This window comes from Schistocerca serialis, chromosome 10 (genome assembly GCF_023864345.2).
Source record: "Schistocerca serialis cubense isolate TAMUIC-IGC-003099 chromosome 10, iqSchSeri2.2, whole genome shotgun sequence".
In the NCBI taxonomy this organism is placed as follows: Eukaryota; Metazoa; Arthropoda; class Insecta; order Orthoptera; family Acrididae; genus Schistocerca; species Schistocerca serialis.
In genome coordinates, this window is record NC_064647.1 from 60,420,833 (window position 1) to 60,643,006 (window position 222,174).

The 222,174-nt window shown below is 43.7% G+C and overlaps 2 protein-coding genes across 2 annotated transcripts; both read left to right on the forward strand.

Annotated features, from left to right (window-relative positions):
* Positions 1 to 64,516: 64,516 nt before the first annotated feature.
* On the forward strand, positions 64,517 to 212,600 carry LOC126424927 (juvenile hormone esterase-like). The gene is made up of 10 exons (XM_050087771.1): positions 64,517 to 64,706; positions 91,974 to 92,111; positions 94,860 to 95,016; positions 131,784 to 131,969; positions 147,720 to 147,919; positions 161,921 to 162,092; positions 174,948 to 175,120; positions 187,726 to 187,891; positions 190,097 to 190,229; positions 208,850 to 212,600. Exons 1-10 carry the CDS (start codon positions 64,566 to 64,568, stop codon positions 209,007 to 209,009), a joined length of 1,626 nt encoding a protein of 541 aa, XP_049943728.1. The 5' UTR covers positions 64,517 to 64,565; the 3' UTR covers positions 209,010 to 212,600.
* LOC126425250 (uncharacterized) lies at positions 210,569 to 211,081 on the forward strand. The gene has a single exon (XM_050088221.1). It carries the CDS (start codon positions 210,569 to 210,571, stop codon positions 211,079 to 211,081), a length of 513 nt encoding a protein of 170 aa, XP_049944178.1.
* Positions 212,601 to 222,174: the final 9,574 nt, after the last annotated feature.

Genomic DNA, 222,174 nt, shown 5'->3' on the forward strand with positions numbered 1-222,174 from the left:
GGACTTTAAACACTAATAATACTTCTACACTACTACATAAAGAGAAGTCGTTGTTCAGCGTTGTAACCAAAAATCTCGGAAAGTTCTTGGCCACTTTACTTTAGATTTTTACACGATACTCTAATAAACGCTCGGACTGACGTGAGGTACACATTTTTGCTATAAATCGGCCCTTTTCTAGAGTAATATATGTATATTAAAAATGCATGTAGCTTGTCCGTCCGAATGTTTATTAACGTGTAAAAATTTGAAATGAATCAGTCAAGCACTTTTCGATATTTACCGGGACATCAAAAAGACAGTATAAATTTGAAAACTGAATAAATCACGGAATAATGTAAACAGAGATATACAAACTGACACACATGCTTGGAATGACATTGGGTTTTATTAGAACTAAAAAATACAAAAGTTCAAAAAATGTCCGACATATGGTGCTTCATGTGATCAAAATAGCAATAATTAGCATAACAAAGCAAGACAAAGCAAAGATGATGTTCTTCATCTACATCTACATCTACAGCTACATCCATACTCCGCAAGCCACCTGACGGTGTTTGGCGGAGGGTACCTTGAGTACCTCTATCGGTTCTCCCTTCTATTCCAGTCTCGTATTGTTCGTGGAAAGAAGGATTGTCGGTATGCCTCTGTGTGGGCTCTTCTCTCTCTGATTTTATTTACTATTAGTCACTCTAGTAGTGATTCTCCAACAGAAAGAGGTTCCTACTCAATGGTCTGAAGATGACCACAGTAGTGGTCGAAACCGGTCACCTTGATAAATAAATCGTGATCAAGACTGTTTTTAATAGTAAATATTTATAAGACATTGTTCACTGCTGTTCCCGTAATGCATTCAAAAGTAATTCTCTGATTTTATCCTCATGGTCTCTTCGCGAGTTGTACGTAAGAGGAGCAATATGCTGCTTGACTCCTCGGTGAAGGTATGTTCTCGAAACTTCAACAAAAGCCCGTACCGAGCTACCGAGCGTCTCTACATCTACTTTACAGGAAATGCTCAATATGTCCACCATCATTCCTCAACAACAGGTGTTGTCGAGGAATAATGTTGTGAACAGCACTGTAAAGCATGTCCGCAGTTATGGAGAGGCATTGGCGTCGGATGCTGTCTTTCAGCATCCCTAGAGATGTCGGTCAGTCACGATACACTTGCGACTTCAGGTAACCTCAAAGCCCGTAATCGCACGGACTGAGGTCTGGGGACCTGGGAGGCCAAACATGACGAAAGTGGCGGCTGAGCACATGGTCATCACCAAACGGCGCGCGCAAGAGATGGTTCAAATGGTTCAAATGGCTCTGAGCACTATGCGACTTCACTTCTGAGGTCATCAGTCGCCTAGAACTTAGAACTAATTAAACCTAACTAACCTAAGGACATCACATACATCCATGGCCGAGGCAGGATTCGAACCTGCGCAAGAGATCTTTCACGCGTCTAGCAATATGGGGTGGAGTGCCATCCTGCATAAACATCGTACGTTCCAGCAGGTGTTTATCAGCCAGGCAGGGGATGATGCGATTCTGTAACATATCGGCGTACCTCTCAGCCGTCACGGTAGCAGTTACGAAACCAGAATCACGCACTTCCTTGAAGAAAAAAGGCCCGATAACGATAGATGTGGTAAATCCAACCCATACCGTGACTTTCTCGTCGTGCAATGGAGTATCCACGACAGTTCTAGGATTTTCGGTAGCCCAAATTCTGCAATTGTGGGCGCTGACAGACCCTCGGAGCGTGAAATGAGCTTCGTCGGTACACAACACGTTACTCAACCAATCGTCATCTTCCGCCATCTTTTGAAACGCCCACACCCCAAATGCCCTCCGCTTTGCTAAATCGCCAGGTAACAGTTTATGATGCCGATGGATTTTGTGCGGATAGCATCGGAGGGTACGCCTAAGTGCCAACCAAACAGCAGTGTATGGAATGCCGGTGCGACGTGCGACTGCACGAGCGCTGACTTCTCCCTGCATAGACGAACCCGCTACAGCCTCCATTTCTTCTTGAACTGTCTCTGCAGCATTACGCCTTGTGCTCGGTCGACCACTACGGGGTATATCGTCTAAACAACCCGTGGCTTCGAACTATGAATCATTCTCGCCACAGCTGCATTTGTCAACGGAACCTTACCCGTTCGAATCCCCTTCCTATGGTGATAGGATCATAACGCTGAACTAGCACAGTCCCCATTCTGATAATACAGCTTCACTCAAAGCGCCTTTTCAGGTAACGTCAACATGCTGCGACTGCTGGCGCATCTGATTCTCTCTCTCATTACTGCTCCTTTTACACACGATTGTCATGCGCAGTCACTGACGTTTTGCTGTCCAGTGCCATCTGTCGGACATTTTGTGTGTTTTTTTTTTTTTTTTTGTTCTAATAAAACCCCATGTCATTCCAAGCATGTGTGTCAATTTTTACCTCTCTATCTACATTATTCCGTGGTTTATTAAGTTTTCAAATTTATGCTGACTTTTTGATCAGCCGGTATATATTAACCGATGCCAGTAGGAAGCAAAATTACTTGTGTAGGTCGACAACGCGCCATTTTTAAACTACGGCCGTGGAATTGCCCTGTTGCGGTTCGTCGGTTGACGGGCAGCGCTATGGTTGTCGGTTCACACACACAAACGTCCCTCACCCTTTTAACTGCCCCACCATGATACGCACACGTGTCGAATAGGTCTTGCTCCTGCAACAGGGCAATCCCGCGGCCAAGTGGAGCGTGTGGCGCCCGGTTTTCGTAGTTTAAAAATGGTGCGTTGTCGACCTACACGACATTGGTAATTTTGTTTACTACTGGTATCAGCTATCCAGTGTTAAAATTTCGTGACACAATTTTTCTCCACCCTGTATATTCGAAAAGCAGTTCACTTCAGATTAGATTTTAATGAAATTTTATAAACATTCGGATGAGCAAAGGCTACATGTATTTTTATGGCTCTGAGCACTATGGGACTTAACATCTGAGGTCATCAGTCCCCTAGAACTTAGAACTACTTGAACCTAACTAACCTAAGGACATCACACAGATCCATTCCCGAGGCAGGATTCGAACCTGCGACCGTAGCGGTCCCGCAGTTCCAAACTGAAGCGCCTAGAACCACTCGGTCATTCCGACCGGCCTACATGTATTTTTAATAATATATATACATTGCTCTGGAAAAGTTCTTGGTCGATTTACTTCAAATCTTGCCTGTTAAACATTCAGACGGATTTACGCCGTGTATATATTTTTAAATGACAATGCTCATGTTTTCCGTTAAAACAGACCACGAGAGAGAAGCTACAGCGCTGTGGAAATGTATGGTTTCCCTTTCTTCTCCTAGTCTGTTTCATCTACGATAGGAAACAATGTATATTATTAGACAAATTCTTTCTCTCGTATATATTCTTTCTCCTTGTACACGATTTTAAAGAAAAATTGTATACACTGCAATGTGCTGTTTTGTTTTCTTCCTTCTCGTCGGTTTTGCAGATTAGACGACAGTTGTAGTTATGGCTCCTCGGCTTACGATTCGAATACTGTTACAAAATCTGAATATGATCTGGTTGAAAACTGCTGCGATTTGCGTCTGCTTCAGGCAAATCCTGGCACATGCCTATGCCCTCTGCCAAATCCCTGTCGTATAACTGGTGGAGGTCCTGCAGATAGTACAGCGTTTTTTGTCATCGTGTGTCGCTATACTTATGTATTGTAGAGGGTGGAATGTCCATTTCTGTCGACAGTCGCCGCGCCTGTTTTTGGACTACGTTCAATGGGTGTTTCAATGTCGCTCAGCAGATGCTGAAGGACTGCTTTGGCCGGCCTCGTTCTTAACTGTACCAGTGTGTTTAAACTTGTTCACTGATACTGTTGAGTGGCTGTATGAGTTGGTCCAGGTTTATGGTATCGGCGATCAAATCTCGTCCCAATTTCACCATACGACAGCCACTGCGACCTCCACGTCGCAGTGCCTGTCTTCTCCGGCACAGTTAACATAATGTTCGTACGAGTACTTGACAAAACAGAGCTCATGTTTAGCGGCGCCATGAAGACAATCCATCATAATTTATGGTCGCCCCCGGTAGCTGAGCGGTCAGCGCGACAGAATGACAATCCTAAGGGCCCGGGTTAGATTTTCTCCGCTCGAGGACTGGGTGCTGTGTTGTCCTAATCATCATTTCATCCCCATCGACGCGCAAGTCGCCGAAGTGGCGTCAACTCGAAAGACTTGGACCCGGAGAACGGTCTATTCGACGGGAGACCCTAATCACACGACACTTATTTATCATAATTTTGAACAACAACTACAGCTCTTACGTTTCCATCGGAACTGTAGTGCTCTAGCATATACATCGTACCCCTACACTACCGTTCTCTACTCTTCAGTTTGACGAAGGAAAATCTAGAAACATGTGACAGAATAATTTTCATTACTAAGTCTGAAACGTCTTCATTCCAGTTGCAGAAAATATATCGACACCCCTTTTTTAGGAGTAGGGCGAAAGGACTGTTAGTATAATTAGCATATCATCCGGAACTAATAGTGTGATTCAGTCCCTCAATAAAGAAATTTTTTGACAGTTTTAAGAATTTTTCACAAAATTGTCGAACATTATAATTACCGATATCTCTTTGTCATGTCCGGTTTATCACCGTAACAGTATTGTTAAATTTCGGCCATTTGTGCGAATTCAGTTTGCATCATGATGTTTCACAAGTTTAATCAAGTATGCCTGCTACCCAGCGCAATATGTAGAACAACGTACACGACCATTTCTTACTGGCTCCCAGTTCTGCCTAAATAAAACTAGTATCGGTAATTACTGTGACTTGCCTGGATGGATAATTTTTCTGTTATCAGATGTGCCGTGTATAAGGAAAATGTTTGTTTTCGTCATCCAATAAACAGTATGTATATTTGTTACGACTATAAGGAAGCAACGAGGAACCGTTTCATTGTTAGTAAAATATGTGCATTATTTAAAAATTATCATAAGAACTGCGCTACAGGAATTTTTGTAAAATATTTTATGTCAAAAAATGAAAGTACCGATCGATGGAAATAGTCTGGATTGTAACATAATACACTGCCTTGATTTTGTTTCTTCTGTCTGTCAATTGTGTAACAATAAAATCTGCAACAGTTTAGGTATGAAAATGCTCTACAAGTTATTCAAAAACTGAGACATTTTTTGTGTGCTTTAAATGGTCAAAATTCACTTGTGTCCTCTTTGGACTTGGGCTCTACAAAACGCTACGTTCTCTTGTGACATACTTGCTTCCTCGGCAGATCGCGGGCTAGACAAGAAGGGCTGTGCAGACTGCTGTTACAAGCGGTCTATCCGTAAGACTGCCGCTATGGAGATTGTAGCGGAAGTGCGGAAATCCGCACTGCGCCCTGGAATGTGATGTGGGAGAACGGAACTAGACTGAGCGGCTAGAGAAGGCGTCTTGCAGTTGGCTCTCTGACTCAGTCTTGCATTAACACATTAAAACACAACTAGCTCTTTACCCACACGAAGAACTGAGCGCTATTGACAAGGGATTTCAAACTGATTCCGTATTTTTACATTTCCTGAAGGTTTTTGACGCCGAACCACATGAGTGGCTTGTAGTATACGTTATTTAACTGGATTCGTGTTTTCCTCTCAGAAAGGTCACAGTTCGTAGTAATTAATGGAAATTCATCGAGTAAAACAAAAATGGCATAAATGGCGTTGGACAAGGTAGTGTTATTGGCCCTCTGCTGTTCCTTATCTATACAGACGATTTAGGTGACAGTCTCAGCACCCATCTTAAGTTGTCTGCAGATGCTGCTGCCGTTTATCACCGACTAACGTCATCAGAAGATCAAAACAAATTGCAAAACGATTTAGGAAAGATGGTGAAGAAATTGACAATTGACCCTAAATAATGAAAAGTGTGAGGTTATCCACATGAGCGCTAAACTTACTGATACGATCGATAAATTAGTCAAACCTAAAGGCCGTAAATTCAACTAAATACCTAGGTATTACAATTACGAACAACTTAAACTGGAAAGAACACATGTTGTGAGGAACGCAAACCAGAGACTGCGTTTTATTGACAGAACACTTAGAAGATGTAACACTTCTACTAAAAATGCTGCCTGCACTATGCTTGTCTGTCCTCTTTTGGAGTACTACCGCGTGGTGTGGGATCCTTACCAGATAGAATTAAAGGAGTACATCGAGAAAGTTCGAACAAGTGCCGCAAGTTTTGTATTATCCCGAAATAGGAGAGAGAGTGTCACTGACATGAACAAGATTTGGGATGGACAGCATTAAAACAAAGGCAGAAGAATCTTCTCATGAAATTTCAGTCGCCAACTTTCTCCTCCGAATGCGAAAATATTTTGTTGTCGCCGACCCCCATATGGAGATCATGATAATAAAATAAGAGAAATCACAGCTCCCACTGAAAGATATAGCTGTTCATTTTTCCGCGCGCTGTTCGAGATTGCAGTAATGGAGAACTATTGTGAAGGTGGATCGATAAACCCTCTGCCACGCACTTAAGTGTCATTTTCGAGTATCCATGTAGATGCAGAAAATGCAGGCACGAAGAAGAGGCAGTTAATTACGAAATTTTATAGTTGTATTGTGAAAACATCATTAATCGTGATGAATATTAGGAAACCTTCGATACCGGTGGGCATCGATCGCTTCATTTATTTAAAATAAGACTTAATAAATCGATTTCTATGTAAACCATATGCTTTGTGAACTTCTGCTCTCATTCGATATGCCTAGAGTAATTTTGAAGTTTATTAGCAAGAAACATAACTATGTAAATTTTATAAACTCATTTGCAATGTTTTCATAAAATTTTGTTGCATTTACCGAAAAAATATGTGTGAATTAGTTTTAAATACTTTTGTTGCCAGCATTCTAAATGATTAGATTCTTTGCCTACACTGCTAATCCCTCTGATCTGTTTCACTTGGCGGGAAGAGACGATGTTAAAGACAGACTTGGCAATCACAGTGAGTAGTTGCAACTGCAACTCATTTGAGCATGTAAAAGTTATGTGAGTGTGGAAGTTGAATGTTTATTGTGAACCACTTCTTTAAGTGTCAGAACACATAAGGTAAAACGAATGAAATTTTATTTTTTAATGGCTAATGTCACCCATTGAGTTATTATGAATTTGGGTTGCAGATTATGCTATCTTCTTTTCTTTGGCGTGTTTCCTCAATATTTTTAATGTTGTCTTATTCTATGTGTAAAGAAACTATGAATTTTATTGAAAACATTACAACATTTAACTTTTACATAATAATGCGCTGCACCATAGTGCACTACCAGCGATGACTTACCACGGACTACTGCAGAAAAGCTTTGTGCTCTGTGGAAAATGAAGAACTCTTATTCATTGTAATTTTAATATTAAGAGAGAGAGACCTGTAATGAATTAGGATGACGATGGTCTGAACTTTTGTAGAGTCTGTACATCGGAAAGCCGATTGCAGTAATATACAATTGTTGGAAGCCATCTTTACAATTATGTAATTCAGAATCTTGTGTAAGGCTGTAGACGTGTTCTGAATGGTTGTTGTAGCTAAAACTGTTTTTTCAACTAATGAATTTCAGAATATACGGTATTAACTTTCAGGTCAGTGTCCAGCGTTTCAATTGCAGTTTCTAAACCCCAGTTTTCGTTTTAGGATACTGGTGCAGCCTTTTTGCAGACACACTCTTTTATTTTTAGCGTGCAACTTTTTGCATCGTCAGTGGGTTTTGTTTATTGAAAACTGTAAAAGGTGAACGTATTTTATGTTGTAACTGATCTAACAAAGTGAAGTCTAAGGAAAGTTTTTCTTCGTTCTGCTTCCTACTGTGATTTTCTATTATATGGTTTTGCAGGACCAACTGTATGGAGTCCTGCACTGATAACTTGTCATCTGCAAACCGAACGAAATAAACGTGCATCGTCGATTTAACACATTCCTTGATTTTTTAAAATCAAGCTATCTGTGCAGGACACATACAGTTCGTCTTGCAAAATCATATAATGTAGAATCACGGTAAGATATAAAACGAACAAAAACTTTCCTTAGGCCTCACTTTGCTAGATCAGTTACAACCTAAAATATGTTGACTTTTTACAGTTCTCGATAAGCGAAATCCACTGATGGTGGAACTGAGATACTGAAACATGTTTGGGTAAAAAAGAAATAGTGTGTCCGCAAGAAAACGCATCTTATATCCCATAATTTAACTGCAAACAAGGAAAAGAAGACAAGAGCTGCAGATCCATAAGATGAATACCCAATTTCTATGTTTAAAGATCTATGTGTACGCAACTGTGACGATGTGTGAAGTGTGACGTGTTAAACACAACCCGCGCCACGGTGTTTGCTTTTTGTGCTAATCATTTAATTACATAATTTCATTTACTAAGCGTAAATAATTTTCAAACCGTTCACCACCCAACGGTATAGATGCAGACTCCCGTGCTGCTTGCAATAACGGCGCCGAACTCTGAATTAAAAATGAACCTTTTTGGTAATGAATTACGATTAGCTCGTTTCAGCTCTGATACGGCACAGTTTCGCTGAACATGTGAGATCACATTCATGTACAGAAAGGTATTCAGATTGTATTTAAATTTGACAGAACGAGGTTTCGATGGTAATTAACTGAACAGAAGTGATAAACATTATTTGTTGCGCTATTCACTAACAGTTTTATTTGACACTGCATTCACAATACTTCACAAAAGATAAATACTTTTCAGATTTCGTTTTTCAATTACATACACAGTTAGATACCGTCTTCGTCGTACTATATAAAATATTATTTCACAAATGGAATAAGATCTCATTCCACAGGAAAAACTCAACACAACATTCAGTGAATAAAACAACTAAGCCACCATGCAATGAGCCAATTAGCAAATTTTTAATTTATGATATGAATACTTTTGATTTTACTAAAAATGCCGAATATCTGTAAAGGTGATGCATCTTTGGAACTAACCTCTTTTGGGACAGCATGTCACAATGTACAGGATGGTCCATTGATCGTGACTGGGCCAAATATCTCACGAAATAAGCGTCAAACGAAAATACTACAAAGAACGAAACTTGTCTAGCTTGAAGGGACAAACCAGATGGCGCTATCTTCGTTGATCCATTATGGATCGTGGGCGACGGCTGGCGTGAACTTCTTGATGCAATAATTTACCAACAGCCGTATGATTCGTAGAAGTTTATTTTATTTTATGAAGTTCTCGTGTGCTACCAGTTTCGGCATTACATTGAGGCTATCTTCAGGCCGCACTCGTCATAGTCGTAAAATCGCTATACATGGAAGGAGCCATATAACTGGATCCGCGAATCAATCGTCATGCAACAGCTCTTGGTGGCCAGGTGACACAGACTGAGGCGATGGGCAAACCGCTGCTTCTGCAGCAGGCATATAATGAATGCACCCATGTTGACTGCTGTTGATCAATGAATAACCCTAGAACGATAACTAAATCAACACCTTAAGCTGTCGAGAGGCGTTGATATACATCAGCGGGGACAGTTGAAAATGTGTGCCCCGACCGGGACTCGAATCCGATATCTCCCGCTTACATGACAGACGGTGTATCCATCCGAGCCACCGAGGGCACAGAGGATAGTGCGACTGCAGGGATTTATCCCTCCCACGCTCCCCGTGAGACCCACATTCCCAACTTAATGTCCACACACTACATTCTTTCTGCCTCTGCGCATTACACTCATTACTCGTGGCAGGCAATCTTTTCGAGTCCCGTAAGTGTTCGGGCAATGCGTGTGCATCTGCACAGAAGAAGAAGGTCAATGGCCGGTTAGCCTTAACTATATGGAGATGTCCGAAAGAACAGATACCATCTCCATATAGAATAACAGTAGAACTTGCACGCCAGTAACATACCAGGTGTACCGGTATGAAATGAGCGTTTTTTTGTGAAAATGAAACACTAATTTTGAATTGAAAAGTAAAAACATTTTATTCAAAGTGCTGACCATTGCTTTCTATACATTTTGACCATCTTTCTGGCAATTTGTGGACACCACGCCAATAGGAATGTTCGTCTTTTGAAGCAAACCCATCAGACACCGAATTTTCGACTTCTTCGTAGGAATCGAAGTGTTCCTCAGCCAGTGCGTGTCCCATTGATGAAAATAAATGGTAGTCGGAAGGGGCCAAGTCTGGTGAATACGGCGGGTGGGGTAGCAGCTCCCAGCCAAGTGTTTTGATTGTATCCTGAACCAGTTTTGCTTTGTGTGCAGGTGCATTGTCGTGTAAAAAAATTACTTTGTCATGTCTTCTGGCCCATTCTGCTCTTTTTTCGATCAATGCATAGTTCAAATTGATTATTTGTTGCCTATAGCGATTAGTATTCACAGTTTCACCGGGTTTTAGAAGCTTACGATATTCCACACCTCTCTGATCCCACCAACAAAGAGCATTGTCTTCTTGCCGCTTCGATCTGGTTTTGCAGACGATGTTGATGGTTGTCCCGGATTAACCCATGATTTTTCCGGTTTAGGATTCTTAAAATAAACCATTTTTCATCATCAGTAACAATTCGATGCAAAGTTGATTTTCTTTAATGTCTCTGAAGCAAAATTTGACAAATGGTTTTTCGGTTTTCCATCTGTCTTTCATTCAGTTCATGTGGCGCCCATTTTCCACACTTCTGGATTGCTGCCATTTGCTTCTGCATCTTCATCCAACATTGCTTGGTCTTCCACGTTCTTCGTTTCTTACATCAAAATCATTATTTCTGAACCGTTGAAACCATCCTTCGCATGTTGCTTCTGATAGAGCACGATCACCATATGCCTCAACAATCATTCGATGCGACTCTGTAGCACTTTTTTTCAAATAAAAAAAAATTAATGCTTTCCGAAAATTATGACTTTCTGGTACAAAATTCGACATTCTTAATACGATGAAAACATATAATGTTGTTTGTTCCATGACTTGAAATATACTAAATATCTTTGAGAGATGTCATATCAACCAAGCAAAAAAAAAATTAACGCTCGTTCACAACAAATGTTCCCTATCGACGCATTTGTATCTTAACGCTCATTTCATACCGGTGCACCTGGTAATTGGACATCCTCTAAGTGACGATAGGTGGCTTTTTCAGACGAATCACATTTTATGCCCCGTCGCACAGATGGCCGTTGGCGTGTATGAGATGAAACGTCTGAAACCAAACACACTGCAACAATCGTCGGAAGAACCCACGCTGAAGGAGGGAACATTATGGTTTCGTGGCATTCTGTGGATGATATCGTCATTTTAGAATGCACAATGGTTCAACAGAAGCGTGCACCTATCCTGAGGACCATTGTGTATTGTGTACTGAGTACCTAGAAACGACGGAGGGGCTTCGTCCCGCCGTAGCCCTCAGTGGTTCACAACCCCACAACAGGCCACAGCAGTCCACCCACCCCACGCTGAACTCAGGGTTATTGTTGTGCGGTTCGGGCCCCAGCGGATCCCCCCACCCCTGCCCCCCCCCCCACCCCCACCCGCCAGGGAACGTTACATACCAGTGTACCATCAAATGTTTGCATGGTAGAGTAATCATGGTAATGAGGCGGAATAAGGGGAACCTGCCTACATTCGCTGAGGCAGATGGAAGACCACCTTAAAAAGTTTCCACAGGCTGGCCCGCACACTGGGCCTCGACACTAATCCACCGGGCGGATTTGTGCCGGGGACCGGCACGCCTTCCCACTCGGGAAGCAGCGCGATAGGCGGCGCGGCTAGCCGGGCGGGCCCCGAGGACAATACTCGCCCCTATGTGCAGTTTGTTTCTCCTCGACATGCTGCCGTCTACCAGCAGGACAATGCAAACAGTCACACAGTTCACAGTGTACGTGTGTAGTTTGAAGAGCATCAGGATGAGTCTACCATACTCGTCTGGCCATCAAACTCCCTCGATTTAAACCCAATCGAGAATCTGCAGAACCACTTGGGTAAGGCTGTTCACACCAGCTGAGTAACCTAGTGCAGCTGGCTACAACACTGGATCCAGCATGGATCCACATCCCTGTCAGTACATTCCAGAAACCCATTGACTCTCTTCCTTCATGTCTCTCAGTGATCCATGCAGAAAAAGGTAGCTGTTCAGGCTTGTGACAGGTGGTCAAAACAATGTTACTGGACAGAGCCTCGTACTTATGTCCTGTGAACAGACCACGAAGGTAAAGCAGTAAATATTGCAGCTCACCAATAATCGTTTCATCTGTGTACCACTCGCAGCTGGAATGGGAAAGTGGGAGAGAGCTGGTGCTGAGAGAGGACGAGTCACTTTCTCGCTTATTATCATATTCAAGGCTACTTTAGGGCTATTACACCCTAGAAATAATTTTTGTGAGATGACACGAAGTTATCAACATGAGCTGGCATTGATGGGAGCATGTACATTGCTAATGCATGCAGGATCTTTATGGTAGCACTCCTTCAAATAGTATTTTCTGGAGTTGAGCAGGCAACTTGGTTATTTAACAGTAAATCTTGCAGTGGACGTTCGGGTCTGGGAAGCCACATGCAGCTATTAAGGAGTGGAACACCTCGAAGCACTTACTGGGGACAGAATGCCACTCCCAAGAATTTCTCGCACTGGCGTGCAGACAATGCTTTCGGCCGAAGAGGCCAAAAAAAATGGCTACCTGCTAGGTGGCTCTGGTCAGGGCAGGGACAGGGCTGCAAGAGAATTAGGCCACCCAGCCAAGCCGTAATGACAGAGTCGCAAGCGCCCATTGCGTATAGGGATGGTGGTCATAAAAATTCACGAGTTTCCATGTTCACCTTGGACTGTACGCTATCAAGGGACGTCAGATGGTGTCGTCCCTCTGGCTGCGGAGTTTGTTGGGAAGAATTTTAGAATGGAACGTACCATTTATAGTGGCTCTGAAAATGTTTGTTTAAACACAAAAGCATTGTTCTTAGTTTAGAAGAGACCTCTGGTCGGACATGCTGTAACGTTCAGCCTGTCCAGTTAATGATTTCTGTGATAAATGTGTAAGGTGGCAACGGCCTCGCACCTTACATGAGGCCATTTAACGTGACACTTCAGATTTTGTTGGAGTAATACTCTAAATTACGGTGTAGGAAATCTATGTGGAAACGCATCGGCACGCGAGAATTCCGCTATTTTGTAATTATAAGATTTTGCAAGCGAGACAGAGCTCGGCCACCTCCCCGGCTAGCCGCCGAAGGCCACAGCCTGACGGTATGAATGGTGAACTGGGGGATTCCTGTAATCCGTTTAGAGAGGCCACAGCAGCCGCCAACCTGAGAGGGACGCGCGGCTGCAGGTGTTCAAGTGTTTACCAAAACAGAGCAGTGGATAGCTGGACGGGCTTTCCTGTGCTTGCTCTCGCCTGTGTCCCACTAATTTTACGCCTTCGAGTAACTCAAGTGGGGCAGGCCACGAGTTCCGAATAACAAAACTTTCAATGCAAGAATCTGTGTTCGCTACGAATCTTGCCAGGAAAATCTCGAGTGGTTTCTTGGGAGAAAACTTCCAGTAAACGTGTTATTGCCCATAGCTATGGTTCTTCCCAGCCGGCGTGGGTGGAGTTTACTCGTGAAATTTTGTAGAAATAAAAGAATTGTGGAAAAGAGTTCTATCCCCAGGCCGTACATTGGTTGGCACTAGCAAACTGGGTATTTTGAGAGCATGTAGTGGTGTGATTCGCTCGGTAAAAGTTGAGGTGAGAAAACAAAAGGTGAAGGGCGATCTTGCTGGACTCTCGGTAGAGGTCTTTCATTCTGGGCTCTCGTACTGAGAAGACGTCAGCCAAGTCGTCTCCCCTCTCGGTCTTTCGTTCTGAGAGGACGTCAGCCGCACCAGCTCATTGCTCACGGAAACATTGTCGCAATTACAGAAGTATACGGACAGCAGTCTGCTGTTCGAGTATTGTAGGAGTGTACTTTCCGAGACGCAGCACGCCGACCGCACGGCCGCGCCGTCGCCGTCGCAGACCGCCGCTACAACAGGAATATTACGGTGAGATCGCTCCCGCTTCGGCCTGTGTTAGGAGTAGCGTTAAATAGTTGGATCACGGGCAATTGCTGTTTCCACAGAGGTTTCACGGTACTTTGGGGAGTAGTGGTTCTTCGTATATAAGTTATAAGAGATCGCGTTTTGGACCGATTTTAACACAGTTACTGCCAATGCCAGTTAGGAGGATAACTTGTAAATTGTTCATTGTGTTTTATTCAGCATTGATCTGAAGCTTATAATAAAATATTGTGATTTAGTAGAGCCTTTACTTTCAATAGTTGGTCCTGAATTCACCTTTTTTCTTTATTTTATTTTTGTGTATGTGTTTGATGTCATTGCACAACCTAAGTCTTCGTGATCGTTCATGTTTGGAAGCAAAAATAGGTGTGATTTATCGTCAACACTACCACCACACATTAATTAGGGGTGACAGAGTCACATTTAATTCTAGTGTTATCCATTTTTGCGTACAGTTCCACTCCCAGTTTCTCTGTAAGTTGTTTGTAGGGGTGAACACACGTAAAAATCGGACAAGCAACGGGTGGGGTGTTACAAATGTTTTTTTTTTCTTTATTGTCATTTTGAAACCTGTATACAGGCAGGCCTGCAGCAGCATACTACACCGCTCTTTGGCCGCAGAGAAACACAAAGATACAATGAAGAAAATTAGAGAAAAAAGAAGGTGGACATATAAACGGAGACAAACACTTTTAAAAATACAAGGTGCCGTTCACGGGCGTAGAGTCCAAGATAAAATTGTTCAGAAACTTGGATACAGACAGAAACGAAAATTGTCACACGTGAACGTAGGTGCACAAAACGAATAACACTGAACCACTTAAGCACAAAACTATGGCACACACAGAACACAAGGCGTTGATCTCCGGCGCGCGAATGTTCACTAACCGTGTACGGGTCCGGGGACCTGCCGAGAGAGGAGGAGGGGGGGTGGGAGAGGGAGAGGGGAGAGCAGATGCCACGGGCAGGGGAGACAGAGGGAAGGGAGGAAGGGGGAAGGGAAGCCCTGGTGAGGAGAGGTGGAGGGAGGGGTCGGGGGAAAAGGAAAAGGAAGGGAGGGGGGGTGCCTAAAGGAAAGGACACGGGAAGTGGTAGGGAGGATCAAAGTTGATAGGAGGGGTAGATGGAGGGGAGGAGGACATCATCAGGGAGGGGGAGCTGGCGGAAGCCACCTTGGGAGAGGGTAAGGAGGGTGGAGAGATGGAGACCGGGTGGTACGTGGGAATACAGGCGCGGCAGCGGGCGGGGGTGGGATAGGATGGGTGAGACAAGCGGATGAGGAGGATCGAGTTTGCGGGAGGTGTACAGGATCCATATCCTTTCAAGGAAAAGGAGGAGGTGGGGGAAGGGGATGAGATTGTACAGGATCCGCGTGGGGGAGGGGACTGCTGCGGGCTGCGGGTGGGGACCGCTGCTGGCTGGACTGTTGCACGCCGAGAGGCTGGCTGGCTGGCTGGCTGGCCGGCTGGCCGGCTGGCCGGCTGGCCGGCTGGCCGGCTGGCTGGTTGGAACCTGCAACACCTATCGCTTCGATTGGTACCGAAAGAGCACAATCGAAGGGTGGTATTCAACCGAATTACCGCCGGAGATCACAAATGTTGTTCACTTTGGGCCTAAATGGAGACTCGAAACACGCTTCCTATAGTGGGCACGTGATAAGCAAGTCAAGAGCACTTCTGCTTCTTCTGTTGGAATTTTTGAGTTAGGGATTGGCGGCCTCTCCAGAAAAGAAAAGAACACAGGATGAGCACAAAATCTAGCCGTGATTATAAAAGTTTATAACAGAATAACCGTTTGACATAATAAGTTACATTTGATGCCGTTACATAGGTCAGTGTTACTAGTTGCTGTGACCAATAGATGGCGCTAGTGCTCCACAACACTGACGCAGCCTGTTAGGTTACGTTAGTTGCTGGCGAAATGGCGTCGAAGCAGGAGAAAGCGCAATGTGAACTTTAGCTTCACGAAACGAAATCGCCCATCAGTGTTCAGCGTCAATTTCGGGCTTCTTATGGACGCAGCCCCCCTGACGTTAAATCAATAAAGCGATGGTACGCAAAGCTTAACGAAACAGGCAGCGTTGAAGATCGTCCTCGAAGTGGCAGGCCTCGTGTGAGTGATGCAGCTGTTGATCGTGTTCGGCAGTCGTTTCGACGGAGCCCGTCTAAATCAACTCGTCAAGCATCACGTGGACTTCAAATACTGCAAGTAAGTGTGGTGAAGAGTCTTCATGAAGGTCTTAGGTTGTACGCTTGCAAATCGTGCAAGCCTTGCACCCGAATGATTTGCTGATACGTGCTGGATTTGCAACTGAGGTTCTCAATAGGATTTATGGCGCTAACTATTACTTAAATCGCATATGCTTTACCAATGAATCCACCTTTCATGTCAGTGGAATGGTAAACAGGCATAATGTCTGCATATGGAGTTCAGAGTCTCCACATGCTGCTGTACAGTTACAGCGAGACATCGAAAAAGTGAATGTTTGGTGCAGCCTCATAAATAACAAGGTTTTAGAATCATTTTTCTTCGTGGAAAAATCCATTGCCGCTAACGTTTACTTAGACGTTTTGCAACAGTTCATTGCTCCATAGTCAGAAGAATATCAACCACTAGGCTTTGATGGTGCGTGATTTCCTGGGTGAAACATGTCCGGATCGGTGGATTGGAAGGAACAGTCCAACACCTTCACCACCGCGGCCTCCAGACATCACGCCCATTGACTTTTTTTTTTCTGGGGCTATATCGAGGACAGAGTCTTCATCACACCAGTTGCTGACGTCGACTAAGTGAAGACTGGGATACAAGCTGCTGTGGGTACTGTGACAGAACACATGTTACGAAACACCTGGCGGGAACTGGAATACCGCCTCGACATTCTCCGACCTACCAAGGAAGCACACGTTGAGGTTTACTGACATAAGTGGTCTTAAAAAAACTAGTAACAGGAACCTATGTAACGGCATCAAATGTAAATTACTATGTCAAACGGTTATTCTGCAACAAATTGTTATAATCAGGGCAAGACTTTGTGCTCACCCTGTATTATTAATTTTGATTAGGGTTGGGTGGTGGGTAGAGCAGACTAGTTAGAGGGAAGGTATGGAGCTCAGAGAGTCTTTTGATTGGCATGAGACCGACTTCAGTCTGGAGAGGAGAGCCTGGGCTTAACTCCTGTTATGAGCGGGTTGCACTTGGGACACTCGGCCTGAGCGTGGCTTCACACAGGCATTGGTCTTGACTGGGGAGGTGGTGAAGTTTTTAGCCACCTCCGACAACTCGCTACGCCGCGGACGATCTTATTCGTGTCAGGTCTGCCGCCTCAGTGTTTGATCTCCTCGTGTGTACTGCCGTTGTTAGTGAGTCACGCTCGTTCACTATATGGCCAGCAAGTGGGAGTGTCACGCAGTGGGAGCTGCCGAGACTTCAGGGCTCCATCAGAGAGAAATTGCGATCTGTCTAGCAGATTGCATATTTCGTGCCCACAATACGAATTGCAGGCGCCGCACATCGCACATGGCTACTCTGCAGACTCCTGCACCTCGAGCGCCACCTGAGACAGCACTATGCATCAAGAAAGGGGCACAGTATTGCTTCTCTAGCCTGATAGGACAAACAGAATCACAATCTCGCCGCTTGTTCTCAGCTGCACCAACGCAGTATAACTTCTGTTTACAATAAATCCGCCAATGTCTGGTCACCGTTACATAATTTCAGATAGCGTTTTTTTTTATTTTATTATTTTTTTTTAAAAGAGACAGAGTATACAGATTAAACAGATAAACAGTAGTCTTTGCCAACCAATTGGCACCCAGTGGAGTGTTAACTGTTGCGGCTGTTTGTGTTGTAATTTATTTGTCAAATATGGTTCAAATGGCTCTGAGCACTATGGGACTTAACGTCTGAGGTCATCAGTCCCCTAGAACGTAGAACTACTTAAACCTAACTAACCTAAGGACATCACACACATCCATGCCAGAGGCAGGATTCGAACCTACGACCGTAGCGATCGCTCGGTGCCATACTGAAGCGCCTAGAAGCGGTCGGCCACACCGGCCGGCTATTTATTTGTCATCTCGCTTAACTTGTGTTGATGCCTGTTTTGAGATCAACAAACTTTTGCCATTAATTTTACAAAAGATTATTCCTGTGTTGATATATTAATCTCTTTTATTCCTGTGTTGATATATTAATCTCTTTTATTCCTGTGTTGATATATTAATCTCTTATCAATAACTGACTACAATAATGACAGAGCCACCACTGCATTAAATTATTTCAGCATTCGAGTTTTATGTACAATTCTGACAGAAGTGATAACCTGCAATGCAGGCTAGTAACAATAATCACTGTCGAAGGGCAGAATCAATTTAGCGAATGTATGGCCAGGTAGACAATTGGAAGGCTTACAAGTTGAAGTGATTGCTCTCAGGGCATGAACTTATTGTCGCCTATAGCCTTCAAATCATATCTTAAGACCAGTTAAGTCTTGCAGCACCCTCTGCCACCATAAGGCGGTTAGAGTAGCGTACATGTCAGACACTGATTAACAATAGTAGTAATGGGACCGTCGACATCAAAGTCACTATCCGATTGACGGATCACCATCAACAGGCTCATATGGCCTTTCTCTATGAGTTACGGCGGAGTGGTTCAGAATTTAATCCAGGTCATTGGGCGAAAGTCTGGTGATCAGTAGAGATCAGTGACTTTACGCCACCATCCTCGGGGGGAGGGGGGGGGGAACAATGGTGCTGAGAATTTCTTCCATCACTAGGGTTCCAAATGGCTATCTCCGAAGCGAAAGCCACTACAGAGCCCTGTGTCACCAATGTTTACAGCCGAAGTGGGTGGCCCGTTTCGCTGAATAAATTTCCATTGCTACATTTAGATATTCCTCGAATATCGGAGGTTATGCCTCAAGTAGAGTAACACGCTAACTGGGACTGAGTTTGGCAAGCGTCCATCGACAGTGACAGGGCGCTGCAAGTCTACTCCTCTTCACTGGTTACCACCTCGGAGTCACATTCCATCGACAGATCAGTGATGGTGGAATGCCCTTCTCTAGGAATATCTACATCTACATCTACATGGATACCCTGCAAATCACATTTAACTGCCTGGCAGAGGGTTCATCGAACCACCTTCAAAATTCTCTATTATTCCAATCTCGTATAGTGCGTGGAAAAAATGAATACCTATATCTTTCCGTACGGCCTCCGATTTCCCTTATTTTATCGTGGTGATCGTTTCTCTCTATGTAGGTCGGTGTCAACAAAATATTTTCGCATTCGGAGTAGAAAGTTGGTGATTGGAATTTCGTGAGAAGATTCCGTCGCAACCAAAAACGCCTTTCTTTTAATGATTTCCAGCCCAAATCCTGTATCATTTCTGTGACACTCTCTCCCATAATACAAAACGTGCGGCCTTTCTTTGAACTTTTTCAGTGTATTCCGTCAGTCCAATCTGGTAAGGATCCCACACCGCGCAGCAGTAGTCCAAAATAGGACGTACAAGCGTAGTGTAGGAAGTCTCCTTAGTAGGTCTGTTACATTTTCTAAGTGTCCTGCCAATAAAACGCAGTCTTTGGTTAGCCTTCCCCACAACATTTTCTATGTGTTATTTCCAATTTATGTTGTTCGTAATTTTATTACCTAGGTATTTAGTTAAAACTACTCCTTTTATATTAGACTGATTTTTCGTGTAACCGAAGTTCAACGAGTTCCTTTTAGCACTCATGTGGATGACCTCACATTTTTCGTTATTTAGGGTCAACTGCCACTTTTCGCACCATTCAGATATTTTTTATAAATCGTTTTGCAGTTTGTTTTGATCTTCTGATGACTTTATTAGTCGATAAACGACAGCGTCATCTGCAAACATCCGAAGACGGCTGCTCAGATTGTCTCCCAAATCGTTTAAGGAACAGCAAAAGGCCTATAGCCTGAAATCACTTCTCTTTTACTCGATGACTTTCCGTCAGTTACTACGAACTGTGACTTCTCTGAAAGGAAATCGCAAATCCAGTCACATAACTGAGACGATATTCCACAAGCACGCAATTTCACTACGAGCCGCTGGTGTGGTACAGTGTCAAAAGCCTTCCGGAAATCCAGAAATACTGAATCGATATGAAATCCCTTGTCAGTAGCACTCAGCACTTCATGTGAATAAAGAGCTAGTTGTGTCTCACAGGAAGGATGTTTTCTAAACCCTTGTTGACTGTGTGTCAATATGAAAAGTTAATTGAAATTCCCCAGTTCCCAATCAGCTCTGATGTGCCTGCACTTCGAAACAGCCAGTTAAAATAGAGACAGTCACCAACTATATTGGCAGAATTGATACAACCAATGGATTTCAACAATAACAAGAAGTGGTCGGAAATGTTCTATAGCCTTACCGATGAGGAATATCAAAGATGTGGCACAAGGCCGACTGGTATGGAATTACCGCGACGTGCTTGGAAGACAACAGGATTCATACGGGCCGTAGTATCTGTGCAGAGAACATATACGGATCGGGAAAAGCTTCATCTAGTCAATGTGACTGTTGCAAAGAACATGACACCATCAAACACATTGTAACAAGTGGAGCAGACAAGCTTAGATTAGATTAGATTAGTACTTGTTCCATAGATAATGAATACGACACTTCGTAATGATGTGCGACGTGTCAGGTTAATAAAAGGTGTTTATACAACATATTATATTACACAAAATATTACATGACAATATTTTTAATTTTCTTTTTTTTTTGGATGGGGGTTGTCAAATAACCCACTTACTATATCCAAAAATTCATCTAATGAGTAGGAGGAGCTGCCATTCAGAAATTCTTTTAATTTCCTTTTAAATGCTATATGGATATCTGTCAGACTTTTGATGCGATTAGGTAAGTGACCAAAGACTTTTGTGGCAGCATAATTTACCCCCTTCCGAGCCAAAGTTAGATTTAACCTTGAGTAGTGAAGATCGTCCTTTCTCCTAGTCTTGTAGCCAAGGACACTGCTACTATTTTCGAATTCGTTCAGATTGTTAATAACAAATTACGTAAGTGAATATATATATATATATATATATATATATATATATATATATATATATATATATATATATATATATATATATATTGTGAGGCTACAGTGAAGATCCCTAGCTCTTTAAATAAGTGTATGCAGGGTGATCTTGGATGAGCTCCAGCAATTATTCTGATTACATGCATTTGTGCAATGGACACTCGTTTACTCAATGATGAGTTACCTCAGAATATGATGCCATACGAAAGCGTGGTAAGCTAATTTACTGAGATGTATATCGCCAAAATTTGCAATGACCCTAATAGCATAAGTAGCTGGACTCTTCAGTGTGTTTTTTCCAGTTCAACCACTCATCAATGTATACAACTAGAAATTTTGAAGGTTCTACCTTAGCTACCAATTTCTGATCGAAGTCTATATTTATTAATCGTGTCATTCCATTTACTGTCTGGAACTGAATATACTGTGTTTTGTCAAAGTTTAATGAGAGCCCATTTGCAGAGAACCACTTAATGATTTTCTGAAAAACATCGTTTACAATTTCATCAGTTGTCTGTTGGGTGTGATAGCTACACTTGTATCATCGGCAAAAAGTACCAGCTTTGCATCTTCGTGAATATAAAATGGCAAGTCATTAATATGTATTAACAACAGCAGAGGATCCAAGACCGAACCTTGCGGCATCCCATTCTTGATTGTTCCCCAGTTTGAGAAATCACCAGTTTCTTGCATGTTATGTGAACTGCTTATTTCAACTTTCTGCACTCTTCCAGTTAGGTATGACTTGAACCATTTGAGCACTGTCCCATTCATACCACAGTACTTGAGCTTATCTAGAAGTATTCCATAATTTACACAATCAAACGCCTTTGAGAGGTCACAAAAAATCCCAGCGGACGACTTTCGGTTACTCAGAGCATTTAATACTTCATTAGTGAAAGTATATACAGCATTTTCTGTTGAAAAACCTTTCTGGAAACCAAACTAACATTGTGTTAAAACTTTATTTGTACAAAGGTGTGAAGCTATTGTACAATACATTACTTTTTCAAGAATTTTGGATAAGGCAGTCAGAAGAGAGATTGGGCAGTAGTTGTTGACATCAGACGTATCCCCTTTTTTATGCAGTGGTTTAACAATTGCATACTTCAGTCTATCTGGAAAAATACCCTGCTTCAGAGAGCTATTACATATGTGGCTAAGAATCGCACTTATCTCTTGGGAACAAGCTTTTATTATCCTGCTGGAAATGCCATCAATTACTCCTGGAATCTATATTAGTTTTTGGCAGGGGGTTCACCTTGAGAAAAATACAATTTTATATTTTCTTCTATTTTTCACAGACATCTTTCGTTGAAGTTCCAGCACCATCAGTGGGCTTTCATTTTCTTTGTATTAAATATGAAAAATTGCTGTTTACTACTTCTATACAAACAAATTCATATTTTTAAGACACATTTACAAATTTGAAAAACACGTAAAGAGTTTGTGTATACGGATATATCTTGTTACCACGTGTTGTGGTTTTGCTGGGTTTTTATGTTTTTTTTTTTTAATGAACTTTTTTTCTTTCATATTTTGCCATCTGGAACCATACAGAACTTAATGCGGAAAATCTATCTACTTTTAAATTTTGCTACTGGGTATGTTGTGGTTAGGCCTAATGTAAACCAATCTATGTGGCAGATTGTGTGTGTGTGTGTGTGTGTGTTTGCAATATGTTTCACTTACCTTTCCTGGTTTCCCCATTTTCTTCACTGGGAAGACATACACTATGTAAGTTTGACTGTCACTGTTTACAAACAACGAGAACAAGATGGCAGACGGTTGACCAGCTGAATGTGTTGTGGACGGGAGTTTAGAATATTTGTCAGGTGTATCTCATACATATGTCTCGCGAAAATATGTTGCATATCGGTGAACGATTGTCAGCTTCACGGAGGAAATACTTTTGTATTGACTTTCATCTCCAGCCGACAGTATCATTTGCACACATCTACTATCATGTAACAGTAAGCAGCGGGGCAGCAGACTGTTCTGTGAGTGACTGAGTTGTGTGTGTGACTTTTATTCATTTACTTACTTTTTAGTATATTTAAAAGATTTCTTTGAAACATCAGAGGCAGCCTTTCAAATTTTTTTAAAATTTAGATATTAATTTGTAAATTTGGCGGTTTAGTTCTATTTATTTTGTAAAATCACGCAAGTCATGTATGTTAAATGCACTTCGGATCGAACAGCCATACGCTACATGATATGAGATTGAGTGAGAAGTCACATTGAGGCATTTAATCCACACAAGTATGGAGGCCGTAGCGAACAATGGCGCACAATCTCAACGAACTGTCAGATGATAAACAGTGTCGCAGTCAATAGGCGATAAGATCGATGCGCCCATGACTCAGAAGATAAGCCCCTTGTAAGAACTGAATAACACATCCTTGAGATAAAACTTCCACATGTTGACGGATGTAAACGAAGATGGTGATCAGTTGACGACTGTGGGAGACAATTAAACTACGTAGTTGTAGTTTGCCAGGAATCATTCTTTATGTGATCCCGGATGAGAACTGTAATTATCGGATCAAATGGATCGTTATCTCGAAATGTCAGTGATGAGACGTCTGAACCCGGATCTATAACGTATTTGTCTGGCGATGCAGATTTTTTGCGAGTGGTAAAATATTGGATTGACGCCATCAGTTCTGAAGCCACTGAAGCACGAGGAAAGTGCAGAGCGTACTCGCGGCCGCTACGCACGAGCCCACAGAGAAGCGCTTCTCTGCAGCGAACCGATCCCCCACAGGGCGCTACTGTAAAGGGAAGCGGCTGCTTGGTCGTCGCTATCATCTGCCGCTGCGGCCACTCCGCCATGTTTGGGATCCGTCATGGAGTCTGATGAGCACACTGCCTCTCTTTTACTTCTCTTACCGAATAAGAAAATAAAAGAGACAGAATTCAAAAGTAAAGCCACCATTTGTTAAAGGTTGACTAAAAAGGCAGCCTATTTACCCTGCTGCGTGACGGCTACAAATGGTAAACATATACCTGTCATCAAGGCAGCTGACTATGAGTCACTTTATAACCACAAAAAACTTCTCCATATTGTTGCTGACCTTATGTGATTCTCCCCACTCATGTTCATTGACACTGAGACAAATTATTTCCTCTTCCTACACACATCGAAAAAAGTTTTGCATCACCTCGCTTCCGAGAGGTCCGGCACCTGTGCAGAAAATTGGAACAGAGATCAACATAAACAACTATTCCGCCCTTTTCATTGCTCATGAAAACCACACATTGTATGTTGGTCCTCCATACAGGGAGACCTTCAGAGGTGGTGGTGCAGACTGCTGTACACACCGGTACCTCTAATACCCAGTAGCACGTCCTCTTGCATTGATGCATGCCTGTATTCGCCGTGACATACTATCCACAAGTTCATCAAGGCACTGTGGGTCCAGATTGTCCCACTCCTCAACGGCGATTCGGCGTAGATCCTTCAAAGTGGTTTGTCTGTCGCTTCGTCCACCATAGGCAGCCCTTTTCATTCTATCCCAAGAATGTTTGATAGGGTTCATGTCTGGAGAACATTCTGGAAACTATAAATCGAGCGATGTCGATATACTGAAGGAAGTCATTCACAAGACGTGCCCGTTGGAGGCGCGAATGCCTCTCCAATGTGCTGCACCATCGGTCGGAGGATGGCATTCATGTATCGTAGAGCCGTTACGCCGCCTTTCGTGATCACCAGCGGTGTACATCGGCCCCACGTAATGCCACCCCAAAACAGCGGGGAGCCTCCAGGCTTCTGCACTCGCTGGACAGTGTGTTTAAGACTTTCATCCTGACCGGGTTGTCTCCAAACACGTCTCCGACGATTGTCTGGTTGAAGGCATATGCGACACTCATCGCTGAAGAGAACGTGTTGCCAATACTGAGTGGTCCGTTTGGCATGCAGCCTCTTGCGCACAGTTTGAGTCGAAACACAAGACGTCCTGTAACTGCACGAAAAGCGTTATCCAACATGGTGGCGTTGCTGTCAGGGTTCCTCCGAGCCATAATCCGTAGGTAGCGGTCATCCACTGCAGTAGTAGCCCTTGGGCGGCCTGAGCGAGGCATGTCATCGACAGTTCCTGTCTCTCTGTATCTCCTCCATGTCCGAACATCGCTTTGGTTTACTCCGACACGCCTGGACAATTCCCCTATTGAGAGCCCTTCCTGGCACAAAGTGAAAATGCGGACGCGATCGAACCACGGTATTGCCCGTCTAGGCGTAGTTGAACTACAAACATAAGGAGCCGTGTACCTCCTTCCTGGTGGAATGACTGTCGGACGCACTCCATCTAATAGGCGCTTCTCAGGCATGGTTGTTTACATCTCTGGGAGGGTTTAGTGACATCTCTGAACAGTCAGAGGGACTGTGTCTGTGATACAATACCCACAGTCAACGTCTATCTTCAGCAATTCTGGGAACCGCGGTTATGCAAAACCATTTTTGATGTGTGTATTTTCCCACAAGCACATCATTAAACATTGATTCTCTTTTCCGCATTAAGTTCGTAACTTAATTTAATGCGAAAGACACGGCACTGTCTCAAATTAACAACACACGTTTAATCTCAAACTTCATGGCTAGCAGAAGCCACACCAAAGAACATAATGCGGATGGCAGAACATACGGCTGATACAGGATAGACTACTTCACAATGATGTCGTCAACGACACAAAAATAAACTTACTAAATCAAAGACAAATTTTTTGCCGAAAGAATTACTGGTGCATTTATGTACGTTTGATTACAGCGACGACTCATTTCCTTTCTCCAAAGCTCGCATTTTTTTCTTGCAGCCCAAAAAATAGGGCTTTTGTAGATTTTTTAGAAATCCGTCCAGACACATCTTCTTGCCTCGAAAAGAGGACATGTTTGCAAAAAAGAGGACGTATGGTAACCCTAGGCAAATAGATCGCTAGACTGATCCATGACGTACATAAGAAGTTACTTGACAATGAACTAAATTTCCTCAAAGAAGGCAGCTGTAAGAAGACTCTGATTACGTTGCTCTTGTAATGGTTGGTGACTAAGGTTTCTCGCATTCGGGAGGACGACGGTTCAATTCTGTCTCCGGCCATTCTGATTTAGGTTTTCCGTGGTTTCCCTAAATCGTTTCAGGCAAATGCCGGGATGGTTCCTTTGAAAGGGCACGGCCGCTTTCCTTCCCAATCCTTCCCTAACCCGAGCTTGCGCTCCGTCTCTAATGACCTCGTTGTCGACGGGACGTTAAACACTAACCACCACCACCGCCACCACTAAGGTTTCGTTAAGTCATCTTTCTCAATGCGTTAGTACGGAGGCAATTTTAATTCGAAGAGTTTTCAGATACAGTCTTTGTAAGGCTACAAGACATGTCAAATGTACACTATGTGATCAAAAGTATCCGGACACCCCGGAAAAAAGTACGTTTTTCATATTAGGTGCACTGTGCTGTCACCTACTGCCAGGTAGTCCATATCAGCGACCTCAGTAGACATCGTGAAAAAGCAGAATGGGGCCCTCCGCGTGACTCACGGACTTGGAACATGGTCAGGCGATTGGGAGTCACTTGTGTCATACGTCTGTGCGGGAGATTTCTGCACTCCTAAACATCCCTAGGTTCACTGTTTCCGATATGATAGTGAAGGGACACGTACAGCACAAAAGCGTACAGGCCGACCTCGTCTGTTGAATGACAGAGGCTGCCGACAGTTGAAGAGGGTCGTAATGTGTAGTAGACAGACATCTATCCAGACCGTCACACAGGAATTCTAAACTGCGTCAGGATCCACTGCAAGTACTATGACAGTTAGGCGGGAGGTGAGAAAATTTGGATTTCATGGTCGAGCGGCTGCTCATAAGCCGCACATCACGCCGGTAAATGCCACACGACGCCTCACTTGGTGTAAGGAGCGTAAACACTGGCCGATTGAACAGTGGGAAAACCTGGTGTGGAGTGACGAACGTCGGTACACAATGTGGCGATATGATGGCAGGGTGTGGCTATGGCGAATGCTCGGTGAACGTGTAATATTGCTACAAGAATTTGCTATGCTGAAATCGGGTGCTAATAGTAGAATAAAAGCGGGTTGAAAGCTGTGAGCTGTCTGGGGAGAAGTTAACTGTGCATTACTGCGCAACTGTTTCACCAGGTAACTAGTCTAGGTTTACCACATTACCAATCACACTAACATTGATTATAATCTTTTACAGTCATACAACAACCGGTAATATATCTATATATAAAAAGGAGAATTTAAATAAAAAGAAAGAAATCAGTTTATATTTGGAAATTTATTTTTAAGATTGGTCATTGAAATTTCGGCATATTAAATTCTACTCGTAACAAGCTGGTGCCTTATTTAGGATTGTGAAAATCTTACGGAACACATCAAATATGGAGCCAAGATTGGGAGTCTGCATACAACACTGCATTCATAAAACAACACACAAAGAACATTGAAACATATGCAACAGAAAATTAACCACTACCAACAGATTCAAATTTTCACCCAAAGAAATTACGTTCGTAGCACAATCCTGTCCGTCATGTAATTACCACACACTGGTATACTAAATTCATATTAACTCTTTGTGAAATCTTCCCGAAAAGAATAGCTGAGGGCTACTTTGATGATTACACCACATGCTTCACGTGGTCAACTTGGTTTACACAAAGCGTATAACTCCACAATAATTTTGATAATTAAAATAAATTAGATCGAAAAGCAAATTACAAAAGAAAAACCTCGAACTGGTTATTAACGTCTTACTGTTAACCTGACGGGTCAAACAGTTATATAAGCACGTGGTACTGGTCTCGCAAAGTACACCCCATGTGGGTTGAACATAAAGAAAAGTTGCTATATTGAAAATATTGTCAAGACGAGACGTTATAATCACACAAGCATTCGCATTTAAGATTGATCTTAGTTAGAGTTACTGATCAACACGTGGTTCCACTTTACTCACAAAGTAGTAACAAAGCAACAACCGGAAAATACTATGAACTTCACACGAGAATTACACTACGCTGCAATTTAAGATAACCTTAGATATTTTAGAGTTAAACCCGAAATAAAGATGATTAAGTTTTCAGTTAGGCTGAACTTCAGAAATCCATTGTCCTATGGACTTAGCAGACACGCGCTTAGCCGGAGATCTTACCACTTCAGACGCTCGCCACGGTCCCACAGCAACTGCCTACTGCCGAGCGTGCTTCCTCAGGGTGGCTCACAAAGACAAACGGAAGTGGCCAGAGGGGCAGCTTCCTATACCAACATGACAACGGACGGACAGAACCATACTAAGGATAGAAACCTCTTTGCTTTTAGGAAGCGTAGCTACCTGTTCCGACGTTGGTCCTACTGTTCTCTAGCAGACAGGCTTGTCTGCTACCCTCAAGCATGCAACTACAAATACATTTGCTCATTCATACTCTCACACAGAAGGAAGGGGGATGACAGTATCTTATCATATACAGTATATAAAAGAAAGCGGATGTAGGTTCCGTATGAGACTGTGTGACATGAATTACATATAAGCTGTGTTTTAAAGTGTAGTAGTGTGACAGATCGTTCTTGTTTATGTGTAAAAGTAACACGTTTCACTGCTCAGTCTCCTCCCAGATAGTCAGAAACGCCACAGTAAATTTAGGAGAGGAATTTAGTCCATAAATGACAACAGATTTAAGAAATTAAACATGAAAGGAATCCAACAGAGACCTTTCAAACGTCATCTGTCAGTGTATGTAGTGCCAACAGTAAAATTCGGAGGCGGTGGTGTTATGGTGTGTTCGTGTTTTTTGTGGAGGGATCTTGCACCCCTTGTTGTTTTGCGTGGCACTATCACAGCAGAGGCCAACGTTGATGTTTTACGCACCTTCTTGCTCCCCATTGTCGAAGAGCATATCGGGGATGGTGATTGCCTCTGTCAACACGATCGAGCGCCTGCTCATAATTCAAGGCCTGTGGCGGAGTGGTTACACGACAATAATACCCCTGTAATGTCTGCACAGAATCCTGACCGAATCCTATAGAACACCTTTGGAATGTTTTGGAACGCCGTCTTCGTGCCAGGCCTCACCGATCGACATCGAAACCTCTCCTCAGAGCAGCACTCCGTGAAGAATGGGCTGCCATCCCCCAAGAAACCTTCTAGCACGTATGCCTGCAAGAGTTTAAGCCGTCATCAGGGTCAAGGGTGGGCCAACACCACACTGAATTCCAACCAGCATTAGCGATGGACGGCCCAACGAACTTGTACGTCAATTTCAGCCCGGTGTCCAGATACTTTTCATCACACAGTGTACTTGTGACTTCCTTGGTAAAAAGTGCCTCTATATTTCAAGAATTTGCTGAAGATGTTATAATAACTTGCTCTGTGTTGCACAGTTTTGTTCATGATCGAGACACGTACAGATTTGAAAACACTTTGACTAGTTGTGGGTTACATGACGTGTCAACAGCCCCAACACAAGCGGGAAGAAATGTGAGTGACTCTCATAAGTCGACGTCTTCTCTGAAGAATGTTTGCCTCTAACATGCGGTGAAAACTTTAAATCTTGTGCACTTTAAATGGGTATCAACACCCCATGTTGCATATCGATGGATGCTTTTCAGCTCCACAGATGAAATTTTCTGTATTGACTTAGCCAACAGTATGGCCTACACAACCGTACTACCAAATGACAGTGGGCAGCAATCCCACTACGCCACGAGCCGACTATTAACATCAGGCGTTTCTTGCTTCTTATTGGTTCTTAAACGAAATCCATTAATTCTAAGAGCAACTCAATTTACAAAACAAACAATATCACGAGACCCCATTTTTGTCGAATATGAAGATCAATGTATAGGCTCCATCATAATAGTGACAACTGACAGCTCTATTTACGATAACGGGAGCAAAAACGTTCCAGTAAGCAGGGATCCGCACGCGGCTTGTTTGCGAGATAATTTGGTATTTTGTGGTTACGAGCAGCCGCTGACTCCGGTATGAAGTACCGCCGCCGGTAGCTGAGTGGACAGCCGGCACGGTAGCCCAGCGTGTTCGGTCAGAGGGCTGCTCACCGTCTGTAATAAAAAAAAAGAAAGAAAAACTGTGTAAAGGAATCAACGACCAACTTGAACGGATGTCTTGTGACGTTCGCCCAGACCAAAAGCAACGAACAATACCGAAAAAATGAAAAGAAAGAAAAAAAGGTGGACAGGGCGCCGGCTTGTCAAAGTCTGGGCCCGGGTTCGATTCCCCGCTTGGCTGGAGATTTTCTTCGCTCAGGGACTGAGTGTTTATATCGCCTTCATCCTCATTGTTTCATCCTCATCGATGCGCAAGTCGCCGAAGTGGAGTCAACTCAAAAGACCTGCACCAGGCTATCAGAGAGGTCCTCGGTAACGGCATTTCATTTCAACAACAAATGAATTTGAAATGCAAACTTTTTCGATGTAGTTCCCGGAAATAGTCTCAGGTTTTATCCATGGCATACCTTAGCAAGAAATAAAATACTAACACTTAACTGAGGAGGTGCCTTTTCTGTAAAGTATACTACGACGATCTGGAATGAAAATTATAGTTTAAGTTATAAAAATCAACATGGTTTCCGCAAACAGAGATCCTGCGAAACCCAGCTCGCCCTGTTCCTCCATGAGATCCTCAGTGCAGTGGACAACGGCTCTCGGGTTGATGCCGTGTTCCTTGTCTTCAGTAAGGCATTTGACACCGTCCCACATTACCGTCTAACGAAAAAAAATATATATATACAAGCTTACGGAGTACCGGAGCAGACATGCGATTGGATTCAAGACTTTCTTGCAGATAGAACTCAACACGTCGCTCTTACCAGAACAAAATCGACAGATGTAAAGGTAATATCCGGAGTACCACAGAGAAGTGTGATAGGACCGTTGCTGTTTACAGTATATATAAATGATCTAGTAGAAAGCGTCGGATGCTCTTTAAGGCTATTCGCAGATGATGCAGTTGTCTATACGAAAGTAGCAACGCCAGAAGACAGTAAGAATTTGCAGAACGACCTGCAGAGAATTGATGAATGGTGCAGGCTCTGGCAGTTGACCCTGAACGTGAATAAATATAACATATTGTGCATACACTACTTTACAGCTACACTATTGATGACAAATATCTGGGGACAGCGTCTGCGGTAAAATATCCTGGCGTAACTCTCCAGAGCGACCTTGAGTGTAATGACCACATAAAAAAAATAATGGGAAAAGTAGATACAAGACTCACATTCATCGGAAGAATCTTAAGGAAACGTAACTCATCCACGAAAGGAGTGACTTATAAGGCGCTTGTTCGCCCGATTCTTGAGTATTCTTCATCTATCTGGGATCCCTATCAGGTAGGACTGATAGAGGAGATGGAGAAGATCCAACGAAAAGCGGCGCGATTCGTCAAGGGATCGTTTAGCTGGCGAGAGAGCGTTACGGAGATGCTAAACCAGAGATTCTAAAACTTTTTTTTTCTCGTAGACCACTTTCAGTTTTGGGTAGATCCCTTGCTGCTGCATTTCTACTACATTCTCAAAACTGCTAAAAAATGTAACTGTCGAGTCCCATCTCTGAATTCGGAGTGCTACCCCTAGACCACGGGTAAGTTCTGAGGATGTACGTCTGGAGTACAGCATTGTATGGTAGTGATACATGGACTGTGGGAAAACCGGAACAGAAGAGAATCGAAGCATTTGAGATGTGGTGCTATAGATGAATGTTGAAAATTAGGTGACTGATAAGGTAAGGAATGAGGAGGTTGTACGCAGAATCGGAGAGGAAAGGAATATGTGGAAAACACTGATAAGGAGAAGGGACAGGATGATAGGACATCTGCTAAGACATGAGGGAATGACTTCCATGGTACTAGAGGGAGCTGTAGAGGGCAAAAACTGTAGAGGAAGACAGAGATTGGAATACGTCAAGCAAATTGAGGACGTAGGTTGCAAGTGCTTCTCTGAGATGAAGAGGTTAGCACAGGAAAGGAATTCGTGGCGGGCCGCATCAAACCAGTCAGTAGACCGACGACAAAAAAAAAAAAAAAAAAAAAAAAAAAAAAAAAAAAAAAAAAAAAAAAAAAAAAAAAAAAAACATATTTTCTCATGTCCTATTCATTTGATAGTCTTTTTTTTTTAATTTCACCTGCAACTCCTCATTGGTGCTAAACTTAAGTAACTCCTCTTGTAATACCACATTCACCATTTCCGTTTCGTCAAATGGATTTATGAGCCATGATAGTATTTCCACCGTCACAATATCTTAAAATCTATTTTTGAAGATATTACGCAGGGTAATTAAATGTTGAGCATATGTCAAAATTTCCTCATCAAGACATTCTGTCTGTGACAAGTTTGGAAACTGGGAGAATTCGCGCCGACTAATACTTTGCTTCATAAATTTCAATTTTCCAAGAATAGCCGAAATTACATCCCTTGTTTTTATTAAATTTAGACTGTCCCCTTGTAACTGCAAGTTAACGTCATTAAGTTTGTTGAACAAATCTGTCTAGTGCGCAATGTCTGCTTTAAATTTGATCATATTTTCTTTTAAATCTGGATCTTTAGTTTCCAGAAGTTTTATAACTGATTCGAAAAGTGAGTAACATCGTAAAAAACAGGCACCTTTCGACAACCAGCGTACTTCAGTATGTAAGAGCAATCGTTGGAAATCTTCATCATTTTCATCGCACAGTAGTGCAAATAAACGCATTTCTGCTTATTTTGTTAACTGCGTTAATCACAAATTGAAGCGATTGGTGCAATTTATCACTCAAAGTTTTCGCTAGAAGGTGTTGTCTGTGGATGAGTCAGTGAATTGCAGTTCTGGTATCATTCTTTTAAGATTGCTTATAAACCCACGATATCACCCGAACATAACAGGAGTTCCATCTGCTCCCAACGAAATAATATTTGTAAATGGAATCCATTTTTCCTTAAAAGAAATCACAAAGGACATTAAATAATGAATCGCCTTTATTGTCCGCTTTCAAAGCTTTCGCGAATAGCAGCTCTTCATGGATTTCTTCGTCCATAACAAATCGAACACATGCCAATAATAATGCTTCATCGTCAGGTAAAGTCGACTCGTCCAGTTGAATAGAAAATGAGTGGTTTGTAGATAATAACACAAGAGCTTTCAATATCACATCTCATTTCATCGATACTTTTTTGTACAGTGTTGTTACTTAAAAGAATTCTTAAGGTACGTCAAATGGAGGTTTGCGCAGAACGCTTTTTAAAACCTCTTCAGTAGCGGGTAGAATTAACTGTTCTCTGATGGTGTGCGGTTTTCCCGATTTCGCTATAAGCGATGAGATACTGCAAGATACCAGCAAGCCATCGTCGTTAGTTTGAGATGTTGAAGCGAACGTACCGTCCACGGTGGATCTCTTTTTCACATTTTTCCCTGAATGTTTGAAAGTATTTCTAATCTTTACCTATTTCATCGGGATAACACCTTCTTAGAAGATCTTCAGGCTTCTGTCGTTTCATAGAGTCATTGCTCAAAACTTCGTTGCATAAAAGACATGGGCAATCGTTTGTCTGCCTTTGATGGAAGAAAACCGAATTTCAAATAATCAACACTGTACCGTCGTAATTTCTTCTTAGATTAAGTCATTTTTCGTATCAATTGTAATCTGTAAGGAAGGAAAAAAAGAGTCTTTTGGTAATCATGAGATGATTTTAACAGGATACGTATTTTTTAACAGAATAGAAGAGAATTAATTATTACAATGAAACAACCAAAATGCCAGCGGAAAAACTGTTTTTACTTATTGAAATCAATAAACTGCTAAGACCCATTGTTTAATCGTCGAAGCTTTAGCAGCCACTAGATTAAATAGCCGGTTTTTAATTAATGATTAAAGAAAGTATATACCTAATTCACGAGACCAATGCCTCGTTTCATAAGCCTAGATTCTCTTTATTATTATTATTTAGTTGTACTGCACTCAATAAGAGCAACGTGTTATTGATTAATACTGATTGTTTTTGTACCCTTGCACTTGTGTTTAACAACCTTATACAGGTTTTCACAAAAAGGCTGAACCTGTTTTATTGTAATATAAAATACAGGGCTATTACAAATGATTGAAGCGATTTCATAAATTCACTGTAGCTCCATTCATTGACATATGGTCACGACACACTACAGATACGTAGAAAAACTCATAAAGTTTTGTTCGGCTGAAGCTGCACTTCAGGTTTCTGCCGCCAAAGCGCTCGAGAGCGCAGTGAGACAAAATGGCGACAGGAGCCGAGAAAGCGTATGTCGTGCTTGAAATGCACTCACGTTAGTCAGTCATAACAGTGCAACGACACTTCAGGACGAAGTTCAACAAAGATCCACCAACTGCTAACTCCATGCGGCGATGGTATGCGCAGTTTAAAGCTTCTGGATGCCTCTGTAAGGGGAAATCAACGGGTCGGCCTGCAGTGAGGGAAGAAACGGTTTGAACGCGTGCGGGCAAGTTTCATGCGTAGTCTGCGGAAGTCGACGAATAAAGCAAGCAGGGAGCTAAACGTACCACAGCCGACGGTTTGGAACATCTTACGGAAAAGGCTAAAGCAGAAGCATTTCTTAAACAGGAGATTGGAAAACCGATGGATCGATCGTGGTGGAGATCACGATCAGCAATTCATGTCATGGCCTCCACGCTCTCCTGACTTAACCCCATGCGATTTCTTTCTGTGGGGTTATGTGAAAAATTCAGTGTTTAAACCTCCTCTACCAAGAAACGTGCCAGAACTGCGAGCTCGCATCAACGATGCTTTCGAACTCATTGATGGGGACATGTTGCGTCGAGTGTGGGAGGAACTTGATTACCGGCTTGATGTCTGCCGAATCACTAAAGGGGCACATATCGAACATTTGTGAATGCCTAAAAAAACTTTTTGAGTTTTTGTATGTGTGTGCAAAGCATTGTGAAAATATCTCAAATAATAAAGTTATTGTAGAGCTGTGAAATCGCTTCAATCATTTGTAATAACCCTGTATTTTTGATTAACTACATTATGATGCATTTCCAAATATCTTTTGTCGTTTAGCATTAGCAGCTACGAGGACACTGAAGTATGTACAAACAAGCAGGTCAATCATACATCTCCTTTTCAATGAGTCGCCACTGTCGCGTAAATAAATATTTTTATAATAAAAAGTACTAAAAGTTCAGTCTCTCCTGACTTCTGTTCTTTTATAGAAGTATTGAGTAATCCCTCCTCTCAGTATTTAATTTTTGTTACGTAACTACTACACGCAAATATAACAAATACAAAATTACTACAAAATAAAATAAGAATATGAATAACAAATGGGCAGGTACTTACTTTTTTCGGCACTGGCAAACACTGCCATCGAATCACTCATACTTTCATTCTCAAAATTACGAAAACAAATGAGTAACGTCTTGTCCTTGGCATTCGTATTTATATTAGTGAACCTTGCAGGCACAGCGCAAGTCGTGTTTCGTCCCTTCGCACGCCTAAGCAAGCATTCTGGGCGAGAGGGCGCGCGGGCGACCCTTTGCAAGTCTCTCTACATGTGTTGTACTGAATATCGAATATGGTTGTTCTTATAAGTAGCAGTCGCTGACCTTCATAAAATACACTAGGTACTCAAAAAAATTAAGGTGGTTAAAAATTTTCGTAGACCCCCCCCCCCCCTTACAACTTGTGAAACAGCCTTTTTTTTTCCCGCAAGTCTGGTCTCCCGTTGACCTTTGGGGGTTCACCTGGACCACTTTGGGAGCCACTGTGCTAAACAAACTTCACTGGCAGACGTTACAAGAGAGGTGTTGTGCATCACGGAGAGTTTTATCAATTTACCATTGAAATTTCGGGACAGTACTTTTCAGGAGGAGTCGGACGGCATATTACATCCCCCCAAGCCGGCCGGTGTGGCCGAGCGGTTCTAGGAGCTACAGTCGGGAACCGCGCAACCGCTACGGTCGCAAGTTCGAATTCTGACTCGGGCATGGATGTGTGTGATGTCCTTAGGTTAGTTAGGTTTCAGTAGTTCTAACTTCTAGGGGACTGATGACCTCAGAAGTTAAGTCCCATAGTGCTCAGAGCAATGTGATCTTCCCCCACATACATCTCGCGTATTGACCGCGAGGAGAAAATTCGAGAAATTAGAGACAATACAGAGGCTTACCGACAATCATTCTTTCCACGCACTATTCACGGGTGGAACAGAGTTGGATGGATCAGATAGTGGTACCGAAAGTACCCACCGTCACACACCATTAGGTGTCTTGCGGAGTATGATGTAGATGTAGTTATAACATTTAATTTCACTCTTTGTTGATTTTATTGCACAAATAAAGGCTCTATCACTTTACTTTGTGTGACTCTACATGGTGTGTTGGCAGAAGAGCCAACATCGTGTTGCTAGAGGAGGCCGAAATGCACGCGTTTAAGCTCACGCAGGCTGGCGTGAGGTCTGGAACAGTTAAAGGAGTTGAGTCTAAAAAATAAAGTACGTAGTTGCTTGAATACTTAACTTTAATCCATAATTGGAGAACATCGCTCTTGTTGATACATTCATAACAATCTCAATATAAACTGGTATTGGCGCCTTGCTAGGTCGTAGCAAATGACGTAGCTGAAGGCTATGCTAACTATCGTCTCGGCAAATGAGAGCGTATTTGTCAGTGTAGCATCGTTACAAAGTCTGCTGTACAACTGGGGCGAGTGCTAGTAAGTCTCTCTAGACCTGCTGTGTGGCGACGCTCTGTCTGCAATCACTGACAGTGGCGACACCCGGGTCCGAGCAAGTGTGGTGTCTGGCGGTGACACCACATTCCTCCCCCGCAAATCGGCGAACGGTTGTGTTATAAGGCTTCCGCCCGCCGCGGGGAGGACCCCATGTTGACGTATGCGACGAGGTGGGGAGCCTAACAACAGGCGAGGCTGTGCCACCCGCACCCTGCCATTCGGCCCGAGGGGAGTTAGGAAACGCCTGAAAACCTAGTCCAGGGTGCACGCCAACATGCGCTGTATGCGCCCGTAAAGAGACAGGAGGGACCGAAGGATCAACCTCCATTGCGTCGGGGTAGCCGACGCGCGATGACGTCATGTGGTCCGGATCGGGCGGGAGTTCCATGGCGGAGGACAGCTGGTCACGGGAAGCGATCGGCGGCGCGTGACCCAGGGAGGCGTCCGGCGGCTGCATCGAAGCGTCCACTGCGGGCGTCGCCGGCGGGAGAACAGGCGGCGGTGCGTCGCCATGAGGGAAAATGGAAGGCATCGTCGGTAACACCTGGGGATGAGGCGAGCCAGTAGATGGGTCCCCAGGGCGCTGACCGGACGGCACCGTCGCTGAAAGCAGACGGGGAGCGGCAGAACCCGTGCGACGACAGAGGCGCAGCTGATTGAGATGCCGACGCACCTCACCAGAGGCCCCCAAAACCAGATACATAGCGCGTCCGAGGCAGCGAAGAATGCGCCCTGCGAGCCAACGCCGTGAACCTCGATAGTTGCGATAGTATACAACGTCGCCTGGAGCAAAAGCAGGTGGCTGCCGCTGCACAGGAACCTGATGCGGCGGATGCAGCAAAGACATCAAGGTTCGATGAGGACGACCATGGAGCAACTCAGCCGGCGAGCGACCATCTCGAGGCTGAGAGCGATACGAGGACAAAAAGAGCAACAACGCGTCCTCCCGAGAATGCGACTCTTTTAATTTCAACATCTGTGACTTGAAAGTCCGGACCAATCGTTCAGCGGCACCGTTTGACTGAGGCGAAAACGGAGCGGACGTCAGATGTTGAATACCATTGGCCTTGCAGAATGACTGAAATTCTGCGGACATGAATTGTGGGCCATTGTCGGAAACAATAGTCTGTGGAAGACCTTCTATGCAAAAGATAGCAGATAACGCTTGGATGGTGGCAGATGACGTCGTGGAAGACATCCTGACAACAAAAGGAAAATTACTGAATGAATCTACCACAACCAACCATCGAGCACTCCCGAATGGACCAGCAAAATCGATGTGTAAACGTTGCCAAGGGGAAGTGGCTTTCGGCCACGCAAAGAATTTCCGCGGCGGTGCGGATTGTTGTTCGGCACACGCCATGCAAGAAGAGCACATATTCGTAATCGCAGCATCGATTCCGAACCAAGTACAGTGCTATTGAGCAAATTGTTTCGTTATCACTATACCCCAATGTCCTTGGTGGAGAAGCTGTACGACAGAGGACTGTAACGAACGTGGGACCACGACCCTGGACTGATCATTATCAGAACGCAACAGCAAAACACCACGTCAAACAAAAAGTCTCTCCTTGTGAGCAAAAAATCGGCGAACCAACGGATCGTCGATCCGTGACTTTGACAAGGGCCATTGCGTAGCAACAAAACGCAAAACGGTAGCAAGGACAGGGTCAGCAGCTGTGGCTGTAGCTACACGACGAAAATCAATCGGAAACGATTCGACCACGTCATCGGTTTCCGCATCAATGAACATGCAAGCAAGTTCGGAAGAATCGAATGCTCTATCCTCAGCAACAGGCAAACGGGACAACGCATCAGCGTTTCCGTGCTTAGCAGTGGACCGATACAAGATACCGTAGCGGTACTGCGAGAGGAAAATAGACCAGCGAATGAATTTCTGCGCTGTACGTGGAGGTACAGGCTTGTTCCGATGAAAAAGCGACGTCAAAGGTTTGTGGTCTGTGATGATGGTAAAGTGACGACCATGCAAGAAATCATGAAACTTATTAACACCAAATACGAGAGCCAAAGCTTCTTTCTCTACCTGTGAATAATTTCTTTGCGCAGACGAGAGCAATTTGGACGCAAAGACAATAGGGCGATCATGCGATCCATCTTTGTGCGCAAGCACAGCACCGATCCCGAAATCCGATGCATCTACCATCAACAAAAGGGGTTTCTGGGGATCGAATGGCGTAAGGCAAGTATGAGAAAGCAACGCCGATTTCAACTGGCGAAAGGCGCGTTCGCATTCCGTCGTCCAGACGAACGGAACACCTTTACGGCGTAAGCGATGAAGCGGAGCTGAAATGGAAGAGGCTTGGCGCACATATATGTTATAGTAATTGATTTTTCCCAGCACACTCTGTAGCTGCTTCAAGGTCTGCGGCGAAGGCAAGTCCTATATGGCACGGAGGTGCTCTGGACTCGGATGGATGCCTTGGGCATTGAGTACATGGCCCAGGTAGGGTAAGTCCTGAGCAAAAAACACACATTTGTCCTTCCGCAAGTGAAGACCATTTTGTCGCAAGACCTGAAATAATGTTCTCAGATTGGCTAAATGTTCTGCTTCCATCTTTCCGGAGATCACAATATCGTCCAGATAGTTTGCTGCAGTAGGGACCGAGGCACAAACAGTTTGCAGATATTGCTGAAACAATGCAGGTGCAGATGCACACCCGAATGGCAGTCGTTTGAAGCGATACAAACCAAGATTTGTGTTAACCACCAAGACGCGCTGGGATTCGTCGTCCACTGGTATTTGCAAGTACGCATCTGCTAGGTCCAACTTCGAAAAATATTTACCCGGGCACAGTTTGTCAAAAAGATCTTCTGGGCGGGGTAAAGGAAAAGTTGCAATCACTAGTTGGGGATTCACTGTTGCCTTGAAGTCCACGCGAAGTCTCAATTTACCGGAAGGTTTTGGCAAAATTACTAAGGGTGATGCCCAGAGAGAAGCCTGCACACGTTCAATTACACCTTTGATTCCAAATCGTGTAATGTTCTTGCTACCTCATCACGCAATGCGTGGGGAACATTGCGTGCTCTGAAAAATTTCGGTTGCGCTTTTACTTTCAGTTCCAAATGTGCTTTATAGTTCTTAGCGCAACCAAGACCCGGCGCAAAAATGTCTGCAAACTCTTCACAAAGACGAGAAGCACTGTCTGAAGGCACAGTCTGGTTCACTGAGAGGACCTGATTTATGATAGACAAGTTAAACAACTGAAATAAATCGAAACCAAACAAGTTCACTGCAGAAGAAGAACGAAGAATGTAAAAGGACACAAGTTTTGTTTGTCCCTTGTATGTTGCAAGAAGGCTGCACACAGGGATAGCTTGTCCTGAATAACTATTTAACTTAACATTTGCGGCACGCAACGGAGGTATGTCCGGTTGTTTGTACGTGTCTTTATTGATCAATGAAACTGCAGCTCCGGTATCGAGCTGGAATGGGATCACGTTGCCATTAATGTCCAAATCTACAAAAAGTTTATTGTCCTGCTGACAACAAGAGCGACTGTCTCGTGCAATGTGAACAGACACTGGTACAGAATCACTTGCTACTTGACGGGATTTCCTGTGATGTCGATGCACTCTATTTGTGGGATGAACACAGTCACTGTTAGAGAGAGTGGCACTGGGCAGAGTGGAATTAACTACATGAATTTCCATGGGCGAAGGGTCACGAGCCTGAGTATTCTAGGTTCGATTCCGATTCCGGCGCGAAGCAAAGGGCCTGGAATGGTTGTGAGTGTCCGTTCTGAGCTTTTTCTGGCAAACACTTTGAACATGTCCTTTTTTATTACAGAAAAAGCAAATAGCTTGGCGTGACGGGCAATTCTCACGTGAATGTCTAGTAGCACACCGCGGGCATGATTTTAGCACTGCATTTGCTTGCTGGCGCGGCACACATAGTGGAGAGCTTGGCGGCAGCTGCGCGGACGGGCGCGAGGGCTGTTTACTGTTCCGAGCAGCTCGCTCGGCGAGCCGGTTAATGTGACACACGGCCGGCGAAGTTTCAAATGATTCCTGAGCAAAGTCAAGTGTGTCCTGCCGATCCAATATGTCTATCACTTGTTGAAGGGAGGGACTGACTAGTTTCAAAATCTGTTCCCTGATACGAACATCAGAAACGTTCTGTGCAATTGCATCACGCACTATAGTATCCGAATAAGGGAGTACACATTCACACGCAAAAGCACAATCCCTAGTAAGGCCTTGCAAAGTTGCAACGCACTCCCTATTAGTCTGACCGGCCGTACGTTTTGTACGAAAGAAGGTATACCTTTTTGCAACTACATTGACTGATTCTTTGAAATATGCATCTAATGCAGACAAAATTTCGTCGTAGGACAGAGTTGTTACGTGGCGTTGGGGAAACGATTTCACTATCACTCGGTACGTCTGGACGCCTACACAAGAAAGCAAAAAAGGCTGCCGCTCAATACCTTGAATTCTGTAGGCGGCGAGATGGAATCCAAATTCGCGTGACCTCTCCGCCCAGCTTTCCAGTGCCGCATGGAAAGGACGAAAAGGTGGTGCAACTGCATGTTGTGGCTGCGGGAGCGATGGAGCGGCGGCTGCTGCATCGTTTCACATCACACGTTGACCCTGGTCGAGCTGTCCAAGGGCATCCAATAAGGCCTGCGTCTGCTGATTCTGCAAGAGATAAAATTCGATCAGTACATCTGGAGATTGTGGCGAAGCCATGACACAAGTAATTTAAGCAAGTATAAAGAAGAAGACCGTTTTTACACTCATCGCCATGTGGTGTGTTGGCAGAAGAGCCAACACCGTGTTGCTAGAGGAGGCCGAAATGCACGCGTTTAAGCTCACGCAGGCTGGCGTGAGGTCTGGAACAGTTAAAGGAGTTGAGTCTAAAAAATAAAGTACGTAGTTGCTTGAATACTTAACTTTAATCCATAATTGGAGAACATCGCTCTTGTTGATACATTCATAACAATCTCAATATAAACCGGTAATGGCGCCTTGCTAGGTCGTAGCAAATGACGTAGCTGAAGGCTATGCTAACTATCGTCTCGGCAAATGAGAGCGTATTTGTCAGTATAGCATCGCTAGCAAAGTCTGCTGTACAACTGGGGCGAGTGCTAGGACGTCTCTCTAGACCTGCCGTGTGGCGGCGCTCGGTCTGCCATCACTGACAGTGGCGACACGCGGGTATACTAACGGACCGCGGCCGATTTAAGGGCTACCACCTAGCAAGTGTGGTGTCTGGCGGTGACACCACACTTCACGCTTTCCCTGCGGATATGCTGTAAATAGTCTTCAAGGGTTTGCCGCCGGATCAGGTTGTGGAAATTCCACAATATTTCCTCGGATCAAGTCTCCGACATCTTCAGGCAGTTAGACCTTGCTGGTGGCCAGTCATACCTAGACACTAGCAAGGTTGAACCACCTGAAGATGTCTGAGAGTTGTCCCTAGGAAATATTGTGGAATTTGCACAACGTGATCCGGCGGCAAACCCGAGAAGACTATTTGCATTTTACTTTGTTTCACACTTTTTTCACACTGTTTTTTTTGCGATTTTTTTGAACAGTACCCATAACCGAACTGTTTGACATCTGAAAAACTGTAATATCATTATTGGATTTTCACTGTGCCCCTGAGTGTGTGCTGATATGAAACTTCCTTGCAGACTAAACTTGTGTGCCGGCCCGAGACTCGAACTCGGGACCTTTGCCTTTCGCGGCCAAGTGCTCTACCAACTGAGCTACCCAAGCTCGACTCACGCCCCGTCCTCACAGCTTTAATTCCGCCAGTACCTCGTCTCCTACCTTCACAGAATCTCTCCTGCGTACCACTTTCCCGCGAAAGGCAAAAGTCCCGAGTTCGAGTCTCGGTCCGCCACACAGTTTTAATCTGCCAGGAAGTTTCAACTGTAATATCTGTGTAGCAATTAAATTTTCACTCAAAACTAAATTGCTAGGTCTAAAATTGGACATAAAACTTGTGTTCCATGGCTACAAAGAGAAAGTTTGCAAAAGTTACATTCAATTTTGGGATTACATTTTTCTGTTCACCATGCAGAAAACATCTGTTTCTAAATAGGAATGGCGTTTGAAAAGTCCGTGCAAAGTCCGAGAGATGGCACCACCGGCACGTATCGAGGTCATGTTTAGTTAGTAGCATCTTTGGAAAGAACACACACCAAGTTTTGGCCATATTATCTGTTTCTTTGTGTTTGGCATTCATGTGAATCAAGGAAGTCGAGTGATTGTCAGAAAATTGACAAAAAATAATTTCGTGTGGTGATTAAACATTACTTTATGAAAGGCAAAACACCTCAGGAGGCTAAAGAGAAGTTTGATAAACATTACGGTGACTATGCACCTTCGATGACAACAGTTTATAAGTGGTTTCAAAATTTTCGGTGTGGCCAAATGAGCACAACTGATGCTGAACGTTCCGGACGCCCTGTGGAGGTTACGACTCCAGAAATCATTGATGAAATCTATGATATGGTGGTGGATGACAGAAGAATTAAGGTGTGTGAGATTGCTAGTGCTGTGGGCATCTCGGCCGGTGTGGCCGAGCGGTTCTAGGCTTTCAGTCTGGAACCGCGCGACCACTACGGTCGCAGGTTCGAATCCTGCCTCGGGCATGGATGTGTGTGATGTCCTTAGGTTAGTTAGGTTTAAGTAGTTCTAAGTTCTAGGGGACTGGTGACCATAGATGTTAAGTCCCATAGTGCTCAGAGCCATTTTAAGGATGGTTTGCAGCTGTTCAGGAAGAATCCGCAGGCCTTTAAGCGTCGTTTCGTCAGTATGGATGAAACATGGAGACCAAACAACAATGTAAACAAGGGTTTACCAAGGGAGAATCTGCACCAAAAAGCCGAAGACCATTGCTTCGGGCGGAAAAGCTATGTCGACAGTCTTTTGGGATTCCTCATCGACTATCTGGAAAAGAGTAAACCTGTTACAGGTGCGTCTTATTCATCGTTATTGGACCGTTTGAAAACCGAGCTGCAAGAAAAACGCCGGCGATTGGACCGCAAAAAAGTTCTCTTCCATCACGACAATGCACCAGCATTTGTGGTCGCAGAATTAATGGAAGTAGGATTCCAACTCGTTTGACATCCCACCTATTTTCCAGACTTGGCTCCCTCGGACTACTATTAGTTCCCCAATTTGAGGGAATGGCTGGTGGGACAAAGATTTTATTCAAACAAGGAGATGATTGCAGCAACTAATAGCTATTTTGCAGACTTGGAAATTCCTTTTATTCGGAAGTGACCAACAAATTAGAACAGCGTTGGACGAAGAGTATAAATCTAAAGGAGCCTATGTCGAAAAATAAAAAAGATTTACCCCAAACTCGTAAGTAGTTTTTAATTTTGCACGGACTTTTCAAACGCCCCTCGTATTGTCGGTTGCGACATCGCCTTGTTTGTTTGATGCTGAGACGTGTTACTGACACGTGTTGGGGTCTCGCAGGGTGCGCCTGAACTACGTCTGTTTTCTTCAGTACAGAACGAAATGTGTTGGCAGGAAAGTGTCACTTTAACGATCCTAAGTTAGTTGGTGAATGGAAGAATATGTCAGCGATATGCAGTGTGTTTCCGTAAGAGCGAGCAAAAATGTAACAGGACATAGAGATTGCTTCACTGAGCAAGTTGAGGTAGGGAACCTGTTGTCGGAGAAGCCAGCTTAAGGAGATATGGAAGTAAACTTGTCTACCGCCTTGTCCATCATTACTGTTTTCCAGCTTATTTAGACAACTAACAGCCGGACAAGTTTACACGTACTGTGCTGTTTATTTACATGTATATTCCTTGTGAGACGGGTGTTACGATTAATCAAGGAAAACCTCGAGTTGGGAAAGGGGGCCAAAATTAGTTGGTTACTGTCGAGTTGCAATTTTCAATTTCTTTGTTGATTACTTCAACCATTAAAAGTCATTTCTTGACCAGGAACAGATCCAAAAGAAGCTAGCAGGCATGAGTGCCTTTTCAAAACAATTTACTGTACAGTTAACGGACAAGCCATTTTACTTAACACAGACTTTGGTAAAGCATTTAATAACAAAATTAGAACTTTCCAAATAATGGAACAATAACACCAATTTGCATACAATTTCGCTACCGAACATGTAGCGACCCACTTCTTTTCAATTTTGGCACAACAAGATATTAAATTACAAGGGCTCGCTAACAGGGAGGCAGAAATAGCCATTTCCAAAGGATTCCAAGTAGATTAAAACAATCAAAGTAAATATACAGTCATTCACCTTTTACAACAACTAACAATTTTAAAGCCACATAGTTTTAAAAAAAAACACAAATGAAAGGCAAACTTAACCTTTTTAAACAATGGCCAAAAAGAATCAGAGTAAAATACAAGTATTTAACATTTTACAATAACTAACAACTTTAATACCATGTCCTGCCACCAAAATGTCCTCGGATAGAAATAATTAACCGACCAGGTGTAAGGGCGGTCACAATTGTCTCCCGAAGGATGCTCAGGCTGGAAGCGGACTAACAGACCCACAACACTTCACATTCAGCAATCACATCGACCTCACGCGAGGCCAGGGGAGGAGGAGGAATCAAATCAGGAACCAGAATCCCTGCCCAAAAATACACTTCCTGCCAGGCAGTACTAATAAGAAGCCAAAAGATCACTGTCTATAATTACAACGGCGACAGGGACAGGAAACCCGAACGCAGGAGGCCACAAGGCAGAAAAGACGCTGTTTGCACATACCAAAATTCTTCAGTTAACAGGTAAACCTTTAACCAACTTAACTTGCAGTCTATCAGAGGAACAGCAGGTGAACTCCGATGCAAAGGTTCCTCACACCCGACCGTGTCCACGTCGCCAGCGTACCCAACTGGGCACAGTCACGCAGCCACGCACTCTGTCACCGGAGCCCTCGTCTTCTCTACACCCACGGCGGCGAAATTCCACTCCTCAGGTTAGGCGAGTTACTAGTCCACCATTCCCGCACCCAAGTGCGAGGATGACCCCTGCAACAAGTACATGTTACAGTATATTGTAACGTGTAACGTACCGAATTAGGCCTTAACTCTAGAAGTGTCATTTCTCACACAGAGCGAAAATTTTTAATGTCTGGTGGAATGCTTGTATACAATCCCTACCCTCCATAAATCGCCAATCCTACTATGTACTACGAGGGGGGTTTCAAAAGTCCACGCAAAGTTCTAGAGCTGGCACCACCGGCGCATGTCGAGGTCATGTTTAGTTAGTAGCATCTTTGGAAAGAACGCACACTACAGCCATACTGGTGTATTTCTTTGTGTTTGGCATTCGTGTGAACCAAGAAAGTCGAGTGATTGTCAAAAAATGGACGAAAAAGAATTTAGTGTGGTGATTAAACGTTACTTTATGAAAGGCAAAACACCTCGGGAGACTAAAGAGAAGCTTGATAAAGATTACGGTGACTATGCACCTTCGATGAGAACAGTTTATAAGTGGTTTCAAAATTTTCGGTGTGGCCATATGGGCACAAGTGATGCTGAACGTTCCGGACGCTCTGTGGAGGTTATGACTCCAGAAATCATTGATAAGATCCATGATACAGTGATGGATGACAGAAGAGTTAAGGTGCGTCAGATTGCTAGCGCTGTGGGCGTGCCGGCCGGTGCGGCCTGAGCGCTTCTAGGCGCTTCAGTCTGGAACAGCGCGACCGCTACGGTCGCAGGTTCGAATCCTGCCTCGGGCACGAATGTGTGTGATGTCCTTAGGTTAGTTAGGTTTAAGTAGTTCTAAGTTCTAGGGGACTGACGAACTCAGAAGTTAAGTCCCATAGTACTCAGAGCCATTTGAACCATTTTTTTTTATCATTCTGCGGAGAAAGAGAAGGAAAGCTAACATGAGGTAATATTCATTAAGTTTGTCGGTCTGTTGTTCAAATGAACATTTTTAAATAATCACTCATTTCGTTCACATGACATGGTAGTCTTACTATGGTGTGTTGTCTCCTTTGCTACGTCTTGTTGGCTCTGGTTAACCACTATTCATAAGGTTGCTAGGTAGATCACAATTAACACTACTGTGCAATAGGACATTACAAGAAGACAGCCATTTCATACGAATAAAGCGAGCGGCTATTTAAAAAGCTCTATGTAAACAGTGGACTAACAGCGCAGTGAATACCCCTCGCTTTTGATTTTCATTGTTTTTCTCAGCACGATGACCATAGCACAGATCCCGAGCGAGGTGGCGCAGTAGTTAGACACTGGACTCGCATTCGGGAGGACGACGGTTCAATCCCGCGTCCGGCCATCCTGATTTAGGTTTTCCGTGATTTCCCTAAATCGCTCCAGGCAAATGCCGGGATGGTTCCTTTCAAAGGGCACGGCCGACTTCCTTCCCCGTCCTTCCCTAATCCGATGAGACCGATGACTTCGCCGTCTGGTCTCCCTCCCCGAAACAACCAACCAACCAAGCATAGCACATACCAAGACTATAAATAACACGTTTAATACTTATGTGTGCTTCTGTTAAATGGTTTTTTATTGCCATTGTAGCCTGAAGATGTCTATACCTCAAAACATGTTTCTTCATTAAATACAATGACGGAAGAAAATATAATACCAAGGAGGAGTTGAGCGACATGAACGAAAGTTGGTAGGCGTCTTTCTACATCTGAAAGATGATCTGTACCTAGGTTTCACACCAGGCGCCGCTATGAGGATTCAAATCAGATCTACTTTAAATTCACGTTGTAACGGTCGTCAGCGTTAGTTACCTCTGAGATTGGATGAGACGATGCAATTCAAGACTGGCTTTAAGGCGACAAAGACACCATTACCCATACCTCACTGAGTTGAGATCGTGTAATAGGGCTACAAGAACCTGGATGCTCCTTCTGCGATACTGCAGAAAAATTGGCAGGAACGTAGCCACTGTACATGATTGCTGGCAGAGGTGGTCACAGGATTCCGGACGGCCATGTGGCGCAGCTGGCAGGAAAGAGCATCGTGTTCGGCGTGCGGCTCCAGCCCACCGTACTGCCTTTGCAGTAGCAACATGACCGGCAGTAGGCAGTACAGTGACATAAAGGTTACTTCGAGGACAGCTTCGAGACGGATACCCTGTAGAGGGCGTTTCACCGGCCCCAAACTGCCGCCATTTGCCAGCTCGCTAGTGTCAAGGGAGGGTGGGGATTAGTTGTGTTTTCTGGTGAAAGTTATTCCCCCTCGGTGCCAATGATGGCCGTGCGTTGGTTACGAGGAGCTGAGTAGAGTGCCTGCAAGCAAACTGCCTGCTGGACACACTGGACCTGCATCTGGAGTTGTGGTCTGGAGTTATCGTATAACAGCACAAGCACTCTCGTGGGAGTCCCAGGCATCCTGACTGCGAAGTCGTACGTCTGGTGATTCCTTCTCTAGATTGTCGCACACATGATAAAATGGTAGATATCGAAATAGACGACACAGGGTACAGAAACAAGTAAAATCGCTCAAAAGAGGAAAGGCCGCTGGACCTGATGGGATACCAGTTCGATTTTACACAGAGTACGCGAAGGAACTTGCCTCCCCCCTTCTTGCAGCGGTGTACCGTAGGTCTGTAGAAGAGAGAAGGGCACAGGTAATCCCCGTTTTCAAGAAGGGGCGTCGAACAGATGTGCAGAACTATAGACCGGTATCTCTAACGTCTATCAGTTGTAGAATTTTGGAACACGTATTATGTTCGAGTATAATGACTTTTATGGAGACTAGAAATATACTCTGTAGGAATCAGCATGGGTTTCGAAAAAGACGATCGTGTGAAACCCAGCTCACGCTATTCGTCCACGAGACTCAGAGGGCCATAGACACGGGTTCACAGGTAGATGCCGTGTTTCTTGACTTCCGCAAGGCGTTCGATACAGTTCCCCACAGTCGTTTAATGAGCAAAGTAAGAGCATATGGACTATCAGACCAATTGTGTGATTGGATTGAAGAGTTCCTGTATAACAGACTGCACCATGTCATTCTCAATGGAGACAAGTCTTCCGAAGTAAGAGTGATTTCAGGTGCGTCGCAGGGGGACTGTCGTAGGACCGTTGCTATTCACAATACATATAATTGACCTTGTGGATGGCATCGGAAGTTCACTGAGCCTTTTTGCGGATGATGCTGTGGTATATCGAGAGGTTGTAACAATGGAAAATTGTACTGAAGTGCAGGAGGATCTGCAGCGAATTGACGCATGGTGCAGGGAATGGCAATTGAATCTCAATGTAGACAAGTGTAATGTGCTGCGAATACGTAGAAAGAAAGATCCCTTATCATTTAGATACAATACAGCAGGTCAGCAACTGGAAGCAGTTAATTCCATAAATTATCTGGGAGTACGCATTAGGAATGACTTAAAATGGAATGATCATATAAAATTGATCGTGGGTAAAGCAAATGGGCAGAAATGCAATCCGAAAACAAAGGAAGTAGGTTACAGTACGCTTGTTTGCCCACTGCTTGAATATGGCTCAGCAGTGTGGGATCCGTACCAGATAGGGTTGTTAGAATAGATAGAGAAGTTCCAATGGAGAGCAGCGCGCTTCGTTACAGGATCATTTAGTACTCGCGAAAGCGTTACGGAGATGACAGATAAACTCCAGTGGAAGACTCTGCAGGAGAGACGCTCAGTAGCTCGGTACGAGCTTTTGTTGAAGTTTCGAGAACGTACCTTCACCGAAGAGTCAAGCAGTATATTGCTCCCTCCTACGTATATCTCGCGAAGAGACCATGAGGATAAAATCAGAGAGATTAGAGCCCACACAGAGGCATACCGACAATCCTTCTTTCCACGAACAATACGAGACTGGAATAGAAGGGAGAACCGATAGAGGTACTCAAGGTACCCTCCACCGCACACCGTCAGGTGGCTTGCGGAGTATGGATGTAGATGTAGCTGTAGATGTAGATGATTCGACCTGTCGTGCTGCCATTCAGACAGTATTCCAGGAAGTATCTTCCAACAGGATAACGCCTGTCAACATACCGCTGTTGCTACCAAACCTGCTACACGTCGTATCGACGACGTGTTTCCTTGGCCTACTCGATTGTTCCAATCGAACACTTATTGGACAACATCGAACCACAACCAGCAGTAACCGTCCCTATACTGACCGATCAAGCGGAACAGGCATAGAACTGCATCCAAGAGACCGACGTCCGGCACCTGTAAGACACAACACACGCACGTTTTCCTGCTTGCATTCAACAGTCGGCGATCTTGCAATGTTAATCCCTTAAATACGTTATCCAGACAAATGTATTCAAAAAAATTCATCATTCTCCACTAAGTATGTTTGGTGTTTTTTTTTTTCTGTGAGTGTAATATAAATAAGTCAACAAATTTTGTGACTGGTAATGGTCTCTGAAAATCCTTTTCACATTTTTGAAACAATCACGGTCGATTAACAGTCTGTACCAGATATGGGCAACCACTAGTCCCCCGTGAGCCTGAATGTTCAAATGGTTCAAATGGCTCTGAGCACTATGGGACTTAACTTCTGAGGTCATCAGTCCCCTAGAACTTACAACTACTTAAAACCTAACTAACCTAAGGACATCACACACATCCATGCCCGAGGCAGGATTCGAACCTGCGACCGTAGCAGTCGCGCGGTTCCGCACTGAAGCACTTAGAACCGCTTGGCCACAGAGCCCGGCCCTGGTGCAACAAATAATGCCTGAAAAAAATAACGTTTTCAAAGTACATTCATTTTATGTTCACCCCATCTTCAGATGTTTACATTACGAGTTGCAAGATTTTAAACATGGCTGAAACAGCAACTGTTGAAATTCTTCACGGTAAATGATGACAACCAAAACAGTTGTGGATAAAGATTTATTAAAATTCTTGACCAATGTTTCGGTATATATAAATATACCTTCATCAGAAGTAAAATATCTAAAATTACATCCTGCAATGGAGATAAATAAAACAATTGTGCCAAAGGCGTCGTCAGTAGTTAAGACATCAGCCGTGAGCCTGAATCACACAATTACTTAAATTCGCGGGCCACCTCGTTAAATGGCGCTCCAACCGTGAAAACATTTACGCACCGTGAACACTGTTTCTTTACTTACGACTTTTTAGAACAGCTTTCTTAAAAACATCCGATAGTATACAAACAATGTTCTCGACACGTAAATATATGTAAACTTCTGAAGATGGGCTGCCAGGGTATCTCGAAATATCATGAAAAAATAAACGCCCATACAAACAAGTAATTGAAATTACTTTATTATACGAGGGTTGGAACTTTAATAGCGGCAACTATTTATTTACAGCTCGTACAAAATAGATACGTGTTTCAGTGTTGTATTGACCTCCAAAGCAGTCACCAGCATTGTGTATAACCCGTTGCCAGCGATGTGGAAGTCGTAGGATATTTCTTAGCAGTGCCAGTTGTGTTGACAGTTGGAGCGGCGCTGTCTATTGCCCGACGAATTTGTAGCAGTTCTGAAGCGAATGCAGTAAAGTGTTTCCTTCAGTTTAGAAATCGAGTTGAACTCACGAGGGCTTAACTCAGACGAGTGCAGTAGGTGGTATAGCACTTAACAGCCCCATCAGTTATACACAATGCTGGTGACTAATTTGAAGGTCAGTAAAACTTTGAAACACGTATCTATTTTGTACGAGCTGTAAATAAATATTTCCCACTACTGAAGTTCCAACCCTCGTACATTACCTTCAGTTTCAACATTTGCAGAGTTCTAACACGTCCCCCACCGAATAGAATTATTTATCAATGTCAGTGGGAAAAAGAACAGAAAAAGAAAATATGGCAATGAGACAGACAGTCCGATTCCCCAACCAATTAGCAGTGACTTTGTGATTTTTGCCCACAGGCAGGTCATTAAACTGTTTAAAATGCACTGTGTTAATACTCATAAACACTATTACGAGGTAGTTCTTAAATATTTGTCCAAAATAGTTTTGATGACTGATCTCGTAGGAATGAGTTGTTACACTAAATAAATATAGCCTTCATTTCTTTGTTCATTTTAAGAACTTTAAAAGTCTAAATCGCTCGAGAGCCACATTTACGGGCTGAGTTATACATCCTCTTTTCGTAAGAGCGTGCAAAAATGTAATAGGATATAAGAATGCTTCAATGAACAATTTGAGGTAGGAAACCTGGGGGCGGAGAAGCCAGCTTAAGGAGATATATAAGTATATTTATCTACCGCTTTATCTAGCATTACTGTTTTCCAGCTTACTTACCACTAACATGCGTACAAGTTTAACACGTACTGTGCTCTTTATTTGCATGCACATTCTTTATTTCCTGCAAGGAAACAGGGAGGACGAACCTGATTACTAGGAAGTCATGATTGTTTACTGTACTTGTCCACGAGGTGGCTCTGTTGTATCGTACTTACATTGTCCCATGACGGGACGTGCTGTGAATCAACGACAGATCTTTTCATTAGCCAGCGCTGCTCAATCGTATTGTACTCTACGAAGCCTCCGCGACGCAGAGTACAGTACGATGAAGCAGTATTAGTACTGTCTCGCAGAACTCACTGACGTGTACCTTGTGTATGGGGACGTACGTTGCAGTGCTCTCGCTGCTGAAGGGCTGTACAGGGAACGATTTCCTAACAGGCGCCATCCGTGACGACCAGTGTTTATTTCTCCCGATCGACAAATGCCGATGACTGGTTCATTGGAAAGAAGAAACGAGGGACCTGGGAACATGAGAACCACTCGCACACCCAATTTTGAAGAGGAGGTGGTGGAACGTGTTCCAGAGGACCCCACGACAAGTACTCCTAGTACTAGGCGTGTGGCAAGTTCTCCACGAACAACAATTACACCCAAATCACCCACGAGTCAATGCAATGCTTGTGACTGACTTAGCACCAAGGGTCACATGGTGTTAGTGGTTGCTTCAACAATGGACTGATCGATTACATTTTTCCCAGATCGTGCTATTTACTGACGAGGCCTCACTTGATCGTGATGGTATTTCGAACAGCAGGAATAGCCATGCGCGGGATGAGGAAAACACTCACGTTGTAGCAGAGTCACACCGTCAAGCACGCTTCTGCTGTGAATATCTGGGCCAGAATTGTAGGCGACGGTGTCACTGGGCCATATCTTCTGCCTGGCCGCCTGAATGGCCACCTGTGCTGGAGGTTCGTGCAAAGAGTTCTACCGGAGTTGTTGGAGCACGTCCCCTTGGCTGTTCGTGAGAGGGTGTGGATACAACACGATGGTGCAACGCTTCACTTCAGTGTGGATGTCCTCAACCACCTCAATGCTGCATTTCCTGGTCATTGGATTGGAATCAGTGATCCAATTCCATGGCCTGCGAGGTCACCTGACCTGACTCACTTTCATTATTTTCTACAGAGATATCTAACATCACTTGTGTGTGAGAGCCCACTGGATGTTGTTGTTGTTGTTGTGAGCTTCGCTCCAGAGACTGGCTCGATGCAGTTCTCCGTGCTGCTCTATCCTGTGTAAGCTTATTTATCTCCCAGTACCTACTGCAATCTACATTCTTCTGAATCTGCTTAGTGTATTCATCTCTTGGTATCCCTCTACGATTTTTACCCTCCACGAGCCCTCCAATAATAAATTGGGGTGATGCCTCAGAACATGTCCTACTAACAGATCCCTTCTTCTGGTCAAACTGTGCCCCAAATTCCTCTTCTTGCCAATTCTGTTCAGTGCCTCCTCATTAGTTATGTGATCTACCCGTCTAATCTTAAGCATTCTTCTGTAGCACCACATTTCGAAGGCTTCTATTCTATTCCTGTCTATCGTCCATGTTTCACTTCCGTATATGGCTACACTCCATACAAATACTTTCAGAAATGACTTCCTGACACTTAAATCTATACTCGATGTTAACAAATTTCTCTTCTTCAAAAACGCTTTTCTTGCCACCGCCAGTCTACATCTTATATCCTCTGTACTTCGACCATCATCAGTTATTTTGCTCCCCAAATAGCAAAATTCATTTACTAGTTTAAGTGTCTCATTTCCTAATCTAATTCCCACAGCATCGCCCGATTTAATTCGACTACATTCCATCATTCTCCTTTTGCTCTTGTTGATGTTCATCTTATATCCTCCTTTCAAGAGACCGTCCATTCCATTCAACTGCTCTTCCAGAATATTAGCTGTCTCTGACAGAATGACACTGTCATCGTGAACCTCAAAGTTTTTATTTCTTCACCATGGATTTTAATTCCTACTCCAAATTTTTCTTTTGTTTCCTGTACTGCTTGCTCAGTATACAGATTGAATAACATTGGGGATAGGCTACAACCCTGTCTCACTCCCTTCCCAACCACTGCGTCCCTTTCATGCTCCTCGACTCTTATAACTGCCACCTGGTTTCTGTATAAATTGTAAATAGCCTTTCGCTCCCTGTATTTTACCCCTGCCACGTCCAGAATTTGAAAGAGAGTATTCCAGTCAACATTGTCAAAAGCTTTCTCTAAGTCTACAAATGCTAGAAACGTAGGATACGGAGACGGAATTAGCTCCCAGAATTGTAGCTGCCTGTGATGTGGTTTTAAACACACCGGGCATATTTGCCTGGGTCCGTCGGAATCTTGTTAGCTGATGTCATACTTGCATTGAGCTTGAGGCGGTCAATTTCGGTACGTTTTGTTAGATACAGTACAAATGGAACGTTCATTGTGTCAATGATGGTATCTGCAGTTAACTAATGTAAATAAAAAAGTGCTCAGTAATGTGATTGTATTCCTATTATTTCCGTAGCTGGCTCTTCCTATCCCCGGTTCCCAACCTCAAATTGTTCAGTGGAGTACCCCGTATGTCGCTTTAAGCTTTGCACGCTGTTACGCAAACATCCTGTATAGGAGCCTGACTGGAAAACTGCGAACAACGGAATGGTGCATTGTCAGATGGATAATACTCGCTCTCACATGCTCAGTTAGTATTAGCAGTACTGAAAATATTTTTGTCAGCATCAGTACTGTTCGTCAATATTTCTTTTGTCGACAATACAATACTCACTCTCAGACTGCCAATATATTGTCGTACTGACAATATTATTGAACATGGGAGGGGCCACATAGCTCGCTCATATCCAACAAATTTCTTCCGCGGGTCATACTCAAACCAATCGCCGATTGTTCACCCGCAGTCTGCACTGATAAAAAAAGAATCGTACTGCTGTGAGGAGCGGATCTGAACCACACAGATGTCCCGAGTACCTCGCACAAGGCTCGTTCACTGACCTGCGCGTACTGAAAAGTTTTTGTATCTAGCGGGGGACCCGTGCGGAACTTTAGCGCTTGTATGGTTGCAAACGGTGACACTGTTTGGAGTAAGTGTTGTCGCTGGCCTGAGACGAGTTCGGGGAACGCCGCCGCTCTGTATGAGCAAGTGCTTGAGCTGCCGGCCGAAGTGGCCGTGCGGTTAAAGGCGCTGCAGTCTAGAACCGCAAGACCGCTACGGTCGCAGGTTCGAATCCTGCCTCGGGCATGGATGTTTGTGATGTCTTTAGGTTAGTTAGGTTTAACTAGTTCTAAGTTCTAGGGGACTAATGACCTCAGCAGTTGAGTCCCATAGTGCTCAGAGCCATCTACATCTACATCTACATCTATACTCCGCGAGCCACCTTACGGTGTGTGGCGGAGGGTACTTATTGTACCACTATCTGATCCCCCCTTCCCTGTTCCATTCACGAATTGTGCGTGGAAAGAACGACTGCTTGTAAGTCTCCGTATTTGCTCTAATTTCTCGGATCTTTTCGTTGTGATCATTACGCGAGATATATGTGGGCGGTAGTAATATGTTGCCCATCTCTTCCCGGAATGTGCTCTCTCGTAATTTCGATAATAAACCTCTCCGTATTGCGTAACGCCTTTCTTGAAGTGTCCGCCACTGGAGCTTGTTCAGCATCTCCGTAACGCTCTCGCGCTGACTAAATGTCCCCATGACGAATCGCGCTGCTTTTCGCTGGATCATGTCTATCTCTTCTATTAATCCAACCTGGTAAGGGTCCCATACTGATGAGCAATACTCAAGAATCGGACGAACAAGCGTTTTGTAAGCTACTTCTTTCGTCGATGAGTCACATTTTCTTAGAATTCTTCCTATGAATCTCAACCTGGCGCCTGCTTTTCCCACTATTTGTTTTATGTGATCATTCCACTTCAGATCGCTCCGGATAGTAACTCCTAAGTATTTTACGGTCGTTACCGCTTCCAATGATTTACCACCTATGGCATAATCGTACTGGAATGGATTTCTGCCCCTATGTATGCGCATTATATTACATTTATCTACGTTTAGGGAAAGCTGCCAGCTGTCGCACCATGCATTAATCCTCTGCAGGTCCTCCTGGAGTACGTACGAGTCTTCTGATGTTGCTACTTTCTTGTAGACAACCGTGTCATCTGCAAATAGCCTCACGGAGCTACCGATGTTGTCAACTAAGTCATTTATGTATATTGTAAACAATAAAGGTCCTATCACGCTTCCCTGCGGTACTCCCGAAATTACCTCTACATCTGCAGATTTTGAACCGTTAAGAATGACATGTTGTGTTCTTTCTTCTAGGAAATCCTGAATCCAATCACAAACCTGGTCCGATATTCCGTAAGCTCGTATTTTTTTCACTAAACGTAAGTGCGGAACCGTATCAAATGCCTTCCTGAAGTCCAGGAATACGGCATCAATCTGCTCGCCAGTGTCTACGGCACTGTGAATTTCTTGGGCAAATAGGGCGAGCTGAGTTTCACATGATCTCTGTTTGCGAAATCCATGTTGGTTATGATGAAGGAGATTTGTATTATCTAAGAACGTCATAATACGAGAACACAAAACATGTTCCATTATTCTACAACAGATTGACGTAAGCGAAATAGGCCTATAATTATTCGCATCTGATTTATGACCCTTCTTGAAAATGGGAACGACCTGCGCTTTCTTCCAGTCGCTAGGTACTTTACGTTCTTCCAGCGATCTACGATAAATTGCTGATAGAAAGGGGGCAAGTTCTTTAGCATAATCACTGTAGAATCTTAAGGGTATCTCGTCTGGTCCGGATGCTTTTCCGCTACTAAGTGATAGCAGTTGTTTTTCAATTCCGATATCGTTTATTTCAATATTTTCCATTTTGGCGTCCGTGCGACGGCTGAAGTCAGGGACCGTGTTACGATTTTCCGCAGTCAAACAGTTTCGGAACACTGAATTCAGTATTTCTGCCTTTCTTCGGTCGTCCTCTGTTTCGGTTCCATCGTGGTCAACGAGTGACTGAATAGGGGATTTAGATCCGCTTACCGATTTTACATATGACCAAAACTTTTTAGGGTTCTTGTTTAGATTGTTTGCCAATGTTTTATGTTCGAATTCGTTGAATGCTTCTCTCTTTGCTCTCTTTACGCTCTTTTTCGCTTCGTTCAGCTTTTCCTTATCAGCTATGATTCGACTACTCTTAAACCTATGATGAAGCTTTCTTTGTTTCCGTAGTACCTTTCGTACATGATTGTTATACCACGGTGGATCTTTCCCCTCGCTTTGGACCTTAGTCGGTACGAACTTATCTAAGGCGTACTGGACGATGTTTCTGAATTTTTTCCATTTTTGTTCCACATCCTCTTCCTCAGAAATGAACGTTTGATGGTGGTCACTCAGATATTCTGCGATTTGTGCCCTATCACTCTTGTTAAGCAAATATATTTTCCTTCCTTTCTTGGCATTTCTTATTACACTTGTAGTCATTGATGCAACCACTGACTTATGATCACTGATACCCTCTTCTACATTCACGGAGTCGAAAAGTTCCGGTCTATTTGTTGCTATGAGGTCTAAAACGTTAGCTTCACGAGTTGGTTCTCTAACTATCTGCTCGAAGTAATTCTCGGACAAGGCAGTCAGGATAATGTCACAAGAGTCTCTGTCTTGAATTTGAACCATTTGCTTGAGCTGCGGGCACCCTTTCGGAGCGACGCTTCTAATTCATAACCTGTAATGTTCTTTTCCTTGGCTTCGTAATCTTGTCATTTATTGTTTATGGCAACAGTATTTACAACATGTTATTGTTGACAATAGTTAATAATTACTGAGAAAAAACACGCACAAAATAAAAGAAGTTAATTAGTTAGTTGCATGTTCCTTTAATCAATCGCACGGTACGGTACCCGTTATGATGTGGAACGTGTCAAGTGCACAAGAAATGCACCTATGAAACAAGATTTTTAAGAAACTTCTCGTCAACAACAGGCCGAAAGCTAGCAATTACAAGCAAATGATGAGGTGAAATATTGTCACGAGGAATCAATTACATTCCTATAAAAATGTTCGACAAATTACCAGATAAAATAAAATGTCTGACAGACAGCAGTAATAGCTTCAAAAATAAATTGAAATCATATCTCCTTGAGAACTCCTTCTATACCATAGATGTTTTCTTGAATAGGAATAAATAAATCTATAAATATTATATATGCATTTTGTACCATTTAAGGGAATGGGGTAAATAATAGAAATATCAATCTTTAACTCTGTATTGTAATATATAATATTTCTATTATTTACCCCATTCCCTTAAATGGCACAAAATACATATATTATATTTAGAGATTTATTTATTCCTATTCAAGAAATCATCTATGGTATAGAAGGAGTTCTCAAGGAGATATGATTTCAATTTATTTTTGAAGTTATTACTGCTGTCTGTCAGACATTTTATTTCATCTGGTAATTTGTGGAACATTTTTATAGCAATGTAATTGATTGCTCGTGACAATATTTCACCTCATCATTTGCTTGTAATCTCTAGCTTTCGGTGTGTTGTTGAAGAGAAGTTTAGTGAGACATACGAATATAGAAATACAAAGAAGTAAATAAATGCGAAATGTGTAGGTTAGAACGTAGTGTTCGCTTCTTACCTGTTACATCACTAAGGCAAAATAACCACTAACTGTGATTTGAGATTTTAATTGCACTTCGTACTTTAGGTAAGCACGTTAGGCCGTAGACGCAATAGGTAAATCACAATTCAAGGCGAGAATGACAAAAGTGTTTGTCTTTTCGGAAAATATTTCATTTAGAAAAGTCAGCTTCTCCGACGGGGAGAGAGATGGTTAAAATCGCTCTAAGCACTGTGGGACTTAACATCTGAGGCCATGAGTCCCCCAGACTTGGAACTACTTAAACTTAACTAACCTAAGGACATCACACACATCCATGCCTGAGGCAGGATTCGAACCTGCGACTGTTGCAGCTGCGCCGTTCCGGACTGAAGCGCCTAGAACCGCTCGGGGAGGGAAAATGGTCAGTAATTGTGACAATACTGTATACAAATAATCCAGTGAAGACTACTTTAAAACAAATGGTTCAAATGGCTCTGAGCACTATGGGACTTAACTGCTGTGGTCATCAGTCCCCTAGAACTTAGAACTACTTAAACCTAACTAACCTAAGGACATCACACACATCCATGCCCGAGGCAGGATTCGAACCTGCGACCGTAGCAGTCGCGCGGCTCCAGAGTGTAACGCCTAGAAGCGCACGGCCATTCCGGCCGGCTCTACTTTAAAACAAATCAGATGATATTTGTAATAAAATAATACGGAAAGAGAGTATCTTATTCGTTATTAATAAGCTAGCTTCGTAAAATATAGGAATGAAGCAGGGCGTTCATGACCCCCTCTTGCCTCTGATAGCTAAAAGTTTCTTTTATGTTAAAATTTTGGGCAAAAAGAACTTTTTTGCACAAAATCGGTATGCGATGTCAGAAGCCGGTTAATAAACCTTCTAACGGTACCACATTCATCGCTCTACAAATATACAATTAGAATATCTTCAGAGAAATCGATGTTGAACTGAGAAATAATGCACTGACGTGATGAAAGTCATGGTACACCCCAGAGTATCGTGACGGGCCATCATCTGCCCGGTGTAGAGCAGCAGACCGGCGTGGCGTGGACTCAACAAGTCGCTGGAAGATATAACCATGCTGCCTCTACAGCTGCCCACAGTTGCAAAAGTGTTGCCGGTGATGTCGGGCGATATGGGTGGCCAAATCATTCTCTCGAATTGTTCAGGATGTTTTTCAAATCAGTCACAAACAGTGCTTGGCCTGTGACATGGCGCATTGTTTTTCGGAACGGTGTACCGTAGGTCTCTAGAAGAGCGTAGCGTTCCAAAGGATTGGAAAAGGGCACAGGTAATCCCCGTTTTCAAGAAGGGGCGTCGAATAGATGTGCAGAACTATAGACCTGTATCTCTAACGTCGATCAGTTGTAGAATTTTGGAACACGTATTATGTTCGAGTATAATGACTTTTCTGGAGACTAGAAATCTACTCTGTAGGAATCAAAATGGGTTTCGAAACAGACGATCGTGTGAAACCCAGCTCGCGCTATTCGTCCACGAGACTCAGAGGGCCATAGACACGGGTTCACAGGTAGATGCCGTGTTTCTTGACTTCCGCAAGGCGTTCGATACAGTTCCCCACAGTCGTTTAATGAGCAAAGTAAGAGCATATGGACTATCAGACCAATTGTGTGATTGGATTGAAGAGTTCCTGTATAACAGAACGCACCATGTCATTCTCAATGGAGAGAAGTCTTCCGAAGTAAGAGTGATTTCAGGTGCGTCGCAGGGGCGTGTCGTAGGACCGTTGCTATTCACAATATATATAACTGACCTTGTGGATGACATCGGATGTTCACTGAGGCTTTTTGCAGATGATGCTGTGGTATATCGAGAGGTTGTAACAATAGAAAATTGTACTGAAGTGCAGGAGGATCTGCAGCGAATTGACGCATGGTGCAGGGAATGGCAATTGAATCTCAATGTAGACAAGTGTAATGTGTTGCGATATATAGGAAGAAAGATCTCTTATCATTTAGCTACAATATAGCAAGTCAGCAACTGCAAGCAGTTAATTCCATAAATTATCTGGGAGTACGCATTAGGAGTGATTTACAATGGAGTGATCATATTAAGTTGATCGTCGGAAAAGCAGATGCCAGACTGAGATTCATTGGAAGAATCCTAAGGAAATGCAATCCGAAAACAAAGGAAGTAGGTTACAGTACGTTTGTTCGCCCACTGCTTGAATATTGCTCAGCAGTGTGGGATCCGTACCAGATAGGATTGATAGAAGAGATAGAGAAGATCCAACGGAGATCAGCGCGCTTCGTTACGGAATCATTTAGTAATCGCGAAAGCGTTACGAAGATGATAGATAAACTCCTGTGGAAGACTCTGCAGGAGAGGCGCTCAGTAGCTCGGTACGGGCTTTTGTTGAAGTTTCGAGAACATATCTTCACCGAAGAGTCAAGCAGTATATTGCTCCCTTCTACGTATATCTCGCGAAGAGACCATGAGGATAAAATCAGAGAGATTAGAGCCCACACAGAGGCATACCGACAATCCTTCTTTCCATGAACAATACGAGACCGGAATAGAAGGGAGAACCGACAGAGGTACTCAAGGTACCCTCCACCACACACCGTCAGGTGGCTTGCGGAGTATGGATGTAGATGAAGATGTAGATGTAGAACGTGAAATCCATGAATGGCTGTAAATGTCTCCAAGTAGCTGAACGGAACCATTTACAGTCAATGATCTGCTCTGTTGGACCAGAGCACACAGCCCATTCCATGTAAAAACCATTATGGAACCACCGGCAGCCTGCGCAGTGCTTTGTTCATAACTTGAGTCCACGGCTTCGTGGAGTGTGCGCCACACTCGAACCCTACCACAGCTCTTACCAACTAAAATCGTGACTCATCTGACGAGGCCACGGTTTTCCAGTCGTCTGGGGTCCAACCGCTGTGGCCACGAGCCCAGGACACGCGCTGCAGGCGGTGTCGCGCTGCTAGCAGAGGCACTCTTTTGCGTCGCTCGTTTGCTATCACCATTAACGCCAAATTTCGCCGGACTGACCTAACGCATACGTTCGTCGTACGCCCCACGTTATTCCTGCGGCTGTTTCACGCAGTGGTACTTGTCTGTTGGCACTGACAACTTTACGCAGACGCCGCTGCTTTCGGTCGTTACGGGGTGTGACACCTGAAGTGTGGTACTCTCGGTACAGTCTTGACATTGTCGATCTCGGTATATTTAATTTCCCTAAGGATTTCCGTAATTGAATGTCCCATGCATCTAGTCCAAAGTGTGTTAATTCCCGTAGTGGGCTGATAATCGTGTGGAAAATCTTTTCACATGAGTCACTTGAGTACAAATAACAGCTGCGCCGACAACACTGCACTCTTAAGCTTGGTGTACGCGACGTTACCGCCGTCTGTACATGTGCATACCACTACCCTATGACTTCTGTCACCTGTGTGTATACAGGGTGGTCCATTGATAGTGACCGGACCAAATATCTCACGAAATAAGCATCAAACGAAAAAACTACAAAGAACAACACTTGTCTACCTTGAAGGGGGAAACCAGATGGCGCTATGGTTGGACCCCTAGATGGCGCTGCCATAGGTCAAACGGTCAAACTGAGTTTTTTTTTAAAATAGGAACTCCCATTTTTTATTACATATTCGTGTAGTACGTAAAGAAATCTGAATGTCTTAGTTGGGCCACTTTTTTCGCTTTGTGATAGATGGCGCTGTAATAGATACAAACGTATAAGTACGTGGTATCACGTAACATTAAGCCAGTTTGGACGGTATTTGCTTCGTGATACATTACCCGTGTTAAAATGGACCGTTTACCAATTGCGGGAAAAAGTCGATATCGTGTTGATGTATGGCTATTGTGAACAAAATGCCCAACGGGCGTGTGCTATGTATGCTGATCGGTATTCTGGACGACATCATGCAAGTGTCCGGACCGTTCGCCGGATAGTTACGTTATTTAAGGAAACATGAAGTGTTCAGCCACATGTGAAACGTCAACCACGACCTGCAACAAATGATGATGCCCGAGTAGATCTTTTAGCTGCTGACGCGGCTAATCCGCACATCAGTAGCAGACAAATTGCGCGAGAATCGGGAACCTAAAAAACGTCGGTGTTGAGAATGCTACATCAACATCGATTGCACCCGCAGCATATTTCTATCCACCTAGAATTGCATGGCGGCGACATTGAACGTCGTGTACAGTTCTGCCACTGGGCACAAGAGAAATTACGGGACGATGACAGATTTCTTGCACGCGTTCTATTTAGCGACGAAGCGTCATTCACCAACAGCGGTAACGTAAACCGTCATAATATGCACTGTTGGGCAACGGAAAATCGACGATGGCTGCGACAAGTTGAACATCAGCGTCCTTGGCGGGTTAATGTATGGTGCGGCATTATGGGAGCAAGGATAATTGGCCCCCATTTTATCGATGGCAATCTAAATGGTGGAAAATATGCTAATTTTCCTACGTAATGTTCTACCGATGTTACTACAAGATGTTCCACTGCATGACAGAATGGCGATGTACTTCCAGCATGATGGATGTCCGGCACATAACTCCCGTGTGGTTGAGGCGGTATTGAATAGCATATTGCCGGCCGGGGTGGCCGAGCTGTTCTAGGCGCTACAGTCTGGAACCGCGAGAGCGCTACGGTCGCAGGTTCGAATCCTGCCTCGGGCATGGATGTGTGTGATGTCCTTAGGTTAGTTAGGTTTAAGTAGTTCTAAGTTCTAGGGGACTGATGACCTCAGAAGTTAAGTCCCATAGTGCTCAGAGCCATTTGAACAATTTTTTTGAATAGCATATTTCATGACAGTTGGATTGGTCGTCGAAGCACCGCACGTTCACCGGATCTGACGTCCCCGGATTTCTTCCTGTGGGGAAAGCTGAAGGATATTTGCTATCGTGATCCACTGACAACAGCTGACAACATGCGTCAGCGCATTGTCAATGCATGTGCGAACATTACGGAAGGCGAACTACTCGCTGTTGAGAGGAATGTCGTTACACGTATTGCCAAATGCACTGAGGTTGACGGACATCATTTTGTGCATTTATAGCATTAATGTGGTATTTACAGGTAACAACTCTGTAACAGCATGCGTTCTCAGAAATGATAAGTTCACAAAGGTATACGTACCACATTGGAACAACCGATATAAAATGTTCAAACGTACCTACATTCTGTATTTTAATTTAAAAAACCTACCTGTTACCAACTGTTCATCTAAAATTGTGAGCCATATGTTTGTGACTATTACAGCGCCATCTATCATAAAGCGAAAAAAGTGGTCCAACTAAAACATTCATATTTCTTTACGTGCTACACGAATGTGTAATAAAAATGTGGGTTCCTATTTAAAAAAACGCAGTTGATATCCGTTTGATATATGGCAGCGCCATCTAGCGGGCCAACCATAGCGCCATCTGGTTTCCCCCTTCAAGCTAGACAATTTTCGTTCTTTCTAGTTATTTCGTTTGACACTTATTTCGTGAGATATTTTGCCTGGTCACGATCAATGGACCACTCTGTATATGATACGAATGTCCAACGTTTTTGCGCATATCAGCTTGAGATGTCGGTATTGATAATGATTTCTGGAGAAAGTCACTTCGAGATGGATATCGCAACAGAGTGGCTCTGGTGGGCCCGGAGCTTCCTTCTGCACGACCGTGGCTGCTGGGTGACGCAGCAGACTAACCAAGGGCAGGCTGGGGTTTATTATCTCATTCGTGGCGGCGCTGACGTCACCGGCGGGCGTGGCTCTATATATACCCGCGATGGGAGCCGCGTCCGCTGCAGAGAGATCAGTCGCAGCGACGCAGCGGTCTGTGCCGGCGAGGACTGCGTAATCCAGCATGGCGGACGAGACGGTGCTGCTGCGAGTGAGCCAGGGCGAGCTGCGCGGACGGCGCAGGCGCACCGCCTGGGGGTTCCCCTACGTCTCCTTCCAGGGAATCCCCTACGCCCAGCCACCGGTCGGGCCTCTTCGCTTCAAAGTGAGTAGCGCCAGGGCCCTTTTGGTTTACCTGAGTTTGAGTTGTACCTTCCGCATCAGTGCTAAACGCCTAAACAGATGTTTATTTTAAATGCGAACGTTGCCAGACATAGGTAGTATACAAATTTAAAAAAAAAACAAGCGTACTTCTAAATGAAGGAATATTGGGTTTAACGTCCCGTCGACATCGAGGTCATTAGAGACAGAGTTCAAGCTCGGTATGAGTCAAGGATGGGAAAGAAATCGGCCGTGCCCTTTCAGAGGAACCATACTAGCATTTGCTTGGAGCGATTTAGCGAAATCGTGGGAAGCCTAAATTTGGATGGCTGGACGTGGGTTTGAACGTCCTCCTCCTGAATGCGAGTCCAGTGTGCTAACCACACAACTGGGCCTACTTGCTCGGCAGCATACTTCTATCCCAGTGGTTACCAGCCTTTCTGACAAGGAAACATGATCAACTTGACGTCATACTTCGTTGTTGTTGTTGTGGTATTTAGTCCTGAGACTGGTTTGATGCAGCTTTCCATGCTACTCTATCCTGTACAAGCTTCTTCATCCTCAATTACGTTCTGCAGCCTGAATCCTTCTGAATCTGCGTAGTGTATTCATCTCTTGGTCTCCCTACGACTTCTACCCTCCACGGTGCCCTCCTATGCTATATTTGTGATCCCTTGATGCCTCAGAACATGTCCTACCAACCGGTCCCTTCTTCTTGTCAAGTTGTGCCACGAACTCCTCTTCTCCCCAATTCTATTCAATACCTCCTCATTAGTTACGTGATCTACCCATCTAATCTTCAGCATTCTTCTGTAGCACCACATTTCGAAAGCTTCTATTCCCTTCTTGTCCGAACTATTTATCGTCCATGTTTCACTTCCATACATAGCTACACTCTATACAAATACTCTCTGAAACGACTTCCTGACAATGAAATCTATACTCGATGCTAACAAATTTCTCTTCTTCAGAAACGCTTTCCTTGCCATTGCGGTTTCCGTTAGGGCTTTCAAACTGCACGGTTGACCGCGGGGCATGATTGGAATTATTATGCGCTGTATGGTGTGGTTTACCGACGAAACCCACTTTCATTAGGATCGGATCGTCAATAAGCAAAACTGGCGCATTTGGGGGACTGAGAATCCGTATTTCGCGATCGAGAAGTGTCTTCACACTCAACGGGTGACTGTATGGTGTGTAATGACACGGAGTAATCGGTGCGATGTTCTTTGATGGCATAGTGACTAACGAACAGTACGTGAAGGGTTTGAAAGATGACTTCACTCCTATTATCCGAGGTGACCCTGTGTGCACGCCGTAGACTGTAACTAATTTATATTTTTTTCATATAGATCAATAATTGTCACCCTGTACCAGGTGGTTATAATTAAAGAGCAACTAGCTACTCTCGAAAATCAAGTGTGGACTGTTATTATAGTATGGGAGAAAAACGTGGCAGATATACTAACTTGTTAATGTGAAAGCGATTTAAGCTGGAAAAAAATAGTTCCAGTTTTGGCCACCAGGTGCAGACACCCACTCTGTCATTCGACAAGCCATAACCCGAGCGAACAGTAAAGTAGTCGAGAAGAGAGACCGTGCACAGTCAGTCAAACTGCTTTCAGTGAATGACGGCAATTAGTGCTGCATTGAGAGAGTATCGCCTACTGAAAAGTCTCAGAAGAGACCTTTTTTCATTACATGGCTTATAGAAAATGATAATGAAATTCGAAAACGCAGGTGACGTTTGTTTTGCACCTGTCCCGGTGGATATTATTGGCGAAACTGCTGTTGCTGGCCGGCCGCTGTGGCCGAGCGGTTCTAAGCGCTTCAGTCTGGAACCGCGCGACCGTTATGGTCGCAGGTTCGAATCCAGCCTCGGGCATGGATGTGTGTGATGTCCTTAGGTTAGTTAGGTTTAAGTAGTTCTAAGTTCTAGGGGACTGATGACCTCAGATGTTAAGTCCCATAGTGCTCAGAGCCATTTGAACGATTTTTTTCCTGTTGCTGTAACTGACAGCACATGCCCTGTGTAGAGCAAGTTTTCCAATCTCTTTTATAATGGCACCCGAACTAGATCTAGACGGTGCTGCAACTGAAACCTCTTTATCCACAGTAACATTCTGAATTTGCTCTTCGGTTTCTGGCACGGATCAAAGTTGATGACGGAGCGACTGGGCAACATTCTATGACGAAGCACATTTTACTCTGCAGGGTGCAGTGAATACACAGAACTGCCGAATTCGGGCTACTAATATACTGTGTGTTGCGCATTGCACTCGCCGCCTACGGCCGTTTGCTGCTGGTTCACAAGCCTTTGTAGTTGGTCCATTCTTCTGTGAAGACAATACAGTCTTGCACCGCATGTGATTCTTGCTCTGGAAGAGCGCAACTGTGTGGAAACCACTGCTTCCGTGCAAGACGGGGCGACACCTCGTGTCAGTCGCCCAGTGAATGTTCTGCTTAATGCAACCTTCCGCGAACGTGTTATCTCCAGAGGTTTTCCAGACAAGTGGCCTGCAAGATCACCTCATCTGAATCCATATAACCTTTCGTTCTGGAGGTACCTCGTAATAGAATGCTTTCAACAGAGACATGTTTGGTTTCTACGTGAACTGAATGTCAGTGTAGTGAAACAAGTTCCTCACATTCCACCAGAACTGTTGTGAGAACTGTTGATCACGTCGTTCTACAGATGCAGCATCTCGTCCACGTCTTCGGTGCTCATACTGAACAAATTGTGTAAGTAGAGGTTAATAACGAAATCAACATTGTGCCTTTCTCACTTGTTTGACCTTTTCCCGTCCACTAATACACTCCTGGAAATTGAAATAAGAACACCGTGAATTCATTGTCCCAGGAAGGGGAAACTGTATTGACACATTCCTGTGGTCAGATACATCACATGATCACACTGACAGAACCACAGGCACATAGACACAGGCAACAGAGCATGCACAATGTCGGCACTAGTACAGTGTATATCCACCTTTCGCAGCAATGCAGGCTGCTATTCTCCCATGGAGACGATCGTAGAGATGCTGGATGTAGTCCTGTGGAATGGCTTGCCATGCCATTTCCACCTGGCGCCTCAGTTGGACCAGCGTTCGTGCTGGACGTGCAGACCGCGTGGGACGACGCTTCATCCAGTAACAAACATGCTCAATGGGGGACAGATCCGGAGATCTTGCTGGCCAGGGTAGTTGACTTACACCTTCTAGAGCACGTTGGGTGGCACGGGATACATGCGGACGTGCATTGTCCTGTTGGAACAGCAAGTTCCCTTGCCGGTCTAGGAATGGTAGAACGATGGGTTCGATGACGGTTTGGATGTACTGTGCACTATTCAGTGTCCCCTCGACGATCACCAGTGGTGTACGGCCAGTGTAGGAGATCGCTCCCCACACCATGATGCCGGGTGTTGGCCCTGTGTGCCTCGGTCTTATGCAGTCCTGATTGTGGCGCTCACCTGCACGGCGCCAAACACGCATACGACCATCATTGGCACCAAGGCAGAAGCGACTCTCATCGCTGAAGACGACACGTCTCCATTCGTCCCTCCATTCACGCCTGTCGCGACACCACTGGAGGCGGGCTGCACGATGTTGGGGCGTGAGCGGAAGACGGCCTAACGGTGTGCGGGACCGTAGCCCAGCTTCATGGAGACGGTTGCGAATGGTCCTCGCCGATACCCCAGGAGCAACAGTGTCCCTAATTTGCTGGGAAGTGGCGGTGCGGTCCCCTACGGCACTGCGTAGGATCCTACGGTCTTGGCGTGCATCCGTGCGTCGCTGCGGTCCGGTCCCAGGTCGACGGGCACATGCACCTTCCGCCGACCACTGGCGACAACATCGATGTACTGTGGAGACCTCACGCCCCACGTGTTGAGCAATTCGGCGGTACGTCCACCCGGCCTCCCGCATGCCCACTATATGCCCTCGCTCAAAGTCCGTCAACTGCACATACGGTTCACGTCCATGCTGTCGTGGCATGCTACCAGTGTTAAAGACTGCGATGGAGCTCCGTATGCCACGGCAAACTGGCTGACACTGACGGCGGCGGTGCACAAATGCTGCGTAGCTAGCGCCATTCGACGGCCAACACCGCGGTTCCTGGTGTGTCCGCTGTGCCGTGCGTGTGATCATTGCTTGTACAGCCCTCTCGCAGTGTCCGGAGCAAGTATGGTGGGTCTGACACACCGGTGTCAAGGTGTTCTTTTTTCCATTTCCAGGAGTGTATATTACATATGGAAACATTTCTATAAGTCTTCCTTGCATTCACAGCGCACCTGGTGGCTAAAACTGAAACTAGTTTTTTTCAGCGCAAATCGTTTCTGCATTAACTCATTAGGATATCCACCAAGTTTCGCTGTCATAAGATAATTACTGCTCACACGAGACCTCTGTGGGTAGCTGCTATTATAAAGTCCGGAAACACTTTCAATTATTTATTGCAAAAAAACCAAACATTGTATAGATATCATACATATGTCATTTTGAAGAGAAACCCTGAAAGTTTTTTTTTTTTCATGTATACCGCCACAGCGTAGTTTCGTAATTTGCCGATAGTCAGCGCTAGTCGCAAACATGGCGAGTTCAGGTGCGGAGTTACAGAAGGGGACAGCTGTTTGATGAAATGGCCACCCCGACCACCAGATCTCACTCCGTGTGACTTTTTTTCTGTATAGACACATTAAAGATCTGGTGTGTATACGCCTCTACAACGTGATGTAGTAGAGCTCTGGGAGAGAATACGGGAAGCAACTGCAGCAGTCGACGAAGCCATGCTGGGACAGGTATGGCAAGAATTCGATTATCGTATTCACGTCTGCCGGGTCACTCATGGTTCGTACATCGTATGTTTGTATAAAAAATTTTCAGTTTCTCTTCAAAATGCAATATGTCTGACATCTGTACAATGTTTAGTTCTTGTGCAATGAATAATTGAAAGTGTTCCTGGACTTAATGTACACCCTTATATCACACTAAAAATACCTATCCGTTCTACACAGAATGCAAAAGATATTAATACACTCCTGAAAATTGAAATAAGAACACCGTGAATTCATTGTCCCAGGAAGGGGAAACTTTATTGACACATTCCTGGGGTCAGATACATCACATGATCACACTGACAGAACCACAGGCACATAGACACAGGCAACAGAGCATGCACAATGTCGGCACTAGTACAGTGTATATCCACCTTTCGCAGCAATGCAGGCTGCTATTCTCCCATGGAGACGATCGTAGAGATGCTGGATGTAGTCCTGTGGAACGGCTTGCCATGCCATTTCCACCTGGCGTCTCAGTTGGACCAGCGTTCGTGCTGGACGTGCAGACCGCGTGAGACGACGCTTCATCCAGTCCCAAACATGCTCAATGGGGGACAGATCCGGAGATCTTGCTGACCAGGGTAGTTGACTTACACCTTCTAGAGCACGTTGGGTGGCACGGGATACATGCGGACGTGCATTGTCCTGTTGGAACAGCAAGTTCCCTTGCCGGTCTAGGAATGGTAGAACGATGGGTTCGATGACGGTTTGGATGTACTGTGCACTATTCAGTGTCCCCTCAACGATCACCAGTGGTGTACGGCCAGTGTAGGAGATCGCTCCCCACACCATGATGCCAGGTGCTGGCCCTGCGTGCCTCGGTCGTATGCAGTCCTGATTGTGGCGCTCACCTGCACGGCACCAAACACGCATACGACCATCATTGGCACCAAGGCAGAAGCGACTCTCATCGCTGAAGACGACACGTCTCCATTCGTCCCTACATTCACGCCTGTCGCGACACCACTGGAGGCGGGCTGCACGATGTTGGGGCGTGAGCGGAAGATGGCCTAACGGAGTGCGGGACCGTAGCCCAGCTTCATGGAGACCGTTGCGAATGGTCCTCGCCGATACCCCAGTAGCAACAGTGTCCCTAATTTGCTGGGAAGTGGTGGTGCGGTCCCCTACGGCACTGCGTAGGATCCTACGGTCTTGGCGTGCATCCGTGCGTCGCTGCGGTCCGGTCCCAGGTCGACGGGCACGTGCACCTTCCGCCGACCACTGGTGACAACATCGATGTACTGTGGAGACCTCACGCCCCACGTGTTGAGCAATTCGGCGGTACGTCCACCCGGCCTCCAGCATGCCCACTATACGCCCTCGCTCATAGTCCGTCAACTGCACATACGGTTCACGTCCACGCTGTCGCGGCATGCTACCAGTGTTAAAGACTGCGATGGAGCTCCGTATGCCACGGCAAACTGGCTGACACTGACGGCGGCGGTGCACAAATGCTGCGCAGCTAGCGCCATTCGACGGCCAACACCGCGGTTCCTGGTGTGTCCGCTGTGCCGTGCGTGTGATCATTGCTTGTACAGCCCTCTCGCAGTGTCCGGAGCAAGTATGGTGGGTCTGACACACCGGTGTCAATGTGTTCTTTTTTCCATTTCCAGGAGTGTAGTACGGAAGTAAGCATCTAAAGAACAAAAGTACATATTTATCATCTTAAGTGCTAGTCAGTCAGATTCAGATTGATTTTAATTATATTTCACTGAAATTTTGCCACTTTTTAATAATTCAATATCACTCTTTGCAAATTGAAAAACTTCTTTACGGGGCATGTTTTCATATCTCACAGTCACATGGAGCTCTACTTTGATTAAATCTGTTGAACATGTCTCTTGTGGCACGCCACTCATCCTTGATCAATGGAAATATTCGCTCCAGATAGGCAGGGATGCTGTACAAAATTTCTAACACTTGAGAAATATTTTGTTCACCTTGTTCCAGCACTGAAGAAAATAATTTAAATCAGTTTGCAACATTATCACCATCTTTGTTCACACTGCTGCTAAGGTTATCTCTATGGCTGCTGAACTCCTTATATAAGTCATCTACACAAATATTTTTGCTATTTTGTCTAAAACTGACATGGTGAGACCGTGGCTGTGTACAATTAATGTAGGTTAATTCTTACAAAGATGAAAACAGCAACCAGCCACTATTAATACTGCTATTTATTTAGGTAAATAGCGCCGTTACCGGTTTCGAACTGGCAAGTTCATCATCAGACGGCTGAGACGTTCTCTCTCAGAGATGTGATGTCTCTGAGAGAGAACGTCTCTGACACTGTTGTGTTTGTAAATCTGCAATCTCTGTGATAACTTCACATGTGGCAAATTCTTTTTGGTGTGTGTGTGTGTGTGTGTGTGTGTGTGTGTGTGGTGCTTTGCACAATATGGTGATATACAAGTTACGTAAGTGCTGGATATATTTAGGAATATGCGAAAAATACAATCCTGCAACTTCGCAACAAAATCGCGCGGAATTTTCGACGTAAGTACCATAACCACTTAACGTCACATATTCATTTACGCTGTATTTCATCGTTTGGAGGTTAGGTATTTTCACATAGGGCGCTTCTAACACTGTTTTTCTACCGTAGGGCAACAACACACCAAAAATACTCGGCCACAGTGGAATAATAAAAATCGAAAACGGACGATAATGTAAAGCGTATCTTGAAAATCATGTGAACAGCCGTGTGATGATGAACTTGCCAGTTCGAAACCGGTAACGGCGCTATTTACCTAAATAAGTAGCAGTATTAATAGTGGCTGGTTGCTGTTTTCTTCTTTGTAAGAATTAACCTACACAAATATTTTTCCTTGGGTAAAATTGAAATGTCGCGTGGCTAGGGCCTCCCGTCGTGTAGAGCCTTCACCTGGTGGAAGTCTTTCGAGTTGACGCCACTTCGGCGACTTGCGTGTCGATGGTGATGAAATGGTGACGATAAGGGCGACACAACGCCCAGACCTAGGGCGGAGAAAGTCTCTGACGCAGCCGGCAATCGAACCCTGGCCGTTAGGTATGACATTCCGTGGCGCTGACCACTCAACTACCGGGGGCGCACTTCACTTGGGTGAAACTGTTCTACAGCTTTTTCAAAGTCTTTGGACTCAACCCCTTGCTGTACAGAAAATTATTCATGGTATGGAAAGGGGCTGTCAAATGTCTTATCACACCTTTTTTGCAGATATTGAAGCACAGCGCTATACAGGGTGTTACGAAAAGGTACGGCCAAACATTCAGGAAACATTCCTCACACACAAAGAAAGAAAAGATGATATGTGGACATGTGTCCGGAAACACTTCATTTCCATGTTAGAGTTCATTTTAGTTTCGTCAGTATGTACTGTACTTCCTCGATTCACCGCCAGTTGGCCCAATTGAAGGAAGGTAATGTTGTCTTCGATGCTTGTGTCGACATGCGACTCATTGCTCTACAGTACTAGCATCAAGCACATCAGTACGTAGCATCAACAGGTTAGTGTTCATCACGAACGTGGTTTTGCAGTCAGTGCAATGTTTACAAATGCGGAGTCGGCAGATGCTCATGTGATGTATGGATTAGCACGGGGCAATAGCCGTGGCGCGGTACGTTTGTATCGAGACAGATTTCCAGACCGAAGGTGTCCCGACAGGAAGACGTTCGAAGCAATTGATCGGCGTCTTAGGGAGCACGGAACATTCCAGCCTATGACAAGCGACTGGGAAAGACCTAGAACGACGAAGACACCTGCAATGGACGAGGCAATTCTTCGTGCTGTTGACGATAACCCTAATGTCAGCGTCAGAGAAGTTGCTGCTGTACAAGGTAACGTTGACCGCGTCACTGTATGGAGAGTGCTACGGGAGAACCAGTTGTTTACTTACCATGTACAGCGTGTGTCTGCAAATGGTTCATCCAACAATGTGTCAATCCTCATTTCAGTGCAAATGTTCTCTTTACGGATGAGGCTTCATTCGAACGTGATCAAATTTTCACAATAAACATGTCTCAATACGTTAGGGTTTTTATTTCGCACGCAATTGTGCAATGACGTCATCAACACAGATGTTCTGTGAACGTTTGGGCAGGCATTGTTGGTGATGTCTCGATTGGGCCCCACGTTCTTCCACCTACGCTCAATAGAGCACGTTATCATGATTTCATACGGGATACTCTACCTGTGCTGCTAGAACATGTGCCTTTACAAGTACGACACAACATGTGGTTCATGCACGATGGAGCTCCTGCTCATTTCAGTCGAAGTGTTCGTACGCTTCTCAACAACGGATTCGGTGACCGATGGATTGGTGGAGGCGGACAAATTCCATGGCCTCCACGCTCTCCTGACCTCAACCCTGTTGACTTTCATTTATGGGGGCATTTGAAAGCTCTTGTCTACGCAACCCCGGTAATAAATGTAGAGACTCTTCGTGCTCGTATTGTGGACGGCTGTGATACAATACGTCATTCTCCAGGGGTGCATCAGCGCATCAGGGATTCCATGCGACGGAGGGTGGATGCATGTATCCTCGCTAACGGAGAACATTTTGAACATTTCCTGTAACAAAGTGTTTGAAGTCACTCTGGTACGTTCTGTTGCTGTGTGTTTCCATTCCATGATTAATGTGATTTGAAGAGAAGTAATAAAATGAGCTCTAACATGGAAAGTAAGCGTTTCCAGACACATGTCCACATAAAATATTTTCTTTCTTTGTGTGTGAGGAATGTTTCCTGAAAGCTTGGCCGTACCTTTTTTCACGTCCAACTCTCTCGCGGATTGTAAAATTGTTGCTCTTTGGTTTATTTATTCTCTTTGTAACAACACATTTACGAAAAGAGTTACGTGAAATACTTTTAGCAATGCTGTGCTTGGCTTTTCTTTATCATCATTACCTTTTAGCGGAATAAAATGTATATATGGAAGTCTTATTGTTCTGTATCTGGCCTACAATTTAAGGAACGATTTTTCATAACTGCAACTCATGCTAAGAATCAATATATCTTCCCTACTTCATAGTGATTAAAAGTTAAAATTACTTTGTTATGAACACTGATGTTACAGTTCGTGTGATCGTTCAAAAACACAAGTTCGCAGTGGATTTTATTTCTCGTTAAAATGCTATTTCATACCACGACTAGCCCAAGAACATGAGACTCTCATTAAAAAATACGTTGTCACTATAAAGTTTGCCAGATCAGAACGGAGCACAGCAAGATTCCTATCAGATTCTGAAGGTACATTAAATTATTTGCACTGTAAATTATATCCTATCAGCAGCCCGCGTCAATCTGCAACACATCATAAAATCTGCTGATCTTCACTGCCAGTCTGGGAGCTAAAAGAAATAATATTATTTTACTATTATTTTACCGCTTCCTTGCGGTATGCTCGACTATATTGTAAGTCGTTTAAATACGCCGCGGCAGCGGCTCTTCGTTCTCCACGCAGCTCAGCACCACAGATAATATTTATATAACTGAAAAATGTCTCAACAGGATGGGATAATATGCAAGCAAGCTTAACAATAAATAATACAAGTTTTCATTTAAACACCTCTATTAAAACCTTTAAATATCTCAGTGATTACAGACCTTTGTGAATTCACACGTAATGGCGTACATTGCTTAGTCTCGACAAAAGAATGCTACATTGGCGTTCTCTACGACAACAACAGGAGATCTTACTCGCACAACTTCCAAATTAAGACGACAAAGACATTCATATTCAACACGTATTATATACTAGTTCCTTTTTTAATCTCTGTTTAACATTTATCTTCTTTGTCGGTTTTATTACTCGCCGACGCAGACGTTTTCAGAAATAAATAATAAAAAAAATACATAATTTTATACAATGACACAATATGATACATCTAATTCTCTAATTACTACATAATATATTGTTTTTGTTTCTCTAGACGTTACAATGCCCCCTGGCAGCAATTGACTAACGTTGGAAATGTTCGGCAATATGCTGCCACTAACGTCTGTTTGGTTATTGTCTGTTACCTTGGTTGGATCATTCACTTTACACTTTTTAGTTCTTTTACACTGTAGGTTTAATTACACTTTTCATACTGTTCTTTCACTTTGCGAGGTGACCGTCAACCTAGTCCCAGGGTCATTACATTTATTTGGCTCCCCCATTCGGGCTACGTGCGATCAGAAAACCTGGGAAAACTGCGCCGGAGCCATGGTCATCTCGTCTGGTTTGTTTTAATACCCAGTTTGATCACAAAAAGTTCAGATTCTATCCAATGTTCACATATAACAAAGGCTATTTGTGAGAGCATGTTAAACCTTTAGTCTCTTTGTTACCCATATAATATTTGTGTTTTGGATTGTAATGAAAGTCACTTGTTACACATTTTTACAGTAGTATCATGAATCGTCCTTGCATTTACTCGCGACAATTGGTTTAAAATGTCCAGCATTCCTGCGAGTATACTTCATTAACATGACGAAAACATATTATATCTATATATCACTGAACCAATGAATACTTTGAGTCCGTATTGAATAACTCAAGGAAAAAAAAAAAAACAAATGTTTGTCACGTCATTTCGTGTCCACTAAACCCTATTCATGTTAGTGCATTAAACACATATTTGATAGTTCATTTGAATGACAACAATGTTGTACGGAGCTGGCGGCGCGAAGCAATTGTTGAGTAGCGTCGTCTGGAACGCCGCGTGCCGACGTCCGCTGGGTTCGACGACCTGCTCTCAGTAACAGCGACGTCGTGCTGACGTGGCGCCCAAGCAGTCGCGAACCGCGGCGAACCATTCTCCGATGTCGGTGAGTGGCAGTGGTTTACCGCGACCGGCTGGCTGGCGGCACGGCACTCGTCTCGGCTTCTCCACATGGCTCCCCGTTGTAGCGCATGAAACAAACATTCCACAACGGTGTACTGCCTTTAAGGACACAGATTACTAGCTGTGGAAGAAGATGCAACTTGTTAAAAGCGTTTATTGTTCAGTAAGCCGTCGCTTCACTGGTATGCACAGGATGGTTTGGCGTGATAACAGGTTTCTTGTGGCATTGTGACACTGGTATTCAAGGTTCGTCACACGCACATTGTACTACACATTTTCACTCACTCCACGGTTGGTACACTGCCAGAGCGTCTTTCAACACGTGAAAATGTTTCGTAACACACATACTAAATGTCCCCGTCGAGCGATGTTCGTTTAACTCGACTCCGAACGGATCAATAACTACTGTTTTTATACACTGTCTATTGTTCGTTGAGCACTGCACTAGGACAGTCTGTCACTCAACACTAGACTTATCGACGTATATATTGGTGCAGATACAACAGTCATTTTCTGTCCCTGCTACACTCAATATTCCGTCCTTTCCTCCATTGTTTATGCACACAGTTTATTTTTTAATACCTTTTAACTGTTCTTCGCATACTCACTCTCATCTACATGGCGTCTATTTGTTTTTACCTTATCACAACACACTTTTCATATTGTTACTAGGCGTACACAGCCCTTTTGTAAAAATTTTTTAATTTTCTTATCAGTGTAGCTTGCCTGGTTATCACCCATCTATCAAACAGATTTTACCATGTGCATGACAGCTTGACTTGGGCATATTGATCAATAAATTCTTCATTTAGCACTAGCATTATTTTTAATAATTTTTCCTATATGACTACAGTGTAGGTTCCACATTGGTTGACTTAATTCGCGTATCGCGTAATGAATATTCAAGGGCGTGTACCAAGTACACAGGCTTCAATTGAAGCATTGTTATATACAAAGCGGATTTTCCACGGAACGGGCTTGTTTTTAGCTTATGCTCCAGTGTCGTTCTCATATCACTACTGGCAGCAAACATCACATAATTGTTGCATATTAAAGAGTCCATGTTTGGCTAGTCAAGACTCTCTCTCTCAGGGTTCCTTATCCTAATACAATTACAACAGTTACCTTACTATATTAGATTGCATCATTAATTGCACTTACATACTACACATAGAAAATGGTTCAAGAAATTAATCCTTTGTATAATGATTCAAGAAATTAATCCTCACTTTATCAACAAGAAGATTGTTCGTTGCTTAATGAGCCTATAATTTTTAAATGGCTCTAATTGTCTGTAAACAAAATTTTTCCTGTGTAGGCTATTGCCTACTTTCTGAATCCACTTCCTCCAAGTTTCATTACACACAAATTTCTTTCTTAATACTAACATACTTATATTCTAAAACACAATTAAAATCATCTTACAACTATTACTCTTTATATGTGATATGTCACTGAATAAATAACTTCACATCTTTACGTGGATACAATCCTTTGATCTTCCCCGTATGGGGATGTGCTAACAAATAGCTACATTCGTGTGGCACGCTTATTACTTCAAAAGGCCCTGAATATAGCAATTGCCACTTACTATTCTGTTTTAAGGTGGCTGAGGATTTAGCGTGGTTACGAATAAGTACTAGATCTCCTACATTATATTTCTGTTCGTTAGTTACACCTCGGTCGTACTTCCTTTTCCTCTTTGCCGCACAGCTGGTTAGTCTGTTCCATATCTTTTTCATCTTTTCCTCCCTTGTTTCTGCCTTGACTGGTAGTCTCGGCAAAGGCGTGAGCCATTCATTCGGTGTCTCATTAAATCCCTTCAATATCTCTACCGGTGGATAGCCTGTACTTGAATGGGGTGTTAAATTGTGTATTTCTACAAATTTCGGTATTAGCCCTGGCCATTTTGTATGTTGGTTCCCTATGTAGATTCTAAGGAACTTATTCAATTCTCTGAATATTCTTTCAACTAGACTGGCTTCGGGATGGAACCGGGATACCAGAATATGCTGTATATTCTGTTCCCGTAGGTAACTTTTCCAAGTTCGACCCGTGAAATAAGAAGCATTATCAGTCGTTATGGTTTCGGGTTTTCCCACTTGAGGCAAGTATTCTTGACTGATCCGCCTGACCATGGTTTTGGCAGTAGCTGATTTTATGCAATAAATTGCCAAGTATTTGGAAAAAAATATCGTACATGAACCAGTATATATTTCATACCTCCTCTGGCCATGGGATAAGGACCGGCTACATCCACAGATACTATTTGAAGCGGCCTGAGTGGAACTATGGGATGTAGCTCAAACTTAGTGGATCTATTATAATGTTTTGCTTTTTGACATATTACGCAAGTTCTAACTGTTGCCTGAATCTGGTGTTTCATACGGGGAAAGTAGCAGTATCTCGCCAGGATCTCTGCACACTTTCCAATCCCTGCATGGCCCCATGCCAAGTGCGTGTGCCATATCATAACTTTTACCGACTGGTTAGGTATACATACTGCCCAGCAGTCTTCTTTCGTACTAAGTTTATGATACAAAATATGGTTCACTATTTTAAAACCTTGCTCATCTCTATTGTTAACACCCTCTTCAATATTATTAATGATTTTTTTCCACATCGGATCTGCCCTTTGTAATTCGCACATGTTTTTACATATATATAAAAAATCCTTCATGTAAGTATTGTCACGCACTAACAGCACTTTATACTCCGCGGATTGCTCTAACATTTCTGCTAAATCCGGTAATCCTACCGGCAGTCGCGACAGAGCATCCGCTATTACGTTATCTTGGCCTTTTATGTACATAATCTTTATCCGGTATTCTTGTAAGACAAGCATCCATCTCCTCAGTCTGGTATGGAATAGTTTGCATGACATCAAAAAACTTAACGCCTGGTGGTCACTATACACTTTAATCTCCTTCCCTTGTAAATAATAATTAAACTTTTTCACAGCCCAGACTACTGCAAGTGCTTCCAGTTCGGTTGCCGAGTAGGCTCTCTCGCAGCTAGTTAAAGTCCTACTTGCGAAGCCGATAATCTTTATTGTTGTCGGGTCGTTTCCTTCCTCCCACTGAAATAAGCACGCTCCCAGGCCATAGGAACATGAATCCGTCGCAAGACAAAAATCTTTTGACAGATCTGGGTGCTGCAAAATATTTGCATTCAGTAGGGCGGTTTTAATCGCTTCAAAAGCTTGTTGACATTTGTCAGTCCAAACCCACTGCACACTTTTTCGTAGCAGATTTAGTAGCGACGCGTCATTTAACAACTGATTGGGCACGAACCTTCTGAAAAAAGACGTGAGCCCAAGAAACGCTTTCAATTGCCTCTTAGTGCGGGGGCTTGGAAATTCTCGGATCGCCTCTAGTTTTTTGTTGTCTGGGCGTATACCAAGTGGTGTAATAAGATGGCCTAAAAATTTAATTTTATTTCGTCCAAATTTTGACTTTTCTAGGTTTGCTGTCACACCTGCTTGCTTAAATCTCTCTAGTACTCTACGCAACAATTCCATATGTTCGTCCCAAGTAGCAGTAGCGATTACCAGATCATCAACATATACAGTGATTTTTTTCTAATAAGTCTGGACCCAGTACCGTATCTAGTGCAGTAATAAACACTCCAGCACTCACATTCAATCCGAAGGGAAGTACCTTGAATTGGTAACTCCGCCCTCCGAATATGAAAGCTGTGTACTTCCTGGATTCCGGTGTAAGGGGAATTTGCCAATATGAACTTTTCAGATCGACCGAGGTCAAGTACTGTGCTCCATGAAATTGTTGTATCTGCTCATCTAAATTCTCAGGGCGAGTCCGGACAGGTATGATAATTTTGTTAATGTCCCTCGCATCTAACACTAGCCTGATTTTTCCTTTGGCTTTCGCCACTGCTACAAGAGGACTACTGTATGGAGAGAAGGAGGGCTCAATGATATCCCAATCTAACATCTTCCGAATTTCTTTAGCTACTAATTCCCTCCTCGACCAAGGGATGGAGTAAGTTGCGCGACAGTATGTTTTGTGGGGCATCACCTCTATGTGATAGTGGTACCCTTTGACTATTCCTGGTCGGTCGGTAAATACCATAGTGTATTCCGATAGCAGCTGCGTCAACTGTTGCTTTTGTTTACCGCTTAAACCTTCAGATTCCTGCACTTTGGTTTGAAATGCCTCAACATTTGTTTCAAAATTTCGATCCTCTAAATTCGGGTAATAGAGGTCTGCTGCATGTGACAAATCATCAAGGTGTAGTACCCAAGGGTTCCTACCCTTGATATTGATTCGATTACAACACGGCACAAGTACCTCCTTCGATTTCATCATAGATAACTCAATCCTCCTACCCCTATTAACTATGCTTAATTTCCCCAAGGAGAGGTCGATCAATGCGTCCCTCTCACGGAGAAAATCTACTCCCAGAATGCAGGCCACCTTCAATCCTTTAACAACGAGGAACGTGCTCACTATGGCTTCGCCCTCCTTACAAATCTCCACCTGCACCTGGTACTTAACTGATTGGCTCTGTGCACCAATGGCTCCAGACACCTTACAATTATTAACCGGGAAAGTCGGAATGCTATGTCCTTTTCCCAGTGCCTTAAATAACTCCATACTCATTACACTTACTGAGGCACCTGTGTCGATGATTATATTCACTGCAACATCATTGATTTTCGCTTCGATAATAGCTTGCACATTTTCGTTATTATCTTTCTTACATTCGTGTGGTTCGTTCAGTAGATCTTTATCCATACTGACACCATCGTTGTATCGCAGCATACGTATCCCAGGTATATTATTATCACTCGTGTTGCTCTGACTCCATCCCTCGGCCATCGATGGAGAGCATATCGAGGCCGATTCTAGTTTGTTGAATTAGTTACTTGTGAAGTACTTGGAAGGCTATTGTCCGCGACCTCCACTATATGTACACTCTGATTTGTTGGCCGCCACGGCTGCGCAATAGGCGCGTTTTGCGGCGGTGGTCTATTGTTGTCATACCGGTCATTACCCTGTCGCTCTGGGCTTCTTCGCTGATTTTGCTGCCAATTTCGATTACTATCACTATAATTGCTCTGCCACTGACCTCGCGCATTTTTCCCGCGGTTGGTCCCTGACATTCCAGATTCGTACCGGTCGTCAAATCGACGCCTTTTGTTATAGGTTGTTTGTCCATACCCGTTCTGGCCTCTACCATTAGTACCATTTTGCGAATGTTCTTGCCGCTTGTTACCACCCCCACCATTTCCATGGTTGTGGTTTTGTGCACTACTATTTCTGTCATGTTTACATCCTGACCCATTATTCCGCGAGTGATCACACGCTGATTTTGCGTCTTCCTGTATCAAGTCTATAGAATCTAGAACAGACAGGAAGTTTTCCATATCGCTTTCTGGTACGTGTATTAATTTCTCTTTGATATGAATGGGTAAATGTGATTTTAGTAGTCTTATTATGTCTCTTGGTGATATAGGCTCGTCCCAGTAGCGTGTTTTGTTTATATATTTTTCAAAATACCGTCTCAAATTCCCCAGACGAGGTGAGTACGGTTCGGGATTATATACTTCTTTTCTTAGCCGCTCTTGTATACAAGGCGACCAATATTTCGATAGAAATGCCCTTTCGAACTGTTCATATGTCATGCAGCTGTCTGCTACTTCTGTAGCCCACAACGCTGCATCACCTTGAATGTACGACATTACGTATTGAATTTTCTGTGTTTCGTTCCACACACTGGGCAAGATATTTTTAAAGCTTTTTATGAATACTACTGGGTGTACTGATTTCCGTTCAGTAGTAAACGTTTGAAATTGTCTATTTTTGATTAAACTTTCTTCCACTAATATTTTTGAACTACATGGTTTTGCTCCTTGGACATATGCTGTGTGCTCCGAACCGAAGCTACAGCTCTTCGCATTATCGACTACAGATTCCCCATTGTTGTATCGCGTATAAGTTTGTGCGTTGCCGAAACCATGGGCTGTTGGCGACAGAGGTTCCTGTTCCAAATGTTTTCTGCTTTGTGCTAAACCCTTCTCCAGGTCGGATATCCGTTTGTTCATATTCACTTGCCACTGCGGAATATCCTCACTGAGTATTTGTTTGATGGTTTGCACGTCGTTCTGTACCTGACTATTCACTGCGGTACTGAACGATTCGGATCCTCTATTTGCTATGGCTGCTTGTACTTTGAAATTAATGTTCTTGTCAATCTCACACTCCTTCACTTCTAGCCATGAGTTGAATTCTGTTTCAATTTTAATTGCTTGTTCGTTCCACTTCTGCTCTACAAGCTGCGTGGAATCTGTTTCTAGCTTTTCTACTCGATTGGCTAATACACCTATTTCGTCTACCCTGTTAGTGTTTGCTACTTGCAGGTTGTTGACCTGTTCAGTCAGCTCCTGCACGGCCTTAGGTATCGACTCATAATTCTGTTTCATATCTGCAATCTCTTTTTTCATGTTTTCTAACGATTGCGCAAGTTGCTGGTCCCGCTCAGCTTGCCGGCGATCTCGCTCAGCTTGCTGGCGGTCTCGCTCGACTTGCTGTTGCGCAAATTCTGCCAGGTAATTCAGCACGCGCTCTAATATAGCCTGAAGCGAATACCCACCAGGCAGATTACCACTCTCTGGTTCCTGCTTTTCTGGTGGTGGTACAACTTCTTTCTCTACATCCCCTTGAGGACTAATGGGCGGTGGCACCACTTCCTGTGCCCCTGCCCCCACATTCTCACATGTTATATCCTCAAAGAGAGTACTAGTACTACTTGAGGTACCCGGTTCCACATTTCCTGCACTAACTAATTGTTGTTCCTCAGTATCCATATTGCTCGGACGTTGACTACGCAACTTAACCATATTCATAAATTGCTTACTAAACCACAAAGTCTGACAGTTTTGCCCCTTGCACACCAAATACGTTAATTTATCTACACTAACTGCACACTAAAAATTCCTATCTACCATCAACTTTGTCCTGTCACAAACACTAACATCAAACTACGCACAATATGCACACCACTAGCAAAATGAGATCACTTCACTGGAGCTCGACTTCTACAAACAGGACAACTACACTGTAGTCTTACCTTTAGTTTATCTTATCTCGGGGTTCGGCTGCCCCCGGATTACGTAGTCGTTACAGCTTCTCAGTACTATCAGGATCGTCTTCTCAGACTCGTTTGCAGTAGTACGGTTTGTCATGAAAGAGTATTTACACATTCATTAAAACATAGCATTGATCATGATATACATACATACATTTATCACTAAGTACATATATATCTACACATACATAACAATCACCACTGAAAGAAAAATACATAAAATTTTATATTTGTGGCCACTGCAAATTCGAGCCCCGCGTTTTTGGGCGACAGTTTCACGTACATCTCTCTCACGGATTGTAAAATTGTTGCTCTTTGGTTTACTTATTCTCTTTGTAACAACACATTTACGAAAAGAGTTACGTGAAATACTTTTAGCAATGCTGTGCTTTGCTTTTCTTTATCATCATTACCTTTTAGCGGAATAAAATGTATATATGGAAGTCTTATTGTTCTGTATCTGGCCTACAATTTAAGGAACGATATTTCATAACTGTAACTCATGCTAAGAATCAATATATCTTCCCTACTTCATAGTGATTAAAAGTTGAAATTACTTTGTTATGAACACTGATGTTACAGTTCGTGTGATCGTTCAAAAACACAAGTTCGCAGTGGATTTTTATTTCTCGTTAAAATGCTATTTCATACCACGACTAGCCCAAGAACATGAGACTCTCATTAAAAAATACGTTGTCACTATAAAGTTTGCCAGATCAGAACGGAGCACAGCAAGATTCCTATCAGATTCTGAAGGTACATTAAATTATTTGCACTGTAAATTATATCCTATCAGCAGCCCGCGTCAATCTGCAACACATCATAAAATCTGCTGATCTTCACTGCCAGTCTGGGAGCTAAAAGAAATAATATTATTTTACTATTATTTTACCGCTTCCTTGCGGTATGCTCGACTATATTGTAAGTCGTTTAAATACGCCGCGGCAGCGGCTCTTCGTTCTCCACGCAGCTCAGCACCACAGATAATATTTATATAACTGAAAAATGTCTCAACAGGATGGGATAATATGCAAGCAAGCTTAACAATAAATAATACAAGTTTTCATTTAAACACCTCTATTAAAACCTTTAAATATCTCAGTGATTACAGACCTTTGTGAATTCACACGTAATGGCGTACATTGCTTAGTCTCGACAAAAGAATGCTACATTGGCGTTCTCTACGACAACAACAGGAGATCTTACTCGCACAACTTCCAAATTAAGACGACAAAGACATTCATATTCAACACGTATTATATACTAGTTCCTTTTTTAATCTCTGTTTAACATTTATCTTCTTTGTCGGTTTTATTACTCGCCGACGCAGACGTTTTCAGAAATAAATAATAAAAAAAATACATAATTTTATACAATGACACAATATGATACATCTAATTCTCTAATTACTACATAATATATTGCTTTTGTTTCTCTAGACGTTACACTTTTTGTAACACCCTGTAAATGTTGACTCCTGCCTAGTCGTCGAATATGGGATGTCTAGGAAACATACTATCGCGGATCGCTAGACAACATTCATACAAATCGTATTAATAAGTTTTGATACAAAAGAGAAGATAGTACAGTACTTAAATTTGTGTTAAACACATGTGTCGCAAACAAAGGGCGGCAGAAAAGAAATCTCTTCAGTACAACAGTTCCAAATACAAGTGAAGTAATGCAGTTGACTCTTCTACTCAGGTCGCTAGTCTTGAAGCTTCTGTAGAACTGAGGCGCCGCAGGCGGTCACCGTGCCGCTGTTGTCGCGTTGTCGTCCTGGAGAGCGGCCGGTCAGCGTCTGATTGGCTGACGTCTTCTCACAGCCGTCTCCGCTCTGTCGTTCCCGGCTGGTGTGCCGTCGCTTGACTTTACGCCATAACAACAAAAGCTGTTAAGATCTCCCATTACCTTTCTCTTTGACGACACAGATCCATTCACTTAGAAGTTCTTTTGCTCTGCTACCAAAAAAATTGCCTTTCTTTCTCTCCTCGATTTTACAACCGAGAAGTCGCATTCGTTTGTACGTCTCTAGTACACCTAGGACAGACCTTTGTAGTGTTTCAGCTCCCATTTCCAGCTGACTCCCAATATTACTTACCCAATTAAAGTATGTTTTAATTCTGATTCCACTGGGTGATCTTCCATGAAGTGTTAGACAGTAAATCTGGAGAGCCAGGAATACCACTGGAGTAACTTTTAATTGATTCCCACTTCTGAAGCAGTCTAGAAATTGCTGATATTAATTAAAGCCACCTGGTTAGAACATACGGCCTTGCCGCAGTGATAAAACCGGTTCCCGTCAGATCACCGAAGACAAGCGCTGTCGGGCTGGGCTATCACTTGGATGGGTGACCATCCGGTCTGCCGAGCGCTGTTGCCACGCGGGCTGCACTCAGCGCTTGTGAGGCAAGCTCAGGAGCTACTCGATTGAGAAGTAGCTGCTCCGGTCTCGTAAACTGACATACGGCCGGGAGAGCGGTGTGCTGGCCACAAGCCCCTCCATATCCGCATCCGGTGACGCCTGTGATCTGAGGATGACACGGCGGCCGGTCGGTACCGTTGGGTCTTCATGGCCTATTCGGGAGGAGTTTGGTTAAGTTTTTTAGTTGGAACATGCCTCAAAATTTCGGTCCGTTCTAAATTCAGAAATTCAAAGAATGATTTTTATCTCTTCTCTTCTTTCGGTTGAGACAGAGAAGTGATGATATATACCTTTCAGGCTACATTTTCAACATCAAAATCTAATCTGTCAATTGTAAATTTACTGTCTTATTTATGAAATGATTAAAATAATTATGTCTCAATACGTTAGGGTTTTTATTTCGCAGCAACTGATATAAGGAATGTTTGTTTCCTGAGTTCAATTTTACGTTGTCTGCGCAGTAAAAATACACAAAATTTATATCCGAATTGTGTTTTCAGTACCATATCAGTCTGCAGTACCATATCAGTGTGTAGTACCATATCAGTCTGCAGTACCATATCAGTCTGCAGTACCATATCAGTGTGCAGTACCATATCAGTCTGCAGTACCATATCAGTCTGCAGTACCATATCAGTGTGCAGTACCACATCAGTCTGCAGTGCCATATCAGTCTGCAGTACCATATCAGTCTGCAGTACCATATCAGTCTGCAGTACCATATCAGTCTGCAGTACCATATCAGTCTGCAGTACCATATCAGTCTGCAGTGCCATATCAGTCTGCAGTACCATATCAGTCTGCAGTACCATATCAGTCTGCAGTACCATATCAGTCTGCAGTACCATATCAGTCTGCAGTACCATATCAGTCTGCAGTACCATATCAGTCTGCAGTACCATATCAGTCTGCAGTACCATATCAGTCTGCAGTACCATATCAGTCTGCAGTACCATATCAGTCTGCAGTACCATATCAGTCTGCAGTACCATATCAGTCTGCAGTACCATATCAGTCTGCAGTACCATATCAGTCTGCAGTACCATATCAGTCTGCAGTACCATATCAGTCTGCAGTACCATATCAGTCTGCAGTACCACATCAGTCTGCAGTACCATATCAGTCTGCAGTACCATATCAGTCTGCAGTACCATATCAGTCTGCAGTACCATATCAGTCTGCAGTGCCATATCAGTCTGCAGTACCATATCAGTCTGCAGTACCATATCAGTCTGCAGTACCATATCAGTCTGCAGTACCATATCAGTCTGCAGTACCACATCAGTGGCTGCCGTAGGTGTCTCCTCAGCACTTGTTTCGCCTACACACTGCACGCCACTTGAAACTACCCAGATTAAAACGTGTGCCCCATACTTTGGCGTACTGTTTGTAAAACTTCTGAACTGGCAGGAACCGGAAGACTTCAGGGTCGTTTGCATCTCACCACAATATACATATGCATACAGGGTGGTCCATTGATGGTGACCGGGCCAAATATCTCACGAAATAAGCGTCAAACGCAAAAACTACAAAGAACGAAACTTGTCTAGCTTGAAGGGGGAAACCAGATGGCGCTATGGTTGACACGCTAGATGGCGCTGCCATAGGTCAAACGGATATCAACTGCGTTTTTTAAAATAAGAACCCCCCTTTTTAATTACATATTCGTGTAATACGTAAAGAAATCTGAATGTTTTAGTTGGACCACTTTTTTCGCTTTGTGATAGATGGCGCTGTAATAGTCACAAACATATGGCTCACAATTTTAGAATAACAGTTGGTAACAGGTAGGCTTTGTAATTAAAATACAGAACGTAGGTACGTTTGAACATTTTATTTCGGGTGTTCCAGTGTGACACATGTACCTTTATGAACTTGTCATTTCTGAGAACGCATGCTGTTACAGCGTGATTACCTGTAAATAACACATTAATGCAATAAATACTCAAAATTATGTCCGTCAACCTCAGTGCATTTGGCAATACTTGTAACTACATTCCTCTCAACAGCGAGTAGTTCGCCTTCCGTAATGTTCGCACATGCATTTGCAATGCGCTGACACATGCTGTCAGGCGTTGTCGGTGGATCACGATAGCAAATATCCTTCAATTTTCTCTACAGAAAGAAATCCGGGGACGTCAGATCCGGTGAACGTGCGGGCCATGGTACGGTGCTTCGACGACCAATCAACCTGTCATGAAATATGCTATTCAATACCGCTTCAACCGCTCGCGAGCTATGTGCCGGACATCCATCACATCGGAAGTAGATAGCCATTCTGTCATGTTGTGAAACATCTTGTAGTAACATCGGTAGAACATTACGTAGTAAATCAGCATACATTGCACCATTTAGATTGCCATCGATAAAACGGGGGCCAGTTATCCTTCCTCCCATAATGTCGCACCAAACATTAACCGCCAAGGTCGCTGATGTTCCACTTGTCGCAGCCATCGTGGATTTTCCGTTTCCCAATAGTGCATATTATGCTGGTTTACGTTACCGCTGTTGGTGAATGACGGTTCGTCGCAAAATACAACGCTTGCAAAAAATCTATCATTGTCCCGTAATTTCGCTTGTGCCCAGTGGCAGAACTGTACACGACGTTCAAAGTCGTCTCCATGCAATTCCTGGTGCATAGAAATATGGTACGGGTGCAATCGATATTGATGTAGCATTCTCAACACCGACGTTTTTGAGATTCACGATTCTCGCGGAATTTATCGGCTACTGATGTGCGGATTAGCCGCGACAGCAGCTAAAACACCTACTCGGGCATCATCATTGTTGCAGGTCGTGGTTGACGTTTCACATGTGGCTGAACACTTCCCGTTTCCTTAAATAACGTAACTATCCGGCGAACGGTCCGGACACTTGGATGATGTCGTCCAGGATACCGAGCAGCATACATAGCACACGCCCGTTGGGCATTTTGATCACAATAGCCATAGATCAACACGATATCGACCTTTTCCGCAATTGGTTAACGGTCCATTTTAACACGATTAATGTATCACGAAGCAAATAACGTCCGCGCTGGGGGAATATTACGTGATACCACGTACTTACACGTTTGTGACTATTAGAGGGCCATCTATCACAAAGCGAAAAAAGTGGTCCAAGTAAAACATTGATATTTCTTCCACACGAATATGTAATAAAACATGGGGTCTCCATTTAAAAAAACGCAGTTGATACCCGTTTGACTTATGGCAACGCCATCTAGCGGGTCAACGTTAGCGCCATCAGGTTTCCCCCTTCAAACCAGACAAGTTTCGTTCTTAGTAGTTTTTTCGTTTGACTCTTATTTCGTGAGATATTTGGCCCGGTCACTATCAATGGACCACCCTGTATACGTCCTCAAAGTGTTCCAGACCATATATTGACCATTTGCTGACATAAAAGGATGCAGGTGATAAGAGAGGATGCTTACGTACGTGTCACCTGTCAGAGTCGCAACTAGACGTATCAGGGATCCCATACCACCCCAACTGCACACGCGCCAAACAATTTCAGAGCCTCCGCCAGTTCACGTGTAGGATCCATGGATTCATGAGGTTGTCTCCATACCCATATCCGTCCATCCACTCGATACAATTTGAAATGAGACTCGGCTGACCAGGAAGAACATTTCCAGTCATCAACAGTCAATGCCGGTGTCGACGGGCCCAGGCGAGGCGTAAAGCTTTGTGTCGTGCAGTCATCAAGAGTCCTCGAGTGGGCCTTCGGCTCCGAAAGCCAATATCGATGATGTTTCGTTGACTTGTTCGCACGCTGACACAAGTTGATGCCGCGACTATTATACCACTGTCAAACTCACTTAAGTCTTGACAACCTGCCATTGTAGCAGCAGTAACTGATCTAAGAACTGCGCTACACACTTTTTGTGTTATACAGGCGTTGCCGACCATATTCTGGCAGTTAACATTTATTTGAATAGCATACGCTCTTCCCGCCGGAGGTTCGAGTCCTCCCTCGGGCATGGGTGTGTGTGTGTTGTTCTTAACATAAGTTAGTTGAAGTAGTGTGTAAGTCTGGGGGCCGATGGCCTCAGCAATTTAGTCCCTTAGAAATTCACACATACTTGAACATTTGAACAATACGCATACCTTTACCAGTTTCTTGGGCGCTTTAGTGTATCTTGACTAGGAACGATGGGTACATCTATGAGCTGTTAATATCGTTGCGCCTGATTATCAAGCTTTACGTGGCAAAACAGGTTCTGTATCGACAAAACAACTACTTTACTTGCTGGCAGCGGAATTCTTCTTAACATCATTTGTAGATGTACGCACCATGGGCGGGTATGTAAACGATTAGAGTTGCCATTATCTGTGATGTATGGAGATGTCACCAGAGCGCATTAGTATTGTTCGCGGTTAGAGTTGTACCAGGCTGGTGGGATTTAAACGGCGAGTAAACAGCGTCGCAAACTGAACAGTCACTGTGAAGGGCACGTAGTGCCGCGTGATCGCATGAGAAAGCATTATTAGCGTCTGACAGTTTGAAAGTGGCCTCAGCGTGGGTTTGCATATGGCCGTTTTGCCGAATCGTGCGGTATCCGTATTTTTGGGGCATTCGGATGTGACTGTGGCATGATACAGAATGAAATTTTCATTCTGCAGCGGTGTGTGCGCCGATACGAAACTTCCTGGCAGATTAAAATAATGTGTTGGAGCGAGACTCGAACGTCTGCCTTTGGCGGGCAAGTGCTCTGCGACTGAGCCACCCAAACAAGAACCCGCGACCCTCCTCACAGCTCTACTTTCGCCAGTACCTCGTCTCCATGGCTTAGCAATGTCTCCACAATATCCTCTCTTCCAGGAGTGATAGTCCCGCATGCATGTTTCGCAGGAGAGCTTCTGTGAAGTTTGGAAGATAGGAGACGAGGTACTGGCGGAAGTAAGGGGGTGAGGTCGGGTAGTGAGTTGCGCTTGGGTTGCACAGTTGGCAGAGCATTTGCCTGCGAGAATCAAATGTCCTGCGTTCGAGTGTCGGTCCGCTGCACAGTTTTAGCCTGCCAGGAAGTTTCAGTGGTATGATGGTGGAATGCATGTGAACGTGAGGGCATGCGTACTCATCGCCGAAGCTCTAGTCGACCACGTCTGACCATCACAGGCCGTACTGCGCACCGAGCATATCGTGATCTCCTTCACATCCTCGCCTGCCATCGGACAAGTAATAGACTCGCTGCAATATTTTGTGTCATCGTGGAACATTAGTCAGGCTAGGAGCAACTGGACTGGGGAATTACAGTCTCACATATAGGCTCTCGTTAAAACCACAAAACCAATGGCTGCATCTTGGGTGGTACTGTGACGAGGAAACATGGACTGTTGGTGAATGACTCGCATTGTGTTCAGCAGTCAACTGAGATTCTGAACCACCCAAGATGGTCATCGTTGCCTAGTATGGCAGTGACCTGCAGAGAGGTCCCGTTCCCCATCGTTTAAGAGAGGTACAGCAGTGTTACTTGTGGCATCACGGTGGAGGGGATTGGGTATGACTTCAGGTGATGGGTGGTATTGACTGAGGGAACTCTGAGGGCATAACAGTTAGTCGCGTCCTCAGTAGCATTGTGCCATTTTTCAACACAACAACGTTGCCCACACATGGCACGTGTCTCTACGACCGGCCTGCCTGATGTTGATGTACTACTGTGGCTAGAAAGGTCTCCATATCTGTCCCGGAAAGAAGAGGTGTGGGATCAGCCCGGGTGTCATTTCCAGCCACTGCCAGCAGGTAGGATATCAAGGACCAGTGACAACACTTGCAAGCCGACGTTGCTCAGGAGAGGATACAGCAGTTTTACGACACCCTTCCCAACAGAATAATTGCATGCATCGAGGCCAGACGACTGTGCTGCGCCAGACTGATTGAATCCATATTGCCAAGCTCTCTGCAAATTTCATGTGATACTGTAATCACTGAATTACCACTGCATACCCTCCCAAACCATGACGTTTAATTTCGTTCCCTCTCCCCTGTGCTACATTTTTCCTTTGAGTTTTCCAAGAGCCTTTGTACCATTAACTTCATAAAATATTTATTGACTGTTAATAATGCCTTAAGAATGTTTTTGACGTGTGTTGCAGCCCCCACAACCTGCTGGCGCCTGGACAGGCGTATTTGATGCCACCAAACAGGGGAACGTCGAGTCACAGCTGAACATCAGCACAGGCAAATACGAGGGGGAGGAGGACTGCCTCTTCATCAATGTCTTCACTCCCAAGGTGAGCAAACGAATCCACTGTACTCCTACGTCCTATGTTTCCTCTGTTTCTTGACCGCTAACAGACCACAGGTACAAGATCCACCCACCAAGCAGCCTACTAAAATGGTGGCGAGCAACATCGGCCCAGCTAACACAGTACAGCCACTACAGTTTCCCGAATGAAAATGGAAATGAGCATACGGCGTCAGTGGCCGGGAGGTCCAAGTCAGGATGTTCGCCCACCAAATGCAAGTCTTATTGAGTGCTATACCACATCGGGGAACTTGCGCGTCGACAATAGGGATCAAATGATGATGAGTACAGCACAACACACAGTCCCTGAGCAGAGAAAATCTCCCTCCCCACCGGGAATCGAACCCGGGCCCCTGTGTGTGGCATTCCAATGCACTGACCGTTCAGTTATTGGAGTGGACCACAGTTTTTCAGGTCTGCTGCATATTCCCCACTACTACTACAGTCTATTGTATGAAAGTTAAGATGCCAGGGAAGAACATACATGATTCATGAGGGAGCTATGAGGCCAAAAAGTGTAGAGGCAGACAGAGGTTGGTATACATCCAACAAATACCTCAGAATAAAAGTGCTGCTCTGAGATGAAAAGGTTGGCACTAGAGAGGAAGTCGAGGTTGGCAGCATCAAACGAGTCAAAAGACTGATGACGTAAAAGAAAAGTGAAATGAAGCCAGAGCCATTCTAATTGGTCTTGCTTCTGTTTCTACATAGATTTCATTCATGAACATCATCATGTAACCTCACAGGAATTAATCAGAGCCAGCAGTTAAATCATTCTCAGTAGCCTGCATTACTGCTTCGGAGACAGCTGTGTCAGTGTTGCAGTGGAAGCACGACTCTCCTTCATGAGGTCCTCTAGTATGACACCTGGAGAGGTGTGAGCTCCTGCATACTGGAGCAGCTGTCCCCAAAGAAGCAATATGGTCTACTGACAACGACATAACTATGAAAATTAGTTTAGTACATTTCACGAGTATCAGCACTGTACTGTTTATAACATCCTAGCTTCAATAGGAATTGAGATATGGACAAAAGTGTGTTCCTTTAACCCCTACCATAAAGGCTTCCCTGCACGACAGGCATGTTGCATGGGTGGGAGTAGTGTCAGGCTGCCTTATCGACCTGTTTTGCAAAGCAGCCTATATGTCAGGGACACAATACAGTTCTCCAGCCCCTGATTTGTAGGTTTCTCTGCACTGAAGGCATGTTATGTCGGAGTAATATCGATCTGCTTTATTGCCCTGCTTTCCGTGCCAGCCTGTATGTCAGTTGCAAAATATGGTTTTTAAGCCCCTAATGTCTAAGCTGCCATGTATGACAGATAAGTTGTATTAATAGTATTCGCCTGCTTTATCAACCATCAGGAGCTACATAAACTATGGGCACTGCTGGGGAATGTTGAGATGGTAGAGGAGGGGATGTACAGCGAGATGGGCACAAGAGGGGTTGGATAGAGTGACAGGGGACAGGAGGGGATGAAGGGCCAGAGAGAGGGAGGACACGATGGATACTAACAGGGTGAGCAGAAACTGGAGAGAATATGTGTGGAGGAGGAGGAGGAGGAGGAGGAGGAGGAGCAGAGAAAAGGAGAGGAGGAGATGGACAAGGAGAGAGAGGAGGAGGGAGAGATGCAAGAGGCAGGTGGAAGATGTAGTGGAATAGTGAATAGGTGACAAGGAAGAGAGAGAATGAGGAGGTTAACAGAGAGAGGGAGAGGAGGTATTGGTCCAAGACAGGAACAGAAAAATATGGTCAGAGAGAGGGGTTGGAGAAGGTGGACAAAGGGAGAGGATGGACGAGATGAAGAGAACGAGAGACTGGGGATGAGGAGGTAAGTGGATAGTAGTGGGAGGATTAGGTCGGCAGAGAGATGGAGGGAGGGCGGAGACAGAGAGGGGGAAGGAAGAGGAGGAATGTACAAAATATGTGTGACATCTGCACATGGGTGAAGCCATGGGGAAAAGGATACTATACAATGTGTGGTGTCACCGCCAGACACCACACTTGCTAGGTGGTAGCCTTTAAATCGGCCATGGTCCATTAGTATACGTCGGACCCGCGTGTCGCCACTGTCAGTGATTGCAGACCGAGCGCCGCCACACGGCAGGTCTAGAGAGACGTCCTAGCACTCGCCCCAGTTGTACAGCAGACTTTGCTAGCGATGCTACACTGACAAATACGCTCTCATTTGCCGAGACGATAGTTAGCATAGCCTTCAGCTACGTCATTTGCTACGACCTAGCAAGCCGCCATTACCAGTTATATTGAGATTGTCATTAACGTACCATCAAGAGTGATGTACACCAACTATGGATTAAAGTTAAGTATTCCAGCAGCAACGTACCTTATTGGCTATATTAATTACATTGTCCTGTTCCAGACCTCATGCCAGTTTGCATGAGATTAAACGCGTGTATTTCGGCATCCTCGCATAGTGACTTGGCTGTCTTGCCAAGTCACAACACAATGTATGTGAATATTGACTGATAACCTCTACAGACATTCTTAGGGTCCTCATTGTTGCACTCTGCCAACAACATGGCAAATTTAAACAAATTGGAACACATAACTACATTAAAATCCGCAGCCTTTCAGTGGTGTAAAATGAGCCCTCGTTTCGACAATCTGTCCTTTTGTGGTGCATCCATTCCCTTGCTGTCTGCCCAATAACATTTTGAGACTTCTGCAAGGTTCTTCCATGAAGATGATATGAGCTCTTGTTTTTCTCCACCAGCTACCTTCAGAAGGGGCCCGTGGCCTACCCGTCATGTTCTTGATACACGGAGGTGGACTGTCTGCCTTCTCGGGCAATGAAGAGTGGTTCGGGCCAGATCTGCTCATTCAGCATGGCATCGTCATGGTCACGTTCAACTACCGGCTAGGGGTGCTTGGTATGTAGAATAACAATAAAACAATAATCACCCATTCTTTCATCACATGTACCTCTAGAAGTAAGACAAATCACTGTGGAACACTTCTATATCTACATATGGTATAAATTAAAGTTCCCTTGCTCAATTTGTGCCTGTGTATTCAGGCTAATCTCAGGAACTACTGTAGGGCTTTTGATGTGGTTTTCACCAGTGTGTAGACTAATTCACGAGGGAGGTTTGGGTGTATAAGTTGTTAACTCTATGTCAGACAAGTCGTCCAACTGCAGGTACTTAGTGCTACCCATCTGAAACCAGCAGAGTGTGCCACTAGTCACTATTAAAATGCAACTGAAGTGCTTGAAAATGGGTACATAGCAGACGGGCTGAGGCAATAAGGACACTGTCTGTCATGCTTATCGACTGTTCCCTGATCATTGTGTAAGCAAAAAATGGTTCAAATGGCTCTGAGCACTGTGGGACTCAACTGCTGTGGTCATAAGTCCCCTAGAACTTAGAACTACTTAAACCTAACTAACCTAAGGACAGCACACAACACCCAGCCATCACGAGGCAGAGAAAATCCCTGACCCCGCCGGGAATCGAACCCGGGAACCCGGGCGTGGGAAGCGAGAACGCTACCGCACGACCACGAGATGCGGGCATTGTGTAAGCAAGAAACCGAAGTACACGAAGTACTGAAGAACACGAATCCAAGTAGAGGCATGATCCATTCCGCACCAGGATATGGATATCTGCATAAAATTGGCAAAAGTCAATCAGACAGATGCGATTGTGGAGCGATTAATACAGCAGATAATATCATGTTACAGGGTTCTCTGAACAGTGATATCAGGGGCAACATCGCTGTACACGAGGCACTTCAGCTTGAAATAAGCAACTCTAATTCTTTGGCAGCTATAAGAAACACCCTTAACCAAATAAATCACGGAGAACTTCTAAGGTTCAGGACACAAAGTAATATAAGCAGTGAAGCGTCAGCACACTGAAGGTTACGTAGTAAGAACACTGTTATTACCTAATACACACACTAAGGTAAAAAAAAAAACTACGCAGCACGAAGGAATTATTCAAATGGGATGGAAATTGGTAGATGTGATGTACATGTACATACAGACAAATGATTACAATTTCAGAAGAATTGGACGATTTATTGAAAGGAAGGAGGTTCGCAAATTGAGCAACTCAATAATGCTTTGGTTCGTCTGTGGCCCTTACACAAGCATTTATTCGGCTCGGTATGAATTACCAGAGTTGTTTGATGTCCTTCTGAGGGATACTGTGCCAAATTCTGTCTGTCTGGTGCAGTAGATGGCCAAAATCCCAGGGGATGTTGGAGGGTCCGGCCCCTAATGCTCCAAAAGTTCTCATTTTGGACAGCATGAAGAGAAGCAGTAGAAACTCTCAGCGAATACAGACGTGCATTATCTTCCTGAAATGTAAGCCCTGGATGGATTACTGGCCAGTATGGCTTACCATGAAAGGCAACAAAACGTGGCTTACAAAATCTTCGACGTACTGCTGTGCTGTAAGGGTGAGCAGATGATAAGCAAATGGGTCCTTCTATGAAAAGAAACAGCACTCCAGACCATCATTGTCAGGCTGGCGACAGTCAGATTGTTATCCAACCACTGTCCAGCACGTCTCCAGACAGGTCTGTAATATCACTGACGAGCGTAGAATTGTCTTTAGTGATGAATCCCACTTAGAATAGAGCCCCAACGACCAGCGAATACGTGTCTGGAGGCAACCCAGGAAATGGTGGAATGTCAACCTGTCATGTACCATACAGCCTGACAACAGGAGATATGGTCAGAGGTGCCTTTTCGTTTCATATCAGAACCCATTTGGTTGTCATCCGCGGTTTTCATACAGCTTAGTGATATGTCGACGATATTCTACGGCCCATTTTATTGCTCTTCGTGGCAAACCACACTGGGCTTACACTTCAACACGATAACGCCCACCTGTGCACAGTAAGAGTTTCTGCTGCTTACCTTCATACTTGTCAAACCCTACCTTGGCCAGTAATGTCGGCGGATCTCTTTCAAAATGAGAAGGTTTGGAGTAATATGGGCAGAGCCCTCCAATCAGCTCTGGGACCTTGACGACCTGACACGCCAGTTGGGCAAAATTTGGCACGATATCCCTTGGGAGGACATCCAACAACTGCATCAATCAATACTACGCAAATAACTGTTTGCATAAGGGCCACAGGTGAACCAATATGCTACTGAGTTCCTTAATTTGTGAAGCTCAATTTTTTAAAAATTGTAATGAGTTTTTTGCCAGTAAATGTTGAAACATCCCCTTAGAAAAATTATACATGACTGTACTTAAACTGACATACAATATTTTTAGCGCAACGCAATCTGACTTTCAAAAATCCCTACAAAAGAATGGCCCTGACTAATCACTTACCTCACAAAAATCTTGGTTACTCGAACTACTGCAATACAGCGAGCGCCACTACTGCCAGCTAAATAAAAGATTCAAACTACGGAAGGCACTAACTACTGATAGGCATAGTTAGCAAATGAAAGATTTTAATAGAGGACAAACAATGTATTTACCTTAACAGTCTTCAAAAGTCATAATATATATAGCAGTTCATGACATCCAATCTTACAAATTTCAAAACTCCGCCATTCCTCTCCCCACATCCACCACTGTTGGCGGCTCACCTCCAACTGCGCAACGCTACGCGCTGTTAACACCCAGCTGCCCAACACTACAATGGCAGACAACAATGCATACTAGCCACAGACTGCGCACAGCACAGCCAGTGATTTTCATACAGAGCGCTACGTGGCGTTACCAATAAGAAAACCTAAATAGCCTACTTACATAGCCCCCATGCTCCCCACAAAAAATTTTACAAATTGTTTTGGGCAGTGACCAATAATGATTTGTTAAAATTTTTCATAATTACAATAACAAAGATATCAAATGCACACACATATTGATACAATGTTGGTCAAAAGCTAAAATTTTCTCACAGTCCCATAAAGACAGTCCTGATCGTTCATTGCAGTAAAATAGCAGTGTTTTTCTCAAAGTCTGAGCCGTAAAAGAAAATGCACACGGAAGTAGTGGATTTCCATGCAGTCTTGAAGAAGTAGTGTTGTCCTTCCAATGGAAAGACAGTGCTGACTCTTGACATGCAGACAGGTAATAGGCCACAACAGAGCAAACCTACAGGAGAGTCAGTCGCAGTTTTGAAGAATACTAGTAGGTAGGTCATCACAGAGCAGACCCACTGTAGTCCTGGTAGAGATTGTGGTATTGGTGGGCCACCAGAGATGCAGACCCACTCCAGTCCTTGTAGAAATAATGGTATTGGTGGGCCACCAGAGATGCAGACCCACTCCAGTCCTTGTAGAAATAATGGTATTGGTGGGCCACCAGAGATGCAGACCCACTGTAGTCCTTGTAGAGACCGCCAGCAACCATCTGTTGCGACTGTGCAGGTGCACAATCACCATCGAAGAGTCTTGCAGAGAATATAGCAAGTCCATAAACCACCACTTGTGCACGCACAAAGTTTTTGGAATTGTCCTTAGAAGTCTTGCAGAAAATATAGCAAGTCCATAAACCACCACTTGTGCACTCACCAAAAAACTTTTTTTGAAATGTCCTTAGAACCAGCAATGCTGTTATCCAGTCCCTTGCTGAATTACCAAGACACGTGCAAGCACTAACAGTCCCAGCTTCTCACATACTGTGCATATATTATGACCAACAGAAACGTGTGCAGTGAAATGTAACTTACAAGTTACTTAATTTGATGAACTGGTGTCAATTACAATTTTATAACATGAGAATACAATAACAAAGGTACAAAATACATCATTAAAGAACATAACAATACAGATAACATTTGTAGTAAAACAGGCTTTACAAAAGAATAGAAATAAACATGTATATCAGTGTTACAAGAATTATGACATAAGTACATACATAAAAGATCAGAATAACTTTTGAAACATCAACTTCACACATGAGCATTAAAACAAAACAGAATAAATAATGTCTAAACATCTTTACAAAGTAAATAACACATTATTAGAAAAATTCTACAACATATCTCTTATCAGATAAACACATAAAGACAGGAAGAACATAAATACACAAGGGTACACAAACACATAGTGGGATAGCACAAGGAAAGGACAGGGTTTGTTTTACTGCAGTATTTTGCAAACAAAACTGTCTTTACTTCTTGGAGATCTCCCTTCATTCATCATTATTCCCAAAAAGTCCTATCTATACCTCCCATTGTAACATTTGGTACTGCAGTATTTTGCAAACAAAACCTTTTTTTTTTTCTTGGAGATCTCCCTTCATTCATCATTATTCCCAAAAAGTCCTATCTATACCTCCTTTCTGTATTCTGACCATATTTCTTTCAAAATAATTATTGCTCATTGTACAATACTCATTTTGGCCCAAATCTTTTTCATATAACTTCTCAGTGCATTCTTTCCCTATTCTCCATAGTTAGGTTCTTATATAGTCTACCCCCTCTTAAGCTAACTTAAATCTACTGAGCTCAGATATATATACTAAGGGACGAGGCAATGCAGCAGCACAAAACAATTAACGCAAACAGCAGTGACAAAAAAATGCAAATTGGCAAAGCTAGCAGCGGTAAATCTAAATTTGCAGAGCAAATGCAACATTATCACTAATATGAGCCAATGTGCAGCAAAAAGAAAAATAAATAAGTAGTAAAACTGGCTTCACAGAGTAATACAAAGTGAAATTTAGTAGCACTATGCCTGGCAAGCAGCAACAGCAAATGCAATAACCTATACCTAAACGTGATGAAGCTCAAGCAGAAAAAATAGTACACTAAAGACAACAATGCAGATAAGGGAAATGTCTATTCACATCTTAATATCTATGTCATTAAAGTGGTGCACCACAAGAAGTTATTCTACCAAAAAAATTACCAAGTAGTTGAAAATAAAATTATGTATGCAGTTATTGTATTAATCCCTTCTTATTGTTCTTTCCATTCCAAATGCTCCTTTTTCGAAGAGTGTGGATCATAAAATTATTATTTAATAGATCTGTTGGCAGAAAGTGTTCACTTTAGCAAATGCATTTAATTTTATTTTATAAAACCAATGTTGCAACACAGCTGGAAACCAGATATCAAATGAAATAAGCTTCTAAGTACAAAGTAAAGCATAAAAATATCATTCAATAGTCATGTGTCATTTCATAAGTTAGTAGAAATTCTCTCATTTCTCGTAGAAAGATGCTTGTCATAATCAGGTGTGCAGATGTAAGTATCTTTCCAAGTAATGAGCGTGTCGTATTTGCGATGCTTTCTAGAAAAGAATGTCAATAGCGAAGTTAATGTCCTCTCCTTTTTTTTTCTGTGCCTCTGAAAGGCACACACTAATGGCTTTTTCCCAGGCGACTGTCGCACAGCTGGGTGCTTACAGTGACCTATCTTCCTTACCGAAATATTTACGACATCGGTTTCTGCTACAGTGACAGTATGATACAAATAAAATTTCACAGGTCGAAATATTTGCGTTACAAATCTGTAGAAACAAAATCCTATAAATATAACAGTGTCCAAAAAATTTTCGCCGGCATTGTGATACATTCACGCATTTACACACATTTCATAACTCTTAAAGTACGATTCTGGTTTCCAACATCCTTTTCATAAATCAGAGTCCCTAACCACTACTCACTATTCCTTACCTTATTACACATATACATATTCGTCGACAATTCTTCAATATTTCATCATAACAAATACATAGCATAATCAAATTCCTCGTATAGCATCAGCTTATTGGTCATAAACATACCTCAACAGCATAATACACATCATCATCATAATAACAACATCATAACAGATCAATCACATCTCAGAATCGTTGCAGCTTCTTTCAATAAGCAGTTAGCAGTACCGGTATATGTTCTAAGTATGTAAGCCTGATAGTTGTTACGTAATCGTGCAACTAACAAGCAAGAATGTACAAATAACAACATTGTGTCGTCTGTTCACTATAACAATGCATTCGCAATTTCTGTTTAAATAAGTTCTCTTGGTTCTTGACTGGATATTTAACTTCAAACATTGTTGCATGTTAACAAATTCTAAGTCTGACAAAGCATACTAGTAATGTAAAGTGAAAAATTCTATAGCAAAGACTAAGTTAAAAAAACAGATTATCTCTCAATAAACGGTTTTACATGTGAAATGTGGTGCATTATTTTACTCTTCATAGTACTCAGAGTTTCAACTTGAACGCAATTATCATGTGGTATACGTCGGTAAAGAATACTGGAATTTTTCTCAAGGTTAGCGTCTATGTTATTTTTCTCTGAGCCAGCCGGCGCACGCGGCTGCCTGCAGTGCGAGTCATTGTCTGTCTCTTTGTTGGCGCGTCGCTATTAGGATTAGGAGAGCTAACTTCTACAAATTCACCTTGTCGAGAGGGCCCAACCCTGTTTGAATCTCGCCAGATGTGATGAAATTCAGGTCTGTCGTAATGATTATATCGTCTGTCGTCATGTCGGTAATTTCTGCAGTTTCTTTCTTGTCGGTCACGTGGTGGAGAATTTCTCCCTGAATCGTAACTGCGTGCTGGCCCATTTCGTGTAACTGTTGCTGTGTTTGTCTCTGGTGTTGTTCCATTGTTTCTAACGTTTGAAGATTTTTTTCCATTGTGTCTAACTTTTGAAGATTTTGTTCCATTGTGTCTAACTTTTGAAGCTTTTGTCCCATTGTTTGCAGTGGTGTCTGAAACATGTTCCTCAGTGCTATTCAGCAATGCATTTGAACCGGCAATATTCGCATTTTGAAAAGCAGAAAATGTGTCTTGACTTATTTGAGAAAACGGCGAGGACGCAAAACCTGAATCTACAGTATTTGCAAGATTGTGCCCTGTCATTTTGGATTCCTGAGGCAAGCTGTTGTCGACCGATCGATCGATAACGCTTCCCCATTCACTAATTGTTTCACTGTCTATATCATTATTTGCAGCCCACTCCATTTCCCTATGCACAATTACCAAATTACGGTGGCGCTAACACACTGCTTTCGTCTTCACTGTCATTTCTCAGTTTACTTTGGAGCCTAGTATTACGTTTTTCACACGCCATTATTGTCACAATATTTCACATGATAACACAGAAAAGCACAATTTGAAGATCAAAATAAGAAAACACATTAACATAGCATTGAAAATAATACCTCGTTAATTGCAAGCGCAGCTGCGAAATACTTGGTGCAAATGTACATGCATGCCACAACTGTTTTACTGTACAAGAATGAAAACTGCAACTACAAAGGAAATTCTCTCTACAATTACGCGCTAGCAATAAACAAAGGCTGCACTAATTGCACAAACTACAAGAAAAAATCAGAAGATTCCAGTGAGGTATCCTCGGCTAAGGGTCGACATATCAAACGTCCCCTTAGAAAAATTAATGAATTACTGTGCTGATAAACCTCTTACATTATTTTATTTTCAAACAGCTGAGCAGAACTGAACGTACTTAGACATTTTGCTCTTTACCTATTCTGATCAACACTAAACTGACACACAATATTTTTAGCGCAACGCAATCTGACTTTCAAAAATCACTACAAAAGAATGGCCCTGACTAACATTAACCTATACCTTTCAAAAATCACTTACCTCACAAAAATCTTGGTTACTCGAACTACTGCAATACAGCGAGCGCCACTACTGCCAGCTAAATGAAAGATTCAAACTACTGATAGGCATAGTTAGCAAATGAAAGATTTTAATATAGAACAAACAATGTATTTACCTTAATAGTCATCAAAAGTCATAATATATATAGCAGTTCATGACATCCAGTCTTACAAATTTCAAAACTCCGCCATCTCTCTCCTCACATCCACCACTGCTGGCGCCTCACCTCCAACTGCGCAACGCTACGCGCTGTTAACATCCAGCTGTCCAACACTACAATGGCCGACAACAATGCAAACTAGCTGCAGACTGCACACAGCACAGCCAGTGATTTTCATACAGAGCGCTACGTGGCGTTACCAATAAGAAAACCTAAATAGCCTACTTACAATGTACCGGGCGATCAAAAAGTCAGTATAAATTTGAAAACTGAATAAATCACACAATAATGCTGATAGAGAGGTACAAATTGACACACATGCTTGGAATGACATGGGGTTTTATTAGAACAAAAAAAAATACAAACGTCGAAAAAATGTCCGACAGATGACGTTTCATCTGATCAGAACAGCAATAATTAGCATAACAAAGTAAGGCAAAGCAAAGATAATGTTCTTTACAGGAAATGCTCAATATGTCCACCATGATCCCTCTACAATAGCTGTAGTCGAGGAATAATGTTGTGAAAAGCACTGTAAAGCATGTCCGGAGTTATGGTGAGGCACTGGCGTTGGATGTTGTCTTTCAGCATCCCTAGAGATGTCGGTCGATCACGATACACTTGCGACTTCAGGTGACCCCAAAGCCAATAATCGCACGGACTGAGATCTGGGGACCTGGAAGGCCAAGCAAGACAAAAGTGGCGGCTGAACACGCGATCATCACCAAACGACGTGCGCAAGAGATCTTTCACGCGTCTAGCAATATGGGGTTCTAATAAAACCCCATGTCATTCCAAGCATGTGTGTCAATTTTTACCTATCTACATTATTCCGTGGTTTATTAAGTTTTCAAATTTATACTGATTTTATGACCACCCGGTATATCTCATCTACCGATTTCCGTCCCATTCGGATAATTGCTTCATGAGGCGTCGTCTTCCTTTTTTTGTTTTTTTCCCCCTGAGAGTGTATTTAACACATATGGGGTGTTCAAAAAGTCTCTCCACAGTGCCGCATGATTGTTAGCGCGCGTGACGCATGATTGTTCGCCTGCCTGGGTTACTTCCCTTCAATTGGACTCTCCCAACATTCCACTGTTTCGTTTATCTCAGCCAGCGTCAGTAGTATCTTTGGTGTGTGTCGTTACGTGTTGACATGAAAGTTTAAGTTTAGTTTCTTTGTTCGTTTGTTTCGTTTTTGTCAGTGTTAAAATGCTAACCATTGACGAACGTGTGCTTTTAGTCGAACAAGCGCTCAAAGCTGGCGGTAAATACACAGTTTCAGTTTGTCAAACATTTAATTCAGTTTCCCTGGAGACAAAACTCCCACGTAGCGATACTGTGCGAGATTTGATCAACAAATTTCGAAGTACGGGTTCAGTGATAGATGCTCCGAGAGGTGGTCGCCCTATCGTTTTGTCCGAGGGCGAACTACTCGATATTTCCCACAAAATGTCCATGAGTCCGAACAAGTCAGTAAGAAAACTCGCCCAGGAGATCAATGTTAGTGTCGGAACGGCCCACACAGCTGTAAGGAAAAAATTAGAACTTTACCCATACAAAGTGACAATCGTGCAAGAACTGAAAAATATTGATCATGGCAAGAGACTGCATTATTGTCAATGGTTCAAAAATTTCGTTCAACAAAATGGAAGGGATATTCTTAATGAGACGTTTTTCACTCATGAGCGTGGTTTCATTTATCAGGGTGCATGAACTCGCAAAATTCTCGTATGCAGAGTACTGCAAATCCATTGTCTATTCATGAGGAACAACTTCATTCTGTGAAAATAGGAGTTTGGATTGCAATTTCTAGACGTCGGATTGTGAGTCTCATATTTTTCACCGAAACGATAAACGCCCAACGATACTGCAGTGACATTCCGTACCCATTCACAGGAGAACCTGTGTTAAGTGAAATACTGAAAGGTTATTTTCAACAAGATGGTGCAACCGCGCATACAGATAGCGTTTCAATGGCACTGCTTGCTGATGTTTTTGGTGATCGCATGATTTGACACGGACTTTCGCCTCCACGATAACCTGACCTAACACCACCTAACTTTTTCTTCTGGGGTGCAGCGAAAGCAACTGTCTATAAAAACCGTCTTAAATCCATCGATGAATTAAAAACTGCAATATCCACTTTCACTGCTTCTGTTACAAAAGAAATGTTACAAATAGTGTTTGTAAACATGATCATACAGGGTGTTTCAAAAATGACCGGTATATTTGAAACGGCAATAAAAACTAAACGAGCAGCGATAGAAATACACCGTTTGTTGCAATATGCTTGGGACAACAGTACATTTTCAGGCGGACAAACTTTCGAAATTACAGTTGATGTGTCGACAGAAGTGCCGACACAGTGTTATTTTGAGGGGGCCGATAGGCACGCTATCTAACGCAGACGGGCGTGAATTCTGGAACAGGATAACTATTGAATGGTAGCAAGAAAAGTACGTAGCTGCTTTATACTTAACTTTACACTTTGGTTTACACGTTCTTCTTGAGACATTTATACGATAACTCTCAAACTAGGTAAGGCTAATGGCGCCTTGCTAGGTCGTAGCCATGGACTTAGCAGAAGGCTATTCTAACTGTCTCTCGGCAAATGAGAGGAAGGCTTCGTCCGTATTGTCGCTAGCAGTGTCGTCCGTACAACTGGGCGAGTGCTCTATCGTATATCGAGACCTGCCTTGTGGTGGCGCTAGGTCTGCAATCACACAGCGGCGACACGCGGGTCCGACATGTACTAAATGGACCGCGGCCGATTTAAGCTACCACCTAGCAAGTGTGGTGTCTGGCGGTGACACCACATTCCTCCCCCGCAAATCGGCGAACGGTCGTGTGATAAGGCTTCCGCCCGCCGTGGGGAGGACCCCATGTTAACGTATGCGATGAGGTGGGGAGCCTAACAACAGGCGAGGCTGTGCCACCCGCACCCGGCCATTCGGTCCGAGGGGAGCTAGGAAACGCCTGAAAACCTAGTCCAGGGTGCACGTCAACATGCGGTGTTGGCGCCCGTAAAGAGACAGGAGGGGCCGAAGGGTCGACCTCCATTGCGTCGGGGTACCCGACGCGCGATGACGTCACGTGGTCCGGAGCGGGCAAGAGGTCTCTGGCGGAGGACGGCTGGTCACGGGAAGCGATCGGCGGCGCGTGACCCAGGGAGGCGCTTGGCGGCTGCAGCGAAGCGTCGAATGCGGGCGGCGCCGGCGGGAGAACAGGCGGCGGCGGCGGCGGCGGCTGCTGCGGCGGCGCGTCGCCATGGGGCAAAATGGAAGGCATCGTCGGTAACACCTGGGGATGAGGCGAGCCAGTAGATGGGTCCCCAGGGCGCTGACCGGACGGCACCGTCGCTGAAAGCAGACGGGGAGCGGCAGAACCCGTGCGACGACAGAGGCGCAGCTGATTGAGATGCCGACGCACCTCACCAGAGGCCCCCAAAACCAAATACATCGCACGGCCGAGGCAGCGAAGAATGCGCCCTGCGAGCCAACGCCGTGATCCTCGATAGTTGCGATAAAATACAACGTCGCCTGGAGCAAAAGCAGGAGTCTGCCGCTGCACAGGAACCTGATGCGGCGGATGCAGCAAATACATCAGGGATCGATGAGGACGACCGTGGAGCAACTCAGCCGGCGAGCGACCATCTCGGGGCTGAGAGCGATACGAGGACAAAAAGAGCAACAATGCGTCCTCCCGAGAATGCGACTCTTTCAATTTCAACATCTGTGACTTGAAAGTCCGGACCAATCGTTCAGCGGCACCGTTTGACTGAGGCGAAAACGGCGCGGATGTCAGATGTTGAATACCATTGGCCTGGCAGAATGACTGAAATTCTGCGGACATGAATTGTGGGCCATTGTCGGAAACAATAGTCTGCGGTAGACCTTCAATGCAAAAGATAGCAGACAACGCTTGGATGGTGGCGGAGGACGTCGTGGAAGACATCCGGACAACAAAAGGAAAATTACTGAAGGCATCGACCAGAACCAACCATCGAGCATTCCAGAATGGACCAGCAAAATCAATGTGCAAGCGTTGCCAAGGGGAAGTGGCTTTTGGCCATGCCAAGACTTTCCGCGGCGGTGCGGATTGTTGTTCGGCACACGCCATGCAAGAAGAACACATATCCGTAATCGCAGCATCGATTCCGAACCAAGTACAGTGCTGACGAGCAAGTTGTTTCGTTCGCACTATACCCCAATGTCCTTGGTAAAGAAGCCGTAAGACAGAGGACTGTAACGAACGTGGGACCACGACTCGGGACTGATCATTATCAGAACGCAACAATAAAACACCACGTCGAACAAAAAGTCTCTCCTTGTGAGCAAAGAATCGGCGAACCAACGGATCCTCGATCCGAGACTTTGACAAAGGCCATTGCGTAGCAACAAAACGCAAAACGGTAGCAAGGACCAGGTCAGCAGCTGTGGCTGTAGCTACACGACGAAAATCAATCGGAAACGATTCGACCACTTCATCGGTTTCCGAATCAATGAACATGCAAGCAAGTTCGGAAGAATCGAATGCTTTATCCTCAGCAACAGGCAATCGGGACAACGCATCGGCGTTTCCGTGCTTAGCAGTGGACCGATACAAGATATCGTAGTGGTACTGCGAGAGGAAAATAGACCAGCGAATGAATTTCTGCGCTGTACGTGGAGGTACAGGCTTGTTCGGATGAAAAAGCGATGTCAAAAGGTTTGTGGTCTGTGATGATGGTAAAGTGACGACCATACAAGAAATCATGGAACTTTGTAACACCAAATACGAGAGCCAAAGCTTCTTTCTCTATCTGTGAATAATTTCTTTGCGCAGACGAGAGCAATTTTGACGCAAAGGCAATAGGGCGATCATGCGAGCCAACTTTGTGCGCAAGCACAGCACCGATCCCGAATCCCGACGCATCAACCATCAACAAAAGGGGTTTCTGGGGATCGAATGGCGTAAGGCAAGTATTAGAAAGCAACGCCGACTTGAACTGGCGAAAAGCGCGTTCGCATTCCGTCGTCCAGAGAAACGGAACACCTGTACGGCGCAAGCGATGAAGCGGAGCTGAAATCGAAAAGGCATTGCGCACATTCACTCACACCTTTTGATGCTAAATCGTGTAATGTTCTTGCGATCTCATCACGCAATGCGTGAGGAACATTGCGCGCTCTGAAAAATTTCGGTTGCGCGTTTACTTTCAGTTCCAAATGTGCTGCATTGTTTTTAGCGCAACCCAGGCCCGGTGCAAAAATGTCTGCAAATTCTTCACAAACGCTAGAAACACTGTCTGGAGGCACAGTCTGATTCACTGATAGGACCTGATTTACTATAGACATGTTAAACAACTGAAATAAATCTAAACCAAACAAGTTCACTGCAGAAGAAGAACGAAGAACGTAAAATGACGCTAGTTTTGTATGTCCCTTATATGTTGCAAGAAGAGTGCACTGTCCTAACACAGGTATATTCTGTCCTGAATAACTTTTCAGCGTAACATTTGCGGCACGCAACGGAGGTGCGCACAGTTTGTTGTACGTGTCGTGATTGAGCAATGAAACTGCAGCTCCGGTATCGAGCTGGAACGGTATGACCTCGCCATTAAAGTCCAAATCTACAAAAAGTTTATTGTCCTGCTGACGACAAGAGCGACTGTCTCGTGCAATTTGAACAGACACTGGTACAGAATCACTTGTTAATGGACGTGATTTCCGGCGACGTCGATGCACACTTTTTGTGGGACGAACACAGCCACTGTTAGAGAAAGTGGCACTGGACGGAGTGGAAGTAACGACATGAATGTCCATGGGCGAAGGTCCACGAGCCTGAGTGTCCTTGGTTCGATTCCGGCGCGAAGCAAAGGGCTTGGAATGGTTGTGATTGTCTGAACTGAGCTTTTTCTGGGAAACACTTTGAACATGTCCTTTCCTATTGCAGAAAAAGCAAATAGGTTGGCGTGACGGGCAATGTTCACGCAAATGTCTAGTAGCACACCGCGGGCATGATTTCACTGCATTTGTGTGCTGGCGTGGCACACCTGGCTTAGAGCGCGGCGGCAGCTGCTTCGAAGTGCGCGAGGCCCGGTTACCGGGCCGCGCAGCGCGTCCAGCGGGCCGGTTAATGTTACACACTGCTGGCGAAGTTGCAAATGATTCCTGAGCACAGTCAAGTGTGTCTTGTCTATCCAATATGTCTATCACTTGTTGAAGGGAGGGATTAACTAGTTTCAAAATTTGCTCCTGTATGCGAACATCAGAAACGTTCTGTGCAATTGCATCACGCACCATTGTATCTGAATAAGAAAGGCCACAGTCACAGTCAAAGGCACAGTCCCTAGTAAGTCCTTGCAATGTTGCTACCCACTCCCTATTAGTTTGACCGGCCGTACGTTTTGTACGAAGAAACGTATACCGTTTGGCAACCACATTAACTGTTTCTTTGAAATAGGCATCTAAAGCAGACAAAATTTCATCGTAGGACAGAGTTGCTACGTCGCGTCCGGGAAACAAAAAAATGGCTCTGAGCACTATGGGACTCAACATCTTAGGTCATAAGTCCCCTAGAACTTAGAACAACTTAAACCTAACTAACCTAAGGACATCACACACACCCATGCCCGAGGCAGGATTCGAACCTGCGACCGTAGCAGTCCCGCGGTTCCAGACTGCAGCGCCAGAACCGCTAGACCACCGCGGCCGGCTCCGGGAAACAATTTCACTATCACACGGTAGGTGGACACACCGACACAAGAAAGCAAAAACGGCTGCCGCTCATTACCTTGAATTCTGTAGGCGGCTAGGTGAAAGCCGAACTGTCGGGACCATTCTGGCCACGATTCGTGCGCCGCATTAAAACTGCGAAACGGCGGTGCAACGGCATGGTGTGGCTGTGGTAGCGGTGAAGCGGTGGCTGCCGCATCGGTTTGAATGGCTCGTTGACCCTGGACGAGCTGTCCAAGGGCATCCAATAACGCCTGCGTCTGCTGATTCTGCAAGCGATAAAATTCGGACAGTACATCTGGCGAAGCCATGACACAAGTAAATGTAAGCAATCAGAAAGAACACTATCCGTTAATCCGCGTCGCCAATCTGTTGTGACATAACAAGACTGTTACGCCACACTGAAGTAGCCGAAAGAAAGGCACGCGTACACACACGCCGACTGGCGTCAATTCTGGAACAGGATAACTATTGAATGGTAGCAAGAAAAGTACGTAGCTGCTTTATACTTAACTTTATTCTTTGATGAATACAGCGTTCTTCTTGAGACATTTATATGATAACTCTCAAACTAGGTAAGGCTAATGGCGCCTTGCTAGGTCGTAGCCATGGATGTAGCAGAAGGCTATTCTAACTGTCTCTCGGCAAATGAGAGGAAGGCTTCGTCCGTATTGTCGCTAGCAGTGTCGTCCGTACAACTGGGCGAGTGCTCTATCGTATCTCGAGACCTGCCTTGTGGTGGCGCTAGGTCTGCAATCACACAGTGGCGACACGCGGGTCCGACATGTACTAAATGGACCGCGGCCGATTTAAGCTACCACCTAGCAAGTGTGGTGTCTGGCGGTGACACCACAACAGTAGTTACAATTTTCAACAACAGATGGCGCTGCAAGTGATGTGAAAGATATAGAAGACAACGCAGTCTGTGGGTGCGCCATTCTGTACGTCGTCTTTCTGCTGTAAGCGTGTGCTGTTCACAACGTGCAAGTGTGCTGTAGACAACATGGTTTATTCCTTAGAACAGAGGATTTTTCTGGTGTTGGAATTCCACCGCCTAGAACACAGTGTTGTTGCAACAAGACGAAGTTTTCAACGGAGGTTTAATGTAACCAAAGGACCGAAAAGCGATACAATAAAGGATCTGTTTGAAAAATTTCAACGGACTGGGAACGTGACGGATGAACGTGCTGGAAAGGTTGGGCGACCGCGTACGGCAACCACAGAGGGCAACACGCAGCTAGTGCAGCAGGTGATCCAACAGCGGCTTCGGGTTTCCGTTCGCCGTGTTGCAGCTGCGGTCCAAATGACGCCAACGTCCACGTATCGTCTCATGTGCCAGAGTTTACACCTCTATCCATACAAAATTCAAACGCGGCAACCCCTCAGCGCCGCTACCATTGCTGCACGAGGGACATTCGCTAACGATATAGTGCACAGGATTGATGACGGCGATATGCATGCGAGCAGCATTTGGTTTACTGACGAAGCTTATTTTTACCTGGACGGCTTCGTCAATAAACAGAACTGGCGCATATGGGGAACCAAAAAGCCCCATGTTGCAGTCCCATCGTCCCTGCATCCTCAAAAAGTACTGGTCTGGGCCGCCATTTCTTCCAAAGGAATCATTGGCCCATTTTTCAGATCCGAAACGATTACTGCATCACGCTATCTGGACATTCTTCGTGAATTTGTGGCGGTACAAACTGTCTTAGACGACACCGCGAACACCTCGTGGTTTATGCAAGATGGTGCCCGGCCACATCGCACGGCCGACGTCTTTAATTTCCTGAATGAATATTTCGATGATCGTGTCATTGCTTTGGGCTATCCGAAACATACAGGAGGCGGCGTGGATTGGTCTCCCTATTCGCCAGACATGAACCGCTGTGACTTCTTTCTGTGGGGACACTTGAAAGACCAGGTGTACCGCCAGAATCCAGAAACAATTGAACAGCTGAAGCAGTACATCTCATCTGCATGTGAAGCCATTCCGCCAGACACGTTGTCAAAGGTTTCGGGTAATTTCATTCAGAGACTACGCCATATTATTGCTACGCATGGTGGATATGTGGAAAATATCGTACTATAGAGTTTCCCAGACCGCAGCGCCATCTGTTGTTGAAAATTGTAACTACTGTAATTTCGAAAGTTTGTCTGCCTGAAAATGTACTGTTGTCCCAAGCATATTGCAACAAACGGTGTATTTCTATCGCTGCTCGTTTAGTTTTTATTGCCGTTTCAAATATGCCGGTCATTTTTGAAACACCCTGTACGAATTGAGTTGTGTATTCAACAACTATGGGGGGGGGGGGGGGGCACTTTAAACATTTAATGTGAAAATCTGTAAGTAAAAATTAATATTCAATAAATTAATAACTTATATTTTACTGAGTTTCATTTCGGTATATTCATTGCGGCATACGGCACGCGCGGCTAACAATCATACGGCACTGCGGAGAGACTTTTTGAACACCCCGGACATTGATCCTTGTCCTTTGTATCTTGGATTACAGCCTGTAGTTTAATTATGTATGTTATTTATTGTTGCTGTAGACATATTGTGATGGTATGCATCATTTCCGTGTGTTGTTCATGCAGTAGACCATATGACTAGATTTCTGGTAACCATATGAAGCGCTGCGACTCAAATTCTGCCGAGAACCGTAACAACGTAGGGATTTATTTAGAGAACAAAAATATTGTTAGCAGGTAGAACAGAGAGTTCTGTGACTGAAGTTTATCACGACCGTTGTGGAGCCAATGTCTAACACACTTGGCGTAATAGTTAGTTTTAAGTTACAAAGTGTACAACTTTGCTTCCGCCGTTTGCCGATAGGTAAGTAGCGGTCAAAAGAAACAGATCGCAGGCAGTTGGCTTGGACCTCGGTCAACATAACCTCATTCAAACACTTGTGTCTGCATCAAAAGGTTGTTCTTGAATGAAAATGTCAGTTTACGAGCCCAATTCTCGTCATTTGCGGGAGGTTTTACTGTTTTGTTACATCAATGAAGAAACCAGCTGCTGAGTCTCATCGAATGCTCTCAGGCACGTACAGTAAGGGCGCTGTCAGTGAAAGAGCGTGTCGTGAGTGGTTTCAACGCTTCGAGAAACGTGATTTTAACGTCGTAGACCAGCATAGCGGTGGAAGGGAGAATGTTTTCGAAGATGCAGAATTGGAGACATTGCTGAGTGAAGACTCTCGTCAAACTCAAGAAGAATTGGCACGATTAGCGGGAGTGACACAGCAAGCCATTTCAAAACGTCTCGAGGCTATGAGCAGAATTCAGAGAGAAGGAACTTGAGTCCAGTGTAAGCTGAAACCAAGAGACGTTGAACAGCGTTCGTGTGTTTGTGAACAGTTGCTTCAGAGGCAAAAACTGAAGGGATTTCTGCATCGCATTGTGACAGGGGACGAAAAATGGGTTCATTAGATAACCCTAAATGCAAAAAATCATGGGCATATCCTGGCCATGCTTCCACGTCGACTACCAAACCGAATATTCACGGCTCCAAGATCATGCTCTGCATTTGGTGGGACCAGCTCTGCGTCGTGTACTGTGAGGTGTTAAAACCAAGTGACACAATCACAGGTGCTCGATATCGAACGCAATTAATGCGTCTGAGCAGAGCATTGAAAGACAAACGGCCGCAATACAGCGAGAGGCACGATAGAGTTATTTCTCAGCACGACAACGCTGCACCCCACGTTGCAAAAGAGGTCAAAACGTACGTGGGAACGTTAAAGTGGGAAGCCCCGCCCCACCCGCCGTATTCTCCAGGCACTGCTCCCTCTGACTACCACCTGTCTAGATCAATGGCGCACGGCCTGGCTGACCAACACTTCCGATCTCATGAAGAAGTCACAAATTGGATCGATTCGTCGATCGCTTCAAAAGATGAACAAGTTTTTTGACGCTGGATTCGTACAAAGGCCGAAAGATCGGAGAAAGTAGTGACCAGCGATGGAAAATATTTTGAATGATACATGTCTAACCAATTTGTTTAATTAAAGCCTCAAATGTTGGTGAAAAAGCGGAGGAAGCAAAGTTGTACACCTTGCATAATTGTGGGATTCTGTGTTATCTATTTTCAGCATTATTGGTGTTATACTAAGCTCAAAATACGATAAACATGTAAATCTAATACGTTATCTACTAATACAGGGTGGCGCAGATGAGAGTAGCCCGTGTCAGTATAAAGCATATAACCTACAGTGAAATTACAGAAACGAAGAACTGAAATGAACTTACCACTTATTTAGAATAAAAAACACAGTGAAAAATACATTTATAGAAGATGTTGAGAGTGACTCCTTGTAACATCAATAGGGAGCTGTGCACATCTAATCATATTCAGATACACCCGGCGTAAAGTTCGGATATCAGTGGCAGCAATTCACGGCTGATGTTGCCTTTCAGTTAAGTATTGGGTGTGGATTTATTTCATAGATCGTGTTCTTCAAATGTCCTTGCAGCTGAAAATCACATGTTGCTACGTCCGACGAATGTGGTGGCCATAAATGTTTACTGGCATTTCGATCCTACATCTACATCTACATTTATACTCCGCAAGTCACTCAACGGTGTGTCGCGGAGGGCACTTTACGTGCCACTGTCATTACCTCCCTTTCCTTTTCCACTCGCGTATGGTTCGCGGGAAGAACGACTGTCGGAAAGCCTCCGTGCGCGCTCGAATCTCTCTAATTTTACGTCCGTGATCTCCTCGGGAACTATAAGTAGGAGGAAGCAATATATTCGATACCTCATCCAGAAACGCACCCTCGAAACCTGGACAGCAAGCTACACCGCGATGCAGAGCGCCTCTCTTGCAGAGTCTGCCACTTGAGTTTATTAAACATCTCCGTAACGCTATCACGGTTACCAAATAACCCTGTGACGAAACGCGCCGCTCTTCTTTGGATCTTCTCTATCTCCTCCGTCAGACCGATCTGGTACGGATCCCACACTGATGAGCAATACTCAAGTATAGGTCGAACGAGTGTTTTGTAAGCCACCTCCTTTGTTGATGGACTACATTTTCTAAGCACTCTCCCAATGAATCTCAACCTGGTACCCGCCTTACCAACAATCAATTTTATATGATCATTCCACTTCAAATCGTTCCGTACGCATACTCCCAGATATTTTACAGAAGTAACTGCTACCAGTGTTTGTTCCGCTATCATATAATCATACAATAAAGGATCCTTCTTTCTATGTATTCGCAATACATTACATTTGTCTATGTAAGGGTCAGTTGCCACTCCCTGCCCCAAGTGCCTATCCGCTGCAGATCTTCCTGCATTTCGGTGCAATTTTCTAATGCTGCAACTTCTCCTCAGTGAAGACATCGTCGACTCGTTCCAGGGATACGTTAGGCGTGCAGTATGTTGTCCCATCCTGTTGTAAGAAGCAGTATTCAGTGAGCTGAGCATAAAATGTATCAAAAATTTCTTTATATGCAACCGTGTCAAAAAAATATAGGTCTAATGTTGCTCGTTACAACGCACCAAACACCGATTATTTCGTCATAGACTGGTTGCTGACACACAATGCTAGGGTTCTTGGTTGCCCAGTACTTCGTGTTTTATGAATTCACATGACTAGAAAAATGAAACCATCACTCATTATGTGATGGAAATACTCAGATATGCTGGTGAGATTTTCACCAGGGTGCCTCTTCGAGTCAGTTGAGCTTACTGCGCAGAAATTTGACGAGAAGACGACCGACCTTTTCAAGCACATTCTGACCTCCACGTATTTTCTCTTTCTATGAACAAACAGAAGGAGTCGGAATGACGAGCCCACTCTACCCTGTGGTCGTGAATTTCTATATGGAGTACTTTTGGGAGGAAGCTTTGGCGTCATCCAAATGGAAACCTATTTGTTTTCTACGTTACGTGGATGACACGTTCGTGATCGAGCCCCATGGAAGGGACAAGCTCCTAGACTTCCTTAGACACCTGAACGCCATACACCCGAACATCAAAATCACTATGGAGACCGAAGCAGAAGGAAGATTACCATTCCTGAACATCATGATCGTAAGAAGAGCGGATAGCACCCAAGGCCACGGGCTATACAGGAAGAAAACGCACACCGACCTGTATTTGCAAGCAGATAGCTGCCACCACCCTGCGCAGAGAAATGCGGTGCTAAAAACACTGGCGCACAGGGCGCGCACCATCTCTGACGCAGAGAGTCTGCCCAAAGAGCTGGAACACCTAAAAACTGTATTCCGGAAAAACGGGTACTCGGAATGGCAGATGAGACGCGCTCTCCACCCCACCTCTACAGTACAGCGTGTGGAGACGGAAGAAGTCACGGAGAAAGAGATAGCCACTGCCTATACAGGGTATTACAAAAAGGTACGGCCAAACTTTCAGGACACATTCCTCACACACAAAGAAAGAAAATACACTCCTGGAAATGGAAAAAAGAACACACTGACACCGGTGTGTCAGACCCACCATACTTGCTCCGGACACTGCGAGAGGGCTGTACAAGCAATGATCACACGCACGGCACAGCGGACACACCAGGAACCGCGGTGTTGGCCGTCGAATGGCGCTAGCTGCGCAGCATTTGTGCACCGCCGCCGTCAGTGTCAGCCAGTTTGCCGTGGCATACGGAGCTCCATCGCAGTCTTTAACACTGGTAGCATGCCGCGACAGCGTGGACGTGAACCGTATGTGCAGTTGACGGACTTTGAGCGAGGGCGTATAGTGGGCATGCGGGAGGCCGGGTGGACGTACCGCCGAATTGCTCAACACGTGGGGCGTGAGGTCTCCACAGTACATCGATGTTGTCGCCAGTGGTCGGCGGAAGGTGCACGTGCCCGTCGACCTGGGACCGGACCGCAGCGACGCACGGATGCACGCCAAGACCGTAGGATCTTACGCAGTGCCGTAGGGGACCGCACCGCCACTTCCCAGCAAATTAGGGACACTGTTGCTCCTGGGGTATCGGCGAGGACCATTCGCAACCGTCTCCATGAAGCTGGGCTACGGTCCCGCACACCGTTAGGCCGTCTTCCGCTCACGACCCAACATCGTGCAGCCCGCCTCCAGTGGTGTCGCGACAGGCGTGAATGGAGGGACGAATGGAGACGTGTCGTCTTCAGCGATGAGAGTCGCTTCTGCCTTGGTGCCAATGATGGTCGTATGCGTGTTTGGCGCCGTGCAGGTGAGCGCCACAATCAGGACTGCATACGACCGAGGCACACAGGGCCAACACCCGGCATCATGGTGTGGGGAGCGATCTCCTACACTGGCCGTACACCACTGGTGATCGTCGAGGGGACACTGAATAGTGCACGGTACATCGAAACCGTCATCGAACCCATCGTTCTACCATTCCTAGACCGGCAAGGGAACTTGCTGTTCCAACAGGACAATGCACGTCCGCATGTATCCCGTGCCACCCAACGTGCTCTAGAAGGTGTAAGTCAACTACCCTGGCCAGCAAGATCTCCGGATCTGTCCCCCATTGAGCATGTTTGGGACTGGATGAAGCGTCGTCTCACGCGGTCTGCACGTCCAGCACGAACGCTGGTCCAACTGAGGCGCCAGGTGGAAATGGCATGGCAAGCCGTTCCACAGGACTACATCCAGCATCTCTACGATCGTCTCCACGGGAGAATAGCAGCCTGCATTGCTGCGAAAGGTGGATATACACTGTACTAGTGCCGACATTGTGCATGCTCTGTTGCCTGTGTCTATGTGCCTGTGGTTCTGTCAGTGTGATCATGTGATGTATCTGACCCCAGGAATGTGTCAATAAAGTTTCCCCTTCCTGGGACAATGAATTCACGGTGTTCTTATTTCAATTTCCAGGAATGTATGTGGACACGTGGCCGGAAACGCTTACTTTCCATGTTAGAGCTCATTTTATTACTTCTCTTCAAATCACATTAATCATGGAATGGAAACACACAGCAACAGAACGTACCAGCGTGACTTCAAACACTTTGTTACAGGAAATGTTCAAAATGTCCGGTTGAGGTCAGGAGAGCGTGGAGGCCACGCGTCTACAAATCCATTAGTCACCGAATCTGTTGTTGAGAAGCGTACGAACATTTCGACTGAAATGTGCAGGAGCTCCATCGTGCATGAACCACATGTTGTGTCGTACTTGTTGAGGCACATGTCCTAGCATCACAGGTAGAGTATCCCGTATGAAATCATGATAACGTGCTCCATTGAGCGTAGGTGGAAGAACATGGGGCCCAATCAAGACATCACCACAGAAAACCTGTGTTGATGACGCGATTGCACAATTGCGTGCGGATTCTCGTCCGCCCACACATGTTGATTGTGAAAATTTACAATTTGATCACGTTGGAATGAAGCCTCATCCGTAAAGAGAACATTTGCACTGAAATGAGGATTGACACATTGTTGGATGAACCATTCGCAGAAGTGTACCCGTGGAGGCCAATCAGCTGCTGATGGTGCCTGCACACGCTGTACATGGTACGGAAACAACTGGTTCCCCCGTAGCACTCTCCATACAGTGACGTGGACAACGTTACGTTGTACAGCAGCAACTTCTCTGACGCTGACATTTGGGTTATCGTCAACTGCACGAAGAATTGCCTCGTCCATTGCAGGTGTCCTCGTCGTTCTAGGTCTTCCCCAGTCGCGAGTCATAGGCTGGAATGTTCCGTGCTCCTTAAGACGCCGATCAATTGCTTCGAACGTCTTCCTGTCGGGACACCTTCGTTCTGGAAATCTGTCTCGATACGAACGTACCACGCCACGACTATTGCCCCGTGCTAATCCATACATCAAATGGGCATCTGCCAACTCCGCATTTGTAAACATTGCACTGACTGCAAAACCACGTTTGTGATGAACACTAACCTGTTGATGCTACGTACTGATGTGCTTGATGCTAGTACTGTAGAGCAATGAGTCGCATGTCAACACAAGCACCGAAGTCAACATTACCTTCCTTCAATTGGGCCAACTGGCGGTGAATCGAGGAAGTATAGTATATACTGACGAAACTAAAATGAGCTCTAACATGGAAATTAAGCGTTTCCGGACACATGTCTGTTGTGGTTGGTAGGAGAGCCAACACCGTGTTACTAGAGGAGGCCGAAAGGCACGCGTTTTAGCTCACGCAGGCTGGCGTGACGTCTGGAACAGGATGGAAATTAGAATTTAGAAAAAAGGACGTAGCTGGTGGAATACTTAACTTTAATCCGTTAATGGTGAACGTCGGTCTGACGGTACACGATTCACAAGATCAATAGTAACTGATAATGGTGCCTTGCTAGGTCGTGGCAAGTGACGTAGCTGAAGGCTATGCTAAACTATCGTCTCGGCAAATGAGAACGTAAGTAGGCAGTGAACCATCGCTAGCAAAGTCGGCTGTACAACTGGGGCGAGTGCTAGGGAGTCTCTCTAGCCTAGACCTGCCGTGTGGCGGCGCTCGGTCTGCAATCACTGATAGTGGCGACACGCGGATCCGACGTATACTACCGGACCGCGGCCGATTTAAAGGCTACCACCTAGCAAGTGTGGTGTCTGGCGGTGACACCACAATGTCCGCATAACATCTTTTCTTTATTTGTGTGTGAGGAATGTTTCCTGAAAGTTTGGCCGTACCTTTTTGTAACACCCTGTGTACCGTATACTGGCGCAGGACGAATATTGAGGAAACACCGAGTAGGAACTGTCTTTTGCCCACCAAATAAAACGCGAGAATTATTGGGAAGTGTCAAAGACGATCTCGGTTTACAGAAGGCCGGCGTATACCAGATTCCGTGTCAATGTGGGAAGACTTATTTTGGACAGACAGTACGCACCATCGAAGATCGTTGCCGAGAACATCAAAGGCACACTCGACTGAAACATCCAAATAAGTCGGCGGTAGCAGAGCACTGTTTGTCCGAATATCACGAAATGGGCTACCAATAAACCAGTGTCCTGGCACAGACATCTAAATACTGGGACAGCGTCGTTAGAGGGGCTATCAAAATTCGTACCAGGGACGAACTCATCAACCCAGATTGCGGCTACGACCTCAGCAGGGTGTGGTAACCATCTTTGAGTCTAATTACCATAAAAAGACGCTCAGCAAAGTAAACTAACGGGCGGCTAGCGCGGACGAGCCCATTACACTGTCGCCACCACAGACGCCGACGCCAGCGCGTCACCGACCACGGGCGCGGACCGCGGAGAGAACGCCTCGTGAGGGGAAGGGATTTAAATCGGCTGCCCGCCCTCAGGAGCTCAGTTCGTCAGCGCACCTGACGATGGCCACATGTCTGATCGCCGAAATATTGTGCCCGTTGGACACTATTAACCCGTGGACTGTTCGAGCAACAAATACGCCGGGAGAAACTGAAGAATCACATCGTTTATGTTATTCAAAAGCCAGCTGCAGTAATCTACACGTTTATGACTGTCATCCTTCTGTAATTGCTGCACAACCGTTATACGATATGGCTTCAAATTAAGACTTTTCAGTATTCCCTGGCAACTCGTCCAACTTTCATGCGGCTGCTGGCCAGTTTACGTGTAGACTTCTTTGGGTTCTGAATAATTCTTCAGCGAATGTCTGCATTAACTTATGGTGTGCGAACTGAAGCAAAACTGTGTTCTTTTACATTTTGCATGGATCTTTGGTGCGCCAATTTTTATGCAGACTCTTTATTGCTCTATTTGCTGGTACATCTACATCTACATTTACGTATTACTCTTCTATTCACAATTAAGTGCCTGGCAGAGGGTTCAATGAACCACCTTCAAACTGTCTCTCTACCCTTCCACTCTCGAATGGCGCGCGGGAAAAACGAGCACTTAACTTTTTCTGTGCGAGCCCTGATTTCCCTTATTTTATTGTGATGATCATTTCTCCTTATGTAGGTGGGTGCCAACAGAACGTTTTCGCAATCGGAGGAGAAACCGGGTGATTGAAATTTCGTGAGAAGATCCCGTCACAACGAAAAACGCCTTTGTTTTAATGATTACCAGTCCAATTCACGTATTATGTCTGTGGCACTATCTCCCCCATTTCGCGATAATGCAAAACGAGCCGCCCTTCTTTGAGCATTTCAATATCATCCGTCAGTCCCATTTGGTACGGATCCCACACCGCACAGCAATACTCCAGAATAGGGCGGACAAGTGTAGTGTAAGCAGTCTCTTTAGTAGATCTGTTGCAGCTTCTAAGTGTTCTGCCAGTGAATCGCAGTCTTTGGTTTGCTCTAGCCACAACATCCTCTATCCGGGTACTTGACCCCGAAAATTTCTCGAGTTTCCTCAATCGAACCTGTTTTTACATATGTTTCCATAATTTCAATTCTTTCTACTACCGAGAAAGTCATTTTGCAGACCGCAAAGAGAAACGTCTAATATTACCGATAAAGTAAACGGAAATGCCGACAGAGGAATGCTATTAATCGATTATTGCATAAAACTCCCCACTGTTGTAGCTGTTTATTTCAGAAGTCTGAATATTGCATTCGCATTCAGTGGGGAGGCAGATTACCTTTGAATGCGCCACGCGATATATTACGACTACAACATGTTTTTATACACTCCTGGAAATGGAAAAAAGAACACATTGACACCGGTGTGTCAGACCCACCATACTTGCTCCGGACACTGCGAGAGGGCTGTACAAGCAATGATCACACGCATGGCACAGCGGACACACCAGGAACCGCGGTGTTGGTCGTCGAATGGCGCTAGCTGCGCAGCATTTGTGCACCGCCGCCGTCAGTGTCAGCCAGTTTGCCGTGGCATACGGAGCTCCATCGCAGTCTTTAACACTGGTAGCATGCCGCGACAGCGTGGACGTGAACCGTATGTGCAGTTGACGGACTTTGAACGAGGGCGTATAGTGGGCATGCGGGAGGCCGGGAGGACGTACCGCCGAATTGCTCAACACGTGGGGCGTGAGGTCTCCACAGTACATCGATGTTGTCGCCAGTGGTCGGCGGAAGGTGCACGTGCCCGTCGACCTGGGACCGGACCGCAGCGACGCACGGATGCACGCCTAGACCGTAGGATCCTACGCAGTGCCGTAGGGGACCGCACTGCCACTTCCCAGCAAATTAGGGACACTGTTGCTCCTGGGGTATCGGCGAGGACCATTCGCAACCGTCTCCATGAAGCTGGGCTACGGTCCCGCACACCGTTAGGCCGTCTTCCGCTCACGCCCCAACATCGTGCAGCCCGCCTCCAGTGGTGTCGCGACAGGCGTGAATGGAGGGACGAATGGAGACGTGTCGTCTTCAGCGATGAGAGTCGCTTCTGCCTTGGTGCCAATGATGGTCGTATGCGTGTTTGGCGCCGTGCAGGTGAGCGCCACAATCAGGACTGCATACGACCGAGGCACACAGGGCCAACACCCGGCATCATGGTGTGGGGAGCGATCTCCTACACTGGCCGTACACCACTGGTGATCGTCGAGGGGCACTGAATAGTGCACGGTACATCCAAACCGTCATCGAACCTATCGTTCTACCATTCCTAGACCGGCAAGGGAACTTGCTGTTCCAACAAGACAATGCACGTCCGCATGTATCCCGTGCCACCCAACGTGCTCTAGAAGGTGTAAGTCAACTACCCTGGCCAGCAAGATCTCCGGATCTGTCCCCCATTGAGCATGTTTGGGACTGGATGAAGCGTCGTCTCACGCGGTCTGCACGTCCAGCACGAACGCTGGTCCAACTGAGGCGCCAGGTGGAAATGGCATGGCAAGCCGTTCCACAGGACTACATCCAGCATCTCTACGATCGTCTCCACGGGAGAATAGCAGCCTGCATTGCTGCGAAAGGTTGATATACACTGTACTAGTGCCGACATTGTGCATGCTCTGTTGCCTGTGTCTATGTGCCTGTGGTTCTGTCAGTGTGATCATGTGATGTATCTGACCCCAGGAATGTGTCAATAAAGTTTCCCCTTCCTGGGACAATGAATTCACGGTGTTCTTATTTCAATTTCCAGGAGTGTAAGACATGTCGCAGACAAGCAGAGAACAAGCGGTGTAAACTCAACAAATGAAAATAATGTACTTCTAAACAGGTATACGCCACACAAAAAGTAGATAATATTACACGGAATCAAGTTTTTATGTATTAATTATACAGGAAGAAACCGATGGGAACTTTATATTGTATTAGTTCCACACATATCTGCTATGCTGGCCTTTCAAACTGCGGCATGTGGCGACACGTATGGGCAGCATACAACAAATGTCAAATTGACAAGCTCCACACTATATGCTCGGATATACGAGGATGATTCAGAAAGTAACTTAATATATTTCACTTACAGGTGCAAACAAGATGTCACTTATGTAAGTCTGCAGGCTTTCGTGGCCTTTGTCACTAAAGTTAAAATCTTCTGGGTTGTTAGGCCGCGTCATATTTCCTCTAAAAATAATCGACATTTCGACCCCTCTGCTGGGACCTTCTTCAGGATCTTCCGATGTCCAGAGACTAGCGTCGCGTTCTCTTATAAAGGGGAGTTTTCCCGCGTTCGTGCTGCAGAAGTGGGAGTATTGGTTAAAATTATTGTGGCTACCGTTGGTGGGCCATCGTCATAGGCTAATATTCCTCCACTTACGCACAAGACGGGGCGTTATTCGCTAAACTCTTGTGGATACTATTGGTGGCCCATCGTCATTGGATAGAAAGGCACTATTCCACACTTCCGCTGGAGAATGGATGCTGGCTGAAGTTCCTCCTACTGCTATTGTTTGGCCGTCATCATTGGCTACATGCGAAACGGACAGAGCTGGAGAGGGGGAATGTTTACGCATAATATTTTTCTCCGCCGAGGCGACCTGCAGCGCGTTGTTTCTGTCGCTCGCACGCCGTGGCCGCGTATTTTCTTCCTTGATGGCGGGAAGCGAAGATGCTGGAACCCTATAGCCGTCCCCTCTATTCAAATTACATGCATTCTTGGAAATTTCACCCGCTTCTCGAACCTTCGCCAGCATACGTACGTCATTTAAATCGATGTCAGAGCCACAGTTCTCATGATGTTCCGCTACTGCCGATTTTACATTTTGTTTTAGTGGCGTGTGTCGTTCGTGTTCGTTAAAGCTTTCCCTAACAGTTCTTCCCGTTTCGCCTATATAGACTGTGCCGCAGCCACATGTCACTCGATAGACACCTGCAATGTGGAGACTGTCAGGTGCATCGGTTTTTCGTCAGAAAAAAATCTTTTACTTTGCTTTGACTAAAGAAAGATGTTCGCATACCGTTTTTCTCTAGAATTCTGCTTATGCAGTCAGTGAGCCCAGAGACGAAAGGTAACCTAACGGAGTGAGAAGGCGGTTCCTCGTCATTTTTATTAGCGTGGTTTATATTCCGCCTAAAAGCCCTGTCCTCTTTAAAAACTTCAACTCCGATTCCAAGTTGTCGTCATCGCTCATACGGAAGGAACGTCGCAGCTTTTGTTCCAAAAATGAACAGCATAGAGACAGAAATGATGACACTTTCTGCAGGACCTGACCATCATTTTGCAGGACAATGCTCAAGCACGTACAGTGTTAGCTGTTACTGATTTGTTTGACTGATGGAGCTGCTAAGTGCTAAACCACCTACTGCACTCCCCTGACTTAAGCCCTCGTGAGTTCAACTCGATTTCTAAACTGAAGGAAACACTTTACGGCATTCGCTTCAGAACTGCTACAAATTCGTCGGGCAACAGACCGCGTCGCTCGAACTGTCAACACAACTGGCACTGCTAAGAAATATCCTACGACTTCCACATCGCTGGCAACGGGTTGTACACAATACTGGTGACTACTTTTAAGGTCAGTACAATACTGAAACACGTATCTATTTTGTACGAGCTGTAAATAAATAGTTGCCACTATTAAAGTTCCAACCCTCGTATAATAAAGTAATTTCAATTACTTGCTTGTATGGGCGCTTATTTTTTCATGATATTTCGAGATACCCTGGCAGCCCGTCTTCAGAAGTTTACATATATTTACGTGTCGAGAACATAGTTTGTATACTATCGGATGTTTTTAAGAAAGCTGTTGTAAAAAGTCGTAAGTAAAGAAACAGTGTTCACGGTGCGTAAATGTTTTCACGGTAGGAGCGCCACTTAACGAGGTGGCCCGCGAATTTAAGTAATTGTGTGATTCAGGCTCACGGCTGATGTCTTAACTACTGACGACGCCTTTGGCACAATTGTTTTATTTATCTCCATTGCATTCTGATGAAGGTATATTTATATATACCGAAACATTGGTCAAGAATTTTAATAAATCTTTATCCACAACTGCTTTGGTTGTCATCATTTACCGTGAAGAATTTCAACAGTTGATGTTTCAGCCATGTTTAAAATCTTGAAACTCGTAATGTAAACATCTGAAGATGGGGTGAACATAAAATGAATGTACTTTGAAAACGTTATTTTTTTCAGGCATTATTTGTTGCGATAGGGCCGGGCTCTGTGGCCAAGCGGTTGTAGGTGCTTCAGTCCGGAACCGCGCGACTGCTACGGTCGCAAGTTCGAATCCTGCCTCGGGCATATATGTGTGTGATGTCCTTAGCTTAGTTAGGTTTAAGTAGTTCTAAGTTCTAGGGGACTGATGACCTCAGAAGTTAAGTCCCATAGTGCTCAGAGCCATGTGAACCATTTGAACATTCAGGCTCACGGGTGACCAGTGGTTGCCCATATCTGATACAGACAGAAACACTTGAGGGCATTCGCTTCAGAACTGTTACGAATTCGTCTGGCAATAGACCGCGCTGATTCAACTGTCAACACAACTGGCACCGCTAAGAGTATCCTACGACTTCCACATCGCTGGCAACAGCTTATACACTATGCTGGTGACTACTTTGAAACACGTATCTATTTTGTACCAGCTGTAAATAAATAGTTGCCTCCATTAAAGATCCAATCCTCGTATTACGTGTGTGTGACATCCTATGGGACTTAACTGCTAAGGTCATCAGTCCCCAAACTTACACACTACTTAACCTAAAGTATCCTAAGGACAAACACACACACCCATGCCCGAGGGAGGACCCGAACCTCCCCCGGGACCAGCCGCACAGTCCATGACTGCAGCGCCTAAGACCGCTCGGCTAATCCCGTGCGGCAATCCTCGTATTAAATATTAAATATGTGCTCTTGTAAAAATATCACGTATATTCAAGACTCAACTAAACAAACTATTAAGCTAAATAACTAATAAATGGGTGATGGTTGCTGTTCTTAATATCCTTCTCGGCTGAGCTATGAAATTACATTTACAACTGGGTTTTGGAGACCCCGGCAGGATTGTTCGTTAATTATGGAAGGGTCAGAAGAATCTTTCAATAGCGACATTCACGCCCATGTGCACTTGTCATACAGATTCAAGACAAATATAAGAGTAAAGGAAAAACCTCACCAGTATGCACATGGTCAGCAAACAGTCGATCACTTGGCTTCAGTACCCGAAACAAGTGAACAAGAATTCATTGATAAAAATGAACTGTTAATAATTGCACCGTTCACGAAATTATGAAACTAATTTGGAAGTTTTACGCCGAGAATAACTATGACATGTAACGATTGTCACAATGCGCTAACAAGTGGTCATCACAAACAAAAATTATGCCTAAATTAACCAAATTAGTCAGGATGCATTACTATGAGACACGACCTGCGAACGTAAGGTTCTCAGACACGTATTTACCACGTGCTACGATAACAAAGACATTGGAAGCTAGATTAAGAACTGAAATCAAAATTAGCGAAGTTTCGGAAATACAGTAGAAGAAGAATGGGTAACTTTGAGAGATGAAGTAGTGAAGGCAGCAGAGGATCAAGTAGGTAAGAAGACGAGGGCTAGTGGAAATCCTTGGGTAACAGAAGAAATATTGAGTGTAATTGATGAAAGGAGAAAATATAAAAATGCAGTAAATGAAGCAGGCAAAAAGGAATACAAACGTCTCAAAAATGAGATCGACAGGAAGTGCAAAATGGCTAAGCAGGGATGGCTAGAGGACAAATGTAAAAATGTAGAGGTTTATCTCACTAGGGGTAAGATAGATACTGCCTACAGGAAAATTAAAGAGACCTTTGGAGAAAAGAGAACCTCTTGTATGAATATCAAGAGCTCAGATGGAAACCCAGTTCTAAGCAAAGAAGGGGAAGCAGAAAGGTGGAAGGAGTATGTAGAGGGTCTATACAAGGGCGATGTACTTGAGGACAATATCATGGAAATAGAAGAGGATGTAGATGAAGATGAAATGGGAGATATGATACTGCGTGAAGAGTTTGACACAGCACTGAAAGAACTGAGTCGAAACAAGGCACCGGGAGTAGACAACATTCCATTAGAACTACTGACAGCTTTGGAAGAGCCAGTCCTGACAAAACTCTACCATCTGGTGAGCAAGATGTATGAGACAGGTGAAATACCCTCAGACTTCAAAAAGAATATAATAATTCCAATCCCAAAGAAAGCAGATGTTGAAAGATGTGAAAATTACCGAAAAATCAGTTTAATAAGCCACAGCTGCAAAATTCTAACGCGAATCCTTTACAGACGAATGGAAAAACCAGTAGAAGCCGACCTCGGGGAAGATCAGTTTGGATTCCGTAGAAATATTGGAAGACGTGAGGCAATACTGACCCTACGACTTATCTTAGAAGCTAGATTAAGGAAAGGCAAACCTACGTTTCTAGCGTTTGTAGACCTAGAGAAAGCTTTTGACAATGTTAACTGGAATACTCTCTTTCAAATTCTAAAGGTGGCAGGGGTAAAATACAGGGAGCGAGAAGCCTATTTACAATTTGTACAGAAACCAGATGCCAGTTACAAGAGTCGAGGGGCATGATAGGGAAGCAGTGGTTGGGAAGGGAGTGAGACAGTGTTGTAGCCTATCCCCGGTGTTATTCAATGTGTATATTGAGCAAGTAGTGAATGAAACAAAAGAAAAATTCGGAGTAGGAATTAAAATCCATGGAGAAGAAATAAGAACTTTGAGGTTCACCAATGACATTGTAATTCTGTCAGAGACAGCAAAGGACTTGGAAGAGTAGTTGAACGGAATGGATAGTGTCTTGAAAGGGGATATAAGAGGAACATCAACAAAAGCAAAACGAGGATAATGGAATGTAGTCGAATTAAGTCTGATGATGCTGAGGGAATGAGATTAGGAAATGAAACACTTAAAGTAGTAAAGGAATTTCGGTATTTGGGGAGCAAAATAACTGATTATGGTCGAAGTAGAGAGGATATAAAATGTAGGCTGGCAATGGCAAGGAAAGCGTTTCTGAAGAAGAGATATTTGTTAACATCGAGTATAGATTTAAATTCAGGAAGTCGTTTCTGAAAGTATTTGTATGGAGTGTAGCCATGTATGGAAGTGAAACGTGGACGACAAATAGTTTGGACAAGAAGAGAATAGAAGCTTTCGAAATTTGGTGCTACAGAAGAATGCTGAAGATTAGATGGGTAGATCACATAATGGCTCTGAGTACTATGGGACTTAACATCTGTGGTCATCAGTCCCCTAGAACTTAGAACTACTTAAACCTAACTAACCTAAGGAAATCACACACATCCATGCCCGAGGCAGGATTTGAACCTGTGACCGTAGCGGTCTCGCGGTTCCAGACTGTAGCACCTAGAACCGCACGGCCACATCGCTGCCCCATGAATTTTGTCACCTACATGTACATCTACATGATTACTCTGCAATTCACACTTAAGTGCCTGGCAGAAGGTTCATCGAACCATTTTCATACTACTTCTCTACCATTCCACTCTCGAATGGCGCGTGGGAAAAAGGAACACCTAAATCTTTCCGTTAGAGCTCTGATTTCTGTTATTTTATTATGATGATCATTTCTCCTTCAGTAGGTGGGTGTCAACAAAATATTTTCGCATTCAGAAGAGAAAGCTGGTGATTGAAATTTCGTAAATAGATCGCGCGGCAAAGGACACCGCGCCGGCCTGTGTGGCCGAGCGGTTCTAGGCGCTTCAGTCTGGAACCGCGTGACCGCTACGGTCGCAGGTTCGAGTCCTGCCTAGGGCATGGATGTGTGTGATGTCCTTAGGTTAGTTAGATTTAAATAGTTCTAAGTTCTAGGGGACTGATGACCTCATATTTTAAGTCCCATAGTGCTCAGAGCCATTTTTGAAAGGAGACCGCCTTTGTTTCAGTGACTGCCACCCCAACTCGCGTATCATATCAGTGACACTCTCACCCTTATTGCGCGAAAACACGAAACGAGCTGCCCTTCTTTGCACTTTTTCGATGTCCTCCGTCAATCCAACCTGGTAAGGATCCCACACCGAGCAGCAATATTCCAGCAGAGGACGGACAAGTGTAATGTAGGCTGTCTCTTTAGTGGGTTTGCCGCATCTTCTAAGTGTTCTGCCAACAAAGCGCAGTCTTTATTTCGCCTTCCCCACAGTATTATCTATGTGGTCTTTCCAACTTGAGTTGCTCATAATTGTAATTCCTAGTTATTTAGTCGAATTGACAGCCCTTAGATTTGTGCGATTTATCGTATACCCAAAATTTATCGGATTTCTTTTAGTACCCATGTGGATGACCTCGCACTTTTCTTTGTTTAGTGCCAATTGCCACTTTTCGCACCATACAGAAGTTCTCTCTAGATCATTTTGTAATTGGAATTGATCGTTTGATGATTTTACAAGACGGTAAATTACAGCGTCATCTGCAAACAATCAAAAGCGGCTGCTGAGATTATCACCTAGATCATTTATGTAAATCAGGAAAAGCAGAGGGCCTACGAAATTACCTTGCGGAACGCCAGAAATTATTTCTGTTCTACTCGATGATTTACCGTCTATTGCTACGAACTGTGACCTCTCTGAGAGGAAACCACGAATCCAGTCACATAACTGAGACGATACTCCAATATGCACGCACCTTGATTAATAGTCGCTTGTGAGGAACGGTATCAAAAGCCTTTTGGAAATCTACGAATATGGAATCGATCTGAGATCCCTTGTCGACAGCACTCATTACTTCATGGGAATAAAGAGCTAGCTGCGTTGCACAAGAACGATATTTTCTGAATCCGTGTTGGTTATGTATCAATAAGTTATTTTCTTCAAGGTGATTCATAATGTTCGAGTACAGTATATGCTCCAAAATCCTACTGCAAATTGAGGTCAGTGATATGGGTCTGTAATTCAATGGGTTACTCGTGTTTCCTTTCTTGAATATTGGTATGACCTGTGCTACTTTCCAGGCTTTAGGAACAGACCTTTCGTCGAGTGAGCGTTTGTGTATGATTGCTATTGTGTCTCCATACTCTGAAAGGAACCTGATTGGTATACCATCTGGACCAGAAGACTTACCTTTCTTAAGTGATTTGAGTTGTTTCGCAACACCTAATATATCTACTTTTATGTCACTCATACTAACAGTGTACATCAGTGTAAAACTTTTATTGTGAAGTAATTGGAAACGACAGATTCCTCACGTTGGCATGGCTGGATGCCGACTGAACGGACAAACGCTCAGACAACACCCATTGTTGCTGCAGGTGAAAACAAATCTGCTTTCTGGATACCTCTCGTAGTCGGAATAGTATTGAATGCCATATATTTATCTGTCGTACAAGAAAAATTCGAGTCGATGCTTAGATGGGATGAAGATATTATTGCTGGATGCCAGATCTGTGTACTGAATTTTCTCACCATATATATCCCAGATTAGCTGCAACTTTACATTACTGGCCATTAAAATTGCTACACCAAGAAGAAATATAGATGGTAAACGGGTATTCATTGGACCAATATATTATACTAGAACTGACATGTCATTACATTTTCACGCAATTTGGGTGCATACATTCTGAGAAATCAGTATCCAGAAAAATCACCTCTGACCGTAATAACGGCCTTGATACGCCTGGGCATTGAGTCAAACAGAGCTTGGATGGCGTGTACAGGTACAGCTGCCCATGCAGCTTCAACACTATACCACAGTTCATCAAGAGTATTGAGTGACGTATTGTGACGAGCCAGTTGCTCGGCTACCATTGACCAGACGTTTTCAATTGGTGATAGATCTGGAGAATGTGCTGGCCAGGGCAGCAGTTTAACATTTTCTGTATCCAGAAAGGTCCGTACAAGACCCTGCAACATTCTGTCGTGCATTATCCTCCTGAAATGTAAGGTTTCGCAGAGATCGAATAAAGGGTAGAGCCACGGGTCATAACACATCTGAAATGTAACGTCCACTGTTCAAAGTGCCGTCAATGCGAACAAGAGGTGACCGAGACGTGTAACCAATGGCACCCCATACCATGACGCCGGGTTATACGCCAGTACGCAGATGACGAATGCACGCTTCCAATGTGCTTTAACCGCGATGTCGCCAAACACGGATGCGACCATCATGATGTTGTAAACAGAACCTGGATTCATCCGAAAATATATGACGTTTTGCCATTCGTGCACCCAGGTTCGTCGTTGAGTACAACATCGCAGGCGCTCCAGTCTGTGGTGCAGCGTCAAGGGTAATCGCAGCCATGGTCTTCGAGCTGATAGTCCATGCTGCTGCAAACGTCATAGGACTGTTAGTGCAGATGGTTGTTGTCTTGCAAACGTCCCCATCTGTTGACTCAGGGATCGAGACATGGCTGCACGATCCGTTACAGTCATGCGGATAAGATGCCTGTCATCACGACTGCTAGTGATACGAGGCCGTTGGGATACAGCACGGCGTTCCGTATTACACTCCTGAACCCACCGATTCCATATTCTGCTAGCAGTCATTGGATCTCGACCAACGCGAGCAGCAATGTCGCGATACGTTAAACCACAATCGCGATAGGCTACAATCCGACCTTTATCAAAGTCGGAAACGTGATGGTACGCATTTCTCCTTCTTACACGAGGCATCACAACAACGTATCACCAGGGAACGCCGTTCAACTGCTGTTTGTGTATGAGCAATCGGTTGGAAACTTTCCTCATGTCAGCACGTTGTAGGTGTCGCCAACGGCGCCAACCTTGTGTGAATCCTCTGAAAAGCTAATCATTTGCATATCACAGCATCTTCTTCCTTTCGGTTAAGTTTCGCGTCTGTAGCACGTCATCTTCGTGGTGTAGCAATTTTAATGGACAGTAGTGTAATCATGCATTCTTGCTGCTACACTGGTATCGTTTGCTATCTTACACGTGTCACAACTTTAACGACCAGCATTGTATGTATTCACTTTGTTGCAGGCTTCCTGAGTACAGGGGACGACGTGGTTCCTGGTAACATGGGCTTCAAGGACCAGGTGTTGGCGCTGCACTGGGTTCGGGACAACATCTCCAGCTTCGGAGGCGACCCCGACAACGTCACCATCTTCGGGTGCAGCGCTGGCGGCTGGTCCACCCACGCCCTCGTCCTCTCTCCAATGGCAAAGGGTAAACATATGGTAGCATCAACGACCTGTCTGTTGATTGTAGCAGTCATGTACAGGCAGATGTGTAATCATTTAGGTATAATTGAATGATAGTGACAGTGGGTCACCATCAGATACTAATTTAAGTTTGGAATTAAGTAATGAATAAATGAATGAACAAAGAAATGACGGAACAAATGATTGACGGTACAAATGTGGGAATGAATCAATCTTTCCTTCCGACCATTCACAAGTCAAACTCCCACATTGGTGTAGATTACATATTCTCTCTGGCAGTCTGCCACATTTCAAAAGTAGGGCAAATCCTACACAAAGATGAATCTTTTGTAGTTTTTCTCATCTCGTAAGTACTGTTATGGAACATGTTGCTCAGTCAAATGGAATTCAAGCCAGTGTTGAGATCGAAGACGGTAGAGACTGTCTACAGCTCGACTAACATACGTGAAAGTTTAGTTTTCTTAAATTTTAAAATCAGGGTACCCACAGATTTTTAATATTGACACCATAACTGATAAGCCCATAGTGGTTTATTTCCAACATCATATCACTATTTTGAAAAAATCAAAGAAAATTCATCGTAGGTCACTATGTTTAAATTCAGTACATATTCCACAGCTGTGTTAGAAACAGAAGTTCTGCTGCCTTTCATGCGCAAGCCTTGAATCTGCTGGGAACAGTTTCAGTCAAATTTCTGAATCCCTGTGGGGGAATGGCAGTCCATTCTTTCTCAAGAGCCGAAGCCAGAGTAGACAGTGATTTAGGACGAAGGAATTCTGAGCAACGTTGACGTTCAAAGTCTTAACAAAAGTGTTCTACTGGTTTTCGGTCTGGCGTTGTGCGAACAGTAAAAAACATACAGAAATAAAATTAGGCAAAGTGCTGTTGAAGCAGAACTGTAGGAAATTAGTGAGAGTCACAATGAGGTATAACCACAAACTACGATGTTCCCATAAAATAGCATCACATGCCGTATGGCAGTGTGACAACATATACTACGAGGGTGAGTCAAATAAAAAACTTAAATTTGTAATAATAAATCACAATTTCGCGCGGTTATCCTATAAGTGAAGTGCAAAATGGTTAAGCAGGGACGGCTAGAGGACAAATGTAAGGATGTAGAGGCTTATCTCACTAGGGGTAAGATAGATACTGCCTACAGCAAAATTAAAGAGACCTTTGGAGAAAAGAGAACGACTTGCATGAATATCAAGAGCTCAGATGGAAACCCAGTTCTAAGCAAAGAAGGGAAAGCAGAAAAGTGGAAGGAGTATATAGAGGGTCTATACAAGGGCGATGTACTTGAGAACAATATTATGGAAATGGAAGAGGACGTGGATGAAGATGAAATGGGAGATACGATACTGCGTGAAGAGTTTGACAGAGCACTGAAAGACCTAAGCCAAAACAAGGCCCCGGAAGTAGACAACATCCCATTAGAACTACTGATAGCCTTTAAAGAGCCAGCCCTGACAAAACTCTACCATCTGGTGAGCAAGATGTATGAGACAGGCGAAATACCCTCAGACTTCAAGAAGAATATAATAATTCCAATCCCAAAGAAAGCAGGTGTTGACAGATGTGAAAATTACCGAACTATCAGTTTAATAAGTCACAGCTGCAAAATACTATCGCGAATTCTTTACAGACAATGGAAAAACTGTTGGAAGCCGACCTCGGGGAAAATCAGTTTGGATTCCGTAGAAATGTTGGAACACGTGAGGCAATACTGACCTTACGACTTATCTTAGAAAATAGATTAAGGAAAGGCAAAACCTACGTTTCTAGCATTTGTAGACTTAGAGAAAGCTTTTGACAATGTTGACTGCAATACTCTTTCAAATTCTAAAGATGGCAAGGGTAAAATACAGGGAGCGAAAGGCTATTTGCAATTTGTACAGAAACCAGATGGCAGTTACAAGAGTCGAGGGGCATGATAGGGAGGCAGTGGTTGGGAAGGGAGTGAGACGGTGTTGTAGCCTATTCCCGGTGTTATTCAATCTGTATGTTGAGCAAGTAGTGAATGAAACAAAAGAAAAATTCGGAGTAGGTATTAAAATCCATGGTGAAGAAATAAAAACTTTGAGGTTCGCCGATGACATTGCAATTCTGTCAGAGACAGCAAAGGACCTGGGAGAGCAGCTGAACGGAATGGATAGTGTCTTGAAAGGAGGATATAAGATGAACATCAACAAAAGCTAAACGAGGATAATGGAATGTAGTCGAATTAAGTCGGGTGATGCTGAGGGAATTAGATTAGGAAATGAAACACTTAAAGTAGTAAAGGAATTTCGGTATTTGGGGAGCAAAATAACTGATGATGGTCAAATTAGAGAGGATATAAAATGTAGACTGGCAATGGCAAGGAACGCGTTTCTGAAGAAGAGATATTTGTTAACATCGACTATAGATTTAAGTGTCAGGAAGTCGTTTCTGAAAGTATTTGTATGGAGTGTAGCCACGTATGGAAGTGAAACATTGACGATAAACGGTTTGGACAAGAAGAGAATAGAAGCTTTCGAAATGTGGTGCTACAGAAGAATGCTGAAGATTAGATGGGTAGATCACATAATGGCTCTGAGCACTATGGGACTTAACATCTGTGGTCATCAGTCCCCTAGAACTTAGAACTACTTAAACCTAACTAACCTAAGGACATCACACAAAGCCATGCCCGAGGCAGGATTCGAGCCTGCGACCGTAGTGGTAGCGCTGTTCCAGACTGTAGCGCCTAGAACCGCTCGGCCACCCTGGCCGGCCAGATCACATAACTAATGAGGAGGTACTGTATTCAAAAAAAAAAAAAATCTGTATTCAGAATTGGGGAGAAGAGGAGTTTGTGGCACTACTTGACTAGAAGAAGGGACCGGCTGGTAGGACATGTGCTGAGGCATCGAGGGATCACAAATTTAGCATTGGAGGGCAGCGTGGAGGGTAAAAATCGTAGAGGGAGACCAAGAGATGAATACACTAAGCAGATTCAGAAGCATGTAGGTTGCAGTAAGTGCTGGGAGATGAAGAAGCTTGCACTGGATAGGGTAGCATGGAGAGCTGCATCAAACCAGTCTCAGGATTGAAGACCACAACATCAACAACAATAACATAACTGCTTGACTTGATGAGCCAGGACTCGTCAGGGAATACCAACAAGTATGATACGAGGAAGAATCACAAACTTTTAATTGTAACTTCAAAAAAAAAAAAAAAAAAAAAAAGCAAGCTGTGACCGAAAAATCTGGTAGTATTCTCAGCCCTACAGATACATAGACAGTAAGACAGATCGCTGATAAAAGTGGGGTTGCGCGCCTGTGAGTTCTTTCCTCTTAGACAAATAAAAACCACACATTACGAAGGAATTATCCGAATTGGACAGAAATCGGTACATGTGATGTACATTTACAGACATACGAATCATTATAACTTCAGAAAAATTTTATGGTTGTTTCAAGAGAAAGAACTTCATAAATAAAGTCCGTGTGTTACTGTTATTCAAGTAATTATACATAATGCTTCAGACGTTCTCAATTTTGGCGAGATCCAACGACCCTGCTGGTAGGGTTTGGCAAGCACGGAGACATGCAGTAAGAATTCTCGCCTCCTGTGGATGGGCGTTACCTCGCTGGAACGAAAGCCGAGGATGGCTTCTCACAAAGAACAAAAACATGGAGCGTAGAATGCCGTCGACGTACCGCCGTTCTACGAGGGTACCGCGGCTGACAATCAAACGGGTCCTGCTAAGAAATGAAGTGCCACTCCAGACCATCACCCCTCGCTGTCGGGCTATGTGGTGGCTGAAAGACTGGCCTCACAGCACTGTCTGGGTCACTTCCAGACCGGTCTGGAATCTCATAGACTGGAGCAGAATTGTCTTCAGTGATCAGTCCCGCTTCGAAGTGATTTCCGATGGTCAGCGTATTACCAGAAGTTTTGGCCTGGGATGCCAAATCTTTTCTCAGCACGGCACGTGTCGTTGTCATCCTCAGCACCCTTACAGTACATCAGTATGTCGATGTACCGACGATATTCCACGCACCGTACTGTTATCCTTCGTGACAACCCATCCTGGGCTTACATTTTATAAATTTCATGTATTAATTTCGATTTAAATTCTTTTGTTTTATCGCGCCGTTTCTTCGTCCACATTATTGCATTCATTATATCTAATTCTCAATTTGTAATTATAAGTCCGTTTTTCATTTAAATCTTCATCTGTGTTATTTTGTTCGTAGAGCAACAAGTAGTTAGTTTATTTTTCAAATTACTATGCAAAAAATTGCACATCTGGTAACGAAAAATCCACTTTTGACACCGCTGCACAGTGAATATTAATAGATTATTGCGTCCTTTGCTTTTTAACTGATAGATCGGAATTTTCAAACAATTGAATATCATGACAGATAAGTGTAATTAAATTTTCTATTGGAAAAAGAATGATAGAAAGAAAAAATAAAATAAATGAAGAAAGTTCATACGGCGATTTAAACTACGTGACCAAAGAATAAAAATAAATAAATAATTAAAACCAAGTTATTGATAAAAAATGCTTTAAGTCATTTCGATACAGATTTAAAAATAAAATAGTTCACTGTATCTGACGAGATTCGAACTCACAACATCTTGCATGTGGAGTTATTATCGTATTTTTTTTTTTTTTCCTATCCATTACACCACTCAAGCAGACTATACAGGGTGTTACAAAAAGGTACGGCCAAACTTTCAGGAAACATTCCTCACACACAAATAAAGAAAAGATGTTATGTGGACATGTGTCCGGAAACGATTAATTTCCATGTTAGAGTTCATTTTAGTTTCGTCAGTATGTACTGTACTTCCTCGATTCAGCGCCAGTTGGTCCAATTGAAGGAAGATAATGTTGACTTCGATGCTTGTGTTGACATTGCGACTTCATGCACGATGGAGCTCCTGCACATTTCAGTCCAAGTGTTCGTACGCTTCTCAACAACAGATTCGGTGACCGATGGATTGGTAGAGACGGACCAATTCCATGGCCTCCACGCTCTCCTGACCTCAACCCTGTTGACTTTCATTTATGGGGGCATTTGAAAGCTCTCGTCTACGCAACCCCGGTACCAAATGTTGAGACTCTTCGTGCTCGTATTGTGGACGGCTGTGATACAATACGCCATTCTCCAGGGCTGCATCAGCGCATCAGGGATTCCATGCGACGGAGGGTGGATTCATGTATCCTCGCTAACGGAGGACATTTTGAACATTTCCTGTAACAAAGTGTTTGAAGTCACGCTTGTACGTTCTGTTGCTGTGTGTTTCCATTCCATGATTAATGTGTTTTGAAGAGAAGTAATAAAATGAGCTCTAACATGGAAAGTAAGCGTTTCCGGTCACATGTCCACATAACATATTTTCTTTCTTTGTGTGTGAGGAATGTTTCCTGAAAGTTTGGCCGTACCTTTTCGTAACACCCTGTATAGTTTGCCTTTTTTAACGGTATTGAGCACCATGCAAAATTCCTAAACTTTTTTCGTCAAATACTCTCAAACGAAGGCGCACCAAGATGAGTGGCTGCAGGACCTGATACCTGGGATCTTTACCTACATTACCGTATATTCGGTTTCAAGAAGTCAATTGTACCGCTGTGGATGTCTCCTCGTGAATACCTTTAGGAAGGGTTAAACGCTGTCTGTGCTGAGAAACCCTTCGTCCAACACCACTACATTCTCTGGTTGCTGCTCTTCAGGAAGAATGGCATGCCATTCCTCCGCAGACATTTAGACACCTCACTAACAGTGCCACCCCCCACCCTCCCCCAATAGAATTCATGCCTTCATACGTCCCATATTAGTATCAAATAAGATATGTCCGAATACTTTTTATCGAGAAACTAACTAAACTCCTCCCGAACAGGCCATGAAGGCCCAACGGTACCGATCGCCCGCCGTGTCGTCCTCAGTCCATAGGCGCGACTGGATGCGGATATGGAGGGGCATGTGGTCAGCACACCGCTCTCCCGGCCGTATGCCAGTTTACGAGACCGGAGCCGCTATTTCTCAATCAAGTAGCTCTTCAGTTTGCCTCACAAGGGCCGAGTGCACCCCGCTTGCCAACAGCGTTCGGCAGACCGGATGGTCACCCATCCAAGTGATAGCCCAGCCCGACAGCGCTTAACTCCGGTGATCTGTCAGGAACCGGTGTTACAACTGCGGCAGGGCGGTTGGTACTTTTTATCAGATAGAGTAAGATAATATATGTGGTGTCACCGCCAGACACCACACTTGCTAGGTGGTAGCTTAAATCGGCCGCGGTCCATTTAGTACATGTCGGACCCGCGTGTCGCCACTGTGTAATCGCAGACCTAGCGCCACCACCAAGGCAGGTCTCGTGATACGAGAGAGCACTCGCCCCAGTTGTACGAGAACCTAGCTACCGACCAGATGTACGAAGCCTTCTCTCTCATTAGCCGAGAGACAGAATAGCCATCAGCTAAGTTAATGGCTACGAACTAGCAAGGCGCCATTAGCCATACAGTGATTGTACTTAAAGTCTCCTGTGTATCGTCAAGATCGATGTACCACCATGACTGAGTAAAGTTAAGTATTAAACCTGCTCCGTACTTTTCTTCCTAACATTAATTACGTATCCTGTTCCAGTACTTCACGCCCGTCTGCGTTAGTCTAGCTTGCCTTTTCAGCCATCTCAACTTCACGGTGTCGGCCCAGCTACCGACACAACAATATATGCATGTGTAAGTGACAGATGTTGCAACTGACAATAATTACTTACTTGACACTAAGGACTCTCCGTTTAACCTGTGACTGAATGACAGTCGCTTGACCGAAACTGTCCCTAGATGAACACACGTTGAGCAGCTGCTGGTGGTTTCGAGACGCCTTTATTTCAGTGCGAGAGTGGCACAGAAACGAGCCGTGGGCTTACAATGGAATCCTTGAAGGAAAGAACTCCATCTTTTCCCGAAACGCTACTAATGAGGGAAACTCCCCATCGTATCCCACTCAGGTTTAGTGGTAAGAGAGCCCAGTGAACAGACCGTCAAAAACTGTACACATATCGAGCATGAAAAGAGGGTGAATGTGTACTGAACTGTAAAAAAGAAAGGAAAATAGAAACAGGGAACGGTCCAAGAACAAAAAGTTCAGTATGAGCAGCGGGGAGCAGAAATGGCGTAGTGGTTAAGTGGTTATGGCGTTGGACTGCTACGCGGCCGAGCTTTATTCAAATTTGTGTGTGTGTCGTGGTGTAACGTCCATTTGCAACAGCGAGGTCTACGATACGGACCTATAATGACAGTTGATTCTGCACAACTACTCTATTAGCAGCCGAAAGGAAGCGGCTTTCGAATGGGAACCACAAACGTTTGACCACAAGACGACATGTGAAACGAATCCTCCACCAGAAAACACGTCTGGTGTGTCACGCAAGGCACTACTGGCAGTACATAGGAACCTCTTACCGACGCAACTAATTTGTACGACTGGTAAGAGAGTGAGATACACCTCCTTGCCCAGTGTAGGTGTTTTTATGAATGCGAATGTGATCACTCCCAAGGAAATGATGAAAACATAATAGTTCGTCACGTAAGCCGCAGGAAATGAACGCAACAGTTTCGCAATCACACAGTTTCTCTGTGCTCTGTCAAAATATATGTCTTTAGCGTTTTTGAAGTTGCGTACCGTTTTGGAAGTCGTGACACTTGAATTCCTTTGTTGTAACATAGTTCACACCCATTTATTTGTTGTTTCCATTTCTGTGAGACGTCTATATGTTATCTCGCTGCTCTCACTATTCATCACGTTTGCTTGCGACGGAAACGTATTCTAACCACATGACTCATATTCTGTAACCAATGTATAGTATGGCAACTGCCAAGACTACAGAAAGAGAACAAACATTTCAACGACGGGACGTTCATAGCGTTGAGGAAAGCGGACATTAGCGAACAGGATTCGCATTGTATTAGTACGTTCGTGCAGAGAGTGCTACGATACCAGATTGGTGTTGTGTGTCCTTCATCATTTCTCTGTAATAAAAAAAAACTGAGTAACGGAATCAACGATTAACTTGAAAGGATGTATTGTGACATCCGCCCAGACCAAACGCAACAAACAATACCGAACAAAATGAAAAAAAATGAAAAAAAACACCATGACCACTTCCCCGTGACACCATTGCTGTGTCAGGTTGCTCTTTATCGCACTTGTTGTTCTTGGACCGCTCACTGTTTATATTTTGGTTTTCTTTTCATAGTTCAGTACACCTTCTTCCTGGCTTCATGCTTGATCTGTGCACATTTTTATGGGTTATCCGATGGGCAATCTTACCACTAAATCTGAGGGGGTTGCAATGGGGATTTTCCCTTGTGAGGAATCGGACATCTTAAAATCAGCGAAAACTGTTATAGTAAGAATTTATGTTTTTTCGACTAGTTTCGATCTTAAATCATCATCAGATCGACAAATATTACCAAGAATGTGGTAGATTGTCCGTGTCCATCAAAATAGAGGCAGAACCTGCCAGCCGTCTCAACCAAGCGCCTGGGTTTCACGATATACACTGACGAAAATGGGAAACGTTACACCATCAAGCACCAGTCCTATACTTCTCAAACATCATGAAAATGTTGAACACATAACGGGCATTCAATGCATAAACTTTCATTGCAATCGGAATTGATTTCCGCCATCAGAGTCAGTATGAGATATCACACCTACTACTACGAAAACACACTTGCATAACGCTTGTCCAGACTCTCTGCTGTGTGATATTTATATTTCTTTCGCTTTTACTACAGATCCGTTTCGATTATTGTTGCCGTTATCAACTGACCAGCTGTAAATATGAGTGACACTTTCAATGTACACTGAAGAGCTAAAGAAAGTAGTACACCTACCTAATATCGTGTAGGGCACCCGCGAGCACGCAGAAATGCCGCAACACGACGTGGCGTGGACTCGAAGTAGTGATGGAGGGAACTGACACCATGAATCCTGCAGGGTGTCGTAGAGTACGAGGGGGCAAAGATCTCTTCTGAACAGCACTTTGCAAGGCATCTCAGATTTGCTCAATAACGTTAATGTCTGCAGAGTTTGGTGGCTATCGGAAGTGTTTAAACTCAGAATAGTGTTCCTGGAGCCACTCTGTAGCAATTATGGACGTCTGGGGTGTCGCATTGCCCTGCTGGAATTGCGCAAGTCCATCGAAATGCACAATGGACACGAATGAGTGCAGGTGATCAGCCGGGATGCTTACGTACCTGTCACCTGTCAGAGTCGTATCTAAGCGAATCAAGGATCCCATATCATTCCAACTGCACACGGCCCACGCCATAACAGAGCCAGCTTGAACAGCCGCCTGCTGACATTCAGGGTCCATCGATTCATGAAGTTGTCTCCATACCCTTTCACGTCTATCTGTTCGATACAATTTGAAACGAGACTCGTCCCACGAGGGAACATGTTTCCAGTCATCAAGAGTCCAATGTCGGTATTGACAGACCCAGGCGAGGCATAAAGCTTTGTGTCGTGCAGTTATCAAGGGCACACCAGTGGTCCTTCGGTTCTGAAAGCCCATATCGATGATGTTTCGTAGAATGGTTCGCACGCCGACACGCCCAGTAGTGATATCTGCAGCAATTTGCGGAAGGGTTGCACTTCTGTCACGTTGAACGATTCTCTTCAGCCGTCATTGGTCGCGTTGTTGCAGGATCTATTTCTGGCCACAGCGAAATCGATCTGATGTTTCACCGGATTCCTGATATTCACGGGGCACTCGTGAAATGGTCGTGCGGGAAAATTCCCACTTTATCGCTACCTAGCAGATGCTGTGTCCCATCGCTCGTGCACTGACTTTAACACCAAACTAACTTTAATCGTGATAATGTGCCATTGTAGCGGCAGTAACAGATCTAACAATTACGCCAGACACTTGTTGTCTTATACAGGGTGGTCCATTCATCGTGACCGTGCCAAATATCTCACGAAATAAGCGTCAAAAGAAAAAACTACAAAGAAAGAAAGTAGTCTACCTTTAAGGGGGAAACCAGATGGCGCTATGGTTGGCCCGCTAGATGGCGTTGCCCTAAATCAAACGGATCTCAACTGCTTTTTTTTCAAATAGGAACCCCCATTTTTTATTACATATTCGCGTGGTACGTAAAGAAATATGAATGTTTAAGTTGGACCACTTTTTTCGCTTTGTGATAGATGGCGCTGTAATAGTCACAAACATATGGCTCACAATTTTAGACCAACAGTTGGTAACAGGTAGGTTTTTTAAATTAAAATACAGAACGTAGGTGCGTTTGAACATTTTTTTTCGGTTGTTCCAATGTGATACATGTACCTTTGTGAACTTATCATTTCTGAAAACGCATGCTGTTACAGCGCGAGTATCTGTAAATACCACATTAATGCAATAAATGCTCAAAATGAAGTCCGTCAACCTCAGTGCATTTGGCAATACGTCTAACGACATTCGTCTCAACAGCGAGTAGTTCGCCTTCTGTGGTGTTCTCACATGCATTGACAATGCGCTGACGTATGTTGTCAGGCGTTGTCGGTGGATCACGATAGCAAATATCATTCAACTTCCCCACAGAAAGAAATCCGGGGACGTCAGATCCGGTGAACGTGCGGGCCACGGTACGGTGCTTCGACGACCAATCCACCTGTTTTGAAATATGCTATTCAATATCGCTTCAACCGCACGCGAGCTATGTGCCGGACATCCATCACATCGGAAGTAGATAGCCATTCTGTCATGTAGTGAAACATCTTGTAGTAGCATCGATAGAACATTACGTAGTAAATCAGCATACATTGCACCATTTAGACTGCCATCGATAAAATGGGGGCCAATTATCCTTCCACCCATAATGCCGCACCATGCATTAACCCGCCAAGCTCGCTGATGTTCCACTTGTCGCAGCCATCGTGGATTTTCCGTTGCCCAATAGTGCATATCATGCCAGTTTACGTTACCGCCGTTGGTGAATGACGCTTCGGCGCTAAATAGAACGCTTGCAAAAAATCTGTCATTGTCCCGTAATTCCTCTTGTGCCCAGTGGCAGAACTGTACACGACGTTCAAAGTCGTCGCCATGCAATTCCTGGTGCATAGAAAAATGGAACGGGTGCATTCGATGTTGATGTAGCATTCTCAACACCGACGTTTTTGAGATTCCCCAATACGTCTGCTACTGATGTGCGGATTAGCCGCGACAGCAGCTAAAACACTTAGCTGGGCATCATCATTTGTTGCAGGTCGTGGCTGACGTTTCACATGTGGCTGAACACTTCCTGTTTCCTTAAATAACGTAACTATCCGGCGAACGGTCCGGACACTTGGATGATGTGGTCCAGGATACCGAGCAGCATACATAGCACACACCCGTTAGGCATTTTGATCACAATAGCCATAGATCAACACGATATCTACCTTTTCCGAAATTGGTAAACGGTCCATTTTAACGCGGGTAATGTATCACTAAGCAGATACCTTCTGCACTGGCGGAATGTTACGTGATATCACGTACTTACACGTTTGTAACTATTAGAGGGTCATCTATCACAAAGCGAAAAAAGTGGTCCAAGTAAAACATTGATATTTCTTCCACACGAATATGTAATAAAACATGGGTGTCCCCATTTAAAAAAACGCAGTTGATACCCGTTTGACCTACGGCAGCGCCATCTAGCGGGCCGACCATAGCGCCATCTGGTTTCCCCCTTCAAGCTAGACGAGTTTCGTTCTTTGTAGTTTTTTCGTTTGATGCTTATTTCGTGAGATATTTGGCCCAGTCACGATGAATGGACCACCCTGTATATGCGCTGCCGACCGCAGCGTCATATTCTGCCTGTTTACGTATCTCTGTATTTCAATACGCATGCCTATACCACTTCTTTGCGCTTGAGTGTACATATTTATGTTATGGTAGAACATTGAGCATGGATTGCTACTTACTTACATTATTGTCTCTCTGTAGTGGCATACACATTACATCGTTGCCAACTGTGTTTTGACTGTCGGTCTATATTTATTGAATTAAGTTAGTAATTAATACGTAATGACGGTAATCTGACAGTTATGGAGCTACGATGTCATACGCTTATCAAATATAAGCACTGTTATACAGATGATCTATACATTATTTGTTTGCGCGTACATCTATGGCTGCCGTATGATTGCAGTAATCTATGTTTATAGCGATAGTAGGTGCTATTAATTTATAGTGGTTTATTGAATAGGGGTTTTATTTCACGTGTGTGCTTTTGTTAACTTCTATTTTCGATAAGTTTTCAGGAATTGTTTCCTCGTACATTTTGAGTCTTCGCTCTGACATTCGTTTTCAGATTACTTCTATGAGCAACGATGTCAAGGTCCTGTTTTGATGTGCATTATCTTTAGCTATGCACTGCGCTTTGAATTTATCCGCTTTATTTTTCGAGCATTTCAATAGAAATTATTAAATATCACTCGACACGTACACGGCACAAACAGAATGAAAGCTACATTTCCTGGATTCTCCTTTTATATTGGTATTGCGACGGTGCAAAGCTGTATCTTCCATATACGACATAACGCATTTCCTTTTTTGGATATGAACTCACGAAATTCCGTATAAGACAGCAACCAGTTTCATTTTCAAAATAAATAATTCCTAAGTTCTAAATTTTGTAATTTTTCCGAAACTTGTAATCAGATTTTGAAGACTGGAACGCCACTGAATTTTTCTTTTTATAGACTACATACTAGCAGCATAAATTACCATAGTTCGATTTGAAAAAGCGAAGTTGATACCGATATTTGTGTAATTAACATAGCTATAATAGATTATACGCGATTCAGTAAGGACTCTCTCACAGATCATCTCAGTGGAAATACAATTACAGTATCACAAAACGTTCCGAAAATATCTGCAGTGAACTGCTTAGCTGAATCTGGCTTTGTACATACTTTTTGTGGCAATAAATCGTCTCCCCATTTCATGTATTTCTGCACTAATAGTGATTAAAAATAGAAACTAATCTAAAATCATAAAAATGATTAATATAACAGCTTTTGCAAGTTTAAAAATTCTTCTCTGACTTATTTGAGTGCTGTGAAGCACTGCCCGCATAAAGCTGTTCAGGAAGTTCAGAAAACCAGCACTCGTGGCAGAGCGCAAACAGATTCCATTGCCTTCTAAGTGCATCTCGCTTAAGGACAAAGTAAGGGAGATTACGCCCGCCCAGTTAGCTGAGCGGTCTAGCGCACAGCTTTCCGGCTTGGGAAGGAGCACCTGGTCCCCGGCGGACTTGCGTCGAGGTCCGGTGAGCCGGCCAGTCTGTGGATGGTTTTTAGGCGGTTTTCCATCTGCCTCAGCGAATGTGGGCTGGTTCCCCTTATTCCGCCTCAGCTACACTATGTCGGCGATTGCTGAGCAAAAAAGTTCTCCACGTGCGCGTACACCACCTTTACTCTACAACGGAAACATAGGGGTTACACTTGTCTGGTGTGAGACGTTGCTTAGGAGGGGGGGGGGGGGGGGGGTCCACCGGGGGCTAAACTTCACAATAATCCTGAAAGAGTGAGTCGTTGTGGAGCGGCGGGGGGCTGATGTGGACTGCTGTAGTCGTCGACCTACAATACAATACAAAGGAGATTAGGGTCCTAGCCATACTGGCTACAACTTGTCTCTCGCTTCCTTCGGGAGTGGAATAGGTTCAAATGGTTCAAATGGCTCTGAGCACTATGGGGCAACATCTGAGGTCATCAATCCACTAGAACTTAGAACTACTTAAACCTAACTAACCTAAGAACATCACACACATTCATGCCCAAGGCAGGATTCGAACCTGCGACCGTAGCGGTCGCGCGGTTCCAGACTGAAGCGCCTAGAACCGCTCGGCCACTCCGGCCGGCATTGGAATAGGAAACGGAATGACCAGCAGCGGTAGAAAGCATCAAACACTTTGCTGTAGACACAGCTGCAAAGGCAGATTATGTGGTGCACATGTAGATTTAGCTGTAGATGCAGATTTAAAAGTAGATGTAGATTTCCATGCAAGTGCAGGTGCAGACACAGATGCAGATGTAAATATACGTGCAGATAGTGATGCAGATGCAGATGTAGATGCAGATATTATTGTAGATACAGATGTATATGTTCTAACATTCTGCGTGGTGTCTGTTTGATCTAAGTCGTGTCTCCCTACCACTTTCGCGCAACGACGCTCTGAGCGTGTTTTTTAGGGAATTGATTAGTTTGAACCTGGGACCTGTTGCTGGTAAGGAGACGCCAGACCACACATGACATGTAGAGTTCAGTAGAGTTCAGTGAGACTAGCGATGATATAATCAAATACTTAATGATTTCAGCCTCAGCTCCACTGCACTCCCTGTAAAAGAATCTTAATACTAACTAAATTTAGTGGAAGGCGTTCAAGGCTTTTCTATTTTTAGTTAGCTGATAAAATAACGTCGAGAAAGTAGTATTTATTCTACTCACAAAACATTGTTTATAAATTGCACTATTGATAGAAGGAAATATTTTAATACAGGTTGATAAAAACCAACTGCGTTCAACAAAAATGTGAACGAATATTCCCTGAATGGGTTTCTAAGTTCTATAATGGATCGAAGGATGACCTTTGCCTTATCACATCTGTAATCTAGGTTTAAGTTAAGTTTCATAAAAGAGAAAACTATCAAAATGGTCTACAGTGACCCTCAATTATCTTTAGTTACTTATTTAACTTGTCGTAAATTACAGTGGGTGATGTGGCTTCTCAATAATTATATAACAGAAAAATCATCGCGTTTCAGATTTTAACTTCTAATAGCAAATGTGAATACCACGAAGTTTAATTGACGATCGACACTAGTATTACGTAGAAAGGGGATGTAACAGATGAGACTTCTGCAGTTCTGAGTGAAGCCTTATGACTCTAATGCGGCATCGTGTGCGTTCATTACCTTGTCGTTGGTTAGGCAGCGTCAGGGGGCGCCGGGCGGCGCAGCTCCACACACGTCGCCATCTCGGAAGAAACTCCTCTCTAACTTCTCCTTACTACAATTTACCGAAGCTCGTTTAAGAAAAGCTATCTGGCTGTGTTTTCAACTGACCAATCAGGGTCTCAATGTTAACCTTAAGCTCCGCCTACAAAAATTCTGTCTGTCCAATGAGAAACGTTATACTTTTCATAGTGGGGCAATGTTTTTAATGTTTGCTACGTAACAGAGATGCGTACAGTCTCACACTAAAACTTGCAGCTGGTGTGGTCCTTTTAGTGTTATCGTAAGATCTATACTGTTCTTCTGGAGAGCTCTATCTTTTAACATGGGCTGGAGGTGGTCTTGGCGGTCGGCTTCTGTTCTCGTTTTTCCCCTCGGAACTGCGTCTGTCTCACGGTGGGAAGGTATGACATGCATTTAGGCGTTCTTGTGTTAGTCTGTGGTATTCCATTTGCTCACTCGTTGATCGTATTACTTTGGTTAATTTAATGTCAGGATTTATTCACAGCTATGTGACATATTGCCGGATTTGCTATCATGTCAGGGTTTTCATGGTATTGGATTTGCCTGACACCTTACAATATAGATGGAGATGTAGCTGTAGATGTAGATGGTGATACAGATGTATCTATAAATCCAACTGTAGATGCAGATGTAAATGTAAATGTGGATGTAGATGGTGATGCAGATGTGTCTATAAATGCAACTGTAGATGTAGATACATAAATGTAAACGTAAGGTCACTTTAGCAGCTTTCGGTATGGCAGGTCTGTTCCGGAGAGCCATCGCCCAGAGTGGAGTGGCGACCGGAGATGGGGCGTTCACGAAAGACGTGCGTGCGAGGTCCTTCTTACTGGGAGAGCACCTCGGCCTGAAGACGCAGGACTCCAAGGAGCTGGTGGAGTTCCTCAGGAAGCAGCCTGACAGGCTACTGCAGGAGAGCGCCCTATTCGGCCGTACAGAAGAGGTACCGCGCCACATTTCAGTGTCAACAGTGTATGCACCTCTCTCTCTCTCTCTCTCTCTCTCTCTCTCTCTGTGTGTGTATGTATGTATGTTATGTGTGAGTTTCAAAAAGATATTTCATAATGTGTCACCAAACTTATTTTTTCTGAGATGAAAAGCAGTCCTATACTCGAGGTCTGAGTGTAGAGGAGAAAATACAGTAGTCCTTCGTCGTTATTGTAGGCAAGTGCCGTGTAGATGTGGTTCGCCTTTCCCTTCCTCCGATGTTTTATAGCATGTCAAGTGCGCATCGTGCCGTGTCGATGACTCTGATAATTGTTTGTACACTGCACTGTGTTTTTGTTGAGCCAGCACATAGCCTGCTGGTCTGAGACACTACCAAAGGGACCACCACGTCTAAAGGCCCCAGTCGATTAATGGATCAACAGTGCCACATCCCCTCATTTCATGAGATTCCTTGAGAGGTTTAGAATTTAATCCAGGATATCAGCGTAAACACTGGTCATCAGAAACTGTACACCATCGTATGTCCATATGGTTGCGGGGCCTCGGCTGTTCATCTTTCAGGCCTCCAAATTTCCAAACTGTTATTTTGTGGGCTATCTGTTTCGGTTATATATTACGCCATCTTATTACGTGTAGGAAGATTCCAGTCTCAGTTCTGGTCAAAATAGGGGCCAGCATTCAGAGACTGGTATCTGTAGATTTTTGATACAGCCATCACTTAAACATCATCGTCATCACCGTCATTCATTAAGGCACCATCCCTGCCTCCTATCTATATAAATACTGGCAGTGAAAAATTTCCACCACCATGATTCGAACTGGCTTACCACCGAGTCGCGTGCCACTCCGCAGATGAGCGTTAGTGACCTCGTCTATGGAGGCGGGTTTTTCTGAGAATGCTCTGATAATGTTGAAGTCATCGCTGTATCAAAAATTTACAGACACCAGTCTTTGAGTGCTGGCCCCTATTTTGACTGGGATCGATGTTGGAATCTTTCTACACGTCGGTCAGGGGGCCTGACTATGGCATGATACATCGCCGAAACTGGTAGCCCAATAAAATGTTTGCAAATTTAGACAGCTAAAAGATGTTTGATTTGACATTCTTTGAGCCACCATCTCTGCTCCCCTGGCCGTGTAAATACTGGTGGTAATAGTTTTCCATCAACAGGATTCAACTTACCACCGACACGAGTGCCAGCACGCAGGTGGGCATGAGTGACCTCGTCTACGGAGGTGGACTCTTCTGAGAAAAAGAGTAAAGAAAATTTCGCCTGCTCTGACTTCCCATCTCGATTCCTTGCACACTGGAAACACAGAAGCAAACAGTACAAAATCAGCTACTCCTAACAGACATGACGCTAATACTGTGTAGCACCCCCTCTTCCCTTGACAATGACCTCAATTCTGCGAGCAAGAAAGTTCGCAAATATTTTTCAGGTACGCCTTATCCAGCTAAACCACTCATTAAGGATCAGATCCCACAGATCTAAGAAATATTGGGCGTGTGTACATTCCTACGGACATTACAGGACGTTTCCTGTGGGATTAAGAATGAATGGTTTAGACTACCAGTCTAGGTGCATAAGGGACCCTGATTGTCCATCAAGCCACGTACTTACACTATGTGATCAAAAGAATCCGGACACTCCCAAAAACATACGTTTCTCATATTAGGTGCACTGTGCTGCCACCTACTGCCAGGTAGTCCATATCAGCGACCTCAGTAGTCAGTAGACATCGTGAGAGAGCAGAATGGGGCGGTCTGCCAATTTCACGGACTTCACGTCGTCAACTGATTGGGTGTCACTTGTGTCATACGTCTGCTCGCGAGATTTCCAACACTCCTAAACATCCCTAAGTCCGCTGTTTCCGATGTGATGGAGAAATACAAACGCGAAGGGACACGTATAGCACAAAAGCATAAAGGGAGATCTCTTCTGTTGACTGACAGAGACCGCCAGCAGTTGAAGAGAATCCTATCTATCCAGACCGCGACAAAGGAATTCCAAACTGCATCAGCATCCATTGCAAGTACTATGACAGTTAGGTAGGAAGTGAGAAAACTTTAATTTCATGGTTGAGCAGCTGCTCATAAGCCACACATCACGCCGATAAATGGCAAACGACGCCACGCTTGGTGTAATGAGTGTAAACATTGGACAACCGAACAGTGGAATAACGTTGTGTGGAGTGACAAAAAAATGGTTCAAATGGCTCTGAGCACTATGGGACTTAACTGCTGTGGTCATCAGTGCCCTAGAACTTAGAACTACTTAAACCTAACTAACCTAAGGACATCACACACATGCATGCCCAAGGCAGGATTCGAACCTGCGACCGTAGCAGTCGCGCAGTTCCAGACTGTAGCGCCTAGAACCGCTCGGTCACTCTGGCCGGCGTGGAGTGACAAATCACGGTACACAATGTGGCGATCCGATGGCAGGGTGTGGGCATGGGGAATGCCCACTGAACGTTATCTGCCAGCATTTGTAGCGCCAACAGTAAAATTCGGATGCGCTGGTGTTATGGTGTTGTCATGCTTTCATGGAGGGGGCTTGCACCCGTTGTCGTTTTGCGTGGCACTATCACAGCTCAACCCTACATTGATGTTTTAAGCACTTTCTTGCTTCCCACTGTTGAAGAGCAATTCGGGGATGGCGATTGCATCTTTCAACACGATCAACCACCTGTTCATAATGCACGGCTTGCGGCAGAGTGGTTACACGACAATAACATCCCTGTAACGGACTGGTCTGCACAGAGTCCTGACCTGAACCCTATATAACACCTTTGGGAAGTTTTGGAACCGCTTCTTCGTGCCAGGCCTGACCGACCAACATCAATAGCTCTCCTCAGTGCAGCACTCCGTGAAGAATGGGCTGCCATTCCCCAAGAAACCTTTCAGCACCTAACTGAACGTATGCCTGGGAAGTGGAAGCTGTCATCAAGGTTAGGGGAGGGCCAACACTACACTGAATTCCAGCATTACCGATGGAGGGCGTCACGAAGTTGTAAGTCATTTTCAGCAAGGTGTCCGGATACTTTTGATCCCATAGTGTATCCGGGCGTAACGTTGCGAAGTGTTATGAAATGGAACGATCATGCAAGAATTGTAGTAGATAATGCGAATGCTGGATATCGGTTGATTGGGAGAATTCTTGGAAAGTGTGTTTGATTCATAAAGGAGACAGCGGGACCAGTGCTGTAGTACCGCTAGAGTGTTTCGGGTCCACACCAGGTGGGACTGAAGGATGACAACGGAGCAATTCAGTGGTGGGCTGCCAGCTTTGTTAGTGACAGGTTTGACAAACTCGCAAGTATTACAGGGATGCTTCAGGATTTCAGGCAGGAAGCCCTGGAAGGAAGGCGACATTTTCTTCGAGGAACTCTATCGCCAAATATCAAGATGGTATCTACACAGTACAAACGTAGTGTGTGGCGATTAAGTTGGGAATGTGGGTCTCACCGGGAGCGTGCAAGGGATAAATCCCTGCAGTCGCACTATCCTCTATGACCTCGGTGGCTCAGATGGATAGATCGTCTGCCACGCAAGCAGGAGATCCCCGGCTCGAGTCCCGGTCGGGGCACACATTTTCAACTGCCCCGTTGTGTGGTGGGGTTGATCTGCTATTCTGTTATTCTGTGCAACGGATTAATGTGTGATGTACCCTTTACCCTGTGGCTCCTGCAAGATGCAATTTCCACCCCCACACTACTACAGAAGTCAGACAGACGCTCCTAACGTTCTAAAGAGAAATGCCTGAAAAACTTTCATCAATAAATATCTTCTGGAGTCGTCCACTGTAAGGAAATTACACAAAAAGATTTCTTACGTAACTAGTGGGATACTTGGGTACTGGAGTAGTGCTAGTTAGTGTAAGAAAAACATAAAACTAATGAAAATTATTATTTATTTTGCAACAACTCTGAGAAATCGGAATGGCACTTTTAGTTACGAATTGAACAAGTTATATCCTGGTTCTTTTCGGAATATCAAGTTACCTCTCAAGGATAGGATTCGCAAATGAAATTTCTATACAAAGTTTAAGATTGTTATTGACTTGGCAGAATGGCTTAGAAGCGCTGCTACTCAACTTCAATAATTATCCTTTAGAATGTTGCTAGGTACGGTCGAGGCTGTCGTGCGTGAAATGCAGTGAAGTGTACTGTTGTGGAGGAAATATGGGGCTCGCAAGAGCTGTAGCGCACAATAGCGTAAGCTGCGATGACTGCTGTCTGCGCCGCTCGCTGCTGACAAATAAGATAACTCTCGTTCTATCTGGATTGACCTCCGCCAGTAAAACTCTCCCTACGCCTTGATGAAGCCAGGGACTCCTATTCGCTGCTAGTCAAACTATTGGCGTGGTACACCGGTCAGATAACCAGTCCACTGTGATGCCACTCAAAAATTCGCTCGCAGGCGTTTAACTATAATTCGGTCTGTTCACACCGCACAATAAGTGTGTCGGCCAACACAGTGAAAACACTTAATCGCAAGGACTCAATATAGAGTCGCACTTCGATTCGCTCTCGACTGAGGTGCTCTCCCAGTGAAGTACTCAAGAGAGACTTGATCCTCGTTCCAAGAGCGACAACGGAACGGCGCCTCTCCACGCCAGACGTGAAGGGGTATGTCTTTCGGTCTCTTCCATTACTCCTTCAGCTCAAGGCGTCAGAAATATCGTCTGCCAATCAGCATTGCTCTTCCAAAACGGGAGAATGACGTTTGGTTTAATGCGACCAATCCGGAAATCTGTAGTATCGGCGTTTGGCGTTTGCTGTCTCCCTGTGAAAATCTCTGAAACTGCGTGCTATGTGTAAAGAATGAGTAGGTTGGGCGCTCCCACACAATGTAGCGGAATTTGCTTTTAAGCAGAACACAGGGCCCTTCCCCCTTTCACTCGGGCACACGCTGTCTGCTCCAAGGGCGGCCGAGGTTGACTTGTCCTCTGAAGGGACCGGCCTCCCGGTGTGTGGTCTGCCTCTCTTGAACCTAAAGCTCCTGTGACCGTCGTGTCTGGAATGTATGTGTGTACGCCAGCCTCGAGTATTTCAACCCCATGAATTCATACAACTTTGACTTTATCTTATCGAGTTCGGTTCGAATGAAGTGTCTCGATGTGCGGAATATGATTGTGAGGGCGGAATATGTAAGCAATGAAGGTCAGGAGACCACCACGTCTTGCACTGTTGACGTCGGCAGCTTAGGGTCTGGATGTAATTATCTTTCCACTATTGACAGAGGCTAGAGAACCGGAATTTGAAGCTGGCTGCAGAACGATCTTACTGCCGCCAGGGAGCATTTCGTTTAAGGACTACGAAGACAAGATAAGAGGGTCCGTACAGAGGCATATAGACAGTCGTCTTTCCCTCGCTGTCTTTGCGAGTGCAACAGGAGAGGGAATGACTAGCAGGGGCCCAGTACACAGCGTGTGCACCGTATGCTGGCTTGTGTAGCATGTAGATGTAAATGTCCACAGGCGGTCGCGTGATCGGCCCGTACCAGTTCCCACCAGTCTACATCTCCACAGTGCTAGTGGACTCTTTCAACGAGCTGTCCAGTATTTTATCAGCTGAGCTGATAATCCTTTAGAGGAAACTAGCGGCGCTCCACGTCCTTTTCTGGGCACAGTGTCGCCGTATTTTCTTGGCAACGACATGGCAAGGCCAGCTCTAAAAGGGACCTCTACATTGATGAGCCAAGTCCGCTCCCGGTAGCTCAGTTTGTCTCAGTTCGGCGCTAGCGGCCGTGCGAAGCGGCGGTCCGATACTTCCGCCTGTGCGGCGTGTGCGAGTTTTGTTAACTTGTGGACTTAGTCTGCGCGCGGGCTAGTAACAACGATCATGGCGAACAAGTACAGGAAGACTACATTACGATTCACTTTCTGCAAAGACTACGAACGACCAAAGGCTTTAGCAATGGAGCGATTCATTCGAGAGGAAGTCAAGATACCGCCAAACGATATTGTTGGAATTCACCTGTCCATCATTAGTCCCACGGTGTATATTAAGATGGTAAATGACGCGACGTGTGAGAGAATTCTACAGGCGACAAAAGCAGATCTCCGATTTTGCCACGGTGACGGGAATGTCGGCACGGTTACTGTAGGACATGCTGGTCTGGGTGTACGGACAATACGTGGGTTTTTGAGCTGCCATTTGATCTCCCGACTGACGACGTTATCGAGGCTTTTAAGCCATACGGCACGGTACATGATCACACAGCAGAACGCAGGACACAATTCACCACGTACCCCGCTCTTAACGGAGTGCGACAGATCACTATTGATCTTCAGAAGCATGTACCGTCCTATCTGACAATTGGTGGTTGTCGGGCGGTGGTGATTTACGATGGTCAACCACGTACATGTTCTGGCTGTGGCCAGGAGGGACACCTCAGGTCGAACTGTATGCAACGGCGGATTACGCAACTGCCTTCAGATGTGCGGGAGCCGTCGCCGGCGATGACAGTACTACCGATCACCTATGCCGAAGCCCTCACTGCGTCCGCTGATGACCGAAAGGACACAGCCCCGGTGGAAGATCAAGATGGCGCTCTCCGAAACCTTGTCGCAGACGTCGGGATGACAGAGGATGCTGCTCCATCGAGCATACAATCTACGGCGCCAACATCAGATGAGACCGAACTCCCACCAAGCACACCGATAGTACACGAAGCAGTTCCAGCTACTACGGATGCTGTTTCGTCTGGAACGCACTCTGTGACGACAACATCAGTTTAGACCGAACTCCCGCCGAGTACAACGATGGGACTCGAAACACTTCCAGTTCCTACGGATGCTTTTTTGTCGGGCAGACGTGCTTCCCTACAATCTGAGGACACGGAAGGAAGGACACGCAAACAACGTTCCCCGAAAAGGAGGAAACGGCGGAATCGCACGACATCTCCTAGGGATGACTCCCCTTGCCTCGACGACGATGTGCCTGTGGACCAAGACCACACAACAGCCTCTACGACACAGGACGAGGCAATGGAAACTGTTCGATCAGACCGGCAGCGGTCTGTCACATTGACGGTACCGGGACGTGGTGATGCTGAAGAGGAATCACAGCCAGTTGGCTCCCCAGACGCAGATGCTGTGGCTATGGACACGAATATATCACTGCCTGAAAAGATGTGGTATGACGATATTGAGGAGGCGCCGGACGTCATACAGAGGCAGCCGGCACTCACGAAGACGGCCTAATTATTGCTGAAGGTGAAGGGAGATGGGCGAGAGAACGTCTTATAACTCAGCCCCAGCGCCGATGCAGGGAGATGATGTTGCGGCGCCTACACAGAGTGGGATTCAACGCCATGCGAACCGTATTGCGACAATAAATATAAATGACGTGCGTTCACCGGCCAAAAGACACCTACTGAAGGAAACGATTTGGGCATCTGATGTGGATTTTGCTTGGCTGCAGGAAGTCCACATAGCTGCACTCCCATACATCGCAGGCTGCCAATCCTATTCGTCACATGGAGATCACAATGGGAGTGGGGTGGCAGTTAACGTGCGAGATGGCTTCCCAGTGGGAAACGTGTGTTATCTTCCGTCGGCCAGGGGAATGGCTTTCACGACGTTTGGGACACGCATCATCAATCTTTATGCACCATCGGGAAATAATCGGCGGCGAAAAAGAGCGCGAATTTATGCAAAAGACATTGCCTCATTATTCCATGGACGTTATGAATGTGTAATAATTGGTGGAGATTTCAACTGTGTTCTCAGCCAGAAAGACCAATGGCCGCAAGCAAACATCAGCCAGGAGTTGCAAATCGTTGTCAACGACACTGTACTTAGTGACACGTGGGAGTTACGACATGGAGCTGCACCGGGATACACCTACGTGACAAGTCATTCGGCGAGCAGATTAGATCGCATTTGTATCTCACGGGCTCATGCAAATGATGTCCAGGACGCCGAACGCTGGCCATTAGCATCACAGCGCTTACATCTGTACGGTGCTTCTTCCCCGTAGACAGGTGTGGAACAGTAAGGCCCCGTGGAAACTAAACATTCAACATCTACATGATCCTGAATGCCGTCAGCGGATCCTTGAGACATGGACGATGTGTGAGCGAAGGGTTGGAAGGTATGCGACGAAGCTTGATTGGTGGCTGACTTGTGCTAAACCGGCGCTTCGCCGTACGTTCATCTCATATACAGGGTGTTACAAAAAGGTACGGCCAAACTTTCAGGAAACATTCCTCACACACAAATAAAGAAAAGATGTTATGTGGACATGTGTCCGGAATCGCTTAATTTCCATGTTAGACCTCATTTTAGTTTCTTCCACCTACGCTGAATGGAGCACGTTATCATGATATCATACGGGATACTCTACCTGTGCTGCTAGAACATGTGCCTTTACAAGTACGACACAACATCTGGTTCGTGCACGATGGAGCTCCTGCACATTTCAGTCGAAGTGTTCGTACGCTTCTCAACAACAGATTCGGTGACCGATGGATTGGTAGAGGCGGACCAATTCCATGGCCTCCACGCTCTCCTGACCTCAACCCTCTTGACTTTCATTTATGGAGGCAATTGAAAGCTCTTGTCTACGCAACCCCGGTGCCAAATGTAGAGACTCTTCGTGCTCGTATTGTGGACGGCTGTGATACAACACGCCATTCTCCAGGGCTGCATCAGCGCATCAGGGATTCCATGCGACGGAGGGTGGACGCATGTATCCTCGCTAACGGAGGACATTTTGAACATTTCCTGTAACAACGTGTTTGAAGTCACGCTGGTACGATCTGTTGCTGTGTGTTTCCATTCCATGATTAATGTGATTTGAAGAGAAGTAATAAAATGAGCTCTAACATGGAAAGTAAGCGTTACCGGACACATGTCCACATAACATATTTTCTTTCTTTGTGTGTGAGGAATGTTTCCTGAAAGTTTGGCCGTACCTTTTTGTAACACCCTGTAGAAGGGAGATGGTAGAATGGCGCCTCCGTACGACCGACTTTTATTCTGCAGCGCTGCGTGACCTGGATGATGGTCCACCGGGACAGGTTGTCTGGATCGAACGCAAAAGGATACAAGCTAAACTAGTGGCTTTAGCTGGAAACATCTTAGGAGAACCATGGTGCGCGGCAGATGTCAAAGATACGATAAGGCACAAGATTCCTTCCATGCACCACGTCGTGAATGAACGAAAGCACCGACGACGCGTTTTGGTACGGGAATTAATTACCCGCCAAGACCGAAGAGTGACAGCATTCGTCGACCATTACCAACACATCTATCAGGAAGAAGCAGCCCCTGTCGATGACCTCGACAGTATAGCCGCGCACGTCTCCCGTACATTGACGGTGGAAGCCGCGGGAACCTTACTGGAAGCCATTAGCTGTGAGGAAGTACATGATGCGATCGCACAAGGTGCGCTGAATCGGTCCCCAGGCATTGATGGGCTTCCTGCTGAATTTTACCGAGAGTTTTGCAACGAAATGGCACCGCGATAGACGGAAATGTACAACGAGATGTTAAATTCCGATGCGCCTATTCCACCGGTTTTTATGAAAGGCCTCTTGGTGCCAGTACATAAACCGAAGCCAGGGATTACGGTCACACATTATCGCCCCATCACCCTGCTTAATGCCGACTATAAGGTCTTTGCACGGTTGCTAGCGTTCCGATGTCGTATGTTAATTCGTAGCGTTCTCTCTCTCCAGAACAGACGACACCGGGTGGATCGGTGAATGTGCAAACAGCTACTGGCGAATGCCGTGATGTGATAGCGCTGGCGGAGGAGTGCCGGCTTAAAGCGGCGATGGTGGCGGTTCATTTTGACACTGCTTTTGATAAGGTGTGTCACAACTATCTGTACGGTGTACTGGAACAAATGGGATTTCCAGACCGTTTTACTGGTCTCATTAGAAGGATTTATGGGGGCGCACAATCCTTGGTACAGGTTAATGGGCGTATATCAGGGCCCATTCAAATTCGACGATCCATTCGCCAGGGCTGCCCTCTTTCGATGCTGCTGTTCGCGATAGCGTTGGAACCATTAATTGGGAGGCTAACAAATTCTCTTTCTGGGATGGAACTGCGGGGCTACACCTTCAAATGTCGTGCCTATGTGGACGACCTCCTGCTGCTCGTTCGTTCTGAGGAAGAGGTGAAGGCGGTCCTTGAACTGTTGTTGGACCACAGTGTGACGGCGGGTAGTGCAGTGAACATCGACAAATCGGCAGCAATGCCGGTGGGAAGGGGCCTTACGCCGGAAGAAATCAGTCCGTTTCCTTATGTGCAACGATTCCGCTATCTCGGCATAGACTTTACCTCATCTGTAAAACATACTGCGGCAGTTAACTACCGACGTATTTTACAGACAAGACGTACCATGGTCCGACAACATCTCCTACGGCGCCTCGATCCTTCGCAGCGAGTCGAATATCTGAACACTTACGTGATTTCTCAAATGTTGCATATTTCGCAGATCCTGCCCCTACCACTCACGCTCGGACGTCGACTTCAATCAGCACTAGGCTATTTTGTGATGATTGGGTCGCCCCTCAAGGTGCGATACGCAACGCTCACGCTCCCTACGGACAAGGGGGGACTCGGACTTACGAATGTTCACTGCCGAGCGACGGCGCTCCTTCTAGCCACGATGTGCAAGCAATGGCGAAGCGGGGGTGATTCCCTCACATCCCGCCTACTGGATCTCCTGGTTCCAGCGTCCCTCGCACCTCCGGTGGCGGTGGACAACATTACGCCACATTTTGCGCATGTATCAACATTTATCTTTGAACTTACAAGGGAACCTCCACATCGCACCCCCCTCAGATTTAGTTATAAGTTGGCACAGTGGATAGGCCTTGAAAAACTGAATCCAGATCAATCCAGAAAACAGGAAGAAGTTGTGTGGAACTATGAAAAAATAAGCAAAATATACAAACTGAGTAGTCAATGCGCAATATAGGCAACATCAAGGACAACCTGAGCTCTAGAGCGCCGTAGTCCCGTGGTTAGCGTGAGCGGCTGCCGTACCAAAGGTCCTTGGTTCAAGTCGTCCATCGACTGAAAAGTTTAACTTTTTTATTTTCAGACAATTATTATCTGTCCGTCCGTCCGTCCGTCCGATGCGAGGTAACTGCGTCGTAGTATGGGGACGCTACACCTAAACAAACATCGAAACACATGACGTCAGTCGACCACATCGCACGGAAAAGAGAGTATTCCTGCTAACGAGGCTCCCTGGCTGGCAGTGGACTGTTCACTGCTTTGGACGAGAGTGCATTAAATACGTGAGATGTATTCCGTGGGCAATATGAATCCAGCAAATACAGCTCGCGACTTCAATAACAATGGCACGGTTTTGCGGTGCGGTCGCAAAGCACAGGCGCTAAACTTATTACAGTGAACAGAGACGTCAATGAACGAACGGACAAATCATAACTTTGCGAAAATAAAGAAAGTAAAATTTTCACTCGAGGAAAGACTTGAACCAAGGACCTCTACTTCCACAGCGGCTCACGCTAACCACGGGACCACGGTGCTCCTAAATTCGCACTGTCCTTTCTGTTGCATATCTTGCACATGGCCTAATCAGTTTGTATATTTTGCTTACTTTTTCATAGTTCCACACAACTTATTCCTGTTTTCTGGATTGATCTGGATTCAGTTTTTCAAGGCCTATCCACTGTGCCAACTTGTAACTAAATCTGAGGGAGGTGCGATGGGGAGGTTCCCTTGTTAGTTATATCATAGACGAGCTTCCGCGCACGAGACTGCCACGCGCGATGGATTTTTATGCTTGGCTGCTACGACGGATAAGTCGTAATGTCATTGAACTCAAACACCCCAAGTTGCATTGGCCGAAGATTTGGAGACATGTGCACCAAAAATTCCTTCCTACCTTCATTCGGGCACTGTGGTTCTCTGTCGCCTGTGGCAAGTTCAACACCAACCAACGGCTCCATGCAATTGGACTAGTGGACACTCCACTATGTCCGAAATGTCGCCAAGTGGATGACGACCATCACCGCTTAACTTGTAATCGCGGTGGAGGACGTCTGGCTCCTAGGAAGACAGATGGTGGCTTGCTACCTTCGTGTGATCCCCCAACATATTACATCTGCTTCCTTATTACATCCGGATAGTGACTACTTTCCGGCGACTAAATCACAGTCGATCATCTGGGTCAAAGGTTGGACGATCGCGTACCTCTATGGGGATGCTGCCAAGTCGCGACTTGACGTTTGGTATTTCTTGCAGCAAGCCCACAATGAGGTTCGTAGATGGTCACACTATCGGAAAACCTTTGCCAACTATCTTCAGGCAGTCTTCCTTGACCCCCCACGCAGTTGGGATGTGCCGTGTGCAGTCGGTATGCACGTTTGACAGCTGATAATGAACCTCACGCTTCTCTTACCACTCAATATGTAATGCACATACTACACCATCAAATGATCTACATGTTCCTTTTAACAGAGTGATCTTTATTGAAAACAAATAAATAAATAAATAAAACATCCCTGTTCCTTTAAATTTGTAATTTGTTTTACAATGATTTTTTTCTTTTTTTGCAGAGGATGCATTTCATTTAGTGTAAAAAAAAAAAGTGGTCAGTGCGAGAGAATGTAAATCCTAAGGGCCCGGGTTCGATTCCCGGCTGCGTCAGAGATTTTCTCCGCTCAGGGACTGGGTGTTGTGTTGTCCTAATCATCATCATTTCGTCCCCATCGACGAGCAAGTCGCCAAAGTGGCGTCAAATCGAAAGACTTGCACCCAGTGAACGGTCTACCCGACAGGAAACACTAGTCACACGGCATTTATTTATTGATGAGCCGAGACATTACGAACATTGCCCCACCTCCAAGTTCAATGCCCCCTCATGGTGTTGCAGGCACGAGACGCAATAAGGAAAGGATGTAAGCAGAATAGAGGCCAATGGGCCAATGGGCCACAAATGCGGAAATCCATTGATGTTAACGGTTTCGAAAAAGGGGACATTGCTGTGGTGCTATTGCTGGAAACGAGACTCTCTGAAACGGTGAAGCTGATCGCCTGTTGGCGTACTACTGTCGTGAGCAGCTGTGGAAAGTGGTTGAAGGATCGTGAAGTAATGAGTAGGCCGTATGGTACTGGACGACCATGTCTCATCACAAAACATAGAGCCTGTAGGATCCACCAGTGTGTAGTTCCAGGTAGGCAGCGATCTGCGGCAGATCTGACGACAGAGTACAGTGCTGTTGCCGACACAAGGGTTTTGGAGCACACAGTTCAAGGGTCACTGTGGAACATGTTGCTCCACATCACACGAACCCTGCGTGTTCCTATATTGGCCCAACGACATCGTCAGTTATGAGTGGAATAGGCATGGTATCCCTGAGTTTTCACCGTGGATCCACAAAAACGTGTCGCCTGTAGAATTAATCACACTCCTTTGTACACCAGGTCGACGGTTGGGTCCTCACACGCCGCCACTCGGGAGAAGGGCTGCACGAAACGCGCACAGCGCCTCAGATGCGGACCAGTGTGGGCAGAATTATGCTATGGGTTGGGCTTCCATGGGATCTGTGGCGGTAATCGATGGTATCACGACAGCGGTGAAGTATGTGAACACACTGTAGCGGACCACCTGCACTCTTTCATGGTTGAAGTCTTCTCTGATGGCGACGACATCTTCCAACAGGATAACTGTCCGTGTTTCAAGGTCAGAATCGTGCTGCAGTGGTTTGAGGGGCATTACACTGAACTCACATTGATGTCTTGGCCAGCAAATGTGCCTGATATGTATCCATTTGTACACGTGTCGGACACTGGCTGCATGCCTCTAAACTACCCTTCCATAATTTGCGGGAATTACTCGACCTGTGCGAAGACATCTGAGGCCACATACTTCTGCAATACTGTCAAGAACTTGTAGAACCCGTGCTAAGCAGAATCTGTTGTACTGTGTTTGAAAAGCGGAACAGCCCGCTATTCAGCAGGTGGTCGTAATGTTTCGGCTCATGGGTTCGTGTTCCCAGGACAAGGCCCGCAGCTGGATCTTCCCGTTCGTGGGCACCCTGGAGCCCCCAGACGCCGAGGGCGGAGCCTTCATGACGCGCCACCCCACAGACATCATGCTCAGCGGGGACTTCCAGCCAGTTCCGTTCATCGTCGGCGTCTGCGACTTCGAAGGATCGGTCACCGCCACAGGTGCGTAAACACCGAGCAGCGGCGTCTGAGAGTCAATCTCTTGCTGCACCACTGAAGAGTCAATACCGATTTGTTTTATTACGTTAATGATCCGAAGTTACGCATGATCAGACTTTCGGAAAAATATCATCCGCGTAATCCCAAAGAAAGCAAAGGCAGGAACGTGAGAGAACTATCGCACAATCAACTTAACATACACTCCTGGAAATGGAAAAAAGAACACATTGACACCGGTGTGTCAGACCCACCATACTTGCTCCGTACACTGCGAGAGGGCTGTTCAAGCAATGATCACACGCACGGCACAGCGGACACACCAGGAACCGCGGTGTTGGCCGTCGAATGGCGCTAGCTGCGCAGCATTTGTGCACCGCCGCCGTCAGTGTCAGCCAGTTTGCCGTGGCATACGGAACTCCATCGCAGTCTTTAACACTGGTAGCATGCCGCGACAGCGTGGACGTGAACCGTATGTGCAGTTGACGGACTTTGAGCGAGGGCGTATAGTGGGCATGCGGGAGGCCGGGTGGACGTACCGCCGAATTGCTCAACACGTGGGGCGTGAGGTCTCCACAGTACATCGATGTTGTCGCCAGTGGTCGGCGGAAGGTGCACGTGCCTGTCGACCTGGGACCGGACCGCAGCGACGCACGGATGCACGCCAAGACCGTAGGATCCTACGCAGTGCCGTAGGGGACCGCACCGCCACTTCCCAGCAAATTAGGGACACTGTTGCTCCTGGGGTATCGGCGAGGACCATTCGCAACCGTCTCCATGAAGCTGGGCTACGGTCCCGCACACCGTTAGGCCGTCTTCCGCTCACGCCCCAACATCGTGCAGCCCGCCTCCAGTGGTGTCGCGACAGGCGTGAATGGGGGACGAATGGAGACGTGTCGTCTTCAGCGATGAGAGTCGCTTCTGCCTTGGTGCCAATGATGGTCGTATGCGTGTTTGGCGCCGTGCAGGTGAGCGCCACAATCAGGACTGCATACGACCGAGGCACACAGGGCCAACACCCGGCATCATGGTGTGGGGAGCGATATCCTACACTGGCCGTACACCACTGGTGATCGTCGAGGGGACACTGAATAGTGCACGGTACATCCAAACCGTCATCGAACCCATCGTTCTACCATTCCTAGACCGGCAAGGGAACTTGCTGTTCCAACAGGACATTGCACGTCCGCATGTATCCCGTGCCACCCAACGTGCTCTAGGTGTAAGTCAACTACCCTGGCCAGCAAGATCTCCGGATCTGTCCCCCATTGAGCATGTTTGGGACTGGATGAAGCGTCGTCTCACGCGGTCTGCACGTCCAGCACGAACGCTGGTCCAACTAAGGCGCCAGGTGGAAATGGCATGGCAAGCCGTTCCACAGGACTACATCCAGCATCTCTACGATCGTCTCCATGGGAGAATAGCAGCCTGCATTGCTGCGAAAGGTGGATATACACTGTACTAGTGCCGACATTGTGCATGCTCTGTTGCCTGTGTCTATGTGCCTGTGGTTCTGTCAGTGTGATCATGTGATGTATCTGACCCCAGGAATGTGTCAATAAAGTTTCCCCTTTCTGGGACAATGAATTCACGGTGTTCTTATTTCAATTTCCAGGAGTGTATTTTGCATTCAGCTTCATCTGTTCGACTGTCCGCCATCTTATTTTCGTAAATTGTAAACATTGACAGTCAAAGTTGCATTATGCAACTCTTCACCGAAAAAGAGACCATCTGTGAAACAACACAAGTGCAATAAAGAAATAGGAAACCCACAGCATGTGGTAACAAGGAAAAAAAAGTCCACTGATGGTGCTGAAACTTCAACGAAACCTGTCTGGGAAACAGAAGCAAAGATAAAATTGTGTTTTGCTCAAGATGGACCCCTGCCAAAAACAATTCTGTTTGTAAGCAGACATGGACAGAAGAGCTTCAACCTCAAGATGAGCTTTCACAGTGTGGACTGCAATATACTCTTCGAAATTCGGAAGGTAACACGGGTAAAATATAGGTAGTGAAGGGTTATATGAAGCTTCAAAGGAAACTACAAGGTGGTTGCAAGAGTGACAGGACAAGAAGGGCAAGTAGTGGCTGAGAAGGGAGTGACACAGATTTGTAGCGCATCCAGATGTTGTTCAGTCTGAAAACCAAACACAAAATTGGAAAGGAGATTAAAGCTCTGTGAAAAGAAATCTTGAGTTTCGGTGAGGACATTTCAACTGTGTCACATAAGCAAAGAATTTGTAAAAGAATTTGTACGGAATGGATAGTGTCTAAAAGAAGTTATATGATCAAGATGAACAACAAGTAAAGCAAGGGTAATAGGGCTAGTCGAATTGAAGCAGGCAATGCTGAGGAAATGAGATAAGGAAATGAAGCACTAAACATAGTTGATGAGTTTTGCTGCTTGGGCATCAAAATAAATGCTGATGACATAAGCAGAGAGGATATAAAATAGAGATAGAAGATAGCAAGAAAAGCATTTCTCAAAAAGGGAACTTCGTTAACATCAAATTAAAATTTAAACGTTTTCTAAAGATATTTGTCTGGTGTGTAGCCTTAAATAGAAGTGAAACATGTGTGATAAACAACTCAGACAAGAAGACAATTGAAGATTTTGAAATGTAGTGCTCCAGAAAAATGTTGAAGAGCAGGAGGTACAACGCATATCAAAGGGGAAGATATTGAATCGTCATGGGGAAAAAAGAAATTTATAGCACAGCTTGGCTAAAAGTAGTGATCGGTTGATAGAACGCACCCTGAGGCAAATCGTAATTTGTTAATGAGGGAAGTGTGAGAGAGAGTGGGGGTAAAAATTGTAGAGGGAGAGTAATAGACGAACAGTGAAATCAGGTTCAAATGGATGTAGGTTGCAGGAGTGATGCGGAGATGAAGAGGCCTAACGTGGAGAGCTGCATCAAACCAGTATTTAGAGTGCAATGATTCTGGGACCAAACATATTGGTAATGGCTGATTAGGAAAAAGGTAGACACACAAGCAGTATTCCAAAAATTTATTTTCTTTTTTTTTAAAAAAAAAAAAACAAAAAAAATTCTGCTCGTTCCTTGGAATACAACAACACTTGAGAAATTACCATTCTTCAGGTACCCCTTTACTATCATCAGTTTACTAAAATACAGATTTGGAAGAACTAGAAACTTAGCTAAACTCTAATCCACTGCGTTAAGCAAGTCGATCTTTCCATTTTCACAAAATAAGTCAGTCAATCTCAATTGGTAGTCAGGATGCTTATATTTACTATCAAAAACAGTCTTGATCACAATTTATTTCTTACAGTGACCGGTTTTGACCACTGCTGTGGTCATCTTCAAACCTACAAGTCGGATATTTAATTTTTTTTTTTTTTTTTTTTTTTTTTTTTTTTTTTTTTTTTTTTTTTTTGTGATCAGTCTACTGACTGGTTTGATGCGGCCCGCCACGAATTCCTTTCCTGTGCTAACCTCTTCATCTCAGAGTAGCACTTGCAACCTACGTCCTCAGTTATTTGCTTGACGTATTCCAATCTCTGTCTTCCTCTACAGTTTTTGCCCTCTACAGCTCCCTCTAGTACCATGGAAGTCGTTCCCTCATGTCTTAGCAGATGTCCTATCATCCTGTCCCTTCTCCTTATCAGTGTTTTCCACATATTCCTTTCCGATTCTGCGTAGAACCTCCTCATTCCTTACCTTATCAGTCCACCTAATTTTCAACATTCGTCTATAGCACCACATCTCAAATGCTTCGATTCTCTTCTGTTCCGGTTTTCCCACAGTCCATGTTTCACTACCATACAATGCTGTACTCCAGACGTACATCCTCAGAAATTTCTTCCTCAAATTAAGGCCGGTATTTGATATAAGTAGACTTCTCTTTGCCAGAAATGCCTTTTTTGCCATAGCAAGCCTGCTTTTGATGTCCTCTTTGCTCCGTCCGTCATTGGTTATTTTACTGCCTAGGTAGCAGAATTCCTTAACTTCATTGACTTCGTGACCCTCAATCCTGACGTTAAATTTCTCGCTGTTCTCATTTATACTACTTCTCATTACCTTTGTCTTTCTCCAATTTACTCTCAAACCATACTGTGTACTCATTAGACTGTTCATTCCGTTCAGAAGATCATTTAATTCTTCTTCACTTTCACTCAGGATAACAATGTCATCAGCGAATCGTATCATTGATATCCTTTCACCTTGTATTTTAATTCCACTCCTGAACCTTTCTTTTATTTCCATCATTGCTTCCTCGATGTACAGATTGAAGAGTAGAGGCGAAAGGCTACAGCCTTGTCTTACACCCTTCTTAATACGAGCACTTCGTTCTTGATCGTCCACTCTTATTATTCCCTCTTGGTTGTTGTACATATTGTATATGACCCGTCTCTCCCTAAAGCTTACCCCTACTTTATTCAGAATCTCGAACAGCTTGCACCATTTAATATTGTCGAACGCTTTTTCCAGGTCGACAAATCCTATGAAAGTGTCTTGATTTTTCTTTAGCCTTGCTTCCATTATTAGCCGTAACGTCAGAATTGCCTCTCTCGTCCCTCTACTTTTCCTAAAGCCAAACTGATCGTCACCTAGCGCATTCTCAATTTTCTTTTCCATTCTTCTGTATATTATTCTTGTAAGCAGCTTCGATGCATGAGCTGTTAAGCTGATTGTGGGATAATTCTCGCACTTGTCAGCTCTTGCCGTCTTCGGAATTGTGTGGATGATGCTTTTCCGAAAGTCAGATGGTATGTCGCCAGACTCATATATTCTACACACCAACGTGAATAGTCGTTTTGTTGCCACTTCCCCCAATGATTTTAGAAATTCTGATGGAATGTTATCTATCCCTTCTGCCTTATTTGACCGCAAGTCCTCCAAAGCTCTTTTAAATTCCGATTCTAATACTGGATCCCCTATCTCTTCTAAATCGACTCCTGTTTCTTCTTCTATCACATCAGACAAATCTTCACCCTCATAGAGGCTTTCAATGTATTCTTTCCACCTATCTGCTCTCTCCTCTCTCCTCTGCATTTAACAGTGGAATTCCCGTTGCACTCTTAATGTTAACACCGTTGCTTTTAATGTCACCAAAGGTTGTTTTGACTTTCCTGTATGCTGAGTCTGTTCTTCCGACAATCATATCTTTTTCGATGTCTTCACATTTTTCCTGCAGCCATTTCGTCTTAGCTTCCCTGCACTTCCTATTTATTTCATTCCTCAGCGACTTGTATTTCTGTATTCCTGATTTTCCCGGAACATGTTTGTACTTCCTCCTTTCATCAATCAACTGAAGTATTTCTTCTGTTACCCATGGTTTCTTCGCAGCTACCTTCTTTGTACCTATGTTTTCCTTCCCAACTTCTGTGGTGGCCCTTTTTAGAGATGTCCATTCCTCTTCAACTGTACTGCCTACTGCGCTATTCCTTATTGCTGTATCTATAGCGTTTGAGAACTTCAAACGTATCTCGTCATTCCTTAGTATTTCCGTATCCCACTTCTTTGCTTATGTCTTGAACTTCAGCCTACTCTTCATCAGTACTATATTGTGATCTGAGTCTATATCTGCTCCTGGGTACGCCTTACAATCCAGTATCTGATTTCGGAATCTCTGTCTGACCATGATGTAATCTAATTGAAATCTTCCCGTATCTCCCGGCCTTTTCCAAGTATACCTCCTCCTCTTGTGATTCTTGAACAGGGTATTCGCTATTACTAGCTGAAACTTGTTACAGAACTCAATTAGTCTTTCTCCTCTTTCATTCCTTGTCCCAAGCCCATATTCTCCTGTAACCTTTTTTTCTACTCCTTCCCCTACAACTGCATTCCAGTCGCCCATGACTATTAGATTTTCGTCCCCCTTTACATACTGCATTACCCTTTCAATATCCTCATACACTTTCTCTATCTGTTCATCTTCAGCTTGCGACGTCGGCATGTATACCTGAACTATCGATGTCGGTGTTGGTCTGCTGTCGATTCTGATTAGAACAACCCGGTCACTGAACTGTTCACAGTAACACACCCTCTGCCCTACCTTCCTATTCATAACGAATCCTACACCTGTTATACCATTTTCTGCTGCTGTTGATATTACCCGATACTCATCTGACCAGAAATCCTTGTCTTCCTTCCACTTCACTTCACTGACCCCTACTATATCTAGATTGAGCCTTTGCATTTTCCTTTTCAGATTTTCTAGTTTCCCTACCACGTTCAAGCTTCTGACATTCCACGCCCCGACTCGTAGAACGTTATCCTTTCGTTGATTATTCAATCTTTTTCTCATGGTAACCTCCCCCTTGGCAGTCCCCTCCCGGAGATGCGAATGGGGGACTATTCCGGAATCTTTTGCCAATGGAGAGATCATCATGACACTTCTTCAATTACAGGCCACATGTCTTGTGGATACACGTTACGTGTCTTTAATGCAGTGGTTTCCATTGCCTTCTGCATCCTCATATCGTTGATCATTGCTGATTCTTCCGCCTTTAGGGGCAATTTCCCACCCCTAGGACAAGAGAGTGCCCTGAACCTCTATCCGCTCCTCCGCCCTCTTTGACAAGGCCGTTGGCAGAATGAGGCTGACTTCTTATGCCGGAAGTCTTTGGCCGCCAATGCTGATTATTTATCAAAATTTAGGCGGTGGCGGGGATCGAACCCGGGACCAAAGACGTTTTGATTATGAATCAAAGACGCTACCCCTACACCACAGGTCATATACAAAGCTTCAATTAGAGGGCTACATACATTAAAGAAAATACATAAAATTATAAAGCTATAAAACGATGAATCACCAATGGACCTCCTTCAGCTGGAGAATAGTATGACGTGCACTGATTTCTTCAGTAGTGATTCTCCGGCAGGGAGTAAGAAGGTCCTTACTCAATGGTAATTCATCTTTTATAGCTTTATAACTTTATGTATTTTCTTTAATGTACGTAGCCCTCTAATTAAAGCTTTGTATACGACTTGTAGGTCTGAAGATGAACACAGTAGTGGTCGAAACCGGCCACCATAATAAATAAATTGTGATCAAGACTGTTTTTGATAGTAAATATTTGTAACACTTTGATCACTGTTCATTCCTACGAGGTTTCAAAAGTAATTAATTTATTACCAAGTCAGGTATTTGGAGATAACAAGAAGTTTAGAGGGTTATGCACTAAAATTATGAAACTTAATGCCAAAATATCATTTAACAAACAATGCCTAATGAATCATGTGATTCCTAATAAAGTAAAACTTAGTCTTAATACCAGATCAGATATAGGAAAATCTTTACAACAGAAGAGTAGCATTCTATGGATTAGATCTGAAATTAAAGATGAATATAAAGAAAAAGATGCATTAAATCTTGAAATGTGCAATTTACATCTAAAAATTAGCAATCAATTGTCACAATTAATATTTTCAGTTACTTAACTTTACAGATGGCAAAATTAATGCAGTATGAGAAACTATTCTTAATAAGCATAATAAGAAAATTGCAGCCCTTGTTAGTCACTAAAATGTGTGCTCACAAGATGTTTCACCAAATGTACATAACTTTTATCTAAGAGTAACCAATCTAACCAAAATTACTTTTACTCCTGCTGAGACAATACTTTTAAACAAAGGCCTAAAATATAATTTAGCTCCATAATTGCGCAATGCAAATATTAAACGTGTGATTGCTAACGCAAAGATTGCTGAAAAACATTCAAAATTTAGTAGTTCCGAAAAAGGTGACATTGCGTGTAAAATTAAAAATGTCATTACTAATGAAAAAAGATAAAAATAAACATAATAATGAATGAAAATTTGTAAAACAAATGAACCAGAAGTTAATAACTAATAAAGATATTGCAATCAAGGCAGATAAAGGGAATACCCTTGTCATTGTTAGTGAAGATAATAATGTTTCTAAGACTTTACAATTTTTTAACACCAATGGAATACCTGAAGTTAATAAAGACCCAACTTCAAGATTTCAAACAAAAATTAAAGAGCTGATTGATGATAGTGACTTCTTATTTTCACCTAAAGATCAAATAACACTTAAGGTTATGAACCCCACTTCACCTAATTGAGATCACAAATCAAATTAGACAATCCAAATTTACCAATTCGTCCAATCGTTAATAATATCAGCAGTCCCTTTTCTAACCTGAACAAAAAGCTTAATCAAATCTTAAAATCCTTTTACATTTATGAAGAAAATTATAGCAGTAAGAACAGTTTTGAATTAACTAAATTAATTTATGCTGTGGATATTCCACAAAACGCAAGGTTCGCATCATTGGACATCACCAATCTTTACACAAATATACATATTCAAGATAACTTAACACATCATAAAATCATGAGCCCCAAAGAAATAGTAGTGTTCATTGAACTGTTAAGAATTACTCTAGATTTTAATTATTTTTCATTTAATAGTAAAATATATATTCAGGGAGATGGACTTGCAGTGGGGAATTCCCTGGCTAGCACTATAACAGATATCTTCATTAATTATGTTGAGATTCAATTTTTCAAAAATAATCCAGAATAACAAATAAAATTATATACTACAAAAGATATGTTGGCAACACATTGCTATTATATAATGGTTCTAAGGAAGAAATTGATGCTTTCACTAACAACTTAAATCATTTACATCCAAAGCTTGTATTTAGAGTAGAACACGAAAGTAACAATAGTATTAATTTCCTGGACCTCACAATTGCAAACAGGAATGGAAAACATAATATTTCTATTTATAGAAAAACCACACCAACCAATGTAATAATAAATGCTACATCATGCCATCCATTAAGATACAAAATGGCATTTTTTAAAACAATGATACATATGGTATTGAAATTACCTCTTCAACCTGATGCAATCCAGAAGGAAATTGATACCTTAAAAGAAATAGCAGTTGCTAACAATTACAATTCCTATCATGTTGATCTGTTATATCAAGAATTACAAGAAACAAACGATGCTGTCATAAATTCCAAGAAGAGATTTACAAAAATGACATACATGGGATCTATTTCAGATAAATGAATTATTTAAGAATACAAGCATGACAATAGCATTCAATACCAATAATCCATTAGAGATGAAACTGAAACACACAATTGGGGAATCAAATATATACCAAAAGTCAGACGTTTACAAAATACTATGTATTGATTGTGAGAAACAATATATTGGCGAAACTGGCTGTAACTTTCTAACATGTTTCAAGGAACATACTACTGGTACTGCACGTACCAAATCAATATTTGGTCAACATCTTGATGGATACAAATATTCTGAGGGTTGCATTTCTAATAATTTGATATTATTACATACTGTGCCAAAAGGATTACTGCTAAGTACTTCAGAAGAAATTGAAATCTATTCACTTCACAAAAGTAATGTGTTATCTGTTTTAAATGAACAACTTGAAATTAAAAACAAACATTTCTTTGACCTTTTCGACGATTTGCTTTGGAATGTTCACTCCTCTGTCCTTCGTTTTTCAAATTATTAAGACCTTTAGGAAATATTTTATCTTTTCTTTGCAATTTTATTTCGCCAAACATTATTTTATGAGTAACTATCTCTTTTTAGAATGTTTTCTTATATGCTTTAAGACTGCATATTGCTAATTCACATCCCTTTATTTTTGACACTATGGCTCATAGTATTATAATTTTAAATTCCTTCCATTTTCATTATTTTTATTTGTTTATAAGACTGGCATGCAACGTAAGACATAGAAATGCTTTTTAAAAATTGTCACATGATAAAAAAATGGAATCTACGTATGAACTTCATAGACAATATTTCATAATATGCACAACTACTGTGCCCTCTCGTTCTTTTTTGTTTTTGTTTTTTTTTGTTTCAATATTGATCTGTAAGAATTATTATGTAATCTGTGTAAACGGAAGTCTCTTATTACACAAGTAAATTGTATCTGTGCAGCATGTACTATACATGTCAATTAACCAATATTGCAGCCTACTCATTGATTATCGTTTCAATAAAGACATGTTGCTGCTCAATAGTACATCGTCTGACGTGACAGTCTTTGCCATTCCACTTTCGCAACAACTTCATTAGAAAGAAGCCTGCTGGTACATCTTTGCACTGGCGTTTATCATCACCATGGCAACCACTAGTTTGCATATTGACTTTACTACAACTTCAGTGGAAAGAAGCCTGCTGCCACATCTTTGGAACGGAGTCCAACTTCACCATGGCAACCAGTGGTTCCAAATGGTTCACTAACAGGCCTTGAGAGGGCAACCCATGTACTGTCAAAACGAAGTTCATTTACCCTACATGTTTAAATATTTTTAACGCTTTTTAATTGACAATAGTTGTTAAATGCGCTAAGTTTAGTGTGTGTATATTTTCCATTCTTGACAATGTTCTTTTAACTAAGAAATTTTACATAGTTATTCGACCTATAACCCATTGGTTAGTAATGACATCATTCTGTCAGAAGTGGGATGTGCACTGGTTTCTCCAGTAGTGACTCACCAGCAGAAGGAGGTTCTTATTCATGGGTCATTCATCCTTTTACAGCTTTATAACTTTATGTATTTTCTTTAATGTATCTAGTCCTCTAATTAAAGCTTTGTATATGACTTGTAGGTCTGAAGATGACCACAGTAGTGGTCGAAACTGGTCACTGTAATAAATAAATTGAGATCAAGACTGTTTTTGATAGTAAATATTTGTAACACTTTGATCACTGTTCACTCCCACATTGTATTCAAAAGTAATTAAGGACACTTATGCTGAGCAACTATCTTTAAATTGAAATTCTTAATTAATGCCACAGATAATTCAAAAAATCACAGTATTTAAAATAATACATAAAGAATTAAAACAAATCAGTGTCTGTCATAGAAGCCTGTTACTGAATATTACTCCGAACTTTGTTCTGGCAGCTGAAGGGGTCGGTATGTATTACTCTCGGTTATCCACCAACGGCCCTATCACACATCCCTGTGGTACTCAAGATATTACATCTGTCGATTTACTTCCGTTAAGAGCTTTATATACCCTCCACTGATTGTGCTGCCACCTGTCGTCTGTGAGTGGTTATTGCACGTTGATGTCCAAGTTATGTGGTGGTCACATTAAGTTGACTGGAGCATGTGAAGCCACCAATACTTAAGATACCATGGAAATACGAAGTCACCTTCAGTCCACATAAAATGTGTATCTGTCTGGAGCAAGCAACCCATCACGCAACAGTGGAACACCCTTAACATTCGACGTATGCTCCCTAGGCTCCACGTAATGGAAAACATGTTTAGCAGTCCCGCCGTTACGTATGGCTCTCATACCTCCTCCACCCGAAAAGACTTGCACTTCATACCATACAGTCACCTCTGAAACATAGGCGATCCCCGTAAACAACTGTTTGGCTGCCACAGTTGAGTAAACCCTCCATACTCGTCCAACTTCCCAGCTGTAAATCGTTATCAGCACAACGAATTGGCACTCCGTTCTCTATCCAACACTTCTGAAAGTGCACGACTCATGCACAATTTCACAGCTATCCACTAACACACAGTAGTAACTCACTCCTCTCACCTTAGCAGAGAGGAGCCTACTTCCATCCCATGATTAGGGCAGATTAATACAAGTTCCTTAGGCAATCAATACGGCACTTTATAATGATATAGAATGTGTCAGTTTAACAAAAGGTCTCTTTACAAGAACTTAATTCAAATTTTTAATAAATGTGAAATTTTTAATTTATACCGAGAAATTCATCTACTGAGTAGGAGTTGTCACTCAAATTCTTTTGATTTGTTGTAAATGCTGGTTGGCTATCTATCAGACTTTTTATTCTGTTTGGTAAGACTTCTATGGCAGCATAATTCACCCCATTCTATGCCTAGTTAGATTCAACCCAGAACAGTGAAGATAGCATTTCTCCTAATGTTGTCGCTCTGCACATTGTTATTGCTTTTGAATTGGAAAGGTGAATTAACAAAAAATTTCATATATATAAAAGCTACTGTGCATATCTCTAGTTCCTTAAATTTCTGCAAAATGATCTCGGGTGGGCTCCCGCCATTATTCTGTTTACAGGATCATATGAAATGAATACTTTTGATCTCAAAGATGAAATGAAATGACCATGTGGCACTGACGGCCGAGAGTCCCCACCTGAGGATGTTGGGCTGCTGATTTGCAAGTCTTTTCAGTTGATGCAACGTTGGGCGACTTGGTGGTGGTGAAATGATGATGAGAACAACACGACACCCAGTCTCTGAGCAGAGAAAATATCCGACCCCGCAGGAATCAAACTCGGACCCGCTGCATAGCAGTTAGACACTCTGTCTGCTCAGCTACAGAGGCGAACCCTTAATAATGAAAGCACTGAATCAAAAATAGGCATAGTAAGCTCATATATTGACGTATTTATTGCCTAAATTTGCAATAACCCTAATAGCATAAGCAGCATAACTAAAACGTTTCAGAAGGTTGTCAATCGGTTTCTTCAACTTCAAACTCTCCTCAAAGCACACACTCAAAAATTTTATTCTTTCTTAGCTACAGACATCTGTTCAAAGCATATATTTATTAATGATGTTACTCCATTTACTGTACAGAACTGTATATACTGTGTTATCAAACTTTAGTTAGAGTCCATTTACAGAGAACCTCTTAACAATTTTCTGAAAGCCATTATTTGCGATTTTTTCAGCCAATTCTTGTTTCTTGGGTGTGATGCCATACTTGTATCATCAGCAAAAAAGAACTAGCTTTGCATCTTCATGAAAACAGAGTTGCAAGTCATTGATACACACTAAGAACAATAAGGGACTCAGGATTGAACCCTGTGGGACCCCATTCTTGAAGCCTGTTGAATGTTTCGTTTCCTCGGCAGTGGCGATGCTGGAGAGGGAGATGGTGTCTAGAGTGGCGCGCTGCCCCCGCCTGCTCCTGCCTGGCGACCTGCGCTGCAGTGAAGCCGAGAAGGATACCGTGGCTGAGGAGGTCCGCCGCTTCTACTTCGGCGACCGCCAGATCGGGCCCGAGACCGAGAAACAGTTTTATGACGTGAGTCCCCACGCCGTTTCTCACTCGCTCACTTGCCTAATTGGCTTGTGCGATGCCCACATTCTGTCTCTTTGTGTATCTGCAATAAAAGCTTTATTAGAATCAATGGTTTCTTAACATACCAGGTTATTATAAATGATTGGAGCGATTTAACAGATTTTTTGCAGTTCTATTATTTGACACATTGTCACAGGGCTTTGCACACACATAACAACTGAAAAAGTTTTTTTTTGCATATTACAAGTTCTCCATATGATGCCTCCTATTAACTCTTCAGGTATCAAGTCGATAACCAGGCTGGCTGTTGTGGCCGAGCGGTTTTAGGCGCTTCAGTCTGGAACCGCGCGACCGCTACGGTCGCAGATTCGAATCGTGCATCGGGCATGGATATGTGTGATGTCCTTGGGTTAGTTAGGTTTAAGTAGTTCTAAGTTCTAGGACACTGATGACCTCAGATGTTCCCATAGTGCTCAGAGCCATTTGAACAATTTGTTAAGTCCCATAGCGCTCAGAGCCATTTGAGGGAACACGAAACTATAAGTTTTACTGTAATTGCAGACATCCAAATGCGAGAACCATAACGAACGCCTACCCTTTGCCAAATATTAGAAACCTAGAATTATTTAGGATAGTGTAAATATTTTCCAACAATGGTTTTAAGAGTGGTTGTCACCAAATTGATGTAGCAGTGCAGGATCGACACAAAACATCGTTTTCGGCACACATTGGACACTAGCATTCACAAGAATGCCATTCAGATTAAAAAATGCACCTGCAACGGTTCAGAGATTGTTGGACAAAGTACTCAGAGATTTGAAACCATGACAGTTCTGAGTGTATCTCGATGACATAATCGTCTGCGGGAGTAATATGGAACAGCATATGCAGCGAACATAATTATGTGTACATGGAAGTCTAATTTTGTGGTAGAAGAGGTCATATCGTACGTAAAGATGGGGTTAACACAGACCCAAAATTAATTATATCGGCTCGTGAAAATCCTGCACCAGAATCTCCAAATGGGGTTGCAATCGTTCTTGGGACTCGCAAACTACACTACTGGCCATTAAAATTGCAGCACCAAGAAGAAATGAAGATGATAAACAGGTATTCATTGGACAAATATATCATACTAGAACTGACCCATGATTACATTTTCACACATTTTGGGTGCATAGACCTTGAGAAATCAGTACTCAGAACAACCACCTCTGGCCGTAATAACGGCCTTGATACGCCTCGGCATTGAGTCAAACAGAGCTTGGATGGAGTGTACAGGTACAGATGCCCATGCAGCTTCAACACGATACCACAGTTCATCAATAGTAGTGACTGCCGTATTGTGACGAGCCAGTTGCTCGGCCACCATTGACCAGACGTTTTCAATTGGTGAGAGATCTGGAGAATGTGCTGGCCAGGGCAGCAGTCGAACATTTTCTGTATCCAGAAAGGCACGTACCGGACCTGCAACATGCGATCGTGCATTATCCTGCTGAAATGTAGTGTTTCACAGGGATCGTAACACATCTGAAATGTAACGTCCACTGTTCAAAGTGCCGTCAATGCGAACAAGAGGTGACCGAGATGTGTAACCAATGGCACCCCACACCATCACGCTGGGTGAACCAGTATGGCAATGACGAATACACGTTCCAATGTGCGTTCACTCCGATGTCGCCAAACACGGATACAACCATCGTGTTTCTGTAAACAGAACTTGGATTCATTCGAAAAAATGACGTTTTGCCATTCGTGCACCCAGATTCGTCGTTGAGTACACTATCGCAGGTGCTCCTGTCTGTGATGCAGCGTTAAGGGTAACCACGGCTATGGTCTCTGAACTGATAGTCCATGCTGCTGCAAACGTCGTCGAACTGTTCGTGCCAATGGTTGTTGTCTTGCAAACGTCCCCATCTGTTGACTCAGGGATCGAGACGTGGCTGCACGATCCGTTACAGCAATGCCGATAAGATGCCTGTCATCTCGACTGTTAGTGATACGAAGCCGTTGGGATCCAGCACGGCGTTCCGTATTACCCTCCTGAACCCACCGATTCCATATTCTGCTAACAATCATTTGATCAAGCTGCACAAATAACGGGTGACGAATGTAAGCAGTATATTATGTAGTCACAGTTTTCGATGCAGAATGGGTTGCTATGCAAGAACTTAGGACCTACCGCCTACCGCTGATAGTGATACCAGCGAACTTAAGTAACAGATTGCCGTCATGGAGGTTGCAGGTGTACCAACAGAAGAGTAGCGGAAAGGTATTGGAGGAGGAAAAGCTAGGCAGACATAAATCAGTATGTACGGAATTGCATGCAGTGTGCACAGAGTGCGGTATTGTGTCGAGCACGAGTGCCATTGCAGAGATTACCTGAAGCATTAGCACTATTCGAATTTCTGGGGATTGATGTTTTAGGTCCATTCAATAAAATACGTGTGGGGAATAAGTGCGAGCTCACAATCATAGATAATTTTTCATTAAATTTATAAATGATCGCCACAGCAATAGTGGCACAAGTACTTGTGAATAATTGGATATTGATGTTAGGGTGTGCCTGAAACAATCATAACAGACCAGGGAACAAACTTTATGTCAGATCTATTCAAGGGATTGTGTAAGTCATTGAATGTGAAGAAGGACGAGTCCTCACCATCCACAAACCACTGGAAGAACTGAAAAAGTGCATGGTACAATCGGGAAAGTGCTTTGATACTATGTTGACACTCGTCACACCAACTGGGATGTCTATTTGAATTACGTTGTCTCTGCCCATAACTGAGATCAGTACACAAATTCAGGATTATCGTCGTATGAAACAGTATATGGTCGTGAAATGCCATTACCGTTTCATATACTGAAATTGAAGACTGGAGAGTCTGTTAAGGGGTTTGCCAGAGTGATTTGGAAATTTTGGAAAATAGTATGAAGAGCTAATACACGAGCATTGGAGAAACGGGAAGAAACAATGGACCATACGAAAGAATTCCACAGTGTAAGGTTAGTCAGTGTGTGATGCTATCGACTTCATATACATCGAAGGGATAGACAAAGAAGATTTTTGCAAAGTGTCATGGGCCTTATCCAATGGCAGAGTTACGTCGTCATAAAAGTCGAGATTCAATCGTAGACGCGATCGATAGTTGTGCAAGTAGGGCAGTTACAACCTTTTCAAGGGAGACCGGAAGTTATTCCAGGGATAGGGGATTCAGACCAGAAATGGAGAGTGAGGAGAAAGGTATCGGGACGTAACCAAAAGGTTGTGAATGAAATGGTAATGAGGTACCCATATGGATTAAGGCCCGACATAGTCATTTAATTTTTTTAGGTTAGGTACAGATTTAATGTAATTAGTAAAGCAGCTGTGGAGCAGCAATGAATTCAAGAGGGAGGAAAGTAACAGTATTCCCGGCAGTAGGTGAGGTGCAGAGAAGGCGAGACAATGCGGTGTGTCAGAGCTGCAGAAGAGACAGTTAATCAGAATATCAAGGGACTACAAGCCGAAGTAGAAACCTTTGACACCGAAGTAACGACAAAATGGTTGCAGTGCATAGAAATGAGTGTTTGGGAAGCACAGGGGGAAAGCAACATAACTACAGGAGGATATGCAGCAGGCTGCAAGAGGTCAGCCAGGAGTAAACAAGCTGTCACCAGAGCAGTATTTAGAGGGTCTAATGAAAGTACAGAAGCAACAACGACTGAGTTGGTTTTAAAACTTGATCACAAATATTTACCCTTTTATTGCAAGGTAGCCATACTATCGGTGAGAACTGATGGAGTGAAAGTTTATATTTTTGTTTCTATACCAGTACTTGGCAAACAAGTATGTTATGAGTGCTACATAGTTCATGCGTATCTAGTCATGTGGGGGATATTGGAAAAACGGAGAGTTTGCTATTAATTGCAAAAGACAAAGGAAGACATGTAGAAATGGAGAATGCAAAGTTGCAAAAATTTCCACTGAGGAGAAATCACAGTCCGTCCAAATATGGTAAAAAGAGTGAGGCAGGATTCCTGCACATTGAATTTGCTAATGGCACATAAGGAGGTAAGAGAATGCAATAACGATGTGCTCGAGCTGCAATAGTACTTTCAGCGGGTCAAGACGCACTGGTTGTACTTTCCCTTTGACAAGAGGATAGTAGTGACTAGTTGTTTCGAGCAAAGGGATGCTTACATCAGCAAAGAGGCTAGCATTAAATGGGAGTGGTTTGTCATGAAATGGGGCGTACTTTCCGTCTGCCTGCCATAATTTCAGGGTTCACACATCTGAATATATTGCAGCCTCGTTTGTATTGGCCAGAAGAGCCCATGGAAGTGCTGCCTGCAGCAAATCGAACCAGCTTAAATGACGCTCTAAGGCCGGAATTAGTGCAGTATATAAACATGCTTTTGAACCAGCTGGAGGTACGAGTCTCCCTGGAACCATTATAGCATGTTAATTTATACCGGGAAAATCACTACTGGAAGTAGACAACATTGACTATTGTCATATCAACCACCATAGCAGTACTTGTTCTGTTAAGCGTAGTCCTTATTTTGATAGGTAAAAGAAGAAGCAAAAGAGTGAGCTCGGTACAACTGTCAATCAGATTCCAGTGAATTGGATACCCCAAGCATAAAAGGAGCAGAAGGAAGCTGAATGCACAAGGGGGTAGTACATGAGCTTGATCCTTACCGACAGTACAATACAGTATGAGATCCTCACAAAATAATAATTATACTACACTACTGGTCATTAAAATTGCTACACCAAGAAGAAATGCAGATGATAAATGGGTACTCATTGGACAAATATATTATACTAGAAATGACATGTGATTACATTTTCACGCAATTTGGGTGCATAGATCCTCAGAAATCAGTACCCAGAACAACCACCTCTGGCCTTAATAACGGCCCTGATACGCCTGGGCATTGAGTCAAACAGAGCTCGGATGGCGTGTAAAGGTGCAGCTACCCATGCAGCTTCAACACGATACCACAGTTCATCAAGAGTAGTCACTGGCGTATTGTGACGAGCCAGTTGCTCGGCCACCATTGACCAGACGTTTTTAATTGGTGAGAGATCTGGAGAAGGTGCTGGCCAGGGCAGCAGTCGAACATTTTCTGTATCCAGAAAGGCCCTTACAGGTTCTGCAACGTGCGATCGTGCATTATCCTGCTGAAATGTAGGGTTTCGCAGTGATCGAATGAAGGGTAGAGCTACGGGTCATAACACATCTGAAATGTAACGTCCACTGTTAAAAGTGCCGTCAATGCGAACAAGAGGTGACCGAGACGTATAACCAATGGCACCCCATACCATCACGCCGGGTGATACGCCAGTATGGCGATGACGAATACACGTTTCCAATGTGCGTTCAGCACGATGTCGCCAAACACGGATGCGACTATCATGATGCTATAAACAGAACCTGGATTCATCAGAAAAAATGACGTATTGCCATTCGTGCACCTAGGTTTGCCGCTGAGTACACCATCGCAGGCGCTCCTGTCTGTGATGCAGCTCGAGGGTAACCGCAGCCATGGCCTCCGAGCTGATAATCCATGCTGCTGCAAACGTCGTCGAACTGTTCGTGCAGATGGTTGTTGTCTTGCAAACGTCCCCATCTGTTGACTCAGAGATCGGGACGTGGCTGCACGATCCGTTACAGCCATGCGGATAAGATGCCTGTCATGTCGACTGCTAGTGATACGAGACTGTTGGGATCCAGCACGGCGTTCTGTATTACCCTCCTGAACCCACCGATTCCATATTCTGCTAACAGTCATTGGATTTCGACCAACGCGAGCAGCAATGTCGCTATACGATAAACCGCAATCGCGATAGGCTACAGTCCGACCTTTATCAAAATCGGAAACGTGATGGTACGCATTTCTCCTCCTTACACGAGGCACCACAACAACGTTTCACCAGGCAACGCCGGTCAACTACTGTTTGAGTATGAGAAATCGGTTGGAAACTTTTCTCATGTCAGCACGTTGTAGGTGTCGCCACTGGTGCCATCCTTGTGTGAATGCTCTGAAAAGCTAATCATTTGCATATCACAGCATCTTCTTCCTGTCGGTTAAATTTCGCGTCTGTATCTCGTCATCTTCGTGGTGTAGCAATTTTAATGGCCAGTAGTGTATATCAACAAAAGACAATTGCAGTACTCCCATGTACCGAAAACTAACAAAAAAATATCCACCAAAATATGGACAGGGGCATGAATAAATAAGTTAAAGTGAAATGCATTTTGGAGACGAACCGAGCAGGAGGTTAATGGCATCAGAAAACCCCACTTAAGAAGAGAATAGCGAACTTAAGCACAGAAAGGGATAAGGCCAGACCAATAGATTTTTTGTTGAATGTAAATACAGCCGGGACCGAGCGTAAGAGACGGCGATTGGCTGGAGCCATACTGGGCGATGCAGACGTGACACGGTGGGGAGATCCCCATTGTATAAAAGCATTTTGAGGAATAAATTTCTAGATATCTCTCTCGCCTCGCGGAGGGCCGCGCAAGAGTGTGGAAAATATCGAGGGCATGGAGAGCATTGCTTTCTGCGAAGTGTGAACGATACGCTTCACGTATCACGGCGACAGACAGCAAAAAGGTAGTTAATTATTCCTGCGGGAATTTTTGCCGGCAAAGAAACTGTGCACGTCGCTCCAACCCTTAGCGAGAGTGCAATAGCCATTATTTCGACTAGGGGAAAATTAACGTTCTCCAGAATGGAGGAAAGTCGAGACTGAATGAATTCAGCAGAGTAGGGAATCAGCGTTTCCGATCCAGCGCGGAGACAGCTGCTCGGTAGAGTACCGTCGCACATCAGGCCGCGGTAAGTGTTGAGTCGAGGTTATGCTCACTCCAACTTGAGTATGCTTTGACCACTGAATATCAAAAGCTACGATACCAACCCACCCTGTTAAGTCCCATAGTGCTCAGAGCCATTTGAACTAACCTACCCTCATATTGTATGGAGTGTAGCCATGTATGCAAGTGAAACGTGGACGATAAATAGCTTAGACAAGAAGAGAATAGAAGCTTTCGAAATGTGGTGCTACAGAAGAATGCTGAAGATTAGATGGGTAGATCACATAACTAATGGGCAGGTATTGAACAGAATTGGGGAGAAGAGGAGCTTGTGGCACAACTTGATTAGAAGAAGGGATCGGTTGGTAGGACATGTTCTGAGACATCGAGGGATCACCAATTTGGTATTGTAGGGCAGCGTGGAGGGTAGAAGTCGTAGACGGAGACCAAGAGATGAATACACTAAGCAGATTCAGAAGAATGTAGGCTGCAGTAGGTACTGGGAGATGAAGAAGCTTGCACAGGATAGAGTAGCACGGAGAGCTGCATCGAACCAGCCTCAGGACTGAAGACCACAACAACAACAACAACAACAACAACCCTCATATTGAGTACATGAGTTTTTTCATTGGTTCAAAAGGTAAATTTATTCTCCGCCAACTCAGTGCATTGACCACCTACGAAATCGTAGATGTACATGAGCTAATGAAGATTTTAATCATTCTTTCCTGTCATAAAAATTTTTTCATGTGTAGAGATAACGATTTTAATAATCGTCAATTCAACATGTGCAAGAGTTAAATGTTTTGTTAGTGTGTTGAAAGTAATTGAACATGATTACTGTGTATTGCTTTACCCCTGAAAGCACAGTTGATGAATTAAATGTAGAAAAAAAGAGAATAGCTGTTTTGTATTTCTAGAATAGATCCCAAACTTTCACTTTTATTAATTCATGCATTCTAGTTACGTAACAGCACCATTTCTAATGAATTTTGCTATGATCTGCACCTGATATTAGCTGCCATACAGGGCAATATTTATATATTAAATAACTAAAAACCCTCCTCGATTGCGAAAAAAGCACCTAGTGTTAACCTAGGTTTCGGCATAGATAACTACACTTTCTTCAGAACAACAACAAAACCCACAAGTGCCTAAGAAGACCTTTGTTAATCATTAAAAGAACACCATAGCTATACATCTATAAACGAAAAAAAAAGGAAAACACAAACAGTACATATGTACAAAGTCAAAACCACTATTTAACTTGATGGTGTACGCTCCACGTTACGTAGTGGTTTTGACTTTGTACATATGTACTGTTTGTGTTTTCCTTTTTTTTGTTTATAAATGTATAGCTATGGTATTCTTTTAATCATTGACAATGGTCTTCTTAAAAACTTGTGGGTTTCATTGTTGTTCTGAAGAAGGTGTAGTTATCTGCGCCGAAATCTAGGTTAACACTAGGTGCTTTTTTCGCAATCGAGGCGGGTTTTTAGTTTTTTAACATATTAACCAATGATTGCTGACGCGCTGCGATGTTGAAGGTTCTTCAATATTTATATATTCCGGAAAACGTTTGACTCTGTGCCCCACTGCAGACTCCTAACTAAGGTACGAGCATATGGGATTGGTTCCCAAATATGTGAGTGGCTCGAAGACTTCTTAAGTAATAGAACCCAGTACGTTGTCCTCGATGGTGAGTGTTCATCGGATGTGAGGGCATCATCTGGAGTGCCCCAGGGAAGTGTGGTAGGTCCGCTGTTGTTTTCTGTCTACATAAATGATCTTTTGGATAGGGTGGATAGCAATGTGCGACTGTTTGCTGATCATGCTGTGGTGTACGGGAAGGTGTCAAAATGGCTCTGAGGACTATGGGACTTAACATCTTAGGTCATCAGTCCCCTAGAACGTAGAACTACTTAAACCCATCTAACCTAAGGACATGACACACATCAATGCCCGAGGCTGGATTCGTACCTGCGACCGTAGTGGTCGTGCGGCTCCAGACTGAAGCGGCTAGAATCGCTCGGCCACACCGGCCGGCGGGAAGGTGTCGTCGTTGAGTGACTGTAGGAGGATATAAGATGACTTGGACAGGATTTGTGATTGGTGTAAAGAATGGCAGCTAACTCTAAATATAGATAAATGTAAATTAATGCCGGCCGAAGTGGCCACGCGGTTCTAGGCGCTGCAGTCTGGAACCGCGAGACCGCTACGGTCGCAGGTTCGAATCCTGCCTCGGGCATTGATGTGTGTGATGTCCTTAGGTTAGTTACGTTTAACTAGTTCTAAGTTCTAGGGGACTAATGACCTCAGAAGTTGAGTCCCATAGTGCTCAGAGCCATTTGAACCATTTTCTTTTGTAAATTAATGCAGACGAATAGGAAAAAGAATCCTGTAATGTTTGAATACTCCATTAGTAGTGTAGCGCTTGACACAGTCATGTCGATTAAATATTTGGGCGTAACATTGCAGAGCGATACGAAGTGGGACAATCATGTAATGGCAGTTGTGGGGAAGGCGGAAAGTCGTCTTCGGTTCATTGGTAGAACTTTGGGAAGATGTGGTGATCTGTAAAGGAGACCGGTTATAAAACACTAATACGACCTATTCTTGAGTACTGCTCTAGCGTTTGGGATCCCTAGCAGGTCGGATTGAGGGAGGACATAGAAGCAATTCAGAGGCGGGCTGCTAGATTTGTTAGTGGTAGGTTTGATCATCACGCGAGTGCTACGGAAATGCTTCAGGAATTCGGTTGGGAGTCTCTGGAGGAAAGGAGGCGTTCTTTTTTCCCTTGTTCTGTTCGCGAGTGGAACAGGGAGAGAAGATGCTAGTTGTGGTACGAGGTACCCTCCGCCATGCACCGTATGGTGGATTGCGGAGTATGTATGTAGATGAAGATGTAGATATATAATGTCTGTTTAACACCCTGGGATTGAGAAGACAGTTCAGATGATTTGTCCATTTGCACACTAAGTGGTGAGCTAAGTTTGCACACATTGTTACACTCGGTGCGCAGTGCGGACAATCTCACAAAGTGACAGGATTAAGGAAACAATTTGTAAAATAATTCTTCAGAGGCGAAACAGGGTCAGAAGGGCCAGTCGCCAGGAAGTGTAGCGCAAAGGATAATCTAGTTTGGTCGACGCAAGGAACCGTGTCTTAATAAAAAGGAGGTAAATGTAGCATATTGACTGTATTCAGTCAAAAAATACGCCAGAGCAGTAGTGAGTCGCAACAGAGCCAGTCACAGACAGTCGAGACTGTTACGCATTACGAAGCAAAACACGGCAGATCGACTGTGCCAGCTCGGTGCGGTGAGGCAACAGCCGACACTGCAGTTCGCTAGCCGAAGAAGGGGAGCCTTTTACTCACCTGCCACTACAGAAGTGTTTGTAATACGTGCCTGGAGCCCTAAACCAACATAGTCTGCAGTGTATAAGTATTCGGCCTTTTGTGTGCTAAATCACTCTCACCTCAGTATCACAGCCTACACCACAAGCCTGTGGGACCCGCAGCGACATCTCAGAATGCAGTACGGGGTCCGCTGCTCAACCGGAAGACAGAGCAGCCTGCTCCGACTCACAGGGCAGCCGCTGACTGGCTGGAGGAAGTTCACGGCCATTGTCAGCTCTCCACCGCACTGTCGTCACGGTCGCAGCCGGAGACGCCGCCGACACCAGAATTCGAGTGATGCCTCCCTCGGGCCCCTCTTTGTGTGTCAGCAATGCCGACTGTCTGTTGTTTCGCATGAGAGGCAACTGGATGCCTCCACCAAGCTGGTTCAAATGGTTCAAATGGTTCTGAGCACTATGGGAGTTAACATCTGAGGTCATCAGTCCCCTAGAACTTAGAACTAATTAAACCTAACTAACCTAAGGACAGGATTCGAACCTGCGACCGTAGCGGTCGCGCGGTTCCAGACTGAATCTCCTAGAACCGCTCGGCCACACCGGCCGGCTTCCACCAAGCTGTTCCTGATGTACTGGTCCCGGGGGCCAGAATAAAGAAATTAATTGAACAACTCGACTGTTCTCCTGAAGGCTCATTTCACTCTCCATGAGCAACAGACTAAAGGACATTCAACAACACTGGGTCCTTTGATAGCTTTCGGTTCCAATTGCATATGTTTTGTAATTTTCTTGCTTATAACCAGATGGCGCTGTATAAAAACTGTGCATAACAGGAAAAAAATTGAGGTCGTATGCAGATTTAGTGCCTCAAAAACAAGGAGATTCAATTATTACCAAGAAAATAGTACACTACTGGCCATTAAAATTGCTGCACCACGAAGATGACGTGCTACAGGCGCGAAATTTAACCGTCAGGAAGAAGATGCTGTGAAATGCAAATGTTTAGCTTTTCAGAGCATTCACACAAGGTTGGCGCCGGTGGCGACACCTACAACGTGCTGACATGAGGGAAGTTTCCAACCGGTTTCTCATACACAAACAGCAGTTGACCGGCGTTGCCTGGTGAAACGTCGTTGTGATGCCTCGTGTGAGGAGGAGAAATGCATACCATCACGTTCCGATTTTGATAAAGGTCGGAGTGTAGCCTATCGCGACTGCGGTTTGTCGTATCGCGACATTACTGCTCGTGTTGGTCGAGATCCAATGACTGTTAGCAGAATATGGAATCGGTGGGTTCAGGAGGGTAATACGGAACGCCGTGCTGGATCCCAACGGCCTCGTATCACTAGCAGTAGAGATGACAGGCATCTCATCCACATGGCTGTAACGGATCGTGCAGCCACGTCTCGATCCCTGAGTCAACAGATGGGGACGTTTGCAAGACAACAACCATCTACACTAACAGTTCGACGATGTTTGCAGCAGCTCGGAGACCATGGCTGCGGTTACCCTTGTCGCTGCATCACAGGCAGGAGCGCCTGCGATGGTTCTGTTTACAGCATCATGATGGTCGCATCCGTGTTTGGTGACATTGCGGTGGACGCACATTGGAAGCGTGCATTCGTCATCGCCATACTGGCGTATCACCTGGTGTGATGGTATGGGGTGCCATTGGTTACACGTCTCGGTCATCTCTTGTTCGCATTGACGGCACTCTGAACAGTGGACGTTACATTTCAGATGTGTTACGATCCCTGCGAAATCCTACATTTCAGCAGGATAATGCACGACCGCATGTTGCAGGTCATGTAAGGGCCTTTCTGGATACAGAAAATGTTTGACTGCTGCCCTGGCCAGCACGTTCTCCAGATCTATCACCAATTGAAAACGTCTGGTCAATGGTGGCCGAGCAACTGGCTCGTCACGATACGCCAGTCACTACTCTTGATGAACTATGGTATCGTGTAGAAGCTGCATGGGCAGCTGTACCTGTACACGCCATGCAAGCTCTGTTTGACTCAATGCCCAGGCGTACCAAGGCCGTTATTACGGCCAGAGGTGGTTGTTCTGGGTACTGATTTCTCAGGATCTATGCACCCAAATTGGGTGAAAATGTAATCATGGGTCAGTTCTAGTGTAATATATTTGTCCAATGAATACCCGTTTATCATCTGCATTTCTTATTAGTGTAGCAGTTTTAATGGCCAGCAATGTAGTTCAAAAAAATTTTGTCATTGTAAACTATTATTTTTGTCATATTCACTCTAGATCTGTGAATCGAATTGTTAGAACCTTGCTTGTAATCCACAAGCCTCATACCTAAGTGTAGTGTGACTCAGTAGCAACTGAATTGCTTCATTCAGTCACGCAGTGACAACTATGTTCCAAGTTTCTCCAGCAGAAGCGAACGCTGACATGGGGTTCTCTCTGGTTGCCGCAGCTGTATGGAGATAGGACGTTCACCTGTGCTGCAGTCAGGGCAGCCAAAGTGCACAGTGCCAAGTCTTCCCAGCCAGTCTACTTCTACAACTTCGACATCCAGCGAGAGCTTGTTCCACAAGGACCTCTTATGGCCCAGTTGGCGCAGTCCATGGATAAACTCAAAGGTACTGTATTCTGTCGCCGTGCGGGGTAGCTGCGCGGTCTTGGTTGTTTTGTCACGGTTCGCGTGGCACCCCCCCCCCCCCCCCCCCCCCCGTCGAAGGTTCGAGTCCTCCCTCGAGCGTGAGTGTATGTGTTGTCCTTAGCGTAAGATAGTTTAAGTTACATTAATTACAGTGTAAGCCTAGGGACCGATGACCTCAACAGTTTGGTCCCACAGTACTTACCACAAATTCCCAGTTTGTATTTTGTCTCATAACAAAGATTTATGAAGATAGACAAATAATAGTATGGCGAGTGGAAGATGAGAAATAAAGTTAGGCATATAGAGATATAAAGATGAGCAAATACAGGTATGGTGTTAGATACAGAGAGAGTTTTAGACGCACAGAGGTAAACACAGATGAAGATGTAGCCACCTAGAGGTTGATTTAACCACATGAAGTGTCATAGTGGTAGATTTAGTACAACAGAGGAAAGTAAAGAGCTACCGGCGTAGATATACAGATAGAGAAGCAGAGAGAAATGTGGACATACAGAAATTGAAACAAATTGAAACAGATAGACAGAAAGAAGCAATTCAAAATAGAAACATTCAGAAAGATAGAAATATAGAGAGTAAGTTAGTAAGAAGGTAGATGTACAGAGAATGATAGGTGTATTCATATATAATGACAGAGATGCAGAGGAAGAGCCACAAGAAGGTAGAATGTAGAGTACAATAAAAATGTAGAGGCAGAAGGCGATGTAGTGGCATACAAACAGATGTAGAAACGGCTACAGATAAAAAGATAGATAAACACACAGGGACTGATAGAGCAATAGGTACATATTCTATGTATAACATGCACCACGTGTTGCAATTTTGTAAAACCAGTTTGTTCTTACTGTCTTTGTTACTGAATAGTACGTAAATTAGGGCTAAATGACTAACAGCCACATTACAAGTAAAAGGTTCAATACCCTCTCGTTTCAAAGGTTTAAGATTTTTGTGTAGTGGTGCTTTCTTTTCAATATTTTCGTTTTGAACGTTTGTCTTCATGTACCAGGTCATATAAAAGTCGTATTTTCGCATTAGACAGAGTTCCAGGATTACGTATTTCACAAATTTTTAAGTAATCAGCTTTGGACTATGTTGTACCGATACTGCTAAAAGTGGTTATAATTTTAATGCCGCTTTCTCAGTTCCTCTACAGGTGTTATGTAATGTGCGTCATATGCACAATGTACACTATGTGATCAAAAGTATCCGGACACCCCCAAAAACATACGTTTTTCATATTAGGTGCAATGTCCTGCAAGCTACTTCCAGGTACTCCATATCAACGATTTCAGTAGACATCGTGAGAAAGCAGAATGGGGCGCTCCGCGGAACTCACGGACTTCGAACGAGGTCAGGTGACTGGGTGTCACTTGTGTCATACGTCTGTACGCGAGATTTCCACACTCCTAAACATGTACAGCACAAAAGCGTACAGGCCGACCTCGTCTGTTGACTGACAGAGACCGCCGACAGTTGAAGAGGGTCGTAATGTGTAATAGGCAGACATCTGTCCAGACCATCACACAGGAATTGCAATCTGCATCAGGATGCACTGCAAGTATACAACGAAGGCTTTCACGACCGGATAGTACTGTTGTTGATAATTCTTCCGGGTTATATGGCCGTGGTCCATGGAATTCTTCTGTTCCGAACGTTTCGTCCAATACTACGTTGGAGATCCTCAGAGGTATGGCTGGTCCTGCTGAGTCCTGCCGACTGACGTGTCGGGCGTCGGAGAGCGGCCTAAATACCGAGGAAAGTGGGCGTGGTCTAGCTTGCACATAGTAGCAGAGAGAAAACTAGTCAAAGATAAAATGTGACTATCGATAATAGTCCGTCATAGATAAAAATCACTTATCGATTCTGTATCGCCACTGTCCATATTTCAAGGCCTCTTCTTTTCTATTAAAATTATCTTCATGTTCATAAATTTCAATAACCTCCCTATACAGTCGTGGATAATAGTTCTGTTCGATCATCGTATAATCATACAGTAACGGAGACTCCCACCTTTGGTGAACAGTGCGTTCCATTTGCGTGTTTGAGTGTCAACTGCCAACCTCCACAACAAGCGACAGTTGGCCGTTTTACCGAGATTTATGTTTTCATTGGTCCCTTGGCTATTTATTTTTAGGGTGACCACCAAGTAGGTCTTATTTCGTTGCAGGAACCGGTCATGGAGCAGATATGGCGTTCTTGTTCCGCAACATCATGTTTGGAGAACCGCCAGAGAAGGATTCCGAGGACGGGAAAATTGCCATGAAGATGACTCGCCTGTGGACCAACTTCGCCAAGACTGGGTGAGTTTGCGGAAATGCAGTATCTACTTCTACCTCTACATCTGTATTCTGAAAACCAGGCAGCATGTTTCCAGTCATCACAGTTCAATGTCGGAGTTGACGGACCCGGGCGGGGCGTAAAGTTTTGTGTCGTGCAGTCATCTCGGGTAGACGAGTGGGCCTACGACATAGCAGATAGCACTTCCCGTTGTACTACACTACTGGCCATTAAAATTGCTACACCACGAAGATGACGAGATACAGACGCGAAATTTAAGCGACGGGAAGAAGATGCTGTGATATGCAAATGATTAGCTTTTCAGAGCATTCACACAAGGTTGGCGCCGGTGGCGACACCTACAACATGCTAACATGAGAAAAGTTTCCAACCGATTTCTCATACTCAAACAGTAGTTGACCGGCGTTGCCTGGTGAAACGTTGTTGTGGTGCCTCGTGTAAGGAGGAGAAATGCGTACAATCACGTTTCCGACTTTGATAAAGGTCGGATTGTAGCCTATCGCGATTGCGGTTTATCGTATAGCGACATTGCTGCTCGCGTTGGTCGAGATCCAATGACTGTTAGCAGAATATGGAATCGGTGTGAAACGTCCCCTTTGAACAATTATACATGACTGTGCTTAAACTGACACACAATATTCTTAGCGCAACGCAATCTGACTTTCAAAACTCCCTACAAAAGAATGGCCCTGACTAACATTAACCTATACCTTTCACAAATCACTTACCTCATAAAAATCTTCGTTACTCGAACTACTGCAATACAGCGAGCGCCACTACTGCCAGCTAAATAAAAGATTCAAACTACGGAAGGCACTAACTACTGATAGGCATAGTTAGCAAATGAAAGATTTTAATAGAGGACAAACAATGTATTTACCTTAATAGTGTTGAAAACTCATAATATACATAGCAGTTCATGACATCCAGTCTTACAAATTTCCAAACTCCGCCATCTCTCTCCCCACATCCACCACTGCTGGTGGCTTAGCTCCAACTGCGCAACGCTACGCGCTGTTAACATCCAGCTGCCCAACACAACAATGGCCGACAACAATGCAAACTAGCCACAGACTGCACACAGCCAGTGATTTTCATACAGAGCGCTACGTAGCGTTACCAATATAAAAACCTAAACAGCATACTTACATAGCCTCCATGCTCCCCACAAAAAATTTTACTAATTGTTTTGGGCAGTGGCCAATACAGATTTGAAAAAAATTTTCATAATTACAATAACAAAGAAATCAAATGCACACACTTGTTGATACAATGTTGGTCAAAAACTAAAATTTTCTCACAGTCCTTAAAGACAGTCCTGATCATTCATCACAGTAAAATTGCAGGTTTTTTTTCTCAAAGTCTGAGCAGTAAAAGAAAATGCACACGGAAATAGTGGATTTCCATGCAATCTTGAAGAAGTAGTGTTGTCCTTCCAACGGAAAGACAGTGCTGACTCTTGACATGCAGACAGGTAATGGGCCACATCAGAGCAAACCCACAGCAGAGTCAGTCGAAGTTTTGAAGAATATTGGTAGGTAGGTCATCAAAGAGCAGACCTACTGTAGTCCTGGTAGAGAGTATGCTATTGGTGAGTCATCAAAGGTGCAGACCCAGTGCAGTCCTTGTTGAAATAATGGTATTGGTGAGTCATCAAAGATGCAGACCCACTGTCCTTGTAGAGACGGCCAGCAGCCAACTGTTGTGACTGTGCAGGTGCACAATCACCATCGAAGAGTCTTGCGGAGAATATAGCAAGTCCATAAACCACCACTTGTGTACTCAAAAAGTTTTCGGAATTGTCCTTAGAACCAGCAATGCTGTTAACCAGTCCCTTGCTGACTTATCAACACACGTGGGAGCACTAACAGTCCTCTTTTTTTTTTTTTTTTACATATTGTGCATATACTATGACCAACAGAAACGTGTGCAGTGAAATGAATGCTTACAAGTTACTTAATTTGCTGAACTGGTGTCAATTACAATATTATAACATGATAATACAATAACAAAGATACAAAATATCACTAAAGAACATAACAATACAGATAACATTTGTAGTAATACAGGCTTTACAAAAGAATTGAACTAACATATACATCAGCGTTACAGGAATTATGACATAAGTAAATACATAAAAGATCAGAATAACTTTTGAAACATCAACTTTACACAGGAGCATTAAAACAAAACAGAATAAATAATGTCTAAGCATATTTACAAGGTAAATAACATATTATCAGAAAAAATCTACAACATAAATCTTATTAGCTAGACACATACAGACAGGAAAAACACAAATTCACATAGTGTAATAACATAAAAATGCAGGACAGGGTTTGTTTTCAGTGAACATTTGTTACTGCATTCCAACCCAAAACTTTATTCCATAGATCTTTCGTCTTATTTCAACATTTGTTTCCACCAAAAAAATCCTATCCAAGCATGCTTTCTGTAATTATATGTTCACATATTTCTTACCTCATTATTTATTTTCCATTATCTTACCTCATCATTTATTTCCAAGAAAATCCTACCTAAACCTGTTGTCCCTAAACCCTACATTTTTGTTCATATCCTCTTTTAAATACTTTTTTTGGCCAAACCATTTTCTTATAGCTTCTCAATGTATTTCTTTCCATTCATCACAACTCGTTCTCTTATATAGCCTACTCCATCTTCAGCTAACTTAAATCTACTGAGCTCAGATGCTAAACTAAGGGACAAGGTAATGCAGCAGCACAAAACAATTAACACAAACAGCAATGACAAAAATTCAAATTGGCAAAGCAAGCAGCATAAATTAGCAAAGCAAATGCAATATTACAACTAATATAAGGCAATGCGCAGCAAACAAGAAAAGTAAATCAGTAGTAAAATTAGCTTAATACAATGTAAAATTCAGTAGGACTATGCCTGGCAAACAGCAGCAGCAAATGCAATAACTTATACCTAAACATGACATAGCTCAAGCAGAAAAAATATTACAGTAAAAATGGCCGTTTTTAATACCTATGTCACATCTTAACTCTAGAGTGATGCATCACGAGAACTTACACTGGCAGATAAGTTACCAAATCGTAAAAAAATTATTTATGCAATTCCTGTGAAGGGAAATGTCTATTTATGTGCCCTCATTTTCTTGGAAGTAGATCATAAATTTCTTATTGACTCGATCTGTATGCATAAAATAACTATATTAGTACATCTATTAAATTTTATTTTAACCAGTGCTGCAGTGCAGCTAGAAACTAGATATTAAACAAATTGAGTAAATAAATACATAAAGCAAGCCATATGGCATTTCTCTCAACTAGCAAGACAATAGCCGTGAAATGTTTCTCATCATTTCATTAGGCATTTTAGTAAATATCATAAATTAAGAGCTCCACAGTTTAATCATATGTTTTCAAGTTTACCCTTTTTTTTCTCCACCTGTGCCTCTGAAAGGCACACACTAATGGCTTTTTTCCAAGCGACTGTCGCGCCGCTGGGTGCCCACGACGCATTACATGCAGGTGGTCACTTAACTTTCTTACCGAAATATTTACGACACCAGTTTCCACTACAGTGACAGTCTCATATGAAAATTTCACAGGTCGAAAATTTACGTTACAAATGTGTAGAAACAAAATCCTGTAATTATAACAGTGTCCAAAAAATTTTCGGCAGAATTGTGATACATTACGCATGCACACACATTTCATAATTCTTTAAAGTACGATTCTCAGCTTATTGATCATAAACGTACCTCAACAGCATAATACACATCGTCATCGCAATAATAACATCATAACAGATCAATCACATCTCAGAATTGTCACAGCTTCTTTCAATAATTTCAAAACATAAAAAAAATTCTCTGCTCATGTCAAAAGTTTCATCTACCTCAAACGTACTTTAAAAATCATGATCTCATACCAAATACATCATTCAAAGCCCTCATAGTATCACAATGGTTCTGAAAAATATGAAGGGTTCACACAGTACAGACAAAATACAATTTCATAAGTGTAAAGTTATCCACCTGTGTAATTGCGTAAACATTTGTCACTGATGTAGAAAAAAAATGTTTGTTTCTCTGTTAAATAATCAGGTAGCTGTGTATTTTGTGTTGGAGAAATATGGTACCGATGTGTAAAGTTGTATAAGCAAATACCATATTAGCTAGGGCTCCTTGTGCTTGCCACACACATGGTACACAAAGTAAACGTGTACCCCCCTGAGGATTAATGTAATTATACCCTCAGGTGTTACAGAATATTGCAATGGAATGAAATGTATCACGTAAAAACTTTGTATCATTGTACTTTAAATATCTTTAAAAATAAATGTTTTGAGTACAAAATTAATCACTCAACTACGTGTACTGTAGCGCTAAACTGTGCGTCTTATTGTAAGATAATCTCTGTGGAAGTGTTGTAGTTATCGTCCTCCGAAAGCTAAGTTCTGCAGAAGTCAATGTACTTACCTCATTATAAACGAAAGTGAAATTCTTTGCGTATAGATATCGTAGTTATTACGTACCTTACCATGATCAAGAAAGTACTATAATGTAACGTATTGTTATGCTACGGAAAAGGCTGTCTCATTGTAACTATACCACAAAAGTTACTACTAAAACATGTTTTACTTTCCAGAATAATACAGAAAAACTGTGCAGATATAAAACGGAAACACTGAAAAAGCAACATTGTAAATTGTCACTCATTAGTAGCGTCGTGATAAAATCGTGTAGCTGTCACATAAACTAACCACTGTGTCATCTGGTATCTTACAGAAAGTACTTTAAATCCAGAATGTATTTTCAAGTAAACCAAAATGTTGCATTAAAATCTCATTAGCAGTACTGGTAAACGTTCTAAGTGTGTGAGCCTTATAGTCGTTACGTAATCATGCAACTAACAAGCAAGAATGTACACACACAATAACACTGTGTCGTCTGTTCACAATAACAATGCATTCGTAATTTCTGTTTAAATAAGTTCTCTTGGTTCTTGACTGGATATTTAACTTCAAACATTTTTGCATATTAACAGATTCTAAGTCTGACAAAGCATACTAGTAATGTAAAGTGAAAAGTTATATGGCAAAGACAAAGTTAAAAAGCAGATTATCTTTCAATAAACGGTTTTACATGTGAAATGTGGTGTAAACCTTTACCCTTCCTAGTCCGCAGAGTTTCAACTTCAACGCAATTATCATGTGGTATACATCGGATTCTGTAAGGTCCATTGTAAACTAGAAAGAATTTGTGACTCAAGTGTTTCTTCTTATGTGACAATGAATGAGCTTTAATGAGAACTTTCTGACCAATATATAATTTCTTTGCATTTGCTTTACCGTGTAGTTTTCTCCTTTTGTCTGCTGCAGATTTTATATTTTTAATAGCTAAATCAATTATGTCTTTGTGTCGAAGTTTACGTGTATTCGGGAAAGGTACAAGCTCTCTGATTCTGTCGATGGTTCTTCATTCTTCAGTACAACAGTAGGTGGTAAAACAGTGGAGTCATGAGGCATTTCATTGAGCACGTTTTGAAATAAGTGTAAATATCTGTCCCAATGCTGATGCTTTCTGTGACAATAAAGTCTGCAAAGCTTATTGATTTCTTTCATAATCCGTTCGGAGGGGTTACAATGTGGTGAGTACAATGAAATAAAAACAGGTTTGATTTTATGATTCCGAAGCATGCGTGACCAAACAGCAGATCTAAATTCCGGTCCATTATCTGAAATGACTTTACTAACGTGTCCAACTTCACGTAAAAAATTTTTAACAAAGGCGTTGGATACAGACCGTCCAGTGGCTTTACGTAACTGTGTGAAAGAAACAAATTTTGAAGTAAGCTCAACAGTGACTAGAACGTACGAAAATCCATTAGATGTTCTGACAAGCGGTCCCAAGAGATCTACAGCAGCAAATTCTTTTAATTTAGAAGGAATGATAGGAAACAGCAGAGCACGAAGGGAGATAGTAGATGGTTTCTTCTTTTGACAAAGTTTACAAATAGCAAGACTCTTCGAATTCTCTTTTCCATATTGTTAAAATAACAAGTCGTTCGAAGAATATGATAACATTTTCGTTGGCCAAAATGTGCATAGCTGAAATGAAAGTACCAAATGAGCTTATTAACAAAATCGTCAGGAATGCAAAGTACTCATAGCTTGTCATCAACAGTGCAGCGTTTGAACAGTATGTTGTTTCTAACCAGATAATAATGCCGAATCTGTGTGTGTGTCTTTTCATGCCATTTGCTTTTGATGTCTTTCCAAATTGGATCTTTATCTTGTTCATGAGCAATGTCCTTTAACGATGTGGTGATGGAGTTTTCAAAGGCGACTTTCTGAATGTAAAGAATACTGAATTTTTTTTCGAGGTTGCCTTCTGTGTTACTTTTCTTAAGCCCAGCCGGTGCGCGTGACAGTGCGTCAGCAACAATGTTCTCCTTGCCGGGAATGTAGAATGTTGTGAAGTGGAATTCTTGCAGAAACAATGCCCAACGTTTTAACCTGTCATGATTTAATTTTGAAGACATAAGAAATTGTAATGCACGATGATCACTGTATACTTTTACGTGCTTACCAGAAAGAAAGAAACGGAATTTGTTAAATGCCCAAACGATAGCTAAAGCTTCTAATTCAGTAACGGAATAATTTTTTTCAGATTCTGTTAGCACTCGGCTAGCAAAAGCAATGATTTTCTGAACAGCAGTGTCATTTTCTATGGCTTCTTGAAATAAATGGGCACCAAGACCGACTTTAGAAGAATCCGTGCTAAGGCAGAAATCTTGTGACAGATCTGGATGAGCTAGTATTGGCGCGTTAAGTAGCGATTCTTTCAAAGAATTGAATTCCAACTGCGCTTGTTCGTCCCAGTTCCAAATAGTATTTTTTCCAGTGAGAGAACAAAGTTTTGGTGTAACAAGAACTTGCATATTCAGAAAACGACGGTAAAAATTTACGAGACCTAGAAAACTGCGGACTTGTTTTTTTGTGGATGGAACTGGAATGGCTCTGATTGCTTCTAACTTTTCAGGATCCGGCTGAATGCCTTCAGAAGAAATAATATGTCCCAAAAACCTCACCTTTGACCTACCGAATTCAGATTTTTCCAAGTTAACTGTAATTCCACATACTCAAAAATACGTAACAAACTGTTGAGGATGCGATTATGTTGTTCCCATGAAGCTTCTGCTATTAGAATATCGTCCACATATAAGGTGATGTGACGTTTTAAGAACTCAGGTAATATGGAATTTAGTCCGCGAATGAATGCTGCCGAAGAAATGTTCAAACCAAAAGGAAGTTTCCGAAACTGATAACAAACGCCGAAACAAAGGAAAGCTGTGTATTTTCTACATTCTGGATGAAGTTCGATCTGATAAAAGCTGGATCTGAGATCAATGGAAGTCAACACTTTTACACCATTAACATTTTGAAGAAGTTCTTCCAACGTTTGCGGCCTGTCTGTTTCAGGAATAATGATAGTATTGATTTGTCTCGAATCTAAGACAAGCCTGATCGATCCATTTTTCTTCTCAACAACATGTAATGGATTGTTGTATGGGCTTACTGCAGGCTCAATAATGCCCTCGTCAAGCATAGATTGTATTTCTGTTCTAACACGGTCCCTATAATGCGCTGGAATTACGTATGGTCTAACACAAAATTTAGTATGCTCACGAACACGAAATTGGTATTGAAATCCCTTGATTGTTCCTGTTTTGTGAGTAAAAACTGTGGAATGTGCTTGTAAAATCTCAAAAAGGTCCTGCCTATCACTGTCATTACAATTGTCAATTGTTTGAATTTTATTCTGAATTAACTCATTAGTTTCAAATATGCCGTCGATATCATCCCTGTCAGTACTTGCAGAGTGATTGTTAGTGTCTAGTCCCGTAGAAAATTCCGAACTGTTGTCTAACAGAAGGTAAAACCGATTAATTTCCTCGTCATGGTTTGAGAGCCAATCTTCAAATTTCAAAGCTATTGACTTACCTTCTTTCTCTAAACTTATTCCAGCATCGTGAAAGTTTAAGATTGCTTTGCAAAAAGTCTACTCCCAGTACAATTTCCGTCGACAATAATGGAACAATAAGAAAGTTCATAGAGAAGCTGTGGCTTTGACAAAATAATTCTAAGTTGGTTTGTTGGCGTACATCTACACTTTTTCCAAAGATTGCACCTTGTAATTTAATCTTACGTAACGGAAGTGTGGGGCAATCGTTCGATTTGTTACATTTGCTAAAGGCTGTTCCACTAATTACTGAAATGGGGCTGCCAGAGTCAAATACTGCCGTAAATTTTACGTCATTTACTGTAATGTCAATCACAGGATGTGCAATGTTGTTATGTTTTACGTCGTGTTCCTGGAGTAAGATGTCCCTAATGTCTGCCATTTTTACATAATTACTGGCTACGGCAGCTGCGTCGTCAGTTTCATACGTAGGTTTCGTGGCTGCCTGCGGTATGAGTCATTGCCTATTGTCTCTTTGTTGGCGCGCGTCGTTATTGGGATTTGGAGACCTAACTTCTACAAATCCACCTTGTCGAGACGGCCCTGCTCTGTTTGAATCCCGCCAGTTCTGATGCAATTCAGGTCTGTCGTTACGATCATATCGTCTGTCGTCATGTCGGTTGATTCCATAGTTACTTTCTTGTCGGTCATGTGGTGGAGAACTTCTCCCTGAATCGTAACTGCGCGCTGGTCTGTTGCATCTAAAGTTATTCTGTCTCCCTTGATAATATTTATTTTGGTTCCCATATTGTATGTTTCTCTGATTGTCTCTGTGATAGTCATTACCGCGGAGAGGTGATCTTTCCCTGTAGTTATTACTACTCTGCCAACGGTTGTCATACGGGTGGTGTCTGTTTTGGTCACGATTTGTGTTGTGAGAATAGCCTTGTCGTGTTCAGTTATTATTTCTTTCATCACAGAACTGCGACGGACGTGACCTGTAATTGTTGTGTTCCTGTTTTCGCGTTCCGCGATTATCAGTGTCAATTTATAATTCTTGTAAGAGTCCCTGAAAAGCTTCAATGTCGTCTTTGCAACGTCCTGCCAAAATAATATGTCGTAAATGTTCAGGTAATTTGATTAAGCAAATGTGGATGAGTTCTGAGGGGCTGTATGGGTTTGACAGGTACTGATTCTTGTGCAACATGTCTTCAAAATATTTCACAAGACTGGAGAATTCAGATTGTTCGAAATGATTCATCATTATGATGCTATGTTTTACTCGGTCTTGTGTAGCTTGAGACCAATATGCTGAGAGGAAGGCATGATAAAAATTCTCCTTCACTGTGACAATCGTGAATGACCGATCGCATTCTTACAGCTGGTTCATTCTCTAAGTAGCCACACATAAATTCTAATCTGTGTGCAATGACCAGTTGGGAGGAAAACAATGAGAGAATTGATGAAGCCATGCTCGTGGATGAATGTCGTTGCCAGATTTCTTAAATGTTTTGAATTTACGTGTAGTAATGAACAGCTTATAGTCAAAATCATCGTGTCGGCGAGTCGCACATCGCTCATTGTTACGTCGTTTCGGCGGTTCCATCTCAAAATTCAATGCGCCTTGCCAATTTCTTCATAATTTCCGAAGTGTCCTGTGTTATTATTTTGTGGTTGCTCCGTATTTCTATGTCCCTCTTCCCGTACTGGAGGGCGAGTGTCCTCTGAAATATGTAATTCTTGTATTACTTGTGCCAACTGATCTTGTACTTCCCGGATTTCTCTTTTGTACTGTGTATTGATTTCATTTTGATTTTGTTTGAATTTTCTAATTTGTTCATACTCTTCAGTGTCAGTGAAAGCTACAGGTCTTGTGTCATTCAGATCATCATCTACCTTTGTAGATAAGTTAGTGAACTGATCTGAAAGTTCGGCTACTTTATCCGATAGTGAAATTATTTTCTCTGTGCGTTTTTCTGAACCAAGTTTCAGAGTGTCCATTTGTGTTGAAATCGTATCTACTGTGTCCTTTAAGTTTTCCTGAGTTTTTGCAAGTTGCGTAACCGAATCGGTAGATGCAACTGAGTCAATTTTAGCTTGCAAGGTCTCATGATTTTCATGAACAATAATTTGCAGTTCTTTTATGGCTGCTTCGTGATTCTGAAATGCATTTTCATGCCGCGAAAAAATAGGTTGAAAATGCTCACAAATTTGTGTTTTTATGTCATTACAGGCTTTTTGACATTTCGATTCAATGTTATGTAACTCAGTAGTTAAATCTTCACGTGTTTGTTCAAGTGTGGTGTCTAAATTTTGGAGCTTTTGCTGTGTTTGTCTCTAATTTTGTTCCATTGTGTCTAACTGTTGCTGTGTTTGTCTCTGATTTTGTTCCATTTGTTGCATTAATTGCAATAATAATGTATTAGTGTCTGGAATGTGTTTTTCTAAGCTTTTTGGCAGTGCATTTTCACCGGCAACATTCGCATTTTGAAAAGCAGAAAATGTGTCTTGACTTATTTGAGAAAACGGTGAGGACCCAAAACCTGAGTCTACAGTATTTGCAATATTGTGTTCTGTCATTTCGGATTCCTGAGGCGAGCTGTTGCCGACCGATCGATCGATAATGCTTCCCTGTTCACTAATTGTTTCACTGCCTACACCATTATTTGCAGCCCGCTCCATTTCCCTATGCACAATTACCAAATTACTATTTTGAACATTAGTTAATTCATTACTCTGCGGCGCTAACACACTGCTTTCCTCCTCACTGTCATTTCTCAGTTTACTTTGAAGCCTAGTATTACGTTTCCCTCACGCCATTATTGTCACAATATTTCACACGACAACACAGAAAAGCACAATTTGAAGAGCAAAATAACAAAACACATTAACATAGCATTCAAAATAATATCTAGTTAATTGCAAGCGCAGCTGCGAAATACTTGGTGCAAATCTACATGCATGCCACAACTGTGTATGACAATGAAAAACTACAACTACAAAGGAAATTCTCTCTATAATTACGCGCTAGCAATAAACAAAAGCTACACTAATTACACAAACTACAAGAAAAAATCAGAAGATTCCAGTGACGTATCCTCGGCTAAGGGTCGATATATGAAACGTCCCCTTTGAACAATTATACATGACTGTGCTTAAACTGACACACAAAATTTTTAGCGCAACGCAATCTGACTTTCAAAACTCCCTACAAAAGAATGGCCCTGACTAACATTAACCTATACCTTTCACAAATCACTTACCTCACAAAAATCTTTGTCACTCGAACTACTGCAATACAGCAAGCGCCACTACTGCCAGCTAAATAAAAGATTCAAACTACGGAAGGCACTAACTACTGATAGGCATAGTTAGCAAATGAAAGACTTTAATAGAGAACAAACACTGTATTTACCTTAATAGTCATCAAAAGTCATAATATACATAGCAGGTCATGACATCCAGTCTCACAAATTTCAAAACTCCGCCATTTCTCTCCCCACATCCACCACTGCTGGTGGCTTAGCTCCAACTGCGCAACGCTACGCGCTGTTAACATCCAGCTGCCCAACACAACAATGGCCGACAACAATGCAAACTAGCCACAGACTGCACACAGCACAGCCAGTGATTTTCATACAGAGCGCTACGTGGCGTTACCAATATAAAAACCTAAACAGCCTACTTACAGGTGGGTTCAGGAGGGTAATACGGAACGCCGTGCTGGATCCCAACGGCCTCGTACCCCTAGCAGTCGAGATGACAGGCATCTTATCCACATGGCTGTGACGGATCGTGCAGCCACGTCTCCATCCCTGAGTCAACAGATGGCGACGTTTGCAAGACAACAACCATCCGCGCGAACAGTTCGACGACGTTTGCAGCAGCATAGACTATCAGCTCGAAGACCATGGGTGCGGTTACCCTTGACGCTGCATCACAGAAAGAAGCGCCTGCGATGGTGTACTCAACGACGAACCTGGATGCACGAATGGCAAAACTTCATTTTTTCGGATGAATCCAGGTTCTGTTTATAGCATCACGATCGTCGCATCCGTGTTTGGCGACATCGCGGTGAACGCACATTGGAAGAGTGTATTCGTCGTCACCATACTGGCGTATCACCCCTCGTGATGGTATGGGGTGCCATTGGTTACACGTGTCTTTCACCTCTTGTTCGCATTGACGGCACTTTGAACAGTGGACGTTACATTTCACATGTGTTACGGCCCGTGGCTCTACCCTTCATTCGATCCCTGTGAAACCCTACATTTCATCAGGATGATGCACGACCGCATGTTGCAGAAATTGCCACCCCAAGGACCTGTACCACCAAGACTTTATGGACTACCTAAGGTCCACAAAGAGGGGGTACCTATGCGCGCGATTGTCAGCAACATTAGGGCACCTACTTGCTGGCAAAATATCTGGCTGAATTACTTAGCCCCTCTGTAGGTAAATGCCCTCACCATATCCGTAATTCCGTGGATTTCGTGAAACGTGTCGACATCTTCAGACTGAAAGACACTGATATCCTAGTGAGCTCCGACGTGGTTTCACTATTCACCATGGTGTCTCTACGAGAGTCAGTCGAGATTATTGGGCAGAAATTTGACGAGAAGGCCACCGAACTCTTTAGGCATGTTTTGACCTCAACGTATTTTCTGTTTAATCGGGAATACTATGAGCAAACGGAAGGAGTCGCAATCGGCAGCCCACTCTCGCCGGTGGTCGCGAATTTGTACATGGAGTACTTCGAGGAGGAAGCCTGGGCGTCACCCAATTGGAAACCTACTCGTTTCTTCCGTTATGTCGATGACACGTTCGTCATCTGGCCCCATAGTAGGGACAAGCTCCTGGATTACCTTACACGCCTAAACTCCATACATCCAAACATCAAATTCACTATGGAGACCGAAGCAGAAGGAAGATTACCATTCCTGGACGTCATGGTCAAGAGAAGAGCTGATTGTACCCTTAGCCACGGTGTGTACAGGAAGAAAATGCACACTGACCTGTACCTGCATGCAGACAGCTGCCACCGCCCTTCTCAGAGGAATGGAGTACTAAAAACACTAGTACACAGGGCGCGCAACATCTCAGACGCAGAGAATCTGCCCCAGGAATGGGAACACCTCACAAACGTGTTCCGAAAAAACGGGTACTCGGAATGGCAGATTAGACGCGCTCTCCGTCCCACGACCACAGCACAAACTATGGAGACGGATGAAGTCACGGAAGAAGAGGTAGCCACTGCCTTTATTCCGTACAGTGGCGCACTATCGGGGGAAATCGGCCGTATATTAAAGAAACACCGAGTTAAAACCTTCTTTTGCCCGCCCAATAAAACACAGGCATTACTGGGAAGTGTGAAAGATGACCTCGGTTTGAGGACGGCCGGCATATACCAAATTCCTTCTGAGTGTGGGAAGACTTATATCGGACAGACAGTACGCACCATCGAAGATCGTTGCCGAGAACATCAATGGCACACTCGACTGAAATATACAAATAATTCGGCGGTAGCAGAGCACTGTTTGTCCGAGAAACACGAGATGGATTATGAGCGTACCAAGATCCTGGCTCAGACCTCTAAATATTGGGACAGCGTTATAAGGCAGGCCATCGAAATTCGCACCAGGGAAGATCTTATCAACCGAGAATGCGGCTACAATCTCAGCAGGGCTTGGGACCCGGCATTGAATGTAATTAAGTAGACTCTCAGCAAGAAGTACGAACTGGCGACCAGGGCGGACGTAGCAAGCACATCGACGCTACGACAGAATCCGACGCCCACGTCTTCGCGCGGACGGCGAAGAGAGCGGCCCGCGGGGGGAGGGGATTTAAATCGGCCGCCCGCCCTCAGGAGCTCAGCTCGTCAGCGCACCTGAGGATGGCGACATGTCTGATCGCCGAAATATTGTGCCCGTTGGACACTATGAACCTGCAGTATACCCGTGGACTGTTCGAGCGTGTAGAAACTTTTTGGAGCAAAATTCAAATTGTCAATGTTTAATTGAGATTGTTCTCGAAAGTTGTTGATTTCTTATGTGAAACAGAGGGGCATTACAGTAAAAAAAAAACAATACAGATTCGTAATATAGCTCTAGAAAACGAAGTTGCTTGAAAAAAACGTACCCTTACAGAAACACAAAACAAAAACGTTTCAAATATCACTTAAATGCTTCCGCGATGTTATATAAACCAAGTTTGTGTTATTACCAAGCAACTTTCACACGTATCAACAATAACAGGAAACTCTTGCAAGCAGTTCTTCTCCCACACATTTAATTACGTTTCTTTCCCTATCAATGTTTCCAATACTACTGGTAATCCTACCATTTATTACGTCATTTATGTACAGTACCAAAACTACCGAATTGCAGTTTCGGCAGAGCGCAACCCTATTCCTAACATTCAAATTTGGACTGAAGCGCCAAAGAAAATGTAGGTATGAGTACTCAAATGCAGAGATATGTACACAGGCAAACATGGCGATGCGGTCCGCAACGCCTATATAAGACAACAAGTGTGTGGGTCAGTTGTTAGATCGGTTACTGCTGCTACAATGGCAGGTTATCGAGATTTAAATGAATTTGAACGGGTGTTACAGTCGGTGCACGAGCGATGGGACACAGCATCTCCAAGGTACCGATACGTGGGAATTTTCCCGTACGACCATTTCACGAGTGTACCGTGAAAAACAGGTATCCGGTAAAACGTCTAATCTCCGACATCGCTGCGGCCGGAAAAAGATCCTGCAAGAACAGGACGAACGACGACTGATAAGAATCGTTCAATGTGACAGAAGTGGAATCCTTCCACAAATTGCTGCAGATTTCAGTGCTGGGCCATCAGCGTGCAAACCATTCAACGAAACATCATCGATACGGGCTTTCGGAGCCGAAGGCCCACTCGTGTACCCGAGATGACTGCTCGACACAAAACTTTACGCCTCGCCTGGGTCCGTCAACTCCGACATTGAACTGCGATGACTGGAAACATGCTGCCTGCTCGGACGAGACTCGTTTGAAATTGTATCGAACGGATGTACGTGTACGGGTACGGAGACAATCTCACGAATCCCTGTAACCTGCATGTCAAGCTGGTGGAGACTCTGTACTACTGTGGGGCGCGTGCAGTTGGAGTGATATGGGACCCCTTATAGGTCTAGACACGACTCTGACAGATGACACGTATGTAAGCATCCTACCTGATCATATGCATCCATTCATGTCTATAGTCCATTCCGACGGACTTGGACCATTCAAGCAGGACAGTGGGACACCCCAGATTTCCAGAATTGCTACAGAGTGGCTCCAGGAACATTCTTCTGAGTTTAAACACTTCCGATGGTCACCAAACTGCTGAGACATGAACATTATTGAGCATATCTGGGATGCCTTGCAACGTGCTATTCAACGTGTGCTCCCCCCCTCCCCCCTCGTAGTCTTACAGATCTATGGACAGCCTTGCAGGGTTCATGGTGTCAGTTCCCCCCAGCGCTACTTCAGATATTAGTCGAGTACATGCCACATTGTTTTGTGGCATTTCTGGGTGCTCGCGAGCATCCTACACAATATTTGGCAGGTGTACCAGTTTCTTTGGCTCTTTACACTCAAGTGTTGCTTAAATTTCTGGAATATAAAAATGTTTTTAAAAAATTAGTTTTTAATTTTTGAAAATTATGTTAACAACTATGTATTACTTCTAGGCTACAGTCTGAGAATTAACAATGTACTCCAAATTTGATCACCAGTAATAATTTTTTAATGCAGAAACTGGAAAAAATATTTTTTGAGCTGTCACATAAAAAAATCAGAGGCATTACTCTTCCGCGTGCCCTTGTAGATTACGTAAAGTTTAAATGATTGGCGGCAGTTAGAGGCAACTGTAAATATACTTGTATAAAAAGAATAGCAAATGAAATTAAGTGCATTAGAAGACGTAGTATGAGATACCTTATATACATGCTAAATTATGGCATAATCTGTGTATTTAAAAATAGGTACTTCGTAATGTACAGAGTGTCGCAGAAGGAATAACCAATACTCACGGATACGAAAAGAACGCTCATTTGAAGCACAAAGCTTCATATGTTCATCTGTTCAATTCCGAATGGTTTCCCAGATGGAAAACATATGCTGTACACTTGTTTTTGGACTAGTGGTGCTCAAATACGTATCTTACCCTAATTGCTTGAGTGGTCCTGATAGAATAAAGTAGCCACCAAAATCACCAGGTCTTACCCCATTAAATTTTTCTTTGTGGGGGTGGATGAAGTCTGAGGTGCACAAACGGAAGGTGTACAAGCGAGAAGAACTGCTTGGTCGCATGATGGTCGCTTCTGCCGTCATTAGGGAACGTGCAGAAGCTCCCAGGCAAGCAACACAATATGTTCTCCCGAGGCTGCCTAACTGCTCTGAAGCTGACGGTGGGCTATTTGAACATTTAACTTGAACTGTGCAGCAGGTGTAATGTGACGTGTACGATAATGCTTAGGAGTGAATGTGTTAAAAATACGTATTTTTCAATTAATACTTTACAAAGAATATGTTCTACTGTTCAATTAACTGTTGAGGTTGTGTAAACCTGACAGCGTATTGAATAACACAGAAAATAAATAACAATGTGTATTAAATGCATTATATCTCGGAAACCATTCAAAATAGGAAATATGTCCACATGAAGTTTTTTGCTTCAAATGATCGTTCTGTTCAACTTCCTGAATATGGACCATTCCTTCTGGGAGACCCTCTGTCTAGATCGCATTGTTTCAATTGTTTCATGTATGATAAAGGAACATATGTTATGTAAGATAAAAGCTGAAGGGACAGAACAATTTAAAATGCGCTTGAAGGGTGTATCTACAACACATTATTAACACTAAGAGCGGTACATCGCACCAAAGCTGCCACATAAGTTTATATGCGATTGGGTGTCTCAAGCATCTTGATTCAAATGAAAACAGGTGATAGTGGGTCTGCAACCGACTATATTGAGATGGGGAACCTATGGTCGTAAGTGTATATTCGTTGTGTTATGGACATACTCAGCAAACACTGCATAACAACAACGTACTTGGTAGTAACTGTTCAAAGGGATGACCATCAGTCTCACAATCAGTGTATGTATTGCAAAGATGCATGAAGCATTCTGCATTGTTGCAAAGATCCCAGGTGTCTGCTTACACTGGAACGGGCAGCGTGTAATAAAGAGTGGACACCTCTCACAAACCAAGCAGACGTACCATACACAACTTAGGTCACAGCATGTGTGTCGTATGACGCCTGCATGCATCGCACCAGTGCATTAACCTGTGCTGCATGCACGTCACTATCACTAGTGTTAGTTGTCCATTGCATCGGACAGCTTATGCTGTGTCCATGGTGAAGTGAGTTACTGTATACAGTGCACGGTGCACAGTCAACAATGAAACTCAACCCATTGTGAGAGTGGGCAGACATACGGTGTGGCACTACGAATGTACGGGGAATGCTTTCCTAACCAGTTTCATCCTAATTGGAAGAAGTTTATCTCCATAGATACCAACTTAACAGAGACGGGGTCATTCACGCCACAGAGAGTGGCCAATGTTCCCACCAAAGACATGTCCACACGCCAGAGATCGAGGAGATGGTGGTGTGGCAGACCACCCATCAATAAGTACCTGTCAACTTGCCAGTGAAACAAACACTGTGGAAGGTACTGGTGGTACAGCTATTACACACCTATCATGAAGAACATGTGCAAGCATTGGAACCAACAGATTTTGAGCCATGCATTCTCTTCTGCCAGTGCATTATCCACTGTGGTGATGAAGTGCCAAACTTACTCCAGTTTGTATTGTTCACGGTTGAGGCCACATTCACCCTTGACAGTGTTTCCAACAGCAGCAACGGCAATATCTGGAGTGAGAACAATCCCCACGGCACCCACGTCGGTGGCCACCAGCAACGATTCTCTGTCAATGTGTGAATGAGCACTGTCAGAATCACCTGATACGACCTTATTTGCTACCACCCCGTTTGACAGGTCCACATTACCCGGTTTTCATGCCAGATGTGGTGCCATAATTCTTGGAGACTTTACCCCTTTGTGGCTTCAACACAACAGTGCACCTACCCACTTCCATGTTAATGTCCACGAGCACCTGAACAGGAACGGCAGGTCCAGTCCCATGGCCAGTGCGGTCGCCAGATCTCACACCTCTGAACTTTTCTCCTGTGATTACATAAGATGTTGGTGTACGAAACCCCATAGAAACTGATGAAGACCTGCTTGCTAGGGTCCTAGCTGCCTGCCTCTTGGTACAGCAGACACCAGGGATCTTTGACAAAGTGCTCCATGCATGCAATGAGACTGGTGGTCGTCAGTTTGAGCAGTTACTATGAGCCACATTGTTGTTATGTGACGTGTGCTGTGAATGTTCATAACACAATAAATATGGATTTCCGACGATTGGTTCCCAATCTCAATATAGTCGGTTTTGGATCCACTGTCACCTATTTCAATTTGACCCAAAATGTTACTTTGTGTATTTTCCACCTATCCATTCTCCCTCGCTGCTGGAAGCACTGGCGTTTATTTTCCGCTCTTAATATTGACGCCTTTGCTTTTGAATTTTTCCGAAATCTGTTCTGACTCTCCCACGTATGTCCACAGGCAACCGACAGATCCTGAGCTGGACGTCTCGTGGCCGGCGTTCACGGTGGACGACCCCGCCTACCTGTACGTAGGGCGGCAGGGGTTCATCGTGGAGCGGCGGCCCTTCGCCGAAAGGGCGGCGTTCTGGGAGGCCCTGTACCAGCGCTACGGCGGCTAGGGACAGCACACAGCGCCCCCACCCTGCAGCGAGTAGCAGTGCCCTCTTCCAACACTCTCAGCTCTCTCCGCATGTTATCCACGTCAGTAGATAGTTAATGCACCTTCTGGAACACGTTGAGGACGTATATATATGCAGCGCGGACGCTTAACGCCATCTCACCGTACCCATCTGAGTCATCACGCTCTGGCAGTTGTCCAAGGTCAGACAGCTGGCCAGATGAATCGGTTACGTACGCACACACACACACACACACAAACAACAACAAAACACGTGTGAATCAGCATATTTTGCATGTTGTAACTGAGCAATGACTGTGGTTATTTTATTTCTTCAAATTAATCCAGCTGTTGTGTGAATTGCTGAATCAGAGCCATTTTACCAAAGTTTTGTTTCCTTTTTTGCGTATGAGTTTTTCAACAAGATATGCCGATGGATATTTGGTTTTTGTAGCTATGCAGCGTAGAAAGCTCCAGCTATGGTCTGAGACTTGTAATCTTCGAGGAAATACGTTCTTGCGTTAGTTTCTTGTACCTTACGTATTCTGAAAATTTCCATGGACCAATTTGCAGTGTATCCTTTGTCAAAGACAACCTTCTGTTTACTAATTCTGACAATCACCAATTTTGAATATCGACCGGTGTGGATCAATCATTTTGATTTTATTGTACACAGTGTATGGAAGACTATCATGTTTTACGTCCACTGGCCGTGTTTTAATTGTCCTGTATTTTGTGTGATTATATTGCTTTACTAATCCGTGTACAATATATTTTTACAACGTTATCAAGAGAAATTTCTGCATACAACTTGAAAAATGACAATGACAATTCAACGAAAAAAAAAAAAAGGATTTGAGTATCGGTAAAAATTAGCTACAATAAAACGCTAGGTCGGTGTCAAATAATAAAGAGCAATGTGACTATAGATTTCAAAATCCCTCATAACATAGGTTCAGTTTTAAGTTTTGCAGAAACTGTGATTGCTAAAGAAACCTTGAAGACTGCAGAACATCCAGTTAATATTCAGAATGTTAACGTCTTATGCGTTGAGTGTAACATCTCAGGTGGATCATTTCACAGTGGTGATCCTACACACACTTTGCATCACTTTTGGCCAACAGTTGCACCGGGATATAAGATAGTGGAGACACCAAACTCGCCCATTTACATGCCAGTAGTTGCAAGATACGTTTCAGAATTAACTGTAGCAATCAAAGATCAAAACGGAAATCTTGGTAATTTTGACGGTGAAAACATTACTCTTCATCTACACTTACGAAAAATACGATAAAAAATGGATATTGTGTACAAACAAGATGTTCGCTTAACCAAAGACACCAGATGCATTTACACTGTAAAGTATAACAAAAATAACAAGAAACGAAAAGCAAAGAAAAGGAAAGTGAAAAATGTTTTAACTCATCATAATAGACAAATATTATCATCACTAGGATACAGAGTGCTATAAATACAGACGCCATCCTCTTCACGTCTTTTTTAGTTTCACAGTGAACTAAAACAATAACAACAACAGACAGGGAAAGATATTTAAGAAGGATGTACAATATAAGAGGAAAAATACTCGTCGACGGCTCTGTTACTCGCCTTCAGTATCATAAGTATAAACCTTTTGGTCAACCAGCTTTTGCTCCAAACGATTACATATCACTTGTTATACTAAGTGAAAACACTTACCTGTTACCTTCTGTGAGCCGGTTGTGTATTGAAAGACGGCTTCTTAATGCAGAGGGACAAGGGAAATCTAGCGATACTGAGTTAACTAAAAACTGTGCACTTTACCTGTTTTCAGACATTCAGTACCGTCTCAATAACCAAATTATTGATCATGTGCGTAATCCAGGAATTGCAACATTAATGAAAGGGTATGTTTCGTTTACAGCATGTGAAGCTAATGCTTTGCAAAATGCTGGCTGGGGCACAATAGATGATTTGAAAAAACTAGTCGATGGTGATGGACGTTTCAATTTTTGCATCCCACTGAAAATGATATTGGGCTTTGCAGAGGATTATAAAAAGAATACTTTAAATTCTGTCATCAACTGGAGCTGATCTGTAACAGACAAGATGTTAACTGTATTATCACAGATAAAGCAGATACCAAGTCAAAAGTAGTGTTGGAGAAAATTTATTGGGAGATGCCACACGTTCAAGTGCCCGAAAGGCAACAAATATCACTGTGGAACATTTTAAAAAAAGATGTCAGTCTAAGTGTGGAGTTTCATCACTGGGACCTGACTAGGTGTATTGCACCAGAAATTAGCTCATGGACATGGCAAATTAAATTTAATACAGCTCTTGAAACAGCCAGGTGTGTATTAATGGCTTTTCAGTCAAACAGAAATTCGATTACTACTGATTCAAGTGTGTTTGACAAAATAAACATATCAGATTTTAAGTTGTATTTAAATTCTTCTAAATTCCCAGAGGAGAACTTTGCAATTGACTTTGCAGCGAAAAATACTGCACAAGCATTTGAAATGTACTCTGATTTTCAATCATTGTAGCCTATTATGGAGTGAGTGATATAAGAAGAAGAGGAAACCCACTCCTGAACTGTACTGAGTTTGAGAACTGCCCGATATTTTTCATTGACTGTTCACATCAAGATGAAACACTCAAGTCTTCCATTGTTGACATGAAGATTGAAATAAAAACAAAAAAACATATCTGAAAAATACAATAGCTTACTGCCTGGTCATTCATGATTCGATAATAGAAAGGACTCCATCAATCAATCAGGTCACAAACCGTACTCAGATATAAAAACAGTGTTGAGTAAGACCTCCACTTCATTTGCTAACATTCCATTGCTCCTGTAGCTGAGGGGATTAAAGCAAAAGAAAATGAATAAAGTTATGACTGTTGATGCTAAATCAGACAAACATCCAGTGAGAGTGTTAGTTGCTAATTTAAGTGTTGGAAGCTGTGAACACTTAAGTCTCTTTCAGTGCATTACACTCTTTATTTCACTCATTGCTAAAATATAACAATAATTGTAAAACATTGATGTTTTCAAAACTTTTACTGTGCCCATATGTCCAAAATATTCTGGAACAAATTCTACCTGAAGGTATTGAAATGCTGCAATTGGAAGACTACAAATTCGACTGTGCTGCTGCTGCTGCTGCTAATGCTGCTGCTGCTGCTGCTGCTGAAGATGATGATAATACTTGCTTCTTGTTCGAGTGGATTAAATCGAAAAATGTTTGTGAATTGCTTTCTGGAATTTATAAGAAACTTATGGAAGAAGAGTATAAAAATGTGAATGCTATTGACTATTACTTGTTTCCTAAACAACTGTTTCCTTCTTTATTTGACATTTCACATGACTTCCATAGGTTACCACAAGTGTTTCAGAATGATGTTTTTATTTCTAAGTACCAATATTGTTCTAAGCATCATGATCTGAGTGCACATTGTCAGTTTGATGGTCCACCTCCTATAAAAATGTATTGCAGAGGTTGCTTAGTGGAATTTTTAGATGAAATAGAATAAAATAAATCTATTATATATCTTTATTATTATATAATGTATTATATGCTTATAATTTTTTCACAATAAATCAGTTACAAAATACTTTTTCATATTTTCACTTTTTCCACAGTAAAAATGTACAATATTTAAAGTTAACACAATAAAAAGAAAAATCATTCACATACCATAACATTTTTTTTCAATTGATAGTGACCCCTAGGTAATGTACTGATCTTATCTGAAAGTACAAAATGTTTATCATTGTCTGCTGACAAACACAGCTTTTGCTGTTTAATAGTAGAAACTACATGACACTTGGACTGAATTACATACTGTTCAGCGGATTTAACATTTGAATTCAATATACATTGTCGATAGTAATCAATGCTTAATTCCTTAACAGATAACTGTTTCACTCCGTTTGCTCTGCGCATTACACATTGTGATTCAGTCAGAGTGCATATATTTTAGCTCAAAGATCAATAAATTCAATTATAGAATGGCCATTTAACTCATATTTCAATTAACCTACCACCTTTTTGCTAACAAGTGGAATATTATATTTACTTTCTTAAGGAAACCCTGAAGTGTCAAACCATTTAGCTACATCACTTCTGATGTTTTCATAAAAATTTACAATTTTAATGTGATAAATTAAGCTATCAGTGTCAGTATAACATAGTTTTACATGCTTTTCTGAAAACTTATTTAGTATATATCCATAGTGAAAGTCGACTAGAAGTGCCTTTGAAATATCTAAAATTGCCATCCCAGCTGCTAAAGGTTTATCAAACACTACATTAAGTTTTTTCAGTTCATTACCAACTAAATTTTCTTTAAATACAATGCTCCTTTTAAAATCAGGTCTTGCAATTAATGCTGATGCCCCATATCTACCTTTCCAGCATAACGCTAGTCTTTCTGCACAGTTTTACCGAAGACACTATTACTCATGAGTTTGTAGAAATTTTTTTCAAATCCATTGTTTGCATTCATACGATTCTCTGCGTTAATGTTAATATAAGGTTTCATCCACGACACTTGTTTGAATGACAGTATTCCATAAATCTTTTTCAGTGTCAGTTTATGTTGCAAACACTGTTTTAGGTTTCTATAGTGTATTACATAATTCTTCTTATCATACAAAGTAGAAATAATATTTTTTTGTTTTTGGAGCACTAAGTTTACTGCTGATGTGGTTAGTTGGTGGTACCAGTTTCAAAGGGTATAATGGTAAATCAGAATGTAGATCGTGCTTTTGGAGCACTAAGTTTACTGCTGATGTGGTTAGTTGGTGGTACCATTTTCAAAGGGCATAATGGTAAATCAGAATGTAGATCGTGAATACTTTCAGAGAGCTACTTCCAGTATGTACCCTGTATCTGAATTGTTAGGTACATCTTCTATGACAAAACTTTTTACTCTCTGGACAGAGCCATTCAAAATTGGATACAGGCAAATGTTGCAACATTGCCCAGCAGTATAAACAGTTAACATCGAGATATATAATATAAGATTCATAAATATTCTCATCATAGCCTGACATGAACCTGTTGTTTGCAACCGCTTGTCAACACGAACAGTGAGCAATTCCACCTCTAATACCTCTCTCAATAAATTGAAGTTGCTCTATGTCAGTAATAAGCTGTAATTCTACTTTAGTAGTTTGCCGTAAAGCGTCCCATGCTAAACCAGGTGAGGTAATATAATGTGCTCGGTCTAGTTCATACGTATCACGGCAAAGACTGCGAAATACGAATATTCTCCAAGTGTCTTACACTTAAATGCATTCCACACATTACACGCTTTTTGATACTCTGCATCTGTTATCGTTTCACTTGTTAAGAGACTTTTAAAATTTTCGATTGAAGGCAAACGATCTTCCTGTAAAACAGATTCGTTGTTCACATACTCATACAGAAAAATCCCCTTCTGATTGACAAGACAGAATTTGTGATCGTGGGGAAAATATGACTTCATTACTGCGAATTGATCTGGTTTGAGATATGACGCACATTTTTCAAGAGAAAACGTCAGGAAATTTAGTGAATCGATAAATCGGAAATTCATGTTGCAGACACGCTCTTTGTGTGTTACTGGAATACTTTTAGTAAAAGCTTTGTATTTTTCCATATTCGAGGGTATAAGTGAAACACGACCTGGATTTAATGTAAATGTTCTGTTATCATCATCGGTCTCCGTTTCTTCGCAAATGTTTGTGATTAAGAAATGTCCATCATAATTCGTCAGATTGTGGAATACAACAGGCAGTGCAAAGTAAAGTCTGTAGTTTACATTGCAGGCAGGATGAGCTGCACGTCTGTATTCAGCAGTGAACTGACAATGATCTCTGTGTTTAACACTGCTTTTCTCAAACGGTTCCTTGCAAAAGTTACAAATCTTTGCCGACTGAAACAGCGATTCTTTCTCAGAGCTCATTTTCATTTGTTTATTTTGTGATAAAAGAAAGTCTTGCACGATCTCGGTGATTGCATAGAGCTGTTTTATAAACCATTCTATGCATTCACTGCCTCTGTACAATTTAAACTGAGAATAGCTCTGATCATAAATGCATTGTATATAGCATGGAATACTAAATGGTTTATGGGTATGTACCCGAGCGGAATATGAACCAGAGTCAGAATTTCTACTGCAACCGGCAACTAGTTGCAAGATACATTCCATATCAGCATAAATAACAAACGGTATTTTCAGTTTATTTCGAAATTTTGTAAATTTAATAGTCTGATAATTTTCATCAGCCATGATGCTGGTGACTGGTTTAAACTGTGTGCAGTCAATTAAATGTAGATATAATCTTTCCTGAGAATTGAAATAACAGAGACAGCTCTCACATACGAAAATGGAATTATGGTGTGTAGTAATACTACTGCGTGCAAGTCTTGACAAGATATATAACAGAAGTGATATGTATCTGCACCTACAACCTGCAACATTAATAGATTTACAATTTTTTCGCGATGATGCTTTGTTACATATGACAGTACTACTTGAAAATCTTTATGTCTTTCCAACGTCCTTCTCCTACTTCTTCTCCTCGTTCATTCCGCCCCTCCTTCCTCCTCATCCTCCACATTTTCTTCTTTACCTGCCACCATCCACTCATTATCGGAATACATGATACCATACACATTAACTGAGACGGTTTCTTTCTGCTTTTCGAATATGTGCACATGTTTCAGTTCTGTAGGAAACGGTATGTTATGAAGGTTTGATTTACTCTCATGTGAGAAATGGGCAGATACACGATGTGCGTTCTTATCTACAGGACACAGGGCAGCGAGAATTGCCCACTTGAAACAGGCATTGCCATTTGATTGAATGTTTATCAGCAATCACTTTTGGTAATTTTGTGTATAGTCCTGCATAGAATTCTTTGTGCTCTTTAACATTTGCACGCAGTTTAATTATTTTTAGTAATGCCCAACCGGACTCTCTTGTTTGAAAATTCTCCAGTTTCTTTAATAACGTGTCTCTAACATTATTCGAATACCACTTATTCTGATTTCGGACGAAAATAAATTTATATTCTTTGTATTAATGCTCATCTCTCGTACTTCACCTGATTTAGCAAGAGAAAGTGACAGATGAGTCAAAAATTAATTTTAAGAGACACGTTGATTTTACACAGACTGCTCTCAAACACAGGGAAACAAGCATCCAAAAAGTACGCAGGATCCTTAATTCCAATTCTGTAAGGTACATCTCCCGTACACATCCGATTCTTAAAAGCACATTCGGTGGAAACCCATTCTAAATCATTGGTTTCCTGATTTAATTTAATGCGCTTTGGCGGTGGTTCGCTCATTATTCACTTTCACTCTGTATCACAATGTCATCAATAGCAAATAACGAATTTTTACAATTTGAATAAATGAAGGAAACATCGCCTCCTCCTAGCCACGTTTTTAAGCAAGCTGCTCCGTTCACAAAATCGAACTGGCATTGAATTGCGTTGTCAGGACAAACTGTGCATAACAGAAAAAGTATTTCTTTGATGTAACTGTCGACTAGGTTGTTGAAGGAGCTTATAAATAGGTCTGTGTAGTATAAACATTCATTTTCATCATACACTTCAAATGCAACAAAATGTTCATTTTATTTGAAAACCTCTTTCTTGAGCAATTGTACAATTTTAGCGTTTACTTCAGAATACACATTTGTTTTATCACTAAAACCTAACACTTTGATTGAGAATACTAATATGTTGCGATACTCAAATTCTAACCCACATTTATCCTCTTGTTTTAGCGAACGTAAATCAGTTTTCTTAATGTCTCCATGTTTAGATATTTTGCGAATTGGAATGGACATTGTTAGTGCTATAATACTCATAAAATTAAAACAACATATGTTAGTAATTACGGGGAATTCTAAATATCTATCGCATCCATGCTATTCTGCCTACAAAGCTAGGTCATCGCGACATGGCCAGATTTCAGGAGTCCCAGTTCTTCCTCTGCGAGGGCAGAAAATCGTGATGGAAGGTATACCTTGACGTCTTTCAGGTAAACGAGAACTGCTGCTCCAAACTTAGTTGTTGTTCGCCTCGCACTCAAGGCTGGGTATTTGTCACCTGGTTCTAGTGACGAGACCCGCTGTGTTTCTTTCGAACTCCCGCCCTCGCCCAACTTCTTCGAGTTCTGTAACAGTGAAGCATCCCTCTTCTTTTGAGTTACAGTAAATAATCAATAGACAAAACATGTATGACAGTTAATACAAGCTGTGAGTTATATATGTTCTACTTACGTTTTGGTGAGAGACGCGGATGTGTATGCATCTCCGAAGGAAGCGCGGTTCAACAGCGAACACCAGCAGAAGAAGCAGAGTGGCACGCGCTCAGCAGTACCAGCAGCAGCACTCCCCCACAAATTGAGAACTTCGGGGGGACACACACACACACACACACACACACACACACACACACACACACAGACATACACATACACGCTCAGGCTTTATACCGTTCATATGAGTGCAAAAAATTTTTGCATAGAGAGAGAGAGAGAGATGGGGATATGACGTTAACCACGCCTGTCTCATACACTTGCCAGACAGTATATCTGGAAGAAGAAGAAAATGATGATGATGATTATGATTATGATAATGATAATGATGATGATGACCTCCAGCTGTCTCTGTTTATGATATTTCGTTACCATGTCGGCTCAAAACAACAACAACAACAAGAAATTTAGAAACCCTCCTCAGTGCATTTGGTGTTAAATCATTTTTTAGCTTGGTAGCTGCATACATAACATCATCTGGACAAAGCAGGCAGGAGCAACAAATTAAAAAACCCTCTCCAGTGTATTCTACGTTAAGATTTGTCAGCTGTTCACGTAAAAACAAAAAATAATTCAAATGGCTCTGAGCACTATGGGACTTAACTTCTGAGGTCATCAGTCCCCTAGAACTTAGAACTACTTTAACCTAAGGACATCACACACATCCATGCCGGAGGCAGGACTCGAACCTGCGACCTAGCGGTCTCGCGGTTCCAGACTGTAGCGCCTAGAACCGCTTTTTTTTATTTTTTTTATTTTTTAAATCTCATTTTGATCGCTTTTGTTCGTTGTGTCTGCTCGGGGCGGACGCCGTAAGACATCCATTTATGTTCGTTGTTGGTCGATTGACTCAGTTTTTTTTATTACAGAGGGCACGTAACCCTCTGACCGAACACGCTGAGCTACCGTGCCGGCGCTCGGCCACACGGGCCGGCTTACGTAACAACGTCTGGCAAGACTCATCTGGCTGGCTGCCTGACCTTGGACAACTGCCAGAGCGTGATGACTCAGATGGGTTCGGTGAGATGGCGTTAAGCGTCCGCGCTGCGTATACACGTCCTCAAAGTGTTCCAGAAGGTACAATGACTATCTGTTCACATGTGCCGGACGCGAACACTACTGTCATGCAGGGAGCCACAGTGAACAAATAATGGCAGGTGTTCGAAATTTATAATGAAAGAATGCAAACCAAGCAGGATCAGTTAACATCAAATACAAGCCTTACCTTAGCATTTCAGCTGTGTCTGCTATCAGATGTTACTATGGAATAATGTGAACTCTCTCAAGCATCGTCAGCAAATGAAACAAAAGAGCGGCAAACAAGATATCTTTTACAAGATGTGGGTAAAAAAAGGCCCCAAAAACAAGACTACAACGAAATGAAGAAATCTACATTTTTGTCTTTAATGTACTGAGAGCAATTATTACTGACTTTTATTTAACATTATTGAATCATATTAATGAATATATATAAAATTCATCCATTATTTTATTAATAATATCTGTATCGAATGCTTTTATGTAATAAACATTGTTTGAAAATACATTTGCAATTTAAATTTTAAAACTAAAATTGAATCAGTAAGAGGATTCGAAATCTTGCTGGAACAAATTAAGATACCTGAATTCTGATTTAAAAGTACACACAAACTTTGTTTTTTTCTGTCATTTCCACTAATAGGACGCCAAGAAAATGAAGTGTTATTTTTCTCACAGTAACATCGCTGTATCGTTTGAGTTGAGAGCGAGCTCTCACTGGATGAGAGTAGGTTTTGCAAAATAAGGAAAGGAAGAAGAAAAGGAACAAAGTAAGAAAAAAGAAGACAGGAGTTATGACAGGGAGGGATAAAGGAGGGGAGGGTGGGAGACAGGAAGGGGAAAAAGGATGGAGTGAGCAAAAGAGGAAGTAAGGAGAGGAAGATATAATAAAAGCAAAGACGAAATGATGAAGGGAGGAAACATGGAAAGGAGGAAGGGATGAAAGAAGGAATAGAGGATTGGATGACAGGGTGGGGAGAAACAAGGTCCTAAAAAAGAAGGTTTAAAAAAAAAGAAAGAAATGTGAAAACGAGCAAGACTTGGTAAAGAGGAAAGAGGGATGGTCAGAAAGTGGGCAATAACGATGTAAAGGGGGTAAGGATAAAAAAAGGAAGAAATCACAGAAAGTGGTCAGAGAAATACACACATCAAAAAGAGTTTTGCATCACCTCGGTGCCAAGAGTTCCGAAACTTGTACAGAAAATTGGAATAGAGATCAACATAAACATCATTTCAGCCCTTTTTATTGCTCAAGAAAACCACACATTGCTTGTTGTACCACCATACAGCGAGACCCTCAGATTGCTGTATACACCAGTACCTATAATACCGCGTCGTCTTGCATTGATGCATGCCTGTATTCGTCGTGCCATACTATCCACAAGTTCATGAAGGCACTGTTGGTCCAAATTGTCCCACTCCTCAATGGCGATTCGGCATAGATCCCTCAGACTGGTTTGTAGGTCACATCGCCCATAAACAGCTGTTTTCAGGCTATCGCAGGCGTGTTTGATAGGGTTCATGTCTGGAGAACATGCAGGCCACTCTAGTCGAGCGCTGTCGTTATCCTGAAGGAAGTCATTCACAAAATAGGGGGGCGCGAATTATCGTCCATGAAGACGAATGCCTAGCCAATATGTTGCACTATCGGTCGGAGGATGGCATTCACGTATCGCACAGCCTTATGGCGCCTTCCATGACCACCAGCGGTGTACGTCGGCCCCACATAATGCTACCCCAAAACAGCAGGGAACCTCCACCTTGCTGCACTCGCTGGACAATGTGCCTAAGGCGTTCAGCCTGACAGGGTTGCCTCCAAACACGTCTCTGACGATTGTCTGGTTGAAGGCATATGCGACACTCACCAGTGAACGCAATCCTGAGCGGTCCATTCGGCATGTTGTAGGGCCCATCCGTACCGCGCTGCATGGTGAGGTGGTTGCAAAGATGGACCTCACCATGAACCTCGGGAGTGAAGTTGCGCATCATGCAACCTACTGCGCACTGTTTGAGTCGTAACACGACGTCCTGTGGCTGCACGAAAAGCATTATTCAACATGGTGGAGTTGTTGTCAGGGTTCCTACGAGCCATAATCCGTAGGTAGCGGTCATCCACTGCAGTAGTAGCCCTTGGCCGGCCTGACCGAGCACGTCATCGACAGTTCCTGTCTCTCTGTATCTCCTCCACGTCCGAACAACACTGCTTTGGTTCACTCCGAGACGCCTGGACACTTCCCTTACTGAAAGCCCTTCCTGGCACAAAGTAACAATGCGGACGCGATCGAACAGAGGTATTGACCGTCTATGCATGGTTGAACCAGACATCAGGAGCCGTGTACCTCCTTCCTGGTGGAAAGACTGGAACTGATTGGATGTTGGACCCCCTCCGTCAAATAGGCGCTGCTCATGGAAGGTTGTTTACGTCTTTCGGCGGGTTTAGTGACATCTGTGAACAGTCAGAGGGACTGCGTCTGTGATACAATATCCACAGCCAACGTCCATCTTCAGGAGTTCTGGGAACCAGGGTGATGGAAAACTTTTTTGATCTGTGTAGGTACGAAAGAAATGAGCGATTAAACCGAGAGGGAATAAAACAAAGAAGGTGGGAAAAAAACAGATGAAGGAAAGAAGGAATTTTAAAAAAAAGAATGTGTGAAAGAAAATAAATAGCGAGGTAAGATCTAAGAAACGATGTCAGGAGGGCGAGAAAGAGAAAAAAGAGGAGAGAGAAGGGACGTAACCACAGTCTAGAAGGTATCAGTGCAAGCACCTCAAGTGGGGCCCCCTCTTTCTCTCCACCAACACACATACACTACACTGAGGTAAAAAAGTGAGAAAAACAAGTTCTTGTGGTATTCGCCAAACCCAAAGCCTTCCATCAAATTGTCACAGGGTATAGCCTGATTCATTACTTGACATGACTCGTTTCCGGTCATCCGCTGGACAGGGGCGCCGCCCTTTAGACCAGCTCAAGCGTCACTTAGCACTGTTTACAACACTGTGTGGCTCCTAAGGAGCTGATCAACCATTATACACTATTCCTTTTACACTTTGGCGCCAAAGAAACTGTTATAGGCAGACGTATTCAGAAACAGAGATACGTAAACAGGCAGAACACGGCGGAGCTGTCGGCAACGCCTACACAAGGCATCAAGTGTCTGGTGCTGCTGTGTTGTTTGATCAGCTGCTGCAGCTACAATGGCAGGTCATCAAGATTTGAGTGAGTTATAGTCGGCGCACGAGCGACGGGACACAGCATCTCCGAGGTAGTGATTAAGGGGAGCTTTACTATCTTTTGATTCAAAAAATCGATTTTTTTAAATTGCATTTTTGGATCCATAAAAGTGTTTAGAATCCACCCCTGAAATGGTTTTTCCGAATACGGAACGGAAATGTTTGTTATTCGAGGCTGAACAAAAAAATGCACCTGCCTGAAATCTGCCTTTTTCACGCACCAGTTTTTTTCTTTCGAAGGACGAGTTATATTGTACCGGTGCTTGGGAGGAAGCACACAAAAATTGAAATGAAAGTTTGAACGCGTGTGTTAGAAAATTAGGCCCCAAGCATTTGCATTCTGGTGCGAAGACTGTGGAGATTGCGACTTTTCTGGCAGTGAGCAGCTTCAACGAAAGGTATCCAGCAATTTTGAAGACCATGACAACGATGGACGTCACCCTGGCACTCTATTCGACGCAGTTCGCCAAGCATACGGACGACCAGCGGATTCAAGCGGCCGAGAACCGCTTGTCACCGGCCGTACGAACGGCTCTGGAGCAGCGCAGGATGGCCCAGGTCGAGCAGAACGCCCTCTATGAGGAAGAG

What these genes read in the sequence shown, in the direction of transcription:
- LOC126425250 (XM_050088221.1), top strand. Translation starts at nt 210,569, where the DNA reads ATGTACAATATAAGAGGAAAAATACTCGTCGACGGCTCTGTTACTCGC.
- LOC126424927 (XM_050087771.1), top strand. Translation starts at nt 64,566, where the DNA reads ATGGCGGACGAGACGGTGCTGCTGCGAGTGAGCCAGGGCGAGCTGCGC. An exon ending in CCTCTCTCCAATGGCAAAGG is followed by an intron (nt 131,970 to 147,719) that starts GTAAACATATGG and finishes TCGGTATGGCAG; the next exon opens with GTCTGTTCCGGAGAGCCATC. An exon ending in GTCCATGGATAAACTCAAAG is followed by an intron (nt 187,892 to 190,096) that starts GTACTGTATTCT and finishes ATTTCGTTGCAG; the next exon opens with GAACCGGTCATGGAGCAGAT.